This window comes from Manis javanica, chromosome 17 (genome assembly GCF_040802235.1).
Source record: "Manis javanica isolate MJ-LG chromosome 17, MJ_LKY, whole genome shotgun sequence".
Taxonomy (NCBI): Eukaryota; Metazoa; Chordata; class Mammalia; order Pholidota; family Manidae; genus Manis; species Manis javanica.
In genome coordinates this window covers 55,096,276-55,384,633 of record NC_133172.1, presented here as the reverse complement: position 1 = coordinate 55,384,633, position 288,358 = coordinate 55,096,276, and the positions used below count along the sequence as shown (strand labels likewise).

Here is a 288,358-nt window from a genome sequence, read left to right as displayed (position 1 = left end):
TGAATGAATGAATGAACAAATGATTGCATTTGTCCTCATTGCTGCCATCACCTGGTTGATTTACACCTCTTTGGACTCTACATTTATTCTGCAAACATACTTCCTGCCTCACAGGGTTTCTGTTAGAATCATATGAAATACTGCTCAGCATTCAGCATATTGTGGGAATTCAAATACTTGCTGAAATAAATGGCTGAATTTAACAAGCTTGGCAGCCTCTCACATTGGTGATGTACCTTATATTTTACATTTTTTTTTTCACCCACAAAACTTCTCATCCTGGACCTTCTCTTCCCTTTTCCCACTACAGTTTCATTGTTTGGTATTTTTCTCCCAAGACCTCCACATCCATGTAAGCTAGGCATGGCTTATAGTCGTGATAATTGTACCTTACATATGTATATTGCTTATATGTTTATGCATTACTTAGCAGCATTGTTCATATATTCCCACCAGTGGTAGTGGATTTTAAAAAACCTCTAGAATATTCGAAAACGGGGATATCGTACAACAATAAGAACAAATGATTAAAGCTAGTCACAACTATAGCTGAATCTAACAAGAATAATGTTGAATAAAAGAGAGGGATGCAGAGTGTACATTGCATGATAGCATTTGCAAAATGTGTGAAAAGAGGGACAGTTAATTTTGGGTGTTAGAATAGGATACTGGTCACCCTTGATCGGAGAAGATAATAGAAGGGAAGCAGGAGAGCATCTGGCTCACGCTCTGTTCCATCATCTGTGTGCTGGTTCCACAGCTCTACTCAGTGCCGGGAAATTCACCAACCTGTGTATTCCAGAAAGGCACACTCTACTGTGTGTGTATTTTACCTCAGTTTACCAATTGCTTCTCCAGGCATGATTTAATTTCATTTCAACCTCAGCTCTGTGAGATCAACAGGGCAAGTATTAATTCCATTTTAGAGAAGAAGAAAAGGCATGTGGAAGCAAATGCTTTCATGAAATTTGCTTCAGGCCCATATGTTAAAGCTCAGATTGAAACCCAGGTGCTCTTAGTCTAGAACTCTTTCCATTAGATTGTATTATCCTCAGCAGGTAACAAAATACTATTTAAATATGTGTGTCTCACAAGGACGCACAGGGAGTGGAAACCTGGGGTAATTGCTGGGGTCTTATCTTGAGTTACAGAGGCTTTCTGATACACCCCAAAGCCCGCCATGCTGGTGGCCGCCTGCTTGGCTGTCCCCCATTTTTAGCTGAAAGACAGTCAAGGGAGATTCCTAAAGGAGGGCTCTCCTCTTATTTTGCACCACATTCCACACCAGCTGCTGATGGCTACATGGGAAGATCCAAATGAGTCCCAAAGACTGAGGCAGTGCCATTGAGGTCATATGCAGAATATGACAGTTGAGCAGATGTTAAGCAGCTGGAACTCTCTAGCACACCCACTCAGGTCCCAGAGGACCTGACTTTGTGTCTGTGTTCTTCCATTCTGCACCCCTGGGCTAATCCTTGCAGTGGGAAGGCAGAGGCGTGGCTCACACCTCATCACAGAGGGCCTCATGGAGAGAAGAGATTTTGAAGGAGCTCATTAAAGACACAAGGGGCTTGGTGATTAACAGGAGGAAAGAGGTCCCGGATGTAAGTACACTTCAGGAGTGGTCCTGAAGTTCCTGGGAAACTGGCTCCAGGGCTCCATGGGACACATAAAGGGACAAAGAGGGAAACGAGAAGTGTGCTTCTGAAGATAGGAAATGAGCACATCTCATGAAATTTTATTTTAGGTGCATGGCTTGAATCTACCAGTTCCTAAGGCTCTTAACTTCTAGACAAGTGCCTTCGGTTTTAATCATCTGCTGTGTGACCTTAAGCAAGTCATATCACCTCTCTGAGCATGCCTATGGTACTTGATACTAGAGCTTGTGGTTATGTTCTGATGCAGTTCTACAGTGCATCCTAGTAACCAGCCTGTTTGTGGATAAGGAGCAAAAAACAAGTTTGAGGGGGTCATGAACATATGTTCCACTGAAGGAAAAATGAACGTTCCACACCTTCCTTTGAAAAAACAAGGGACACATACCTCAAAATATTTGGTAGATCACATCTAAGTAGAATCTTTATTAAAGATGAATGCATAGCATTCTTATAACTCCCTCTTTTTAGGAGTTGAGATGATTTTTATTTGCTTTTTTATTGTTTGATTTTCTTGCTGTTTTCTAAAGTTGCATCGTGTCATGGGATTCAACTTGGACCCATTTTTGTGTTGGCTTTGCTGAAGAGCAATATATTTTTTTTTTTTCTGAAAATTGAGGTTTCCTGAAATCTGGTTTTCTTTTCCGAATAAAAGCACAAAAATCCATAGTTTGATTTTCTTTTCTTATATATATTTTGCCTCTTCATGGATGTTAGTAAAAAGTTCCCTATGTAGTAAAAAAAAAAATGTGCTTGTGCCCCTCACCGAAGTTCACTAACCAGAGTTCATCTTCCTTTCACACAAATATTCCAACCTGCCAGATTTTCAACATAGTCCGAGCAGCCCGGCACACATTCGTGGACATTCATCTTATATTCTGGGTAGGACGCCTTAGCTGTCGTCCTGAAGTTTCACATATCTCGAAGCCTCTGGACGGCTTCAATCAGCATGATAGACACAAGGCACCAGCTGTTGAAAGTGGGTTCTACTCTGGTGAACTACTGCTTATTTTGGCTTTGTTTCTCTCTTGCAATCTCATATTTTATCGAGTACATAATTACCTCTCAGCTTCAGACACCAGAGTCACCAGCTGAGAAAAAGTTGGGAGGCCAGTCTTTGACGGTGGTACATTTGTGCTTCAAAAAAATCTCAACCCACACCCCCCCCCCCCATATGCTACCATCCAAAGGAACATTATTTCATGGTTTAAACTTTATGGCCTTAGATTTCGACATGACATGAAGGGTGTCGAAGGGAAGTACATTTGGATGGTAAGACAGGGATAATTTGTACTGGGAAATCATTTGCAATTGTGATAAATAATCCCTGGCACATAATAACAGAAAATCTCAACCCTTGAACTGAATTATATATGTTTGTGTCTCATAAACAAGAAAATACGTTTTTTTAAACTGCTGTGTCCGCAGAGTCCTTTCACTTCCAAGCCACCCTCGTCAATCATAAGGAAGCGCGTTTCCAGTCTCAGAATCACGTTAGTCTCCCCACACGTGACCTGATCATGCACTTGGAGGAGAATGGATGGGATGCAGTTGCTTTCATGTGGACTGTGTTTTTTTTCTCGTTTTCCTGGTGGATAGCCTGGAAATGAAGGGTGGGGGAGACTGATGGAAAAACCAGTCAGATAAAAAAAAAATGAGTGTTTCAAGAAAACTGAGCTTTTCCTGGTTAATTACTGAGGCAGTGATGGAGTGACGGGATGGGTGGGGGGTTTCTTCCTACGCTCAGGGAAGGTGTGAAGGGAATACTTTTCTGCTGCTGTTACTTGTGAACCTTACCATCGAATCTGGAAAAGTTGATGTGGAGACTTAACAGGACTTTTCTTTTGAAAGCCTGTGCTCATAAATGTTATAGATTTGGATTTTCCAAGAGAGAGAGGTTATCCAAGGGCTGGGGAACAGGGGAATGGCTATATACAAGAAAGAATGTGAGGCGTCCTCAAGAAGGTGATAGGGATGGCAGTGGGGAACGGTGGGATACGGCCGAGGAAGGAAAAGATAAGCATGCAAGATGGGCTTGTGTCTCTCTTCCAGGCTGCTTTCTGGAGGACGGTAACCCTTGGGTGGTACATGGTGCCTAAGTGGTATCTGTGGGAGCTGAACCCCAAGTTTGGGACCTTGAGGGAAGTGAGGGCTCCATGTGGTCAAACACGCAGTTAACGGAGAATCTTCTGAGAAGACTGTCTTTTCCTGGCAGGTACTGCCATGCCAGACCCCTTAGAGGTGACCAGGACCCCAGGGAGGCTGTGGGCAACCTCATCAGAGGGGCAGTAGCAGTGATAGGAGTCCCCACAATAGATCAAAATCAGGCCCGACTCCATCTTCTTAGGACTTCACCCACCTGACTACCCTCCCGCCATGACCGAGCCCACCCACTGATCAGAGGCAGAACGTCAGTCCGAGCAAAGGTCTTCTCCAACCATATAGTAGGAGAGGGGAACACAGGGCTGCCCAAGCAGCCTCAAAATAATGCCAACAGGTGGAAGGAGAGACACGAGGGTTAGATAACATTGCCCGACTCCTCACAGGTTATCAGGAGGACCCAGTAAAATCAAGCGTGAGTCTGTGTTCTTTATATACATATAATCAAGCTTTATAACATCTGTTATAGCTTATCTGTTGGGTAAGCTCATCCAGTAGTATTTATTAAGCATTTACAGCTATTGTCTAATCTGTTCTGAGTGACCCTAAAAAACTGACAAAAGAACTGTCTCAAGGACATTATGGTGAAATGCTCTCAGGTCAAATTCTACAATCTGACAAAAAGAGAAAGATTACCTGGGGCCTGGTACACAAAAGGACACCCTCAGGGTTCACAGCAGGAGCTCGCCTGTGGTCTAGAAGCAAAGCAACTGTAAAGGAAGCATGAGCGGAGGCAGGGGTTTGAGCCAAGCCCCCAAGAGTTGCTAAGGTTCCACTACAATCCAGCCTCTTAGAACTGGAAGGAAGTGTAGGGGCCTTTGGTGCGACTTCCAGTCAACCGCAGGGAATTCCTGGGTGTAATAACCCCACGGGTTCCCCACATGAGCTCTCGGGGGACCCTTGTTTTGCATTCCTTCGGCTCAGGCAACTTAAGCTGTGATTATCCGTTTCCGAGGAGGACAAAGCCTAAGGGTGTTCAGTGACCTGCAGGCCTGCCCGGGCCATCAGGTTCAGCTTGGCAAGTAGATTTGAGTGGTTCAGAGCCAACGGTTTGCAGTCAGACAGGCCTGGGTCTGACACCAGGCTTTGCCCCTTCACAGTGGGGCAGTTTCAGTAACCTCGGGGCCTCAGTTTCCCTGTGTGCAGAGTGGGAATCATCACTGCACGTCCTGCGGAGAGGTATCACGAGAATTAAAGCAGATTACTAGACAGTGCTGTAAAGCGCTTCAGCAAAGGCCTGGCACATTAGAACTTGACCAATGATGTGTTTTCAATATTGGCGGTGAGAGCGAGAAAAAGCACAGACTGAGGCCGAGAATGTATGTGGTAGCTTTGAGGCACGTGTGCCAGTGAGAGAAACAGAAGGTTCGGGAATCAGATGCTGGGTCTCGGTATCAAATCTTGTCTGTTGCCCCCGGTGACAAACTTGCATTTCTCCATATGTTTTGCTCAGGGTCTCTCAGCCTCAGCACTGTTGATATCTGGGGCTGGATTGACTTTTTGTGTGGGGTGGGCAGGGGGCTACAATTCTGAGCATTAGAGGATATTTAGCAGCTTCACTGGCCTCTACCCATTAGATGCCAGGAGCACCTCCCTCTGACTCGCGACGATCAAAACCATCTCCAGACATGTCGGATGTCCTCTGGGGAGCAAAATTTCGCTGGCTGAGGACCAGAGGTCTAGCCTGCCAGCTGCGCCCACTGCAGCGGGCCCCGAGGCTCCCTTGTGGCCGTCTTTGCTCAGACTCTTGTGGAAGCTCACAGCTGGAAAGTCCTCACTCGGCTTCACCAGGAATATGTAATAACTCAGCCCAAGACTGTCTTTTCCCCCAAATTCCTGTGATTATACCATGTTTCTTTTCAGTTTTCAGCTCTGGAAATTTGCCTTTTCTCACCCTCCAAAGCCAGAGCAACCATCAGAAAATGATGAACACTGCTGTCCTGTGCCGAAGCCGCTGGACAATGGCAAGGTGTATGATGCACCCCGATCACAGTGTGAACCTACTGTGTGACAACGTGACATATTTTTTACTATAAGGATTTCACGGGGAATATTTTTCTTCACTTTGTTTTCCTTTCCAGCTGTTAAAAAAACTAACATTCTTTGTCTTCATGTCCTGTCATTCTTCTCTTGGTGTCGTTGAAAATAATCACTGGGAAATTCAGTGAGGGGCTGGGGGTCCTTAAACGGGTTCCATCGTTTAGATGTGTCAGTGTGGACACTGAGTCGGTCTAGCCCGTGGAGAAGTGGGGTGTGTCCTGAACAGTCTAGGTTCCTGGATATTCGTCTTGGTGGGAAGAAGAAGGTTTAGATACACATTTGGGGAGGAGCTGGAGACCCTGGCATTAATTAAGCACCAAGTTAAGCATCTCCCTCTGTTGTCTTATTCAACCCTCACAAAGGCATGATGTGAAATGGGAGTTATGGTAATTACACTATAGAAAAAGTGAGTGAGGCTCACATAGAGAGAGGCACTGCTCCCGCGTCATGTAGTTTGTGGTCCCGGCTGGGATTCAAGCCCCGGCTCTCTGATGACACAGCCCGTATCCTTTGCAGCAATCCCCATGACTGTACCGGGATGGGGGCTGATGTGTTAGGATTTTATCCAGCCTGCTCACATCATTCCTCTCTTGATTGTTGATGCTGTGTAGAACCTTAAATCCACGAACAGACTCCTGTGTAAAGACCGGGCAGGGGGACCGGGCAGGGGGTCGGGCTGATCGCCGATGGCCTGTTGATGCTCCAGCAGGCAGGTCAGGCCTTTCCGTGTCTTGAGTGACTGCATACACTACAGCTGCAGGATTTACTGACACTGGGCAGCCAGGGGAAATGCAGACGCAAATAGAAAATCAAGGACTAGGATTGACGTGCAGGTCTGTATGACCCTGGACAAGTTATCTCTTGATTTTCTCATTTTTGAAATGAAATGATGAGCCCAGTTCACAGACTGGGAGAGGACCTAGGACAAAGGGAAGGCTCCTGTCCCCTCTGCTCCACCTTGTGATTGCTCTCAGGCATCAGTGGAGGATGCCCCCCGGGCCTCTCCATACCTGTGGCCTGGACCACATCACTCCCTCTCTGCACTAGGACCATCTGGGGTCCTGCCCATTCCTAGGGAGGCTTCCAAGAAGCAGGCCTCTTTGTCCATGACTCACTGGCCCTCTCGAACTTCGCCCTTCACACATACAGGGGACCCCCTCTCCCTCAAGGTCAGCCACCCAGCCACTACTTCCCTGAACTCTCTCCTCTCTGCTTCCTGCTTGGAACAGCCGCATCCACTCTGCTCAATGAGCTCCAACAGCCATGTGTTGTTTTGTCACTGGGACTTGGGGTGGGCAAGAGAGATGCTGCCCACTGCTTGTTCTTTATTTTCTTTATTCATGTTTGGATGAACTAACCTTCTGGATTTAGTTTTATGATGGGAGCTGCAGCTGGCAGAGAAGAAATTATGTCTCCTAATGCACACATTAGACCAAGAAATGCTTCCAACTTATTTTTACTTCATACAGAAAATGTTTCCATCAGGCATATCCTTTCACCAGGCACTGTTCTTATAAGCCCCTGACACATTTTAATTCATATAATCATCATAAAAAAGCCAAAGAGGTAGATTCTTTTATTATCTGCATTTTGTAGATGAGGAAATAAGCATGAGTGGTGAAATAACTCCTCGCCCAGGGCCACACAGCTAGGAGGCAGGGGAACCAACTCCCAGGTCCCTGGTCCTGGCTGCTGTGCATGTGTGATTCTTGTGAAGACAGTTCTGTGAGGAGTCTTACCACGGTATAAAACCCATTCATTTACCACCAGATGTAAAATGTGATTTAACTGCTTATTAAAAAGGATAAAGTTGCATGAAATGGAGACCCGACTGTGTGATTCCATTTCTAAAGTAGCGCACTTCTTGGTGTGTCGGAGCCAGGGCAGAACTTCCCCCAGGGGAGCACTTAGAACGCTGCAGACCACCGCTGAAGTTCCCTTTTGCTCTGTGTGTCTGCAGGAGGGAACTAAGTAAGCCCCTATCGATGGCCTCCCCGGGTTCCCTCTTTCCATGGCTTCGAATGGAAGCATGGGACTCCCAGTTTCATCCATGTGCCGCCCCCAAAGCACACATTAAGAAACATCCCCCACTCACCTCCTTTCTCCCCTGTCTTCCGTCTGCTTTACGTGCACAGGCCTGGCCCTGGCAAAGCACATCCCCGGCTTTTGTCTGTTGATTTCCTTGGTTGGCCATTTAACAAACTCTTAAAATAAAACCCCCAAATGAATTTCATAAGATAAACAGCTACAGGTTAAAACATTATTTTAATAATTAATTATGAGATAACAATAATTTAACTAGACCTTATATAAACAGTTATAGACTACAATGAAATTATAAAATGTTTATTTTTATCTTAAAAGTTGTAGGTGCTCATTGTAAGTGGCTGGGTAAAAAAAATCAAAGGGTCCAAAGAAGAGAATAAAAATTAGCCATATAATCCAACCAGTCAGAAATAGTCACTGGTAACATTTGGGACTTTTTTTCCCCCCAGAATATCTTTCTCTCTGTCTCTCTGTCTCTCTTTCTATCTCTCTATCTCTCTCCCTATATCTATCTATGTCATCTCTCTCATGTAGATGATATCTCCACCTGCCCATACATGTATATCTTGTATTTATACAATTTGATTGGTATCGTATTGAATCCTGCTTTTTCTTCATTCAAATTTGTCATCAACCAGTGTCCCATTGCATTAAATAGTCTCATAAAACACCCTCTTAGAAGGCTACCTCAACGGATGAGTCACAGTTTTAAAACTATTGCTCTGCTTGCTCAATGTCTAGCTTATTTCCAATGTTGACACCAAAATAATAAACATTTTTCTATATATGTCTCTGTCTGAGTTTTTTCCTCTCTTTTGTCTGTGTGAATATTTTTGTTACCAATTACAGAAATGTAAGTTTAATTTTCTTAGGACAGACTTGGGAAAATCACTGAGGAAAGCAAGGGACATTTTTTAAAAGGATTTTATGCATGTTGTAAGATTGTTTTCCAGATAATTGGGACAACTTGCCCTCTCGTGAGAAGGAAACAAGAGTATCTGTTCCAGTCCTCCTTTGCCAAAAATGTTTGACTTTTAAAAGTTTATTGTATTTGATAAGTAAAAAAGAGAAGCTCATCTTAGTTTGTATTTACTGAAAGGTCCTGGTGAGGCTGGGCATTTTTTTCATGTCACTTACATTTGTTTATGTATTTAGGTATTACTTAAAGTTTTCTTTCTCATTGACCACTTGTGTGTCTCATGTGAAATGTCCATATTTCTTATCAAATTTTCCACTGGGATTTTGAGGCTTTTCTTATGAATGTTCTAGAGTGTATTTTCTAGTTTATCTTTTAATTTTATTTATTAATTTGAAACATGTTTCCAGATAGGAAAATCTGTCAATGGTCTCACATAGTGAATTAAAAATGCTTATGTATAGGCACATCTTGGTGAAATTTAGAAACATCATTTCTCTGTCATCTCCTTAAAAATACTATAAGGGGAATTTGGGATTCTGGGTTGATACTCCCACATGTCATAGGGAAATAAATGTATCTCATACTGTCTCTTTGTCATTTCAAATTTGTTTTCTTGGAGATTTCCTTAACCTTTCCACATACTTTTCTGGGGCACTCTTTTTTTGTGCCTGTTCTATTGATATTACAAGTTTTCAAATCCTTCAAAACATTAAACATTTGCCCTTAAAATTATCTTCTGTTCCCTGCAGTAGCTCTATTTCCTCCAGATTCATTTCTTTCTCTATTTATCTTGTCTTCTCTAATTTTTATACTGGACACTCCCAACTACTTAATGATTTATACTTAATATTGAACTAGGGTTCTGCACAGCTGGTGGGTTAGTAGACAGGTGGGCTTTGCACTTGGGTGATCACAAGCCAGTGAGTGGCCCTGATACTGGGAGGTATTACATGTAACAAAGTGAACAAAGATAAGGTCTGTTCTGCAGTATGATGCTCTCTGCTTATAGCATTTAAATAAATGTCTCTTCTCACCACCCATTCCTCCATGTTCATCCCATATCTTATTCCAATTCTCAGTGATACCCAGTATTTCCAAGTCCCAAGACTCCACGTGGTTCTGTTGGCTAATAGAGTCCCGTTGCACAGAAGCCCACCCATGCTTCTGAGCTGTAGCTTCTCTCACTTTGCAAAGCAGTTGTCCCTGGAGCCTGGACTCCCAGGATTTTGGCCTCATTGATGTCCCCTTTCATGCAGGTTTGGGCTCACCTCACACTGACAGCAACTCACCTCAAACATGCGCAGTGTGACTCTCACATTATACCCCTGAGTTCCTTGTTCCTTGAAGATGTCAAAAGGTGCTCATCATGAAGCAGGTGTGAGAGGCCTCTGGGTCTCAGGAGTTGACGTCTCCATGGACGGTGCCAACCAATGGGGCAAAGAGAGTGAATGGGTCATTACTTCTCTCCGTCAATCTTTGGGTGGACAGCTCATTCTGGACCATCCTTGGAAGACCTGGGTGGGAGTAAGTTGCAACTTTCCTTAATGAATGCCTTGGTAAGCTCAGAAACACATTCTCCTATTGGCTTTTCCCCCTTCTTTCTCCCTCCCTGGTCCCTCCCTGCTGCTTCCTGGACTTCAGTCTACCTCAAGTCCTTGTCTCAGGCTTACTTTCAGGGGAACACAAGGTTCTTCAATGATTACCCTTCCATCCTCTTTTTCTGAGGACCCCTCCCATTCTCTTCAGTATTGCGGAATTATATTTAGAGACAATATTCACTATTATTTTGGTGTCAACTCAGTAAGGAGGGTTTGTCTCTGCATTTTTTAAATTGCTCTTGAGTTTAGAGTATGTGTTGCCATACACCTTTTGAGGGTAAGATTTATGTCAGTTTCTGCAGAGAAAACATATCATTCACTGTGTCTGATTCAGAATGTTTGTGGAATAAAGGAACATACAATGCCCTTCAGCCAAAGATCCCCACAAATTCACCTGCAGTTGAACAAAATAGGATTTATTAAGTTGCTATAATGAGGGAGAATGCACACCATCAGAAATTGTGAGTTTTCTCAGTAAGAGGGTGCTTGGAAGGTCTTATTATAGGCTTCTGTTTGGTGATTGTGGGGAGGGCTTTGGGAAGTGGGGCTCTGCCCTACATTAGGTGCTGTCAGGATGTAAAGGTGATTCTATAATTAGAAGACTTGGTAATTCCTGTCTAGGAGGCATGTGGAAAGCTCATGCTGGAGTTGGTAAAGAAGAAGCAGTCACTCGCAGTTGCTAGGAAAGGATGATATTTGGTCTTTGTAATGAATGAATGAATATTATTATTTTTATCATTCTTAGTTTGGACAGTGTACTTGATTCTGTGTTTGCTCAGCCCTGATTATCAGGTGGTCTTGTCTTCATGTTGCTCCATCCCGATCATCTGCCCATTGGCGTTCTGTGAAATTATTTGTGCTCAACAGGAGTATATATCCACCTGCCTTCCAGTGCTGAGAGATTCTTACTTACCACAGAGAGCCTAAGAGTGGCAGCCCCATTCCCAGCTGTCAGGAGCTGGCTGTCTCTTTCTCAACCTTAATGAAAATCCTTTGTAAGCTGTGATGTGACTTCCTTTCCATGCAGGTCTGCTGGGGCAGTAGTATTATTGATTAACAGGCTTTAGAGTCTATTACACGTGAGCTTTGAATTCCAGTTTTGCCACCTGCTGCATATGCTCTCTTAACTCTATTAGACTCTCTTAGGCTGTTCTATTCCATTCTATAAATGGTAATAATAATCCTCATAGAAATCTTGTACAAGGCAGTAATTCATGTAATGGGAGATATAAAGTGCCTGGAAGACTATCTGATTCCTAATAGGCACATATGCAAGGTAAGCTTCCTTCCCAGTTTTGGTACAGATATTCTCCTGAAAAAACATTATCCATCAAGGACCTACTGGCACCTGAATGGCTATGAATATCTCCTTTCCAAAAACCCAAGTAAATATGTTCTCTGGTCCCCCCTGCACCCCAATTTTTCCTCCTCTTCTTTCAGTCTTGCTCCTGTAGGTAGTTTGCACTCTGACACATAGTTGGAAAGCAGAGATCCTTTTTCCCCTAACTCAGATTTGTATTACATACAAACGTTTTGGAACTCCCGCCCCTCCGCCCCCATCTTTTCTTCTTTAGAAAGCTGGTAATAATTAATCCTGCTGTACTCACAATAATGGAAAAACTGGGAAACATTTTAGGGGGCTCAAAAACCAAACACAAGCTGAAGTGTTTTCTCAAAATAATGTGCTTGTGACAATGATGTGTTATATTTAACATTGAGCATCATCTTCTTGGGCGTAATTTTAGCCAATTGAAAAACAGAAGGGCTTAGAAAAGTGGGTGTGGTCTTAACAGTTGTGTGATGAAATTTACCAACAGAACTCACACACACACCAAATTTGCTCTGATGCTTTGGGGCTGCCCCAGATGCAGATCCTGAGCAAGGATTTGAGTGTAAGCAGTTTACAAGGGATAGGAAAGGAACACCCAGAGAGGGATGGATAGTTGAGAAAGGAAAGGAAGGCAGCTAATAAAGGATGCACCATCAAGTCAGTAATGCCCACGAGCACTGAATCTTATTCTGGCTGGGAACCTGTGTAGGACAAATGCCTCCACACAGCCTCTGCACACCAGACAGCTGAAGCATATTAGCTGCAGACCCCCTCTAGCCATTGGTTAAGGGATGTTCCTGAGGGAATTCATCTCCCAGTACTTACAGGTGGGCATTTTCAGGTAAACTGGGCTCCAGCAGCCAGAAAAGGCACTCAGACAGAAGCCCACAAGCTCTACAGTCGTAAGGTGAGGACAAGGGGTTGGTACAAATTGCTGCAAGGCTGGGCACAAATTTAAATTTGAGTAAGATGTGACTTAACAGAAACATTTCATTTTTAAAGGCAAATGGCTTCTTAAGGCACATTTTCAGGCAGCAGATTGGTGAGAAAGACCTAGGATGGGAAGTCAGACTGGCTGGTTTTCTTCGGGTGGCTGTGTCACTTGACATCTTCAGGCTCTGTTTCCCTTATACCTTTTGAGGTCACGTCCAATGTCAAGAGCCAAGTCCCATGCCCAGCATGGCATAAGGTACTTTGGTAGGCATTCACGGAACTGAAATTTATTTTTCACTTTTATTATTTTTCACAGCAAAGAAATTTATTTGGCCCCAGTTGCTTTCAGAAATTGGTTGAGAGAAGACTAAAGGAGGAAACGGAATTTGAAACAGTGTTTTCCCCTGCACTGGCTGCCATCATACAGTAGCTCGCTGCTTCCCGGGGCAATACAGAGCAGACATCTGGGCTGCAGGAGTGGATGTGACCTAGGCCATTGTTCTCAGCTGCCACTGCTTCCAGCAGCCATGGGTAGGATCCACTGTGTAGGGCTTCCTCTGTTCATTAGTAGTTTCTATTCAAATCAGAGGTATTTCTTTTTTCTTCCCCAAAATCTGTTCTGCCCTGGCCTCAGCGGTCATTTCAAACACATCAGACCTCAAGTGACCCTCAGCTGTGGTAGGTCATTGTACATGTTTACTGATGGACAGTCATCCCCCTTCTGCCCCTTTTCTTTCCATGTGACTCAGTTGAGAGACTGTCAAGCCTTAGACACAGACACCTTCTGTTACTATTCCTGCCACCAGAGTGACTGTGATTATGGGGACAGTGACCGTCACTATAATTGCTGTTATTATAACTCCTGCCGCTATTACACTGTTGCTGTTTTATTGCTCCTACTGTTCCCACCACCGCTCTTCATCATATGTAAGATCCAATCAAAATGCTAAGCCTGACCTCCACTGAACATGCCTGTTTTTCCTTTTTGGGCTCAAGGAATCACTTTGTCGCTTCTGTCTTAGTTATTGGCATTTTCTTCTCCCTCATTACCCCTGGGACCTAGATTGCATCTAATGAGAGATGCGTTTTGAAGCTTGAAGAAATTCAGTGACTAAAGTGCATAGTAAGTATTGGAAACTTTTTGGCTCAATGAAGAAATAACAGTGTCGATGAAACCTTAGTAGTGAAGGCTCAAGGCACTCTGCACTTCTCCTAAAGAGGAGGCTTTCCATCCTGTGTTTCCACCCGCTGGGTCTTTATCAGCCTGTTATTTCCTATTCATATTGTTATTGAGCAAAATGAAGAAGTGATTTAAACTTCCTTAGAATAACTGAACACATCATTCTGTTCAAAATGGATCTAATTTCCATTAGACCTGGATGGTGAATGGTCATAGGGTGTATTTGGTGATTTAAATTCAGTTTCCTGATTCTCATACAAAGAAAGTGACCCATCACTAGGTGAAGTTTGGCCACCACCAAGGTGCTGTTGATGGAGTTAAGGCTGAACCTGAACATCTCACAGTGAATTGACAATGACCTGATCTGGACAAGGTGGACCCAAATGTCTATTGTGCTCAGCCCTGAGAGCTCTCTTGTGTGCTTTTCCTTTGCTGTAGGAAGCTGGCCCAGACTTTTCATCATTAAGTTCTATTTCATGTATTTTTAGCCAAGCAGAAACTTAACCATAAAACTAAGATTATACATTATATTGTTGGCCCTCAAACTATTTTATTATAACCTGAGATGTAACCTGCCTCAGGGTGGTTAGGAAAAATCAGACATTAACGAGAGCATGTTTTTAATTTCCACTTATTTGGACAATTTATGGCTTCATTAAAAAATATATCACCTTCTCAGCTGAGATACAATTATGTCCTTCGATTTTCTGGTTAAAAAAAAAAGTTAAATCTTTTTATAGGGGAAGCTAAGATACATGAGCACCTTTAGAATACTGATTAATGAACAAAACATTTAACAAAATGTTTCTTCAAAGCATCAAAATTGCTAACTTATTCCCAAATTTGGGGATCTGGGGGAGTCTAGTTTTGAGACGTATATAAACTTAATATCTGTAGACAAGTGTGTAAGACATACAAAAATATCTGTTGAGGATTTGTTTTTTTCCATCAGAAATAGTGGCACAGATGAACAAAACTGAATTTTACATGAGGTCCAGGCAGTTTCCAGCATGATTTTAGGGCCAACAGACAAAATGGATGTTGTGCTGTTGCGATTTTTCCCAGTCTGTTTATGTACGTTTGATCACATGTTCAGATTATCTCCTCTGTTATATCTTCTTTGTTTTCTTAGCTTCTGCTTCCCACAAACAAAATAGTAAAGTGTCTCTAGTGTGTGCAGCTGCTATGTGATGCTTCTAATTTCATTCTCCACATTTTACTCACCCCACCTCCTCACCTGTGAATCATAAACCCTTACCCCTCTGCTGAGCTGTAAATCACAGATGGACCAGTTAAAGGAACACAAAATGTAACATAAGACACTTCTCTCCCCCGGCTACCAATTTGTCTTGCACTTTATTAGGAGGTAGCGTGATGGGAAATACTAAGATGTTGCCGAGGCTCAGGGAGTAGCCACAGGATGCTAGGTCTGCCTGCCAAGAAATGGACCAGAGAAATAAGTGCAATTTTATGACTTGGCTCTCCTGAGAATTTAAAGTGGGAGGTCTTTCTGAAAGTCCTGCATATTTCAGCAGGTAACAATTTGGCTTCCAGTTAGGAATAGAATGAGGAGATTCTTGGGTTCTTAGCAAAACTTCTAGCCAAGGCATGACTTTCTTAAATGGTGATTTTCCAAGTTCTGGTTGAATATGAGCAATGGTAAGAGCTCTACTCCCCAAACATCCTGAATGAGTGTAGTGGTGGCTAGTCCTTGCTAGTAATAATTATGCAATTATACCATAATAACATTTATTGAATGCTTTTTTTTATGTGTCAGACCCTCTCCTAAGCATCTTGCTTTTATTAAGTTATTTATGTACTCAGCAAGGTTCTAATGGTATTTCCAGTTTACAGACAAGGAAACTGAAGCTCCCAGATGTCAAGTTATTTATCCAAGATTACACAAGTTTAGATTTCTGAATCTAGCCTCCAAACCATTGCACATACTATGGGGATTCCTACTCACTCTTCCAAGCCAAGCCAGGCCTCCCCTCCTCTTCATTCTCCTATTTCAGTTTCATGTCTCTGCTCTGAGGCTAGGTGGGGTGAGCATGTCTACCTCCTTTCCTATGTGTATTCATTCTGAAAATGTTCATAGAGCACATCTGTGCTCCAGCCCCTCTACATGCAGTGTCTAAGGAGGCTATCCTCTGAAATAGATGTTAATGCTTTCATGTAGAGAAATGACGTCCCTACTTCCTGTGTTCCCAGTTCTGTTCAGAGGTGACCAACAGCCCAGTTAATCTAAGGGCAGGGCTATCCTTGGTATGTTAGAAAAGATCCATTCCCATGTCCCGTTGGTCAAGCATTTTGTTTATTGTCTAGACATCCTATGATAAAGCCTTGGCTAATCATCTCAGAGGTGATTAAATTTTTCATGCTGTTTGTCTATTATTCATTGGCACATAATATAGAAATACATGTATTTGCCAAAAAGGTATGTGGAAGACACAGGCAACACCCGATTGCTGTCTATGCAATGGTTTGTAAGATCCTGATGTGTCAAATAGTTGCATTTTGAAGAGTGCAAATTAGGTGTCTAGAGAGATTTTCTATTCGAGAAAGAAAAACGAAACATTGGAATCTGTTTATCTCCGTCACCGCTTTATCACTCCTTGAAGTTCATTTTGGACTTTGCTTCTGAATCACTCACATTCGGCCAGCTCCTCTCTCTTAACAATGAAGTATCTGCGCAAGTTTTCAGGTCAGCGTTCAGAAGTAGTAAGTCATTTTTCCTACTGCTTTTCTTGGATTCCCCCAGTAGGCCAAGCAAGAGGAATTTCCCCTGAATACATAATTTACAGTCCTCTCACAGAGGATGGATTTACAGTTTCGTGGTGCAACAGAGCTCTCAGCCCAGCTACCATTTGCTCAGCGGTTGCACTTTGGAAAAAGACATGTTCTTAGAATTAATTTAAGTTTATATGTTGCCTAGCTTTGAGTTTCAGGAATTACAAATTGTTTATATTACAATTATAATATTGGATTAACAAACTGTTAATATCTTAGATATTTTGATAACTCCTTCCTATATTAAAGAGAACTATTCAAGCATGGAGTGTCTGTTGAAGATTCCCTTTTCATAAGACATGGTAATAAAAATTCCTGAGAATGTACTTTGATCTTGAAGTTTAAAAATCTAGGGTAGACAGCATTTTAGAGGATTTTTCTCCTTTGATGTTTCCTGTCACTAATTGACTTATGTTTATTTTCCTGTATTCTTCATGAGATCAGGAGAACAGTCCATATGTTCACTGGTTTATCATGGAGCCTACACAGAGTGCAACTTTATCATTTGACATTCAAAAAATAAGAAATGCATTCCAGAAAAAAAAGTGAGCTGCAAAATGAATTTCTGTATGTTGACATACATTTTTTCTATTTATTCCCGGTATAAATTAGGGAGAAACTCCTAGCAAAATATTAGGAGACCCTTTTCCACCACCCACTACCCGATCCTTGTAGACAGAGTGTCTTGTAGGGTTGGAAATAGCTCACTCTACATTCTGCTAAATTATCTTGTGCCCATGGGAAAAATAGCTATGTTCCTTCCTTTCTCTTGTCATCCCTAAGGGTAGTCATTCCAAGCCAGAGCTTTTCAGCCTCAGCGCTGTTGACATTTTGGGCCAGTTAATTCTTTGTTGTGGGGGGGCAATCCTGTGTATTGTATGGTAATTAACAGCATCTCTGGCCTCTTCCCACTAGATGCCAGTAGCTCTGCCCTCTCCAGCTGTGACACCAGAAATGTCCCCAGACATTGCCAAATGTTCCCTTCCATAAAAGATCACCCCAGGTTGAGAACCACTGGTCTAAGCCTATTTTGAGTTAGTAGGGGCTGCATTAAGACCCCTCAGGACTGCTGGTAAGCTGGAGTTCCATGCTTAGGGCCCATGTGTCCCTTATGTCTCTTGGGCAATGGTTGGTTAGAGAAGGCAGGGTGAGTGCATGTCACCATCTTTTAATTGCAGAGTCTGTCTAGCTTTCCTGACTCTTCTGAGACTAAGTTTCCTTTTCTGTAACCCAGAGATAATCACTGCACTGATATGCCTGACTCATTATCTACATAAATATGAAGTAAAGGAATAATATGAAAGGCCTTTGCAAACTTTAGGTGTTGCCCCAGCGGGTCTCTTGGTCAGCTATACAGTGTTAGGTTTTAAAGCAAAATGACAGTGACAATACAGTCATGAAGTTGAACACTGTCTCCACCATTCTGGCAAAAGCCATGATGTAGAAATTATTCACATGCCCAAATTATGCTATAGTTTTGTGGTAGCTCAGAAATAAATGTGTACATATAAGTGCATGTAATTTGATAAATACATAAGTTGTGTGACTACTTAGCAAGTTGGAAAAAAATTGGTACGACCTGAATCTGACCATTTCTAGCAATACTCCAGAAAGCCCATACATGGTTCTTACATGTCCAGAAGAAGTGAAGAAACCAGGCTGGGAGGGTCTGTGCCAGAATGAGCTCCCAGAATTGGGAAGTGTGCCTACAGTGTGACACAGGAGTTCTGTCTAAATGCTTTATGCACCCCATTAGATCAAGAAAGGTGCCGGGATTACTGCCACAAGCCAGGAGAACAGAATAGGCTGCAGGAGCTAACGCAATGAGAATGATTCTTTATAGTATATTTAGAACCTCATCAATTCAAATGCTAATGAGCATCCATTTGTCCATTTTTTCAGAATATACTTAGTAAGCATCTGTTGCTCCTCAGGTACTATTCTTGGCACGGGGATTATAATGGTTACATGAATAAACTAAGGTCCTTTCACTTTCACGGGCTCACATTCGGGTGGGTAGACCAGCCCAAGTAGGCAAGCCAGTAGCTCCAGGGTGTGACCTGGGCGATGGAGGGCATCCTCCGTCTACACAATAGGTGGGAAGAAACTGAGATGCTGTGCAGGGAAGATTCTTGTGAAGAAGAACGTTTGTTTGGTCTGGGGCTGAAGGAGATGAGTGACCCAGCAAAGAAGGGAGGGGAAATACTCCAAACAGAGGGAAAGCTGAGTGCAAAGGCTGCAGAGAGGAAAGAGCTCGATCGGTGAGTCAGGGGCTGTCGTGGGCATGATGTCCGGCTGGGTCTTGGAGGCTAGAGCCGGAATTTAGATTTTATCTAAGAGCCAGTTGGGAATCAAGAGCTTATTTGATGCTGTGTGGTGAGTGGATGGGAGGCGGCAGCTTAGTCTCTGTTGTCTGGACACAGCTGTCTTGGCTTTGGAAAAAGGCAGTGGAGACGGGAAGGAGTACAGGGATTCAAGATACATCTTGGAAATTAAGAACCATAAGATTTAGGATGGACTGATTAAACTAGAGGGTGAGGGAAATGGAAGGATGGCCATGCAGGAAGGTAGATCAACAATATGAAAATGTTGTTGGGCTTCTGAGATCATGAGGGGTGTGTGTCCTATGAATCACTTGCAGAACACATGGCCTTGGTGATGTGATTTGGACTGGTTTTTATTAATGACCGGCTTGGAGCCTAGGGATCAAAGAGCATGGGTCCCTTTTTGGATCTACTGCTGTTGTTCTGCAAGGATGGCCTCAAACAGAAGGTCACTGGATCCTAGAATGTCACTGATTGTTGAGCCCAGTGATTTTCCCCACCCTGCTCCCCAGGGTCTTGGGTCCTGGAGCAGCTTCAGGTCAAGCATGGATTGATCTGTGCCACATGTTGGGACTTGTACTTGAAAAGGACTTCCCCTAAAAAGTTTGAAAACCACCTAGCTCAAGCCAAGGAGAAAATCGAGGAGCAAATATGGTTACTTGCCCCCAAGCAATCTCTAGTATTCTTGTTGTCTTCTTTTTCTCCTACAAAGATAATAAAGAGCATGTTCATGTATACCATCTCCTTTAATTTTTCTCTGTATTTGTGAAAAAGATGTTATTTGCATTTTCTAGGTGGGGAAACCGGGACCTAGAGAAGTCAAATGTCATGCAACTTGAGTTTAGTCTGCACAGCTGGGACCTGATACCCAGACTTCTAGCTACAAATGTAGTCTACACTCCAATTCTAAAATAAAGGGAAAATGGCCTGGATTTTGCTATTCCTCAGTTCGTTTAAAATTGGTGGAAAACTTACCAAAAAGGAGTGGTTAACCTTGTGGATCCAGAGTTTAAAAAAAGGCTGGGTTCACATCTTGTCTCTCTTTTTTTAATACTATGAGTATAGGAGTGCAAACAATTCACGTAAACTGTATAGGCATCAGTTTTCTCGTCCATTAAATGGAGACAATGTGTATTTTAGAGAGTTGTTGGAAGGACAACAGTAGACACTCACCTGACAAACAGGTGACTAATGTACTAATAGCTACTCCTCAGGCACCAGACCATGGCTGTGAGAACGTGATTCTGAGCTAGATGCTGTTATAAAGGCACATCTGAGTAAACTTTGTTTTAATCCCGGGGTTTCTTCGTATGAGTGAGAAAGCAGAGAACACTCTCTGCGCTAGTTGTTCATCACTATTAGTGCAGTTATATGAAAAAATAATTATGACCCCTCTTTCCTGCCACATCTAAATGGGGGTGGGGCTTTGGGGGTTCTGGCAGAGGAGGCTGGATGGCAGGGAGGGGGCAGCTGGCATCTCAAACAGCTCCCATGCACCAGGCACCACATGAAGTGCCTCATCCATGGCTGTTTGGGAAGCGAAGTGCGGCACTAGGTGACCAGCTGTCATTCCTCGGAACTGAGCTCTTGCTGCATAAAGATCATCACCGGATCCTCCCTGACTTTCCTTGGGACAGATCTCAATGGTTGTTGCATTTTCTTTGCAGAACTCTTTGATGCAGAGAATGTATTAAGTGCACAAAAAATTAGATGTGCCTGTGCTTCGTCTAATCTAACAGACCATGACTTCTTCGAAGAAAAGACTTAAATATTTTTCATGTGTATGTGTGTGTATGCGCACACCTAGTTGATATAACATATAGACTCTGGAGTCAGACGGCCTGGGTTCAAATCTTGACTTTACTTCTTAGCAGCTCTGCCTTGTATTAGTTATTTCATCTTCTCCACCCTTCATTTCCTCATCTGTGAAAGGAATTATAATGATAATTAATAATAATAATAATAATGTTTCATAGCATATTTGGTAAAGATTAAATGAACTAGCATATGCAAAGCATAGAGTACATAGCTCTTAATAAATGTTTGCTGTTGTTATTATTATCACTTCAACATGGCTTTGAGGTTCATGTTTCTTGAAATGCCCTTCTCCTCATATGAACTTTACCAAACTGCTGCTCATTCTTCCAAACCAACCTTGGACGTCACCTCCTGAGAGAGGTCGTATCTGTCCTCATCCTTCTCTCTTGGCTCCCAGAGCACCTATGCTCATTCTGTTTTTATGGCATCCCGTGTTGTAGTGTGATATTGAGGACACTGGGCCCTCAGAAAGGCAATTGCATAGAGTCCGGGGAGTCAACAAATAAAAGCATGGATGAGTAAATGAACGTTGAGGAGGATTTCAGTGGCATTTATTCAATTGATTTTATCAGATTGAAGGAAATGGCTTGAAACGAATTGGTGGGCAGATACTCCACCTAACTCTGAAAGAGTTTCTGAAGTTGGCACAGAAAAGGCATATACTTTTTCATGTTCATGTGCCTTTAAGAGCTAGTCCACTAAACCCAGAGCAACAAGGATGCTAATTAACTCTGATTAGAGAATTTATTCCCAGTACTTTGTAGAGGGATAGATAATTGTAATGTTTGTAGTGAACAAATTACTTATTATCTCTTTGAGGCATTCCCACTTGGCCAAGAGCTCTTTGATCATGGGGACATATACACACAGGCCATCATGTATTAGTTCCTTTAATCCTTATGGGACAGAAAGATTTATCAGTGGAAAACAGATCTGAACCCTCCTGACCTCACCTCGACACAGAAATCCTTAATGCGGGTATAAGGACAAGCTGGAAAGAGCAAATGCTTTTAACTAACGTCAACACACTCTGGCACTCTTTGTAATTAATCAGGGCAGAAAATTTGCAGACAAGAGAGTAACATAGGCCCCTGCAAGTCATATTCCTGTCTAATCAGCAATTGCACACACTTTTTCTTCACTCCACTTGGCGTTTCAAAAGGACCATCATTTGAAAATGACAACTGCTATTGTTGGGAATCACTGGACACTGGGCGGCCTTTGAAGGCCTATGTTTATTGTTGCAGGCAAGGAATGGTAATGCACTGTGGTTTCAATTAGTTACCTCAAATAATTCCCCACCCTGGAAACCACTAAATCCAGCCCTCTTACTGTGACAAAGCCTGTCTCTATTAAATCTATGTATTATTTTATAGCAAGAGAGTGTAAAAGTATGAGAAAACGATGGTCGAGAATATAAATACAAAACACAAATGTGAGAGTTGGAGCGCAAAGGAGGTGACTTCACATCCCCGGCTCGGGTGGTTACCGTCCCCACTGTAGGTAGAAGCAGCCAGGCACTTGCCAGAATAGGGTCTGGACACGTTCATATTTTTCTTTCAAGATTTGGTAGGCACATTAAAGATGACAACTTAAAATAGGAGGTGGTTAGCATTTTCCCATGAATTGGAACAGTTGAGAATGATGCTCATCGTTTTAACTGAGAGTTTGTTTTTAAAATAGCTTTCATTGCTCAGATCAGGGAAGATGATGAGGCGGTAGAAAGACTCAAAGCTGTAAGAGACCTGGATGTTGGCTTTGAGGACATTATTTTAACCTCCCTGAGCCTCAGGCTCTTATAAAATGAGGACAGAAATGCCTGTGGTGAAGGCTGATTGGAGGATTAAATGAGACTGTGCCTGTAAAGAGAATACAGTCGATACTTAATAAATGACAGTGGCCGTTATGTTTTTTAATAGATGTGAGGAGCTCACTTACAGTTTAGGTAAGAGGTAGTGTCTGTGAGAATACAAAGGGGTATGTGGGCCAAAAATATTACGGAAATGTGTATTGTGGAATCAAATGTCTTCCAAATCATTTCTGTACAAAGTGGTGATATTTAATATGCTTAACAACTGGTATGACATGGGCACCAGTCAGAGTGGATGAAGGCCACATCTCCTGAGGTGGGGAATGGGGGGGGATCATGTGGAGATGTTGTTTGGGGCCTCTGGAGGCTTTATAGGGTGGGAAAAGCCTTGGAGGAAATGGCTACTGAATACGCCACTTGGTTTCCATCACATACAAGAGTATTTCAATACATAAATAACCAATACAGGCATACCGATGCCTGCTGGCTACCAGCCTCGTCTGTCGAGAAACTAGTCATGAACAAACCGCTACCCAGGTGCTGGGAGCATCACATGGTATGTGCTGTGGGATCTCTGTAAGCATAGCTCCTGCAGGGTTGGCAAGGGTGGTGGGTGGTTGCTACTTGTGAAGGGCAGGTTATGGGGTCCGTGCATCTAGGACTAACTTCTCATAATGAGGTCAGCCTAGGACTCACATCTGCCTCTGTCATGTTTTTCACTATTGTCAAGCAAAGGCAGACCCCCACTGGGCTCTAATCCCCTCATCTGTGTGGGCTCGGACAAATCCAGAAGCCTGTATGGTTCTGCTTGGGGGCAGTGCCACCTTCAGCAGCCACAGTTTACCATGCACATTAGTGACCTCGGTTGCAGGACATTGAAGAGGCCACCAAATACCCAGCCTGCAATTGTACTTGCTAATCCAGTTTCCCGTTCCAGTCACTTTCTCTGCACACTCTAGCATCTCCTGTCAATCCTTCGGTTGGGGTCTATGCATGTGCACGTACACGTGTAAATACGTGCACTGCAGGGAGAGAATCCTCTTCTGCCTCAAGGATACTCGGCATTTCCCCCCTTTCTGTCTCTTTTCTTTAAGCACTTTGTCATTTAACTCAAATTAATAACCTCTGATGAATAAAAAGAAGGGAAGAAGATACTGGGCTGTTAATCAAAATATTTTCTTTGGCTAATTGGGTGAAAAAGGAGGATTGGGCTCTAATATGAAAAAAATTAATGGTTTTTTACATACAAAAAAAAGTGTTTGGGTTCAGTGATCACTCAGATATCTTTTAGACTTAAGTCTAAGTCAGAATATAATCCATAGTCTTAAAAAGGTAACTGAATAAGATAAAAGGAGAGATATAATATGTTCATGAATTGGAAAATTCACTATTTTGATATCTCTCCAATTTACCTCTCACCAAATTGATCTATAGATTCAATGCAATCAAAACCAAAATCCCAGTAAGCTTTTTTTTTTTTTAGAAATTGACAAGCCAACTTTATATTTTTATGGTATGGGAATATAAAGTACCCATAATAGCCAAAGTAATTTTGAAAAAGAAAAGCAAAGTTGGATGACTTACATGACATTATTTCAAGAACTACTAAAAAGCTAGTGATCAAGACAATGTGGTGTGAAGCATGATAATAGACATAGATAGATTAACAAAATATAATGCCAAACCCAGAAATAGATCCACACAGTGAAAGGTAATACGGAATCAGTGGAGAAGGTACCCTTTTTAAAAAATGATGAGGGTACACCATTTGTTGGCTATCCAAATAGGAAGAAAAACACCTGATGTTTATTTCACACCATATACAGAAATTAGAATCACAGATTTAAATGTAAAATCTAAAGCTAGAAGATAATACATAGAAGAAAATATTCGTGACCTATAAAGTTTTATTAAATGAGAGAGAAAACTCACAAATCACAAAATTTTCCAAAAGCCAAATTGAACTTTGTTAGAATTTTTGTTCTTTGAAAGGCCCAATTCATATAAAGAAAAACATGAAGCCACACTTGAAGAAAATCCAATACATGTATCTGACAAAGAACTAGTGAACAGAATATTTAGGAACTCTTACAGCTCAACAAGAAGATGAATAGCCTAATAAAAACTGGTGAACAATTTGAACGGACACATCACAAACGAACATATGCGAACGGTCAACAAGCATAAGTAAAGATGCTCAACATCACTAGTTATCAGGAAAATACAAATTAAAACCCAAAATGAGACACAACTTCGCTCCCACTTGAAGTCTGAGATTAAAAAAACTAACAGCAACAAGGGTTGGCAAGTATGTGAAGTGAGCAGAATTTTCTTACTTTGCTAATGGAAGTGTAAAATGGTACTACCACTTTTTAAGAACTCTTTGGAAGTTTCTAGAAAAGTAAAACATGCAATTGCCATGCCCAGCAATTCTACTCCTAGATATTTGCCCCAGAAATGCAAGGATAGGCTCACAGAAAAACTTGTACACAAATGTGTTCCTAGCAGTTTTATTAATAGTAGCCAAGCACTGGAAACAAATTCATCAACAGGTGAATGGATAAACGACATGTGGAATATCCACATAATGGAATGCTATTTCAGGATGAAAGAGGAATGAAATACTGAGACATGCTGCAACATGAGTGAAGCCCAAAAACAGTTTGCTAAGAGAAAGAGGTTTAATGCAAATGGCTACCTACTTACTTCATTTATGTGAAGTGTCCAGAAATGGCAACTTCGTAGAGAGCGAAATCAGATGAGTGATTGCCAGAATCTGGGGTTAAGAGATCTGATCAATAATTCCCCCTGAAAGGGGAAGAGGGAAGATTTTGGGTGATGCAAATGTTCTATACCAGGATCATAGTGACGCTTACCTGCATGAATAAACTCATCAAACTCTGCATTTTATTGTATGTAAGTTATAGCTCATGAAATGGATCTAAAATATTTGAATAAATAGTGAAGAATGAACAAAAGAATGTATTACTGTATGTTGTTAAATGAAGCAATGTATGTGTTATCTAGCAAATGCCTGGAAAATCGTGGGCTCTCAACATTTCTTTCCTTCTCCCTCCTTCCCTCCTTCCTGTCTCCCTGTATTCATTCCATATTATTTTATGCTCGACAGACCTAATCTTTGCTAAGGTGTGAATGTCCAATAGTAGGTCAATGTGTGGTTGCTCTCAGGGGTCTCTTAATGAGGGACTCTTGAAATAGTCAATCCATGGCTTTTCTGAAGGATTGGTCCCTGGAGATAGAATTTTTTCTATGTAGTAGAACTTTGAAAGAAAGCTGTTATTAATTAGTCCAATGTATCCTTGGCTAGAGAAATGTAACCATTTATTTAGTAGAAAAACAAACATAAATCTCCAGATAGGCACTCTGTATTAATCAGACAAGTGGAATTTCAACTTGATTTCTCCTGTTGAGCCTTTGTTGCCATAGGAGGCAGGGTGGCGTTTGTGGGAAGAGCATCACCTTTTATGTCAAGCAGACCTCAATTTGAGTAATAGCACCACTTGTTGGCCCTATGACAGGGAGCTCCTAACTTTAAATTCTTGCTACAATTTGATGTTTGGAAACCAGGCATTAAAGAGAGAAATGAGCTAGGCTAAAAGAGGGTCACACTGTAATTAACACACAAGTTTCGGTCCCCGGGTGAAATTGGTAACTCATTTTGGGGCTCTGGCCAGTCAGGGGACATATGGCTATTCAGACAAAATAGTACCTAGAATCTGCCTTTATTTTTAGTACCTATTTTATTCTTTAGTGGTCATGGTAATGCAGACTTAACCCAAAGTGAATCATAGATAGGTTAGCTGGACTGTCTGGTTGTTTTAGGCTCCAGCTACCCAAACTGATGGCTGGGACTAAAGATTTACAATATGTGTTAAACATTTTCAAACATTACATTCATAAAGCACTCCTTTGTTCTATCAAAGGAGTCTTTACATACATTATTCTGTTTCATTACAGAGGCCCCAGTGAGGAAGGGGTCTAAAGATACCATCCACCTGTAGTTTAAAGGCCAAAGAACAGGGGCCTTGGTATGTTAAGTGGTTCTTGAAGATGCAAAGCTGGTTAGTGGGGAAGGGCTTGCCCAGAATTCTCTGACACTGGCTGTCTTCCCCCAGGTGAGATTTTCAGCATCATCCCTTGTTCTAGTCTTTGTAGTCGGCACCTGTGGCCCTTCGGGGACTGTTGGGCATTTAGGGATCGATCTGGGTCATACGGTAAACATTAGGGCATCTTTGCTTTCAGATTCAGGAACGTGGTGTGGAGCCTGGTTTATTGAAAAGTACACGGGGTTTGGGACCAGAGAGCCCAGGTCGATCGAGTCCATCTGATGTTCTGCATTTGAATCAGTTTATGCAAGTTCCTTACCAACACTGGGTCCCCTGTTTCCTCTTCATTCAAATGAATTCCTATGAGAAATGAAATAACGTATGCACACCCCGGCCTGTGAGAGTCACCAGCAAGTGACGACCCACCTCCTCCTCTTCCCCTCCTCCACAGCTTTGACCAGGTTTCCTCTTATAAGAAAAGGAATCGTCTGAACAGGGGGACGAGGTAACAGAGAACCAAGAGGGGCACAGAGGCAGTGCTGCCCCCTCCTCTCTGTCTGTGCTTTGTGAGAGGTATTTGCAGCATATAAGGGTTAATTTTTTTTGCCACTGTTGTTAATTTTGAAGAATGTTTTTTTCACTTAATAGCTTTTAATTCTCCAAGCAGAGGCCGAGGGGGAAATGAGACGACTGGTTTTGTTTTGTTTTTTTCCTTCAATTGCCACATAGACTCTGTTCATTCTTGCTTTGTGTGCAGAAAGATCTTGCTCTTCTGTTCACATAAACATCAAATTTTAACTATTTATTTCTCTCCAGGGAAGGCTTATCGGAGTTTCTGGAGGGTCTGGGCTGGAAGTGTTCATTCTCTCATGTGCTGGGAGGAACTTTAGAGATTGTATGGTGCAATCCTTTCATTTTAAAGATGAAGACACTACAATTTGGGAAGGGGAAATGTCTAGATTTTCCCAGGGACAAACCAGTGTCAGCTTCCAGTTCCCCTGACACTTTCCCACAGGCTTACTCATTATGACACCTTAATGAGGAATGAAAATCCCAGAGGTGGCTCTTGGGCATCATTTGCTGAGCCTTCTTAGTAACCTTATCAAAGTGGGAACTTATCCATAAGAAACAAGATAATTTAGGGGAAGTTTAGAGGCAAGAGTTTTACTTGCTTCAAAGAGTAATTGCTATGCACAATGAATTTATTTAGGAAGTCTTCTTTCTAGGAGAAGGTCCATAGATGGACTCCAGGGTACTATGAATGCCTAAAGTTAAATGCAAAACTTCCTGTGTGTTTCCTGATGAGAGGGTCAGGTAGATTTTAGAGCCCCTGGAGTCTGCCAAACACAACCTCCCTTCAAAGGCTGCTCCATGAAGTAACAAAGGAATAATTTATTGACTGACAACAGTTTTGAATTGGAGAAGCTTGTAGACTTTTTAAATTAGATGGGCTTATATCCACTCTATTGTGTGTGGTCATCAGTGGCCACTGGAAAACATGAGTGGAAACTCCAATAACCCATGTCCTCTCCTGAGCGTGGTTGGGCAATGTAGATAGTTCTCGTAGAACCTCCTGACCTGCCCCTTCCCCTCTTGTTTTTCCTGCACCCTGGTCCCTAAGAGGCAGCAATGTATCAATTCCAAGCTCCCAGCTTCCCTGATACCATCCCAGGCTGTGTTACAAAAACATTACTTACTCTTCCCTCTGTTCTTCCTTCTTCAGAGAGTTTTTCAAAGGGAAATTTTATATTACAAGTGATTTGTTATTTATGGGGTGACTGAAAAAGCTTACCCTTGAATAACATGTGACTGCAGTGTGTGAGTGAGTGTATGTGTCTGTGTGTGTTATCTTAGGGAGCTCTCTGACTTCCAGATTTGTTACTCTTTCCTTCCCTGGAGCAATCCTTTTCCAGCTTGCCCAGATCTCTTCAAAATGAGAGCAAGTACAACACAATATATTTTGGGAATAATTAACCCGCAGATATTTTAGATACCTCATATTTTTAATCAGTGGTGATCAGAGCCGTGAAAAATAATGGTGGGCGAGACATCGCTCATGCTACCGTAGGGATTACACTTTCATTTCCTGTCCCCCCATTTGCCAAACAGCTACGATGTTCCAGGCACTGCAGAGCTGAGGAAAAACACTACAGTCTTGATTGAACCCAGTGACCATTTTATATGCACACACATCACAGAACCGCCGGATTGGATCGTGTAGGTTTCTCAAGCCTGAGATATAATTCATATTTCTTATTTGAAAGTTTTAAAATGGGAGGAACAGAGCAGCCCGCCTGCCCTCTGGTCATGGTGAAAAAGTCCTAATGTGCTGGAGGCGCTACTGAGGGAGCTTCCGGGGGGTGGAGGGGGGGGGCGAAGTCCTCCGAGAACCTGCCGAGCTCAACAGGCATCTGATCTCATAAATCTGTGCTGACAGTGATTTTAGAGGGTCACCCAGCATCCCAGACTGGCATGCCCGTTTTCCTTCCCCTCCGCCTGCCAGGAGCCCCTCCTCTGCTGTGTTGGCTGAGCTGGGTGTCTGTTTCCATGCAGGCTTCTGGGAAGAACCTGGTGGTGGGTGGCTTGTCACAAGTCTTATGAAAAGTGCAGCAGCCTTGTTCATTTTTCTTCATTAGGTCTTTTGGCCAAAGGACGTGGTAACACATGGATCAGCTTAACCATGAGGACATTGCCACTTGCCAAAGTGTGGCATGTCAACTTCACAGCTGCAGCCTTTGCAAGGAAGCAGAATCCTCCCAAGTCTGTTAAACCACTGAAAAGAGACTTTACGGGGTCAGTGTGAGAAGCAGGATGTAGGAGAGCATTAAAACATCCAAGAACCCCCCTAGCCCAAATGAAGGGCTCTGAACACCACCACCAGGCACATCCCTGGGCTGTCTGGCCCCTGCCTATCCCCCATCTCACCCTTCACTTCTCTCCTTGCCTCAAATTTCATCTATTCTGAGCTACTTCCATCCCGCTCTTTCCCGGTGCTGAGAGACAGCACCTGCATTGGCTTTACTTGGACTGTCTCCCTCTTCCACTGTGGCTGACTCCACATTGTTTTTTATTATTCTCTTTGTGTCTTTTCTGTGAACAGGCTTTCTAGAACCCTGCAGATGAGACAAATATGCCTCCTCTGTGCTCTCATAACCCTTTGGTCTTCTGTGTAAAATGTATTCATCCCACTTAAGGCGGTTGCTTGTTTTTCCGTATAAACTCTTCATGAAAGAGACCATGTTCTCAGTACAGAACTCAGGAAGTGCCTGATGGACATGTGCAGAAGGAAGATAAGATGCTAGAAAATATCTTGGGATGTAGATTCAGGGTCTGAATCCTGCTTTCCAGCCATGAGATCTTGGGGAAGTTACTTAATGTCTCTAAATCGGCCTCTTTGTTTTTAAAACCCTGATGGCCCACCATTTTCCTTACAGGACTGTCGTAAAGATTAAAAGGCAACTTTCAGAGGGGATGGATATGTTTACACCATGGATTTGTGGTGATGGTTTCAGGGTATGTGCTCATCTTCAAACTAATCAAGTTGTTTACACTATATATGTACAGCTTTGTGCATGTTGATCACACCCCAAAAGTGGTTTAAAAAAGGTTAACAAGAGATAATGGGCACAATATATTTGATAGACATTATTCATAAATATTAAAGCAATGTACATGGAATGGGCAGCAGCCATTCTAAGAGTGTACCTTGGCTTCCACAGGGAGAAAGGAAGCAAGACTCTCCAATCTGGGCATCACAGAAGCTAACCAAAAGTCTTACTTGTTCTAAGAACTTATTGAGCATCTACTGAGGGCCCACATACAGTGTGCCCCGCATGCATTATCTCATCGATTCTTTCACAACTGATTTCCTTGAAAAGTAGGAATTAATATCTTCTTTCTACATATAAGAAAACAGAGTCTGAACAAGAGTGTGTGACTTTCCCAAAGCCAAGCAAATTGTAGACTAAGAATTGGAACCAGTTTTTGTCCAGTGTACTGTTTCACCAGCCCTCTCCTAGGGGACCTGTGGCAATAGCTGCAGATGTTTTTCATTGTCACAAACTGGGGGAGGAGGGGCTGCTCTTCTGTCGGTCGAGGCCCGGGATGGTGCTGTAGGACAGTCCCCTTTGGAGAGAATTCTCTAGCCCCAGTGTCAGTAGTGCTAAGGTTGAGAAACCCTGGCCTCATGTTACCACATGGAGGTTTCCTTCTTTCGCCTCAGGGATAAAGTATTTCATTGATACAGGTTTGATGGTATAGAGTTCCATATGAGGACAGTGCCATTTCAGGAGATCCATAGTGCCAAATACCTCTGAACCCTACGAGAAGTGATGGAATCAAAAGGGCCAGGAAGACACGTACACTCTCAACAACCCAGTTAGAACTTTGGCCTGCTTCTGGGTCATAAACTCCACCCTCGGGAATCTTGGCTGTGGAACACCAGCAGGGGTCAGTTCCACCACCTGCTCCATTGAGCAGCTGGTTGTCCTGTGGACATTCAGCTGATCTCCCAGGACTCATTTCCTACATCTGCAAAACGAGGGTATTCATGCCTCGCTCGAAGCGTTGGTGGGTCATGTGACATAACGCAGTAGTGTGTTTGATGAAGGATGAGGCCCCCTGTGGATGTGCCATGTCGCCTGCAAACGAACCTCCACTTGGAATGTTTATTTGCTCCATTGTCTGCATCTAAGTGGCGGAAGCTGGGTGCCCACCCAATGCTGAGTCTGAAGCCTGTGCTTTCCTACCTGTCCATATCACCTTCCTAGCATTCACCTTGGCCTGATAGCATGGGTAACCCCCCAGCTGGTGATAACCAGCTTTCTTACCCCTACGCCCCCCGCCCCCAGCAGAATGCTGACAAGTGATGCTTCACTTGGGGAGGATTCCCTCGCATTCTTTCCCCCACGTCCCCCTCTTCTGGGGGAAGCCCTCTGAGGTCACACTGCAGCAGAGCGAGGCACCTCCTGGGAGAAGGAGCGCTGAGGACAGTTGGCGTCCCTGGTCATCTTCATGTTGCACCTGGCAGATCTCCTCGTTTGCTCTCTCTTCACATATTAGTCATTCAGTCCAGCAAAATGCCTCTTACCCAACACCTCCGACGTGCTAGAAACTTTGCTGAGAACTCTGTATGCCTTATCCTATTTCATCCTGTTCATTCACATGGAGTCCAACAAGTTCGTCAATAAATATTTGTTAAATGAAAGATTCATGCAGTGATCTTATGAAGTCAGAGCCACACAGCCATATTCTACCAAAGCCTCAGAGAGGCCAAGTAACATGCAGAGTGTTCAGATGGGGGCTGTGGGAAGGCCCAGCGCGAGCCAAAGCCCACAGTCTTCACCTGGACGAAATACCAATGCACAATGTGTACGAGGTTATGTGCACACACTGACCAGGGTGTACGGACAGTAGGAGTTATTCCCAGGGTCGGCTGTGCATACATCCACTGCTCTGGCTCATGACAGTATCTCCTTCATGTATTTTCTTATTCAACAGATATATATTGAATTTCTGTATTGCATTCTAGGTACTATGTTGGTCTTTAAAAGAGTAAGATAAAACCAGACTAAAAACTCCTGCCCACGTATAGTTTTCACACCAGTGAGGTGGGAGGTGATCATCCTTGAACAAAGAAAATATACAATATGCAATACATAATATACAAATTCTGAGTGTTACCAAGGATGCGAATGGGCTGCCCAGGTAGAAAATAAAGCAGGTGTGTGGGAAAACCTCACGTGGCAGATAGAGGCCCTGAAGGAGGAGGAAGACATGCAGAGGGCCTAGGAAGTATGTTCCACATTGAAGAAGCAAAGGCCCTGAGGCTAAAAAGGCCTGGGGTGTTTGAGGAAGCATAAGCAGCTGGCATGCCTGGCATGTAGTGGACAAAGAGAGGATGCAAATGCATGAAAATGACATTATTCTGACTTTTCTCGACTGTACTAGATGTAGGATAACTCTACTGCTCACAAGCTTGGGCACCTTATCCTTAATAACTTTTGTGGATTGACTTGTGTCCCCCCAGAATATCCATGCAAGCCCGAACCCCAGGTACCCGAACGTAACTTATTTGGAAATAGGGCTTTTGCAGATTAATTAAGATGTGAAATAAGATGAGGTTGTCCTGGAGTTGGGGGCTTCTAGTCCAGTTTGACTGAGGCCTTCGTACCAAGAGAAGAGACAGGCACAGACACAGACACACACAGAGACCAGAAAGCCGCACGAAGACACAGACGCACAGAGAGACGACAGCCTGTGAAGACAGGGGCAGGGGCTGGAGCTCTGTGGCTGTGCGTCAAGGGGTGGCAAGGACTGCCAGCCAGCGCCTGAAGCGAGAAGAGAGCATGGTCCTGCCCGTGCCCTGATTTTGGACTGCTGGCCTCCAGAACCGTGGGAGAGTAAAGTGCAGCCATCATTTGGCTGTAGTTCATCAAGGCAGCCCTGAGAAACACACACAGTGACTCATTATTTGCAGGGATTCTCACCACTGATCATGATCCATTAAAGCTGAGCACCCCTGCTTGTGAATCCACCCTCCCTGAGATGTTAGGGGGCTTCTCCCGGATCCCCCAGCTGGTGACAGGCACAAAAGGGATCCCAGCCCTGGGACCACAGTGCCTCTGCTTTCCACTCTTCCAAATGGCCTCCCTGGTGCTTCTCCAAAGGGGACATTGTCAGAAGGCACGCCACCTCGAAGAATGGTGGCCACACTGTCCTGGTAGCCACCTAAGCGGTGAGCAGGCCCGTATTTGCAGCCTGAGCGCAGCATGACCCGAGGACTACAGAAGGTCTTGGCCCAGCAGAAGGTGTTCTCACCACCTAAGCTGTCGGCACTGCATCTTCCTTCACCCTGCAAAGGGTCACTGCAGGTCCTCAGATGCCCTGTGATTGGAAAAAGAGGGGAAAATGGGGTTCTGCCAACTGCATCCTCTCTGTGGGGAAGTTTGGATTACCCTAACATGGACTTCAGATAATCAGGGACGAAAAGAAAGTTCCATTAGCCCCCAGGTGCTCCTCTGCTTGAACAAGTGTTCCTCATTAACTAAACAGGGTTTTTTGTTTTTTTTTTTCTGTCCTGAACTGCAGTTGCCTCTTCTTACCAGCCAGTAGTTCTTTGTCTAAAGAGCTGTTTTAAAGAATTGAAAAGGAGTGTATTTCTCCCAACACTGATGGATTCTTTGGTGCCAGGAGAAAGAGGCCTCCGGGATGCTAATGGCAGGCAAGGGTTCAGATGGACTCGGGCACCAGCTCCGTGATCTGCATGAGTTAGTTACCTTTCTGAGAGCAAGAATTCCTAAGTCATAGAGTTATCGTCAAGATTCAATGGAATAATGTACACGGGGCTCTCAGAAGTGTCTGTCGTTTGTGAGCACTTCATCAAGTGCCCTCCTTGCATTATAGATGTACGCTGGCCTTGGGAAGATGATGTTCATGCAGGAACTGGGGCCTGGTGAGGTTGGCTTGTCAGCATCTAGGATGCCTCCTGGGCTGCTCTGCCAGGTGGTGCACAGGTACCTGGACACTTTCTGGTGTGCCACATGAGGGCATCTGGTACGTTCTTTTGGTGCCAGAAGACAAGCAGGAGAACAGTCTTGGATTTCTCTATCCATTCCATTTCCCCGGGGAAACTCCAGTATTGTGGGGTCTGAGATCTTACCCTACCTGAAAGCTGGCCAGTTAGTCTGCCAAGGTGTCATGGATGTTGGCAGAAGACCCGAGACTCCTGGGTTAGCGACAGAGGACTTTATTACTCCTGGTAGAGCAACCAGTGCCAGCCTCCTGTCCGTGCCAGCTTCCCTTTCCCTAGCTCCCCCAGGGCAATGCAGAGAGGGCCAGGTGATGCATCCCATGGGGCAGGTGTGTCCCCGCAGAGGAACCATAAGCTTAGGGAACCGGAATCTCTTCTGCTGGACACTAAGCATGCCTGCCCTGCTCCAGAGGGAGATCTCTCTACCTCCCAATGTTTTTGCTTTGCATCCTTAAAAAGATGGTGCATCACAAAGGTAGGCAGCGCTCTGCTCCCAGGATGTGCAAGGATATGTGAGACTCTTGGAAGATTGTCTCCTGTGGCACCGCCTCTCCCACTTTTGTATCAAGTTACAAAGTACTAGCAGTGGAGCCCCGCTGTTCTCAGCGCCCTTCTGCTTTTATTCCAGGACAGGCCTACGAGGGGAAGAACACAGTCCTTGGAACGTGGAATAGCTGGGGTGGCTGGAATTCAAGTCTCAATCTGCTTCTGATTCGGTATAAAACCTTCCTGCCTTCCTCAGGGGACTTCATGTTCCTGCGTGTCCGTCTTGACATCTGTGCAATGGGGGTAAGAATGCCTACCTCACAGGGTGAAAATGTTTGGGACAAAAGAGGTGCTTAAAGAGTCCTGTCTGTTTTATAATTTGGATCGGCATGCGATTATATTCTCGGCAGGGGCCCGTGGAGGCAGGAGGAGGAGCTTTATTTGGAGTGCCCGTGTCTCTGCAGGAAGGGCACCAGGGTAGAGGTTGGCATATTTTGAGCCACGTTGCACAAACAGAGGCTTGCTTTCCCTCAGCTCTCCTCCAGGCTCACAGGTCGTCGTGGCGGGAGGCTCATGGGCAGGCCAACCTCTCCTCCACCTTAAGTAAGGGCATCTTTTGACTTTTGGGTGGAGCCTGTGTCCCTTGACCTGTGCATAGTCCTCTCGGCTCGCCATTTTGCCTCTATTAATTGAATGCAAAACGCTCTCCATCCCCCCACCCTGCCCCTCCTTGGCCTACTTTCTGCGCCATGTTCGCCTGCCCAGGGCCTGGCCCTCAGATTCCCTCCCTAGCGACCGCCGTTACTGTGCAGGCAACCGTAACTCACTGTCAGCACCTCCTCCTCCTCCCTTCCCAGCGGCGCTTTGTCTTTCTTCACTCCAAATGGGCCTCAGCCAGCCCGTGGAGGGGGGCACGGGGTGAGAGGGGGGGAGTCAGACATACTCCTCCATGCTCAGCTCTCGAAATAAGGTAGCCAGCCCTCCCATCTGCCCTGCTTCTGGTTTGCTCATTTCTATCGCTTTTGATTTCTTAGGCAGGGACACAAATTATACCCTTGACTCCTGGAAGGGTCCCGAGTCAGGGAGGGTCAGCAGGCTGTCGATGAGCAGGCCTCCAATTCCCCGTACATCCCACAAGGTGTGGACCCGCCCCAGGAGGACAGCAACCGTTTCCTCGCTGTCCACGTTACCATTCTGGGAGTGACCGCACAGCTCCTCAGACTGACATCTCCATTCTGATATGTAGCGGGTATGTCATGTCCGCATGACTTCTCAGCATGGGTAGTGATGGAGAAGGAACATGTCAGTTCATTCAAACCAAACTAATCAATTACCCACACATCAATCCATCAAGCTATCTCTCTCTCTCTCTCTCTGTATTGGGCATCCTATGTCAGATGGCCTAAATGCTACTGATTGGCACTGTGGCATGGAAGTCTGTATATTCTGTTCTTTCTTTTTCCTGATGAGGAGAATCTCTACAGTTCAAAGTTTATGGACATAAATTAGTTTCCAACTTCAAAACCCTGGCACACGTGGCATTCACTATTCTGCTACACACATACCACACCTGCCCTGTGGGTCTTGGACCAGTACTGACAAATATTCACTGACCATTCAGCGTTTGCATGCTAGGATATAAGAAGTCTCATTCAGAACCTCCCATAAACTAGAAGCCTAAGAAGAAGGTTTAATTTTGATCTGAAGAAAAAATACAAGGCAGTGCTGAGGCTGGGGTGTTTCTCCACTTTTTTTGTTCAGTGAGAGCAGGGGATGTGATGTCAGATCCCACATCACCAAGTGTTCCCCCAAGAAGAAACTATACCAAGAAATACTTGCAGGCTCTGGGCCACCAAGAGAGGCATGGCAACCAGTGGGAGGAGCCACTGCAGAAAGGGGGCACAGGAGAAGCAGAAGCTTGGCAGTGGTCCTGCAAGGGACACGCATTCATCAGAAGAGTGCTAGGCAGTAGGCGCTGGGTCACAGGGCAGAGACCTCGTCTACCGACTGGAGCCTCTGAGCCAAGTCCGATCATCACCCACGTACTAAACTGAAGTTTCCTCAAGTCCCCTTTCCATGGCTCTGAAGTGGCTCTAGTGCCTGGGGTGGATTCTAGTGGCTTCAGTGACACAAAAGAAGGGGTTGAGATGCCTAGAGGGTCTACCCTGAGGCCCTGCAAAATTGCAAAAGAATTATTTACATGCATTTATTCCTCTTTATCAAACAGATTTTTGCATTGATTCTTCTTTATTGAACAGATTTTTAGGCTACAAGTGTAGAAACAGAATGGTTTGTGGCTTACTGAAACATTTCATTTCTTGAAAACTTTCATATGAGATGTTGAGGGATATTTGTTTGAATGAGACATTTTATCTACTCCTGCACAATGTATACAATCCTATATGTATTATCGAATCCTATACAACAACCCTTGCTGAAGTAATAAAGGAATGAGTCCCATGACCAGACTGTAGGAGAATGTGACAGTTACAGACCCACGCTCATCTTCAGTCTAGCAGACCTTACTCATCTGGGTCGTTTTCTAAGGGTGGACAAGGTGACTCCTTCCTTCCTCTTAAATCATCCAGGGTCCTTGATTCAATGTCCCTCCCATCATCTGTCCTTCTTTCCACCCCCTTCTATTGAAATCTGTCCTCAAAAAAGACACACTTATTGGTCACATGTATCTTAGCGTGATTGTAAGTCACTAATTCTGTAGCCTCAAGAGGGCTTACTTCATTTCTCATCGGGAACAAGACGTTATCCCCACGGACTGGATGTGAGGAGGAAAACTGCGGGTGGCCTCCGAACAACAGTCAGCTGGCAGCTGAGGCCTCTTCTGACTCCCCTAAAATGTACATCTTTTCTGTCAGCATCCAGGCACTTCCTTGAGCCTTAATTTTTCTCATTTGCAAAATATGTTAGTTGTATCAACATCAGATGGTTTTAGAAAATAAAATAGCAAAAACCAAACATCTCTGTAGAAAGCACCGAGCATAGATCTTGGCACACGATAAACGCCCAATATGGTAGTTATCATTGTCACTACTTTTATTATCTCCATCAATATTAGGGGCTAGGTTAGAAGGACAGATATAATGACATAGTGAAACTTTCTAAGACATTAAATTTTATTTTAAAGCTTTAGAAAAGATATGTCTCCACTATGCTCAAACACATTGGAGATTGCATATAAAATATGATCGTAATATGAGTTTGTGCTTTAAAGATCACAGCAAACCTGGGCAATAAAGCAATTCTTTTTAGAGCAGGGATGGAGGGGTGAAAAAGCATCAACCTGGGTGTCCAAACAGCAAGGAAGCAATCCTAACCAGACAGAAAAATGCACACTTTGGGAAATCGCCTTCTGAATGTGAGGACACTGTTTTCCTCCCTGACTTTCATGCTGGAATTTTGAGTTCTTTTGAAGACAGATGTATCCAATTCAGACCGTGGTTCAAAGATCATAACATACTAAACACGCTGAGGAGTCAGGGTGGTCAGGTTTCTAATTTCTGAGTGGACATGTTGGAACTTCTCACCAACTACAGGACGTCCGGGTCCTGCAAACATTCCTGCTGCTACTTTCAAGCTGCCAGAGGTTGCACATTTACATGAGCTGAAAGGAAAGATCAAGGTGAGTGAGGAATAGCTGGGGTGTTAGTCAAGGGCCACCCTGCTCCCTGCAGTACTCTTCCCAAGTGTCTACTGACCACCAGCGGGTTCCTGCACTGCCCCATGCCCACTGAGGGGACAGCAAGAAAGACCCCCAGTCTACCACCAAGGTGCTCATGATTTAATAAGAGTCACATTCACAACGTGCCGTACAGACTAAAAGGTTACAGAAGCATAGCGCCCGTGGTTGCTTATATTCCTAGGGGTTAGGGAAGCCTTCTTAAAGGGCTTGTTACAGGCTGAATGTTTGTGTTCCCCCTCCCCCAAAACCCATATGTTGAAACCCTAATCCCCAATGAGATGCTGTTTGGAGTTGGGGCCTTTGGGAGGTGATTGACCTTGGCTGAGTCACGGGGCTGGGCCCCGGTGGTGGGGTCAGCACCCTTATAAGAAGAGGCACCAAGCTTCCTCCCCCTACCACGTGAGGACATGGAGAGAAGGTGGCCGCCTGCGTGCCAGGAAGAGGACCCTTACCAAGAATGGAATCTGCTGGCACCTTGACCTTGGACTCCCAGTCCCCAGAACTGTGAGAATAAATGTCTGTTTAGGCCACCCAGTCTGTGGCATTCTGTTATGGCAGCTCAAGCTGACTCGGGCAGGGTGAGCATGGACTTGACCCTCCTAAGGATCGAGTCCAACAGGCGAGAAGGAATATTCTTATCAAGGAAACAACACAGGGGAGGGAGTGTCTTCAAGCCCAGCTTGGGCACCTCACCGGACTTGCTTTTTCTCTTTGTGACTGGATCATATAGTGAGAAGAAAGAGGGATGAAACGGTACCAGTTGTGAAGGGTTTTTGTGCCAGGCTGAGGAGTGTGGCTTCAACTTATGGGCAAATTAGTGGGTTTCTCCCAACCGAGTCACACCCTCCGGTTGACTAATTCGGCATTTCTGCATCCTGCCCTGACATCCTTGGAGTCAGCTGCGATGGCGTGCGCTCAGTGCTAGTTATTGATTTGTTTCTCTCTCTCTTACTACATAGAGAATTGCTTCAGGCTGTGGATTCTGGGTTTTTATCTTGGGGCAAAGGGCTGCAATGCCTAATGCATACATAGTAGGAGTTAAATAAGTAAGTACTCAGTAGGTCTTCAGATTAGGCCTCTGAGAAGAGGTGACATTTCAGCAGGGGCCTAGGTTGGGCCGAGGGAAGAGCTTTCTAGATAGTGAGAGGAGCAAGCCCACAGGCCGTGAGGCTGCGCAGACTTGGTGTGCTTGCAGGAGATAAGAAAGGCTCACAAAATGGGAGTGGAATATGAGGAAGCCAGAGAATAGTCTAGAAATCTAGGACTTGAATGCTTTGTTTGGAAATGCGTTGACCTCTGGCTCTTCCTCTGCTTCGGTTAAGTCCCTAACAACAAACAGTCATTGTGGTAGGTGACCCCCTACATGTCTCCCAGTGATCCCCACCTCCTGGCCCTCACATCCTTGTGAGATACTCTCCCACTGAATATGGGCAGGATGTGGAACATGCTGGCAACCAACACAATATGGCAAAAGTGGTAGCATGCCACTTCCAAGATGAGGTTATAAAATATTGTGATTTCTGTCTTGCATTCTTTCTTTGACTTGCTTTCTCACTCTGATGAAGCAAGCTGCCCTGTTGTGAGCTGTCCTAATGGTAAGGCCACATGGCAAGGTCATGAGGATGACCTCTCACCAACAATGAGATAGGAACCAAGACCATCAGTCCAACAATCCTCCAGAAATAAGTTCTTCCAACAACCACAGAGCTTGGAAGCCAGTCCTTCTCCGGGTGAACTTTCAGATGAGACCCCAGCCCAGGCCAGCACCTTGTTTTCAGCCTGTGAGAGACCCTGAAGCAGAGGGTTCAGATAAGCTGTGCTTGGATTTCTGACCCATAGAAACTGTAAGATAACAAATGCATGTTAAGTCACTGAGTTTATGGTCATTTGTTGTGTAGCACTACAGCGATGTCCCAAGGCCCCCCAAGACAGAAGGGAGAGCGTGGGATGGGGGAGAAGCTCCAGTGTGGCCCAGCCACAGAACCACAGAGCACTAGGCCTGGCAAGTTTCCGGGTGTGGCCCTATGGTGATATCAGCACAGACTTGCTGCAGACAACTCTGGCTCTGCAGGACTGGGGAAAGAAGCTTCTAGAATGAGTCAGTGAGTCCACATCTTAGCTCCAGCTCCCGCAGTCCTGAACAGGAACATCCTGTGGAGTCTTCTGGGCTCACACGGAAGTGGAAGCACCGACTTACATTTCAGCCAAGATTGCAAAGAGCAACTGCTATCAGCACAGCCTAGCGAGTCAAAGCAAGAACGTGGCGGTACAGGAAGAAAGAGAAGTTTAAGAAAAATATCATAGAGCTCATTCAGAAAACCTGTTTTCCAGCAAATGTTTCTGTGGGTCTGAAAGGGCCTGCAGATAAATGTGGCAGAGCAGTGGGCTTTCTGCTTTCTGTTCTCCCTGAAGTTCGGGTAGAGGATCCCTCAGGGCTCAGCTTGCCGTATCGTAGGCCTTGAACTTTAAAGAAAACAAAACACCTAGTGAGTGCCTAATGCTTTTTGGTTCGCTCTTAGTGCACTTCTGAACTTGCCAAAGAGGCCAAAAACTTTCTCCAAATCATGGTTAGTTGATATTTTAACATTTTAATCAGGGTTTATTTAGTGAGGAAGTTTGAGTTCTGCCCCAAATGAAGTATGAATCTGCGGCTGTGCTTTAGGATGCTGCAGACGCCGGGGAGCTGTCTTCCACTCTGTCCATACTTACTGCTTTTATCTCTTTTAATACATTAGGGTTCCAGGTGTGATTACATTTAAAAAACACAAATCGAGGTCAGTGAGAAAATAAAAAATATTAAAGTGTCCCCAAAACCACTGATTTTGAGCGTCTACGAAAGATATTGCCCATCTAAACCATGAGAGATTATATGCATTTTTATATTTAAAATATACTTCTTAGTATAATTTATTGCCAACCAAGGCATCTTGCTCCCTGCTTTTAAAGGATCTGGTGATGAGGCAGATGACATATGACACTGTGACAGGAGGTAGGGCTCACAGTGAGCCAGCTCTGTTTTGCCAGGGCCTGCCTCGGTTGACTGGAATAATTAAGAGGACCTTTTCTCACTCTTAAAAGGAGCTTAGTTTGAAAGATACAGTCCATCCTAGCTAAAGCTGATAGGCCAAAAGTCATATGGGAGTAAAAAGAAGTGCCTTTCAACTTGCTGCACTGATGGACAGTGACTGCATTGGGGTATGGGTGGGGACTTGATAATATGGGTAAATGTAGTAACCACATTGTTTTTTCATGTGAAACCTTCATAAGAGTGTATATCAATCATACCTTAATCAAAAATTTTAAAAATAAAAGTGCCTTTTGGTGAACTCAATCACATTTTCTGCTTCCACATAAGAAAGCAAATATTGATCATCAACATTTATATAATCAATTTATATATTGACAGGTTACATTCTAGGAGTTTACTAAGCCATACATTTTTGGCAAGTTTCTAATTTTCTTGACCAATATGTAAAATTAGGTCAAGGGAAAATGATCGTTGGTTGACTCACTTCTTCCAGCTCTGACAGTTTTTCCCCAGTTGCCATGGATAACACCCATCCATTGGAAGCATAAATATCTGCTTTCCTATATGGAGATGATGACTATTGTGAATTTCTGGGGAGGGAACCTACCACCCACACTGTACTTTCTTTTACTTTCTACTCCTCCAAGGAATAATTGTGAATCAGAGAATAGCTCTGTGGAAATCAGACTGAAAGCGCCTATAAATCACACATGTCATCATTCCCCCAAACTGTGGTTGATTTATGATACACCCTAATGCCTCATTGCTATGGCCACACCATTCTCGTGATATGAAATCACATACACACACCATCAGGGACTACTTAAAAACTATACAAAGGGAGAAATAAAAACAAAACAGAAACAAAGTTGGAGAGCATTGAGACACGTATAGGATGCAGACACATCAGTGGGAAGTCTGGAAGATGCTGGAAATAAATGTTCACACTATGGGGAGTGGGATGGGGGGGCAATCATTTGGTCCACACTGGATTATCTAAGCTCATGGAGAATGAGGGGGCATGCAGATGCTGAAATAATCAAATGTTTGTCTCTAGGTACAAAGATGCTCCCATGACTTCATCCTCAGGCACTCTTGAGTTGGTTATTTCTAAAGAAAGGAATGAATGGCCAAGCTTAGCTCCCAATGAAAGCTGGGAGAAGGTTTCCCAGTTATGTTGGTATAGAGTGTGTTGGGGGAAATTTAAGATTTGGGGCAGGGAAAGGGAAAAAGCTAGAGGCAGTGAGGCCGGCTGATGGTCCTCTTCCATCCTCACCTGAGCTGGACATTGGAGATCTGGGAAGAACCTAGGAGGACGGCCCCGTATCTGTGCCCACCCAGATTAAATCCCAGAGCTGGGGTTCAACTTCCAGTATCCACCGGTATTACCCCAACAACATACTTCCTCAGATGAGTCAATATTTAGGCTCGCTCTCAGTGGAAAATCCTTCATTAAAAAAGTCTCTAAGTCCCACATATTCCAGAAATCTGTCTGGGATAATTTTCTAAAATATTTATTTCAGCAAGGAGAAACAGTCAATGATGAGGTCATGAGGGAAGCTAATGTGAGACCTAACTGTCCTCCTTCTGACTGCCACGAATTTTCTCTCCCTCCAGGGCACGTCCAGAGTCAGCTAAAACCCACCGAAGCCGCGTGTGGAATGTGCAGAGACAGAGAGAGAGGCATCTGGCCAGGGCTCACCTTTGCCAGGGCAGCCCTGTCTCTCCCAGCAGCCTGTCTTTTCCAATTGCAAATGATTTCACTGGTGACGGTTATTGGGAGATGATTCCACACTTGGGAGTCTTCTCCCTTCGCATCTTCTATCACTGAACTTGTTTAATTTCGCTTAGTTCCTTGTCATCCCTAAGGGAATCTCTTGGTCACATGGAGTTGAGTTCAAGTCCCAGCTCTGTCTCTTGTAACCTGTGAGACCTCGATCAAGTTATCTAATCTTTCTGAGTCTCAATTCTCTCCTCTGTAAAGTGGAGATAAAAGTAGGTAGATTGCAAAGTGCTTATGAGGATTTAATGGATAGAAATAACTTGGCATATTGCCTGACATATAGTAGGTGCTTGGTATGACTGTGTGTGTGTGTTCTCAGAGAAACAGCACCTGCAGGATATGTATTATCTACCTATGTATCTATCTATTGGAAGACAGATTTATTTTAAGGAATTGATTTAGGCAAAAAAGTCCAAAATCTGCATAGTAGGCTGGCAGGCTGAAGACCCAGGAAGACTTGCACTTCCAGGTCAAGGCCGCCTGCTGGCAGAATTCCTTCTTCCTCGGGGGACATCAGCCTTTGTGCTATGAAGGCCATGAATTGATTGGATGAGGCCCACCCACGTCATGGAGAGCGATCTGCTTCCCTCAGAGCCCACCAGTTTAAATTATTAATCTCATCCAATAAACACCTTCATAGAAACATCCAGAATAATGTCTGACCAAATATCTGCACACCATGGCCCAGCCAAGTTGACACATAAAGTTAGCTATCGCAGTGGCTAAATTTTACATATTTAAAATTGGGAGCTGTATCACCCCTTAATAGCATCAAATTATTATAGGCAGTGTAGATTTACGAATACCTTTGAGTCATCACTGACTTTGTGTGGAAAAAAGTTCAGTAGCTTTGGCGGGTCATTCCAGACCCCACATTGTGGATCTCCCAGATTCATTCCACTTTGGTTGTCTCTGCCAAATCTTGAGTTGAGCAAAACTCTCCTTTCTCTGGCTGACCTAAAGCAAATGTTTTGTGGAAAAGGAAAAAAAACAAAACAAAAAGGAAGCCTGTCTAGGCAGGGATAGATGCTGAGGAGAAAGGAAATCCAGTCACTCTTTCTTCATGAGAGACATGTGACCACCCCCACCCTGGAACTGTAAACTCCTTATTTTGGCTTCATTGGCACTGTGCCACAGCTTGGATGGAGAGACATTAGGTTTGTCAGTTTCCTTGAGGTCTTTGGAGTGGGTGGTGAGCTATCTATTCTATTGCCACGCTAACCAGAGGGAACCTATTTTCCCTCACCACAATCTTTGGACCCGGTTGAAATAAGCCTTTTGCAGTGATGTAAGGTGGGCTCAGTCTAAAGGCACTTGGACCTTTGGATGGGGTCACTAGCCCTGCAAACGGATGGCGCGGGCACCTGCGGCTCACGAGCCCTGCTTGCTGTAGCTTGCCTCCTGGTTTCCTCCTTCTCTCTCAGGTTGTGGTGTCTCTTGGTGTTACTCAGGTATAGATGGTTGCAACCACACCTGTAAGGTGTCCCCACAGAAGAATGTGTTTGAGAAAATGCTATGTTTCCTGGTCCTCCCCTGCTTATGACTTTTCACTTCCTTCTTAATGCCAGCAACCATCTTAGAGGATCAAATTGATGTGCAGCAAGACAGGGCAAGTTAGGTAGGTAGGTCCTTGGATGTTTTCGGTTGTTTCAAGACAGTTATTCGATTGACCACATTTTCGTGGATGTCTCTGTGTAGGAGGTTTCCTAAAGATGCCCACATCCCAAATGTTTTTCTGAGATGGCCATTGTTTCTACTTTTTCTGCCTCTGTTTTTAGCTTACATGTGAGGTGAAGGCTTTTTCTCTCATCTCCACATAGTCTCCCACATAAAACTGTGCCATTTTCCTAAACTGCCTCTCTCGCTTCTGCCAGGCCACCTAACAAACTCTTACTCATCCCACAAAGGTTAGTGCAAACTTACCTCCATGCGGGATGCCTTCCCTGGAAAGTCAACTGCTTTCTCCTCTGTTCCCATAGAACCTATATTCCTCTATTAAAGTTCTAATCAAATCAGTGTAATCATTAGTTATATTTCTCTCCCTGCTACATTGTAAGTTTCCAAAACAGGAAATGGGGAATTTTCATCCTTAAATCTCCATCATCTAGTAGAGACAACAGCACAAAAGACCCTTAAGAGAATTTTGTTGGTTGAATGGCTGGATGGATAGAAGGACCATTCAGATGATCTCAGAGGTGTCTCATATTTCTAGTTCTAGAACTTTGTCAAAGTCCTAGACTTTACTGTGTGACATAAAGCAACTACTTGTTCTGTTTTTTCTCATATGTCAGCGTGAAGATGCCTTTTGGTGGATAACCAGATCCTTTCCTGTTCACATTATCTGTGCTTCCAGCATGCTGCTAGGTTTCTGTATGGCAGGCAGTTTCCAAGCAAAGATTTGTCACTTTTGTATGATCTCAGCAACCTACAACAAGCCCAGGTCATGTAGTCATCACAGCTAGGAATCATGCAAAAAGTGCTCTTTCAGGGTTATTTATCACCTGATTCCCTGGGATGAGAAAAGAAACATTACTCACGCAGAAATTCTTCTCTCCAGAACTCACATATCCCGTGCAGGCAGCTTGGCAATGTGGTCAGGACTGTACAGACCTTGGGGACACCATTACCCACCACAATCTGAGAGACGCAAGTGGGAAAGCCAGAATTCAGGGGTCAGAAGCCAAGGGGCAAGGCTGGGAAAGCAAGTCTTGCGCATCATAGACACCCAACACTGGAAAGGACCTAACATCAGTGGCTTCACCCTGGATCAAAGGCACTTTTTCTTGGTGGAAATTCCGCACCTCCTTGATTCCCCACTGTGATGTTCAGCTCACTACAGGCTGAGGCCATCCGCGCTATTGTCAGAACACTGAGAAGAAATGATGGTCAAATTCTATTCAAACTCTACCAAAGCTGAGCCCATGCTATTTGAGAACAAAAGCAGCTGTGATCTCTGATATTCACATGTTCCTGCAATTAGGAGTGTGGACTCTGCATTCGGTTGTCATAAGTACTAGTATTGAGTCAAGCAGGTGCCAGCTGCATGTTTGTGCCAAATATTGAGCCGCTCTCCCCCTCAGTTTTCTCTCCTGTGTAATGGGAGTGATTACAGCACCCAAGTTGTGGTACTGTGATGAGGTTTAAATAAGATGACAAACACGAAATGTTTAACACCATGATTAGCATAAACGAGGGACATTTACTGAACACTTACTGCATCCAATAGCACATTGAATGCCACTCTGAGGATCCTCATTTTCCTCTTCAGCAGAGAGCTGATTAAGACAGACACCAAAACATGTACTCCCAGCCACCAAATACATCAGAACGCGAAAAGGAGATTGGAATTGAAATAATTGGTTCCAAGACTCAATTCTGCTGCTTCGACTAGCTGGGTTGCCCTTTGTCAGTCACTGCGGGCATCAGCTTACCTGTCTGTGAATGAGAAGTTGGTTCTTGGTCAATAAGCATGAACAGCTCAATCCCTTGCCATTCCCAAGGAGGTTAAATTGCTTGGACAACATTAAATCTAAGCAGAGAGATAATGCAAAAGCTGTTTTAAAGTGTGTGCATGAATTTTCCCCATGGGAAAGTCCAGTAGACACAGTCCCATTTTCCACGCTTCCCGCAGGGCTCATGAACACCAATGTAAAATCCCTGCCCTAGACGGTCTCTCAGTTTTCTCTTCTAGCCTAGAAATGTTGACCCATTCATTATATTTATGAAAAACAACTGATGGAAGTGATTACTCAAAAATTATCATAGATATCCTTTCATCTGTTAAAAAAAAAAGTCAAGAAAATAGCATGGAGGGGAACAGTGGTATGATATTTCATAAGCTCTTTCAGCAGTATATTTAAAAATAACTGAAAGCCACATGCAGTGGCATAAAAACATGGTGGATCAGGATTAATATTCATTATCTTAAGCTTGTGGACTCACTGAACTATGGTGTATTCATATTATCCACCCCACAAAGAATAGGAAAATCATTAAGCCCACAAAAATTCCGTTTGTGTCTGTGCTCATTTTTCCTTCTCTCCACCCATTCATCAATGGCTCTATTTTTTTCCTTCTTATCAGGTTCTACTTCACACCACTGCCCACCTCAAACTGGATAAAAAAAAAAAAAAAAAAAAGGAGGCTTGCGAATACCTGAACAATAGGCTTCCGGGACTGGATGACTTCTTACCTCCGGTCCCCACAGGCTGCATCTTTGCCCCACATTTCCTTGGCTCCTACCCCCAAAGACAGCAGAAGGAAACAATAGCTGTCAGCCCCCGCCAAGCCAAGCTGTGTCTTTCTGAGAGGCACCTGGATAATCAATTACTGGGTGAGTGTATCTCAGTTCCCCTGGCTGCCTTCCACATGCCTTCAAAACATCAAAGTCTACAGGAGCGGGTCTGCAGGGCCCTCCTCCCGATGCTCTCACCATCCTGCCACTCATCCCGGCCTTGGAGGCAGCCCCTGCCCTCCCCATCCTCACCTGCTTCAACCATCCTTTCCACGAGGAGTCTGGGAAGCAAGACCATTGTTCCCATTAAAAGGGGACCAGTTTGCAAGGAGAGACAGTGTGGACAGCAACGTTTGGCAACTTTGTAGCTCAGAGTGAGGACCAGGAGCAATGAAATAGATACTTTGAACAATTTTTATTTTTGCTCTGATACATTAAGTAGCTCTATTAAAATAAAGCAGATCCATCCAAACTAGAAGGACCTTCTATGAGAAACCAGAACCCCAAATGCCCTCATGTTTCCATGTCCTCAAAACCCACCCAGTTAGAGAGGGTGTCTGTGTTTCTGGTTGTTTGCAGAGTTTACTGTAAGGAAAATCAAAATATCCAGTGGTTCAACAGAGGCATCTTGCCCAACTGTGAGAGCAAGCTGAAAAACAGCTTAAGGAACAGAAAAATTCTTGTCTGTGATGATGTCCAGTTTTCCTGAGTGTCGGTGTGGATATTGGTGTCACTTAGGGAAAATGATGGCACAGGCAAAATTGTCTCATAGAAGGGCAGTTGGTGGGCAGACCAGACAACAGGTTGTAATGGTTCTGTTTTTTAAGGTATTGTTTATGTAATGGGTTGCAGACCCAGGCCAAAGTAAGTCCTATTAAGACAATATTTTCTAAGAGGTGTGACCTACGGCTTCTGTATTTTCTGATTGGCTGAAGCTGAGGACTCAGGCAGATCTGTGATGAGCAAGCAGGTTAACAATTCTCAAAAATCAGCCAGCTAGTAAGGAGCAGCCAGAGTGGGCTGTTCTCATCTGTAAAATGGGAGCTACGATTGTTCCTTCAGAGATGGTGGTGGTGGAGGTACAATGAGAAAGTTACCAGCTGCCAGATAGTGAGATTTCATTTGTTTATTCTGGGCACCAAGATAGAGAGACAAAATCCACCAAGCAACAACATGTGTTTCAAAAAAATCTTTGGAGGGAATCTTTAACCTGAGAGTGTGTGGGGACGGCAAAAAGATTTTAACTATGTCCAGTACATGCTTACTGAGTACCCACTCCAGTGAAGAACTGGAGAATTGAGATTTCTTGCTATTCCATGCATTTAAAACAGAGAAAGTAGATGGCTGGTTGTTTTGGGTTGAAACGGTGGTGGGAAAGATGGGAAGTGACTGCTAATGACTGCAGGGTTTCTTTAAGGTGGCAAATGATTCTAAAATTAGATAGTGGTAATGGTTGTGCAATCCTGCAAATATATTGAAATACATTGACTTGTAAACTTTGGGTGAGTTGTGTAGTATGTGAATTATATCTCTATGAGACCATTAAAAGTCAAACAGTGTAGACAAAACAGTATAAAAGTAAAAGAAAAGCAACAAGAACAAAAGAAACAAATAAACAAACTAGGTCTTGGGCAGAAATATACCGAACTGACTCTGTTCCTATCGTCATGGAACTTAACGTCTTGTGGGGCAGCCACACCTTCGCTAATTGGCCAAATAAAGAAGGCGTTGGGTGAAGACTATGTGGGCATAGGTAGTGTGGCAGACACTGGTAACCACCCCACAATATGCATGTTCTGTTTTCCCTTCAAACAGCGATGCTCCCTGAGTTGAGAGACTGTGCTTTCGGGCATCCCGGGGGCCAGGCTCAGCCCTGGGACTCAGGTCTGGCCAACGGGGGTGTGAACAAAGGTAATGTGTGTACTTTTCAAGTCATACCCCTTAGAGAGAGCTCTGCTTCCTTTTCTGTTCTCCCCACGGACTGGGAAACCAGCTCCAACCTTGTGACCAGGGTCAGCACTTTGTGGATGGCAGAGCATCAAGACAGAAGGCGCGGCCTATCTACTGTTCTACATTCCTCACCTGCCCTCTCTTACATTGTTTCCGATGAGAAATCTGTTTTCATCCTATCTTAGCTTTTTGGTACATAATGTATTTCTTTCTCTGACTACTTTTAAGATTTTCTGATTGTCACCAGTTTTTTAATTATGACTTTATAATTAAAAACAGATTCTAATTACGATTTTGAGCAGGTTTTGATTCTGATATGTTTTTGTATAGTTCTTTTGCACCAGGGAGACATTGAATCTCTTGGATACATAGCTATGCAGCTTTCATTAAATTTGGAGAAAAAAAAGACAACTAGCCATTATTTCTCCAAGTATTTTTTATACCCACCCCCACCTGTACCCTCCATCACACAGTAAAATTATATATATATTAGGTTTCTTGAAACTGTCCTTCAGTTTACTGATACTCTTTTCTTTTATAAATTCTTTATTTTCCTCTCTGAGTTTTATTTTGAGTAATTTCTATAGCTGTGGCTCCAAGCACATTCATCTTTTCTTCAGCACTGTCTAATCTGGAATCAATCTCACCCAGCATATTTTTCATCTTACCCACTCTAGATTTCATCTCTAGAAGTTCAGTGTGGGTCTTTAAAAAAAAAATCTTTTGTCTTTTTTAAACCAGTCATCTTACCTTTTAAACTTCTGTAATATTGTTATAATTGCTTTCCTGTCCTGGTCTGCTAATTTTAACACCTGGGTTGGTTCTGGGTCAGTTTCAATTTATTGATTATTTTCCATTTGGATCATATTTTATGATTTCATTATATGCTGTTAGTGTTTGGATGCCAGCCATTGTGAATTTCACCTTGGACGATGGATATTTTTGTATTCCTGTATATGGTTTTCTGGGATGCAGTGAAGTTTCTTGGTAACATCTTGATCCTTCTGCATCTTTACATTTATGAGTTCCTGGGCAGGCCCGGAGCAGTGCTCAGTCAAGAGCCAATTGTTCCCTACCACTTACAGCAAGCCCTTCCTGAGTGCCCTCCCCAGTGCCCCATGAAGCACGAGTTCCGGCTGGGGCAGAAGGCATTGTTCATGGCCCTGTGTGAGAACCAGACGACATCCCCTTTGATCCTCTCAGAATGGCTCTTCCCCTTCTCTTGAGTAGTTCCCCACTGGCACCTGCTCACCCTACTCTGCTGAACATTCAAGGAGGACCACCACTGAGCTTTGGGGTTCTCTAGGTGCAACTCTCTCCCCTCCTAAACTCTGCCCAGTGTGCTCTCGGCACAGCTGTCTGCATGCTGTGGCTGCCTTGGTCTCCCTGGACACTCTCAGAGTCTGCCCGCTTTCCCCTGGGCTCCCCCCTTCTCATGCCACAGCTTGCAGACGTCTTCAAGGAAGCAAGCTGGGGCAGTCTTTCCAATCTTGCCCATCTCTCAGGGATCACTGTCTTTTGTTGCTTGATGTACAAGGTCTTGAAAATAAGTTTTACATGGATTTTGTCTCTTTTTGTTTGCTGGATTGTTTCAGGTAGGAGGATAGGCCTTGTTCATCTGTCTTGTCTGGAAGCAGAAGATAGGCTTCCCAGTATCCTATTTAATCTTATCTAACAGGGCTTTGCAATAGTTAACCTTTCCCCTATTTACTGGAGGGCGAGGTTCCAACAGGTAACATAACTTATCTAAGTTCACATAGCTTGGAAGTGATAGAGCCCAGGTTTCATCCCAAGTTTGTCTCTTAGGAATAGTTGTTTATACTATTTTCTGCGCTCTGTATTCCCTTCACTTAAAATGCTCTGGGGTGGGAGGGGAAGGTGGGAGGAGAGGAATTAGGCTTGAAAATAGGACCACAAAATATTCTTTGGACACTGTAGGCCAGTCCCCTGCTCCTTTTGGGTGTGAAAATTAAATCAGGGTGGAAATTTGAACATATGGTCCAGACATAGGGACCACACCAGTAGCAGTCATTTCTCCCTTCTTCACAGCAGAGGATCTTCCAGCTCAGTGGGTTGAAACAATGGAATAAGAACAAACAAACAAACAAACTCGTGCCTGGAGAGGATATGTAAAGTCTTGAGTTATTAAGAACAATACAACTGAGAAAATAAAGAAAATATTGACAATTAATATACGTAATTCCTTTCCTGGGATTTTGGCATGTGCTTCCAGTGAGCACCAGTAATACCCCGGTATACATTCTTCAACACAGAGAATTTCCTACTGTGAGTGAACGTGCGCAGTAATCTTTTTTCTTGCGACACATCACTTTCTTCTGTGGATATGCTCCTCCGCATTCACTGCGAGTCGGCAGACACGTGGTTAGGCAAATAACACAGACCCAGCCAACCATTAACCTCTCCAACCATGGCATCTGACTCGGCTTTTAGTTTTAGTTCCATGTCCTAAGCTTGATATTACAAGTCCTTGCCCAGGACTCTGTTCAGGGCTGAGAGAAAAGAGGTTTTGCCTTTTGCAGTTCAGAATTGAAGGCAAGAATCAGAGTTATCTGGGAGCCATCTACTACCCCACGGAAGGGAAACTTGTGTGCAGTGGGAGAGGTTAAGACAAAACATAAGAGAAACACAACTGAGAATCAGAATACAGTGAGGATGGAGGTGATACATCAGAAAGGAGGAGGCCGTCAGAGTTCGGTCATTCATAATCTCTAGATCTCATAGTGCGGGAAGCCAGTAGTTGAACTTCCCAGGGGCATGATCCTATGAAGCCTATTTTATGCTTCGGGTGGTTTGAATTACTTATAACCAAAAAGTGCCTAATAAACACAGAGTGGAAGTGAATTCATGGGTGGTAGGGGCTGGGAGGAGAACTGTATTCATCCTATTTCAAATATTCCTGGCAAGAAAGAGAATTTGGGACCCCATTTCTTTATCTTGGTTTGACCAAAAGGCTTCCAATGCACAAAAGCTACTAATCATGTTATTATCATTGTCACATGCATATAAAAATTACAAAGACTTAGTGCTGGGCACATTCTAAGGGTATTAAAGGATCCTTCCACAACCTTGAGGAAGGTTGTGTTATAGTCTCCCGCTGGAAGCTGAGCGAATGGAGGCGTGAAGAGGTTCAGTGCCTCGAGTCCAGACCCAGCCAGTACTGGAGCCGGAATTCTCAGAGGCAGCCTGACTTCCCAGCCAAGCTGCTGACAGCTCTGTGGTCTTGCCCCTGTTCTTGCCTAAGAACAGCCTTCTGCCCGAGCACCAGGTGACATCAGGAAGTGACCCTTGACCTTCTGTATCAGTCACTTTCATCCAGATTTCTCCCTGAAGAATGAAAGAGCAGGTGGGAGCCACATTTTAGAGCAGAGGAAGAGAGAGGAACAGGATCTCTCCCCATCTTGCAAAGGTGTCCCTTCTCATTTCTTTATCCAAATAATTCCCCTGGTGATGTTTGCTACATTTAAGAGAGTGCCAAGTAAGACTGCTCTGAGTAAATTCTGGTACACAAGGAAATATCCTTAATGCACAATTCCAAAAAAAAGATTCATTATCCCATCTCAGGTGTCATTCTAGTCAGAGTTTAGATGTTGTTCCTGCTGAATCAGGGACTCTGAAACAAACTGACATCCTTTTCCTTCACTGCCACCAAAGCAGCTGATTTCATAGATTTCATAGTTGCCTGATTACAGAACATGGGAAGAAAAGTCCAAAGGGGGAAAAAATGAGGGCGGTGCCGTCTCTGCAGTTTTCAGTATCTGGCTGTCTACACTGTCCACGATTCAATAGTATGCATGTCACTCTAAGTGGACAATTTTTCATTTGAAATTTTTGTTATTATTAAAAAGTTAAGTGAGCTTTCAGCTATCAGTGGGACCAAGCCTAATAAACAAAACGACACAGACACCTCTGGCAGTTACAATAGTGGCTTTGGCTGTTATCAGCAGTAGGGTTTGGGAGAATTTTGCTGGGACAGCAGAAGAGAACTTGGTAGGGGTTGCATGTTTAGACAGGGTGGGGCCAGGCAGGAGTCACAGAGGGCCCAGCCTGGATCTGGGCTGTGGAAGCAGTAAACACAGGGCAGACTCCCGTGCCGTAGCAAGGAAGAGACCATTACTAAGCTCTGCGCAGGAGTGGAGCCTCAGGCTCTCCCGTGGCTCTGGGGCTGGTGTCGCCTCATCCTCGAGGTCATCCTCACGCCGTCCTCACCCGCCAGATGGTCTCTGCCTCTGAGCTGGCAAGCTGAGGCTCCTCTTGTCCCAGTTGGCCAACACCTACAGGCTGGCGTTCGCAGGAGGGAAGTACACTTGGAACTGCCCAGAGTAGATTGTTGCCCCAAACCTGCTAGGGCGGCTCCACTCGGCAAATGGCGAACAGGGAGCCATGAGTCCTTGTGTTGCTGTGACACTTACCAGCCCTGTGAATGTGGGCGATTTCAGTCACCTCGCTGATCCCAGTAAACTCATCTGAAAGGTGAGCAGTTACCGCCTGGAGAAATCTTATGGATTATCTAATGATCTAAAACAAGCTGTAATTCTAAAAATGAAGGGCCTGTCCAAGGGACTGCTGTTCTATTGCGTGTAGAGTTTTCGGGAGATTCAAAAATCCCCATGTTTCTTCGCCCTCCTCGGGGTGGAAGTAAAGGGGCAAAAAGCAGATTACAGGAGCCATTAGGGTCCCTCAGGATGAATTCAGATGATCCTGTGTACTAATGTCTCCCTAATACCTGTCTTTAAGCCAACTCGCGTTTCTTTTTTCTTCTTCAAAAAAAAAAAATACTTAAAAAGAAATCCTTACATCATTTGCCATAATAAGAATTTTAAGACTTTGTATTATTTTCATTGCATTTTCTTCAGTTACCTTCTCGTTAGATACTGTTGCCTGCCAAAGGTCCTAGCCGCGGGCCTGTTCTCTTCTTAACTCCGGCTAATCTCTCTTTTTAACGGAGAGGTATTAAAGACCTAGTTCCAAGCCAGCACGCTTCCCCTTGATGGAATCAGCAAGTGAGAAAGCGAGGCCCTTTTCACTCAGGTTCAGGCCCTGGGACGTCCCTGTTGTTTTATTCCTGTACTTCTGAAAACCATCTCCAGGACTATTCGTGGTGCCGGTTTGTATCTTCTGCGCTCCCGAGTGGGGAACGCAGACCCTCCCGTGCCTAACAGAAGCCCAGTTAAACACTTTAATCCTCGGTGCACTGAAATCAGTTCTGGCCATTGGAAAGACAGCCTTGCAGAGGGCAGGACCTGGTTCTTTTCTCCCTGCTTGTTTGGTGCAAGCTTTCTACAGGCCTTCCAGAAACCTAAACTATTCTCAAACAATTCTGGTCCTCTCCAGTAACTGGCAAGCGGCAGAAGGGAAGTGTCGGCAGGCAAGTGTCGGCAACTAGCACGAAGCATCGTGCAAGCCACCCCCTCTAACTGTTTCGGAAAGTCAGGCTTCCTGAGAGCTGGTGAAGTTGATATGCTTGCGCAGCTACCAAGGGCAGGGCCTTCCTAACTACACAAAGGACCTGTGAGCAAGTCCTCATCAGTCAAAATACGATACAAGGCAGTGAAATTTAAAGGTGGAGAGGTCTGGCAGAAAAATCCCTGTTTTACATTTTAATGTCAGAGTATGTTGGTGGGCGCTGGAGAAGGCTGACCCTGTTGATGTGTCAGGAAACGCTGCTGATAGTTCAAGAACTTCATGTAAGTGGTGGCTCAGGGACCTGGGTCATCAGGACCACGCAGCTCCCAGACCCGGGGCTGCCCAGCGGATCAAAGAACGCAGGTTCCGTGATGAGGTGTGAGGGTCTTAGCTATGGGGTCTGTAGTCCTCAGGTTTTTCATTTACTTTATTAGGGAGGAAATGGTGATGAGTGGGGGGAGGCTGGCTTAATTGGCCGTGTGAATTCAGGAGCATTTCACCCATCTCATTCAACCCTTACCATGGTCAAATTACGTAGATCGGATGATTCTACTTTTACCATAAAGACTCGAGCTCAAAGAGGCTAAGCTGCCTGCAGTTGTGGAGTAAGTCAGGGGGAGGAAGCTCCGTCTTCAGAATCACACTTGCTCTGTTGTGCTTCCTGAAATCTTCAGCCGCTGTTTGCTTGCAGAATGAGTCTGCTTTCCCCATCCTTCCAAAGGCCTTCATCCTCTGCCGTGTGTGCTTTGGTTCTGTGCAGACTCCAACTGGGGCATTTCCAATACAGAAATGTTGTGCTTCAAACGCATTGATATCCTCCTAAAACACACACACATATGCACATGCACAATCCTAAGACTAGATAGGTTTGGGGGGGGAAATGTTTAAGAGGGTTCCTTAGTGGAACTTTGCGTAAAGTATTTGGGGAATTTTTCCACCCATAGTAACGCCAGGAAATCATATGCCATTTTGAAGAAGATGTGGAGCTTTAAAAAAAACTGTATGCTTTCAGTAGGTGAGTGCCGACTGAAAATGAAAAAAAAAAGCTTCTTCTAATTTGACAATTTTTAATGAGGGAGTTTGATGCCCTATATGAGGTTAAATTGCTATAATTTGTCATGCCTTAGAAAAGTTAAGCTGTTCTGGCGACATCTACTACTTCTACCCTTTTATAAGTTTCTTTGAGCACCATCTGTATTCATACACTATGTATGCTAGGGAACCAGTGGTGATGCGCCGTACGGAAAAGTACAAAGTGCAACGGAGCCTTTTACAGGCACTTACCCTTGTCTGTGGCTTTGGACAAGACTCCTCTAAAACATGACTTGTAAGCTTGCTTCCAAGGAAGAATATATGCAGGGTCAGAAGCTCCTAATGTACAAAAATCATCTTGATATACCTCCAAGCTCATATTAAAAATAAAATCCAAGTAAGAAAAAAACAACCCTTAAGTATAGCATCAGTTATCTCCGTGATTGATAGTAGAAATCTTATTTGGAAGAAGATAAAGAGTGAATTAGAAATCATTCATGTTTTTCCTTTCTGTGGTGAACTGTAACAAAATCTACCACCTTAACCATTTTTAAGTGCATAAGTCAGTGGCATTAATTACATTGACAGTGTTTTGCAACCATCACTACCATCTATTTATAAAACTTTTTCATCAACCCAAACAGAAACTGTACCCATTGAGCAATAACTCCCCATTCTCCCTCCCGCTATCCCCCGGTAACCTCTAATCTACTTTTGGTTCCTGTGAACTAGCCTAGTCTAGATATTTCATGTAAGTGGATCCTACAATATCTGTCCTTTTGTGTCTGGCTTATTTCACTTTGCATGATGTTTTCAAGGTTTATCTGCTTGTGTCATGTCTCAGAACCCCATTCCTTTTTATGGCCGCATAATATTCCATTGTGAGTTTATGCTTATCCATTAATAACCTTCTGTTTATCCATTCATCTGTTAATGGACACTTAGGTTGTTTTCACCTTTTGGCTATTGTGAATAATTCTGCAGTGAACTTTAGCATACAGGTATCTGTCTGAGTCTGTTTTCTGTTCTTTTCAGTATATGCCTAGTAGTGAAATTGCTTGATCCTGATTCTATGTTTAACTTTTTGAGGACCCTCTATGCTATTTTCCAGAGCAGCTGCAGCTTTTCGTGTTCCCATCACCAATGCCTGTAGGTTCTCATTTCTCTACACCCTTATCAACACTTGCTCTTTTCCCTTTTTTGATCACAGCCATCCTATATGGTCTGAGGTGGTATCTCCTTGTGGTTTCGGTTTGCATTTTCCTAATGACTATGTTGAGCATCTTTCTATGTGCTTATTGGCCATCTGCATAGCTTCTTTGGAGAAATGTCTATTCAAGTATCTTGCCCATTTTAAAAACTGGGTTGTTAGCCTTTCGTTGTGAATTTTTAGGGATTATTTAATATATATATTCTAGATCATTAAACCTTTATGAAATATATGATTTGTAAACATTTTTCGCCTTTGGTAGGTTGTCTTTTTCACTTTCTTGATCATGTCCTTTGATGCACAAAGTCTTTAATTTTGAGAAAGTCCAGTTTATCTATTTATTATTGTTGCATGCACTTCTGGCATCTGTATTAGTTTGCAAGGCCTGCCGCAATAAAATACTGCAGGTTTGCATTAAAGTCTTGTTCCTTGGCTCACAGGTAATTTCCCTCTTGTCGCCTCTCCACATGGTCTTTTCTAGCCCTAGTGTCTCTTTGTGTGAACAAAGTTTTTCTTCTTATAAGGACACCAGGCCTTTTAATCAGGGCTCACCTATATGACTTCATTTAGCCTTAATTGCCTCTTTAAAGACCCCATCTCAAAATATAGTCACATTTTGAGGTACTAAGGTTAAGGCATCAATACGAATTTGGGGGAGATACAGATCATCCCATAACAACATCATATCTAAGAATCCATTGCTAAATCCCATCCATATAATTTTGCTTTCAACAAATATTTATTGACTGCTTACCCTACGGCAGGCAACATGCCTGGCACTAGATAAATAAGACAAAAAATGCTCCTGCCTGCATGAAGCTTACTTTCTTGATAAAGGAGACAGAAAATAAATAAAGTAGGTAATATTTGACAGTAACAAATTCTATGATAAAAAACAAATTTAAAAAATTTTTAAATTAAATGCCAGACTTTAATAGGATAGAGAGTGGCTGTGGGAGAAAGAGTCTATTTAAACTGAATGATCTGGGAAGCCCTCTCTGATGAGTTGATATTCCCCCTGGTACCTGAATGATTACAAAGGACCAGTTATTTAAAGATCTAGGAGAAAATCCATTATCACCTCATAGGACATCACACAGCTGAATGGAGCCCACTTGCTCATAGTGGCAGAGCCAAGATCACACCCAGAACTCCCAACTTCCCTTGGAAACAAACTGTATTATGCATTTGAAGATGAATCTTCAGTAGTTCATTGCAAACCAGTGGGAGAAAAGGTAAAGAGTAAAGAACAGGGTGCAATTTTTATTTATTTATGATGTATCAATTTTGTGGAATCTTGGGCAGCCACAGGAGGGCAATGACATATGAATTTGACCAGTATTTTGACAAGCTGCCCTGGAATTCAGGTTCCCAGAATGACTTAAGATCAATAAACAACATTCCTGGCTGGGTGAGGTGGCAGGCACCCTGATCAGCTCTGGAATGGAAAACACAATGCATACATTCCGTTCTCCAGCCCTGGGGCTGGCCACGGTGGGATTTCTGGGTTGCAGAGGAGAAACAAGAAGATGCAAAATGCTTGTTCTTTGGTGGGCTTGCCTGCTGAAAATTGAAATGACAAATTGGCTTTCCATTCCTGGTGCTGGAGAGCAAAACACTGTGGTGGCTCAGCGTACAAGTCACATTCCACTCTTGCAGGATTGAAAGGAACCAAGCCCAGTTCTCAGAGCCCTTCTGGACCCCAGAACAGACATTTTTCCTTGGGAAAGTGCCACCCAAAAACAAACACACCCCAAACACACTGCATTATCCCACAGCACAACTCCCAAGGAGTAGCATTTCTCAGCACAATCTCAGCTTTTCAAAAACAAAGGGTAGAAGATCCTTCTCGAGGGAGAAGAGTTTATTTCTGATTCCCTAAGAATCAGCCTTATTTGGTATTCTGTTAACTTGAGCAGCAGAAGAAATGTCTCTTTGGGGTTTTGATAAGTTATAATCACTGCGAACTCCCCCACCCCTTCTGACCCCAAGCAGGGAGTTTGAAATCCCAAATCATCTCTCCAACCTTCACCCACAGCATTCTATACCCTCAGAGCATTTTCCATATTCTGTCTCCCATTTCCATGTTTTCTTTTCTTTTCCCTTTATTACCCCTCCTCAATTACATGTCTCTGAATGTAAGGGTCATGTCTTACTCATCTTTGTCTCAACAGTAGCACCTACAGTGCTTGGAACAAATGCGTTCTCAGTAATTATTTTATGGCAGACAAATGAGGTGAATTTGCAAAGCTGTTTCATCTTCTGCATGTTTTTACAAAGTTTAGAGCTCCCATCATTGGTCTATGCAACATTCCTGGCTGGGTGAGGTGGCAGGCACCCTGATCAGCTCTGGAATGGAAAACACAATACATACATTCCGTTCTGTAATAAAGTTAGAGTTAGAGACAACCGTGTGGTAAATGTACTGGATGGGTATTATACAAAATAATTCGTAAGGTTGCCACATCCCAAAATCTAATTGCACTGTTTCAAAAGGAGAGGATCAAAACTAAATAGATTGATTTCGTTCTTAATTTGCCACTGGGGACATTGATAAAACAAATGTCACAATTCGTTTACTGTCTTGATATCTACAAGCCACAAGTGTATGGTTTGATGGCACAAGTACAGAAGACCAGAATCTCTATTAGGACAGAACACTTGAAAAATTAGCAATATATATATAATGCAGGTAGTTTTAAACAACATATTTGTGCATGACTGGTAGCACTATAAATTACTTTAAACATAAATAGTAATATGCAGTAAGGGGAATGAAGATACTCATTCACTCCACCCAATTTTCTGTCTCATGTTGCTTCAAATAGAACATAAAATATAATGAACTCCGAGACTGTAAATGTTATGATTGACAGTGCTTGAAGTGTGGGACATTAATATCAAGGAAATAATCCAAAAAGATAAAAAGCAGTTCTTTACTATTACCAATCTTCCTCAGTTTTCAATGGGGCTACATCCTGATAAACCCATTGTAAGTTGAAAACATCAGATGTTGAAAATGCACTTTATACACCAAACCTACGAAACTTCATAGCTTAGCCTTACCTTAAACGTGCTCAGAATACTTACTTTAGCCTATAGTTGGGCAAAATCATCTAACACAAAGGCTATTTTATAATAAAGTATTGACTATCTCATGAGTACTGCACCGAAAGGGAAAAACAAGATGGTTCCCTGGGGACAGAATGGTTGTAAGTGTATCAGTTGTTGACCCTTAGATTGCGTGGCTGACTGGGAGCCTGGCTCACTGCTGCTGTCCAGCGTCAGGGGAGTATCGTCCTGTGTATCGCCATCCAGGAAAGATCTGATTCCAAATCCGAAGTATGTTTCTACTGAATTATACTGAGTCCACATCACCATAAAGTCGACAAATTGCAAGTCGAATCACCATAAGTCGGGGACTGTCAGTATAGGCAAGATATTTTTTCACATGTATACAAACACTAAGTTTAAAAATTAAGATCTACATCATGGTCCAGGCAGCTGATATCTCAAACTTTGCTTCGATGTTACCACTAGAATATGTAGCTGCACAAACTAGGGTATGTTTTGGTAATAGCTTAAAAATGCCAATGCCAAAGCATATCAGTGATTATAGTAGGGAAAATATACATACATCTAAAGAAAGAATGATTTCTTTAGGTTATTGGCCTAATGTGACTGTATTAAAATGGTATGAATGGAAAGTTTTCTTTAAAAGCTTTGTAAACCAATTTTCACGATTCACAAGATAACAAACCACAAATGACATTAGGAAGAAGAGCTAAGACTTGTTTGATAAAAGAACAAGGTGCTGTTTATGTGATGTGCATTCCTCAGCCTTGCTGGTCCGAAATGAAGTTTTATGTCCTCTGTCTTCTAACAGCAAAGGAAAGATCAAATAAACTTTTGCAAAGCGGAAACTTTCCTAGATAGGGAAGAAGATAATGATCACACATATAAAAGCAGACGTCTTCCTTCAGGGCTTGTGAAAACAATCCCGGGGGCTGAAGATTCATTAGTGTAATTTTCTATAACTTTTGAATTTTGTTAGAGAGGACGACGGACGTCTTTAGATTAGAAACACCCAAATGTTCTAAAATGGAAACTATCTTCTTAAGTCACTTCTGGAAACCAAAGGAGTAACTTAATTTGTTTAAAGAGAAATACTTTTCTCTAAAAAGCCTAGTGCCGATTATTATATTGAGGAGCCTTTACAAATGTGATTTGTGTTTTTGTGCCAAAGAACCCCACATATGATATTTGTGGTTTTACTGTGAGGCTGGTGGATCAGGGGACAAAGCATGCTAGTTTCAGAGAAGCATTTGATAAAGTTTCCCGGACAGTTGTGTGTGTAGGATTAGGACATGGCAGTGGGACGGCTGAACACAATCATGGAAAACTAAGGAGGTTGATTAATGACTTCTTGTCAACTTGGTGGGAGGTCTGCTGCAGAGTGACATGGGGATCACTCTCTGGCTCTGTCCTGCTTGTCATTTTTTATCAGTTACTTGGGTTAAAAGTATGCTTATCACATTTTCAGCTGCCACAAAATGGGGAGGGCTTGCTAATAGCCTAGACGACTGAACCAAGACACTGAGATCAACAAGCAGGAATGGTTGAAAATGGAATGCAATAGGGAGAAACGGAGGTCTTACTTTTGGAGCTAATAGTAAAATCAGGACGTTTATCATGGCGGACAGGAGACCTGGTTAGCAAGCAGGGAAAAGAGGTCTGATTTTTTTCATGCATTTCCAAGGCAAATAAAGATCTTTGGAATGATGAGGACATTTAAGTAAAAAAATCAGAGTGTTTATGTAATGAGGTCTGACATTTCTGCCTCCCTGTGCATCAGACTACATCTGGAGTATTGGGTCTAAACGGAAGCTTCACATTTCAAGGAGCTCATAGAAAAACTAGAGAGAAATCTGAGGAAGGTCAACTAAAAAGTGAAAGGAAAAAGGAAGCCAACAATTATTATATTCTTATTGTGTGCCTGGCACTATGCTATACTAGGAGCTTTATATTTTATTCCCCCAAAGCCCATTGACATGGGCCCTGCATGCAGCAATTTATAGATGGGGAGATTGAGCTTCAGAGTTTAAAGAAGTTGCACTAAATGACTAGCAAATGGCCAAATTGAGATCTGAAGTCCAGGAATGTAAATTACCTCAACCTAAACTGATTTCTCCTCCAGAGAAGCCATCCAAATTTATTAAGGATTATAAGCATAGTCTTCATATATTTTGAGCATTAGCATATGGGAGAGGAAACAGAATTTAATTATGTGGGTTTTCAGATACAAGAACTATGAAATTTACTGCAATTTCATAGAGCAACCAATTTCTGCTTAATTTAAGGAAGAAGTTTTAATGAGTAGAATTATCCAACAGCACAAAGATCTGCTCACATAAATCTTGAATTTCCTCTTACTGGAGCTTTTTAAGCAAAGAATAGGGGGTCATCTACCATAGCTTTGTGGAAAAGAGTCCTTAATCTCTTTCTCAGAAACAGGTTGAGCTCAAGGACCTGCACCATCCCTACCCATACTAAGAATTCCTTGAGTCTTTTAGCCAAGAAGGATCACTACCTTTTCAGTATCATTGTTCCAACCTGCAAATGGAGATGAGAAGCTTTCTTCAAACGGTTGTATAAACCATAAAAGAAAATGTTCATTAAAAAAATACTCAGCACCATCCTGAGATAGTTGTAAAAATCTCAACAAATGTTAATGATCGAGAGTAATAGCATTGTGACCGTAGTTATACTAAGCAGAATGACTTACATTTTCTTCCTTTTCTTTTCTGTTTTTTAGTTCTTCAAGCAAGGATATCAAGCTGCTCAATGAGACAGTTTGAGGCATGGATGGGCCAGAATATCTGAGGTGCTGTCATTCCAATTACTCCACTGTGCAGATCTCTTTAGAATCAAGTCAGCCCTCGGCGGAGTGCCAGCAGGTCTGGGGTGGGACATGGGCATTGAACGCCACTTGTTTTCACCTGGTTTAGAGGGTGAATCAATGGGCACCTTGTGTCTTCTTGCTGTTTTTATTCTTAAATGGCTTTTTAATCACTGACATTTATACATGAGGCATGTTCCCTTTAATGCATTCAAATATTTTGAAAACATGTAAGATGTAACATGGGAGTCCTCATCACACCACGTACGAACCCCTATCTCCAACCCACACCTCCACACCTCCACACATTCCCAAAAGGAGAGCTTGGTTGAGAACTTGATGTATTATCTTGCCAAGTTTTTTTGGTCCAACTACAGAGTTCCCGCTTCAGATTTCATTTATATTCTCAACAATCATGTGAACTGTTACCCCTTTGCATGTGATGGCTGTAAAGATCACAGAGGCAGCCTGGGGCATTCTGCAGGTAAGTAAGTAGCCCTTAAGGTTGGAAATCTGCTCTAAGTCTGTCTATTCTTATTCCAACAAAGGCCGCCTTGAGGTTATTTAAACTAGCCTTCTGGTTTATGGCATAAAGAATCATGAAAAGATTATGAAATCAAAATTGAATTAATTAGCATTTTATTTGAAGCTTTAACATTTAAGAGAAACCTAATAGAACTCTGTAAAGAAATATATAACCCAACCTTTAACATCCAAGAATATGTCATAATTATTTTCTTTAAAAGTAAGACAAAGCAATAACACTTAAAATTTTAAGAGGCAGTTTAGACATGTTGGTATCTTATGTTTGATATAAAATAGGATTTGATAGAGCCTCAATTTCTAGCTAGCATAGTCTTTTTCTACCACCAGCTCATGGGAGAAGTTCAAATGCTACATTTCAGGGGAAGAAAATGTTTGTTTTTCTCCATAATACTTCCTTTTTGGGCAGTTGTTTATTTAATAATCAGAATCAGACATATTTTTCTGCAGACTTGGCAAGTGACTACCATTTCTGGGTCTATTCTGATTTGATTAATTGGACCACTGAGAAGACACTGGGGCAGAACTGGCTAGATGTTTTCTTTTTTTGAAACCAAACATTTGGGCTTTGCTGCCTACTTTTTTGCCTGTATACATGAGACCACAGTGTCACATGTCCTCAAATCCACTGTTGAATGTAGAACACTTCACACTTTCTCTTGTGATACCTTCTCTTCCTGACAGATAACTTTTTGAATTTTAAATTCAGAGCTCACTGTGCATGAAATGTTCAGACAGGGTGATGTGTGTGACAGGTCCTTGGTGGAGCTAACGGGCCCTTCCATATGTCACAGGGTGACATGTGGTCAGTTCATGCAGACCAGAGTTTCCCAGGCAACCCAGTCATGCCCTATGGGGATTCCTTGGGATGTTGAAAAAAGATGCTGGAGATGAGAGGTCTGGAGCCACCCTGTCTGGAAGCCATTGTTGGTTTTCCTTTGTCTTCCCCCCCACATTCCCTGTCATCCAAACCGAGTTTCCAGTGCAGGGCATGCGGAACGTCGCTGGCACCCCAGAAAGTTCTCAGGGGCACACAGAACTTCTAAAACTGTTTATGGCCTAATGTTTTAAGCTTTTAATCTGTCCACATGAGATAAAATCATTTTGAAGTTTGTAAAGTGAATTGAGTTATGTGACAACACAGAGGGACACAGATTTTGCAAAAAAAAAAATGAAGTCATGAGGATGACACAGAAACAATTGGACTCAGTTTCCAAAATTTCTACTGTCCTAGATTTTCTATTTTTATCATTTTTCTTATTCCTTAGCAATAACAATGATAATGATGCCTAATGTTCTATTTTTGTTTCACATTTAACATTTTCATATCTACCTTTATTTATCTATATATGATCTTCCTTGACTTCATTTTTCAACAAAGAGGAAGAGTTCTTATGCTTCATCTTAAGAACCTGGTCTGGGGTCAGGAAGGCTCTCTGCGGCTTCCAGGGTACTAATGCGTACAAATGCTTAGCATGGCTCCCGGTGCAAAGCAGACACCTACTAAATCCTAGTTATTGTATATTCTTCTTGTTATCATCACTTTTTCTAAGATTTTATTAATTGCACATCTTATTTTACAACAGTTAAAATGTAAAGAGTGGTGTGTTTCAGAGGGATGGTGCATGAATCTCTAGAGAGAGGCTTATGGAGTCTTGATAAACACCCTGTCTGATTGCGTCACTCATTAGGATTATACCCTGTAATTTATGAGATTTCAGGCAATATACCTGGTTCTGAGACTGCCTTCAAGGTAAAGACAGCTCATGGTTGTTGGCCAGGGACATCTTCGGAGTTAATAATCCTCATCGTATTTTAGAATATGGCATTCATGGTATATTGTTCCTATATTCTCAGAGGGCTCAGTGAACAGAAAACAAAATTCCTTCAACTGATCCTAGGAATATACTGATTTCTGTCCAAAGGTGCAATAATGCCATGAGTCATTTTTAAAGTGTGCCTTCTGGCGACAATTCTGGCTTTCTTTATTGTTAAAAAATAGGTCCCAGGTCACCTAGAAACACATGCATCTGTCCAGCCACTTTGGAGTCTTTTACAAGTCCTGATAATTGCATTTTAATTTTATAGGAAAACTGCATTAGTGATAATAGTTCTGAATGAGATGGGACCTTCCAAAATAATACAGATTTTTAAAAGTGATGAGGTTGTGTACCGTAAGATCAGATGGAGTAATTGGTATAATCCATCCTGATGTATATAATACAGGGTAATACTTCCCTAGAGGACAGTGACGTAACAAAGAGTCTGGTTTGTCCTTTAAATATGTGTCAGATTTTTCCAATGTATTTAGTGAGAAATGAATGCCTCAGTTTACTGGATGGAACGCAAAACTCAAAACACACTCCCTTCCCCATTCTCCCATTCCAATGCTATAAACTGGATCTCAGAAAAATAATTCTGTGAAAAGGGAGATTAATAAGATTTTTCCACCAATGATTTATTCATGTAATAATCCCGTAAGTAATATTAAGAGTCTTTCTTGTGCCTTGCACAGGGCCATGATCTCTAAGGTCTTTTGAGCATTTGCTGTGCACAAAATGTTACATCATATAATTGTCGCAATATTTGTATGGGGTATGGACTACTTTCCCCCCACTTTATAGATGACAGAACTGAGGCTTGGAAGGAGTAAGGAACTCCTTCAGATGGCGGAGCCAGAGTTTTATCCCAATGCATTGTGCTCTACTCTTATTTTTTCCTCTTTTTCTCTCCTTCCCTTCTTTCCTCCTCATGGTATTGTACAAGCCTTTATTGAACTGCTGCCCTACATGAGTCATACTTACTTCTGTCCCTCTAGGATGGATCCTGAAACCTACTGTCTTCTCATTACACACTTACTTGGTATGCATCAGCCCTGAGACATTGATGTGTGAGCCACTTGACGTTTTGATGTCTACAGCCCAAACTCAAGCCTTTTCTCAGAGATCCTACTCCAGGCTTACACGTCTGGGTCTCAAGGACAGGTAAAACTCAGCATTTTAAAACCTCAATTCTTTGTGTTTCATGCCCAACCCCATCCCAAACCTGATACTTTTCAGAGACGTGAGTTCATTGAATGGTATCCCCATTCCTCTAGCTAGGTACCCCACAAAGAGCAGTCATTGGGGACATTTTTGTCTCCCTCGCTCCAAGACTTGTGATGTCTTCTTCCCAATACCTCCCAGTTCCTGCCATGTCTCTAAATCTCCTCCTCCACCTCCCTGGTGTCCCCTACCCCATCTCTGGCCTGGACACTCCACTGGACTTTCCACCCTTGTCCCTTCTCAGTCCATTCTCCACACATCAACCGGAGTGGGATTTCTCCAAATGCTGAGCTGCGCATGTCGTCTGCACGTCTTCAAACTTTTCAGTGGATGCCGGGGGTCTTGTAATGAAGAGCAACAATTACCAGGGTTCCAAGTCTCTTTAACGCATCCTGTCTCATAATCCTCTTCCCTCTGATCTCTGCACCCCGGCCACCGTGATCTGCCATCAGTTCCTTAAATGAGTCACCTTCACCCAGGAGCAAGGCCTTGACATAGGTGGTTTCCTTTGTCTGAAAAGCTATCTCCATTCCGAAGTCTGCCACCGTAACATCTCAGTGCCCTTTACTCCCCAACCCTAGTACCACTTCCTCCCTGAAGCTCTTCCTAATCGCCCATCCTGGATGAGTCTGTACATTTTATTAAAGGACCTTAAACAATGGGGGCCTGTACACATGTTTGTGTGTTTATTTCATTAATATCAGTTCTCTTTGGTAGAAGATAAGCTCATGGGAACAAGGCCCATGTCTCTTTATTTACCATTATACCCTCTACACTTATCCTACACCATGATAAGGCATTGCTAGGATTACATAACTAAACAAACTGTCCTGTGTTTAGTCATTGGTGGAAAAACAGTCTCTCTAGAGCAGGGATTCTCAAACTCAGTGAAGATCAGAGTCATCAGAGAGCTTGTTCAAAGTAGCGCAGTGTCCCACACAGGGCTTCTGATCCAGCAGGGATGGGTGCGTCAGAAACGTGCATTTGATGAATCTGCAGGTGATCTGTGATCTGGTCCTGCTCGCCTGGGGTCCACGTGTTGAGAACCACCACGCTAGCCCATGTACATGTTTGGAAGCCAGTTCTTACATTTTTGAAGAACCAGCCCTTCTTCATTTCCTGCTGTAGGTGCTGCCGTGGATGCTCAGGAAAATGGACAGGTTTGCTCTTTCCTTAGTTTTTTCCAGACCTGGGGGTAGCATCCATATTTCAACAGCTGTAGCTGGCATTGCTCAGGGATTTGCTTACAAGCAGGACTCTCCCTGATTCTCAGCAGAGACAAGTGCCTGCGACTGAAAATAAAATAGGGAGGGAGGATGGAGAGGCTTAGGTTTCAAACATCTTTCACTGAGGAATTAGTTTTAAAGAGATGCACAACAGTAAAGCATGAACCGAGTCCAGACACCGTCATGCACAGCAAGCTTACCCTCTGAAACTGGCTCCGTGCCAGCTTGGAGCCAGGTGCTTCTCTTGGCTCTGAGTCAAGTGCCCTGCAGCCACCTACGGAGCGCCCAGGTAGGATCCTGAGAGCCCCTCCATCTTCCCTGCTAGGTTACTGTTTCAGGTCCCACCAAAGGACTCCCAGCTGGCTGGCCAGGGTCCGGCAGCTTGGGCTTGTCCTCCCATCATCTGCGCTCCATGGGGAGGACGTGTGGGACCATTACGGGAGGAATGACAATCGGACCACCTCCTCTGCCTGGAGCTCACCTCACAGACATATTGTTTACACATGATTACGGTGTTTATAGCTTATGATCCTGGGCCTAGTGGCTACAGAAACAGGAGGGCCAGACAATCAAAGCTGAGATACGGGTTTTAATAGTGAACAAAACAAAATAATGGGACTCTGTGGAGGAAGGTGGGGTGGAGTGGGAGATCACCTGATTAACTCATTGGTTTTAAGCTGATACCACAAATTGATGCTCAAGTGCAGTTCAGAGGGCAGGCAAGTGACATGCTGTTTGATCAAAGGACATGTGTTTGAATATATGCATATCTAGTTGAGTTGAAGGCAGAGGATTTGTATATTTTGCTAAACATTTTAAAGTGCCTAGTGTGGCAGCCCTGAGATGCTCCCCTTAAACATTAAGTCACAGGGAGGGTAGCTGACCAAGGGCCCAGCTGCCATGCATTGAATTCTACTGTTGCATTTGTGCCAGAGCCACACTTCCACTGGGCTGCTCCTAGCCCGTAGTGGGTGTAGCAGTGATACGAAGACAGGCCCATTCCGAGGAAACGTGAGACTCCTCTGATGGCTGGCTCTGACTTGAGGCCTCTTCAGTAGCCCTCCAGAACATTCCTTATATTGCACAGAAGTCTAAGATGCTCCCACTCAACTATCCTTCCCTCTCTCCTTCACTTGGAGTCAGACCCACATCATAGTCAAATGGGATTCCCAGATTTCCTGGTTCCTTCCCATTTCTTTGCACCATCCTTACCCTTAAGATCTTCACATATTTACTCCTTTTCAGAGGATCCTGGCAAAATGAGAAGGCACAGAGTAGTCTTCACCTGGGTGAAGAAGTAGAAATATTTACGGAATGGGGTGGATTGAAATTCTAAGAAATGGAGATGTGTCTTCTATCAGTGGGTCCAGGCTGTTGTCATCAACAACATCTACCAGGATTCTTTCTTGGTGTTCTGCCGTCCATTAAGTTTCGTTCCCCCAATACACACCCACACACACCCTCACACACACTCACTCTCCCCGCACAGGGTCCTCAACAAAGTTCACCATTCCTGGAGAGTGATTTGGCATCGAGATCCCCTCTGATGATGGCCCCTCTTTAGACTTCTGGGCTTCTCTTTTACCTCCAGTGACCATCTAGCATTTCTAAAAGGTCACTCTCAAACAAAGGTCATTCTCAAGATCTAGCCTGAAAGCCTACATTATTTGTGGAGTCATTATTTACAAGCAACAAGGGAACACAAACAATCTCTATAACAGCCCTGTGACGTGTATATACTGTGATTCCAATTGCTCTTTATCTGGCAGGCAATTGTATGCAATTGTTATGAATCAGGAAACACAAGTCAGATGCTGTCTTGCCTGCGGAAAGTTACTCAACCCATCTGAGCTTCCATTGTGCCATTTGAGGTGGTGACTTTACAGAGCTCTTGTGAAGATTATAGAAGATAATATTATATATGTGAAGAATTAACAAAGAACCCTGTACCCCTTAGTGCTCACTGGGTGCTGTCTATTATCACAAAAATAATCACAGTAAGGAAATAGGCACAAGGCATGATGCATACACAGTGCTTAATTTGTATTTGCCAGATGAATAACATTTAAGATAAGGTTTCTCAACTGCTACTGACACGTTAGACCAGAGAGCTCTTTATTGTGGGGTTTTGTGCTGTGCAATGTGAGGCATTTAGCAGCAGCATTTGGCCTCTGCACCCTAAATGCTAGTAGCAGTCCCTGTCCCAGTTTTGACAGCCAAAAACGTGTCCAGACATTGTCAGATGTCTCTGGGGTATAGGGAATGTCCCCGGTCGAGAACTGCCATTTATGATGGAATTAACATTGCTGCTAGATCACAGAGGCTTAAAGTTCAATAGGAAAACCATCCCACTTTATTTTAGTTTTTGGGTTAATTTTCTACATCCTATGACAGAGCAAAATTTCGACTCTTCAGAGAACACAGAGAAAGGTCATCAACCCATTTTGGAAGGTGAGGGGATGGTTGGAAAGGCTTGAGTTTTGAGTTCAGGCTTGAGCCAATTATGGCCTCTTCGATTCACCTTCATAAATGGACCCGTTAGTTCAATCTGAACTCACGCTGAGGTCTGGCTTGGTTTCACTCCTAGCTCCATGGTTCAGAGAATGTATTCCAGCTTTTATATTTTAGAAATTGTTAGCCACAATTTTCTGTCTTAAGCCTAGAGTGGTGATGAATATTTCTGCCATCATAGCCGCAAGGAAATCATCAACCCCCTTTCTAGCTTCTTCTCACTTGTGGAGTCTGGTTAAGCAGAAAGGGGGCCTGAAACACCAGCCTGCTGTTAGTTGCTCTGTTCTACTGAAGAATGAACCACAGCATGAACGATCCTTTATTCCCGCAGACCACATTAGTGAGTTACCTGATATGCTAAGATAGGCTGGGGACTCGCAGGTGGAGACTAAATTGTTCTACACAAAAAAACAGGAGAAAAGGAGAAGAAGGGAAAGTAATTTGTGTTTATGGAGACCTCAAGCCGCACTGTGGGTGGCCAAATGCCTTGTAAGAAAGGGCTCTCTGATACCACTTCAAACCTCTGTGACGTAAACCCATTTGATCGTGGCGGTGCTTGCGCAACATTGTGGATACACTCGATGCCACTGAATTGTTTACTTTCAAATGGTTAAAATGGTAACTTGTGTGTTATGTAAACTTGGATGGTTCATTTTATGTGTCAGCTTGACTGGGCTAAGAGATGCCCAGGAACTGGTAAAACATAATTTCTGGGCTTGTCTGTGTGGGTGTTTCTGGAAGAGATTAGCATTTGAATGGTTAGACTGAGCAAGCTCGCCCTCAACTTGGCCTGTGGACACCATACAATCCATTGAGGGCCTGCATGCAACACAGGGTTCAGAATGTTGGAGGAAGAGTCAATTCATTCTCTCTTCCATGAGCTGGGACATTCACCTTCTCCTGCCCTTGGAAGTCAGTTCTCCTTGTTTTGGGGGCTCCAGCCTCAGACTAGGACTTGTCCCCTTGCCTCCCCTGGTTCTCAGGCCTTCAGGCTTGGACCCCGGCTTTCCTAGAACCCCAGTTTGCAGATGGCAGATCGTGGGACTTCTCAGCTTTTATAACTGGGTGAGCAATCCATTAATAACAACTCTATGTCTACATATATTCTATTGGTATTGTTCCTCTGCAAAACAGTAAGACAGTATTTTACCACAATCAAAAAGAAAAGGATTCGAGTCCCCTAAAACTTTGGTAGCAACTGCTACACACACAGATGCCTTTCTTGAGTGATTCTGAGATGAATAAAAGGTGGCTGTGTTCCCTGTCTGGGCTGATGCAGGACAGAGAGAGAGAAATGGAAGAGGTGAGAGTCAATTACATGGGGAGTTCAGTGGGGGCACTCAAATTCTAGCAAAGCCACTAGACTTCCAATTGTGCAGGGGATTTCGGCACTGCACCACTGTGGCCACATTTAAAGGGACAGGGTGAATCCGTCATCATCTGGCTTACATAAAGATGGAGTAAAAAAGGCTCAAAAAGACTATGGTCTATGTTACAGCTTAGAGTTTATCAATTGCTTTTTATATTACCTATCACAGGGCTGTTTTAAGCGTCAAATGAGTTAAATAGCTATACAAATTTAATGTGTACCAAATTTTAATACTGATGCTACCTCCCAAACATTATTCCCTCTTTTTGCATCTCTTAAATGGTTTACTTGGCTTTACATTATGTTACATGCATGTGATACTGTCTTTGGTTTTTATTCTCTAAGTTGTGGTCCTCAATTTCTTCCTCTCTCCAGCATGCCCTAAATTTTGCTTCTCTCAACTTTCTCCTATCATTTTGGCATATACATGTGTGGGTGAAATTGCAATGTTTCCAGAATCTCTCGCCTGGCCTTAGTCCATCTCCATATCATTAGGTGTTTCCAAGGGGTGCAGAGAAGCTGCTGTCCCCTTAGCCCAGCCAGGACGGGGAGACACGGGTGAATGGGAGGGGACAAATGGAGTCAGGATTCTTGCAAGCAATAAAAGGCCTTCTCCCCATCTAGTTTTTCCCTCCACTGATTTCGGTTTCAGTGGTTTGTGGTTTGTTTGCCCCGGGCTGGGAACACATTCCCCCCTCACCATGGTTACACCATGCCATCGTGCATCAGGCATGTGACTTGCCTGGGTGAGTCTCCTGACCCCCGGCGATAGCCCTATGAGCTCTGAAGGTCCTTTGCGGGTAACTCTGAAAGTGAGGGGTGAATTGTGAACAGTGCCCTTTCCCCGCTGAGGTCTGGTCTGGTCTCGCCTGCAGGGATGGCCGCACGGACGTGTCCCGGGGGCCTGCAGGAGACGGGGTTTCCCTTCCCACAGTGGGAACCGGAGAGAACTGCCGGCACGACTGGGTGCATTGTGCTGCCCGATAAAGGATGGTGAGACGGGCTGTACGTGTGTTTCTGGAAAAGAGCGGACCCGGTTTCAAATTCTGCCGCTGCCACTTACCCAGATTGCGTCAGCTGGTGATCACTTAGTTGTTTTGTGCATCCGACACGCTTACTTTCATTTCCCAGATTAGGAAGCAGTTTTGCAGACAGTACTTTGAGGCTTATTTTCTTTAAATGTTCACAGCACTGTCCCACTCCCAAGTCAGCCACCCATTAGTAGGAGTAACTCGCCATTGCTGTTCTCCCTACCATTCATCTCTCATGCGAACCAGAGGCCCTCCCTCCTACAGTGGAACTTCCTGAGGTATACGTGTATTTTCTGAGTCCTACATTGATAACTACACCTATGATAGCCTTCATGTGTAAACTGGATTCTAACTTGTAGCTCTCGGGAAAGGACACGGCTTTGTGAATCTAATGTTTTGTGTGGTACAATCAGGTTTATGAGACCACCCAGGAAATTTAAAGTAGAACAAAAGGTCTTTATATGACACATATTCACTGGGCACCAACCTTTTACACAGTATGAGACACACAACACATGGAGTCCACACTCTTGTGCTTTTGACTACACTGCTTTGCGTCTGCAGCTGGCTGAAGGGGAAGAAGGAAGGGCGAATCCCACAGACAGGGGTCTTCACCCTGGCTCTGCTGGCCAACTCTGTGACCTTGGCTGGTGACCTCACCTATCAATGAACCCAATTTCCTTTCTGTTAAAGGAGATTAGTAATGACCCCCTCAGACGGCTGGTGGAGGACTCGGCGCAGTGCCCTACAGAACATTCCGTGGCACGCTCTTTGGCCAGGAATATTAGTCTCTACCTCGCTTCCCCATGACGGGGGCAGTGGGACATCACAGGGACCAACACTGCTATTCACTGCATCTCAGCTCTCTCACAGCAAGGCAGATTCTAATTTTTTGCTCAGTGTATTATGTTACACTTCTTTGATGGATTATGTCCCAGCCATTCACAAACGATGTCATACCTGCAACATACTCCATATATGAATACCAGTTAAACAAAGCAGCACACATGACATAAAACATAGCCTTGACTACATAAAACAGTAGGAAGATACCATGTCATCTGTGGTCATCTTCGAAGGCTGGATGATGAATTATTCTTATTTTCTCTCATGGCATTTTTTTCTTTATTTTTCAAGGTTTTCAAGAAGCTTTTATTGATTTTCAGTATCATAAAAAATACTACTATTTTTTAAATTAACTAATATTTCAATCCCTCCATATTCGGCCTGCTTAACGTTCTATAGTGTATGAGACAATTTACCTGCTTTTCTGGCAGAGGTTGGGGGTTATTTTTGCTTTTGTTTTATTCTATTCTGCAGTCTCTGTGCTTTTAAGTGTTTCATAATTAGAGCAGTGTGTTCAAAGCGGTGTGGGAGAGAGATTTTTCATTTACTGTACAGTTAGCTCATTGAACAAAGCAATATTTAGGCAATTCTGAAGAAGTGTTTTGTTTTGTTTTTTTAAGGCATGAGGGTGCTTGGGGAGTGGGGGGCGTTTCAATTGTTAATGATTTTCCTCTGTGTCATTTAGCGGTTTTCCAGGGCCTTTTCATTAGGCAGTGCTGGGCCCTTCGAGGTGCCTACTTCCTAATCAGACCTGGCTGCCTTCCAGTCAGCCCCAGCGGAAACTCCCTGGGCATGGGGTTTAATTAGGGCCACCCACCATAGAAGCACTTCCCGCCTTTGTCCGGAGAGATGGAAGCCCTTAATGTAGTGCACGTAAAAACGTCCAGCATCGCAAGGCAGGCCCAAGTGGGCTCTGATGTCCCGAGGCTGTTATTATGTCCCAGTTTAATGTTAGCTTCTCAGAGAGACTCCAGCCAATGCAGCGGGTGCTAGAACTACTCTACAGAAAGAGAGCCATATAAGTATCAGATTGCAGTCTGGACACAGCCCCTGATGTTCGGAACCTCTCCAAATAGATCCCAGACTGCTTTAAAAATAAGAAGTGCCCCCTCCCATTCTTTTCTGCTCTTATCCCTCTGGCACCTTAGATTCCTTAAATTAATTTCTTGCAAGAGTCGTTGGGTTCCAATAATTGGTTTTAAATGATCTGCCTCTTGAAAGTGTGCCTTGCAGTCTTGTGGAAACGCCAATCTCCAGCGTGGTGGGGCCAAGCTGCCATGGAGCTTCTGGAAACAAATTGCCTGTGTAATGGGGTGCAGGCTCCATACAGCACTCTCAGCAGGTAGGGGCTGTGTGACTGTGTAGACAGGGTGTCTAGAAGGCCAATCATGGGGGAAGCTGGCGGATGCCAAGAAGTCAAGGCAGCTGTGACCTCTTTGCATGCCTAACGTTGGAAATGTTTAATTTGGATGTGAATATGGCATCTGCAAGCTTCCTATTGGCTGTGCGTCCCAAGATAACATAGCCAGCATCCCAGGAATAAAGGGAGCCTTGCCCTGCCCACCCCCGCTGTAGCAGGTAGAGGGGCTGGAGGGAGAGATAATGAGCTACCACTTACCAAGTGCTCAGTCTGGCACTTAACCTGTTGATCAGGATGTCATACCTGCAACATACTCCATATATGAATAACAGTTAAACGAAGCAGCACACATGACATAAAACACACGCTTTTGCGCCTCCCTGTGAGGCAGTACTATTATTTCTCCATCTTGTAGATGGGGAAAAGGAGGCTTATAGAGGGCAGGAGATAAGTCCACCCTGCTACTCTCAGGGTCCAGTCTGTTTGACTCTACAGCAGCACTTCTTAAATCTAGGATCATCTGTGGATCTTTATCGAATGCAGGACCTGATTTGGGTCTGGGACAGGGCCTGAGACTCTGACTGTTCCCTGACTCCCAGGCCCTGTGGACATGCCGGGTGTGGGGACCACAGTCCCAGAATGAGGACTCTAAACAGTGGTTTGGTCTCCACTAGCTGCATATCTGATTCACCTGGGGCCAGCGTGCTTTAAAATACTCCCACTGGGCATGGAGACCCATTAACCCAAGGACCTTGAGGGGTGGGACTGGGCCGACACACACCCAGGTTGAGAACTCAGCAGGGGTGAGGACTGTGTGGCTAAAACCTGGGGTAAGCCTCAAGGCACCTAGACTTACTTAAATCACACACAAAAATCCCTAAAGTTTAATTAGGAAGGCTAGGAGAAAAAGAAAGCCACTGGGTGTTGGAAGGTGAGGGCAAAACTAAAAATGAGCCATGCTGGGGGGTGAGGAGGGAGTGAAAGCAAGCGCAGACAGTTGGAGCTGGTGTCCAGGCCGGTGTGGGACCTGCTCATTTTGGGGTCTGCTCCTCCCAGGGGGCAGTGATAACGGCTCCAGAGTCCGCTGCTGAGCTGATGTGCGACGCCTGTCTCACCTGGACGGGTTTCCTTCCAGGCAGTGAGGTTCCTGCGTCCTTCCCAATGGGCATGTTCCAGCCCTGCTCTTGGTGCTGGAAGTGAAGACGACAGCAACATGGTTTCTGCCCCAAGCAGCGGAGGAGGCAGTGGTGGCACGTGGGGTCATGGCCTCGGGTCCCTCTTGTCTGAGAGAAGCAGGGGGTAGATTGTTAAGGGAATCAGGGAGGTGTGCTTTACCCCACCTAACCCTGCCTAAGCCTGCCAGGCTGCTCAGGGCTGTCTGTCCTGGATGAGAAGCCCCCTTTTCTAGCCTCAAAGGTTGACAAATGCTGAGCCTGAGTTAAGTGAGCCGTGATGGGGATAAGAAGGGAGATTCTGATCCATTTCTAAAGCAGGTTTGGTGACCGAATGACCCCTTTCCCCTTCATCTCCCACCCCAGGGGAGGCTCCCAAACTTCCCAGCTCAGGGTTCTGGACAGATGGTGGCAGACAGAGGAAAGCTGATGTTTGCACCGTTCTGTGTTTGTCGAATTTAAGGTGCCTGTGATGCGTCCAGTTAAAAATCCCGTCTAAGTGTTTGCAAATGTGTGTCTCAAGCTTGGGACAGAGATTCAGGCTAGACTAATGGATCTGGAGTCATCAGCAAGTCAGATGGGATCTGATGCATGCACAGTAATGGAGAGATTAGCCCGCAAGAAAAGATAAGAGACAAACACAGAAGTCTGGAAGTGCCAGTATTTAAGGGCTATAAAAAGGGCAAAGAAAACACAGCCAAGGGCTCTCTTTCTATAACATTTGTAATGGTTCTGAGTGAAAGGAGCAGGGTCTCCGTCTTTATATTTCTCTGTATTTTAAATAGGTTTATTGTCTTTCATGATTGTGAAACTATCCTTTGAAGGCTGGCCTCACCAAACTGGTGAGGACAGTTTCAGGGCAGCGGGGGCAGCAGTGAAGAGTAAGGGACCGAGGACATGATGTGTGCACCCTCACCTGCACCGCCTGGCCTTTTGGAAGAGCACCTGGGAAGGATGCCGAGGAAACGGGGAAATGACGAAATGGGTAGTTTAGGAAGTGTAACTCATCACACAGCTGTAGGTGGAGTACCTCTGCTCCTAGTCAATTCCCCAAGCCTATGAGTTGACTACAACCCAAGCTGGACACTGTGTATGGTTGTGTCCTGTCTGGCAGGGAACTGAAATGAAATCCATAGGTCCTGGACTTCTAAATCTTGTCCTCAGAAGGCATTATTAGTCCAGAGAGGGTGCTCTAGTCCTAATTTGCATAGACTGTAACTTTGGGCCACTTTTGTGTGCCTGTGCTGATGGGAGCACCACTTTTCTTGATTGAGGTATGATTTTCAGACAGTCTTATGTTAGTTACAGGTGTACAATAGTGATTTGGCATTTGTAGACACTGCAAATGGTCACCATGCTAAGTCTAGCTACCATCTGTCTCCTTACAAGGTTAATCTGGCATCACTGACTAGATGCCCTATGCTGTAACTTGCATCCCCAAGACTTCTTCATACCTGGGAGTTTGTACTTCTTTAACCCCTTCACCCAGTTCACCCCCTCACATCACTCCCTTCTGGCAACCACGAAGCTGTTCTTTGTTTCTATGAGTCCAGGTTTTGTTTTTTGTTGGTTTTTGTTTTTTAGATGCTACGTACAAGTGAAATCATGTGGTAATTGGCTTTCTCCGCCTGACTTATTTCACTTAGTGTAATACCCTCAAGGTCCATCCACGTTATCACAGATGGCAGGATTTATTTCCTTTTTATGGCTAATATTCCACTGTATATATACTGCACCTTCCTCATCCATTCCTCCATCAGTGGACATTTAGGCTGTTTCCATCTCTTGGCTTCTGCAATGAATGAACAGTTGCCTCTATCTTTTCAAATTAGTGTTTTCATTTTCTTCAGGAGCAATTCCAGGAGCGGAATTGCTGGGTCATATGGTAGCTCTATTTTAAACTTTTTTTAAAAAAAGAAATCTCCATACCGTTTTCTAGGGGCTGCACAAGGGCGCACCATTATCTAATGCACACCTGGGCACTGTGTTCTGGAGCTGTGCCCTGGAATCAAATGGGAAATATCTGGGTTCTGTCTGGAGTTGGGGTAACAGACCATTCAGATGGCATCCATCTCTGAGCGAGAGTTCACAGCCTCGGGAAGTGGAGTGGCTGCAGGAATAGGGTTCAAAGGAAGTTCAAACAAGAGGCAGCAGTTACCTCGATTGGGCACCAGTGGTTCTGGGTTCTACAACAGACATTTAACCGTGTTGCTTCATTCAACCCTCATGAAAATAAAAATACATGAAGAAGGGCTTCTTCTGCCTATGGGAGTGCTGATGCACATTGGGACTTTGTGGTCAAGGTCACACAGCGCAAAGGTCAAGGTCACACAGTGGAAGTATTAGGACTACTTTCACTGAAAATGAAATGACCGGAACCCAATACAGACCAAATCTAAAAGGGAAAAGAATCAGAAGAGATTTCCTGGCTTAGCTGATAGTGATTTAAAGGCTTAAAGGAGAAGGTACAAGAATCATGGCCTCAGACTAGAGCCTGTGTGTTTTCCTTTTGATTTCTTATTTGATGGGTGTCATTTTTGCGGCTCAGAAAGGTGGCAGCTGCCCAATCCAGGCTTTAATCATATATTGTGACAACCTGAGCTGAAATATGGGTTCATTTTCCCCAAACTGTGTAGATCAATGCCAGTGAATGATTCTAATTATTCTAATCATGGAGTCCAGATCCCACCTCTTGGGCCAATAATTTTTTCCAAAAGAAAGTTTGGGCAAATTATATTATATATTATATTGCCTGTAATATTATATTATACATTGTTATATGTTTGGACAGGTCTAAATAAATCATGGATTCAACCAGAGGAAGGGAGATGGAAATGTTTTGAAGATAAATTACCCTCTCCCACCCAAAATCTAATCAAGCAAACAACAAAACCTTCCACTCATCATCACTCCAGCAAGGAGTCAATCCCGGGCCTGTCCTTCGGTCTCTCCATTTCACTCTGCTGCTCTCCAGTGAGTCAAAGGCATCCCAGAAGCCTTGAGTCCTAATGACCAGGAAGCGGTGCTAGCATTCAAGTGGAGATGTAAGCACAGTGGGCCACAGTTACTGGTTTGTATTAGTTACATCAGAAACACCGAGGTGTTGGTTAAAAGACAGATGTCTGGGCCTCAACCCAGACCCACTTAACTGGAATATTCGTCAGGATGCCCAAGAATGTAGCTCTCACGACTTCCCAGGTGATTTTGATTGGCAGCAGCAGTTCCCCATCCTAGCTGTCCCAGGCTGGCTGGGTAGAGACGTGAGTTTGGGAATCACTGGGGCAGGGGAGAGTGAAGAGAGAATGCTTCACATAGACAGAAGGTGCTTCCCTTTCTTAGGCAGCCTGAAATTTTCCAGGGCTATTGCGAAGCCTATATTCCACTCTTCCATGGTGCAGATTGCTCAGAACTTGGCCTTGAGTTCATTTGTGGAAATAAGTAGTCTAGTTATAATACTGCCTGCTCAGCCTCAGGCAAACAAACTACTGTTAATAGTAGGGCTTGGGAAGGGACTAAAAATCGAACAGGGAAGCAGCCCGTGGAAGCAGAACCTGACCAAGAGAGGGAAGCCGAGATGAGTGGAGGAAACACACGCAGGTTGTAAAGTGAAGAAATCAAGGTCAGCGTCCTAAGAAATGCTGTGAGAGACTGGGATGCAGACAGGGAGAAGAGTTGATGCTTCCTAAGTTGTTTGATGACAGTCTGTTTACAAAGCTAGTTGTTAAACGCTGTAAGGTTCTTCTTCCTGTATTGTCACTAACAAAAAACAAAGGTTGCGTGTCATTTGTTTGAATTTTACTCTTTATTGTGTGTGCTCAACACCTCAGCCTTCTGTGGCTGTCTCTGGAGGAGAGAGAAGTCCCGCTCGGCTGCTGTCACCTCCCACCTCCTCCTCCCCTCCCCGCTGTCCCCGGGACCCTGTCACTGCCTGTCGCTGGTTTCTGAGACACTGGCAAGAGGGCAGCCCTTCCCTCTCAGGGCTTTAAAGAGGTAAATTTATTTCTATCTCTGTGTTTCCTGTTTGTCTACTCTGTTGAAATAAGTAAAGCCTCGTGTCTTGTTTCTCTTTCACCCCGTTCTGGGGTTGGACACACGGCTTTGGACGTTTTTCTGAGACTTTGGACGTATAAACACTTTCTACAGAAAACTGTCAGGAACCTGAAATAAAAACCAACAAACTATTCCATGTAGCTTTAAAACACCAGAGGCGGGGCAGTGTCCCTCTGCTCTCCGTGTGGAAAGGAGGGGAGAAAATGAGGGGCCAGGTATAGCACAGAAAGCCAGCCATGGTGGGAGGGAGGTTAACGTGTCCTATTTTCCACGGAAGAGATGCTTGTATCTTCCCAGAGCCCAGACCAAGGGGAAAGTGACTAAGAGGAATTGCCATTTTTTTCTTCTGCACCGGCCAGGAGGAAGTACGTGACTTACTGCATATTATTTTGAAAAAAAGGTTAAACTTATGTCAGTGTAAAAAGAAGAAAAACCAACCGCTGGAATTGTACCACTGATTTTAAAGCAGGAAAAGGGGGAAAGCATTTAAACAGTTTCGAGTCAAACCGTGTGATCCATCTCAAAACTTCCCACCATTTCCTTCCTTCCTTCTCTTTCTTTCTCTCTTCCTTGTTGCAAATGTTTGCTGAATACTCACCCTGGGTTCTGGGCTGTGTTTGAAGAAATAGGACAGACACATCAGGGACTGTTTTTTCCTTTTTCTTTTTCCCATGGGTTTAGGCAATGGACTGCATGTTTGCAATCCTTCCCAAAATTCATATGTTGGAACATAATCCCCAAGGTGATGGTATTAGGAAGCCTTTGGGAGGTGATTAGAGAATGAGAGTTTAGCCCTCATGAATGGGATTAGCGCCCTTATAAAAGAGATGTCAGAGAGCTCCTTTGTCCTTTCACCCGGTGAGGATACAGCAAAAAGAAGGTCCTCTGGGGCCCAGGAAGCAGAGCTCACCAGCCCCTGAATCTACCAAAGCAAGGACCTTGAACTTCCCAGACTCCAGAGCTGTCAGCAATAAAGTTCTGTTGTTTATATGCCACCCATGCTGTGGTATTTTGTTATTGCAGCCCAAAAGGATTGAGGCAAATTACTATGAAGTTTCAATATCCATGACAGTGTCTTAGATTTATAGTTTTAAAATCAACTAAGAGTTGTTTCCAAGTAATTTGGAAGCCCATGCTACTTTGCAATCCACAACTGAAAAGCTGGACCATGTGCTCCTGACTCTTTGTCACCATCTAGAGGCAATTTATACATATTGCAGGGACAGTTACTGGAATATTAAATGTATGAAACTATCCCACAAGTTATGGCTTTGCAGGGTTTGTGTATTAGCCCTACAGAAGAAACTAGACCCCGCCATCTGCAAATGAATGGAATTGGAAGTTTTGATCTCTAGTACGTGAGAAATGGTTTTGGGTCTGTACCCGCATGGAGAGCTGGGATCTACAGAGTGCACAGGTTTACTGGGATACAGGAGAAGAGCTGGAAAACCAGTGGGGAATGGGCCACTTACGTGAGGCTTCAGAGGAGGCCTCCAGTCCCCCAAAGGGCAGGCACTCAACAAACATTTGTCCAGGAGGCTGTGAGGCTCCAGGATGATGGAGAAAAATGGCACAGAATATTATTTATCCAGGTTCTCAGTGATGGGGGTGCTAGAGGCCTCTAGTGGGTGGAGTCCAGATGTGCTGCCCAACAGCTTGAAAGGCAGATGATGGCCCCCATCTCAGAGTTACCCAGTCCCAAATGTCAGAGGGGCTGAGGTTGAGAAATGCCACTGTCTGGCCTAGAGCATCGGTACGAGTCCCTGAGACTCTTGCCCTGACATGATGAATAACCTCAATTACTGGCTGCAAAAAAGGGAGACCAAACAGGTGTGGATGAGTCCATGCACGGGTATCTCGATGGAGAGATGCCAGTGAGGGACGTGGCTATTGTTCCTTCCAGTCTCCATCAGCACTAATGTGATGACTGACTCACAGTACTGCTCCTCCCCATGTTTTTGTAGCCAGCCTGGTGCTTGGCCATATTTCTTGGAGCACCATTTTTACTATGAGTCAGTCCTTCATGTCCAGTTCCCTTTAGCATCCGGTTCTTCACTGAGATCTCATAAAGTACTTCAGTCACCTGGGTTGTAATCATCCACAAACACTTGCTACAAATGCATATTTGGGCCCAACACCAAATCTACTAACTTGGAATTCCCATGGCTCACGGCCCAGGAATCTGCATTGAAGCCAGCATCCCAGGTAATTTTAATGCTCATTTAAGTTTGACATAGGATGGATGAAGTAACAGAAATGCAGGGCATCATTTGGTCTTCTAAAGTCCACTTATAAAGTGCTCAGAAAACAGACTTAATTCTTTTGATGTATTGTGTTTATTCCTATTTTCCAGATCCTAAAATGGAGGCCACAAGAGCTTAAACAGATTACGCAGGGAAACCCAAGTGGTTTGTTGAACAGGGGTTTCCTTACAGTGAGGCCTTTCCAAAAAGCTTTTCCGTTTGCAAACATTTTCCCTGGGCAAACACTGTGTTAGCTGCTCTGCTTATACGGAAGAGGCCGTGGGGGTGGGGGAGAGTCGGGGTGGGCGGGTGGGGGCGGGGGTTACCTCTTCACTGCTGGGTCAGTGACCCAGACCAGGCATACTGAGCTGCCCTTCTTCTAAGATGTGACATGGGCTTCGTCGGAACCACGCTGGTACCCTGAGGACCAGAGCAGGCTTGACATCCACCACCCCTGCCACCAGCCTGGTCCAAGACGACATCGTAGCTCACTGTGATTCTAGCAACGGATTCCTTCCTTGCGCGGCTCTGGCTGTGCCTCAGCCCCGCCAAGTCACATCCCCACGTGACCGCATCGTCTTTGGAGCCAGTGTTGCCTCCTGCGCAAGTTCATCTTAAAAGTAACGGATTCCTAGGAGCTGGGGCCCCGCCTGCAAGGTCCTATCGACCTGGCCGTCTGCTCTCTGCTCCCCCTCTAGCCTGTAACCCTGCCGTCAAGGCAAACACTTATCCTACGTGCAGACCCTCACTTAGGCTATGCTCTTTCCTTGTAAAACTGACGCACTCTCTTCACTCTTATTTGAAATGTCAGCTCTAAAGAAACATCATAGTTTACACACACACTCTTGTTCACCCACCCACCCTCACCTCCCAGATTAGATTGGGCTCTTATGCTGTCTACTTCAGAGCCTGTTCTTTTCCTTTAAGTATTGCGATTGCGATTATTTTGGTTCTGGTACTGTTTTAGTTATCCAGTTCTTTCCCACCGGCCTGTGAGAAGAGTACCTGTTGATCATCCCTGCAAACAGTAGGGCTCAGACCAAATGCACGGAGTGAATGAATGAACAGGCACGCCGCGAGTGGGATGCACGTTCCTGGTGAGGGCAGCACGGTTACGGCCCATGTCTGTAGGTCATGTTTGGGGCCAGCGTTCAGGCATGATCAGGCGGAGGAGACAGAAAGGGCCTGGAGAAGAGGCTTGTGCACTGCCGGCGACGGCTGGAAGTCACAAAGTTCGGGTCCCAGCCCTCCCTGCTGCCGGAGATTTGCGAGCTCTACGCGGACATTACTCTTTGGGGAGCTCGGCTACCTCGAGCCCGGCAGAGCCCAGTTTCTTGTCTTCATCAAGGGGTTAATGATTCCCACCATTCGAAGATAGGGCCCGAGGTCAAGGAGCTAAAGCCGCGAGAGCACCTGGCGCTGTGGAGGTGTTGGGAACGCTACATACCTCGGCTGTCTCGCCGGGCGACTCGCAGAGGAGAAGGCTGCGCAGGCAGCGAGGAGGGCGCGCCCCTTACCTGGGGCCCCCGCCCCTTCCCAGCTCGGCCCCCGCTGCGCTTAAATCACGTTTCCCAAGCCTGACCCGGGCGCCCCCCCCCGCCCCTCCCTCGGCCCCTCCCCCGGCGCGGGAGCCGGGACTCCCACGCCCTGCACCAGCCCGGGGGCTCGGCCGGGCCCGGAGCCGCGGGTCGCCAATCACCGAGCGGAGGAGAGGCGGGCGCTCGCGCGGCGCGCCGGGGAGCCAGCTGGCGCGGCGGCCCCGGAGCCGCAGACGCGCGCCCGGCCGCCGACGGCCGCGCACACTGGCGGGCGACGGCGAGCAGGCAGGGACAGAGCCCCCGGCCCCGTGCGCTCCGAGGCGCGCAGCCCCGGCCCGGGGAGCCCCCGCGCCCCGCGGGGAGCCGCAGGCGGCAGCTCGCAGGCCGGCGCCCCGCAGAAGGCAGGGCGCGCGGGCGGCCGGAGGCGGGGAGGCCGGCGCGCCCGGCCCGCGATGTGAGCGGCGGCGGCTCCCACCTGGCGCCGCACCTGGAGCGCCGCGCTCCGGGGCGGCGGGGAGAATGCGCGCCGCCCGCAGCCGCCGCGCCCGCCCCTGACCATGGAGTGCGCCCTCCTGCTCGCCTGCGCCCTCCCCGCCGCCCGCCCGGGCCCGCCGTGGGGTCCGGCGGGGCTTGGGCGCGTGGCCAAGGCAGGTGCCCGCCGCGGGCGCGCCGAGAGTGGGTGGCAGGGGCGCCAACCCCGCAGCGCCCCATCACTCGCGGTGTCACCTTTTCTCTTGCAGGCGCTCCAGCTGTGCTGCCTCTGCTGCGCGTCGGTCGCCGCAGCCTTAGCCAGTGACAGCAGCGGCGGCCGCGGATTAAACGTTGGTTCGTATTTACTCCCCACCCCCCGCAGGGTCTCCCCAGGCACTTTGTCCCCTCCTAACATCCTAGGACAGGAAAGGTAACAAAGCGCACCTAAAAAGCCCCCTAACCTGGCAGGTGTGCGCGCGTCCTGGAAAGGGTTCCAGCTTGTGGGGGGTGGGGGCGACGGCGGCGAGGACCCTGAACTTACCTAAACATTCGAAGCCTCAAGATGCAAGTCACACAAGTGAGAAAACAATACTTTACCTCGTTCGCAGATGGCTTGTTTAAATTTTTAACAAGAAAATCCTTCCTTACTATGGTGAGACATTCGGTAGGCAGTGAATAACTAAAAGGCACCTTCCTCATTTCCCTGGTCTCTGGGAAAACCCGCGGGAACTAATTCTTGGTGGGGAATGCAAGAATGTGAGCCCCTTCCCCCCCCTCCTCTCCACTCGTGTTCCTTTTCTGACTTTTGTCCCTCTTTTTCTTGCCTTTGTGTTTAGGATCCCCAGAGACCACTTTTAGAGGAGAGCAGGTAGCTTGGGGTCTCTGGGTTTTTTTTTTATTTTTTATTTTTTATCTTTTATGCGGTTTCCCAGCTGCAAACCTCCAGAACAGCCTTCACTTCTGTCGTTTATTAACTTCTTGTTGGTGCCCAGAAGGAAAATCCTTCTCGCCATTGCCGCCACCAGCTACAGGAAAGCAGCTGATCCCCGCTCCAGGGTGCTTCCTGACGCTAGACAGCAGGACCTTGATGTCCCACCAGGATTCTGTAATTTTTAGCCTCACCAGGTTATCTCCACGTGTCAGGGGACAAAGGATCCTTTGGGGTGGGGGTGGGGGGGACGCAAGGGCAGTGTCATGGAGAAGGGCTGTGTCAAGGTGTGGGTGAGTGAGGGGACAGGAAGAGAGCCAGGAATTTGCTCTGGAGAAATTCACCTTTTGTCCAGCCAGAGAGGCTGGCTACCATTTCTAAAACAACCCCTCATTGTTCCATCAGGGTCAAATGGCTGGAGGTCCCCTCTGGTCCAGCCACCATCTGTAAGGACCTCATCTTTAGTCAGACCCTGAGCTGATTGATCAGATTACTCTCTACAGGGGGCTCTGACTGCCCCTCTTGCACTCTTCCATCAAGGACTGCTCATTCTCCCCCTGGAAGCAAACCAGTAGCAGGTGTCTGGCCCAAGGTGGGTGGGTGGGGGGCTTTGAGGGCTGAGTCCACGGAAGACTGGCCGGATAAGGCTCCTGCGTGGCCTCCCAACTAAGAGCAGACAGTCTCAGATGGGTTTGGACAAGGAGGTAAGAACTTACTGTAGAGACCATCTGGAGTGTGTCCCAGGGCTAGTTTCCACAGTTAGGTTTTAGTATGGTGGAGAGAGGAGGTGGCTTTTTGCTAAGAAAAAGCCACACTTAATCAAGAGCCACATACCTGTAAAAGTAGGATACTAGAGATTTTTAAAAGAGAAAGAGTGTGTATCCCCAGCTTTTTAAGGTTAAAAGAGAAGAAGAACTTTTCTCCCAATTGTTTAACATGCATGTCAACTAGGTGGGATTTCTAATTAAAGGAGAGAAATGGGAGAGGCGCGTCACAGAGACCACTGGAGGCACAGAGCTGCTCAGGCAGTTAAATGTCACAGATGGTTCATACACAGAGGAAAACAGTTGAAAATTATTGTCATATTGGGATTTTTCTTGTCCTTTTTATTTCTTTGCAAATATAACCCCAATTATAACATCACTCCTTGATCCCTGCTAGCTGCAGCGCTTCTGTTCATGCCTGAGTTTTTTCGTTGTTGCTTTTGGGTTGTTGACTCTTTTGAGAAAAGGGGGATTCCTCTTTCTTTTGCTCCTCCAGCAGCCAAGGGACGCAAGTGACTCAAACATGCCTCTTAGTTCTTCGGAATCTTTCTAGACACTTTCCAAATTAGTTTCCCATTCTGTGCCTAGAAAGTGGAAACGCAGAGTGCGTTTGAATCCGCAGAGGGCATATTCCAAATAACTTCTTGGGATGATGCTTTTCAGTTTCAATGTTTTGTGATAGAAAACAGTGTGCTGGCTTCATTTTTCCAGCAGCAGATCCTTTTTTAGCTCCTCCTCTTTAGAACAAACTGCAATTAGTGCTGCTCTAGGGAGCAATGGTGAAGGTATTTTTAAACATGCCTTTCCAGGTGTCCCCCGATCTGACACTCCCCTGCTAACATGTCTGAGCAATTTTAAACAGCAGACTGTATAGGACAGCTCTGATGATTTTGAGGCATTGTTATGCATTGACTCCATCTTATGCTTACAATTAAATGGGGTTGCCCCTGTGAATGCTCCCAGCAACATGTTCAGTGATACAAGCGCTGAAGTTTTATTGTCATGCATAATTCATATCGGAAATATGAAACTGACATTACTTGTTCATTGTCTGAGGTATCATCTCAAGTTACTCAACACTGTGAGTTATCAGTTGATAATTTAAACTCTGTGAGTTTACTCAGCACTGTGAGTTATCATTTGATAATTTAAACTCTGCCAAAAAAAAAGAAATGCTCCCCATTCAGTTTAAACAGAAAGATGTTAATCTTCTTGAAAAATATGTTCATTTCTTTACTTTTGTGGCTTTCTGCTTCTTAATTTTTGTCTCCAAAAGTCAGTGTTTATGTATGGATGGCTCTATGACTAATACACAAAAAGTCTGTCTCTCTCTCCAAACCATGAGAGTTGTGGCTTTTTCCACAAACATTCTTGACTGTCCTCAAGACTGTGCTTGACTTCCCATTTTTGCAGGAATTACTGTGGCAGCGCTAATCGTTAAGCTCACAGGGTTCTCATCTTCCTGAGCTGCTCTGAATTGTATTCAGTTTAGGTGCATAGCAATAAGAGGAAAGATATTTTTGAGCCGTGCATCGCTGTGTGCCAGCCTGTTGGAAAGTGACCCTTCGGCCTTGTGGCTCTAGGTGCTGACAGCTAAACCTTTCCTATTACAGATTATGTCTTTGTCACGCCGGTAGAAGTGGACTCCAGTGGGTCATACATTTCACACGACATTTTGCACAACGGCAGGAAAAAGCGATCGGCGCAGAGTGCCAGGAGCTCCCTGCATTACCAGTTTTCAGCATTTGGACAGGAACTACATTTAGAACTTAAGCCCTCGGCAATTTTGAGCAGTCACTTTATTGTCCAGGTACTTGGAAAAGATGGTGCTTCAGAGACTCGGGAGCCCCCCGTGCAGCGATGTTTCTATCAGGGATTTATCAGAAATGACAGCTCCTCCTCTGTCGCCGTGTCTACGTGTGCTGGCTTGGTAAGTACCCCATGCTCTGAGCTGTCTCCTTCTTTCTTGTGTTTCATATAACTTGAATGAACAGATGTCTGCAATATTAAGTGTTCTTCCAGCCAGCTCTCAACACATTCATCCTGTCAGCTTTGATACTTCTAATATTCTCAATTGAATTAATCTAATCTGCTCCCAGAAAAAGAAAATATAATAGAACTTTAATTACCATTTAGAACATTCTTTTGATGTTGAAGGGTCTGGGCCTCTTCATTCTCCATGTTTGAGATGATCCCCAAGGAAATTACTTTGATGGATGCCATTCGCTTTGTAAAGTCTTGAGAGACCAGGCATTATATAAATCTAACAAGCTGCATGCCTCTACATTGCTTTGAAATGGGAAAACTGTATTTCAATGCAACATTGAATTCAGCAGCCCTGTTAAGCCCAACCTTGGTTGTAGAAGGGAGGCCTTTTGTCTTCTTTTAATCTGTTCTTGTTGTCCTGCTCACATAAGACATCCTTTTAGAGTGTGGTGTGGGGTGTTTGAGGGCTGGCAGGATTAAGTGTGGCATCCAGGGAGACAGATCATTTAAACGAATTTGGGACGTGTTATTTCCTCTCTGTGTTCTCAACTGTTGGGCTCCAGGCCAAGAATATTGGTGTAAATGATAATTGCCTCAGGAGTCAATCAGACGTATGAGGCAGTAAATGATGGTTTGGGTTTGTGATGCAATGGAGAAGGGTCTTGAACTGCAAGAAGACTTTGTGTTGAGACCCTCAGTGGTCATGGTCCAGCAGGGCTGAAAGAAGGAAAATGTGAAAAAGCCCCACTGGGGATGGAGTTAGTAATGCACATGGTATGCCATGACCCAGAGCAAGAGGGGGTGGCTTAGCTGCAGGAGAATGAGGACTCCCATGTTCTTTGTCATTATTTTACTGCTTTTTAATACCATTACTTCAACTTTAGCTAAAATCTTTCATTGCAGCTAGAGTTATGATATTTTTGCATACTCTTTATAATGAAGCAAAGATTTAAGAATTTCCAACTAAATTTGTACATTCAAATGATCAGTATGGCTCACTAATGACTTAAACAGAGCACGGTTTGACACGCATACATGCATGCACAGGCACGATTATATCTGGTTTGGTTTTGTTTGGTTGTGATGAGTCTCCTGCTCTTCATGGGCATTCTCCTGTATGTCTCCCTCTCCCTGGTCTATTCCAGTATCATAACATCTTCAGAAGGGGTTTAGGCATCCCACCATAATGGCTACAACTCTTCTGTTCCATCCAAACAAGCGGCTAAGAGCAGCCTGTCCTGGGCGACTCTCACACTGGCACTTACTAGTAGGACCTCGGGAGAGTTATTAACTTCCATGTCTTAGTGTCTTCATCTCTAACACGGGAAATAGAAGAGGGTTTCATCACAGCCCTGTGGGGATCAAGTGACTTCTTACACGGAAATTGCCACAGCAGCTCCAGGCAGGGAATAATTGCCCTCAAGTTGCCCTAGTTCCAGCCCATCTAGCCACGTCCTGCTTAGTTCCCTCAGGATTCCCCTCTCTGTGGGTGAAAGGAAATCTGATCACTTGTCTCATATTAATAGATGTCAGCTTATTTCTCCTAAGGAGATTCACTTTCTAACAAGTAGCCAATGGTCACTTAACACATAAGAACAAGGCAAGTTAAAAATGTCCGTCTTTGTGATGGACATGGAAGAAATAATTGACAGCCCCATCTGTACACATCAGTGTATAAGGCTCATGTAAATTGGAATCATTAAACTCATTGTCTGTCCTACCGTGCAAACCGGTTACATATACTTAATTAACTTCACTTCTCCAGGCATCAGTTTCCTCTCCTGAAACATGTAAAATGATTTCTAAGGCCACTGGTCATTTCTGGGTATCTGACTTTGATTATCCAGTTTGTTGACCCTGGCAGGGCCCACTTGGTATGCAGTAAGGAGAGAACCAGGCTTATTCCCCTGGCATTGCCCACCTCCCAGTAGCCCTGCCAAACAGCTGCAAAACACAAACATACCCACACTCAATAAAACAATAAGAAGAAAACATGAAAGAGGACAGAACTCCAACTGAGAAGCTGAAACACTGCTCTGTAGTAATTTCTGTAACCTCATGAAGTATAGTGAATATACAGAAAAGTACAAAATTTGTATACAGAAAAATGAAAAAAACTTAAGTATAGAGCCTATGAATTTTCACAAAGTTCACACCCATGTAACCACCAACCAGATCAAACAAGACATTTCCAGTGTCCCAGAAGACCTCCTGTAGGCCTTTCCTTGTCAATATTCCCCAGAGATAATCACCATCTTCACTTGTAACATAGCTTTTTTGTAACATAATTTTGCCTGTTTTATTATTTTACATAAGTAGAATCATGCGGTATTCCTCTGTGTGAATATTTAACAATGTTTCCATTTAGATGTCCGTAGATACTCAGAGTGTTCCCATTTGGGGGCTGTTATTATGAAGAGTACTGCCAAACATCCCTGTATGTACCTTTGGTGAATTTATGGACACGTTCTGTTGGAAACATACCTAAAAATGAAGTCACTGGCTATAGGGTATGTGTATGGTCAGCTTTAGGAGATTCTGCCAGGCAGCTTTGTAAAGTGGTTATACCAATTTACACTGCCATCAGTGGACTATGAGAGTTCCAGTTGCTCCATGTCCTCACCAACACTTGGCCGTTGTCTGTCTTTTCCATTTTAGCCACTCTGATTGATGGGTATGAAGTGATACCCCATTGGGGGTTTAGTTCGTATTGTCCTGATGGTTGTTGAAGTACAGTTTCTTATGCTTATTAGCCATTTGAATGCCCTCTTTTTGTGATCTATCTATATCATGTGGGCAAGAAATAATAGTACATTTGTTTTCAGCCTACATTGTGGTATTTTTTTTCCTGTCTCTGTGAATTACTGAGCAAAAACACTGTTTGCCAACTTGACCTCATTGTTATTATAGCTGTGAGTCTCTAACAATGCATTGATCTGCTTATGAAACACTGTTGAATAGTCATAGTAAGCACTGTGAGATCACTTGAGATACCCCATTGAGGGGGAACACTTTGCCAGGCACATGAGAAATGGTGATGGAGAGACATAATCATGTCAGGATAGAGAATTTCTTCATCCCACAAGCCACCCGGACCCCATAGACGTTGCCCAGCTTCTTTGGCTAAATAAGGGGTTTGTACCTTCTCTAAGGTTAATTAGCAACCACTGGAATGGATTCAGAATAGTGGATGACTCAAGGGTTCGGGAGAGAGACAAGCTTCTCATCAAAGTAAACATGCTAAAAAAGATGACCAAGTCTTCCTCCATTAAACCAGAAACTGACATGAGATGCATAAAACTGATAGATGAAGCCTCTTCCGGGTGAAGTCTCTAAATGGCTGTTTCTCCAGCAGTCGATCTGAGTGATTAACATCGGAATGCCTTTATAGGTTACAGCAACCTCCTGGTGCGCTGACAGTGTGTATTAAGAAAAGTAATGTCACCTTTAGATAGCAAAGTACCAATAGGAAAGCTAATCATTATCTTGCTTGCTAGGGAAACCCCAGGAAGAGGGTCAGAAAGGGTTATAATGAAATACATATACACATGTATGCATACATATATACTCTAGCTAGGATTTCTCTGGCAGGGAATTACCCTCAATCATTCAGAATTAAGCTATGCTTAAAATATTTTCTTCAAATGCACCCCCTTTTCCTCCAACTGACAGGTCTGTCTCTCTTTATTCAGGATTTGAGTAAGCAGTTACTTATTTGGAATAATTCATAAAACAGAAGCTGCCAACTTCCCTGAGTGAGTCCTGCCTTGCATTATGTCTGGGGATGATGAGTTCTTAAAAATTGAATGCCTTTACACGGGAGCAAGTTCCAGCTCCCCACTGACGCCTATATGTGGCTGCCTTCCGCTCTGTGAAGGAATCTGGGTTTTCAGCCTTTATCCCAGATCTCAGGGTTGCAGATAAACCTAATCTAATCACTGTCTGCCATGCATGTCTTTTCTACCATATCCAACCTCTCCTTGACAACCGCAGTGATGAGAAGTCTTTACATCCAGGAAGCCTGCGTCACTGCTGGGTGCCTCTTCATCTTGAGCTATAATCTACTTTCTAATGACTGTATCCTGTAATTCTTAATTTTGTTTCCTGAGTTGATAGAACAAGCCTGTATCTTTCTTCCTTCGCAGTAGATCTAAAAAGCCTTCCTGCTCAAAGATGTTCCACCTTAGAGCTCCTTTTTGTTAGGATGGTGACTTTCAGAACGTGATCAGATGCATTAGCTTCCCTTGAGGTGCTGAAAAATTTGAATTTCTTTACCCACCATGGAAGGTCAGGGAGGCTGGGTCCAGCAATGTGTATTTTTAATTCTCCGAATGATTCTAATGCATACTAACCCTAGAAAACCATTGGATTAAGACATTGCACTTAGAGGCAAATTGTTTTACTAATTGCTGTTGGTTTGACAGATTGATCGCATTTCTGAAACTTGGTGGAAAAGTCATGTTTTAAGAACTGACTGGAAAGACACATTGACCATTCTTTCCTTCAACAATTGATGAGATTCTGTTATGTCAGGCACCATTCAGAGCACAGTGGATAAAGCTGCAAGCAAAACAGCTGTTGGACACTGGTTCCTAGAATTTCATTCTAAGGGAGAAAATGGAGTGGTAAGTTTAGACCTAGAAATTGCTGTGTTATTTTGAACCAAGCCATGATTCAACAGAACCCTGGCACAAAGAGTTGATGGAGTATGGTTTTCAAAATAGGGGGAGCATAATCAAAGCAGTGCCAAGTGCCATCTTTTGGAGAATTATTGCACATTAGCATATTAACAATTTGGATTGTCCTACACTAAAGACCCTTGCTTAACTCTGTTTTAAACTAGAGTTCCCCTAACTTACTTGGTCACGGAAAACTTTTTTTTTTCTTCAAGGAGCTCGTAGTGACAAGAATGTCATTAAAGCAATGATTCCCAGAAGAGATACTATAATCATCTTTATTGATTGCTAAGTGGTAAAAGATGCTCCAGGAATAAAAGGGTTTCATGACCATGTATGTGATTTCATGGCCATATAGTCCCATAAGGAAACTTTAGGTTTAATTGCAATTAAGCAAATGTCTTTTCTGTAATCCATTTCACACCTTTGAAGGTGCTAATGTGCATTGTGAGGCTCCAAGAGGTGAAATTTTGATACAAACTTGACAGTCTCCTGACCCCGACCCTGCCACCACCTTTATAAGCCACACTTCCATCAGCAGCTTGTCCAGGATTCTGCGGTTCATCACAGAAGATCAATTCCTAGGTCTAAGATCACTGGCACTTTCCTGGTACCTAACAAATCTAATTACCATGGGTTTCTGTTGGGGAAATACAGCCTTTGCCTGAGAAACTCTAAACACCACGCTCCACTTACAATGTGAAAAGCAAGTGAAAAGGTGAACAGAAACTGTCACCATGCAGCGCTTCTGCCCGGATCTGTAGTGCTCGGACACTTAACCTCTGATGCATGGCCTCAGCGAGGGCCCGGCTGGTGAGAGGGATGGACGGCTGGGCTGTTCCTCGGGGCATCTCGTTTCCAGTCTCTGACTAGGATCCAGCCTCCCGCACAGGGTCAGGGGCTCAGAGTGGACATGATCACGGGGGCTGAGGGCCCGCAATCCAGACTGTGCCAAGAGCCCTCCGCCTGCATTCCCGACGTGCTGACCAGTTCTGTCCCTTGGTTTTCCTTCGCTCCTGTTTTTTTTTGTCTCAGTCATTACACTCTCAGGGTCATTTCTCCTCCACGGCTGGCTGCCCTATTGTCCTCCTTGTATCTTTCCGAGTGGTGGCCTTTCTGGACTATGACCGCAGGGACTCATTCTCTGGCGATCCTGGGTCCCTACAAGGGGCTTTGGAAACAGTGGGTTGTAACAGGCGGTGGGGACGCTTTGATCTCCCCTCTTCAGAAGTATTTTATGACTCACAGGCTCAGCCGTTGTCTGTTGCTGGTCACTGCCTGCCCAGTGGGCTTTAGAGGCTGATTTCCATTCATAAAAGGGCTGAAGTTAAGTGACCTTAGTCCAGACAACAGGGAGAGAAACCAGCGTCTGCTGTTCGGGGGGCCCAGTCAACGAGCAGGGGTTTGCTGAATTGCACACACTTCCTTGGAACCTGTCAATCACTTGAGAGGATCACATGAAATTAAGAATTAGACTGAGTTGCATTTACAAGTTTTTGAATGCAGGCTGAACCAAATCAGAGATGTTTTCTTAGGTTATTACTGGATTCATCAAGGGTAGAAAGATGCATTTGTTCCCCTTTCCAGTATACCCCCCTCAGACATGATTTGTGAAGACAATTATTTGCTCATAGCAGCACTCTTAGCAAAATGCCAGCCAATCTCTTTTAAAAGCTTAGCCAAGGTTCTTGCCAGAGCACAGGACCCCAAGGCTGATTGGATGGGTGAGCACCAGGGAGGGTGGAAGTCTGACCCTTCGCCCTCGTGCCCTGCTGAAGGCCGGCTGCTGAAGCACCGGCTTTCGGCGCTCCGAAATTATGAACCATGGGCTTTCTGCACGTGTCTGTAGCTTAGATGCTTCATCTGGAGAGTGGCGAGAGTTGCTCTGCCTCTCTCACAGAATTGTGACGATTTATAATGAGTGCCTCCGCTGGCACGCGGTGGGGGCTCTGTCCCTCCTCACTTGACTTTGGAGTAGCAGAGGGCTGGGGAAAGAAATGGCAATTGAAGCTCCAATCCCACGAGCTTTTTCAAGCCTCTTAGGGCAGGAAAAGAGTACTTGGATATTGGCAATCACCCAGTCGTGAGAATGTTTGCGGACTGGGGGTGGGGGAAGTAACCATGTCTTTACCAACTGTGTAGAAATAAAATGAGAGAAAGAGAAAGCACCAAAGAGGATCCACCAATGGATGAAGCATAGGACCAGTGCGTGTATGTGAAAGCCGTGTAGTGGGATGGCTTTGCGAGTCCCAGCCCCGGCCTGTACTCACTGTGCCACCCAGGTCAAAGTCCTCACCCTCTGGTGTTTAATTCCTTCATTGGTAAGATGAGGACAGTAATGGCAGTACCTCTTCCCAGGGGCTTCTGGGTGTGTATCGAAAGAATAATATGTGCACTGCTTTTGTTAAAGCAGTGTCTGGCTCACAGTTACAGTGGTAGTGGCTGTGACAGTAATAATTGTCACTATTGCAGACCTTCGGTAAAGGAGCTGTCGAAATTGGCTCATGCCAGTTGGCCTTACCGCCTATGGGCTGGAAAGTTTTAGCCTGGATAATACTAATAGTTTATATATACTGAGCTCTTCCTGAGTTATGAGAACAGGAGCCGTGGAGAGGAAGATTCAACTAAGACACAGACTGAGGCCTTGATGACATTTAACTGCAGTCAGATGGGTATTTAAGGTCTAAAGTGGCATTTTTTTTTGTTCCCCATGTGCTTCAAAAACCCCCAGGCACTTTACAACCAAAATACTACATGTGTTTAGGCCCCACCTCTAAGAACTCAGTAGGTCCTGAGTCAAGCCTGGTGTCCATTTGAATAAAAGAAAGTAAAGAAGCTTCACAACTGGTTCCAACCCCACATGCACTGGTGTCTGAGCCAGTGCCCTTTGCGGGGAAACGGAGGTGAGGGAGGCACCTTGGGAGATGTGTCCAGCTTTGTGGGAAGCATCACAAGGTGTGAGTGGGATTGCCGATGCTCCGGGGAGCATTAGCCAGTGTGAGTGCCAAGGGTGGCTAGTATGATTCGCAATGTTTGTAGATCATAGGACGTTCAATGGGCAAGTGGGGCAGCTCCCTTGCCCCCCACCCCCTGCCCCTGCCCTAGGATGGTTGTCCGCAAGGCTGGATCCGAGTGCCCAGTGACCTCACCACCCCTCCTCTCTCTGTCTCTCAGCTCTTTTGGCCCTTACGTGTCTGCTTGCTGCAGGCAGGACCTCCTGAGTTCCAGAGAGTTCCTTGGGTGCCTGGTATCTGATGTGACTTACTCAGCAATAACACCACCGTTCTGTGTGAGAGCAAGTGGGGGGGGCTCTGGACCTTATTTGCTGTCATCTGTCTGTAAGCCTCAGAGGCCCCCACTCAGTTCATCTGTGTATGCAAACAAAACCAAATGTTATCTTCATTTGTGTATCAATACACGAGTTAAGGCTTAGAAGGTCTGGCAGGATGCACTGCGACCTAAGAACTCCACAGTTACCAGTTTGAAGCTCTTTTTGCAACCAGCGTTTATTACCTCTGGGGGTGTGTTTGTGTGTATACATTAAAATGTACACAGATGCTGTTAACCAATACTTTTCCTGAAGCTTCTTTCTTTCTTTTTTCTTTTTTTGGTGGGGAAGGGGGAGTACTTAAAATATGTATATTGGAGTTCTTCCTTATCTCTATGTATATATTTATCTTTTCCTTTTAACTGCTGCATATTTAATCTTTCCCTTCTTGTTACTATGTTTGTTTCTAGTTTTTTGTTGTTGTTACTGCTAAAAAAATGTGCATATAGACAGGTTTTCTTAGTTGCATGCAATTCCATGTTTTATGGGAGAGACAGACCAAGAGACCTACTTTGTGGAAAGCTGAGGTGCCAAACATGTGGGACATTAGCTCTGGCCAAAAAATGTCCTTGCTGCTGTTGACATTAACCACCCTATATCACTGTTGCTAGCTCCTTGGTTGTGAAACAGGCAGAGTCACTGGGAAGTCATTTCATCTTTGTTTTCCCAGAACCGAAGACGGTTACTTAGACCAGTTCTCTCCAGCAGAGCATATGTGCTGGTGAAATTGTATGGTTCCCCCCCCCCCCACACCATGAACGATTTTAGAGAAATCGTTCATAAATGATTCTTAAGAAAATGGTACTGATTAATTCCTCAAGCCCAAATATAAACAAGCCTCGTGACAGCACCGCACATGAAGGCTTTCACGGCTGAAAATATTTGCCCGGGCTCCTACCCATCTCTGTCCACAAACCGAGGAGCCCTCTTCAGTTATAACAAGCTCTCTCTATGAAAACCCATTTCCATGTTTTTTTTCCATCCAATTACAGGGCACAGCGTACACTCAGATACCATATACAAGTCTGGGGAGGTGCTCCGTCCAGCCCACCTCTCCTGAAGGGATGGATGCCTTTGATGTATCTAAGGATTTCATTTTCTGCTGAATTCTTTTGATTGCATATTGCTGCTCCTGAGCTTTGGAATATTTTACTGCCCTTATTACCACTCCAAGTCAAGGGGTCCTGCTTTCTAAGAGGAAGTATATCGTGCCCATCACTCATTTACTAGAAGGTGGCTGTGTGCACACCCTTATTTGAGAGACAGCACTTGAAAGGGATTGAGGGAAGCTAGTAGAAGGAGATTCTGTCTCCAGTGATTTACTGATTCTCCTGTGGCAAAGTGCTTTTTAGTGACTGTGGGCTCCCCATCTGTGGTGTTACAATCACCCTTACATATTTTACTTTGGCACTTCCAGGAGGTGAATGAAGAGTGGCTCCAAAATTAATTTATCTGTGAATAAATAATGAACACAGTTTTTTCCCCACCTTGACTATTGAGTTTAGGTCTGTTTTATGTAGCACAGAGATGTGATGGAGAGACATCTTTGAATATGCTGATGTAGTTTCCCAAGTCTTGGTCCGTCTCAGGGTTATGCAGTCATTGTTTTCCAGTGAAATGCACTGAAGTAAAATTAATTCCACTCTTTTGAAAGGATCCCTTGTGTGTGTCAAGCAAATATGAATTTGTTTGATATTACATATTTAACACTGTCATTTATGATTAAATAGTGTCCAGATTAGTGATTCTTACTATAGAGACAGAGGGCTTTAAAGCACATAGATGCCCTCAGACCACCATAGACCAGTTAAAGCTGAATGTCTGAGGATGCAGCTCTCATATCTGTAGTTTTTAAAGGCTCCCCAGTAGGTTCTAATGCACAGTCAAGATGGAGAACCTCTGGTCTAGGTAAATGTCAGGGGCTTTAGGATGCTAGCACCTTATAAATGCCTTATGCAGTGGTTTAAAAAGGTAGATGGCATTTTAAAATGCATGGGATTTCAGAAGCCCATCTCTTTTACTTGCTAGTTATGTGATCTTGACAAAATTATTCTTTTCAAAGACATTTTATTTTGAAATAATTTTAGACTCACAGAATAATGTGTAAATAATACAGGGTTTCATGTACACTCTGCAGTGAAATTACATTTGGGGACATTATCAAATATCTGAGAATCTGGTTTCCTTGATTATAAGGCAGAGATGAGGGGGGAAAAAACCTTTAAAGGGCTGCTTTGGAACTTAAAAATGAGGTGATGGTGCTGTGTACACAGACTGTGGTTGGTAGAATTCCAAATTGCGCCCCCACCCCCCAAGTCCCCTAGCCCCCGGTGTATACACACTGACTCCCAATTATTTAATCAATCACTAATCTAGGTACTGCTAAGGAGGGTGATTTGCAGATGTAATCAAGGAGTCAAATCAGTTGACCTTAAGATAGGAAGATTTTCCAGGTACATTTAACTTAATACTGATATGATCATAGAGAATTAGGAAAAGCCAGAAAGGTTCAGAGCTAGAGGGACCTGGCATGAGAGAAAATCTCCATGCTGGCTTGAAAGACCTAAGGGGCCACCTGGCTAGGAGTGCAGGTGGCCTCTGGGGCCTGAGAGGGGCCTCTGGCTGATAGCCAGCAAGAAACTGGGGCCTCAGTCCCACATCTGGAAGGAGCTCTGAATTCTGCCAACAACCTGAATGAGCTTGGAAGTGGATTCTGTTCCAGAGTGTCCAGAAAGGAAGGTAGCCTGGCTGACGTCCTGATTGTGGCCTTAGGAAACCCCAAGCAGAGAACCCAGTCACACTGCACCCAGGCTTTTGACTTGGAAAACTGTGAGCTAATAAGTGGATGTTATTTTTAAGCTGCTAAATATGTGGTGATTTGTTGCACAGCAATAAAAAACTAAGAGAAAATTTCCACAGTGCTTACTCTATAGCTGGGCAAGTCACAAAGTCCCTTCTCTTTCTAGAATCACGGTCCTTTGAAATCCTCCATCAACTGCTCGTGCTACTTCATGGGGCAGGTGAGGCCCTGGGTTCAAAGAGAAGTAAGTTGCCTTAGATTCACAGCATGTCATCCCAGACTGCTGAAAATTACTGGATCTCTGAAGAAACAAATCTATTTATAATAAAATTTACCCTTGCATTCTTATGAGGAAGTGAGGCAACCCATGTGGATGTAAGATGAGAAATGTGGGTGCTATTTCTAGATTTGCAGCTGACCTTAGATAAAAGTTAAATGTCCTCTGGGTTCTCTTGACCTGTAAGAACAGGGGAGAAGGGCAGTTTGGGGAATGACATAGGGAATGTTCTCTGTGTTTTGGGAATGTGTGTTCAAGCCTGAGCCCCTTGCAAAGGTTTATTAGATTTTTCTATCTCTGCTGCATGTAGTGGCCATTTGTGTATTTATTTCTTTAAGTAACTGTGTAAAATTCTTCACCAGACTTGAAAAGGCAAGGGACTCTGTTTTAAGTGGGATCAAGATAAGGAACCTAAGTCTCACCAGCTGACCTGATCATTTTACCTATCTCTATCACCCCTTCCTTGAATAGATGCATCATCTAAGAGCAAGTAATACACTGGTATCTAAATAATGAGCAACGTCTTTAAAATACTCAACCTCTTTTAAATAGATCAAGTTAGCCAAGTCAAGGTCACTTTGGGGCTCGTATGCCTAGCTATCAGTAATTGTTAGATTTTTGTGTCTTTCTTTTCCCTCGGTTGCTTCCTTCTATCTACCCATCTATCCAACCCCAAGCATTTATTCCCAGCCTACTATGTGCCTTAGTAGAATGATAGACTATAGAAACACCGAAGTGATAATACTGTTCTTAAATTCTAAGATATTCCAGTGTGAAGGTGGGAATAGTGGTGACAGGAATTATAAACATGTAAGGACAATGCAACAAAGTCAATATTATAATTAAGGTATAATTTAAATCATCTGAGAGCACAAATAAGGAAGTTATGAGTGACTAGTTTTTTTTTTTTTTTTGATCAAATGGTTGTTAACAACAATAAAATTCAGTATAGGGGGGTCAACGCTCAATGTACAATCATTAATCCATCTCAAGCTTAATTCTCGTCAGTCTCCAATCTTCTGAAGCATAACGAACAAGTTCTTACATGGTGAACGAATTCTTACATAGTGAATAAATTCTTACATGGTGAACAGTACAAGGGCAGTCATCACAGAAACTTTCGGTTTTGATCATGCAATATGACCTATAAACAATCAGGTCAAATATGAATATTCGTTTGATTTTTGTACTTGATTTATATGTTGATCCCACATTTCTCCTATTATTATTATTATTTTTATTTTTAATAAAATGCTGAAGTGGTAGGTAGATGCAAGATAAAGGTAGAAAACATAGTTTAGTGCTGTAAGAAGGCAAATGTAGATGATCAGATGATCAGGTGTGTGCCTATGGACTAAGTATTAATCCAGGCTAGACAAGGGCAGCAAGACATCCACGGATGCAGAAGATTTCTCTCAAAGCAGGGGGGGTGAGGTTCTGAGCCTCACCTCTGTTGATCCCCAAATTCTCACCTGATGGCCCCCCTGCGACTGTGCCTGTCTTAGGTTGTTCCTCCCTTGAGGAATCTTACCCGTCTCTGGCTAACCAGTTATCTTCCGGGGCCATACAGGGAAATGTAAAGTTGGTAAGTGAGAGAGAAGCCATATTGTTTGCAAAGGTTAGCTTTTTACTTCTTTGCAGATTTATGCCCTGTGGCTTCTATGCCCAGCACTTGTCTCGAGGTATCTTTACCACCTGGAGGAATTATGATACTCGGTAAATTCGATATGAGGCACGAATTCTATTTAAGAGTTGTAATTAGGAAGGAAGAAGAAAAGCTATAGATGTAGCATATGAAGGAAACATGGGAGGATTGATTATTTCTTTGACATATCTTCTTGTAGAGTACCTTAAGTATGTATGGGTTTTAAACTACTAACTAATTCGCACACACATATTAACATAATAGGAATATGGTGACATAAACAAAGCAAATCTATAATTACCATCCATCTCCAGTGAAGCCAAGAAAACCATTTAGGCACCCTAGGCATTTGTGAAAATTTATCTATGATATGATGGATATTGTCCAACTGTACTTGAACCATCAGACAAATTAAAGCAGCCCATTTCTGGGATCTGTTCACATCCCATATGTTCTTTTAACCATAGATAGTCTATAGTCATGAGATTTTGGGGTGCTACAACTTGCACCCCTCCCAACTCCTGGTTGAGTTCCAACAGTACAGATCCGGTCAAATTCGTTGTCTCACTGTATGCACCTGCCAGCCTAGACATCTCCCTCCTCATTCTTATGGCAAGTCCAGGAGACGGTGGGCTGGATGCAGCCACAACCGCAGCATTGCCCGGATCCCTGTGGAGGCTTTTTGATGATCATCCCCCGGCACGAGTCCTCCAGAGAGTGCTGATGCCGGAAGCTCCTCCTCATATCATATCTTAGTTCATTTTCTGGGTATCCAAGCTAGGCCTTGATCTTCTGCATAGAAACAAACAGACCCTTTGCCCACACTTTGACATGCCCTCTATACCACTGTGCAGAACTCATTGGAGGTCAGCACACAGTAACTGCTTTTTTTTTTTTTTTTTTTTAATTAAGAGAAAGGAATATTATCAGAAAAGAGTACCTCCATAGCTGATCATCTGACACCCTTTAAGTGATCAACATTAAGGATATTTAAAGCATGCGTTGATCTTTGATTTACCAATAGTTTTATCCTGTTAAGGAGTAATCCCCCTTTTCTTTCTTTCTTTCTTTTTTTTTTTTTTTTTTTAATTTTTAATCTACACTTACATGAAGAATACTATGTTTACTATGCTCTCCCCTATATCAGGTCCCCCCTAACAACCACATTACGGTTACTGTCCCTCAGCTTAGCAAAATGTTGTAGAGTCACTACTTGTCCTCTCTGTGTTGTGCAGCCCACCCTCCCCTTTCTCCCTCCCCCCATGCATGCTAATCTTAATACCCCCCTTCTTCTTCCCCCCCCTTATCCCTCCCTGCCCACCCATCCTCCCCAGTTCCTTTCCCTTTGGTACCTGTTAGTCCATTTTTGGGTTCTGTAATTCTGCTGCTGTTTTGTTCCTTCAGTTTTTCCTTTGTTCCTATACTCCTCAGATGAGTGAAATCATTTGGTATTTCTCTTTCTCCACTTGGCTTATTTCACTGAGCATAATACTCTCCAGCTCCATCCATGTTGCTGCAAATGGTTGAATTTTTCCACTTCTTATGGCTGAGTAGTATTCCATTGTGTATATGTACCACATCTTCTTTATCCATTCATCTACCGATGGACATTTAGGTTGCTTCCAATTCTTGGCTATTGTAAATAGTGCTGCGATAAACATAGGAGTGCATCTGTCTTTCTCAAACTTGATTGCTGCGTTCTTAGGGTAAATTCCTAGGAGTGGAATTCCTGGGTCAAATGGTAGGTCTGTTTTGAGCATTTTGATGCACCTCCATACTGCTTTCCACAATGGTTGAACTAATTTACATTCCCACCAGCAGTGTAGGAGGGTTCCCCTTTCTCCACAGCCTCGCCAGCATTTGTTGTTGTTTGTCTTTTGGATGGCAGCTATCCTTACTGGTGTGAGGTGATACCTCATTGTAGTTTTAATTTGCATTTCTCTGATAATTAGCGATGTGGAGCATCTTTTCATGTGTCTCTTGGCCATCTGTATTTCTTTTTTGTCTGTTCAGTTCCTCTGCCCATTTTTTAATTGGGTTATTTGTTTTTTGTTTGTTGAGGCGTGTGAGCTCTTTATATATTCTGGATGTCAAGCCTTTATCGGATCTGTCATTTTCAAATATATTCTCCCATACTGTAGGGTTCCTTTTTGTTCTATTGATGGTGTCTTTCGCTGTACAGAAGCTTTTCAGCTTAATGTAGTCCCACTTGCTCATTTTTGCTGTTGTTTTCCTTGCCCGGGGAGATATGTTCAAGAAGAGATCACTCATGTTTATGTCTAAGAGGTTTTTGCCTATGTTTTTTTCCAAGAGTTTAATGGTTTCATGACTTACATTCAGGTCTTTGATCCATTTTGAGTTTACCTTTGTATATGGGGTTAGACAATGGTCCAGTTTCATTCTCCTACATGTAGATGTCCAGTTTTGCCAGCACCATCTGTTGAAGAGACTGTCATTTTGCTATTGTATGTCCATGGCTCCTTTATCAAATATTAATTGACCATATATGTTTGGGTTAATTTCTGGGGTCTCTAATCTGTTCCACTGGTCTGTGGCTCTGTTCTTGTGCCAGTACCAAATTGTCTTGATTACTATGGCTTTGTAGTAGAGCTTGAAGTTGGGGAGTGAGATCCCCCCTACTTTATTCTTCTTTTTCAGGATTGCTTTGGCTATTCGGGGTCTTTGTTGTTTCCATATGAATTTTTGAATTATTTGTTCCAATTCATTGAAGAATGTTGCTGGTAATTTGAGAGGGATTGCATCAAATCTGTATATTGCTTTGGGCAGGATGGCCATTTTGACGATATTAATTCTTCCTAGCCATGAGCATGGGATGAGTTTCCATTTAATAGTGTCCCCTTTAATTTCTCTTAAGAGTGACTTGTAGTTTTCAGAGTATAAGTCTTTCACTTCTTTGGTTAGGTTTATTCCTAGGTATTTTATTCTTTTTGATGCAATTGTGAATGGAATTGTTTTCCTGATTTCTCTTTCTATTGATTCATTGTTAGTGTATAGGAAAGCTACAGATTTCTGTGTGTTAATTTTGTATCCTGCAACTTTGCTGTATTCCGATATCAGTTCTAGTAGTTTTGGAGTGGAGTCTTTAGGGTTTTTTATGTACAGTATCATATCATCTGCAAATAGTGACAGTTTAACTTCTTCTTTACCAATCTGGATTCCTTGTATTTCTTTGTTTTGTCTGATTGCCGTGGCTAGGACCTCCAGTACTATGTTAAATAACAGTGGGGAGAGTGGGCATCCCTGTCTGGTTCTGATCTCAGAGGAAATACTTTCAGCTTCTCGCTGTTCAGTATAATGCTGGCTGTGGGTTTTTCATATATGGCCTTTATTATGTTGAGGTACTTGCCTTCTATTCCCATTTTGCTGAGAGTTTTTATCATGAATGGATGTTGAATTTTGTCAAATGCTTTTTCAGCATCTATGGAGATGATCATGTGGTTTTTGTCTTTCTTTTTGTTGATGTGGTGGATGATGTTGATGGATTTTCGAATATTGTACCATCCTTGCATCCCTGGGATGAACCCCACTTGGTCATGGTGTATGATCCTTTTGATATACTGTTGAATTCTGTTTGCTAATATTTTATTGAGTATTTTTGCATCTACATTCATCAGGGATATTGGTCTGTAATTTTCTTTTTTGGTGGGGTCTTTGCCTGGTTTTGGTATTAGGGTGATGTTGGCCTCATAGAATGAGTTTGGGAGTATTCCCTCTTCTTCTATTTTGTGGAACACTTTAAGGAGAATGGGTATTATGTCTTCTCTGTGTGTCTGATAAAATTCCGAGGTAAATCCGTCCGGCCCCGGGGTTTTGTTCTTGGGTAATTTTTTGATTACTGTTTCAATTTCTTTGCTTGTAATTGGTTTGTTTAACTTTTGTGTTTCTTCCTTGGTCAGTCTTGGGAGGTTGTATTTTTCTAGGAAGTTGTCCATTTCTTCTAGGTTTTCCAGCTTGTTGGCATATAGGTTTTCATAGTAGTCTTTAATAATTCTTTGTATTTCTGTGGAGTCTGTCGTGATTTTTCCATTCTAATTTTTGATTATGTTGATTTGTGTTGACTCTGTTTTTCTCTTAATAAGTTGGGCTAGAGGCTTATCTATTTTGTTCATTTTCTCAAAGAACCAGCTCTTGGTTTCGTTGATTTTTGCTATTGTTTTATTCCTCTCAATTTTGTTTATTTCTTCTCTGATCTTTATTATGTCCCTCCTTCTACTGACTTTAGGCCTCCTTTGTTCTTCTTTTTCCAGTTTTAATAATTGTGATGTTAGACTATTCATTTGGGATTGTTCTTCCTTCTTCAAGTGTGCCTGGATTGCTATATACTTTCCTCTTAAGACTGCTTTCGCTGCATCCCACAGAAGTTGGGGCTTAGTGTTGTTGTTGTCATTTGTTTCTATATATTCCTTGATCTCTATTTTGATTTGTTCATTGATCCATTGATTATTTAGTAGCATGTTGTTAAGCCTCCATGTGTTTGTGAGCCTTTTTGTTTTCTTTGTAGAAGTTATTTCTACTTTCATACCTTTGTGGTCTGAAAAATTGGTTGGTAGAATTTCAATATTTTGGAATTTACTGAGGCTCTTTTTGTGGGCTAGTATGTGGTCTATTCTGGAGAATGTTCCATGTGCACTTGAGAAGAATGTATATCCTGTTGCTTTTGGATGTAGAGTTCTATAGATGTCTATTAGGTCCATCTGTTCTAGTGTGTTGTTCAGTGCCTGTGTGTCTTTACTTATTTTCTGCCCGGTGGATCTATCCTTTGGGGTGAGTGGTGTGTTGAAGTCTCCTACAATGCTGTCTATTTCCCTCTTTAGTTCTGTTAGTATTTGCTTCACATATGCTGGTGCTCCTGTATTGGGTGCATATATATTTAGAATGGTTATATCCTCTTGTAGGACTGAGCCCTTTATCATTATGTAGTGGCCTTCTTTATCTCTTGTTACTTTCTTTGTTTTGAAGTCTATTTTGTCTGATATTAGTACTGCAACCCCTGCTTTCTTCTCACTGTTGTTTGCCTGAAATATGTTTTTCCATCCCTTGACTTTTAGTCTATGCTTATCTTTGGGTTTAAGGTGAGTTTCTTGTAAGCAGCATATAGATGGGTCTTGCTTTTTTATCCATTCTATTACTCTATGTCTTTTAATTGGTGCATTAAGTCCATTTACATTTAGGGTGACTATTGAGAGATATGTACTTATTGCCATTTCAGGCTTTAGATTCGTGGTTACCAAAGGTTCAAGGTTAGCTTCTTTAGTATCTTACTGCCTAACTTAGCTTGCTTATTGAGCTGTTATATACACTGTCTGGAGATTCTTTTCTTCTCTCCCTTCTTATTCCTCCTCCTCCATTCTTCATATGTTGTGTGTTTTGTTCTGTGCTCTTTTTAGGGGTGCTCCCATCTAGAGCAGTCCCTGTAGGATGCCCTGTAGAGGTGGTTTGTGGGAAGCAAATTCCCTCAGCTTTTGCTTGTCTGGGAATTGTTTAATCCCACCATCATATTTAAATGATAGTCGTGCTGGATACAGTATCCTTGGTTCAAGGCCCTTCTGTTTCATTGTATTAAGTATATCATGCCATTCTCTTCTGGCCTGTAGGGTTTCTGTTGAGAAGTCTGATGTTAGCCTGATTGGTTTTCCTTTATAGGTGACCTTTTTCTCTCTAGCTGCCTTTAAAACTCTTTCCTTGTCCTTGATCCTTGCCATTTTAATTACTATGTGTCTTGGTGTTGTCCTCCTTGGATCCTTTCTGTTGGGGGTTCTGTGTACTTCCATGGTCTGTTCGATTATTTCCTCCCCCAGTTTGGGGAAGTTTTCAGCAATTATTTCTTCAAAGACACTTTCTATCCCTTTTCCTCTTTCTTCCTCTTCTGGTATCCCTATAATACGAATGTTATTCCTTTTGTATTGGTCACATATTTCTCTTAGTGTTGTTTCATTCCTGGAGATCCTTTTATCTCTCTCTATGTCAGCTTCTATACGTTCCTGTTCTCTGGCTTCTATTCCTTCAATGGCCTCTTGCATCTTATCCATTCTGCTTATAAATCCTTCCAGGGATTGTTTCACTTCTGTGATCTCTTTCCTGACATCTGTGATCTCCTTCCGGACTTCATCCCACTGCTCTTGCATTTTTCTCTGCATCTCATCCCATTGCTCTTGCATTTTTCTCTGCATCTCTGTCAGCATGTTCATGATTTTTATTTTGAATTCTTTTTCAGGAGGACTAGTTAGGTCTGTCTCCTTCTCAGGTGTTGTCTCTGTGATCTTTGTCTGCCTGTAGTTTTGCCTTTTCATGGTGATAGAGATAGTTTGCAGAGCTGGTACAAGTGACCGCTGAAAGAGCTTCCCTTCTTGTTGGTTTGTAGCCTTTTCCTGGGAGAATAGCGACCTCTAGTTGCTTGTTCTGGGCAGCTGTGCGCAGACAGGGCTTCTGCTTCCTGCCCAGTTGCTTTGGGGTTTATCTCCACTGTTGCTGTGGGCTTGGTCTGGCTGGGGCTGTTCCTCCAAAATGGTGGAGCCCCGTTTGGAGGGGGAGCGGCCAGGAGGCTATTTATCTCCGTAAGGGGTCTCTGTGCCCCCTGCTGCCCAGGGGGTTAGAGTGCCCAGAGATCCCCAGATTCCCTGCTTCTGGTCTAAGTGACCTGTCCTGCCCCTTTAAGACTTCCAAAAAGCACTCTCCAAACCAAAACAACAACAGCAACAATGAGAGAGGGAACAGAAAGAAAGAAAAAAAAAAAAAAAAGGAAAAAACAAGCGATTTTTTTTTTCTTTTTTTCTGTCCTCAGGTGCCGGTCTCAGGCACCCGCTCACTGGTCCTGCTGCCCTGTCTCCTTAGCACCAGGGTCCCTGTCCTTTCAAGGCTTCCAAAAAGCACCCACCCACCGGTCCCGCAGGGAAGGAACGCTCAATATTCTTTGTCCTCAGGCACTGGTCCCAGGCACCCGCTCACCAGTCCCGCCACCCTGCCTCCCTAGCACCAGGGTCCCTGTCCCTTTTAGGCTTCCAAAAAGCACTCGCAGAAAAGAGAAAAAAAAAAAGAGAGGAAAAACGCGCGATTTCCTCTGTCCTCAAGTGCCGGTCTCAGGCACCTGCCCACCAGTCCCGCAGGGAAAAACGTGGGATATTCTTAGTCCTCAGGCACCGGTCCCAGGCACCCGCTCACCAGTCCCACCACCCTGCCTCCCTAGCACTTGGGTCCCTGTCCCTTTAAGGCTTCCAAAAAGCGCTCGCCAAAAAGAGAAAAAGAAAAGGGGAAAAATGCGCGATTTCCTCCGTCCTCAGGCACCGGTCTCAGGCACCCGCCCGCCGGTCCCGCAGGGAGAAACGCGGGATATTCTTTGTCCTCAGCCGCCGGTCCCAGGCACCTGCTCACCGGTCCCGCCACCCTGCCTCCCTAGCAACGGGGGCCCGTCCCTTTAAGGCTTCCAAAAAGCGCTCGCCAAAAAAAAAACCGCTCCGGTTTCTTTCCACCCGCCGGGAGCTGGGGGGAGGGGCGCTCGGGTCCCACCGGGCCAGGGCTTGTATCTTACCCCCTTCGCAAGGCGCTGGGTTCTTGCAGGTGTGGATGTGGTCTGGATGTTGTCCTGTGTCCTGTGGTCTCTATTTTAGGAAGATTTTTCTTTGTTATATTTTCATAGCTCTATGTGTTTTTGGGAGGAGATTTCCACTGCTCTACTCACGCCGCCATCCTGGCTCCGCCCCCGAGTGACTAGTTTTTAATGACAGGCAAGCAATTTAAATGATTGTATCAGCCCATGAAGACACATAAATACCAGGTGATCTCATACACACATCCATGTGAATTTCATCACTTACAGGTCAGTTCACAATATACCCATTTCTGACCACTTACCACCTCCACTGCCAGCACTGGGATCTAAGCCACTCTCATCGATCGCCTGGATTCCTGTAGCAGCTTCTTATCTGATGATTCTCTTTCATCTCTCGTTATAATCTGTTCTCACTGTAGCCAGAGTAGTTCACCTTCTCCGCTGGCCAGCGGCTTTCCATTATCCATAGTATATAATCCAAACTTCTTACTGTGGCCTACAAGGCCTTATGTGGTCTGGGTCCCTTGGCCTAATTTCCCCTCTCTTCTCCCATTGTACCCTCCAGCCCATGCCTTCTGGCCTCCTCTGCCTTTCAACGTTCCCAGATGCCCCCACCCCAGTGACTTTGCACTTCGAATTCCCTTCCCCATATATTCATATAGTTCCTCCCTTCACTTCCTGTGCACATGCCATCATTGCAGAAAATTCTTCCCGAACACCTGTCATTCCCAATCCCCTAACCCTACTTTATTTTTCTTCATTCTGTTTATCATTCATATAATAAACTTACTGTTTATTATCTTGCATATGCTTCCTTCCCCTCTTGATATCCACTTTGTGAGGGCTGGGACTTCATCTCTGCTGCATCTAGGGCTAGAATTGTCCCTAGCAAGTAGTAGGTGCTCAATAAACATTTGTTATGGGAATATAGGTAATGAACATCCTGGTGATTTAGAAATAGACACATCATATGTTGGATATTTCTTATGCCTGCATGCTTTGGGAAAACTCTCATCAATTGGGTATCTTTTATGTGCCAGTTAGACGTGGGGATTCAGAGATGACAGTGGCTCCCTGTAATTCTCTGCCCAGCATCCATTTCTCCAGTCTTTTGATGAAAACTTTGTCATCTTCCTTGGGGACCTACCTTCCCGACCTCTGTCTCAAGTCCTCTGAATTTAGGTGGAGGTGACATGTTTTCCACAGTGACCAGTCAGAACATCAAATATCCCTAACTACAGTGATTGGTTCAGGGATCAACATGTAATAGGATCAGAGCCAACAAAATCAAATTCTGGAACAGCACAGGGGATGGAATGTAAGTCCAGAGTTGCTGGCAGCCACCTTGTTACCTGAGAACAGGGTCATGATATCTTAATATCCAGCTATGCCTAAAATTAAAATACCTTGGGCTTTTCATTCTTATGAACCCCCATCTTTTTTTTTCTTTTGTTAATCTAGTTTAACTTTAGTTTCTGTCACTTTGAAATGAAAGTCCTAACTTGGATAGAGATGAGCAGTTATGGACATTCTCTGAACAGGCACACGTAATGCGACAAGCACAGAGTGGCTGACGGGTAAATACAATGGCAGTTTGCTTGCACACTTCATGAATCATTTATTGTGTGCAGCCCCCACTGCATGGAGTATTACTATATGTACCGTTGTCAATATCTGTTCATAGCAGCCCATCTTGGATGCATTATCTGTCTTGTTGATTCACTACTTTGTCTGCCAGCTGTCTTGTTATTACACACCTCTTCATCTCTGCCGACAATAACTGCAGATGGCTTTAAAGCGTCAAATACAAGACAGCACATCATAGGGCGGTCAGCAGCTGGGGGAAGAAGGCGACTCCCTGGTTCTTAGAGAATGACTTTACACTTGGTAACCACTTTTAATTGATTTCTTTGGTGATCCGATGATGACATGTGGGGCAGTGTTGGAAACCAAGAATGCCTTTTGATGCATTACAATGCTTAGTGTTCATAGGCAGTTCATTTGTGTCTTTGAAAATATTAACTTTAATAAATCTAATTTTAGTGTTCCATGGATTTTTATTTTTAAATGATGACAACAGAAGTATTTTTATACACCCCCCCCCCATGAAATCCTCTATCTCTTTTTTTTTGTGATGCACGGAATTCTATGTCCTCTTTATTCTGGCACAGTGTTGTCCAGTAGACTATAATACAAGCCAACATATGTCATTTTAAATTTTCTAGCAGTCGTATTAAAAAGAAAGTAAGAAGAAATGGGTGCTTGTGTTGGTACTGTGTTTTATTTAATCTGATATATTAAAATGTTATTTCAAAATATAATCAGTATAAAACTAGTGTAATAGTATAGTTTTATTTTACACACAAGTCTTCAAAATCCAGTGTGCATACAACTGTTTGCGTTACATGTGCACACAGTTCATATATAATGAACATATATATTCATTACATACATATTCAGTTCAGACCAGCTGCATTCAAGTGCCCACTGATGCTGCTGTATTGGACAGTGTATGTCCAGTACCTCTTACCTGGAAATTCCCTAATGTACAGTGAAAGCAGATAGACAGAAAAGATTCCCTTTTTATTGACTAGTTTGTTAAAACTGATTGTCTTCCAAAAAGTACTTCCACAGCTTCTTTGGTTTTCCTTTGAATACTCTGCTTTGGACAGGTTGGTACTTTGGTTTGAATGCACTTTGCCATTATCCAGGTTTCTAGGGAGCCAATTCCCCGTTACTAGTAATTGCATAGTTCTGATGGTAGACATCAGATTTCAAATAAGGATGCTGAGTTAAATGCTTTTCTTAAAGCTAAGTGAAGGAGATTATGTTTGGAAAATTTATACATGGCTTTTCTTCACATTATATTGGGTCAAAACTTGCCAGTTTAATTAATGTCTGCTTTTTTTTTTCTTTTGAGTGGAAACCTCTTTGTTAAGTCTCACTTTTCTCGTTTTCATAATAACTTCTCTAGTTATACTAATATAGCTAGAAAGCAAAGTAAAGCAAGATAGTTTTTAAAACAGGACATTAAAAGCTAACGTCCCACTATTATAAATTTCCTTCTCTAATGGAAGGATTCAGTGGGTGGAAATAATCTATCACAGTGACCATTCGAAAATGGATTGTGTCTGATTTAGGATCACATTTGATGTATCAGAAAACTGAGTTATTGTATTTCTGCTCCAATGGATATCTGAGCAAATTTTCCTTGCTGGTGGTAGTGTAACCTGAAGCTAGCAACATCCACAGAGAGGCAGGCGAAATCGGCCTGCTAGCAGGTTTCCCCACACCCCACCCCAGCCGGGGCTTCTTCCCTGGCCAGGGGAGTTAGAGCTGCTTGTGCGTCACTTCAGTGCCAGTTCTGTAGCCCCTTGCCAAGCCCTGCCTTCCATAGGCCAGAAAAGTAGAAGAGAGTTTTGGGAGGCCCATTTGAAAGGAGGAGCCAGGTGGCCTTTATTCTGCAGAAGCTAAGGAGACCTTCTCAGTCCAGGGAAATGGCAATGGGTGCTTTTCAGATGTACCTCCTTCCCCCTCCTGTCCTGGGTCCTGGATGGTCAGCTGAGCCTGAGCCCCAGGGGGGTGTGTAGGTCAGAATCCTCCAGAGAAACAGAAGTGTGTGTGTGTGTGTGTGTGTGTGTGCTTATTATATATATAGGTACATATGTAATATTAATATATATTATAGTTATTATTTACTAATATATTTATATATTATATATGTAATGCTACTATATTAATGTTTAAATTATTAATTAAATACAATTGGTGTAGGATTATAATATATTATTAATATGTAACACATTAATATAATATATATTATGAGGTGTGTGTATATATCAATAATTATAAGGAACTGACCCATGAATCCTAGAGGCTGAGAAGTCCCGAGATCTGCAGTCGGCAAGTGGGAGCCCCAGGAGGGCTGATGGTGCAGGTTCCGGTCTGAGCCTGAAGGCAGGAGAAAGAGCATTGCCAGGGTGGGCAGGCAGAGAGCCCGTCCCGTTACTCAGCCTCTTTGTTCTATCCAAGCCTCAGGGTCTGGATGAGGCCCACCCACACCAGGCAGGGCGACCTGCCTACCTCAGTCTACCGATTCAGATGCTAAACTCAACCAAAACCACCCTCACAGACACACCCAGGATAATATTTAACCAAATGCCTGGGCACCTGGTGGCCAGTCAAGTTGACACACTAAATTCACCGCCCATGGTCTTTCCCCACCCTTCGGCAAAGTTGATTTGTGTTTCTTCTCATAAGGTGTTCCGGGTATGCTTTTATACCTAGTGATGTGATTATGTCCACGTCTGCCTCCTGGGCTAGAAGACACGTGTCATAAGGGCATGAACTCTGCCTTTGATACATTTTTTTCTCATTGTATCTCAGGAATCTGTCACAGTGCCTGGCACTCGCTCACTCCCCCAAATACAAATATATACCAATATAGCTCCATGTTAGTTATATATGAATATAAGCAAATATTTTAAATACTAAAAATATATTCACATTAATTCACTTGCTTTTCAAATATGTATTGAGTGCCAGTCACATCCAGCCAAGAAGTGTCCAGGCAGTGGACTTGCCTGGTAATCTAGAAAGATGTCGTCGGTGTCAGATTGACTCTGTGATCCCAGCACTTCTGCTGGTGAGCTGAGAAACCGTGAGCAGCCTGAAATCCTTCACACTTCTCATTTTCCTCATCAGTAACCTACGCATAAGGTCACCTGCCTCTTATGGTTCTGGGGAGTCATACATTCTTCATGCAAAACACTTACCACAATGCCTCGGAGAGAGCAAGCATCTATCTCTTAACCATTTCCCATGGGATTTTTTGAGCATCCTCTGACTATCTGGATATGTTTGAGACACTGGAGGTAGAGCAAGGTCCCTATCTTCATGGCAGGGAGGAAAATGGACAATAAATGTACAAAGAAGTGAATACATAGAATTGCCCAAGGTCGAAGTGTGTAAAATGGGGAAAGAAGCCAGCGTGTGCTGCAGGTGGAAGTCTGGGGAGGAGCATTTGCGCTTCCCTAGTTGGGGGTCAGGAAAGATCTCACTGATGAATTGGTAACTGAGCAGAGACCCGTGGACATAAAGGCGCAGCTGCACTGGGGAAGAGCACCCCACAAGGAGAGGCAGTGGGTGTGGACTTGGGTGGGGGGATGCCTGGTGAGCTCCAGAAGCCCCAGATGCTCAATGAGCAGCTGCCATCACAGTAAACCCTTGCTCTCTTTAGCTCATCACCTAAAGCAGGCTTCCGGGCCCTCTGCAGGAAAACAGGGGTTTCGGCTGGAATGAATGAACCACTTTGAAAACTTGTGGATAAATGGGGAGTACCTGAAAGGCCAGAGTATTATATTGCTGGACACGCTGTGAGGTTTGAGGATATAAAAGAAGGTTTTGGGAAGATTTATTCTGTTGCCATATTGACCCGAAGGCAAAAAGTGTTCTCAGCTCCCTGAACTCAGTCCTGGGTTTGCTTCAAGCTAATTGCTGCAAAGAGACCTCTGATGTTATTGGTTAATTATGTTCTTGCTAGCGCTCAGTTTTATTGTCCACTTTCTCAACAACAGTTAAAACAAGTGGAAAGGCCGTTGGCTTCCTGCTGAAATGGTCTGGGGGCCAGGAGACTTGATTCTAGTCCTCAGACACTTACTGGCTACTCTGAGACCTTGTACAAATCATTTCCCTTCTCTGGACCTCTGTTTCCTCATCTGAATATCAAGTACCAGAGTACGTTGGTGAAGGGATTGAAGAAGCATCTAGAAACTGTCATCTTCAGTCTACCTGCGTAGGCACTGTTTAGAGCGCTTGATGAAAGCTTGGATTCTTAGGCCCCACTCCAGGCCAACTGAATCATAATCTTTGGGACTGAGACCCTTGCCATCTGCACTTTGGGTAATTCTCATGTGCATCAGATTTTGAGAATCAGTGAATTTAAAAAGGTAGGCTTGGCTCCCACATTTGCAAAGAAATTCTGTTCCTTCTGGAAAATGTCCTTTTCAAACCTTGAGTTGCAACATGTTTGTGTATCATGAAGAATCGATTTTGTCAGCTGTGACAAGCATTAGTAAGGAAGGGAATAGTAGATTAGACAATAGCAGATTGTTATCTAGGGCAGATTGAGCATTTCGTGAAATTTTGCAGTGTGAGTACCTATGTTCATTGAGCCATGTTACAAATGTGTGTATGCTAATTTTTTAGACGTGGCTTTTAGTCAAAATGGTTTAAGAGACACTATTATAGAGATCCCCTATTTAATAGTTATGCAATGTGGTCTGTGTAATTGTTCCTCAAAATAGAGGTATTGTGTGAACCACTTTGATCCAGTACAGCCAAACCCTGAGAATTATACCCCGGGAACATAGCAGGAGCTAAAGAGTCATTGAATAAATAAGTCTTCTCCAGCACTGAGAAGGCTTAAAGATTCTGTACAGTTCTATTTGTTTGTGCCATTTTTTTTCCTTTACCCCAAAAGCACCAGAAAGATTTCCATTAAGTATCTGAACAGAAAACAGAGCATTTTTCCCCTCCTGTTAGGAAATGCCTGCCTTTGATAGCCCAGCTTTTTAGCTGAGCTTATTCAAGACAAGGCTTGTTTGATGAAACAGACTTGTCAGAGTGCTTCACCATAAATGCCACAAACCTGTTGATTTAAGGGTTTCAGTGTATATTGTAGGTCATGAAGCCACAAACAGAGCACATGGTTTTTGATCTGAGGATTCAATTCTCCTTTGTAAATCTGTCAGCCTCGGCTGTTGAGTCAGCTACTGAGAGCAGAATGTCTGTGACACTATTTATCCTGTCATATCAGCTTAGGTGAAGTTTTTTGTTACTCTCTTTGGAATAAGCCAGTCCCCCCATTAAATGCTACTTTTGACTCTAATGTAGTTTCTTATCTGTACTTTCTTCGATGTCTGTTTCAGTAGAACAGGGCTTCAGGCAATGTAGCTTTAGTCTAGAGTTTTTGACTAAAATGCAGCCACTCAGTTTACAAGGTGCTTATGAAATCCTGCATACCACTTCTCTCCTTTAAAGAGTGCTTCAAGTTCTGCTGTAAAGAAATTCATTAAAATAGCATAAATATAGAAAGAGGCACAAATAATTTCTATGAAGTGACCGTACTCACACAACTGCCAACTAGATGAGAATATAGAATACCTGCTGTATGTCGGAAGCTTGCTCATTTCTCTCTCATTCCTCAAACATAATCATTATCTTGACTTCTATCTATCACTGAAGATTAGTTTTTGCCTATTTTTGAACTTTGTATAAAAGCAAGTCACAGACTCTTACTTGACTAGCTTCTTTGGACTAGTAACGTGTTTGCAACATCTGTTTGCATAGTGCTGTCCATAGCTTTAATTTATTCGTTTTCACCGTTCTGAAGCACCCTCTTGCATAAACAGCCACACTTTATTTATCTATTCTGTTGCTAATGGATATTTGGGTTGTTTCTGGCTTTTGGCCACTACAAATAATGCTGCTGTGAATATTCTTTTGCAGGTCTTATGGTTCAAAGATGAGCTCATTTTCTGTTGTATATCTAGAAATGGAATTTCCGGTCATAAAGCAGGTGCCAATTTAGCTTTAGGAGAAATCATCAGTTTTCAATGTGATTTTGCCCATTTACATTCCCACAAGCTGTATATGAATTTTCCTTTTTCCTCTTCTTTACCAACACTGTTTTTTTTTTTTCACTGTAACAAATCTGGAGTGTACTTAGTATATGGTATTGTGAATTTTGCGTTCTCTTGACAACTAAGGAGGCTGAACAGTTTTCCGCATGTTTAATGAGCGTTTGAATGTTCTCTTTTATCATCAAATGTCTGGGTTTTTTGTGGGTTTTTTTGCCATTTTTCTATTGGTTCATCTGGAGATGGGATCTGTTTTGGATAAATGCATTTTCTCCCACTCTCTGACTCATCTTTTCACCCCATTAATGGTTTCTTTTGATAAATAACATTCTTAATTTTAATGTCGCCCAATTTATCAATCTTTGGCATTCTGTGGTAAAGCTCTTTCCTATACCCAAGATCACAAAGATATTTTCCAATGTAAAATGTTAGAAGCTTTATTTACTTATTTACCTTCACATTGACTCTGTTATGTACTTGGAATTTATTTTTGTAACTGGTGTGAGGAGTGGATCAAGATACCTTTTCCCCCTAATTGGATATCCAGCAGATAAAGCGCCCTTTATTTCATCGAGGATTCTTTTAAGCGCGCTACATTGTGGTGTTCCATTTGTCATGAATCAGGTGATGGTATATGTTGGTCTATTCCTAATTTCTCTATTTATTCCATTTTTAAAAATTGTCTTCTAATACCATACTTAAGTAATGACTATAGCTTTGTAATATGTCTTAATATCAAGTAGGTTAAGGCTTTCATTGTACTGCAAGATTGGCTATATACACACACACACACACACACACACACACACATTGGGTTGTTTGCCTTTCATATGCATTTCAGGATCAGTTTGCCAATTCCCACCAAAGTGCTGCTGGGGTGTTTACCTGGATTGCATTGCATTTGCAGGTTAATCTTTACAACACTATTTTTCAGTGCATGAGTGGTGTATCCCATTTGTTTTAGTCTTAAAATTCTCCCAGTAATGTTTCGTGGTTTTCCTTATAGACATTTTGCTCACCCTTTATTAGACTAAGTTTCTTGACTGATTTTTCAATGCTCTTTAAAATGGAATAATTGTACTTACTTCATTTTCTAAGTGTTTGCTACTGGTATGTAGAAATGCAATTGACTTTTGTCCATAGACAAAATATTTCTAGAAATCCTTCACCTACCAATTTTAGAAGTTTACTTATAAATTCTTTTTGATTCTCTATGTACTATCCTATCTTCTGTGCATAATGACAGGATCTTTACCACCCAGTCTTTATGGTGTTTTCTTGGCTCTTATTTTTGTCTCTTGCAAAGTCATGGACCTTAAGCATGGTGAGTGGAAGTGATAATATCAAACATCTTTGTTTCAGTCCTGACCATAGGGGGCAATATTTTATGCTTTCACCATTAAGTATGATGTTAGCTATAGATTTCTTTGCAAATACACTTTATCAGACTGATAATGTTCCTTTTATTTGTAATAAATTTAATTAAAATTTTTTTCAGCATTTATTGAGATCATACGATTTTTCTACTTTTCCAATGTTATGCCAACTTTGCCTTCCTGGAATAAACCTTACTTGGCCATTCATGTTTAGTCATTGCTGGATCTGATTTGCAAGTATTTGTTTAGGGTTTTTCAATGTGTTTTTGTAAGAAAAATTGGTCTGTAATTTTATTTCCTTATATTTTATCAGGTTTGGGTATCGAAGGTTAGGCTGGCTTCATAAAATAAGTTGAAAACCATCTTTGTCCCACTACTTTCCATGGATTTAATTTGCTCTTTCACTTTTTATGTCAACTCTTAGATCATTGCTTTTCAAGTTTTTTTCTTTTTTAACATACATCGTTAAGACCGTTTGCATATAAACATTATTTCAGCTGCATATTGCAAGTTGTAATGCTAAATCTTTATTGCCACTTATTAAAAATATTTTTTAAGTTCGTCTGGATATCTTTTTTAACTCAAAGATAATATAGAAGTGAATCGATCAATTTGCAGATATTTGGGTGCATTCCGGTTATCTGTATTGTTTCCTAGTTTCACTTAATTTCACAGTGGTGAGAGAACAACCCTTTTCAGTCCTTTAAAATTTGTTGAGTATTATTTTATGGTCTAGGTTGTGGTAGTTGTTAGGGTCAAGATAAATGTTCCATATGCACTTGAAATGAATGTGAATCCAGTTATTGTGCATATAGTGTTTCATACATCAGTTGTGTCATGTACAGTCATTGTGCTGTTTACCTTATTTTTGTCTGGCTGCTTCATCTATCAGCTATTAAGAGGCATATGTTAAAGTGCCCCATTATAATTGTGAAGTTGTCTTTTTTTGTTTGTTTGTTTGTTATTTTCACAAAATTTGCTTATATATTTTTAAGTTCTGTTGTGGGCTTATACAGATTTAAAATTTTGATCTCTGCCTAATCAGTTAACCCCTTTTAAAGCATGAAATGACTCTATCTCTAGTAATGCTTCTTGCCCTAAAGACTACTTTGATTAGTTTTATCAAGTTAATAGCAACTGTTTTATCTTGGTCAATGTTTTCTTGGTATAACTTTGTTCCATCATCTTACTTTCAACTTTTTTGGTCCTTAGTTTTTAAGGTAAAGCACTTATAAATAATACATAGTGGAATTTTTAAAAATCCTATTCTGTCATTCTTTGCACTTTAAATGGAATATTTTTTTCATATACTCTTAACATATTTACTTGTATATTTGGTATTAACTGTACTACCCATCTGTTATCAAATTGTCCCACTTTCTCTGTTCTTTTCTTTCTCCTTTCTTGCCTTGTTTTGGATCAGTCTTTATCATGACTGTCCTTTCTTCCCTCTTTCATCTTGTTAGTTATGAATTATCATTTAGTTATTTTAGTGGTTATACTAGAGATTTCAATACGCATCTTTGATTTGCTAGGGTCTCACATAGTGAAAACCTTTCCCCCCCCCATTGCGATTGGTAAACACAGAACACTAGAAACCCATCTACACTCCTCTCACTTTATTAGGTTATTGTCATATATTTTAGTCTTATCTTTGCTTTAAATCCAACAAAATATTATCACTATTGCCTAAAGAATTAGTGTTTATTTAGATTTACTGACATTTACCTATTTTTCTCTTTGTTACTTTTTATTCTTTTTTTATTATCATTCTTCCATCTGGGAGTGAATGTGTGTGTGTGTGTGTGTGTGTGTGTGTGTGTGTGTGTGTGTGGTATTCCATCTATATTCTGCTTGAGGAAATCCCATTAATATTTAGTATATGTCTGATGGTGACATAATTCCGTTTTCATTTTTCTGGAAGTATCTAATTTTTCTTCACCTTCACTGTATTTAGAATTCTAGGTTGGCTTTATTTTCCTCCAGCTCTTTAAAGATGCTAATCCATTATCTTCTGTCTTCCATTGTCTCTGTCAAATAGTCCCATGTCATTCTTACTGTTGCTCTTTTTACATATCTTCAAACTTTTTTTCTTCTGGAAATTTTTTAAGACTTTTTAAAATACCTTTGGTTCGCAGCAGTAATACCATGTTATACCTACATGTGCTTTTGTTTTTATTTAAACTTCTTGGGGCTTGTGATGCTTCTTGGATAAGTGACTTGAAATTATTTTAAGTTTTAGAAGATTCTTGGTCATTATCTTTTCAGATATTTCATCTGTCTTATGTTGTCTCACCTCCTTGTCTGAGACCCAATTGCGTGTGTTACACATATGTGTTACCTAATAACATGTAATGATACATTTTCTACTTACCTGTTTTCCACAATATTACTACTCCCTTCCGTTATGTCATAATTTTTGTGAATCTAAGTTCTTAACTTCAATTTTTATAACTTTCATTCTGAAATTTCATCTTTTAAAATAAATTTTGGTTTTCTAGTGGAATTTTCTTAGTTGCTACTTATTTTCCTGAACATATCAGCCACAGTTGCTTTAAAGTCTGTGGCTAATAGCACCAATATTTGCATTTCCTGTTTATCTCTTTCTAGTTTCTAGGGTTTCCCCTGGTTGGTCCTATTTCTTGTTATGTCCCATCATTTTAATTACACAGTGAACATTATGTATGGAAAACTGTATAGGTTCTAGATGAGCCTTTAGCTTTTGGAGGCTGTTAGGTCAGCGTAGACTCTACCGAGTGGGTCACCTGAATCCGCTCAGCTGTTCTGAGGCTGCCCTTTAGGCTTTGTAAAGTCAGGCCTGCTTGCAGTTTCCACTCACCCCTAGGATATACTCCTTCAGGTGTCTCAGGGAGTCACCAGTTTTGTTCTTCTTTGGTGGTTTTTGAGCTCAGTTTTCTTTTCCTCTCCCCACAAAACTGCCAAACCTTGGTTTAGCTCCTTTACACTTTATACTAGAAAGTTCTCACTTTCTGCTCGGCTTCTCTGAGTCAGCACCATTTTTGAAGGAGCAGACTCCTCAAAGAGATATGCATTTCAGACTATTGGGTTTACTTCTCTGTGTTTCACTAGCCCTAAACCCAAGTTTCTAACTTCCTAGTTTCTTGAACCAACAGAAAACTATGCGGAGGTTTCTGTCTTTAAATTAGTCTTTTCAGCCTCTTCACTGAATGCCTTGAAGGAAAAATAATGTCTAACACTCTGATGACTTAATGCTCCGAAGCACTTTGTGTTTCCCTTCCCTCTGGGAGTTTGACCCTTTCGGTCCAGGATGCCTTGAGAGTCATTGAATATCCTTAAAAAGATTTCTTTGGGTAAAGGGTGGAAATCATATAAAGCTTATCTAGTTGTTCTCAATAGAAAGGCTGGTCTACTGCACGATAGTCTCAATTTATGTCTTTCCTGTTTTACTATTACATTATGAAGGATACTGAAAAGAGAAAAGTAAAAATTGGGGAGGATAGGAACGGGCAACATAAACTTCTAGTGCGCACGTATTTTGTGGCTGGCCCTGTGAGGAGCTGGGAGATAAAGAAGCCACACAGGTATTGATGAAGAGGGCTAATCATTTTGCATGTAATGCCATTTTATTTTTTATGAAGGGTTTACTTAAAATGGTAATGAAACAACTTCATTCACTTATTAGAATTCTTTCTACAGATAGGTAGTTTTTAAATATTTTTCTTGGTCCTGGGCCTATGATTTTAAGCATTGTACTCTGCTACCTTTCAGTTGATAACAGTGTTTCCTTATTTTTTAATATGTTCTAAGTGCTTTTTTTTGTTATATATTTGAGTCTTATAATAGCCACATTGCAGAGGTTCATTATAGAAGAAGAAAGTAAGTATTAGAGAGGTGTAATGGACTGAATGTGTTTCCCATTTCCCCAAATTCATATGCTGAAGCCCTAACCCTTAATGTGATTGTATTTGGGGGTAGGGCCTGTCGGGAAGTAATGAAGGTTGAATGAAATCACAAGAGTGGGGCTCTAATCTGATGGAGATGGTGTCCCTCTAAGAAGAGAAGGAGACACGAGAGCTCTCTCCTTCATGTGAGGACCTAGCAGAAAAACAGTGGTGTGCAAGCCAGGAAGAGGGTTTTCACCAGGAACTAAATTGGCTGACAACCTGATCTCAGACTTCCAACCTCCAGAACTGTGAGAAAATAAGTGTCTGTTCTTTAAGCCATCCAGTCTGTGGGATTTTGTTATGGCGGCCCAAGCAAACTAATACAAGAGGTTAATCATTTAAGGTCTCTCGTCTATTGTGGCAGAGGAATAACCTTTGTAGGTGTAATACTGGTTTCTTGATTATGAAAAGTAGCACTTAAAATCACACTGGAAGAGTCATTTTCTAAGCAGTGTTCCTCAACTTTAAATGGAGCTGAAACTTGACTACAGCCTGTCTGCTCATTTAGGGCATTAAAATAAATCTGTTCTATTGATGAATGAAATCAGGGCTCCACTGGACTCTTGATTGGACATTTCACAGTGTTCTCCAACATGGTTTGGAGAGGTGCTCAAGATATTGAAAAGAATTTCATTGTTTCAGTTTGATTTTCATTCAGGACTGAAGAATTTGGGATGCCTTTGGCCAATTGCTGCTTGTCTGGACATGAATATAAATCCACTTAGCTGTCAACACACCTCTGATGAGTCCAGATTCACTCTCCTTGTCCTAACACAAGGGTGGCCAAATTTGCATCAAGATTAAGTTTTAAATTAAGTCTCTCTTTTGCATTCCCCTAGTGTAAATTTCAGCGTCACTTTTAGTCACAACTAACCTGCCCAAAATCATTTGGAATTTTTTCCTCATCAATGGCTAAGGTAATTAATTAACAGGTGTGCTAAAGACATTTTTCTGGAGGTTCTGCCTGTTCTTTCATCACACATTGTTCAAACATCCTTTTATACCCAGAAATTTCCTTTGATGCCTCCTCACCGAGTGAAGGACTCATGCTTTGTGTTCTCTGGTCTTACCTTTGTCATCGTGCTGTACTGCAATTACCTGTTTACTCGGCCATCTCCCTGCCTCGATAGATAATTCCTTGAGGAAAGAGATCAGGTTATAATCTTCACAGTCTCAGAACATGGCATAGAATCAGTCACGTTAAATGCAAAGGATCAGAGTGGACTCTGTAAGAAATACTTTAGAAAATACATGAGCAGAATGACCTGGACTGGGCTTTGAGAATTTATAGCCTTTCATTATACAAACAGAAAAAGCAAGCAAACAAGCAAAAACTCCAGCATTAAAAACAACAAGGAAACATTTAACAAAATGACAGTAAGTCCTATATATCAATAATTACTTTAAATGTAAATGGCTTAAGTCAAAAGACATAGGGTGACTGAAAGGATAAGACAAGACCCATCTATTTGCTGCCTACCAGAGACTCACTACAGACCTAAAGACACACACAGACTAAAACTGTAGGGATGGGAGAAGATGTACCATGCAAATAATGATGAAAAAAGCTAGAGTTGCAATACTTTTATCAGACAAAATAGACTTTAAAACAAAGAAAGGAACAAGAGACAAAGAAGGACATTACATAACAATAAAGGAATCAGTGCATCAAGAAGATGTAACAATTGTAAATGTCTATGTACCCAACAAAGGAGTACCCAAATATATAAACCAAATACTAGCAGACCTAAAGGGAGAAATTGACAGCAACACAATAGTAGGGACTTTAACACCCCACTTACATCAATGAAGAGATCATACAGACAAAAAAAGGAAACAGAGGTATTGAATGGCACATTAGACCAGATGAACTTAACAGATATATACAGAGCATTCTACCCAAAAGCAACAGAATACACATTTTTCTCAAGTGCACATGGAACATTCTCCAAAATAGATCACATAATAGGACATGAACAAGTCTCAACAAATATTTAAGAAGATCAAAATTGTATCAAACACTTTCTCAGACCACAGTGGTATGAAGCTAGAAATCAATTACAAGAAAAAACTGGGGGAAAAATATGTGGGGGATAAACTGCATGCTTCTAAATAATCAATGGATCAAGGAACAGATCAAAGAGGAAATCAAACAACACATGGAGACAAATGAAAACAGAAACACAATGGTTCAAAAAATGTGGGACGCAGCATAAGCCAAAAGCAGTTCTAAGAGAAAAACTTATAGGAATACAGGCCTACCTCAAGAAACAAGAACAATCTCAAATAAACAGTCTAACCCTACAACTAAAGGAACTAGAAAGAGAAGAACAGAGCCAAAAATTTGTAGAAAAAGGAATATAATAAAGATCAGAGTGGAAGTAAGTAAAATAGAGACCAAGAAAATAGAAAAAAATCAGTGAAACTAAGAGCTGGTTCTTCCACAAGATAAACAAAATAGACAAACTCTTAGCCAGACTTATCAAGAAAAAAAGAGAGAGGACACAGAATCAGAAACAAAAGAAGTCACAACCGACACCACAGAAATTCAAATAATTAGAATTCTATGAAAAATTATATGCCAATAAATTGGACAACCTAGAAGAACTGGAAAAATTTCTAGAAATGTACGATCTTCCAGGACTGACCCAATAAGAAACAGAAAATCTGAACAGAATGATTTCTAGTAATGAAATTGAACTGATAATCAAAATACTCTCAACAAACAAAGTCCAGGACCAGATGGCTTCATGGGTGAATTCTACCACATTTAAAGATGAGCTAATGTCTCTCCTTCTTAAAGTGTTCCAAAAAATAGAAGAGGAGGGAATATTTCCAAACTCATTCTATGAGGCCAGAATCACTCTAACAGAAAAAACAGACAGACACTACACAAAAAGAAAAATACAGACCATTATCTCTGATGAACATAGACGCAAAAACCCTCAACAAAATATTCGCAAACCAAATTCAAAAATACATCAAGAGGATCATTCATCAGGACCGAGTGGAATATATTCCAGGATGCAAGGATGGCACAATATCCACAAATCAATGTGATATACCACATTAACAAAAGGAAGGATAAAAACCATATGCTCATCTCTATAGATGCTAACAAGGCATTTGACAAAACTCAACACCCATTCATTTACTGGGGAGGTGATCTCAGGAAACAGAGGTGAGAAGGCAGGGAGAATGTGGTAAGGAAGGAAAAATTACAATATTAAAGTACCTTTTAGAGGATTCTTCTGGGGACATAGAGAGCTCGGTTCCACCAAGGTCTCTTGAGAAGCCTACGAATGCCTCTTAGAATCTCCCCGAAGGAAGACTCTCATTGAGCCCCATCCTCCATTAATTGAAGGTTGCCCCAGGGGCCTTAATCCCCCACCCTCAATGCTGGTCTGGAGGCTGAGTGGGCCCTGAAAGAGAGGAAAGTGGCCGGGCAGATATGCAGAGATACACAATGCTGGCTTGAGGTGGGGTGTGGTCATCCGCATATAAGTCTGAGCTCATCTTGATCTGTGCATTGCATTTGGGGCTGAACTCAGAGGGGGCTTAGCAGGTACGTTGCCAGGCACCACAGAGAGGGTGGGTTTTCAGCCCTGCAGGGTCAGAGATTCCATTTTAAATTTTATTAGCTTATTTGAGAGATCTGGCTGTGGGCATTGACTCTAACCAGTGCCACCATATACTTCTTAGTACCAGAAAGTCTTCTTGCTTATTCTAAAGAGAGAGATGCTGGCCAGGTGATTACGCTCCTGGGATAGATCCGTATAGGGTTCCAGATTGTGGATAGCAAATTTATCTGTAGTCAATTTATATACGTATATAAATTAATATATACCGCATAGGAATTACTGGCATGTGTTATGTGTCTGGTGCTCACTGTAACCCAGGCCCTGCACACATTTTGTGCCTGGCAGTCTTATCTTAGTTCCAGCCCAGGACACCTCTGAAGTGATAATCTTATCTGCCCCATTTTCAGAGAGCTTAAGCAACTTTCTAGCAGCCTCACCCCAGCACATAGTAGTTTCTTACTTAGAAGGAAAAAACAGATATCACTGGGTTTTATCTTCTTTTAGGGGAAAAAAATATAGAAAATACAGAGCTTCTCTAGCTTCCCTGAAGCTTTGATTTCAAGAGGGAAATGCTTGACTCCCTTGATTTAAAGGAGAAAGGAATGTCTGGTTTGGGCTCTGCTGGATTTAGGTGCCGAGCGGGGTTGTTAGGACTTAGTCTCTCCCCGTCTCCTGGGCCGGCTTACCTGTGACCTGGCTTCTTCCTCCCTAAGTGGCGGTGGACATGGACACAGGCAGTGCTAGTCTGACTGCCCTCCAGTCTAACACCCTTGGACTGAAGAGAGCCTCTTTCCCATGAGATCCAGCTCAGGGCCCAGGCCTGACTCTCATCAGCCAGAATGGAGAAGGGCTTGTGTATAAACCAAATAAAGCGGAAGCCCCGCAACCTGGTGGTGGATCCTGCTGACCTCTGAACCCCGTGGAGTGAAAGTGAGGTGGCAGGTGTTTTCCCATGAAGAGGTGGGCTTCTGGTCCAGGAGGCGAGATGACAGACAGGTCAGAATGCTGATGGCCACTGTACACATTCATGTCATCTCTATTTTTATGTACCGCTGGCCCTTGAACAGTGAGGGGTTTAGGGGTACTGACCCTCCTGTGCATTTGGAAATTCCAGTGAAACTCTTGGCTCTCCAAAAACTTAACTACTCATACTACTGTTGACCTTAACCTATGACATAAACAGCCGATTAACAGGTATCTTGTATGTGATGTGTATTATATCCAGTATTCTTACAATAACGTAAGTTAGAGAAAAGAAAATGTTTTTGCAAATTGTCACAATTCTCCAAAAAATTTTCCAGCATGTTTATTGGAAAAAATCCACTTGTCAGTGGACCTGCCCAGTTCAAACCCCTGTGGTTCAAGGGTCAGCTGCACACAAATAAGCCAAATCTCATAAACTGGCCTCTCCCCTCGGCAGCCAAGCTATGACTGTTTTCTTCTCATCAAACCCAAACTTTAGATACATATTTTCAATTCCCGCTCTCTTCAGTTCTTGAATTTTCTCTTCTTAACCCATTTCTGTCTGTTTTCTGCCTAGAACAGTAGTTCTCAACCATGGACAGTTTTTACCTCTGGGGTGTTTGGTGACATCCCGAGGCAGTTTTGGTGGTCCCATCTGTGGGGGAGAGGTCACATCCAGTGGGCTGAGACCAAGGATGGTAATAAACATCCCACAGTGCACAGGACGGCCCCCACGACAAAGACTGCCCTGGCCCCAAATATCTGTAGTATAAAGTCTGTGAAATCGAGATCTGGAGCAATGACTTAACACTATTGTGACTAAAGTGACCATGTGCCCCTCGTTGCTGAAGCAGGTGCCTCTAAGCCCTTAAACTGTCCGGCCTTTTAGATGTGTATGCCCATTTTGATCACAACTTTCTGGAAACCCTCCACTTTCTTGGAATATGTGATTGCTACACCCCCACCCCACCCCGGGTTTCCTGCTGTCCTTGTGATGACCTCTTCCTGGTTTCTTACCTTTATTGTTGTTTATATCAGGAATCCCCAGTTCAAATCCTGAACCCAGGCAGGCTATCCAAACAACTAAAGCAATCTCCAAGCATGATGCTGTAGGAGGGCACAGAGGAGCAAACAGGGACAGGGTCCTCATCTACAAGGGGAAGCTGCTTGTCACCTGCAGTTTCTCAAGAAAGAGGCCCAGTGTCACCAGCTTCTCTCAGTTTCCCTGAAGAGCCTGAATAGTAGGTGAAATCTTCCCCTGTTTAATGTGGACAACCTATTTGACGTTTTCGTAAGAGGCTCTGTGCAGACAAAACAAAGCACATCTTTATGTCATCAGCGTGTAACGACCTCTGCCTCAAAGATCAGAATTTCCTGGGGATTTTTTTTTTTTAATAAACTCTGTTTTCTTATCCTTCTCTGTACAGTGGCAAACTTACCCAATCCCTTGGAATCTATTAACATCAATATGCTAACGACTCCAAATTCTACAAGGTCTATGTATCTAGTTGAGATGAATCCGGTAAGCTTGGCAAACCAAAGTGTGCTCTGGAATGGAGTTAATCACACTTTAAAATGGAGGTAATGGTGCCTTTTTCTGAATGTAATATCTGCCAGAGATGGCAATGATGAACTGGGTATGGAGAGAAGTTCATGTGATGTATTAATATTATAGCCACAGCATTTGGGATGCCTGATACCCCCTTATATTTGTACTTAGGAAAATTGGAAAAATGAGGGTACCGCCCTTCATGTATTTCCCTTACATAGGAATAAATAAATGTGCGAAGTTCCTCCTTTCTACATGGTTGATTTTTTTTTCTTCTTTCCCATGTCTGAAACAGATTCTAAAACAATTTTTTCTTCTTAACTGGTAGAAATAATAGTATTAGATGTGGAATAATATGAGTATCTTAAAAAGCATTGGGGACTGGCACATGTTTTGTGGACAAAACTGGATATCCTTTAATGTACAGCTCTCTGAAAACAATGTTTTTGGAATTCACCTGGTCTGTGACTTACAAAATAAACCAATCCCCATTTCTTCTACGCTTTCCTGGAACCCGGATTTCTCCCCTGTGCTGGAATTTAGAACATACCCTTCGCAGGTTTTCTCTTGACCAGTTGTCTTACCTTCAACATGTTTTTCCATTAAGATTTTTACCTTTGAATATTTCCTGCGGTTTTGGTCTAAAATGATTTTTCAACCCTGTGGTTCTGATAACAACTTCCTTCAAAAATTATACTAATCATGTGAAACTGGTACATAACCCATATGGCGTCTGGAAACAGTTATTTTTAAGTGATTCTATGCTGAAATATAGTCATATTTTTGTAAAAAAAAAAAAAAGGCTGTGATCTGTTTTTAATTTAGAGCAGTTTGAGACCATATTGGTTTTTTTTTCTTTTTTTTCCTGCTGATATTTCAAATTTCCCTGTATGGCAAACACACTAAGTTCATTAACCTCTTGGCTTCCCTCGCTGTCAAGTGGCAATAGCTTTATTTACCCGATTGGAATGTCTAGAGATTAAAAATTCTTTGATTCTGTGTGAGATGTGGATGGACCGTGATGGAGGGCTATAGCATGTGGTGGTCACTGCTTGAGCCTGGTAGTCCAATGGCTAGTGAAAATCCCAAGTCTCCCATACCAGCTGCATGGCTCGAGCAAGTCACTTAACTTATTCTAAGGCTCAGTTTCCTCATCTACAAAATATTCATGGTGTTTTTCCTAGCCTAGATTGGTGTTAGGAGAACTAAATGAGAATGAGCCCCTTTCCCACTGCCTGGTTCAGAGCGGTAAATGCCTCAACTATGTAAGAAAGTACTGCTGCTAACATGGGTACTTGTAGTAACAATAATTGTAGAACAGTGGTAATAATAACGACAGTAATCATATCTATCACATTTCTCTAGAATGTGTCTAAAAATGCCAAAAGGCTCTTCCAGTCCAGGTTTCTCCAGAGCCCTGGGTACATTGTCCATCCTACCCTTTTTGGTTATTGTTTAAACTCCTACTCAAAGTCAGTCTGTTTGGCAAGTGCTAGACATGGAAAGATGGGCCTTTGAAAAGGTGTGTTTCTGCTTCTGTGGACTTTATAGCTTACAACCTTGTAGGGGTGGATGTGTCCACTGAAGGATCACAGGGATGTGCAATCACAACTTGGGTAAGTGCTTCGACGAACAGGTGTCCAGTGCAATGAAGGCGTGCTTAGTGGGGGATGGGGTGATTACGCGGAGGCAACCCTGAAGAAAAGGGCGGTCAGCAAGCTGAGAGGTGGTGAGGAGGCCTTAGCAGCATACTAGAGGAGGGAATGGCTTGTGCGCCTGTTCTGTGGGAGGCGGAATCGCGGCTGGCTTGAGGAACCACGGTGAGCCACCCCAGATGGGAGCTGGAGGAGCTGGGTCCTGGGTGGGGCCGCAGAGGCAGGCAGGGGCCAGACCCCACGGGCCTTCGGAGAGCTTTGACTTCCCCAGTGAACACTCTCGCTGCCCACCTCAGGTCACACGTACATGATTGTGTTGGACAGAAGACATCAGCATGGTTTCCAGTTTCCCTGAAGGAGTTTCAGCAGCCTTCCTTAGGTCTCCCCTGGTCCTGTGGCCCACTGGGGGCTTCCTCAGACCTGCTCGGACAGAAATAAGATTGTCATGAAGCTCTGTTTATGAGGCAAGATTATTTGTACTCTGGCCACAGGCAGATTCCCGCATTCCCAGGTGTGTCTGGTACATAGCATGTGGCCAACAATTTGATTCAATGATTCTAATAATTTTTGTCTGATTTCCTGTGCAATCCCATATGTGGGAGGGACTCTTCTGTCACTGAAGTTTCTATGAACATAGTAGCCCATGAAACATATTTTCTTAGTTAATAGTGGTCTGAGTTCCATTTCTCAAAGTCAGGGCGCCTCTGTCAGATTCACCAAGCCACCTTCTCCCATTGCAAGGTGCTTTGGGTATTCAGAAAGGGAGGCGTCAGTTGATCTGAAATGCACTCTGGGGTCCCCTTGCCTGCCCCCCACCAAGAAGAAAACAATACCTTTTCTTTTTGTTCAACTTGAAACCAAGTACAGTTGTGGCAGTTTTTGTTACTGTTTGCACTTACTATGATTCCCATTCTTTGTAATCTCAGCAGATTGTGCGTTGTTCCTAAAGCTTTTTGCAGGTCTTGAAAAGGAGCCTGATAGAACCTTATTGCTGACCCTCCCCAGCTCCCCCTGGCTGTTGATACTTTATCAGGAACATCCAAGTAGTTACTTATTTGACGTTATTGGTTCCATCTTGTTTGCAGCAAGCCTCTCTCAGTCTTCTCGAAGACTGAAAAATCACGAGGGGTTGGTTTCTAATCCTGCCACATTTCTCTTCCAAATGCACGTATGCAGTGGCATTTAACTAATGTAGGTAGATGGAGATTCCTGTATTTCAAAGTGGCTTGACATCTTTTAGATTTAAAAGGAAAACAAAACATAAATGTTGGGGATCATGAACAATTTATTGGATAAAGTTGATGGCAGGTTGGTGGCATGGTGTGTGTAGTAGAACTTTCTGGGCTATCTGGTATGGTAGCCGCTGGCCACACGTGGTTAATGAGCAGGGAAACGTGGCTAGTGTGACTGAGGAACTGTACTTTTAATTTTATGTCATTTTAACTAATTAAATTTATAAATAGCCACCTGTGGCTAGCAGCTTTTGTACTGGGCAGTATAGATCTGATGGGTTCAAGGAATGGTCCATAGGAAGTCAGCAGAGCTGGATGATTCTTTACAAGTGATAAAAAATGATGCCAAAGGCTTTTTTCATCTTTGATTTATTCAGTTGCCTACAAAAAGGGATCTGAGTTCCTTCCTTAATTACCATTCCCAGTAATTAAACCCTTCTAAGTCTACATTGTTTTTCTTTTTTAAAATATGTTTACTCCATCTTTACCATCGTTGCATGATCTCTGTTGACATTTTCTCCCTTAGAAACCCAGGCGAAGCCTCTGACGGATTTCTTAGTCTAATTCTTGTCTTGCTGTCAATCCATCCTCCAAATTGCTGCACTATTAACTCCCCCCAGGATTAAAATCCCTGGTGACACTCCATTTTTAATAGGATAAAGCTCCAAGTCTCCAGCTTTAATGAACATAATGACTTTTCTGCTTCATCACAAATTATAAAATTCTGGCTATGTGGATGTCATCTGAATGTAAGTTTTACTAATAATGTTATTTTTCTTTGGAATTACATATGGGTTCACATTTATCTTTTTATATTTAGGGCTCTTTAAGTCTGTGCCACTTTCCACTCCCCACAGTATATGCATGCCAGTGCACAGAACCATTCTAAGCTTGACAAAGCAAATAGCTAGCAGGCACCTGAGCCACTGTCTCCCTTTCACCTTTGCCCCCTCACCCGGGTATCTCCCCTCCCCCACCTTGTTCACCTGGCTAACAGCAGCCTCATTAAAGACTAAGTTAGGCGTCTCCTCTTTTAAGAGGCTTTGTCAAGAATTGCTTAGTGCCCCTTCAGTGATTTCCCGAGCTTCTTGGGGAAGGGGGCTTAGGGGCTGAGCAGAAAGAGTCTTGTGATGTCTGTGTAGCTGTTAGTACCACTGGGCAGGGCGCCTTGAGGCAGGGGCCGGAGCCGTTTCCTTCTTTATCCCCAGGGCCTGGGTCAGTGCCTAACCCATTACAAATACAACATATTTGTTGACTGAATGAGTCTGGCACTCATGCTGTCACATGGGGAGTTTTCCAGACCCTTCCTCTCCAGAAAAATAACAAAACCAATGTCTTCATTTAGGCTGTAATCTATACATATTGAACTAGAAGTATGTAGAACTACATAATGCAAAATTAGGGATACTCCTAATTTACTATTGAATCACATCCCTGGTTCTCCAACCACTGACCTCTCTACTTAGTGAATGGCCACCAGCCTCATTAGTGGTGCTGTCTTGTCACAAAAGTGTCATTGAACATCATTCATTCAGTCAACAAATACTCAGAATCTGTTATGCATCAGACATTACACCTGGTGCAGGGAAGCTGGGGATGAAAAAACAGGACAAGAAGGTGCAAAGTCCCTCTTCTCTGCTAGCCACCATGCTAGTGGGAAAAAAATAAACAAGTCAATCAAGAAACACAAACCTTTCAGGCAGTGAATCAGTCAGTGAAATAGGCCAGCCAGGCACTCACTATGTGTCAGACACAATTAATGTCTTTAGTGCTCAGAGAAAACCTGTATCTTCCACTTATCCTCAGGAAATTGAGGCACAAAATAACTCAGCCTAGGTCACAAGTCTTACAAGTAGCAGAGCTAGAATTTGAATCCAGACCTTTGGTTCCAAACTACAGCATGACCAACCACACTGTCGCCCACAGTCATGACTAAGGAGGTGTATTTTTGATTTGGTGGTCCCGGAAAAGTTTTCTGAGAAGGCGAATCTAGACTTACAGAGCTTTGGTTTATAATTTTTTACCAAGAAAACCAGAAACAGGTTTGGCAAGTTTAAAGACCAGGAGAAAGTCCTTCCTGCTTAGGAAGAATTAAAGGGCAGGAATGGGGATGGGAGGTAAAGCCAGAGAGATTGCAAAGCAGGCACCATCTTTCTCATTCCTGCTTGTGCACATGGGTCCCTGTGCTGAAATGAGGGCAGCAGTCACCAGATCAACTCCTGGATGGAAAAGGGACCATTTTACCCATAGGCTTGGTTGTTGATGGATAAAAATAAGATATTGTCTGTAATCTCAGATCACGCGTCATCTTAGCTATGGCTGGAGAATCAAATGAAACACTTTTTGGCAGAAGTTAACTCAACATCCTGTGGCTGATTTTCTTAATGCGATCATGGTAAGCCACTGATGGGCCGACTGTAATCTCTGATTAAAGGAGAGTCATAACAGCAGAAGCAATTTGCTTCAAAATGCCTTACATTCAAATGAAAGAATGGGCCATGGAGGAAATCTCAGTGTGAGGGGCACGAGTAGCTGAGTTATGATGAGAGGCGCCTTCGCATATACACTCTTGAATAGCGCATTTTGAGATTGCTTCCAAGAACCTGGTTGTCCATTTTTCTCAGTCATCTGCAAGCATAGACATCTTGGCTTATTGAAATATGACATATCCTAGGACAAGGGTGGCCTGAGCCATCTGACACTTTGAACAACTTGGTAAACTGACCCATGACAGATTAATTAGCTGTTGACATCGTATGGAAGTGACCCAATGTTTGGCAGGAGAGCCACTTCTCCTCTTTCCGCCACACTGCGCTTGTGTAACAGGAGGAGGCCTCGCATGACAGTCGGATGAGCCAGGGAAATCTGTGAGAGCACGAGGAAAAACCTGGAAATCCCTGCGCGCAGCAGTGAATCCCTCAGCTGTGTGTTGACGAGTTAACAGCGTGTGCATTTGCCTAACATTTTTGTCCTTCTGAAGCTGACTTCAGATAGAGGGTATTCATTTAATTGAATGCAAATGGTCACTGGCTATTTTTGCCCCCAGGTTCCCCTCCTCCACCCCCAGCATCCGTTTGGAGAGTAATTTGGATGCTACAGAAGGCAAGTTTGGTTCACAGGAAAGAAATGTTTACCCATTTGCAGGCTTTTGTAGTTTGTTTCTGCAAGAGGGCACCAAGTATTTACAAACTCCCAGGCTTCCTAAGGTAAATAAACTACGCTTCTCTCCCAGCCTTCTAAGAAAGCTGTTCATCTACCTGCCTCATGGAAACAGTGACCACTGAGCTCTTAATGAATGTTGCAGAGGGGTGTGCTTTTCAGGCATTACCTGATATAATCCCAAGCAATGCTGTAAAAAATAGAGTTCTATGTTATTCTCATTTTACAGATGAGGAAACTAAGCCTAAGGTTGGTAATGCAGATGATCAAAGTTGCAAAGATTTTTAAAGTGTGGGGTCAGAACTGCAATCTAAGTCCAGACTCAAAATCCCAGTTCTGTTTTCCCTTTGCTTAATTTAGATTCTCCATTCATAACAAGATGCTTTTTTTCTCAAAAATTATATTTGTGTGTAACAAATATGTGGACTTAGCATTGTGCTGGGTGATCTGGCAGATGGAAAGAAAGGAGAAAGAATTGCTTCGGATCATGAAGACACGACTCTTATGTATGCGATGTATCAACTGTAGGGTTGAATTAGGGCAGAGGTCACAAAGCCCGATGTCCTCAGACACCAGACTAGTAATGTAATGAAGGACATGGGACAACAGGGAGCAGCGGGAACAGATGAGCTGGACAGCATATGCCATATCCTCAGGCGGCAGCCACTCCTTAGCTCTTGCCCAATAGTGGTACATACAAAAACGGAATCTCTGACTTTTAACGAATTGGGTTAAATGACAACATTGGGTTCAAATTCCTACATGGGAAAGAAAATGTTGACAGAGAGTTGAACAACAAAACCGATGGAGAGAGAGTTACACCAGTAAGAAGGAAAAGAAGAAGTTTCCAGTGCTTGTCCCCCATTAAAAACGTTAATTTGAACAACCGTCCGTGCATGAAAATCCCTTTACAAAAGCTAACCTGGAGGAATTAAAGACTTAAACATAAGATTGGAAACTGTAAAGCTATGTTTAAAAAATGAAAGTTCAACTGAGTAAATTTTAAAGATTTTAGATTAACGGATCGGGCAGCATCCCCTTTAGCAGATAGCAGGACAGGAAGTTATACTAGCAGAAAGCAGATTGGTTGTGGCAAAGTCAATTTCCTTTTGGAAAAGGCAAGGGTCTGTCAGGCAAGTTACCTCTGTATTGCTGACCAGGCAATTCCTGATTGACAAGTTTAAGATTCCATTTCTGGAAGAGGCCAGAACTGTACTTAAGTATCCAGTGTTGGTTTGAATGTGACTTAGCATAACTGACTCCATTTCAGGCCTGTTGTCTCTTTTTTAAACAACTACTAGAAGAGGATATAGGGGAACGGGGGACTGCTTCTTGACATTGGTCTGGACAGCTACCCAATGGGTCGGCGCCACGTGGCATACCTCATCGCATCTTTAACAGCTGGTCGCTGGCATGGCTTCTAGTTGCAGCTGTCTTTTCAACAAATGAGTGCTGTCAGTTCCAAGGGAGGCAGGGCAAGGTGGTGTGGAGAGCTTGACATTCTGGAGCCGCTACAGAAACAAGTAGGAACATAGGTCTTCCGATGCTGTGCATCTGCAAGCAGCAGCCTTGGGCATGGCGGAACACCCTTTATTCCAGAAATGATCACTCCACTCACTATCTTGCAAATACCACAGACCCTGCTTATGCAGCTCCGGCTGAGTTCCAGGACTCCTGTCAATGGTTCCATGTAGGAAAATCACTACTTTCAGTTAACATGCATTAAGTATCAACATAAAGTCCTTGCTTTTCCAACTCAGAAACCAAATAAATTTGAATAGTGAGAATTTAAACAGCAGGAGATAACATTACTGTACTGATTATTGATTTTCAGAAAGCCAGGACTTGAGTTTTGATAGCAAGAGATGCTAATCTTATATGAAAATATTTATCTAAATTGATTCAATTGAGAGTTTAGATTTCATTACTTGAATACCTATATCTCTAATGCTTTGACTCCATAAAAAAGAAATCTGAAGCAGAGATAGCATAATGAGTTGATAAACTGAGTGATAAACTGGATAAAATGTGCTCATTATGTAATTTTCTATTCTTGTCTAAATGTTTGGCATATTTCACACAAATGCCAGGCAGAATATAAAGTATAAAGTAGTTTATCCTCCACTGTTACAGGAGGCAGAGTCCCACCCATTTTTCTGTAACACAAATGGATTCTTACGGCTTTTCCGGTCATAACCCTCAGCCATTTCTCACCTGGCAAGAGTTTGAATATTATCCTCTGAGGTGTCCTGAATTTGTATATTTCCTTATTCAGTCCACACAATCTGAGTCCAATGCCGTCTGAGGTCCCAGGACACAAAGCCAAGCACAGTACCTGTATTTTGCAGGGATCAACATTACAAGGAAAGAGTTTAATAACCCCCTTTGAAAAGCGCTCTGGTGAAGCAGTAAAGAAGCCTCGGGGTGGGGCAGGTGAATCAGAGTGATGAAGCAGGAAAGGGATATATCTGATTAATTGCTTATATTTGTCTTACGTTGTGGAAGCATCTTTAAGGGCAGGCAGCAATGCCTTGCTTGTTTTTATGTCTCCCTTAATACCAAGCATATTGCCTTACTTCTGGTTCAGTTAATTCCACAAATACTTACAGAGCAACCTACCATGTGCCAGACACTCATATAAAAATGAGAAAGGTAGACCCAAGCCCCAGGCTTTACGGAGCTAATAGGGGGGATGGACAATAAACACACGTGTAGTGAACAGCTACACATGGGCCATCAGGAATGAAAAGAGCTTTATTTACAGAAAAATAAAGCTGACTGCATTGGAGAATGACAAGGTGTATTTTGTCTTTTAGGGTGGTTTGAAGAGATGGCCTTTGAGTAAAAGTCTAAAGGAAGTGAGGTCTGAGGACTAGACTCAGTGTAGACTTAGTGTCTAGACTCAGGAACCAGTAATCATAAAGGTCCTGGGGTGGAAGTTTGGCCCTCCTGTTGATGGAATAGCAATGGAGCCAGCATACCTAGAATTCAGTAACAAAGGGTAGGAGGTGGGCAGACCAGGGTACCAGGGGCTGGATTGAGATTGGACTGGATTGCAAAGCAATTTGAAATCCATATTTCTTGGTCTGGCACTCATCTTGTATAATAGAGCATGAATGTGGCCTGTCCAAAGAGATGCTTTAGAAAAATAACTTTGGAGCAAGAGAAAGTAGGGATTGCTAACAGGGAGATGAGATAGGAGGCCACCACTTTATTCTAGACCCAGGGTGATACATCACTCAATTGAAACAAGAGCCCTGGGCAGCACAGAGCTGGGGGCTCAAGAGATCAACTGTATGTTGAAGTTTGTCAACATCGTTAACCACATGATAATGTGTTCAGCAGGATAATGTTTGGGGCAAATGGGGATTTGAGGTTGGAAGCACAAATTTGGATTCTGATATTGACATTAAAAACACAGCTTAGATGGGTATGAGTTACAACTATCTCCTCCCAGATATTTAGAAATCCCTCCTTCCAGAGGATGCTAACATGACACGTAAAAGAGGAGACACAGCCCCAAATCCTGGAAAGATCTAGGGGTGAAAGGCAGCCCTTGGGGTCCCGTGTGAAGTTCGTGGACAGTCTGGTTTCTATTAAACCCAGACATGCTAGCTCTCTTGACTTGGTCTCTCACCATTAACCAACAGCCATTATGGCAGTCATGTGTTCTCCAAATGACATCCTTCTTTAAGCTTCCTTCGAAATGACCTGATTCTCAAGAAAAGACTTGAGCAAAGAGGATTATGTGGCAGAAGGCTGTCAGATGGCTCCTGCCTTGGTCTTCCCTAGATGAGAAAGTCTTCATGAGCAGACTGCCTCCTTGTTGATTTTCAGGGGCTATGTAGCCATCTGCGGGACAGGGAAGGTGTTGCCCGTCTTCTTGCTTATTCCAAGTAGCTCTCTCACAAAGGTATAGAGTCCCTCTGCCATACAGGACATGCTATGGCTGCTGCAAAGCAGAGTAGCTTCGCCCTGCCCTGAAGGTACTTGCAATACACTAGGAGGAAGGAAAAAACGGAGCATTTCAGGGAGAACTCTGAACTAGACCAGTCACATCCAGTAGGGCCACGTTCCAGAGAGCAGTTGAGCCTATCACCTCCAGATCCATGGAGCAGCTTTCTCACTGACACCATTCAACACCCTTCCTTTGGTGTGAAGATTGAGAAGGGAAACCGAAAGGAGGACTCTGTGATTTTTGTACCGTTTGACCCCAGCCTTCATTTCTCAATGATCTGAACAGAGGGTGTCATGCTGTGTCCTTTGGACCCATCTGAAGTGGCAGTAAAAAGCAGTTGGCAGGAAGTCAGGCTCTATGTTAAGCCAGCTCAGAAGTGGCTGGCTCTTAAGAGTCAGTGTTTTGGGCTACTACCCTACTCCCCACAAAAGTCATATCCTCTCTGGAACCTTTCTTTCCTTTTCCTTTTCTTTTTCCTTCCTTCCTTCCTTCTTTTTTTTTATTGACATATAATTGACAAATAAAATTATGAGATACTTAAAGTATACAACATGATGATTTGATATATGTATATGCTGTGAAAGGATTCCCCCCATCCAGTTAATGCATCTATCACCTCAGTATTGACCTTTGTGTATGTGAGAACCTTTACGTTCTGTTCTCTTAGCAAATGTCAGTTACCTAATACAGTGTTTCTGGAACTTCTACTGAATCCTAATAGGATGTGTGGGTAAGAGTATGAGAAGGCTGTGTGGTCAGACAGCCCTGGGATACAGAGGTTAATAAAAGTGCCCATCCTGTAAACTATGTGAGAACCAGATGAGATTTCACAGTTAGAATGCTTTATGGTGTCTGGTACATAGAAAACAGTGAACTGTTCCCTCAGGTGGGCAGAGAGGGAAGGTGGGGAGAAACAGACCCCAATATCTACTGATCATGATTAAGCCACTTATTTAATGATTCAACCATGATTGATTTGCAAATGTTGAAACATAGATTGTGATTGCTTATCAAAACTGTGTGCATTTAACTTTGTTGAAATTAAGGCTAAAATTTATACAATAGGAGGCTATGGTAAACATGTCAACAATGCTGATATTAATAGATTGTTGCAATAATAAAAAGAGTTTTTTAGGGGAATATGCCCTTCTGAGAATGGGCACAGGCATAAATTGAGTAGAATTGGCTTATACCACTCAACCCAGTGTTGACTTGTGAGCCACTGTAGTCTGGTCTCCAGAGATTTGGGCTGTTGAAATCATTAAGTGTTTATGTCAATAGACATATTTTTAATTAGTCAAATAAGTAAGTTTCATCAGTATGTTCTTAATTGCCCTTAAGAGCCGCTAGATTGGCAAAGCTATACTTATACAGACAGTTATTGTTTAAGTGCTTTGAAGAAAGGGACTGAGTCGATTCATCTTTATGTCAGTAGCATAAACCATTGCATATGGTCAAAGCCATGCTAGTTAATGTTATTTTGGAGCCAAATTTGGTTAGTGTAAATGGAAGAAAAGGATGATTCTTTTTGAGTCCACTGGAGTGTTTGAGGAAGTGGCCAAACAGTAGGCCAGGAAGGAGAAAAAAGCTATTCTTAGACATTTCCAAGAACTTCTGCAGCAAGGCTTTTGGACCTTTTTCTGATTCAGCGTTATTGGAATAACTCAGGAGCCACAGAGACCCTGCCTACCTGGCTGAGGTCTTTGGTCACAGGGAGAAGGTATCCTTGCCCAGTGATGCGGCCCCGTATGCCACAGGCAGAGGGCTTGGTGAGCATCTCCCGGGCAGCCTCGGAGGGGTCTGCTCCCGTGCTCACTGGGACAGGTGTGCCCTTACCCGTCTCATCTAAACAAATGGCCAGCAATCTAGAGCTCTAGTCTGTGCCTTTGGTGCATTCTGCCATCATCTCCAGAAAGTCTATCTTTGCTTTTTTTTTACTCCTGTAACTAACCATCCATTTATTCTTTAAAGTTGGTCAAAAGCATCCTTTTCCCTCTACTACTGCCTCTTTTGGGTGACAATCAGGTGAGTAAGAAGCTGAATCTTAATTTAAACAATGAACCTTGTGGCTCAGAAGTTAATGGGTTGGAAAAAGGTCCTTTATGAAGAGGGGTCTTGTGATTTCCTTTCCACTTGCCATCCTTTTTCCCACACCCACCAGAACAAACCAACACATGAATCAGAACTGAAGCCTAGAATCCCAGCAACTCTCCAAGGTAGGGGGGAAAAACATGATTTCTCCCATGTCTTTAAATATCTTCAGGCACATTTGCAAGAATTTCATTCATATGTCTCTTTTCAGGTCATGAAGACTCCTTAGCGTTTCATTGTCTTGCAATAAACAAAGAACATTTAGGCTGCTTCCCAGAATTTTAAGTCCAATTGGAGGAGAAAATTATTATGTAAACACACCGTTAGAAAAAGACCTGATTTCTCTGCTTTGTTCTCTCAAACAATCAAGTATGATAATGATAACAATAATAAACATGTTGAGTCTTTTTTCAGTGCCAAGCACTGTTTTTAGCACTTTAAAAGTAACAGTTCATGTAATCCTCTAAAAATCCTCAAAGGGCAATACTATTATTATTCCCATTTTACAAATCAGGGACTACAGTGTCTGAGAGGTTTATAAACTTCCCCAGGAGATAAGGGAAAGTTTGAAGGGGCCACTTAACTATTACAGAATTGAAAATACTATGTGCCTCTCAATAGCTTCCTGCCTGCCTCTCACACCAGGCTATGAGCAAGTTTCAGATATTAATTGTATCCGATTAAATGTGGAGTGACCCGACTTTACAATATTTAAAAGTAACAGTTCATGTAATCCTCTAAAAATCCTCAAAGGGCAATACTATTATTATTCCCATTTTACAAATCATGGACTACAGTCTCTGAGAAAGAGGGTTGCTGTGTATTGGGATCTGGAAGATGTAAATGCCTTTCTACATCGTATCTGTCTTGTGAGTCCCATTGATGGTAATATCAGTGAATGGATGAGAAATGCCAGATTTTTGTTTATATATATAGTTTTGTGTTTTTTTCCACCCAAAGCATGAGAGATTTTTTTTCCCCCTTTGACAGTAATAGGGAATCCTGGACATACATTCTCTTTTTAAAGTGTGTGCCTGTGTGTAAATGCTCATCCAAGTTGACTGTCAAACCATCTGTGCATGTGTAGATGCAGATGGCAAAAAAATTCTATTTCCATTTCTTAGCATCATGTACTTCATAGAGAAATGAGGACCTTGTCAGTGTCTGGTTGCCCTCAGCATGGTAATATCAGAGTTTGTCTTCTCAGCCTGACCACTGGTCTAGATGGTTCTGCTTGTTCTCACCTGGGACCTGGTAAATAATCTTTATATATTCTCACGTCCCTAATTTCCTTTTCAAAAATCACCATGGCTCTATATTTTTATGTCAATATTTACTGAGCACTTCACAGCTTAGCAGAGCCCCCTGATAAATATTCATTTATTTAATCAATGAGAAACCCCACGTTAGGGTACTTTTATTCCCATTTCACAGATGGGGAATCAAAAAGAGAAGAAAAAGAAAACCAGAAACTCAGAGAGCTTAATGCTGAAGCTCAGCTAGCAAGCAGCAGAGCTCAGAACTTGCCTCTAAAGGGTGTCATTTTCATGTTGAGCATTTCCCTGCCTTCATTGTCCGTGTTGCCATTCCATTTTATCTGCATCATTTTTGTCACTTCTTCACAATATTCTAGAACATGCTCATGCCAGTGGGTTCCCTCAAAGACATCCTCAGCCTTTTTCTTCTCTATTAGTTCTTCTTTTCTCCCGTGCTTGCTCACGGAAATCTATTATCTTACAGTATATACTTCAGAAGTATGAAATGATAACGCATGATCTTAATGGAATATTGACTCTTGGTCGGTGTCCATTTAATTTTTCAATTTAGCAGATAAATGATGTGACTGAGTTTCCAGATCTTTAAAAGGCAAAATTAGTTTCTCCACTCTCCTCTCCCTTTCTGTTATTTTCTCTTATAGAACCGTTTTCTTTAAACTCTATGGAAAGGGATGTTTGACGCCCATGGGCAATCTTGTTTAAATCCTGCCGGCCGTGCTTCACTGGCCCTTCTTCAGTCGAACACGCATGTGTTCAGGGACTTCACCCATTCTGCAAATAAACAGATGGCTCCTTTTGGAAGGGCTGGGTTTATATTTTTAAACTATCAATGCAATTTTTTGGGTTAGACGCCAATGGTTTTCCATCATACTAAATCCCCAAAACCAATCTTTTTCTTCCATAATATCCAGTGCTGTAAAATTCTTGTTTTGTTTTAAAGAATTATTCTAGAGTTTTGTCTTCGTTACTCTGAACTGAAAAAGTAGAGGGCTGTGTGGGCCCAGTGGGTTTGGCCCAATATAGGATGATGAGAAGTCAAAAACTAGTCTATGGAGTCTGAGAAATCTCGGAAATAAAAGGGTTTGTGGAGCTGTTACAGATGCAGCCTGAAAAGCACTGGGTCCTACGACTGGACGTTTCTGCTTCCCCAGCAGCAAGGCCAGTCAACAGAAACAACTTATCTGCCAGACTCAGGGAACAGGGGGCTTTTATAAGGGGTCTCAAGGAAAGAAAGTTGTGCAAATTTACAATGGCTGCAGGTAAATAAGGCGGGTGAACATGAAAGGACAGAGCTTGGGTGGTTGGCGATAGGTGGTCAGTCCCCAGAGAGGGCCCAGGGATTGGTTGCTGGTGATGGCCAGGGACTTTTTAGAGGGATAAAGTGGTTCTGGGGACTTAATAGAAAATGGCTGAAGTGGCTTCATCCAGGAAGGTGGGCTCTGGTTGGCTATGGCCTGCTGCTGTTGACCTATGACCTTCCTGGTCTCTGTCTCCCATTCTCCAACCCTTACGTCACTTAATTTTTGGGCATCTCAGAATTTTTCCTTATCGAAGATGACTTTTTTTTATTGCTTTTTCAATTCAGAAGTTTTCACTGTGCATTCGAGCTGCCTGAGGTTCTCAGGAAACAGAGAAAATAGAAAACTTCCAAACCGGTTCATCCAGTTAAGGCACTTAAGTGACTGAAACCTTTGATATTAGTTTAACCAAGTGAGGAAGTCAGCAAGGGCTGGAGGGCTTTCATGGATAATTCATTATTTTTTTTTTCTTAAACTGTTCACTCTGTCTGTTGGCGACTGTAAATGGTGTCTTTTGTCTTTGTGGAGGAGGTGGGGGCACTGGGTGACAGGATTTAGACAAGAGGTCCCTGCTCAGGAGATGGGGCCCTGACTTATACCTGTGCTGCCAGCTGAGAGTTCCCACAGGTGGTTGTGAAGTGTAAACACCAAATGGCATGGTGGGCGTGCAGGGGAAGGGTTCCTGGCTTCATACCTGACACAGGAAGAGTCTGTGGTTTTCAAGAATTTGAACCTGCCACTTCCCAGCTCTGGTTGCCCCAGCTGCCAAGGGAGGGGGATGCTGGAACTCTGAGACTCTTTAATTTACTCACTCAACATGTGTTTGTGGACTAATAAGCTGATAATGGCTTGGCTGGTAACATGCAGCATACCCAGGGACACCCGTGCGGCTGCTGCTGTCACAGAGTGAACACTAACTGTGCATCTGACATGGTGGAGAGAAAGTTGCATTTCATTAAATGTGGCCTGAGATCATTTGGAAGTAGGGGAAGGTACTTTTAAACAGTCATGAGTCCAGTTTCTCTGAGGAGATGGTGCTTAAGCAGAGACATAAGCAGTGAGCCCCGTAAAGCCCAGCAAGTCTGCGAGAGCAGGAGACTGCAGGTGAAGAAAAACATGTGGGCCAATTCAGCTAAGAGTGTGTGAGGGAGGAAAAATAACTGTCCCTCTGCCCTTCTAGGTTCTTGGCTGAGACCCCCTGTAATAAAAGATCACTAGGAGAAACACAGAAGTTAAATAGCATGTATACCTCCTGTGTACAAGGAGAGACCCAGGAAAACTGAGGAACTCTCCCCCAAATGGGCCAAGCCACCAGCTGAAATACCATCTCCAGCTGAAGGCAGATGACATGGGGAGGGAGCAGTTAGGCAGCTCCCAGGCGCACGCACAGCAAACAAGAGTAAGGCTGTTAGGCAGATTGCCATCTGTGGCTTCTCCAGTGAGAAGGGCTTCTGGGGTACAGCCACACTCCCTTCCCGGCACAGAGAGGGAGACACCCTCACAAACCTCACAAACGGAGATTTCCCTTATAAGTGTAAATGTCTTGGGGTTGGGGGTAATACCAGAGGGCATGAAATACGTTGACCTATGTTGGTACAGGACTCTGGGTGATGTGGGGAGACCATGTTGGAGAGGACGGGGGCCCTGGGGAGACTAGAGTGCCTCCAAATGAGAGGGGAAATCTCTACCCGTATGGCACTGGGATGGGGGACAGGGGCGCGTGGTGCCAAGATACAGCCGGAGGAATGGTGGACAGGATTTCTGGGACTGGGAGGTCTACTGATTTAAGTTGTACTCTTGCCAGCCAATTCTCTTCTCCCATAATCTCCCTGACCTGTTTTATTTGCTTACTGTGTTTCTCTTTTCTTCATGCCCATGCCTAGGCTGGGCTCTGAATGAGGTACTCAGTGTGTTTGCTGAGCAAAGGAAAGCATATGTCCTCGTGTCCAGGACCTAGGGAGCATGTCAGTGCTACGGCCAATGCACCCGTCTTCCAGAAGGCAGCAGATGTCTGCAGGGGGAGGAAAACCAGGGCCAAGCACGTGTTCTGGGGCTTCTTTTAGCAATGAGAAGCTGACCTCTAACATTGGGCAAAAATAAGGCCTGGGACAGCCCCTCTGATGCCATCATCCACCCAGGGAGGGTCAGGTGCCATCTCCTTTGTCCTGTACTTGAGTGGCTATGTGTCTGGCCCCTGGCAGACCACATGCTCTGTTTGTATATGTCCTGCACTGTTATGGGCCCAGCACCTCCCCAGCTGTCTGGTACCTCGCTGGTGCCCAGTGAGCAGGTGTTGAATCAACCACTCGTCATGACCCATCATCTAAATTGCTGCCGGTGAGAATGTGTGTGGGGCTGCTGCCGTGGCTAATTTATCTCCCCTTGTCAGGTGGTCAGGGCAGAGATGTTGCCTCCATTCTGCACAGTGAAGATGGTGAGGCCTGGAGCCCTGGTTCGGACTCATCTGCCCTGGAAATAATCACCTGGGCAGTTAAAAACCAGTTCTGGTGTGTCTGTCACCTGGACAGAGATTGGACTGTCAATGGTACGGGATTCTGCCTGGAAACAAGTGACTCTGTGTCTATATTTAAGATCCCCACGTGTTTCTAATGTTCTCCGAAGTTGAAGGCCAGTCTCAGAGCTTCTCAGACTTTAATAGGGATGCAGGTCTCCTGGGATCTAAAAATAATCAGATTCTGGTTCAGAAGGTCTGGGGTGACACCTAAGAGTCTGCTTTCTAACAAGGTCCCCAGTGAGGCTGGATCTACGGGTGGAGAGACCACACTTTCCATGGCAGGATCTGGAAACCAATGAAATTCAGGACCAGATGCCCAGAAGAGAGGGTACAGGGTGTGCTGAATGTGGCACCAAAATATCAGGTACAGAGATGCACACATGGTACCATGAACTCAGAAGATGAAATGGTATTGGGTGAGCTTGCTGGCCCCTCCCCTCCTTCTGATCCGGCAGATCTCTCTTCCTGACGGTGCGGCTCTTTGTGCTCCCTGGGCCCCTCCTTGGAGATAACCACTCTCTCCTTTCTGTGCCATCCCTACTCATGCCTTTATTTGGCACTTGTGAAATCAAGATAGAGTGCCTTTGTTTTTACTACCTACCCTGTAAGCTCCTTGAAGGTGATGCTGCTTTTAAGTGCATTCTATCCAGTGTTTACCACAGTGTGTGCCTGGTCGTAGATGCTGAGACTCCCAGGGTGTCGCATGGCCCAGGCCTTCCATCACAAACACAAAAAGCAGCAGCCCAGAGGAGTGGTCAAGAGCATTGCCTCTCACGGTAGAAGCTCTGTGCCGAAGGGGAGCAGACTCTGTGTAACAGTCGTACCCTTGTTCACTCTACTTTTCTAGGTCGCCTTCAGAAAAGGCCTCTCCCCCAGCATCTTTTGTCTTTAGCTGGAGATGGTATTTCAGGTGGTGGCTTGGGCCATTTGGGGGAGTTCCTCAGTTTTCCTGGGTGTCTCCCAGGTATCCAGGAGCCGTGCATGTCATTAAACTTGCGGTTCCCTGTTAATCTGTCTTTTATTACCAAGAACCTAGAAGGGTAAAGGGGAAGTTATTTTCTCTCCCCTGCAATGCCAATACTAGCTTTCCTACTTACTATCTTAGCCTCAGTTTTCTCATCTGTAAAATGGGGATAATAATAGTTGCAACTGCTGATCGTGCCGATAAAAATGAGATGATGCTTATCGAGCATTTAGCATGGGGCCTGCACACAGGACATGGCCATTAAACAATTGCTGAAAACCAACCCATAAAAAAGGGGTGCATGGAATCATTAATGTTTTCTTCATGTCTGGCTTGTTAGTCAGGTCTCATAAGGACTCAGAAAAATGAATTCCTCATCTCGCCGTTACCTCAGCGCCTGGCCCAGGAGCACAACTACAGCTCACCTGCCGGCCACCATCCTCACGTACTCTACAAAAGGACAGCTGAGGAGATGGTCCAGCATTGCCACGGCTACCCGGGCTCCAGCGGGCATTGTCCCAGCCACCACCCGAGTCACGTTCCCCACACACCTTGGAGTCAAGAAAGAGAGCATTTCCGTGGAAGGTTGCAAAAGCAGCATTTTTGTGGACGACGCAAGAAATGTATGTAAGGAAACTTTTTCATGTTCTGTTCTCCTGTGGGCTCGTGATGGGGTTTCATGAGTGCAGTTGGGCGTGCCGACTTTGCAAGTTGAAATGGGGCCACACTGCGCATCCCCTAGTAGTCGAGGAGGGAACCCCCATAATCATCCCCAACAGGCAGAAGCTAGCTGCTCAGTCCTCAGTTCGTCTGGGTTAAACCAGGAAAGGTTTTGATAGGCTTTTATCTTTCTTCTCTTTTAGCATCTCTTACTTTTTAGTACCAGGTCCCAACATTATCTTGGTTTCTGTGCCCCATCTTCCAATGATGGAAGAAATCAGAGGAAGATCCTTAGGTGTGCTTGGATGTTCCTTTTGAACACTTGAAGGAGAAATTTCCCAGAAAATAAGAAAATTGGCACCCATGTTGAAGTGGCACTGAAATGTAGGGATCCTCAGCCACAGTTTGAGACCCAGACTCAAACTTCTGCATTTTCTAGACCAGCAGTATCCAGTAGAAATAAAATATTTACCCAAATATAATTTTAAATGTTCTAGTAGTTGTGTTTAAAAAAATGTTTCAATGGGTACATTAATTTTTGTAGAACATTTCATTTAACCCAATCTATACAGAGTAACATCTCAACATGAAAACAATACAGCAAATTATTGATGAGGTATTTTACATTCCTTCTTTATATTAAGTTTTGGAAAGCTAGAGTTATACACTTGGAGCACAATTTCAACGCAGACAATAAATTCTCATCAGAAATACTTGATCTTTATTTATTGAGATTTCATGAAATTTAAAGTTGAAAGGTAGATTTACATATCCAAGCTGTTCCAAACATACTTAAGTTTTTCAATAACTGAATCACATATTGCTTTTTTAGTTTTAATTAAAATTAAATAAAATTAAAAATTCAGTTCCTTCAGTGGCAACAGTCACATTTCAAAGGCTCGGTAGCCATGAGTGACACGGAAGTACTAAGGCGGACAGAGAAGCCAGGTGACAGTTGCACCCAGGGAGAAGCGGAACTTGTATCCATGAGCTGTTGGTCAGGGGCAAGGCTGGAAGACAGCATTTCTGCCATTTTAATTGGTTTTGGGGTTTGGAGTGTTACTGAAATATCCTCTTTAAAGAACACCTATTTGGCATGGATTCATAGTAACAGTGGTATGAATAATAGTAATGGTATTCATAATGGCAACAATACATATTTGATATGAGATATCAAAGCTAATCTTCAGAGCAACTTATGATTGGTATATTGGGTATAATGTTCTGTTCATTGAAGAGAAAAGTGAAACTTAGGGCCACTCATCCAAGTGGCCAACTTGAGGTTTTATGTCTACCTCTAAGTGATTTGATCTTTTAATTTCACTCTGTGGAGAGCTAACTTCACTATTATGACTGCAGTGCTTGTTAAAGTATTAAAATAATTCTATATTCGTAGTATATAGTTACTGCCCTGAGCTTTCCAAATACCCTTTTCCTTCCCAGCAACCCTTGGTCTTGTCACTCTCCATTAACTAAAGGGATTGTCCCTGGCCCAAAAGGCACTCAAAGACTATGGCTAGTATCCATTCTGTTAAGGTGGTGCCTGCGCCTTACCTGCTACAAAATATTTAATATAATTTTCAATACCACCCTGACTATGCTATTTCCCCAATAACTGAGTCAATATCATCAGGTCAGAGAATCCACTCATTTTGTGCCACTGACGTTTGTATTGCTGAAACAAACATCTAAGACGTGGGGAGTGTTCTATAGAATGCATATTTCTAAATTTTATTTAGAATTCAGATTCAAAGGATCCAGATTATCATGAATCCAGATTCAAAGGATAATGTCTATTTCTAAAGTTTGTAGCAATAGAAAACAATGAGCTTTTGTTTTTAGGGATTTCCCATAAAAATGGGTTTTTCTTGAACTGTTCTATCAACTAGACTTGCAGTTTCTCTTTTACTCTTTTGAGTATTTTGAGTTACTGAGTCCCTTCCTTCCTTCCGTCCATCCATCCTTCCTGCTGTCCTTCCAAACATCTATCAAATGACTCTTCCTGGCCCGCAGCCTGGGTGCAAAGCCCCAGACCAGGCACTGAGGGCATCACTTAGCAACAGATTGGTGAAGTGTCGGTTTCACACTTTCTCCCTCCCTTTGCTCAGATTGCTGTCGGCCTCTCCCAGATGCTCTCTACTCACAGGGCTCCCAAATGCTCTTCTGCTCATTGTAGATGCCCCTAAGCCTCCCACAGAGGACACCTATCTCAGGTTCGATGAATACGGGAGTGCGGGGCGGCCCAGAAGGTCAGCTGGGAAGTCACAAAAGGGCCTAAACGTGGAAACCCTTGTGGTAGCGGACAAGAAGATGGTGGAAAAGCACGGCAAGGCCAACGTCACCACGTACATTCTGACAGTCATGAACATGGTAAGGGGGTTGTCAGGACTCCGGCCCTCCAAACAGTCAGGAATCAGAAACCTGCATGGATCGAAGAGCAGGTGCAACCATGTGATTTTATGGAAAGAAATCAAGTTTTGAGGAAATCAGCTTTATGTGCACATATATTTGGTAAACTTATAAATATGTATGACTAATACCCCCACACACACAGTGTTGGAAGTTTTCAGGTTTTATTTTATTTTTGTGTGATTTCAATTGTTCTACCAGGTTTCCAGCCTGTTTAAAGATGGGACCATTGGAAGTGATATAAACATTGTGTTGGTGAGCCTCATTCTTCTAGAACAAGAACCTGTAAGTGGCAAGCCTCATTTATTTCTTAATTCATTCTGTCATTCAGGGTACACTTTTTGAACACGTACTGTGTGCCGACCCATGTACTACTCATTTGAAATTCAAATTTGAAAATATGCCGACCCTATCCTCCAGGAAAGTTCAATCAAATAGGGTTGTGTATTCAAGTAATTAAAACACCACAAAATAATCATTTGTATATAAAAATAAGGAATATTTATGCATATATATAGCGATATAAAATATTACATATGCAGGTATGCATATACAAATGTAAAATATAAACATTACACTATATATAAAAATATGAATATTTTGTTGGCTTCATAAGAAAGGTGCATTTAGGAATAGATTTACAGGCTAGCTGGGTTTTGAAAGCTGTGTGCTGGGTAATTGCAGGTAGATGCAAAAAGGTATTTCTAAAAATAACACAAATAAGTCATCAGAAAATCCTTGTAGTAAAACATACTGTCCCCCAGCACCATCTTAGAGGCTACAGAGAATTAACAAGCAATCTCTAACTGCCCTTGAATTGATTACAATGAGGTGCAAAGTCAGGCATATATATAAAAACAGAACATAAAGGAGGTGTTAAATTTTGTGCCATTCTCTGCTTTGTTGTGTTTTGATGTTGAACCTCTTTTTTTGAGGTGAGGGTTACCAATCAAATAGACTATTTTTTTAAGTCCTTGGTGGCTTTTCCTCCTTGTCTGTAACCCCAAGAGTGAATGTATAAAGCAGGGTGTCAGAGACAGAACAAAAATTGATCTAATTGCCCAGGTGTGTAGAGCTACAGGGGTTAGCGACTTGTCACGCTGTCTTTGGAATAGAAGGGTAGGAAGGGTGTGTGTTGTTTGGGAGATGCTTTTTTTGTCTTTAAACTACCGCTTATACTTTGCCCAAGGACATTGAAGCCAGTGGCTTCCTAATTTACTGATAATTAAAGATCTTGCCTAAAACCCCTCAACTTGACCCAAGAGAATAGTTTTAAGCAACCATTTTGATAAGGATCTTTAGGGTGGTTCCTATCTTAACCCTTTAGAATTTTCTAACTCTTTCTCCATCCATTCGGTGAGCTTTCGTTTTATTGATTGACTGGTCGATTGTAACCTGTGATGTGCCAAGCCCTTTGCTGGAAATTCTGACATAGGGGTATATGTCGTCACTGCCCTCCTCATGGTCTATTGAAGAAGGCACTGAACTTTATCACCACTAATTAATAATTACAGTCTGAAAGTTCTGTTTTGTAAAGGTGGTACCAGCACGAGATGAACAAAAATGTTTCTGACTGATATCAGGTTATTGATTGTAGGAACAGATTTGGTCATAACCTACACTACTGAAACACGTGTAGTCACTTGAAATATTGTGAGCATTTACCTGAAATAGTTTTTAGTTTCTTTTTAACCAGTTTTCTCCAACCTTGGCTCAAGTGTTTTCCTCTACTGACCTTTCTCCCTAGAAACATGATGTTTCTGTGTTTGCCTGTACAAATGGAATGATTCAACATTCTCATCTCTATAACAAATTCACACTCTGATTTGTGTGGGTTTCCCATAGGGAGGATTATTGATCAACCACCATGCAGACCAGTCTCTGAACAGTTTTTGTCAGTGGCAATCTGCCCTCATTGGCAAGAATGGCAAGAGGCATGACCATGCCATCTTACTCACGGGATTCGATATTTGTTCCTGGAAGAATGAACCGTGTGACACTCTAGGTATGGTATGAACAGATGCTTCAAGCACACCCATGTCAGCTGAAAGCACAGTATGGAAACCCTCTGGGGGTGTGGGTGTGGCCCTTACGATCCTTAGCAAGGAGAGCTAGTATTTCAGTTGTGGAGTACCCTCATGGTACCTTCTAGTGGATATCACGTTATTTAACAGAAGTCAGTGTGGAGTGGGGAGCCCACTTATTTTATTCTTTCTCTGTTTTTCTTTATTAATTCTATTGATAATCACTGAGATATGAGATTAATTGTCTAGCTGGAAAGGTGCGGTTTATTTGATAAGCATCCTGACTATAGAACTGGATAGCTGAAGATAATTTGGTCTCTGTGGTCCGTAACTGTGCCACTAGGGAAGCAATGCCTCCTTTAGAAAGTCACCTGACCTTGGAAAAACTCGGCTCTCCTGCATTTGTGTAAGACAGTGAGTAAGGGCTGTATCTTTTACATCTCCACTGTATTTTCTAGAATATTCCATTGCATATAGGAATTTGGGAGTTTTTTTTGATGCATTGATGATCATCTGGATCAGTGTTGGTGATGACGGTGCCATCCATGATATATGTCTTTATATTAGGTTTCACATATGATTTACGTCATGGCAGCAAAGTGGGTATAATCTGTTCCCGACTGTGTATTTAATACTGGCTGAATACATAGCCTTGCTCTACTGGGCATGTGGACCCAAAACTGGGAAAAAAGATATTTCACCTTGTAATGTAGCTCAAGATAGAATTAAGGGCTAGAATGATTTTATACCTGCTCTTGGAGGGAAGTAGTTTTGGGGACAGGAGACTTTATCACATTATGGTGAAGAGGGGAAAAATGAATTTCATCTGTTAACATTGTTTTGGCCTGTCCATGTTATCTGCTTTGGAAAAAGATCAGGATGTGTGTTTTCTTACAAAATATGCCTTGAGATCTGAGCCTAATAATATTAGGTGTGCATTTTGTATTGGTTTATCTATCATTTCAGCAGTTGTTCTGATTCAGATAATGAACGTAGATAAAGCATGTTAATGTCCTGTGACTTACTATTCTATATGTAAAATGGGAGTCACATTACTTTAATTGACCTCATCATGTTGTTAAGAGCAGTTAATGACAATATCTTTGTAAAGCAAAAAAATATTAAATGCTACATTTATCTCTCCGGCCAGGACAGAAAACCATATACCTTTACTGTTCTTCTGCAGAAAAAATTAAATACATTAATCCATTAAAATAAAACTGTGCAGAACACCAGAGGACATAAATGATCAGGTATCTGTGTGTGTGCCCTGGGAACTGACATTTGAAACTGATCCCTCAATAGGGTTTGCCCCCATCAGTGGGATGTGCAGTAAATACCGCAGCTGTACCATCAATGAGGACACAGGACTTGGCCTGGCCTTCACCATCGCTCATGAGTCAGGGCACAAGTAAGTGACCCTTGACTCACCACTTTCTATGAAAACTGGTTGTGCAATTTGTTGACCTTCCTTTAATGGTTACTATTGACCCAGGTAGAATAAATAGAATAAATCCTGTGTAAAGCTTAGAAACAGTGCCCGATTGTAGGACGGGTTCAACAAAGGCCAGTCCCTGATGGTGCTCATTTTTAAATGACAGCATTTAATAGCCACCCAGTATTATATTGTGTGCATCCAAGGACTGCAAGTTATCTAATGGATCCTGTGGTCTTTTAGGCATTTGTTCATTGTCTTCCATGTTTTGCTGCAGGGCAGACACTTATAGTTCATTTTACTAAGGAAATAATCATGGAGACATGGACATGCCCAGAATGTAAGAGCATGTTAATTGTTTAAAAACTTTAGATAAATATATTACATACATTCTTCTAGTTGGTGTCATTGCATGTCTTTAATATTCTTTAAATTGGTATTAGGAAATCTATCATGAGAAAAGATCTAGAAATGAGGAATGAGAAACATAGGAGTAATAAGATAAATTCATTTTTTTTGAGACATATAATCTGGTATAGATACAATTCTACATTATTTGAACAATAACATCTGCAATGGTGGAAGCACAGCGCTTTACAAAAATGACTATTTCAAAGGCCAAGCTCTTTGAGTTTAGGAATGAGTTTAGGAATGTTTGTGTGTGTTTCTTGTATTCAACATTTATACTGAATGCTCATTATCAGAGCATCCAACTAATTTCTGACTTAAAAATAAAAGCAAATATCCATTCTGAAACTGTAAGTTATATTTTGATATTTTGGTGTCTCTGAAGAACTAAATTTATTATCTTCAGAAACTACACATCAGTGTCACATTTATTCTACCAGACAGATTTAGAAATCATTTATGTATAATGCACATGATTTATAGGGAGTAAACCACCTAAAATTATTTTTACTCTGTAACTACTAGAACCTTCTTATGGTGAAATGGGACAAATTAAAGTTTTCTCATAGAATTCATTCAAAAGAAGTCATTTGTATGCCTTCTACATGTAGGGTCAACCATTACTTTTTAAAGATGGTTATGATTATAGAGGGGTTTAATTATAGTCAGAGCTTGTGACTTCAGCTAAGAAATGGATCATCATTAAAAAAGTTGATTTGTCACACTGGCATTATACCTGAACAAGTCCATAAACAACTTATAATCAGCTTCTCTCAGTACCTATTTCCTACTCTGAAATTCCTTACCATAGTTAGACAAACGGTAGCAAGAAAAAAATTTTGCTATTTGAAATAAAAGAATTTCACTATCCCATCAGTTTAGGTAAGCTTAGAAATCTTGATCAAAATTTCCTCACCCTCAAAATATGTAGCAAGTGTAACAGTCTTTGATTTTGTGGCCACGAGACAGTATAGCAGAGCCCTTTAGCCTTCTTCAGAATTTTCTAAATGAATTTTTACAATATTATATAATGATTCATTTTTCTCTTTCTCTGTTCCTATAATTTTGATGACTCTCTTTTACTTGGGTTTGTTGATTCCTAATGCATCTTTTCTTCTGGTTGTAATTTGGAAAATGGGTTCACAGGAAGGCTTTCTGTTTTCTTCATTCTGTTTCAGCTTTGGCATGATTCATGATGGAGAAGGCAATCCCTGCCGGAAGGCTGAAGGCAATATCATGTCTCCCACTCTGACGGGAAACAATGGGGTGTTCTCGTGGTCTTCATGCAGCCGGCAGTACCTCAAGAAATTCCTTAGGTAACACAGGGCAAGCCGGAAGCGCTCCCGTTTGGAGGGTGACAGTGGACGGCCAATAGATGGGAAAACAAATACTGAGTGGCTTGATGATCGTGATGGTGATATATATTGTTTTTATTGTTGTTGAAAAAGCACTCTGAAGGTCTAATACTGTGCTAACTGCTAACATCTTTTGCCGAATTAAATCTTCACAGCAACCCTGTTATTATCCTCATTCTAGAGTTGAGGAAGTTGAGCCTTAGGGAGGTTAATGTGTTGCTTAACGTCCTGCAGCTGGTAAGGTGTAGACGTAAGATTTACACGTAGGTTTGTGATGGCTCCAAGATCTGTGCTTATAACTGCCTCTCCTCCTTGGCCTCCAGAGCTCGTTAGACAAATCATCTTTTTATTGTGACTATTTTAATCTGATCGATGAATTTGGTCATAAGAATATTCAAAATGCTAAAATGGTGGGCATGTTTTATAATCAATGGAGTGTTACTTTGATTAGCTATTTTGTTTGAAATGGTCAAGAGCTAGCTCAATGTCCAGAAGACGTCCAAAGAGAATAGTAGCTTTCACTATGTTGACTCACAAGAACACATCTAATCCCATGCCCCTTTGACCAAATGTCAGGGAAACTAACCAAGTTTCTTCCATAATTGACATTATTGATACTCTTTTTAACCCGTACTACTGCATATTTCTTGCAAACATTTAGAGAATAAGCAATACACACAGGCACATCTGATGACATACAAAGATGTCTAACCAAATGATGTCCTGAAAGGACAGTAAAAAATTGACAAATCTTTTGCTAATACATTTTGTCATGCAGATTTTCTCATTAGTTTTAAATTTGTGACTTAGGGCTTAAAATTATCTTTTCCATCTCATGTGAGACCACAATCAATAAATATTATAAATCAAGGTCAACTTAATATAGGTTGAGTTTCCATCATTAATATGATACAGTTAAAAGTTTTTGGATGACGGTAATAACAGCAGCTAACTTTGGGTGCTTGCTCTGCTTGTTAAGCACATTGCATTTTCTTATTTGATGTGTTACAACTCTCACGGAAGTCATTGTCAGCCATGAGATGCACAAGTGTTGGCTCTGGCTGTGTAGTTGACTAGGACCCCCGTCTGACTCCAAAATCACACTTAACCACCATGCTTTTGGCCTCTTATTGATATCACAGTTTAATCACTTAAGTAAATGGAGATACAGTGCTTTCCAAGAGCAACCATGCCATCAAGACTGATATTTTTTTCTGAACATACCCCAGTTAAACATATCTCAGGGAAATTGTTCTGCCTTATGAATCATTTCTCCTGATTTCTTTCAAACATCTCATTCATTGTTTTGCTTGTAAAGATTATTTGAGGTAAAGTGCATCTTTGACCACTGCCCCATTATCTGTAAAAACTACAGGATGACTTTCAACTCCATGAAGGTAGGTATTGTGTCTGTCTAGTTTATTTTGTCCCTTTGGTGCTTAGCCTAGTGATCCACACAGAGCAGGCACTAAATAAAAATTTATTGGATATTGCTAAATGAGACTAGGAAGGATTTTCAGGTATGTTGACCTCTGCCACCTCCTTCACTTAGATATCTGTAACCTCCAGTACCACGTACAGCCCTTCGTGGCTGTGTAAATTCCATCTTCTTAGGCAACACAAGACTCCTCTTTGGATGGCATACATTTTAACTTTAAACATACACCTATTTCTTTAGCCATGGTATATTTTTCTTCGCATGAATGCATTCAGAAGTGTATTGTCTTGAGTGGAAAGATGGCAGATAACACATCCTTATGAATGACCATGTTTGTCACTACAGCACACCTCAGGCTGGGTGTCTGGTGGATGAGCCCAAGCAAACAGGACAGTATAAATATCCAGACAAACTGCCGGGACAGATTTATGATGCTGACACACAGTGCAAGTGGCAATTTGGAGCAAAAGCCAAGTTATGCAGCCTTGGGTTTGTGAAGGTACGTCTGCTTGGGATTTCAAACTTACATTAAGATTCTGCAATATGTCTGTGTACCTAACAGAAGTATAAACATTTGGTTTGCTAAGGCCAAGGGTTAGAGTCTGGGTTATCTCTAACATGTCAGTTGTTTGGCTTGATAATTAAGTGACACTTTTACTGTCAGTGAATTATCCAGGCTTATCCCCCATAGGCCATGCCTGGTTTAAATACCATCTGACTGCATCCTTAGGAGAAAATTCTCCCTCTGTAGATGAAGATTTTATCTCAGGTAATAAATCTGAGTACAATAGCTTTTACCTGCTTCTCATCACTCTTTCTGTTGCTATTGTGTTCATATTCCCTTTTAATGTGGTGCATTTAAAATCATCACTGCCTCAGTACGTACATATGCTTTCTATAGTCTATGAAAAGAGTTGTTGATAGCCAACATTTTCTGGGGGGATATCTTAGTAAGGTTTTTGTGTCAAGTCTTACATTCAATATTGTGAGAAAGACTGATGGGAAAAAGCAAACACCCAGCATGTAGAAATGGAAAAAACATTGTTACAGTTGCTCAAGAACTTCATGGGTGACAACCTCAACATCACTAAAAAAGTAGAATCATTCTTAAGTTGGTTTTTTCCTAGTATCCAAAGAGCAACATGGAAATCCTAGGTATCTTGATACAGGGAAGTTTCAGGAAGTTTTATTGTTCTTTTTCCCTCCTCACTTCCTCCTGTTCTTCTTTCAACTCTTCCTCCTTCTCATTACCACTACCAGCACCATTATTTCTGTCACCTCCACCATTGCCACCAGCACCTCCTCCCCCATCACCTCCACCGTCACCAACAGTACCTGTTCTACCATCACCTCCATCATGACCAACAGCACCTCCTCCCCCATCACCATTTTTTACCAGGAACTCAGAGAATATATTTAATTTGCCCAAAGCCACAAAACTTTTAAATGGTGGAACCTACACAGAATGTCTCACCCACATTGATATTAGGCTTCCTTCTTTCTATTAGTGAGTACTGGTGTTTCCTAAGCTTCAGTCATTAACGGTTACCTTTATTAGTTGTGCTTTATCTCTGTAGTATTACTCACTTATTGTTTTTCTGTAAATCAACTCACTTAAAGAAATAGAAGTTCAGTGCTAAGAAACAATAACCGTCAAATCACAGGTTTGATATGAGATTATATATTTATCTAATGCAATTTAAATGTAAAACGGTTAGGAAAGTTTATTCGTATACTATCCACCTATTTTTTGGGTGTCTTCCATGGTACATGGACCTTACTTTGGCAAATGTTGGTGGACCATATGTATAAATTAACAAATTTACACCGTTTCTAATTGCCTATTAAATCGATGCATTTGGCAGACGTAAGTAGCCATTCACATTGTTGAAAAAATTTGCTAACTTGACCTCCTGTTTACTTCATTCTTAAGAATTTACAAGCTTACCCATTCATTAATCAAAGGTTTATTAGCACTTATTATGCAAGTGCACGATGGTAATGGGTTTGATTTTCTTTAGAAATATAGAGGAAGTTTCTAAAGTCACTATCATCCCCCCAGGATCATACATTCAATGAACATTTGTGGGGTGACCTGTTCTGTGTCAGTAGGCAGGGCTTACACAACCATTCATAAATTATAGGTCTTTTTCTAGAAGTACACCATGTTTTTGAAAGACAGCATCTCAGTGTGATGGTCTTCCCTGGGAAGTGGAGCAAAGGCGGATGGAAATTCCAGACGAGAAGATTGAGTACAGTGAGAAAAGGCACATAGATAGGAATGCCTGGGGAGGAGGCAGGGTTTGCTTATGAGAAAGATGGTTTAAGAGGATGTTGAGGTAGGTGGAGAAGGCAGCGTTCGCTGGTGGATCCTGAACGGGGAGTATTTTTCCCTGCAGCGGAGGGGGAAAAAGAACCTACTTAAAGTTTGAACCATGGCCATACCTCTGAGGACCATAAATAGTGGCCTGCTGGGCCCTGAGCAGAAGGGGTTCCCAAGACCACCAAAATCCCCTGTTGATCCTGCGGGTCTGAACAGTTCAGCCCGCATCAGCAACACAGGAAAAGAATGTGCGCTTTCATTGTCCTATCATTACTCTCCCCTTCTAACCATTTCCCCACTCCTATTTTTTTTCCTCTATGCTTCCCCAAAAGGCAGTTTTGCTAATAGTTAAAAGCACACACACATACACACAGAGTAAAAAAAGAGGAATTCTCAAAGTGTGCTCTTGAGCCAGTAGATCAGTAGATACAGTCTGTCGGCATCACCTGGAACTTGCTAGAAATGCAAATGCTCAGATCTCATCCCAGGCTTAAAGAATAAGGATCCCTGGAGGCAGGACCTGGCGATCTATGTTTGCTTCTGAGCCCTAGGTGATTCTGGCGCATACCCGAGCTTGAGAGCTACTGATTTAGACGGTCTTCAATTTTAAACACACACCCTCCAGCCTTTGGAGTTGATAGACCCCGGGCTTAAAACCTTATTCCCCCACTCCCTAGAACCCTGGGCAAATGACCCAGGCTCTCAGCTTTGTGTCTGGTCTGTAAGGTGAGGGTAATGATAGATTTCCCCAGGGACTGTGAGGAGTAATCTCTTGGGCAGGTGCGCCGGACCTGCTGATTGCTCTCTCCCTGTATCCTCCGCATCCCCTTCACGCTGCTCTTCTCTCCATGGCTTCCTTGCAGGCACCTGCATCTGACTGTTTTTCATCACTTGTCCTGTCTTCCCTCCTCTCCCTACCTCAAGGTTTCTGTCTGCAGTATGTCAAACTCGACCTCTGTTCCCGTTTGAAGTGTTCGAGAGAATGAGTTGTTAATGTGGCTCATGGTTCCACGGTATTTGGACAGACCTGAGGAAGGATCACCTCCACAGCTGTTGGGCAGAGCACACATTTGATTATTATGCACTTAGTAAGTGCTACTGACTCAGGGAGGGAGTCCATGCTGTTTGCCAGAAGCCTCAAGCACTGGGAGAGGCTCCGACCAAAGCTTCCAGTGCTGGTTGTTGAAGTGAGACATGAGCAACCGCTGTTCCATGCTTCAGTAGCCCGCAGTCACTGTCACAAAGCAGAAATCCAGTCAGTGTTCATGGGTAGGTGCACCAAGGGGGTTTGAGACAGACTAGGGTTTATGGGGGAAGTATTTGAATTCTAGTAAATGTTTTCCGGCCCATCATTTCCTTTTTAGGGACATTGCCTTTGAAGGACAAGGCATGCCAACTGTAGTAGGATAGCCATGTGTCTCTGCTTTCAAGAATTTGATGTCATCACGAGGGAAGGGAGTCCAAAAATACAAACTTCCAGTTGTAAAAATGAATAAGCCATGGCATGTAATTTAAAGTATGCTGACTATAGTTAATCACACTGTATTGCACATCTGAAGGTTGCTGAGAGAGTAGATCTTCAAAGTCTTTATCTCAAGAAAAAATATTTGTAACTATGTCTGATGGTGGATGTTAACTAGCCTTATTGTGGCGCTTATTTCCCAATATATACAAATATCAAATCATTGTGTTCTACACCTGAGACTAATGTAATGTTCTAAGTCAATTATACCTCATTAAAAAATTATTGCATAAAAGAACTTGACATTGGGATCAAAGAAGGAAGAATAAAGAGAACTTCCTGGTATCTAAATCACACCTATTTTGTAATCTACTAAATTTGTAAATCTACTGCATAACTTTCAACTTCGATTCACTGTCCCCACGGACATACGTCCCAACTATATTGATGTCCTTGGGTATTTTGCAAGCATTTCCTGCTTTCATATCTACCAGCCTTTGCATATATGCTTCCTGTCCTAGAATGCTGCATGGCCACCCAATGTGACAAATAGCTACTCGTGCTTCTATGTTGTTAAAGATTCAGCTCAAGTGCCACCTCCTTTTCTCCCCAAGGAGATTTAAGCATTCCTTTCTCTGGATACCATCTTCACCTTATCATCACCAGTATAAACTGTAACTGCCTGTGTACATCTCTTGGCTCAGTAGCTGGGGTTCCTGCAGTGCCTGGCATGCACCTGACATGGTAGCAGGTGCTCAGTAATTACTTTCTGGGTTTACAATGATAACCAAAGCTAGCATTTTTTTAGCATGCTCATTTTCATAAAGTAGGGGATTTTGCCTCTGTCCCCTTCTCATCCTTCCTCACAGAAGCAGGAGTGGCTCATCTGGGAGGAAGAGAGGCGTCAAAGATGACTCCAGGATTTGGGGCTTGAGCACCTAGCAGTATGCAGGCTTCATGAAGTGAGCTGGAGGCAGCTAAACATGCAACATGTTTTGGGGGACAGCTGGGGCATTTTGTTGTGGTTGTATTAAGTTTGAGATGCTTTATAGAATTTGGTTTGCAAAGACCAGTAGCACTTAGCATGTCAGGCTTTGCCTGAAGGGGCACCCGTCCTTTAGAATACAGCCAGAGAGCATGGCCCACCAGACGGAACAGCACACACGCTGGGCCTCCTTCCTTAAAAATCCCATCTAGGCAGCGTGAGACCTCGGCGTCTCTGTGGTTATTTCTTCTTCCCTTAAATTATGACTTACGTCTAGGAAATTATAGATAAAGACAAGTTAGTGGAATATGCTGAAAGAAAAGAGGAAAGAACAGGCGAAAAAGGGCAAAGCCCCGTTGCTGTCTCCTCTGAAAGGGAACTCTCGGAGGGCTCCCCTGGTCGCCGAACCATAGAGTCAGCTATGATTATGTCTGACTTCTGTTCTCACCACAGGAGAAATAACATGTTTGCAGAGCCCGTCCTCGTTCGCCCTGGAATCGCTGTGTCCTCATGCTTTGCTTTATTTTCCTCGGCTTCTCCGGCTGCCTTGCTCCTTAGCCCGGGGCTTGCCATGAGCTGTGGAATCTGGGCCTCTCTGCCTTGGTCTGCCCTCTGGCCATTGTGGTGGCTGCCACCTCGGCTCTGGGTGCGGGTGATGGCTTTCCCCTGGCCACACGAAGGAAAACAGTTTAATTCTGAAAGGCTTTTGGAACTGCGGCTTTGTTTCAGCGGTTCCTCCCTTTCCTTCCTTTTGAAGCTGACTGTCTTTTTTCCACACTAACTTGTTCCCCTTGGACCAGGGTGACACAATATGGGGGCTCACAGAGTTGGTGACCCTGTGCCACTTTCTTGGAAGGCTGCCTTATGCTTCCAGTGCCCGTGGCAGGTCCATGTCCACAGGGCACATTTCCATATGGTGTCTTGGAGCTGTTTTGAGATTCACAACTGGTGTGTGTGTGGCACACGTCTGTGGCCGGTGACGGTGATGGTGTCTTCAGGCAATGTCCTAATATTCTTGCATTCTTTTTTGGTCTTAAGGATTTTGTGGTCTCCAAGACCAGATGCACTGCCCACCTCTCTGGTTTCCCTGTGTTTTCTTTTCTCAGCCCCGTGGAAAAGTTTTTTGGGAAATATTTCTAAGCATGTTCTTGCCATATTTCCCAGCCATGAAATCTATATTAACTGGAAAGCTTGGGGAATTGGGTGCCTGGGAATTGAATTTTCAGAGTGACCACAGAAAAGTATTTTGTTTCTTCCTTGATGGTTCATATTTTCCCCCAAATGTGTGTGTCCACATACATGTTCAGTAAATAGAAGGTGGCAAGCAAAATGGAATCACTTTGACATTTCTTGGTTTTGACATTCCCTTAATGACGTGATCCTGAGTAGGCCCTGCAGCTGTTCGAGCTGGAAGGAGTCTGGTTCCATCCCTGTCCTTTAGAGAGAGGTGGCAGAGGCCTGGGGAAGTTGACAACTGCCCGACATCCGTGCACAGCCCATCCTGGTCCAGGGCAGTGGTGAAGGGCCTGGCCTGTGGAATCAGACCAGTGTGAGTCCTGCATCTGCCCTTACCAGCCGTGTGACTTGACAGCTTTGAAAGGGTCAGTAGCTTGCTCTGCACCCTCGTCTACATGCGTTCACATGGGACATTAGTTGAGTGCCTGGTGTTAGGAAGAGGATTCGTTCCCTATGGCTACAGTAATAAATGTCCACAGACTCAGTGACTTAAAACCACACAGTGCTACTTTCTTTCTATTGTAGAGGTTGCCACCTGAAGTGAGTCTCATGGAGCTGACAGCAGGTGTCAGCAGGGCTGTGCCCCTTCTGGGACCTCTAGCAGAGAAGCCATTTTCTCGCCTTCTCCCTCTCCTGGAAGCACCTGCATCCCAGAGCTCATTCCCTCCTCCGTCTTCACAGCCCTCGACATCCCCCACCCACTGGTCCTCACACCGTCATCTCTCTGAGTCTCTTCTGTTTTCCTCTTCCCTCTTTAAGGACTCTGTGATTACCTTGAGCCCATCTGGAAAATTTAAGGTCATTTCCCCATCTCAAGCTCAGCTCATGCTCATCTCAAGCTCAGCCTTAATTCTATCTGCATCTTTAATTCTCCTTTGCCTATTACCTCCCATAGTCACCCATTCCGGGGGTTAGGACGTGGTTATTTTGGGGGGCCATTTATTCTGCAGTATAGCCTAGCAGGAAAGCTAAATTATTTCATAGGTCTACTGTGAGAATTCAACTGTCATAATGCCTAAAAATTACTATAAAGACAAGGAAGATAACGATGAGCATTTGTACCATTCGGCCTTGAAAACAGCCCTGGAAAGGCAAATGCTTATTTTACCACTGTTTCACAGGTGAGGAGACGGCACTTAAGAAACTCATGTGCCATGTCCCTAGAATGTGTGACCTGGAATTCCGGGACAAGTGTCGCATCAGATTTGCTCCACCCCAGTCTCGGCCTGCTCTGTCTCACTGGTGGTCTGGGTTATCAGAGACCAGGCCTCTTCATTTTAAGCCAAATGGCCTCTAAACTATGATTGCCTCGCGGTTGTTAACAAGCACACGTGAATATCTGAGCAGCGTGGAACCATTGCTGGAACATAACCCTGGTTGCCCTTCTTCTGCCAGCTCCACTTGCCCCTACTTCCCAGATAAGGCCTCAATTCGGCCACCTTAAAATATAATACTGTGCACAAAAGCTTTGGGCATTTTCGTTTTTATTGTCTCACCCCCCACCTCACCAGCTTCTTCTCTCCTTTCAGGACATCTGCAAATCACTCTGGTGCCACCGAGTGGGCCACAGGTGTGAGACCAAGTTTATGCCAGCGGCGGAAGGGACCTTGTGTGGCTTGAGTATGGTAAACTGCATACGTGGTAGTTTGTGAGTTCTAGAAACTTGATCAAGCATAGAACACCAACTGCTTGTGCTCTGACCTCAGAATGGAGTGCCTTGGCTGCCTGCATTTTTCTGACTTCTCCTTAAATGAACCAGCATTATTTAGCAGCAATTAGAAAAATGCTCATATAACACAGTTGGCTCAATTGGTTAAGAAGGTTTTTCTTTCCTTTTTGCCTTTGTTTTCTATTTTTTGATGCAGGCTTGGGTCAAAAAAATTCTATTTCCACGAATGGGTAGGTTTTATTGCATAATGTTTGCCTTTTAAACTTGATTCCGTGTAGAACAACCTCAGGGAACAGACGTCCCCGTTAGTAGCAAAGACAGGACTGTCCCTCGAGGGCCTCTACTACTCCCAGGACCTGTCACGGATCTTCTGATATGACCAGTCACTTAGAGTGACTCCTAGGCTAAGCCTCATTTCCATCAAGGTTGTATGTGAAAGTACTTTTTGCTAGCAGGTATCTTCAATCCTAAGAACCCTTTCCAATATGCAAGACTATAACTTGGGAGATGTCTGTGTTATGAATCCAGAACTCTCATATATTAGTTTCTGTTTTTCTTCCCCTCTCCCAGTAGAGTCTGGAGGGAAAGTTGCCCTTGAGGTACCAGCAGATGATCCAGATTTGAGTTGTCCCTTTGAAAGACTGTGACCCAGGAACTGTGACTGGCGAGAGAATATGAGATGTCAGGTGTTCCAATCTCTGTTTTTGGCTGTCTCGAGGCAGCACAAGCCTGTCTAGAGGAACTGGCCGTTTAAAGCAAATTCAGTACAAGAGTAATTTATAAACTAATTAGATATCAGGGACATGAGGCTCTGGGGGTACAGAGATAAATAAAACTAAAATTTTATCTCTTCCAGAACTCACGTCCGGTGGGGAAACCTGCACAGAGGGCAATAACTCTTTCTTTTTAAACACATCTTGTTTAAGCACACAGTTACTATTAAGACCCAAATGAATAAGAAATGAAATCTTGGCTTGGGATTAGGTGTGCAGTTCAAATAAACTATAGGGTGTGGGTGTGCAAAAGTGGATGTTGGGATTTGAATGGAAGCTCTTCAGTTGGACAAGAGAGAGACTTTCAGTGGGACATGAATGATAGAGGCGGAGGCATGGACACATGAGAATAAATGGGCGTTCAGAGAATGCTTCCCACATTTAAGTCATTTGCTCAACATCTCTTAAAAGGTTTGCAATTTTTAACTCTCTATTATTTTAAATAAAGTCATTTTAGAAATCGAGGCATTATGCGCAGGTTTTTAATCAAACATACCTCTGTGGAAAAGTCCCAGGAAGGATTTTCATTGCATGTGTTCACAGGAGTGTTTTAGCTGCCAAGATACGAAACAGTAAATTAATTAAATAATTGAGAATGTAAGTACTATTCAAACCATTTTATTTGAAGCACCACAATGTAGAACTTGAAACCTGAGGATTAATGGGTATTTGTTTTTTCATTAAGACAGCAACAGTATTAAATATGAGAGGGATGTGTAAGAAAAGATTGATTTAATAAATGAGGAGTGAGTGCTAGGGTCTGTTTGTTACATAAATACACCACGGATGAAAATGGGAGTGAAAATTCTCCTGGGTTAGACTTCAGTTAACGTAACAGGAGACAAATCAAGCCAGGAGTTAGAAAACGGATGCCCTAATATCATTCCCCCAACCTCATTCTTAAAACACCAGACTACAGTTACATATACTGGGGAAAGCCCTCCACGGAAGGTCACCCTCAGTAGAAAGCATTTCTGATAAGTTCCATCCATCAACACTCCAGAGCAGTTATTACCGCATTCACGTACATATGCATCTCTGAATCTTCCTTCACTCAGAGGTATAATTGGCTGGTTGCTAGACTGTGAGCTCTGCGAGGCCAGGGCTGTGTATTCCTCATGCTGTATCTTCAGTGTGTGGCCGAGTAATAGCTATGCCATGTTTTGTTCATTGCTTCATAACTGGAACCTACCTGAGTCCTTCCCTTTATTTCTCCAGTCCTTAGTTCTTCCGTGGTAACTGCTGCCCATGTTCAGTGAACATGTGAGGATATAAAAGCCACATTTTTTAATGTAGACTATGTGTGCAAGGGCAGAAAAATCTGGGTTTGCTACCTGTCATAGGAGGTATTTGCCCAACTCATGGCCATTCAGTGTGAAACGAGCAGCAGTGCTAGAAATATATATGTAAACAGATTGATAAAATTATATGTATATATATTTTATATTTGCCTTTTATATACACATGTGGTTCATGCATGTATGTGTTTATTCCTGATTTCTATACTGATTGAAAAAGCCAGAGGAGATGATCTGCCAGCACCCTAACCCAGTACAGGGCGAGCGCTGAAATAAAAGAGAGTCAAATTAATTTAAGTGCTGGAACAGATCTAAAAACGATGTTTCTAACAAAGGGCATTTCATTGGCTTCGAGTTAAAATACATTGTTGGGCAATTGGCCTCTGAGATGAGAAGTGTATGTTTCCTGTTTAGGAGCTCTGGCTACAGAGTTTAAATCCAGTCTTGGTTACATAGCTACTGGGGGAGCTGTGTGACTCCGAGCAAGTTAGTATTTCTTTGCTAAATTCCTGTCGTCCAGAGAACTTTTAACTCCGAAGGCCTAGCTGCTTTGGACGATTGCATTAGATATTGCATCTCCCACCCCTGGCCTCCCTGCCTGCACCATTTGGGGCACATTGGAAGCAACTGAACAGTCGGTAGCTGCTTCCGTTGCTATTGGCTCTTGTTATTTTGTCTCAGCCACGGAACCCACCCAGGAGAGTGGAGGATTCCTGGTAGGGAAGATTCAGACTCATGCCTCTGGTGAACAAAATCCTCCAAAAACCAATTGCTTTTCCCCCAAAAGCTCTCAGCTATGTGATATGATTTCATGCAAACTCTGAAACGGCCATTAATCCAAGGGAAAGAGACATTTAAATAGAAGTAATGAGCACATGGCAAGAATTTGAAGAAAGGAAGCCGTGTGTTGACCCAGACACAGTGCACTGACTAGCAACACAATAAACAGCCATGGAGCCAAACGCACCGCAGGGGGGAAGTGAAGATTTGAAAGCCCAACAACCTCCCTGTAATTCTGTGACTGCACCCCCACCCCTCCCCAGAACCTGGCACCATTGAAACCCCAGCCCTTTGGATCTCTTTGCTGAGGCTTTTAGGAGAGTGTGCTGTTAGGCTAAGTCATGCAGAACTTGCTCATAATCAAAGCATCACGGGAAAAAAAATCCACTGTCAGAGGCTGATGGGACCCTCCCGCCAAGGACAGAGATGACCAGCAAAGCCGGGGACATAGTCCAAGGGTCCACTAAAATGGAAAGGGTAACGCAGAAACAGCTCTCGGCCCGGCTGGATCGCATCACTGGCAAATGAAAGCCCTCGGGCTCACTCAGGGGGCTCAAAGTTATTGGAGGGGAGGGTCAGAAGTAGGGACCCTTCCTACAAAGGTCAAAGGGTGTTATCTGAAAGCACAGTTTGTGGACACTGGAAGCCATTCGGTTTCCTAAGAACTGTTCGATAAGGGTGGTTTGGAATAAACAAAAATGTATGCATGATTGCATCTGTGTTTATGACGAGATAGTCATGCACAGTGATAAATTCTGTGTTACTGTCTTAAGAGCCTCAGGTTCTCCCTGAGCGAACGATCCCAGTTGTTCTGTGAGCAGCGCTGTGCGTCAGCGGCGGGGGCCCTGCCGTCCCGTTGAAGCGCTGACTCCCTTGGCTATTGGGTGGAATCTTATCTGAACATTTCACCTCGACAGCTTACAAAGCATATAATACTCAGCCTGCGGGTGGCAGGTGCTCTTCTGTCTGGATGTCAGCCTTTCCAAATGCATGCGGAAAACTCGGTGTCACCGGGTGTTCATAAAGCGCAGCCGGCTGGGAAAGGCATCAAGGTGCGGGGTCTTCTCCCGTGGGCCAGCAGACCCGCTGTCCCTGTTAATGTGCAGGTGTTTGTACCTCCTTGCCCTTCCCCAGGTGGACTCTGACAGGAAACGTGTCACACGCTCTCTTCACAGTGGTGTCGGCAAGGCCAGTGTGTAAAGTTTGGGGAGCGCGGGCCCCGGCCTGTCCATGGCCAGTGGTCCGCCTGGTCCAAGTGGTCCGAGTGTTCCCGAACTTGTGGCGGAGGAGTCAAGTACCAGGAGAGACACTGCAACGACCCCAAGTAAGGCTCCGAAAGGAAGTCAGCCTTCATAAGGCATTGACCTTCAGCCAGCAGTATGCTTTTTGTAATTTGCTTATACTCTTTTTAAGTGCGATGTTCCTCCCTCGGGTTAATAGCCATCAACTGGATGTTAGTGTTTGTCTGTTAAAGGCCCTATGCACTGTGGGGAGGCAAGTGGGCAGCAAGCTAAAATCAGCCAAGGAGTTAGTCTGTGTGTGAAGATGACGATCGAGGGCTCAAATAATAGCCTGAGCTATTTCCTGCGTCTAAGTTAGAGCTGGGCGGTCATGCCGCTAAATACCTGCGAGAATGTAGAACACGAAAGCTTGGCAGGTAGACGTGTGTGTCTCAAACGCATGAACTAGGGGAAAGCGGGTTGGTTTCTGCCTTGCGGGCATGTACATCAACACGTGTTGACAGATTGGCCTGACTTTTCAAGAGAAATCAGAGATCCAAAAAAATGTGTGTGAAACTTCACAATTTAAAAAATATTGACAATGAATTCTGTTTTCTTTAAATCCATCAAAATTCTGTGAGCATAATAGAAACATGTATGGATTGAAACTGGCGCGTGCTCACCTCTGGGCACCCTCTGGTCGCCTCAGGCTGGGATGCTGAGCCGCATTTTGTGCTCAGTGAAAATGCAGGTGGTTCCATGTTCCTGTTACCCGCTCTAATTCCCACATGAAATACATGGGAGATGTATATTTCCTGATGGGCATGTGATGCAAAAAGAACCCAGGTTTGGAAGATAGAAAGATCTGGCTCGAAATCCTGGGTCTGCCACTTCGTGACTGGGTTGCTTTGGCAAGTCACTTGACCTCTGATCTTGGGTTTATGTATAAAATAGAGATAAACATGCCCACCTCCGAAATTGTGCGGGGATTAGAAATTGTGTCTGTAGAATTCCTGACATACTGGGACCATCCAGCAGGCATTCAGCTAAAGGGCTGGTTGCCTTTCCTCATCTTCGTCGTCTGCTCTCCGGGAGAACAGGGTACCAGAGGGTCAGCCCTCCGAAGCCATGGGGGAGGGCTGACCAATGAAATGGGACTTTGGAGAATGTGCCAGAATGAGAAAGATGTGACAGGTCACTTGGAAAATAGAGGATTTGATTTCACAACACTGTTTGAGTGGTGGCTTAGCATGGAGGTAAGAACACAGACTCTTGACCCCAAGAACCTGGGTTGGCCTCCCTGCCAACTCTTGTCTAGTTGTGTGGCCACAAGACAACCTGCCCTCCCTGCACTAGATGCGACTTTTATAAAAGCGGGATAATGAGAGTGCCCGCATAGACTGAGCTAATAGTTGTGAAGTGCTTTTTAAAAGTACCTGGCATGTTGTAAGCAGTGTGTAAATGTTTGGTAGATTGAGAATTAAAATAGGGAATGCAACTGGGAAAAAAGGAAATTTTAAAAGAGACGAATGGTGCTTACTTTGTCTGAGTCAGCAGACCAAGGATGGATCAAATGGCCGGCTTGTTCCAAGGTACAAGGGAAGGTCGGGAGATACTTGGACTGGGGTTTTTAGGTGCTCTTTGGAATGTGCCAGCCTAATCTAGGATTTCATGGCTGGCAATTCTGTTATGGGGGTTCGTCCTGGGCATGGCAGCCTGCTCAGCGGGCAGCTTTACTCTCTACCCACTAGATGCCAGCAGGCTGGCTCTTCTTCCCCTATAAGCCTCCAAGTTATGGAAATGGGGTAAAGCCATCCCTGGCTGAAACTCACAGGTCTTTTCAGGTCCAGGAAGTAGTTATAATGGTAGAGAGGCTTGTGATGCATTTACAACTTAAACCAGATTTCTAAAACCACCCTCTTCATACTTTGAATGTAGCCCATGTCTTGGATGGAATTGTTAAAACCATTATATTACTTTTCATCTTTGCAACATATTTCATGGATCTGGTTTTCATACAGCACAACATTTTACAATCTCAATATATTCCCAAGAAAGAAATAGATTACCTAATATAATAGCTCTGCTGGTAAAGTGCATGAATGATGCCCCTGAGATTTAAATTAAAACCTCTCTCCTATCTGTGGGATTGAGAAATTTCATTGTAATAGGGCACTCTTCATGGAAATATCATATTGTAGCATGAGAGATGCCTAATATAAAAGAATCAATCAGTAATGCAGTTCCACTTGGTGCCATTTTTATCATTTTGAACAAGGTTAAGGCTGATTAGGATACTGTTTAATTGTGCACGAAGTCACAAATAAAACAAGGTAATGATCAGTTTTCCCACGACAAGTGAATTAGTGTTCCCTGTTCTTATTTCACTTGGTTACAGTAGTTTTTCTTTTTTCTTTCCCTATTTCAAGTTACTAACTTCTTTCTTGTTTCACTTTAAACATTTGGTCTGTTCACATCATTCAGCCTAATCATTTTCACTTTCTCATGTGAAAAGCAGTACAAGCTTTTTATTTCGCATAATGATGGTTTTCCCAGGACATACTTTGTTTCATACAAAATGAATTATTCCTGGCTGATTCATGGATTTATCAAATTTTTCAGCTGAGAAATAGTTTAAAGGTTATCTGGTTCTGGAATGACCAGTACCAGGAACATTAGGCCCGTCTTTTTCTCATGTCCACAGAAGACATTTTTTAATTGATCAAAGCCCTGTTTTTTCCTGAGCCCTACTGTGCCTTAGGAACCATCTCAAAATGCTTCTCCAGGCATTTGCAGCCGGTTGTCTGATCCAGTTATTTTACAAATGGTGACCAGTGCAGGGAAGGCCTCATTCAGAGCAGCCACCCTTGGCCAGATCACCAAGCTGTTAATGGTCCAGTCAGACCAAGAGCCCACAGTCTTAATCCTTGACACTTTTTTCTGGCTCTCTTTTCGATCATTACACTGTAAGAGAGTTGAGTAAAATTCCTATAAACCCCGCTCAAGAAAATCAATAGCCAAAATTAATATAGAGGAAATTAAACATGCTAAGACATTCTGGAAATTTCCTAAAATGCCAGTCTATTTGAGAAAGAACAATATACCCCTAGAGTCATAGCTCCAGAATAATAATTAAATCTCTGCCCATTTTCTAACCAGTAATTTTCAGTCTCAACTGATTATCTGAGTCACCAAGTGTGCTTAAGAAAACTCCAATTTCTGGATCTTCCCCATCATACATTCTTCCTGAGAAAGTCTGTGGAAGGGCTCACAAGTGAGTGAGTCTATTTTTTTTAAAACAGAGCTCCCCAAGTGATTCTAATGATCGGCCAGACAGCCAAAGTTACAACTAGTTGTAGTCAAGTCTTAATAAATAATAGGGGTATACTTCACAGTCATCTAATGTAAGGACAGAATCATGGGCCTAGATATATGTTTTCTGACTTCATATTTTTGTTTTTAATCTTATTACACCAAGGGATGTCACAGCAGAATTTTCCGTTAATTGATCCTAACCCTCTTCTTTTAAGCTGCGGAAAAATGTATTGAAGAATATGATGGAAAAGTTCAAATTTTGTCAGTCAGTAAAAATAGAAAGCATTTGAAAATAGTTATAATTTATTTGGCTGACTCTGCACTAAGCTCTTTATAAACATCTCAGTTAGTCATCACAATGGCCCCTGCAATAAGAGGTTAAGTAAAATTGCCTAAAGATAAGCTGGGGAGTGACAGAGACTGTTAGGTCTAGATCCTCACGATAAAGGCCAACTCCCTAACCATTGTGCTACTTGCGTCCTTTGGGTGCTAGCCCATTCTGCCTCAGCTGCAGTCAGGCAGAACAGAGTCAGAGAACAGGGGCAGGCCGCAGGGGTGAGGGTTTATGCTGCTGTCTCTTTCTAGCCATGCGACCTCCATTCAGCAAGTTTTATGAGCTTTACAACTACTTTGCACTCCACCTGCATAATGAGGGGATGGCTCTCTGAGTTTTGAGGTCTTTTCCAGGCTACAGCTTCTGAGCTGGAAAAGTAATACATTGATCTTCTTTGAGTTCATTCAAATTTGTATGGTCTAAATGAAGGTTATTTGTAAAATCCCAGACAGAAAGTTTTAAACCAAGAAAAGTTTCAAATATGCCTTGTAAAGATGACCAAGAATGGTAAGACAATCATATGGCCCCTTAAGGTTTTTCTAAATGCTTGTTAGATAATTATTTTGAAAGTCTTCAGGGATTTGACCCAGCACAATGGCTGCTGAGTGTTTAAGTAGTTGCTCCAGAATGTTTTGAAAGAGCGAAACAGCCTCATTCTGGCGGTGTGACACTTCCCGTTTCTGTTGGATTCATTTTAGCAAAAAGCTGCAGGAGGATTTGGTGAAATATGCTAAAGCAATCCAGGGGTGTTTTATCACATTCTTGTGCTTCCTAAAGAGACAAGGAATTTTAATCACATAAATTTATTAACCTGGAGCCATCTTTGCACATTACCCATTTGCATTGAGCTTTAGTATGAGAAGACCCATAGTTGGGGTTTTAACCTTTAGAGAAAACTACCAAAAAGTGAGAATGAGAAGAAACAATCACTTTGTGCCTGGAGTAAGCTGGATAAGACGTTGTTGGTAATTTTCAGTTTGGTTTATGCTCCTTTTTTCTTTATTTTGCTTTCTGGCTTTTCTGCCTTCCAAGATCTTAAAGAGCTTGCCGTTAAATCATAATTATTTATGTCCTAATGGGATTCCCTAATCCAGAAATCCATTCCTCACTGTGTTTGGCAGAAGAGGGGTGGGCTACCTGCAAAGTTAAAAAGGGTTATGCAGATGAGAACAAGGGAGATTTTCCTTGGAGTTTAAAACCAGTTAGAATAAGACACACATGAGTCAGACCATAATCAAAATATCAGCTCATTAACTGACAGAGCTAAATTGGAGAACATGGCAGATCAGACTTCTTGCTCACAATTACAGGGCACGTGTGTTCGTGGGTGTAGCACACAAGCACACACCTACATCAGTAAGAACATTTAAGTGTGTTTACAAATTTCCCCAACACGTGAAGCGATATGATGAGGATCAAGAATATGCTTCCATCAGTCTTTAAGGAAATTGCCAGAATGTAAAAATTGGATCAGAAATAGCAAATGAGTTTGATCTAACATGGCAATTCCAACTGACGAGCAGTGCTAGTGACCCACTGAGGGTTATGTTAAGAAAAGAACAAAAAAAAAAAAGAAAAAAAATCCCTAGTTAATTAGTTATGCCTGCCACAGATATAAGAAGGGACCTGGCAGGTTGTGTGCATCATATTTCCATTCTTGTAATAGACTGTGTGCACCGCATACACTGGGACAGTGTTCATCCTGTATTATTGCCTGTGACTAACAGCGAGCCCTTCAATTGCTATCATTAAAGTTCTTTGATTTTATTTTTAGACCTCAGTATGGCGGCAAGTTCTGTCCGGGTTCTAGCCGTATATATCAGCTGTGCAATATTAACCCTTGTAATGAAAACAGCTTGGATTTTCGAGCCCAGCAGTGTGCAGAATACAACAGCAAACCTTTCCGTGGATGGTTCTACCAGTGGAAACCCTATACGAAAGTGGAAGGTAATTTGGTCTCTGTGAATCTCAAACAAATATGTCCCCATGTGGACAGTAATGTGAACGAACAACACAGGAGAAACTGCTGCCTACAGAAAAGAGTTTCAGTGTTTACCCAGACCTGTCTTGCCCCAGTTTTTCATTCGGTTCCATAGCTTTTGCTTATTTTTCCCCACAATGCCTCTTGTCTCCCATTTCTGGAGGCCAAGTTCATGTGTTTGGAATGTACTTATGTTTCTAAAACTACCTTTGACATTTCAGCAATTAAGTCTCCCAGGGATGTTAATTGAAATTGGTATGAATTGTCCAGACCAAAAACTCGTGAAACCATTTAAGTCCCGTAGAGACACCATATTCAGTAACTGGATGATTACAGGCATGGGCAGGCCTATTAGCAAAGGGCGCTCCCATGAGTAAAAAAATGTCTCTATGCTAGGTTCTTAGTACTTATTATAACTTAAAGGTATGGCTTGTATTTTTGAAATTTAAAGTAGATTTTTTTATGCCAACTAAGTCTCACAGTACTTGTTCTGGTTATGCACATGTTCTATTCCCTTTGCAGGATGAGCTGCCACCTAGTTGTTTTCTGTCTCTTCTTTTCCAAAACTCACGCATCTTCCCTTGAAAAAGGGAGAAAAGTATGAATCCCACCCGCACATGGGCAGCCTGGGGAGGAGACTAAAGTTAATGGCAATTCATGAGAAGTAAGGCTGAGGGCTGTTTCTGTGCAGAAGCTCAGAATGAACACCCGTTATCAGTGGCCATAAGGGAGCCAGTGTGACGAAGGACAATGTAGAACAAGTGGCCCCTCCGAATCCGAGGGGAGGTAGTGCCGCTTTGCTCGGTACCAGACCGGTCGTGGCGGGAGCACGGACTTGGTTCGAAGTCATGACTGTTAGTCGCACAGGCGAAGGCAGACTTGAAAATTCAGACCTCGGGAGGAAGTGCAACGTACGCTGTATGACATTTCATTGTTGATATATCCAGTGCTTCTCACTGCATTGAGATAATACGTATAATTTTTTTTATAAATGAATTTTAAAGATTTTTTTAAAAAGCAATACTTAATAGTGTGCCTCTTTCTTGCTGTATGGAACAAACGGGTACCTGCAATGCCAGCTTGTCTCAGGGTACTTTCTTTCTCTCTTAGACTTTGATGAGAAAGCAGGGAATGCATTCATTTTTTAAAAGCTGAATTCCCCAATAGAATAATCTGGAAACTTAACCAAAGGAGAGAGAAAAGAGACTAGTTACCCACAGAAATTCAGAGAGCATGAATACAAAGGGATTTAGATTTATTTGAAATTACTTCAGAGAACAGAATTAATTCCAGGGCTAAGAACTTCCTCTCCAGTATTGTCTCCTCTGGAGAGACTTTCCTTGCCAGCCTACCCAAAATATCCTTCCTTCATGTCATTCCCAGAACCTCTGGCCTGCTGTGTTCTTTACGGCTCTTATCAGTGCATGAATTTATATTGTTGAGTCATTGATTCATTATCTTTCTCCCCACAAGAATTTAGGTTCCACTGGGACGAAGCCTTTGCCCATCTGGCGTCTGTTTGTACCTCCAGCATCTAAGAACTTGGCACATACGGATACATTTTGGAATGAATATATCCGTATCAACTGTCCATACTAGAAGTGTGTTCTTATCCTGAGTAGATCACTAGAGGCATGGTACTGGGAACTGGGTTCACTGTCTAGGAAGGACACCACACAACGGGTTCCACTGGGCTCTTGGATAGAATGGATGCAGGTGCTTTCAGTCCCGACGTTTGAAGATTTCTGTCCTTGGTCTTATACTCCCGTCATCCCATGGTCCTCACACTTGGCTCTGTCTCCAAGGCTCAGGCGTCCCTCCTGTCACTTCCCCTTCTGTTCTTCACCTTGTCTTCTTGGATGTTCCTTGGCCTTTCCCACATCACATCTCTCATTCAAATATATTGCTGATGGAATGTATTCTCTTACCACTTTTTAAATAGAGTTTGTGTTGCACACATAAGCAGAAAGCTCAGCAAACACATTTGGTAACTTGTAAAATTTTTTTTTTTTGGTTTCAAGAGTTTTTTTTACTGACTTGATTGTGGTTTTTACTAAGTAGGGAGCAGCATGCCATTTCATTCATTCTCTTGGTGTGTGTAGGTGTTTACTGGGCATTTATGCCTGGGGGACACGCTGCTAGACGCAGAGGAAACCGCACTGACTAACACAGAGACCCAGTCCTAGGATCTCACGTCCTAGTGGTGGGAGACAGAAAAATTAAGGCCTTCTCGTCCCCCTCCTTCTTGTGATATTTACTTAGGATCAGAAAAGACTAACCATGATCTGAAGGTCTTGTGACATTCACAGAGTTTGGGAGGAACAAGGGGACACATTATTTATAAGTGGAGGCAGTCTGTCTTAAGTAGGGTGGGGTTTCTCCTTCTTCTGTGTTTCTAATAGACTAGTTCATAAACTTGCCCAGGGACCTGTGTTGGGAACTGAACTTTCTAGAACTTGTTAATTCCTGGGAATGATGGAGAACAGAGATAAGTGTTTGTGTGTATCTGCACACACACAAACACATGTCTTCCAGCTCCCTAATCTCATGTGCCAAAGTGAGGAGATATTAAATAAAACTGCTGTTTTAAAAACATTTCCTAAGTGAGAGAGAGAGACTTTTAACCCATCCACATGTCTGTGTATTTGGACCATAATAATCTAACTTCTTTCACATTTGAGTTTTGACCTTGTCCTTTATTGAGAGGTTTTTATGAAACACAACTGTTTGCAAACTGTTTATGTATTTGTTGTAACACTGTTGTCAGGGTTATCGCACAGCACCGCCTACGTGAGGTCTCATGTGAGAAACATCATCTGGGGTTCCTGGCCAAGAAGAACTCTTTCTATTTGGGAAATTGGCATAACTCCTTTCTGATAACAAGAGCTATAAATATAAGAATTTTTTCTTTTTTGTCTAATGTACCAGAAACTTCTCAGGGACGTAATGGCCAATACAAGTTACATTTTTTTTTAACCTTCAGACTTAGTTTCCTCTTCCTTTTCATGATATGATTATTCTCTACTTGTTTTGTAAACATTTCACCATAGACTTTCCCCCCCAACCCCCCAAAGTGTCTAAAACTTTTCCTCTTAACAGGCTTGATAACTATCTAAAGTAATCGGTGTCCTAAGTCACAGCAAACTATGGCCTGCAGGCCAAATCTGACCTGTTTGTTTTTTAAATAAAGTTTTATTGGAAAACAATAATGCTCCTTCATTTATATATTGTCACTGGCAGAAGGTAGGGTCTGTAAAGCCCAAGATATTTATTATCCAAGGACACTAGCTACACCAATCATGTGTATCACAGTTACTACTAAGGATTAGAAAAATAAAATTCTAATTTGTGAATATTAAAACAGCTTTATATGGATTGTAAATAGGATTCATATTTTTGAAAGCCACATATATATATTTTTTCATGCATGTGCACACACACACACACACACACACACAAAACTGTGTAACATTTCCCATTTTGATCATGGTAGCTTTCTAAATAAATCTAATTCGTCCTTTTGGTAGTCATGTCATATTTCCTGTGATTCCCTCTTAACCATGTCCTCTCTTGTCCTCTTTGCTTCTAGAGGAAGATCGATGTAAACTGTACTGCAAGGCTGAGAACTTTGAGTTTTTTTTCGCAATGTCTGGCAAGGTGAAAGACGGAACTCTTTGCTCCCCAAACAAGAATGATGTTTGTATTGATGGGATTTGTGAAGTAAGAAAACATTTCTGTTCTGGGATGTATGATCATGCTTGCATTTCCTCCTATCAAACGTATGCAGTGGGAAGTCTTGCAAAAGATTCTGTGTCTGGAGAAAAGCGGATGGCATAGGGCAAAAGGGCAATATTCTCAAACTGGGTGTGAGCAGCATCTCTAGATTCCCCATGTACTTTGTGAGTGGCCCTGTCTGCTTTTTTTAGCTTCTCTTTCACTCCTTTCCCATGTCGTGATGGCGATACATCCTACGATGCATAGTAGTTGTAAAATTAAGGGAGGAGGTAAATTACAGTAGTAAACTTTTACTGTGTGTTTGCCAAGTACATTCTGTACATGATTAGAACCTCACAAATGTGTTTTGAAATAGTGCTATTTCTGATTAGTTTTCCTTTCTCTTTGGATATCCACTTTCTTTTTTATTTTAATTAGATTGTGAGCTCTTTGATCTTTTAAGGGTGTTGTGTGTGTGTGTGTGTGTGTGTGTGTGTGTGTCCCAGCTGTTTTTATGTTTCAGTGGTAGAGCTGCCCTGAATAAGCTCCCCTGCCGCTGGTAGCCACAGTGACTTTATATTCCAGTGACTTTATAATTGCCCTAGGCGTGCACCTAGTAATAGCAGAGGAAGGATTTGGACCCCAAGTCAGTCAAACTGGAGACTCTGCTTTTAACCATATAGCCATATGACCTTCCTAATGTTCTATAATTACAGAAAACCATGGACCAGTTGGTTATTCTTAGCCACTGGCTCTCCTCATCTTTGATTTTCTCACTTATTTCTTTTTTTATTTTTTTTGTCACAGCCAGTGGGATGTGATCATGAACTTGGCTCTAAGGCAGTTTCAGATGCATGTGGTGTTTGCAAAGGTGACAACTCGACTTGCAAGTTTTATAAAGGCCTGTATCTCAACCAGCATAAAGCAAATGGTAAGAGGCGCTGCGTTCGCACTGCTGTCGCTCATGCAACACAGTTTGCTACTAAAAAGCTTAAGTCATGCTTACTGTGGCTGAGCCTTTTACCTGCTCTCCTGACAGAGAGCAGACGATGGCTTCGGTGCTCATGCACGGGTCAGCGGTAGACGTTTTTTTAGTGTGAAGCATTTCATCAGTACACGCGTCTCAGAGATGTGTTAAGCACATGCCTTTCTATTTTGCAGTTTTAATATACTGACCCGGCTGTCATATGTCCCACATACCATGAAACTTATGATTCATGAGGTGAATTGTGATCCACATTCACATTAACTGAATACTTGAAGCTATTAGCTAAATATCTTGAGTAAAATTAAACTTTGATCCCTATTCTCTGAGTGTCACTGTGGAAGTACATGGCTCTAAATCTCTTCTGGGTAGCTTAGAAATAAGAAGTATTCTTGAGTTTTTATGGCCTTTGACGTTCTGGAAAGAAGAGTGTATCTCCTGCCCACACACATCTTTCTGGTGTTCCTGCACTTGGAAAATGAAATAATTGATCATTTTCACTTCATAGAGTAGGAATGGATGTTAGTGATTCAAAAATCTCATGCTATTAAAATAGACTCTATACACACATCTGAGTATTTCTGGTTACCTTTCCCTGATGCACAGTGTGGTAGACAGAAATGTTCTGTTCTTTCCTCCTAGAATATTACCCGGTGGTCATTGTCCCGGCGGGGGCCCGAAGCATTGAAGTCCGAGAACTGCAGATCTCCTCCAGTTACCTTGCCATCCGGAGCCTCAGTCACAAGTACTACCTCACGGGGGGCTGGAGCATCGACTGGCCCGGGGAGTTCACCTTCGCCGGGACAGTGTTTGAATACCAGCGGGCGTTTAACCGCCCAGAGCGTCTGTCTGCACCAGGGCCCACAAATGAGACATTGGTCTTTGAGGTAAGCCTGCTCCGTTTGTTCAGTTCTCAATGCCTCTTGCTAAAATTATACTGACGACCCCAATTTGTGCCAGCTTAAAGAACTTCAGTCCTTATAGTTCAAATTTGTTTCCTAATCCACTAAATTTCAACGGGCAAAGGGGAAAGAAAAGGCAGCAATTCCACTTTTGGAAAGAGGGTAGGAATTCAATGGCCTCCAAGAGTATGTGTTGATTCTCACATTGAGATGCCAGACTTTCACTGTGGCAATCGACTGTCATGAATGCAAAGGAATGTAGTAGGAAGGCATCCTACATTATCCCATTCTGTCTCTGCCTGCCATTTCGGGAGTCCATTGTAGCTGTTCATCACATAGGTCAACCGGCCTAGTGACAAAGTAGAAAGAACATTTGCTTAAGTGTCAAGGAAGTTTTAATCACAGCAAACCACCTTAACTTTTGTAGGCTGTCATTTTCTTAGCGGTAAGAAAAGAAAATAATAATAATGGGTAATAACAACAATACTAAAATATAGCCACCATATTTGCAGATGACTCTGCAAGATACTCATCATGTATATGTTTTCTTTGGACCTCACTGTAATGTCTCTGCGTTGGCTTTTTAAATTGTGTGAAATGGGGCTGAGGATTGCTTTCAGAGGCAAGCAATTTTGCCCTGCGTTGTATAGAAGTCACACTGGCTCCCACTTTCTGGGGACTTACATAACCAGGTACTAATTTTGAGCTTCCATTTCTCACCTACACAATTGAGATAGAAAACTTGACTCATGGACTTGCCCAAAAAATAAGCAATGAGATAGGAAGAAAGGTGAAAAGATTTGCCTCATTGACACAGCTGGGAAAAAAGCAGGACTGACCCGGAGTCTGTATGTTTTCCTTGTAGGCGAATCATTTCTACACTCAGTCTAGCCAACCTGCTCTTCTCTTCTCAAGTAAAGGAAACATAAGTTCAACTTAATGATCTTTGTCATTTAAGGTATTAGCCTTAAACATTTACTAAGAAAGATGAGTAGAAACCAGTTTTTAAAAAATGACCACATGAAACTTCGGATTCCAAGTCTGATGTACACATAGCATAGTTAGTACAGACTCTCAACTAGCTGTGTAACTTGGGCACGTTCTTGGGTTAAGTTTCTTAATTTCTGTGTCACTTAATGTCTACATTTGTAAAATCGGCAAACAGTACTAACCAGCTGGGTGATTATAAGGATAATTTAAGATAAGTCCAATGTTTACAGAGTACTTGGCAAGTAAGTTTGATAACCCTTCTATCGTCTTGCCTTCTGAGCATTTCATGTATATATTTTTAAAAAATCTAAACCTCAGACCAGGCTTTGCAAACCGGTGACTACAGGCCAAATTCAGCTCCCAGATCTGCATAATATTAAAACCAATTGGACCGGTGCTTTAATATTGGGTGATTTCTTAGAAAAATAGAGATTTTTACCACCCTAAGAACAAAGAACTTCTGGCCCCAGTAGATACTTGAGTTTGCAACCTTGGCCTTAGATCTCGACCATGCATTAACTCCTGTCAGCCCGTGAGCGTGAGACACGAGGTCCTAACGCCTCTGTCTGTGTGACGGAAGGGCCCTGAGAGACCTCACAACACTTCCTCTAGAGAGAAGCTGTCATTAGGAAATATTCTTCCAACCTTCTCAACACTTCCACTGCAGAACGTGACAGAAGGGACTTGAAATCAACTTGGACCAAAGTTAGGGTGGTTTGGAGCTCCACAAGGAATTAAACCTAAGATATAGGAATTGGATTCTGATTAAAGATTTCTGGACATTTTTTCAAACTGTTTTTTAGATGTATTTTTGTTCTGTTTCTTTTCTATCAAGCATCTGAGCAGAAAACACCTTTTCCTTTTTTTTTTCAGAAAAGTTATATCTTCTTTAGAGAGGTATATTTAGCTTGTGAGGTATCAGCTTTCAAACAACATGGCTTCGTTAGTTTTGCCAAGTGACCTTTGATCCATCTCTAAGCAGATGTACACAAACTAAACTCTGAAAAACAAGCTAGATTCAGAAGTGGGGCTCCATGCCTCCCCCAGCTTCCGCCATGGGCAGTGAGAACAAAGCACCAATCACTCTTAATGAGAAGCAACCATCACGACAAGCAACCAGCTCTTGCCGTTTCGTTCTCCAACATTGTTCATACACACAAAGCTGTTCCAGCAGGTTGTCACACTTCTGCTTGTAATTTAAGATTTGGTGTTAAGCATATATTAACTTCGGGAAAACCACAGCAAAGAATAAGACAAGAAATAATGGCAAATGCAAAGCAGAGTAAGAGAGCTGCTCCTTACACCCATCTTTAGAGCCTGAAATGTCCCCTGGCATTGTCACCGAACGTCACACCAGCTTCAAATGGAGGATTTCTGTTTATGCTTTCACTTAAGCTTCTCTCATTCATCTACATTTTTTTTTTTTGCCCTGACTAAAATTAAATCTGGGTTGTTCACCAGGTTCAAATATTTTTCCAGGAGTTATTTTTGAGAAATGGAAAGACAGATAGCTCCCTTAAAAAAAAAAATCCTAATGTAAAAAATATTGGATAGATCTAAATAAAATTATGAAAACGTACTATCTTCCCGAGGGTCAGTGAGAAATGTAGAATTTGTTTTTTAAAATAATTTGTTTCTACTATGTACACAGAATAAGAGCTACAATATCTCGATTAATACAGAATTGCAGTTTCACCACAATGGCGTAAGGTCACATTACTTAGCTTTGTTTTACAAAGTCTTACTTTATGTCCTCATTGTTCTTACAGATTCAGTGAAAGCTTAAATTAATGTCTTAGGAATGTGACCTGTCTGAAAACAATCTAGAGGAAACTTGTATGATTAATTGGACATGTCTTGCTTGTATTTTTAAAGGAGCTATGCTTTCATTCAAAACGTGCAACTCTGTTAGGAGCTGAAAGAAAAAACAAACCAGGAACCTATATTATGTCTATTTTCTCTCTTAAAAGAATCAGGTTAATGACTTTAATATTTAAATTACAGTTTATTTCTCTCAAGAGAACAGCGTCAGATTTCTGGTCAGTTTTTAATGCAATGCTCATACCTCTCCCAAGTCGATAGAATGTAATGGTTTCAAAAAAGTTAAAATCACAATAAGCAATAAATTGCATTTTTCAAAACTAGATTATATATCAGAATCCAAGTAACCCATGCCTATATTCTTTAAAGGAAGTTAAATGAAGTTCATATGCCTTTCCATACAACTATGGACTTAACCAAAATGACTACTTTTGGAGCCAAAAATATGTTCATTTCAATATAAAAACGTTGAATGTGTTTTTAACAATCCTGTGGGGTGCCAAAATCAAAGTGTGGGAACCCTACCAAAATGAAAAATGCTGTCCCATCCACAGAAAGTATGAATCTGTGAAAGAAAGTACTTTTTCTCTTGGCCACTTAAAATTACTGCATGTTCACTAAGGTCTCACTAGAGCATGAATCCAGCAGAAGGGGATTTGCCAAAACACAGGAGGATGGCACTGGGGGGATAATGCCTCTCTTTTACTGTTGTTCATATGTATTAACCAGACCCTCCGCTATCTTAGCCGGTTCCTATCTTCAACCACCTTGGTATGTATTGATTTCAGTAACTACCTTCAGAGTAATTTACCTCTTTCTCTCCCTGTCTATTAAAAAAAAACCCCAAATTAAACATTTGTTGGGTGTTCATTCAATGCCCGGCCCTGTTCTAGGCATTGGAGATAAGACAAATGGTTAAGACATAAATCATGTTGCCAAAGGATTCTAGCTCAAATCTTTGAAGAATGTAAAGAGTGAGTTTTGGTATGTGGGTCCCATTCTTTTTTGGAAACAACATGAGTTAGAACAGGGGGCATCTTGGAATGAGTCACTTAGAACTATCTGGGTCACAATTTTCTCATTTCAGGAATGATTGCCCCAGGATAAACTAATTTCTTCCACTATATCCCATAGCACTGTCCTGAAGCACTTTTATAGCACCTGAAACCCTGTATTAGCAGAAAAATGCTTTGTAACATCCCAAACTGGTATCATGTCTGAAACATCACAGATGCTCAAATAATTATTTGTGGAATGAATGACATCCAATGATAAAATTCATTCGTTCATTTAAAAAGCAGAACCTTCTTTCCAAATTGAAAAATCATATATGCGGGTGATATAAAGCAAATGGAAGCCTCTCCCTACCCCATGGGCCCTACTGTCCCAAACCAGTCAGAATCTGAAGGTCTCTAAAGAGGCCTCAACGTCTGCAGTACACATTTTAAAAACCACTGGATTTCATCATCTCTTTGGACGAGTCTTAGAACTGTACAGTTTAAAGTTAAGTACAGTGAATAGCATTTAAAGTATTGAAATCTGATCTCCTAAATTGCATTTAAGGAATCAATATGCTTCCTAAAATGCTTGCCTTTCCCACAGTGAATTATTTGCTCACAAGAAGTTGCTGACTAGTTAGTTCACAGCAGACTTACCTTAATCTGGAAGAATAGCAACTTGCCCTCCCAGGTGGTTAGTTTACTAGGTTTTTTTCACTTATTTCTGGGTGTTTTCTCAGGCGGGGCAGGGTCACACAATCCTGGGAATAATTGACCACTGTCAGTTAACCCCAAGAAATAAGTGCATGGCCTGACACCAAATAAAAGTGCCTTCTGCATCTGGTTATTTTTATATGTCAAAACTTTATAGATGTCTTCATAAGGGAAGCTCAGTTTAAACTAAATGGAAAACAGACCCTCACTTGTATCACCGAGTTACATGCCCGTCCAATTTTAAAACACACTCTCCATTACATTCATTCTCCTGGAACCTTGACTCAACATGTTTCAATATTTGCAACAGGTGGATATCAATTTAAACAGTGCTGGCCCCGTTGATTTCCTCAGTGGCTATGGGAAATTCCTAAGGGTAATCAAGGGTTTATATGATTGTCTTAGGCCTTCCATTTTTTAGGCATTATTTAAATCCATCAATCAAGTTTTTGTTTTGAAGTACATACATATATATATACATGTAAACTGAAGAAAAGGAGCTAATTTTCATCACCCTGTATTATATTTCTGCATTGCCCAGGGAAAACCTAATCCTACACACCCCCACCCCCACCCAGCACACACACACAAAAATTAATATTGACTTGGCAATCATACACTTTCTGAGATCACTATGGATATGGTTATTATAAACTAGATAATTACTATATATTTCTTTTATTCAACTTATTCCCCATAACACAAGTCTGGCTTTAAGTCTAAAGAGTTCTTCATTGAACCCTTGCACTCACTAAATCATCTGAAAGATTCAAAAGTCAGCTTGAATGTCAATAGTCTTTATGATACGCTGTATAGGCTCCACATTATGTTTATTTTATAGAGTTTGGGAACAAAAGAAAAACTAAATTTGTGTTATTTCTGTACCCCATATAGCCCGATTCAGTGTGTGCACGTTGTGTGAGGAAATAAATGTTGAAGTGATAGAAATGTGAAAACTGAAGATGCATATTGAAATTTACACGTGCCTTTGGCCCAAAATAATCTTTTCATCTGAAGTAGAACATATATATGCAGGGCTTTTAGAACGTGTCTGAGAACAATGTTTTTCCACTTTGAGATTGAGATACAGCTAATGAAGGTCCCTGCTTCTGTTCTTTGTTTTAAGCACGGCACAGAAGGCCTGTTCCATATACGGTATTAGGAGGCTTTGGCAATGAGAATTAAAAACAAAAAAAATCATTCTTTTTTTCCCCCGTGATTATCTGAGGTGTCCACTTGGAGATGATACAGTCTTTAGAAGTGACTGAAGATGAGCTTTTTTGGCTACCTGACACTCCCCTGCTCGTTTCCCCATTTCCTTCTCTCCTGTCCACCCCCCTCCCTTTTCTTTGCTTTCATTCTCCCCGACCTTCCTCTGTTCTCTCTGCCTCTCATTCCGTCTTGCTCCATCTGTCTGTTTCTCTTTCTCTGTTTCCGTCTGTCTCACACACACACAAACCAGTGAGTCATATTCTCTATCAAACTGTCATGCAGTCGGGCTGGGTAGGTGAGGAAATGCATCGTGAGTGTTTCATTATATCGTAATTTCATCTCCATCTGATGCAGTGATTCAGGATGACATGGTAGCACAGGCTGCTATCCGAGGCCTGAAATACGATCACTGGAGTTTTTACAGCATTCCTTGTTTTCAAGTCTTAAGAGTACAAGCTGTCCTTCGTGTTCAGGATTATATTTTTCTCTTGTTAGTTGGCACAAGGGAGAGTTTAACTCTTTGAAAGCCCATTCCCTCGGCAGAGTGTACGGAGGGAGAATCGTGAAACTGAAAAGTACAGCAGCCTTTGTAATGACAGCAACTGAGAAACAGGTTAACCACAGGCCAGTTTCAAGGCAAAAAAAAAGACGTCTAAAGAAAATTACTATAATAAACAGCTTCCTCCACTCTTTGGCAAAAGGGGATGACGGGGTAGCGGGGGACCAGGTGGACGGGCACATCGATCAGTGAGATGACAGTGTGTGAGCACCGCTGATGGAGTATTACCTTCTCATCTTAACTCCTTCCTTGTGGCCCTGCTGTCTGAATTCCCCCCAAGGGAAAGGGGCTGGAGTGAGTAAAGATGTGCCTCAAGATAAAATCAGCGTAAGGGAAAGGAGATTAGCCAAGTAGCATGGACTGCGTGAAGACACAACATACAAAAGAGGCAAAGAAGTAATGGAGAATTAATTCAGAACAGATGATGTAAACCTCAGACTCCAGAGGACAAATCGGAGGTGCTCTTGCAGTACCACGTCATTTGTCTAGAGATTGCCATTTGCTGTTTGAAGTGGGGCCTCCAGTTAATTCATGGCAAATACTTGTGTGACGGGCTGGAGAACACTATTTATTTCCCTTCCTTAAGCCCTGAAGAATCTTGATGAGCTGAATTAGAACCTAGTCAAGGTTCACTGTGTCAGCCCACACCTTTGAAGCTGCCTAATAGATGCATTTCCGAGTCCGCAGTCGGAGTCTTTGTGTCTCTGTCCCTTGTTAAACCCTAAGCTCACTCACACCTAATAGTGGTGATGGTACCCGCTCATGTTGTTCAAGCTTTAAGGCAAATAAGAAGAAAGCGAAGACAACTGGCTGGATTTGAACATCACAGGGGCTTCTAAAAATCACAGGAACTTAACAAAAACATGAGACCCCACCACAATTCCATCCCTTCCCTCTGCATTAGTTGAAGTATATAGTGTGATTCACGATTTACCAGGAAGGGCCAGTCTATAAAGCATATTGCATTTCAGTTGTTAAAACAATGGTCAAGTAAAACATCTACATAAATGTAGGGGAAAGTGGATTGAAGAGATTAAAAATCATGTGTGCTGACACCAGATAGTAGCATGTTCAAGAAACAGAGTTTTCGAGTTTGAACCCAGCAGCACAATGTAAATGTTACTGCATGCTATGGAATCGCATATATTGACAAGATATTGATAGAATATTTTCAACAGTCACACAATTTTTAGAATTTTACATCAGAATTGTAGACACTGTGTTTCAGAGTTTGAGAGAGAGTATTGCAAGGGTTAAGGTGTCCAGTTTTGGAGTGAGACGGTATCAGAGACTGAGTCCCAGGTTGCTGCTTATTAGCCGTGAAATCTTGTGTGTTGCCTGATTCATCTACAGTATTGGGATATTACCAACTCCTTCCATTAATACGTTATTATGCCTTCCTCATAATATTGTTATCAACTTTCAGTGAGATAATGCACGTACAGCGCTTTGCTTGGCATAGAATCAGCACAATAAATATTGCTATTATTATTTTTAAAGCAACCAGATACATTATGGAGGACAAGAAACGAGCTTCATAGCATGCATTAAATAAAAAGCCAGTTTTTTAAAGCCTATCTATAACTCATTTCCATGGGAGCATTGGGACTGCTGCTTTGAAAAAAAAAAAAGTCCTCAATAATGAAACAAATGCAAAGATTGTTGGAGGCATTTGTAGTTTTAACCTTAAAAATTAAAAGTGGGAGCACAGGAAGAAAGCTGTTTACCCAAGATGACTCGGTGTGTCCTCCGTTTTTATTTTGGGTGCCTGAAGCAGAAACCGCATCCCCTCCTTCAGAGGGCAGGTGGTCGAGTCCAGCCCTGACTGTGGTTTTCCAATTTAAGAAGCTGTAAATTTTATAACCGGCCGCTGCGGTCAAAGCTGCTGAGCGCCGTGTCTGAAGTCAGGTGGTTCGCGTGTTAAAGGTAGACATTAAACAGTTCTACCGAGGACCTGGAAGCAGTTAAGGAGGGTGCTTGCCAGCTGTAAATTAGAGACCCGGTGCCAGTTGGCTGGAAAATTCTCTGGACTAGGTCCAGTTAAGTAGACGGAACTGCTGGCGGGCTTTCCGAATCTGTGCATTTCGCAGCTCGGCCGTGCGGTCTGACCTGCAGCCTGGGCTCAGCAGCAGGGTTGCTGTCATGACATCCCCGATCGGCGTGCTGATGGGGTGTTGGGGGGCGTGTGTATTCTCCACCTAGTGCTGAGAAGTTACTGACTGCTTTTGGCAAAGTCAGGGAAATGCTTTAAAAACTAGATGAGAGTGGTGGGAATTATCCTTTGCAAATTCCATATGGTCCTAGATGTGTTACCCCGCATTCACAGAGGCAGGCAGACCCCGAGCTCCGCGGTATCATGCGTAACCTCCCGCGTCCCAGATGCAGGCCAGGCAGACTGGGGCCCGAAGTGGCCGTGGTCGTGGTCACGCTGACGTGCTCAGGTACAAGCCCACCTAACTGGGGGCTGTATTCTCCACCTGGGAAGAGCAGCTAAGTCATTGTTAGACCACAAGGTCATTTAGAATTTGGAAAGTTTTAAATTGTGTCTTAAAATGGATACAGGGGAGAAAACCTGGCCTCTGGGATTGGGTAGAGCCGTCGGCATGAATATGGACCTTGCAAAGTCAACCAGGTCCTTGGGCTCAGAGAGGTTCTGTGTTTGGTGATGCTCTGACGTCAACAGCTTGAAATTCTCAGTAATTTTTTTAAACAAGGGCCTTGCATTTTCATTTTACACTGGGCCCCACAGTAATGTAGCCATTCTTTAGGGTAAGACTGTTTCTTTTTTTAACCAAGTCCAGTCTTTTTGAAAACAGGTGAAAAGGGAGGGGCCCACAGAGATTCTCTTAGCCAGACGACAATCTTTTTCCAAAGGACTGACTGTCTGCAGGCATCAGACAGTAAGAGATAATTGCTGTGTATTCTGTTCTTGATCACTGTTCTCCTCAATGCAAGATAAAGGGCACAGAGTACATTACCATTGAGAAGCTAATCATATGTTATAATTGGCAAATACTCATCTTTTATTTATTTGGTTTGGTGTCTATTTGTTTAAATAACTATTCCCTTTCAGAGGCCTTTATGAACTGATGTTAGAGTAAATTCTTAAGTCAGCTTTCTGCTGGTTTATACAAATATTGTCTTTCAGCCTACATGATTACACATATAACTCTGCATGTCAATTTATAGCTACGTAGACATTGTCTTGAGTCATTTGACTTTTTTAAAGTTGAGAGTCTTATTGATACATGCATTTGTTGAATGCATTAATATTTTCAACAAAATATAAACAATTTGTCCTACATGCCACTGGCTACAGAAGTATAATAATAATTATACATCAATAACCAGCTACTATGTATTTTATGAGTTAGTAATTTAAAGTTGCATAATCCTGTGAACATTTCAGCAAATTGTGTAAGTCATTTCTCTTCTTACTTTGAGTGGATAAGTAAACTACTTTTTACCTTGATGATATGAAATGGATTAGTTGCTTCTTTTCTCGCTTTTAGCTTGAAAATTTTACTTTTCAGAGGAGCCTTGCAAACTTTTATTTAAACTCTGAGGGAAGGGAGGTGGGAAACTCAATAGAGAAGTTTGACCCTTGTGGCTTCTTTGCCTAAGTGGCACCAAATAGTTTATTAATTAAATGACGGCTACAAAGCATCTTTCAGTAGTCATGTGATCCCACATCACCCCACCACCAATTTCAAGCGGCATGTGCTTTCCTGTGCAGGTTCTATGGCGCTTTGTTTTTGATCTCTCAAATAACTCACTAAATTATTTTCATGATAGTAAAAGTGGTGTGGACTTGTGTCATCTCTACTAGAGAATATGGCTTGTCCTAATCCCAAGGATGTCAGGACCACGGAAATCAGAAGCAGTGATGGTAGTTGAGACCAGGGAAGAGCAGTAGCAATAAACACGACACAGGGAGAAATGGACAGATTGAAGATATACTGAAAGCAAAGATAACACCATTTCCTGATTGGTTAGGTGTTGGGTGTGTGTAAAAGAGGAGATATCCGTGTGCCTCTAACTTTTTATTTTGCCCTGACCAAGCACAAGGATTGGGTTGCCATTTTCTGAGATTGGGAAGAGCAGCCTTTCAAAGGACAGGGAGGAAAATCACGAGTTCCATGTTGGATATTGATAGACCTTTAAACATGTAAGCAGAGATGCCCCGTAAGCGGTTGAATCTGTGAATATGCAAGTCAGAGAATGGATGTCATCTACAGCAGTGATGTCTAATACAACAGCCCCTATCCACACATGGTTATTCAAGTTTAGATTTAATTTAAGTTAGATTTAAAGTCTTATTCTTCAATCATACTAGCATACGAGTGCTCAGCGGTCACATGTGGCTGTGGCTACCATAGGGAGCAACACAAGATTGTGGTACATTATCATTGTCATCGCAGAAAGTTCTACTGGACAATGCTGGTGTAGTCTTGAATTTGGGAGTGTTTAACATGTAGATTAAGATCACAGGACTGGATGAAATCACCTGCTGGAGGAAGTATAGGTAGATAAGAGGTCAAGAGATTGGAGGTCACTTTGGCATTGATGGTTAGGAGGTAGAGTATTTGGCAAAGAAGATGTGGAATGAAGGCTGGTGGGGCACAGAAGAACTAAGAGAATGGGTTTCTCATTCAAGAAGGAAGTGAGCAACTGTGTCCAGGGCTGTGATGGGTTGAGTAGGACGAAGCCTATCAACTATTGGACATGCAGGGTTTTAGTGACGTGGGGAGGGATGCCTGATGGGTGAATAAAGAAAGATTGGATACATAGTAAAAGCAGAATAGAGGGATTTTTGTTCTAAAGGGAAACAGTGAAATAGGATGTGAGCTGGAAGGATATGTGTAGATAAGATTTTTAAATTTAAGATGCAAGGTACAATAGCATGCTTGGATACTGATGGGAAGGATCTGCTGGACAGGCAAATTCCAGTAAGAGTGGAGAGAGAAGGACAACTGTGGAAGTGATGCCCTTAAGTAGAAGGGGGAAGATGGACAGAACCCACAGCAGGGTGAAGAACCTGGACCAGACAGGAGCCAGGATAGCATTCGGGTACCGAGAGAATTGAAGTGTCTGAATACAGATGCAAAAACAGGTTCACCAGGGGGAAACACCGTAACTCTCTCTTGCTGTCAGTAGCATTGATAATGTTTAATGGGTAGCTTTACTAGAGCCTTGGAGAAATGAGACATCTTGGTTGCTTTTGTTTATTTAATAATAGCCCTTTGATTGATCTTCACAGTCTAATTTTTTCCCCCCTAAATGCATCCGGCTATTCACAGCAACATTTTTAAATGCTTTATAGTGAAAGCACATGCCACCTATGGCCTAGGTTCTAGAATCTGTCTAAAAGGTGAAAGTATAATATATTTTTAAATGCTTGTTGAAAATGTGTTAAACCACTCTTAAGGATTCAGAACATAAATCCTTGAAATTTGGAAGACAAGAGCTAATGTTATTTTTTCTTTTCTTTGCGTTTCCTTTGGGGATTCCATTCCCTTATGGCAGTAGAAGTCAGGATCTAGTTTGAATGGGGTACAGTATGGGGCGGAGTGGTCCTCGGAAGTGGAGAATTAGTAAGTGGATTTCTTTCTTTATGGCTCTTGACATTTAAATATACCTCCCCTTACATGTGTGTACGATGCAACTCCAGTGTATTGTAATATAATGGTGGCTCATGAGCCTTAGCTCACGATAACACTTAATGCATTTCAGCTACATTTTACTGCCACGTGTGTACATGTAGTGTGCTGTGTGAATTCCTCCCCCACAAGATCTCTACCTTCCTGTGGCACAAATAGCAGAAGTGTTCCATTTGAGATACTACTTTAATTGAAGGAGAGATTGAGTTGAAATATCAGTGAGCATCAAGATTATCTTCTGAATTTAAAACTTCTCAAAATTCTAGTTTGACTATGAACTCGGAAGTGTCTGTGTTTACTTAATATCACATGAAGACATTAACAGAAACACCAAAAATATCTCAAATAAGGGAAGCGTAGTACTCATTCAAAAGATATGAAATGTTATAAATAATTGACATGATTCCAAGCAGAGGTGTACAACTTACCAGCAAAAATAAGAAAAGCAAAGACTAGAAAGAGCCTCAGAAGAAAGATGCCTGGGACCTCGATTTTGAGGTTTTCATTGGTTAGTAATGAGAACTTGGCATTTGTCCATTTTAAGGGTACCCCCTGTTTCATTCTTTTGCTGAGGCATAAGGGAAACAAAGAACTATCCATTAACATTTTGGTTGTTTCTGATTTATTTTGTTGTACAAGAAATGATACCCACACCATGGGACCTTCAGAGTAAGCCATAATATTCCTGGAGATATTTAAGCTGATAGCATAATGGAAACCATTTTGTAACAGCCTAAGGAGTCTGGTATAATGAAGGCCCTTAAACAGCTGCCACCCACCCAAACTTAATTGAGGTGGGACCCCAACAAAAAGATTTTTTTTAACCAGAAATCTGCTTTGCTTCTTGGGCATGAATGCCCTGTTCTGGTGGCAAAGAATTTTCCACAAGACTCACAGGGCAAGAGAGAACCAGCTATTTATATTCATGCTTTGAGCTTGAAAGAAAATAAAAACTAGTTAAGAGCATCAGAAAGAGAGGCGAATCATGTTTGCCCACACCACAAGCAAGGTGATGCACTGCAGCGGGTAAGAACATCTTGTTGGAGGTCCTACGTTCTATTTTAAGCTCGTTGACTCATCCCCTGTGCGATCTTGCACAAGTTCTTTCTTGTCAGTTTCTTCCAATGAAAAAATAGGCAGCTTACGCTGTAGAGTTATTAGAGGAATGTTTTGAGATAACGCATAGAACAAGCCCTGCAGAGTGTCTGGCACCTGGGAAATGCCCATAAATGATTGCTCTTATTTCAGGCGTCAGACCTTACAGGATCAGATTTATCCTAAGTCGTTGCCTTTTTGAGGTTAAATCCATTCCAGTCTATATATTACCAACCCCTACTTCTGATCCTATCTTGTTTTGTCTTACCTGCTCTTCCTCGCACACAGTCAAAAGACACATTCTCTTTGGAAATGCTATTGGAAACCTGCTAGGATACGAAAGTTGGCAACTCTCAGTTGGGCATGCCCAGTGCTTCTGTTATGCCCAGCTTCCCCTGGCACTCAAGAGAGTGATTGTAAGTTGTAGCCCAAGATAAATTATAAAAATGTGTATGTGTCAATTCAGGCTCAGCCATCATCCATGGGACACCACTGTGTGTGAGTGCCACACTAGGTTTTTAAGTGTAATGTGAAGGTAGTGACCTCCCAATATAACCTTCTTTCCTTCAATATAATATTTTAAGAAATCACTGTTTTGCCTTATGAATGGGTATACCTACAGTTGAGAGTTGTGGGCTTATAGAAAATGTCAGGTCTCCTTTCTGTATTTAGCATCTATCTAAATCACAGTTTTGATTATATGGAGGTAGGTACATTTAAAGTATCATGGGAAACCTGTAAATCCACATAAAACACACTTGGGAACAATAATGTGAACCAACCTTAAGGTCAGAATTTCATACCAGTATCTTTAAAATGTTCAATGAGATTTCTGGAATTCCAGGGTCTGACTTGTACCTTGATGTCTGATTTGTATCTTACACTGTCCAGATTCTGATGCAAGGCAAAAATCCAGGGATTGCTTGGAAGTATGTACTTCCCAAGGTCATGAATGGAACTCAGCCAGCCTCAAAGAGACACGTCCACGTCTGGAGCACCGTGCAGTCAGATTGCTCCGTCTCCTGTGGTGGGGGTAGGTGATTTCCTAATTCTGTCTTTCAAGTCTCTTCTTAAAACCAGTCCTTTCACTCCAGGCCTTTTTAAGTTGTATGGTTTAAATAAACAACAAAAAAGCTGTCTTTCATGGGAACTGTCGCTGTGAAAAGCAAATACTATTTGTTGACCCTTGAACAGTACAGATTTGAACTGCATGGGTGCACTTATACATGGATTTTTTTTCAATAAATATATCGGAAGATGGGTGTGGGACGGATTTGTGACAATTTGAAAATGCATTTTTTCTCCAGCTCACTTTATTGGTAACATACAGAATGAAATACATATAACATACAGAATATGTGTCAATTCATGGTTTATGTCATCACTAAGTTCCAGTCCACAGTAGGCTGTTCGTAATTACCTTTGGGGAAGTCCAAAGTTATACCTAGATTTTCAGCTGTGTGTGGGGTTGGTGCCCCTAAGCCCTGCATTGTTCAAAGGTCAACTGTATTACAGCATTATTTGAGGATTTTCCTATGTAGAAAGGAACCAATTCCCACAAAACTCAAGTCATTCACAACAGGACTTCAGAGTTATATGTCTAAAATTTATGGGAGAAAATACATAAATATAGATCTATTTATTTATAAATATAAGGAAATGTAGATATATATATATATATCATTATTTTTTATTTTCAACTTATAGTTTAGTTTCTCCCTATCCTGGCTTGTCTGGATATAAGCCTCCCATGGGTACTTACAGAAGGTAGGGTCAAGACCTGTGTGAACACAAGTGTGAACACGAACTGAGATGGCCAACGGCAGCATGGGTATTGTGCCATCCCATCCCCTGAGGGGTGAGGTCGGCAAAGTCTCTCTCAGTAGAGAAATGTATGAAATGTGAGAAATCATCCTTGTAAGGAAAGGGAAAACAGCAGGGATCCTCTCAGCAAGTAGAAGGCAGGCACTTTATTTAGATCCCAAAATATCACGTGCTTGTTTGGAAGTCTGTCTGTGTGATTCTTGCCTCTTTGCAAAGAAGAATAAAAGCCTGTGAGTAGCTCCATGAAAGCCCAGCATGAAGGTTGGTCACTCATTTCTTATTATCAGGGCAGACAGTGGGTTCCCCTGCTGTGCCCATCCCACTAAGCACAATGGGGCATCTTGGAGCCAGAGACAAAGCAGAATATGGAAAACGAAAAAATTCTTCTGTCTGTTATGTCTTATATCTGAAGAGGTATCTTTACACTCTGCCCTTTTTCTCTTACTCTCGGGTTGTGAGCAGTTTTTCACGTATCAAATGTTCTTTGAGACCGTCTGTTGTAACTGCCTGGTATTCCAAGGGGAACACAGTTCCTCGGGGACCAAGTCAGCCAAAGGCTGGATGCTGGAGAAGCGCACTGTGGGGTTCCCCCTTGTCTTGATCTGGCGGTCCCGTCGCATGACGTACAGACGGTGGTGTATTTGAGGCATAGGAGGAGAAGAGTCCGAACAACTAAGCACTCGGGAAGCGAACTATTAACTTTAGGGAATGCCCGTGCGGTTTTGACAAGCGCCTCCTGAAAGCAAACCTACTTGGTCCTCATCAGTAGAGAACAGGAGAGACAGACTTCTCATTGTTTCTCAGATTCCATGGTGAGGAGAAGTACCATGTAAATATAACCAAACAGAAGAAGAATCGGACAGCTGACAGATAAAATTATCCACAAAAAAACATGTATGCCTCTGATGCAAAGGCCTGAAATGCTCAGTGAAAGCAAGGCAGTGGGGTGCCACTAAAACAACCAAAAACCCAGAGTCCTAGCTGATGGGTATGAGTACATATTCAGTGAGTTCAGCTAGTTGTCTATATGTGCTGAACTCTTACGGGAAGTAGAAGGTGCTTCATGGAAAAGCAGAATCTTCAAGTCACCATGCATAATAGACCAATGGTTTTTCTTAGAAGTCATTTTCCATTAGATGTCTGCAATGCGAGTTAAAGTTGGTGGGATGTTTCCCTTTTTTCAAAACGTTGTATTTATCACTTTATGTCTAGAATGCACAGCAGTCTTGGAGACCAAGAAGCTACACATTAAAATTATTAAAATATAAAAACTATTATATTGGGAAATGAGACTCCAGTTAGTTGCAGGTTTTATCAAAAAAAAAAAAAGGTGTTCTCACACACAGAGTATTTGGATTCCATGTCTTTAATAAAATATCAGAACCCTGGTAAATCAGAAGCTAACCTTGGGAACAAAACTGAACTGATTATCTGTGATATTCACTTTGTGACTTTGGATATCTTATTAGGTTACGTAAGTGTCAAGGCCATTTGCTTACGAGATCAAAATACCCAAGTCAATTCCTCGTTCTGCAGTGCAAGAACCAAGCCAGCCACGGAACCCCAAATATGCAGTGCTTTCTCCTGCCCTGCCTAGTAAGTCACCTGGAAACGTCTTCCTATTTGTGCTTGTATGCTTTTATTGTGGATATGAGATAATTAAAGCCTCCTGTCCATGCTTATGATCAAAAGTGAACCAAAGATACACAGAATGCCCAAAAGAGTAATAAAAGGAAGAAGATAGTTAAGGTTAAAATATGTAACTTGAAAAACCCAAATTAGCTGTAGACATTCATTTGACTCTGGTTGTGGAGACCTAACCTGGACCTAGGAAGGTGTCCTTTTTTATTCCTAACCTTTGCATAGAGACTCCCTCTCTCTGAACTAAATCAAACAGATATTTCAATAACTCAGAATCCTATATTAGTTACATTTACAAGTGGTTGTATGCTTGACTTGTATATATATAGTCATACTGAGAATTTAAAAATCGTAATACTGTGCAGACCATAAAACCCCAATAGCAAATTATACAGTAGCAGGACACAAAATAAAAAGAGGTAGAGGCCAAGTGGTAATCTGCTCCTGATTATGGCCCACCATGAGGAGCTCAGTGGGTTGGTTTGGGATGGATTTTAGCCACATTATTGTTTGAACACTAATTTTAAGTAATCTTCCCAGCCGCGTGGAGTCTCCTCTGATGTGATTTATCTTGTGCCAAATGCATTTATATAGAATTGACAGAGTTTCTTCTAAAGCCCTGTTGTGTTCACTAATGTTTCAGATCATCTTAATAAGTAGTGTTTGCTCTGTGGTGATGCAATTAGATTGCATGGTATTTTTAAGCACATACATTTTTTATCCTTGCTAGTAATGCATTTATCATAACGGTTTGGGGCTTCAGGGTCCACCAATCCCATACCCCCAAATTGAACCAGGTTTTCTCTTAGAATCTGGAACCAGCTGTGTTCTGAACACAAAGAGGAAAAGAAAATTTGGTGGGCTTCCGTGGACTTGTTTCTTTTGCAAGAAATATCTAGTTCTAAGAAATATCCAGTGGCCCTAAGATGTGATTACCAGACAGCGTTATTGACCACAGGGGTGTGATCTCACCTTAAGAAGGGGTGTGTGTGTGTGTTTATGTACATGTAGGAACTGTAAGTTTAAATGGTGAGCTGATATTTTCTGATGTTAAGCCTCCTTTCTATCATTGATTTTTTGCCAAGCAAAGAAGGGACCCCATTCATAGGTACATCCATGAAAAGGGAGAGGGTTGTGCTCGTGCCCAGCTCCTAGACCTGCCCTGATGGCTGCACGGGAGAGGATATTCTGTGCAGTACAAGTTTACTGGCTATATAAGGGCAGAACGGTACAGCCCCTTGCAATAACTCTGCAGAACTGGAGTGGTGAAGCAGGCAGGGGCCTTTGTGCCCTTCTTTCCTTGGCCATCCTATCACTTATATCTCTGTATTTTCTGTGGGATTAATGGGACCTTTCAGGGACTGTTCTTCCCCAGGGATATGCTAAATATAAGGCTTAGACTCTTAGAGTTGTAACGACAAAGGTGTTCATCAGATCTAACTCTATTATTTTCCCGTGTAACAACCACGTCACATGCACTTACGGTATGCCAGCCCTGTATGCGACGTGGAGATGAATAACTTGTAGTTCCTGCTACCAGTGAACCCACGATCAGGCGGAAGAGGTGCATGTGTAAGGAAATAATTGAGATGCAGTGAGATGTGTGTTATAAAATTATTCCGTATAAAAAAAGTAATAGGGGAGAAAATGGACAATGTAGAACTCTGGGCTCTGAGGTCGGGGTTGACAGGGGCTGAGGATGGATGGAGAGGGAGCCTGGGACCCAAGTGTGGATAGCCATGCATGCCATGCAGAGAGTCTGTTTGCGTTGTGCTCTTCCAGTACTTTTACAGACTCATCACATTTGTCACATAAAGGAGAGAAACTTGAACTTGGTAGACAAACATGCCATCCTCATAGGCAAATTTTGAAACTAATTATTTCATCATCATATGTTTTCTTTACACTTTATACAATACAAATAATGGTACAAGTAAGGAGTTATGCTGTTTTATATCCTCTTTTGTTAAATAAGATCATACGGCTTATGCAATGTTTCAGAATACATATAATCCTAGAACTCATGTGTGAAATTCTCCAGCCTAAAGGAAAGATTTTTAATTTCACACACCCAGCCTGTGGGGGAAGATGGGGGAAAAAAATTATAGGCATAGGAAAGGTGATGGCAGTGCATGGCATCGCAAAATCCTATCTGGCCTCGGTGACGTTTTATTTCTTAAAATGAAACGTAGAATATCCGCACACCAAGATCAGGTGTAGACATTGCTGCTGTGACTGACATATATACGGATCACATCTGGTCTATTGGACTGTCAATTAATCAGAAGCAGTTGTTGAAAGGATTAGTAATTTCAGTTGGTCACCCACCAAATATGTGCCATGTCTCAGCTATGAGAAAAGAGGATTGGCTTCTTTAAATAAAGGACATGAGGGCATTCTTCTAACCCATCAGTGAACTTTAAAACTAGGGAAGAGTTGAGGGTACTGCCTACTTTGAAACATCCTCTGAGGGACCTTGTCTGACCGCTTCTTTGCACACCCCTCTCCCGCTCACGGATCACTTCCCGTTAGTCTCATTAGCGTGCACTGTATTAACTTCTCTTGTGGCAATTATTAGAAAGTAGTCTTTATGTGCTCACGTATCTACCTCGTCACCATATTATATGCTTCTCAGTGGCGAGACCATGGCTTCATTCATTTTTCCAACCCAAATGCCCTGGCACAAAGTTAAGATCCCAATAAATTTGGCTGAATGAATGAATGGCTCAGATTTCCAACTGGTACATGTTACTTCCCCTGCAGGGGGCAGGAATTTTTTTCCCCACAACTGTGTGATGATTAAATGTAAACAGGACCACATTAGCATAGACTATAAAAGAATAGTTAGTATGGATTTCCCTTATTGGTTCTAAACTTGATTCAAGTTTCATCAGGTGGTTTATCACTCATAGTAATTGCTTTGGAAGGGATGTCCCAAGTCTCGGCTTCACTGGAAGTAATTCTGTTTTTCTCTGCAAGTTGGAAGCCAGGGGAATGGAGTGCGTGCAGCAGGTCATGTGCGGGGGGCCAGCAGAGCCGGAAGATCCAGTGTGTGCAGAAGAAGCCCTTCCAAAAGGAGGAGGCGGTGCTGCATTCTCTCTGCCCCGTGAGCACACCCACTCAGGTTCAAGTCTGCAACACCCACACCTGCCCTCCAGGCTGGAGCCTTGGGCCCTGGTCCCAGGTAACCAGGAAGGACTTGGAGGCAGTTCTCCATGGAAAAAAGAAGGTGGCAAAATTGGTGGTGGTGTCTTATTCCCCAAGAGGTGTTCAGCTGTGTATGCTTTCATGGAAACCACACTGAGTTCATGTGACGGGACATCTTAATTCATATTTTTAGTGATTTTTAGGCAACCTAAAGTCTGGGAACCCCTGCACAATAGCTTAGAATCCTTAGGAGTCTGGAAATTAGAGTATGGGGGCCATTTAGGTCAGACTAGTGAGCACGGCAAGGAAGGACTGAGTGTCAGGGGACTGGCAGATGGAATCGGCCACTAAGTGGAAAATAGAATGAGGCATGGAACAGACATTTAAGTCTTGCTTCCCTGAAAAGAGGTGGGGTTAGAGGACACAGAGAGGAGTTGGGTATAAACTTTGCTATTGTTACAAGCCCCAATGAAAGGTAGCAAATTACCAAGTTGGAGAAGGCATAGAGCCACCTGTCATCACAACTCCAAGGTTCTCAGTTGGAAGTGAGTTCACCCCCCCAGGGGACAGTCTGATCGGCACAACCTGGGTGGGTGGAGCTACTGGTGTCTCTTTGGTAGATAAACACCCTACGATAGACAAGGCAGTTCCCAAGACACAGAGTTATCTGGTCCTCAGTGTGCTAAGGATGAGAACCGTGCTCTGAGATAGCCCAGCCTCTGCTAAACCAGGGATGCAAGCCGGTGCGAGGGAATCATCACACAGATGCAGGGGCTTCCCAGTCTGAGCTCTGCAGCCCGGCAGCAGCCCCGATCGCATTTCCCCCATGTTTTCCTTTAGGGTACCAAGTATCCTGGAGAGTATTGATTTTTGCTTAATGAAGGCAACACACATCCCCCAAAGAGTTCAGGATAAGGCTTTAAAAAAAAATGTATAGGACATTATGGGTTTTTTTTTAAATGTCACAACTATATCTGATGGGAATGAAGACCTAGGGGTGGGAAAGAACATCTTGAGCGTACTCAGGTATGCTTTAAAAGGAAGGTGATGGTCATTTATAGCAGAGGGTAAATCTAAGTAATACACAGTGTTGAGTCTGGTCTCTTTTTTTTGCAATCAAAGGTTATCATTTATAAGAGGAGATTTCAAAGGACTGTTTTAGCCAAATATGTATGGTGGGTGTGGAAGAAGGAAATGGGGGAACTGGGAAGTTTCAAATAGGACCTCACGAAAAAGACCTTTAGTTCACAGTATTTACCCCAAATTTGACATGAAATCTGCCCATCCTCACTCCTTAGCAGCTGTTTGATTGATCTTCGTTAAGATGCCCAAGCTCTCTGATTCTCAGACACCCATTCTATAAAATAGGATCTAGCAATGATCACGTGGGGTTCGAGAAGGGTGTGTGATACAGGCTCTGGAATATACTGGAAGCATCACCCCTTGGAGGGTGTTCTGTACATATTCTCTCCTGCTGTAGTTTTCAGATGATGATAATAACAGCAGCAGCATCCTATCTTTGTCTCCCTTGAGAATGTAAAAAATGAGAATTCATGTTGGTCCTCTGAGCAGGCTTGGAACTGCGCCTGGGTGTTTGCATATTGACAAAGAGTCAAGACAAGGGGGGCTACTCATGTGCCTTTCTGAGAGGAAACAGGCCAGCTGTGAAGGCAAGGGAGGGATATGTGCCTTGAGAGCAGTCCCAGACCTGAGCCGGTATCTTCTAAGAGACCCTGATAAGTTTGTACTCATCTGAAAGCAGAGAGATGATTCCCTGCCTTATCTATTTCATGGAGTTCTCGTGATGGTCAAGGAAGTAAGAGTCTGAGAGTGATTCACCCACCATGCAGACTTTACCCCCAGTAGTTAGTCAGCGCAATGCCCAGCCCAGAAACAGCAGGTGTTAGGGGCAAGACTTGGATATCCCCAGCCCCTTCTTATTGCTGTCACAGTCTGTTGCTGTTTTTCTCCTTGGCATAAGAACTAATAACCCTCATTAGACAAGTGCCCAGACCCATTCTGCATTGTGCCAGAGACACAGAGACACCAAGGAACGGGTCGTGTACCATTTTCCAAATAGCAATCATGTGCACGAAGAGAGAAAACTTCATCTCTCAACCTGGGGCAACACGGAAGCCACTGGGCATTTAGGATGTAGATTGCAGATCTGCATTTAGGGTTTCTGGATGGAGGAAAGATTTCTCCTGTTGGCTACAAGGGATCGTACTGGGCATTTGGTTCTAATGCTTAAAAATAGTTTGGCAAGCACTTTATGAATGTTCTCAACACCCACCTGGAAGAAAATCATTGGAAACTAGCATGCAAATGGCCTTTTTTTTTTTTCCATCTCAAGTGTTCCAAGACCTGTGGGCGAGGGGTGAGGAAACGGGAAGTCCTGTGCAAAAGTCGTGCCGCGGCTGAGGCTCTCCCTGAGAAGCTGTGCTCCAGCACCCCGAGGCCAGAGTCACAGGAGGGCTGCGTCCTAGGACGATGCCCCAAAAACAACCGACTGCAGTGGGCCGTGTCTTCGTGGAGTGAGGTATGAGTCTGAGGTACCGCTGGGGCTTTGAAACGCCCAGCCCACCCACCAGTATCCATGCCCAGAGCTCCTTTCTGTGCCACAGGCACAGACCAGTTACCTACTACTTATCCTTTCTTTCTCCTGATTTCCTCATCAGACACAGATAGAGCACCAGTCACGCTGAAAAGCTGTGCCTGGGCAGCAAAGATATAAAATCTTCTTTAGCATCCATGCGTAAACATGGACAAGGCACACAGGGAGCTGTGACGGAGGTCTGTAATCCGAGGGGGCGCTGAGGGCCGCCCAGCCCTGGCGTCAGGAGGAATCCTCGGCAGAAGGGACTTTCCAGGGAGTGTAAGCCAGAAGGATGAGCAGGAATCGGGCAAGGCTGAGGTTAGGGATGGGGTCCAGACAGAGGGTCTCCCCACACAAGGGAGAGAGGAGAGGATGGAAGGAGGACATAGTGGAAACTGGACACCTCATCCGGGACCTCAGGGGATGGACTGAAAGTCTACAACTGCTGGGGAGTTAAAATTCTAAAGATGTGGGACAATCAGGTTTTCATGTTAGAGAGAGAGGAAGGCGATGCGAAGCAGGCAGTCTCAGAGGCAGGAGACGTGCTCACATGGACGCGGCAGCAACAGGATGGAAGATGAGAGCCTTTCAGGGGCACAGAGAGGCCAGTAGCTTTGTGAGCTCCTGAAGACAGGCCACCTGGTACCTTCAGGCGTGTGGGGGGCAGACGAGGAGGAACACCTGAAACTGCCTCCTAGATCTCTGGCTGGAGTTCAGAGACACAGGAAACGAGACAAGGAGCCGAGCCTGAAATATACAAGCTAACAGAAGAGACGAGGTCTCTGCCCTTCAGGAGGTCCCAGTGCAGTAGAAGACAGATGCCAAGAAAGAGGAAAGGTCGGGAGGGGGGACGGTGAGGTCCAGGAGAGGAAGGGTGCTGTCCCAACAGCCTCTGGGTCTGTTCCACCGATGCCCTTTTCTTCTGTCTGAAGGATAAGCAGACAGCAATGTGTCTGCCTCTCTCGTCCTCACCCATTTATTTTTAAGAACCGCCATTCAACAATAGCCAAATGCTTGGGATCACACCAGACTTAACCCCATTTAGAAGAAGTAAGCACCCACTGAGACCCCGGTGTCATCCTCTGACCTTGTCTTTCCCTCTGACTTTGTCCCAGTCCCATCCGCACGGGGTGTCGCGGTCCTGCCCAACGGCACCTCATTTGTTTGGGGGAGTCTGGTTCTCAAGCCTTTGGCCTCCTCACCTGCAGCAGGAGGAACGTGGGTGTCCTTACCTCTTGGGTCCTCGTGTGCGTGTAGTTGACGCGCCATAATCCCATCCCTGTAATTGCTTCTTGGAGCATCCTGAGGTCAGAACACACCTGCTCGGCAGACCTGACCGCGGGGCTCCGCACACTCGCCCCTCCTTTCTCGGCCCCTAGTGTTCAGCGACCTGTGGTTTGGGCACGAGGAAGAGGGACGTGAAATGCAGTGAGAAGGCCTCCCAGGGAAAGCTGGTAACCTTCCTGGAGCGGAGATGCCGCAATATTAAGAAACCAAACCTGGACATGGAAGAAACCTGCAACCGAGGGCCTTGTCCTGCCCGTCCAGTGCACCATACAAATACGGCGACTGGATGGTACCCGTCGCCTTGGCAACAGGTGAGAGCAGGCAGATTCAGGAGGTTTCTAGTTAAGTGAGATTCAAAAAAAAGGAGGCAGTCGCCAAGGGCTGCTGTTAAGAGACTTATGCAAGTGTAATAACAACAGGCTCGCGTTCTGGGGGCGCAGTGGTTCGCGTCCTTCAGCGCACTCACTCCACCACCCGCCACCCGTGCGGCCCTGGACCGGTCACCTAGCGTGTGAGCTTCAGTTCGCACACTGAGAAAACTGAACTAGTATCTTGCAGGCTTGTTGGGTTTTTTTTTTTTTAATGAGGAAGTTAGATAAAGTACTTAGTACCAAGCCGGTCACATAGTGCTTGTGTTCACTATTGCTGCTGCTGTTAAAATCGCCACTGTGGTCTCTGGATTTCAGACATGCTGCTCGGTCTCAGGTCCTTTGGTCCTTTGTCGCAGTTCTGCATAATGACAGCTGACCTTTGCCAGACCGTTCCTATGCCAGGCCGGGTACTTCCCGCGCATTCCTTCTCTCACTTCATCCTTGAAAATGCCCTTTGAGTGGGTATTATCCCTATTTTGTGGATGAGGCGGGTAAACCTCAGAGAACTCAGCGATTCAGCCAATGGCACCCCCTTTAAAGCTCATCAGAAGGTAGAGGCACCCTTTTTCCCAGAAGACTGGGGTGAGACTTGGGTCGCGCTGGTTTGGTGCTGACTGGCGGGGACTGCATGTGATGCTGAATCAAGGAAAACAATGTGTCCTCAGGAATCCAAAACCGTGTTTTGGTCCTTGTAGCCTTCTAAGCAATGGAGGTCACAGAGCTCTTCACGGAACTCACAGGCTTTAGGAGCTGCCCACCCCATCATTAAACACAGGGGCTGGGTGGGAGTGTATAGTGAGCACAAATGTCTGTATGTGCATGTGTGCATTTATACACGTGTATGCATAATTATATGTACACATTGCATATGCATATACAGTGTGCATTCATACATATGTAAGTATACGTATATATTACATACGCATATACAATGTGTGTATGTTGGGAAGGATTTGGGACTAAAATATGTAGGAAAGGAAAGGAAATTAGCATGATTGTGTATCTCTGATTGGCCAGACTATATATATAGTCCTAGGTACTCTATATATTGCTATATATATATACATACATATATATATATATATTGCGATGGATTTCTTATTTAAATTTTTGTTATTTTACTCAGTTAACAGATTTTGAAATAGATTTTCATATCAGCATCAGCAAACATTTTCCAGCAGGCCAAAGCTGCTGCCCCACCCCTGCCTGGATTTTTTTGTAGTTTCATTAGAACACGGCCATGCTCATTTGTCTCTGTGTTGCCTGTGGCTGCTTTAGTGCTACAAAGACAGAGTTGAGTCGTTGCCACAGAGACCATATGGCTCACAAAACTTAAAATGTTTACTATCTTGACCTTTACAGAAAACATTTGCCAACTCCTGATTTAGATGATTTGATAACAGTCATGCAGCTATATTTGAATTTGGGGCTGATTCCAAAACTCATACTCTTTCTACTCAGACACAGTTTTAACTCCCAAATACCAGTCCCTGTAATGATGCTCATCTAAGATGAAGACTTCACCCAAGTTCAATAAAATAAAACTAATAATAGCATAGGGGAGTTTTAAAGCAAAACAGAAGATAATCTAGTTAAAGAACTGTATTTTTTCCTGATAATAGTTTCTTCTTCTTTTGTTATGAAATCTTTATGTTAAATCTGCATATGTGTGTCTGGAAAAAATAAGTTGATAGTCCTTGTTAGTCTTTTTTTTTTTTAATTGAACAATGAAGTCATCTGCTTCTAGGAAGCACCATACCCACCAGGCCAATTCAGAACTTGGCTGGGAGCTGAGGGCATAATTCCAAAGCTGTCTCAGAGTATTTTTTTGCCGTCCTAGTTTTGAACTATCTGCTCCACTCTTGCATCTGCAGAGATTATCTGAAATTCTTTAAATACTGTGATGAATTGCCTAGATGTGTCTGTATTTGTTTCTGCATTCTTACTGCAGCTTCTGTATTTCTGGAAGCTCTCCCTTTTATGAGTCAGTTAGCTGGGAGATGCAGACTCCTGGGCAAGATAGACAGCATTTGCCTGAGCCCCTTTTAATCAGATCAACTGGCTTCCACATGTTAGAAGGGACTCTGGGCTGCATGCATGTGTGCCCGGCTCTGGACAGTCCCTGTTCTATCACCAGGCGTCTTGCAAATGTCATGAAGCACAGAGATTCCTTCTATTTGATATCACTGACCTCAGAAGCGATACCACGCAGCCGAGTGTTTCTGACCCCTTCCCCTGTTCCCTCCACCGCAGTGCACCGTGACCTGTGGAGGAGGGGTCCAGACCCGAACAGTCCACTGTCTTCAGCAAGGCCGGCCTTCCTCCAGTTGTCTGCTCCGTCAGAAACCTCCGGTGCTACGAGCCTGTAATACCAACTTCTGTCCAGCTCCTGAGAAGAGAGGTAAAGGGCTCCACACTTCGGTCAATGTTGCTAGACTTCAGAGAAGTTTTCCAAAGCCCACCGTGTGTGGTTGCGCAGCTTAGGCGCTGCACAATCCTAGGGAATTCCCGTTACAGCAAAATCAGCGTGAACAGCGCCCCCTAGAGGCATACAAGGCACAAATCCAGGGTGGGTAGGGCTGCAACTGATCTTGCTTGGGCAGGTAGGTATGCAGGGAACATTCAGTTCTGTGATAAGGCTTTTTAGCCATTAATGCTTCCTTTGAAAGGGGGAAATGGTAATCTTGCAAGTCCATTTTCTTAAGACAAAGTTTTAGTTGGATAAACAAATGAGAAAGTAACCCCTATGCACAAGAGATTATGCTACTCAGTGGGAACCCAAGAGTGAACAAGAATTGCCCTCAGGGAGGTCATGTTTTAATAGAGGAAACAGATAAATTACAAGTCAATTCCAGTGAGTATGTATTCTCCTAAGACTACACCTTAAATGCTTTTTTAAAGACAGTTCAAATGAAGTACTGCGCATGCTGATGGAAAAATGGGCAAGTCACTTACCTGAGTGAACTATGTACTGTTCTTTACTAGCCTGGATTATTTTTAAGTAATCTGACAAACACCAGGAAATATTCCCTCAGCTTAATCAGATGTTCCTTGAGCTAAAGAATCATTTCATACTATGTACCTGCTGAGTTTTAGTTTTATCCAATCACAGCTACTACAGGAGGGCCGCAGCTCTTACCCGACTCCCCAATTTGTGGTGAATGTGACTCAGGTACTCACTTTTCCCGCCTCTCCATGTCACTTCCCATCTCTGAATTGTTACTGTTTATCTACTTCTTACAGCCCAGCTGCAGGCTCTGGACATCAATTTGCCCCCATCTGTTTCCTTTCTTATCTGAGGCTCACATAAGAAATCTTGCAATAGAGCAGCTGCTCAGTACCCAGCTCACCTCTGAGACAATCCTGTGAGTGTACAACATGGCAGCATTTCTCAACAGGGAGCTTATGGGGGAAGACACTTTCTGAGAGGGTGGGCACATACTCCCAGACCGTCTCCTCCTTTCTTCACCACCAGTGGTTTCTCATTTCCAGCCTTTAGTCAGATGGCCACAGGTGATCCCACACATCTAAAGGCCGTAAGTAAAGTACACGCCCCCTCGGCCCTATCAGAAAGGCCAGAGGACACAGGCCAATGAGGAAGATTGCTCAATAGTATCTCCAGGGCAGGAGTGCAGGGTGCGGTGAGTCAAGAGGCACGTTAGGTCCAAGACAGCGGGCAGGTCACTGGTGGTGTTATTTTGTCCGCCCAGAAGACAGTACCACACCTGTGCTCAAAACAAACATGAGTGTCTGAATAAGTGAAAGAGTGTGTGTAAACCAGTGTGAGGTCCTCTCCTTCTTTCACAGCCAGGTCACTGAGTATCTGCTATCCATGACCTAAAGGAAGGTGAGCTATGTATGCATCTAGCAGGAGAGTGTTCCTGGCAGAGGGAACAGCAAATGCAAAGGCTCTGAGGCAGGAAGATGTGAATCAGATCAAGGAAGAGCAAAATGTAGGAAGCAGAGAGGGGTTAGGTGATGAGCTACCAGCAGTCCTGAGGGCTCTGGCACTCACTGTTAGGACCGCAGAGTTGAGTCTGGAGTGAGATGGAAGCTGGCAGTGAGCTTTGAGCAGGGGAACAGCAGGATGTGACTTGGGGAGGATCACCAGCAAGTACACGAGAAGACGGGGCCTCGAGCAGGAGGAGGATCCACTAGAGCAGTGGTGGTGGTGGGAGCAGCCGGATGCTGAGTATAGCTTGAACACTGAGCCAAGAATATTCCTCAGATGTTTGCATGTAGAATGGGAGGCGAAGAAAGAGGACTCCAAGATCATCCTCTATAGCATAAATAAAATGAGTGACTGAGAACAGAAGCTTGAATAACCAGCTATTAGTAATCCTTATTATAACTCTAATCAAACGTACTAGTGATTGATAGCGTAGGGATACACCTCAGTCCTGCTTCCTGACTTACATTTACCTTACGGCACAAACTGCAGATGCCTGCTGCAATTCCATCCCCATCTCAAGAGGGTAAGTGCAGATAAAAAGTGCAGTTAGGACCGCGGCTTTATTGATCTGCTTTAGCCTCCAGTATTTCTGCTGCATCAATAGGATAATCTCTACAGTTTACATAGAAACTGATTCAGATGTACATTCCCATTAGGGTACATGCTAACTGATTAGGGCATAAGATACTGTACATTTTAAAAATACCTGAACTTGAAGATGTGTATGTAGATAAATAGGCCAACAGTTTAGCTGGATCTTCATCTCATGTCCAACTTAATGTATCCTGAACCATTTTCCACCACCTATCCCTGTAGAGGTCTTCATTTCAGTGACCGTGACTCCATTCTTCTAGACGCGCAGGTCAAAAATCCTGTAGTCATTCTTGGTTCTTCACTCTCTTACCCGCTACCAACCTGTCAGCAAATTCTCTCCACTGTACTTTCAAAATCTATCCAGGAATTATTGAAAAGAATGACTTCATTTCATCTTTAGATCCAAGTTGAGACTTCGTGTGTTTGGAATTGGTTGTTTCAGCCATGGCAGTGACAGGTAAATTATTTTTTCAAGTGTTCCCTGAGTAGCTATTCTATGTTGGGAACAAAGCAATGGGAAAAAAAAAAATAGACAACATCTCTGCTCTCAAGGATTTTGCATTCCCACAAGGAGCCAGACAGTATGTCAACGCCATACCATGTGTGCTGATAAACCCAACACAGGGGAAAAAGCAAGGTAGAGAATGAGCAGTACTTCCTAGGAGGCCCAGGAGCTTGCTGGCTTATGGGGCAGTCTGGGGGGGCCTTACTGATGCACGACCTTGGAGATTTACAGGAAAAGAAGAGCAAGTGACCCAGATGCCTTCAGGAAAAGCAGAGTCTGCCTGGGATGTTAGGGTACCAGCCAGGCAGCCAATGTCAGGGGGAGGAGGAAAATGAGGGCAGAGCAATGGGGAGCAACCAGGGCCTAGGGCCTTGCCGGCCTTTGTAAGGACCAGGCCTTTCACTCTGGGTGGATGCGTGCCGGTGGGAGAGTTTGGGGCGGAAGCATGAGCTGGCTTATGTTTTACAAGGATCACTGAGGTTACTATGAGACAGGGGGTGGGGGGATAATAAGTAATAAGAGGGGATTTTAGGCAGAGGAACTAAGGCTTGAGGAAGGAACTGAAGGCAGTTCTGAATCACAGATAGGGTACAAGCTGGGGGCAGCAGGGAAAGAAACAGGGAAGCCGAGGGCCTGGCAGGCCGTGTCCAAGGGGCACAGAGCAGAGCCGCTGAAGGGTGAACCGGGGAAGGACAGGCCTCGGCACCGTGTGGTTTCACGGGAGTTGAAGGTAAAGGTGGCTAAGGCTCATATAGAGGAAGGGGAAGATAATCCCAGCTCTGAGTGAGAATAATACTCACGTAGAAGGTAGACCATAAATACTTCGAGCCAAAAATTCATGAGAATCTAGCAAACCAACCGGGACCTAACTCCTAAAACATGCATTTGTGTTTATACAAGAGAAAAACTTACATTTTCTTACCCTCCTGGGTAAGAATCTCTGACACATGTTCTGCTTCCTATCAATAGTTACATCTGTTATCTTACTTACGCAGCGAAACAAGTGAGAAAGGACTGGTGCTGACTTAGATTCACTGAGCTGCAGATTGGCTAGGTCTGTTTAGACATACCCACCTCAGAGGCAGGTGTCCCGACTCCCAGTATACAGGAGGCTTCTTGCTCCTCAAACTCGGGCCAGTGGCCCTGCAGCGATAGTGGATCCCTTGGAAGCTTTTTAAAACTACGGAATCTCAGCCCTCATGCCAGACCTTCTCGGGGAGGACCAGTGGCTGAACAAGAGCCTCAGGGGATTCCTAATGCACCGTTCCAGGGTGCTCCTCTTGGATGCCAAGTGGTGGCCCCTAGGTTATTTGGGGAGGATCAGACATTAGTCTCTGGCTGGATGTGACTTTTTGCACCCACTTTCCTCCACATGCTGAACTTCTGCTAATGGTCGTATAGTCCCTTTTGCTGTCTTAACCCTGCTTCCCCAGCGTCCTCCACCAAAGTCCTAATGGACAGTGAGAAGAACCAGTTAGAGGCACAAGGCAGGCAACTCCAGGGTCTTTGATCCCTAGGCCCTCGCCTTAAGGAAAAGGCTGAGTCTTTTCCTCACCTGCTAACTGTGTTCTCTCATTTTAGAGGATCCATCCTGTATAGATTTCTTCACCTGGTGTCACCTGGTTCCTCACCACGGAGTCTGCAACCACAAATTCTACGGTAAGCAGTGCTGCAGGTCATGCACAAGGAAGAACTGATCCTAAGGCCTCGCCCAACACCTCGGGCCCAGGGTCTCACCGCTCAGCCTCTGGAGAGACCAGCGGCCTTTCAGACCAAACGCTGACCTCTGCAAGCCCCTGGGAGGAGGCGCCTCGGAAGCATATGGTCCTCGGAAGCACTTGAACATGGGAAGTGATGACACGTCTGACTTCTAAAACACAAAAACCCGAAAGACAACTTGGCTTTGCACTGTTTCACAAAAGAAGTGATGAGTCCCCCTGAGCTATGTCAAATCTCGATTTTGACCAAGTGAGAATCTTCTCAACTCTGCGACAGAGTCCCCTGTGAACTTCAAAAGGTCCTATGGCAGACATCTGTTTTGAAAAGGTCCTTTAAGACTTCAGGTCAAAGACTGAGACTTGGGACAGTCAGATGCGGCTGGAACCCCTTGCCCAACTGTTATTTGGTGCTCACAGTTTGACTGCAACTATGGACATCCCCAACCAGGAGTCATATGGTGCTTATGATTGTGCTTGCTGCTGGACTGGCAAGCTTCATGTTATGTTTATTTAGGGTGTGCGTGTTGTTTTTATTTTTTTGTTTATAGTCTGCTTATAGAGAGTCTCCAAGACTAAAATTCACAACTTGAAAAGTATTCCAAGGAATATTCCAAAAATAGGGCAATGCAGACGGTTTAAAGTCTCCGTTTAACTGACATTCATACTCTGAAACACACAAACTCATAAAGGCCAATATCTGACACCCTGCACATTACAGAGCCACCTCATACTTTCTGGTGCTAACTGAACAAGCACACAGGAGCCTTGCGGCTGCTCTGGGGGAATCGGAATTGGTGTGACATGTTCGTTTCCAGTAAAAATCTAGGAGCTAAATAGCAAAAGAACAATGTTTTTTGAAGGCGAGGAGACCATCATCTATAATGCTCCCTACTTATTATCTGAGCTGCTTGGAAAATTAAAGGCCACTTGTGGTTTTTTCCTACCAACTGACATGTTTGACTTTGTGCTAGGATTTAGTTAACAAGAGAAAAGTCACAGCAGCAATAGAAAAATCCATCTGTCTTCTTTCTATGTTAATATTAATAAATCATCATATGCCAAGACCCTTCAGTGAACAAGTATTTTATAGTCTTCAGAAGCCAGCTGTGGGTAGGCATTAATGAGCTTGAAATTGTTCAAATTGGAAAAACACCACACTGTTTTGCCAAAACCAAAGGCACTTCCGTGACTGTGTCCCTCCATAATTTTTTTGAGATGTGGTTAACAGGGCATCTTTATATAATTCTATTCAATTCTTCAATTTATTTGATGAATGGAACCTAATTTTATTGCTTTAAAAAGTCTCAATTCGAACAGGGATTTGCCAGCTCAGCACAACCACCCAGACAGTGGTTTGTTAAATTTAGGGCATCTTTGTTCCCATTCTAATTGAAATCACGAATTCTCAAATCTCAGAGAAGTAATAGTCCCTCAATTAGCGTGGCATGGCCTAGAGTGGTGGTCATTTTGGCATCAGAAAAGACTCATTGCACATCACCACTTCCTTGCCCTCTGAAAACCTGCAAGCTATTTGTTACTTTAATTATCATTTATTTTATGGAAAAATTAATTTATTAATAGCCTATTATGTGTTCTCACTTGCTTCTCCAAGTAAGTGAAATTAATTGAGGAGAAATGTTGAATAAAACCATGGGTTACAGAGAAAAGTCAAAATATATGTGTAATATTTAATTATTTTATAAGTTTTATAATAAAGTGTTCTGTTTATCTTGGAAACTTGTTAAGTTCTTAAATAAATTAGTGAGAAGTCAGTTATTTCCCAGGTGATTTAACTATACAAAGGTTAAGACTCTTAATTTCTCTATGAAAAGTTGGGAGAAGGTAAAATATTCATCAATTAATTTTTCTTATTTCATTTTCTTACTATGTATGAGAAAATCAGAAACCATCAAATGCTGGTATGAAATAGATGACATATTTACCATCTTATGGAAATAGTTATTTTTTTCATTCATTTATGGAAATCATCTAAGATAAACTACCCATGATTGTAGTTGTTTTTCTTTTTCTCTTTTCCATTTAAAGGCTTTCTGGTAAAAAGGAAGGAGGGGAAGGAGGAAAAATCTAATGAATTAAAAAGCAATTGTTCTCAGGTTTTCCAAATTTTCAATCATCAGACCAGTGGAAAACAAACTATCTGGGCAAAGTAAATCCAATGGACCTGAATATTCAGTATTTCTCCCTGAATATGTGATTATATGTATACATTTTTATGTATAAGTTATGCATGCATATCTTTAAAATATGTTATTATAGGATTTTATACAAATTATTTATTGCTCTTTGGCAAATAACAAAAAATTATGGATAAGAATGAAAAACTGAATAGATGGCAGATAAAACAGATGGCAGAAAAAAAAGATATCTTTGTAACTTTTGGTAATAAATTATTACTAAAAGCAACCATACATTAGTGTTTAATGGGTGCCAGGTGCTGGGCTAAGCCCTTTACGTATGTTACTTCATTTCATCCTCACAACAACCTACTTAGGAAGATACTATTGCTTTCTGGTTGCAAAGAAGACGACGACTCTGGGACTCAGAGAGGTCACATATTTGGCCCAAGGTAGTCACAAAAGTAAGCCCAATATATAAACATTTAAATTGTTATTTGTTTACAGAATTCATATCTGAGAAAAATTCCTCAATGAGAGTAAGAGAACTATTCAGTGCCTCAGAAATATTCAGCTTATCATCACTGAGCTTAAGATAAAGATGGAACTTTCTGTATGATTTTTATCTTTAATCCCAATTCATATTTGGACAAAGAAGAGACAAATAATATCTATTCCTTGTACCTTTGCTGATCGAGTTAGACATGGTGAACCATGATATAAGGGACTTTGGGTCAACAAGTTTTTGTGTGTAGAGAAGCCATAAGGAATATCCAGAATGTATTTTTCCGAATGTGTCTAGTTATTTGTGAGTTCGAACAAAGTGATGGCAGATTGCCTTATCCATGCACACAGCCACAGTGATGTCTGGCCATCCTGAAGCAGTACTCACAAGGTACTTATTGTTTTCCTCAACTCTGCTTAGTGAGGGCCACAGTTGAATTCATAATTGGGCCCTTTGATAACAAAGCAATTAATATGACTGTTAGTTGGTTTAATGGACAAATGAAGTTCAAGGATAGTTCCCAGCAGCCTAATTGGGATGAGAAAGAGGCATCAATGTCTAGGAAAAGGAAATCCTGCAGGCCATTTCTCTGCAACCCTGTTTCTTTCTACCCTCCTTCTCCCGGTATTGCCGTGGCCGCCCATCCAGGCCGCTTCTGCACCATCCAGGCTAGGACATCGCTGGACATTCCTTAGTGCTGCACTGCAGTGCCCATGCCACATGCTGGAAGACACCATTCTAGAGGGACACTTGGTGCTCCTTAACCCTCCATCCACGTGGCTAACAGACTTTCCAAACCTAGGGTGCAGGGAAGAGCGGTCCTCTCCCTGTGATAGTAAGTTAACAGTCAGAGTTGTGAGGAGATGGTCCTTGAAGGTGAACCAGGCCAGAGGCTGTTCGTGCTGGAGACAAGGCCCAGGCATGTTTCCACCTTCAGCTCCCTCCTCCCTCCTTCCATGTGGCTGAAGGGCAGGAGGAACCAGGCGACCCGCTCTTGGCAGGTGGCCAGGCCAGCTCTGCTGTTCCTTTGCACGTGCCTCTCTTTCTGCAGACCCTCATTCCATTTACCGTGGGGCTGAGTATCCCCTCTTCCCCGGAAAGAGGGTTTCTCTCTCCTCTGCCCCATCCCCTTGGAGACCCAGATTGGATCTAGAACAAGTCTCAGGACAATAGTTTCTAAATAATTAACTACATCACAATCACCTAAGGATATCTGATACATTCCCAGGCTCCTTGCCAGAAGTTTACTTCATCAAACCTGAGGGTAGGGCCTGGGAATGTATATTTTAAAAGGTATTCAAGTTTCTCTAAGGAAAAGCCAGTTCAGGAACCACTGGTCTAGGGCAGATGATGAAATTGCCTTGGGTCTGTCTTCCTTGTCCAGGCAAAGGAGACCCCTGGACACCACACCCTCTGGAGCAGCTCTGCTGTGCTCTGGGCCAAACTTGGCTAATTATAAATGGGTCTTTGTCTCTTCTCATCCTCTGCATGTGTGTTGCACCCAGGACACCCTTGGGGCAGTAAGGAATGGGCCAAGAAAGGAACTCACAGGCAGGAACCAGTTGCCTGGTCCCCAGTTGGGAATAAGAATTCCCAAGCCCGTCAGTACCCTACAGCAGGGTTTGTGGGCAACGAGCAGCAGTATTGAGGGCAAATGGCCATTTCCCTCAGTCAAGCACCCACATGCAAGAGCTAACGTACTGTTTTTAAAAAAAGGAAGGACAGACAATAGAGAAGCTAATGGAATCCCCACCGGGAAGTGTCTTTTGGCACATTACTCCAGGGCCTTGTATCCGGAGAAACCCACAGCACATGAAAACCGTTACACTCCTGAGTTCCAGAGTCAAGCAGAATGAAGGCTTCTGTCCTATTTCCAGCTGGGTCAGTAGGTGCCAAGAAGTGAATTAATCATTTTCATGAACCAGGCCAACCGCCACTTGCTTACAAATTGCCAGAAATGTATTAGCTGACTCGAATGAATGAAAATGGTAACTTCAGCTTTTGTACAGCAGAAGACAAAAGAAATATCAGCTTGATAACACTGGACAGAGGGCTGTGATGATGCGTTTTAGCCATGCTCAAGTATAAACAAGCTAATTCCATGGTTTGTGCTGTGCTAGCCTCTGATTTTTCTAGTTCATGGCTAATTTCATTAATTCACAGGTTTTTTAAGAACAAGATTGGTTCCAGATATTTTAAATGAGCATGTCTGTCTATGTATATGTCTGCATAGTGCTAAACCAATAAAGGGATTGTTATCATATCCAGCAAATTTCTTCCTTTGTCGTGATGCCCACATGGTCCAGGGCTTTTCTTACTTGCAGACAGGTCTGAGGACAAACATTTGCATTTTCTTAGAGGTTAGTATTTGTTTTCATGCTAAAAGTCTCTGTGACATAGAGAGTCACACTTACCCTTTTGTAGTTTGGTCTGCCTACACTAACATTTTTTTTTCTGCGTTTTTTGCTCTGTAAAATACACTCATTCTTTCAACAAACTCAGTAAGAGCATCAACTGCAATGTGAGACCCAAGCACAGAAACAGATCTTGTTCCTGACCCAAAGGGACTGATACATGAAAATATGGGAGGTCTATCCATACAACAATTAGGCAATGGTCCAAAGTCATATAGTCCTAAGATTTTCTTTTTAGTCTCTATTATTGTGGATAGCACATATGCAAATCAGGGTCATGCAGACCGCAGGCATGGGATTTTTTTTATCCCCTTCTAAAACGACAAACTCACAAACCATAGCAGAAGCAGAGAGTAACCCACTGGCAAGTTAATGTATAGAAATCTAATGTATAGAAATTAATGTATAGAACTAGATGAGAATTTAGTTACCATTTCATTTTCTCTGCCTCACAAATGTAGACACTGAGACTGATACATTTGAGAGTCTTTCCTAAAATCACCCAGTGAGTCAATGGTAAGTCCAGGTGTCAATCAGTGACAATGGTTTCCATACAAGTATACTTCCCACTGTGTTATAAAATACTGGGTTTTTTGACAGGTAGACACTTACTGAGTTTAAGTATGATTTGAATGAGTAGTGAGTTTCAAATAGAAACCTAATAAGAGACATTGTTGAGTTTACATGATATCTATACTAACTGAAGTTCCCTGACCCCAAAGAAAATACTATGGCACCATTAGAAGCATAAAAATGTTGTCATACTTCTTCTACGTAGGACAAAAGTGACTTCATGTAAGTACCAGTTTTTTAAAATAGCTGATCTTTCCGAAGTCTGACATTCAGGGAATGGAGCTACTATTTTGCCCTGAACTATGCATTAGGAAGGATGCTGAGGTTGTAAAACCTCTGTAAATACAGTTTACCCTTGAACAACACAGGTTTGAACTGCACGGATCTGCTTATAGGAAGGTTTCTTTTTCAATAAGTATATTAGAAAAAGTTTTGGAGACTTATGATAATTTGAAAAAACATTTTCTATAGCTTACTTTATTGTAAGACTACAATATAACATACAGGATATGTGTTAGCCAACTGATTCTGTTATTGGTAGGGCTTCCAATCAACAGTATGCTATTAGTAGCTAAGTTTTGGGGGAGTCAAAAGTTATACATGGATTTTTGACTGCATAGGAGGTTGGCACCCCTAAACCCTGTGTTGTTCAAGGGTCAACTGTATATTGAAAACCACTGAATCGGACACTTTACATAGGTGAATTTTAGGGTGTGTAAATTATATCTCAATAAGGCTTTGTAAATAAAAAGAATATGTGAGTTGAGGTCAAGATGGCAGAGTACGAAGATCTTGGGCTCACCTCCTCCCATGGACACACCAAAACTACAGCTACATACAGAACCACTATCTCTGACAAGGGACTGAAGACTAGCAAAACAGATGTTACACAACTAATGATATAAAGGAAAAGCCACACTGAGACAGGTAGATAGGGCAGAGACACAGGCTAGCTAGGGCCCATGCCCCAGCGCAGCAAAGGAGGGATACCACACCACAGGGGTCCTCTCTGAGGAACAAGAGGTCTCAGCCCCACAGCAAGCTCCCCAGCCTGGGGGACCTGCACCAGGAAGATAAGCCCCCACAGTGTTTGGCTTTAAAAACCAGCACAACTAAAAAACTTCTGTACAATAAAGTAAATCACTAGCAAAATGAAAGGCAGCCTACTGTATGGGAGAATATATTCACAAATGACATATCTGATAAGGGGCCAATATCCAAAATAGATAAAGAACTCCTAGAACTCAATACCAAATAAATAACCCCATTTTAAAAATGGGCAGGGGACCTAAACAGACGTTTTTCCAAAGAAGACAAACAGGGCTATCATCAGGGAAATGCAGATCAGAACCACCATGAGATACCACCTTGCACCAGTCAGAATGGCCACTATCCAAAAGACAGTAACAAATGTTGGCAAGGATGCAGAGAAATGGGAACCCTCCTACACTGTTGGTGGGAATGTAAATTGGTGCAATAGTGGGTGGAAAGCAGTATGAAGATTCCTCAAAAAACTAAAAATAGAAATACCAGATTGGCACGGTGTGTGGAGGGGGTCACAGGGAAGACAGTGTAGCACAGTGAAGACAAGAGGTGACTCTGTGGCATCTTACTACACTGATGGACAGTGACTGCAATGGGTTATGTGGGGGGGACTTGATAATATGGGTGAATGTAGTAACCACAGTGATGATCATGTGAAGCCTTCATAAGAGTGTATATCAATGGTAACTTAAAAAAAAAAGAAATACCATTCAATCTAGTAATTCCACTTCTAGGAAATAACCCAAAAAAAAACAAGATACCTGGCTCAAAAAGACAGATGCACTCCTATGTTTATCACTGCACTACTCACAATAACCAAGATATGGAAGCAACTTAAGTGTCCATCAGTAGATGAATGGCTAAAGAAGATGTGGTACATACACACAATGGAATATTATTCAGCCATAAAAAAGAAAGAAATCTTGCCATTTGCAGCAACATGGAAAGACCTAGAGGGTATCATGCTGAGTGAAATAAGCCAAGCAGAGAAAGATAAATACCATATGATTTCACTTACATGTGCAGTCTAAAAACAAAACAAAACGAAGTGAACAAAACAGCAATAGACTCATAGACACTGAGAAGTGACTGGTGGTTACCATGGGGAAAGTGTTGGGATGGATGGGTGAAATAGATGAAGGAAATAAAGAGGCACAAAATCTCAATATAAATTAGTCATGGAGATTAAAGTACAGAATAGAGAATATAGTCGATGATTCTGTAACATCTTTCTATGTTGACAGATATTAACTGCACTAGAGTGAGCATTTAATAATGTACATAACTGTCAAATCACTGTGTTGTATACTTGAAGCCAATATAATATTGTATATCAACTATACTAAAGTGAAAAAAATAATCTGATGAAACTGAAATGTTTTGCTATTTTCATAAAACTTGCCTAGGACCTACTTAGAAAGTGAATAATAATGTAGTAAGATGCTAGAGTTACCAAAAATTAGCTGTAGGAGAGGGAAGAACAGGGAGAGGTAAGGATGAGATATGATGATAACACACATTAATGGTGTCTACTCAGGGCAAGACGTAGACTTCGTGTTTTCTATATATTAATCCAAATTCTGGTAGTTTTCTGAATCTGAAAATATGTGAAATAATTACAAACTCTCCTGGTTTTGCATATGAACCAAGGCTCACAGACATTTCACACAATGGCATTAGATTCATGGCAACTCCATTATGTTGATTAAAGCAAGGAATTTGCATCCATACAAAGCTCAAGTTCATATTCTGAGTTCCCCCAAAGAACCAGTTCCATCTGGTCAGCAGCAATGTCATTTCTTTGAGCCTTAATTTCTTCACCTAGAAGCAGATATTTAGTCATTTATTCAGCAAAAGTTAGCACCATAGTGCTGGATATGACAAGGTTGAGGCGACATAGAGTTGGCCATCATTGGGCTCGTGATTCATGGATGTGGACCGCCATCAACCACATCATCTCATAGACAAAAGTACAACCATGATAAGGACTAAGCTGAACACTAGAGTGTTCTATCTGTGTGCACTTGGATCCTCAGTCATTTCCTTACACACAAGTCTGTGCTGTGATTTACTCCCAAACTCGGCACCTATTTTTTCCAAGCTTGTGCTCTCGCTGCCAGCACCCACTGTGCATGCAAGCACAGAAAACCCCAAATGCCTGGAAATTCACCCTGCCCCTCAACCCTGTGCAGACACTGAGCCAATATGCCATTGCCTCACTCGTGATTGACCTAGTTGGGAGTAACTCACAGTAACTAGAATTGTTTGACTGTTCAATATGATATTATGCACTGAATGGGAGTGCCTGGCACATAGTAGACCTCAACAAAGAGTAACTATAAAAATGCAATCAAGAAAAGACAACAGAATAGTGAAGAGGGCAGCAGATGCTCTTGCAACAGCTAAGGAGGTTTAAAGGGTAGGGAAGAATTTTATGATCATGAAGCTTTTCAGGAACTAACTCGAGAGGCAGGTTCATTTGTGGCTGAGATTTCTTGCAGCCCTGGATCGGGACCCTCAGCTGCCAAACTCCTGGGACAGGTGCACGACTAAGGTCCTCAAAGGACTGAGAGTTGGCAGCCTGGGGATGGCCAGCCGCCAAACTCCTCTCCCAGAGTGGGAGGGAGTAGTTTCCTGTGTAACTATTCATTAAATCTTGACTGGGTGGGCACTTCTAACGTCTTTTCCACCGGCAGTCTTGCTAGCAGAGTTCATAATTGAACTGCTGCCAGCCTCAGCCAGGGGGCAGGAAGCCACCTTTGAATGGGGCCAAAGCACTTGTTCCGCATCCAAATTTACTCACCCAGGTAGGGGTCTGAGTTGGAGGTCAGCCTGCGATTCTCAATGGATCAATTGTTTCTAGCCATCTCCCCTCTGCAAAATCCGGAAGACGCGAAATAGGATTTGGGGGAAGATTAATGTGCTGCTTTACCATACTGTCTATCTGGAAGGCACACTGGGTATTGTTCACTAGCACAAAGAGCCTTTCAGAGTTACCCTGTAAAGGATTGCTTTTTGGAAGATTATGTGTGGGAGTTAGGTGTCTCAGTCTCCCCTGTACAAAGCGGCAGGGAGATTAGCAGTGGTCTAGATAACCTTATCAGCCCAGATAATACCAATGGTGGAGGACTGCCTTCAAATGCAATAGGCAAATAATCATTAGCTAGTTCACTTCCTTTCCAAAGCCTTTACTGCTACACAGAGAAAAGTGGGATGGTATTTATTCAGCCTGGACCATGTGACAGGTGTTGTCCTGGGCACTGTATCTGTACTCTCTCCTTTACTTTCCACATCGAATCCCTCATTATCATTTCCTCCCTTTTAAGGATGAGGAAATGAAGTTCAATAAAGGTAAATAATTCACTTAAGATTACATAATAAAATAGGACATTACAGGGTTTAGAATACAGGTGCATTTCAGGTAATAAAATCTTTCCACTCAGGAAAGACAGAAGCCAATATTTTTTAAAAATAAGTCAATGAGATTTGCTTTAAAATTGCCCTGTGACATCCACTTATAGGATAATAGTCTAAGCCACCTCAAGACCACCTCTCAAACAGACAAACTTTGGACAAAACATGAAAAATACACCTGCCTAAAGATCTGGTAAATAAACATAAACAGTCAGAGTGCTAAGGGGAGTCAAATGTAGAGAAGTAAACAGCAAAGGGTAAAATTCTTTTCCTTTCCTTTCCATGAGAAAGCCCAGATACTCAACTCAGCAAACAAAGGTTTTAAATCTGCTATTTTAAATATTTAAAAATTGAAAGAAAATCATGTTGAAAGAACTAAAGCATAACATGATGGTAAAGTATGAGAACGATGTCCCAAATAGAGACTATGGATAAAGAGATTGAAATTATGAAAAGAAGCAAAGATTATGGCATTTAGAAAGCCCAATAACTGAAATAGAAAAATGTAGTAGAGAGGCCAAGTAGATACGAGAAGGCCAAAGGAACAATCAGCAAATTTGAACATGGGTCAGATGAGATTATTGTAGCTTTGCCATGAATTTAAAATCAGACTGTGTGACGATTCTAGTTTTGTTCTTTTTTTCTTGATTAGTTTGGCTCTTAGGGCATTATTTTTGTTCCATATGAATTTTAGGATTTTTTTTTCTATTTCCGTGAAAAATGCCATCGGAGTTTTGACAGTAATTGCACTGAATCTATAGATCATTTTGGGTAGTTTGGACTTTTTTTTTTTTTAACAACATCTACATCTTTGAATGCATGAACATGGACTATCTTTCCATCTGTGTCTTCTTCATTTCTTTCATCAATGTCTTATAGTTTTCAGTGTAAAGATCTTTCACCTGCTTGGTTAAATGTATTCGTAAGTATTTTATTGTTTTTGATGCTATTGTAAAGAGGATTATTTTTAATTTCTTTTTTGTTAGTTGTTAGTACAGAAATACTACTGGTTTTTGTATGCCGATTTCGTGTCCTTTTACGAAATACATTGATTAGTTCAAAAAACTTTTCGGCTTTCCATATAGAAGTTCACGTCACCTGCAAAGAGAAAAGAGACAAATTTTAACTCCTTTCTCATCTGGATGCCTTTTATTTCTTTCCCTTGCCTAACTGATCCAGCCAGGACTTCCAGAACAACATTGAACAGAATTGTGAGAGTCGGCATATTGTCTTGTTGCAGATCTTAAAGGAAGCCTTTCATCACTGAAAATGATGTTATCTGTGGGCTTGTTATATATAGCCTTTATTATGTTGAAGTTTATTTCTTCTGTTTCTACTTTGTTGAGGTTTTTTTAATCATAAAAGGACACTGATTATGTCAAATGCTTTCCTGTACCTATTGAGATGATCATATGATTTTTAGCATTCATTCTGTTAATGTGTGTTTCATGTTTATTGATTTGCATATGTCAAACCATCCTTGCATCCCAGGGATAAATCACACTTTGTCATGGTGAATGACCCTCTTAATGTGCTATTGAATTTGATTTGCCACCATTGTGTTGAGGATTTTGGCATCTATATTCATCAAGGATATGGCCTATAATTTTTTATAATGTCCTTTGTTATGAGGGTAATACTGGCCTTATAAAATGGGTTTGGAAGTCTTCCCTCTCTTCAAGTTTTGGAAGAGTTTGAGAAGGCTTAGGATTAACTCTTCCTTAAAGGTTTGGAAGAATTCATCCATGAAGCCATCTGTCCTAAGATTTTTTTCTTTTGACGAAAGTTTTTGATTACTGCATCATTCTCCTTGCCTGTTACTCTTCTGTTTAGGCTTCTTATCCTACATGATTCAATCTTGGTAGAATGTATTCATAACAGCCTCAAGTTGGAAATAACCCAAATGTACGTCAGCTGAAGAATAGATAACCAAAGTGTGATATATTCATAAAATGGAATATTATCCAGTCATAAAAAGGAATGGAGTACTGATACATGCTACAACATGGATGGTCTTTGAAAACATTATGCTAAGTGAAGGAAACCAGTCACAGAAAAATCTCATGATTCCATTCATGTGAAATGTCCAGAATAGGGAAATCTGTAGATCCTAAAAGTAGATCTGTGGTTGCCTAGGGCTGGGGGGAAGCTAGGAGACAGGGAGGTGATAACTAAAGCATGTGTGGGGTTTCTTTTTGGATTTTGAAATGTTCTACAGTTGGCTGTGGTGAGGATTATACATTATCTGTGAATATATAAAAACCATGGAGTTGTATGCTTTGTATGGGTAAACTGTATAGTATGCAAACTATATCCAAATAAAACTGTTTTTAAAAAAACAAACAACTTAAGCAGAGGAGTATAAATTAGAGGTACAACAATCTTTTCTGACCAGGAATCTCAGGATCTCAAAAAAAACATTTTCTGCAGATAGACATCAACTAGGGATAGACATTGGACCACCTGAGGATCTTCTAATATACAAATTCCTGAGCCATTGTAGATTTCCTAAATGAAAATTTTTGGAAGTGAAGTCAGAGTTCTTCTATCTTTTGAGCCTCCAGAGGTGATTCTGGTATGTGGCTAGGATACAGAACCACAGCCAGAGAATGAATGGACTCAACATAGTCACATGGCTGGTCTGCGGCAATGTGTGTACAATAACCCAGTTTTACCTCACTTGCAGTTCAAACATGCTTTCTACAAGCTCTGCGGCTTCTCAAAAACAATGAATTCAGCCCAGTTCTCAACAAGTAATGAGATCCAATAGTCTCGTGACTGAGGTCTTGGAAACCTGAGGTTCATTACTTAAAGAAAGGATCTTAAGGTTTACTGTCTTTATTCCCTACACTGATTTAGTAGACATCACTAAGTGCATTAATCACTAAGTGCGTGACTATGGTGCACTGGAAAGACCAAATTGGAAACCAGAAAGCCTGGGTTTTACACTTGGTTCCGCATTAATCCTTGGATGAACTTGATTTATTCTCATACTTTCCTTGAGTCCAGGATATCATTAGATCTTGTGACTCTAGACCCTAAATGTACATTATAATAAACTAGAGAGAATGTAAAAAAACAACAACAAACTATTATGCCCATGCTTTACTTCCATGGATTCTGATTCTGCTGATTTGGGATAGAGTTTCAAGGTCCCCAGGTTATTCTTATAGTCAACAGGGCTTCAGCTATCGATTCAATTCCAGCAACACTGTAGATGAGTCACTGAAGGGCTCTTCTAGGCCCTTGAATCTTCCACAATTTGACAATGGTTTCCATTCTCAGTGCAAATCTAAGAATGACTTCAGCCTATTGTGTAAAGGGCCTAAAAGCGTAATTGCTAAAACAATTTATGTATCTGCCCTGGGTGGGGGTCAAGAAGCAAAGACTGAAAACATCTGTGCTGAATATTGGCTGCTGGGCGACATGGGACACAATGAGATGGGGGAACGTGGTCCTCAGGAAGCTCATTGCTGGAAAACTTGAATCAAGACCTTGTTAGATGTGTGATGCTAGCAGCGAGTACCCTGCCTACACCTTACTGTTGGCATTGATGCAATGAGGCACTTCTCTAGCTTCACAAATACCTATTTTCTTTCTCCTCACCCAGCAATATTAGAAACTCACACTGATATTAGCAGAAAACTTAACAATGCAAACTACTCTTATGCTTTTGGACGGTGAAGGTCACAGGGGAATGAGACAGGGCCATTGATGAGCCCCGATCTACCCAGAGAAAAAAATACAACTTAAATTCCAGACTGAATTTGGAAAAGTCAGTGTTTTCTCTGTCTCCTTTCCAATTCCCTGACTCCCCTACTCCTGAACGGAAGTCAGCTGCTTTACTACGGATCTTCATTATTTACTTAGCGAGGCTTTGTCATTACATTTATTTTTCCTTCTCCAGAGAATAACCACTCCACTCCGGAAGCTAGGATTCTGCATCAAGAACAGAATATTGGAGCTCAGAGGAAAGGTGAATGGGGCCTTAGCCAAGTTTCATTCTTTTTTTAAAAATCTCTTCTCAACCCAGCCTGGCACCAAATGCCTGAGTCTTGTCTTAATGTGTTAGACTTACCGTTTGTCTTTTCCCTTTTGACTCATTCAGTTAATTCACTCTACTTTGCTCTTCTTTAACAAAGACTTATGAGGAAGAAATTACTTATTTTGGATTATGAAAGGGATTAAAAAACTAAAATTCAAGTTATTCAAGTGATTTAATTATCTTCTTTTTAATCAGAATTCATTAGTCCCTGTTTTCTGGTTTCTGCATGAAAAATATGTGCTAAATACAGGCCCCCATATTCCCAATTCCAAAAGGAAAAATTGGGGGAATAGAATTTAAAAGACTTTTCCCTGAAGAAGGTTCTCCCTACAGAAAGTTGTTTCCTATTAAAATTATACTTAGGGTTTAAATGAAAAATAACACTAGCTTCTTTTTACTTCATCTTCGGTGTTATTTTGTGCTTTGCTTGATTAGTATTAATTCTGGCCTGTAAAAGTAGATTGGGATGATAAGTTGAGAGAAATGATATTAATTCACTGACATATTCCATAAGAACCTGTTACTTGCCAAAATTTGACTCAGTGTTAGAAACATTAGATAAGATATAACCCTTTCTTTTATGTCTCTTGGTGGAAAGATAAAATTGCACTTTACAATAAAATGCATCTTTTTATAAGAGAGAACATAGCAGTATGTTCAGAATGCTATGGAAAAACAGAAGAGAAAATCATGAGTTCTGTTTAATGGATGCATGGAAGACTCCACAGAGGTGGTGTCATCTGGGATGTTCTAGAAGGATGCATAGGCCGAGGAGAGGCAAGGACAGCCATAGCAAAAGGAACAGCAGGTGCAGAGTCGAGTGGTACAGGGGTCCCCGAGGAGGCCCCCAGGGCTCTCTACCCCCTGCTGTTCATGTGCTTGTAGTGCTTCTCCTGAAGGTCCCTCATATTGAAAACAGCCACCCTGTGCAACCTACGGAATATTGCCAGAGTAATCATGTGTGATGTCCAAGGCAAGGCCATAAAAAAAATATGTGGCTTCTGCCTTGGGCTCTATTGGATTTCACTCTGGGGGTAGCCAGTCACCAAGTTGTGATGATGCTCAAGCAGCCCCTGGAGAAGACCCCCCGCCTGAAACTGAAGCCTTCTGACAACAGCTAGAACCATGTGAGGGCTCTCAGGGGAGCAGATTTCCCAGCCAAGGGCTCAGGTAGCTGAGACCTGCCTGGCATCTTTCCCGCAGTCTCATGGGAGACCCGACACCAGAACCACACAGCTAGGCACTTCTGAATTCCTGTGAAATAAACATGTTTATTGTTCAAACCACCATGTTTGGGGATACTTTGTTACACTGTGGTAGATAGCTAATGTAGGTGGCCTCCAAGTTTACATCATGCTGTGAGATAAGGGGAATGGGGAGGGAGAGAGTCCAAAAGGAAAGGGGAATAGTCAATCGGAAAGGTTTAGTAGTTAGGGTGGACCACAGAGAATATAAATGTGGATTGTTGTTGACATTAGCAATGAAATGATGCAATTGGATTTGTGAATTAGAAAATAAATGCCTAGACACCAGAGGATGAGAGGACGGAAAGTGTTAGCAGATGTATTAGGCATAATCACAGGGAATTTTTCCTACTGGATTGTTTATGTCTACCTTTATTAGAGAATGTCTTTCAGAGTTGCAGAAAGACTTATGGATTCCTAACTCCTTCCCTCTTTGACTCTCTCCACATCTTCCTTGACTGATGTCCCCAGGATAGGGAGATCATTGCCAATTGAGCCAGCCACCAACATGTTGCTTTGAAGAGCTAAATGACTCCCTGTACTTCTAACAGACCACTCTCCTGGGTTTTAGGATAGTAGTCTCTCCCACTAAGGAACTGGTGATCTTAGGACTAGAACTCAAGATCAGTGCAGACTTGACTGGGGTTCAATATTCTAGTGCCTGCCACCAACCTGCCCATCCTCCTGAGATGAGCTCCCATAGATCAGTAATAAAATAATGATTCTGAGCTTCAAACTCAGAGCTACTAACTCTAGCTTGGGGTCTAAGAAATAGAGTGATCGAAACTTCACCCTTACCACCAATTCTAGACCAGGCTTTACCAAAGTAAGCAAGACGATCATTTGAGGGAAAGCTGAATCCATCTCAATCTGCCTACTAAACATCTTAGTTTGTAGCTATTTTAAAACACGGGATTGAAAGAAGAGGGTTTATGTTTATTTGTAGTTTCCTGAATATTCCAGAAATACTGCAGTAGATCCCATGGCATCCTCCTCTGATGGCCCTCAAGAGGCCATGGATGGAGGTGGTCTGATGGCTGCAGTCCCAGGATATCTATGAAGATGAGGTCATGGTCAATCAAGACTTGGCTCAGACCAACCCCTGGTAGAAGCAGCTTGTACTGCAAGTCCATGGTTACAATACTTGGCGACCATCAGAGGCCTGTTAGGTGATTTGGATACCCATATAGCTGTTTAATCAGTAGGTTCAGTCATCTGGGGTTTTAGTAACTTTTTAATCATTTAGTATATTATATGATCTCTGCAGGTCCTGCCAAGACACAGTTTCAGGAGAGAAGAAATAGTAATGGAAGCAAGATTGTGACCAAGAAGGTCACCTTGTGCCTTATTTTACACAGCAGCTTAAACTCGAGTATCATATTTATGTTGGTATTGTGTTGATCTAGGTCATCCATTTGATCTTTGAGACATTATTTCATGATATTTAATAGAAGGCATCTTAAGTTCCAGAAATGTAGTGTAGTCAAAAATGGACTTTAAAGTCAGACTCACCCACTTCCAAATCATGGGCTTTGTTGGGCCATCTAGATTCAATATGGCGAGGAGTACCATGCGCTGAGAACCTACAGCTGCAGCACCCCCATTATTCCCCTTAGCCTCTGAGGGCAGGGGGGACCTGGAAGGTGACCATTTCTGCTCAGTGTGGGCCATCCTAACGGGCCATCTTCGCTCTGGAGCTCCCGGTTGAATTGGCCCATTGTTAAAGTCCCCTCCCCCCAACACACACACGCACAGAACCACCTGAACGATGAATTCCATCTAAGTGTCTGCTTCCCAAAGGACCCAACTGAGCTTAAGTTACTTAAACTCTCTGAGATTCAAGTTCTTCCTCTTTCAAATTACATTGCATCATCAGAATTTGAAGAGGTTAAACGAGGTAGAATCCACCAAGTATCCTGGCTCATAGTAAACACACCATCACCAAGATTCATTTTTTTCCCTCGCTCAGCTCACTAGCAGGGCCCTTCCTACCCCTGGTGTATAAAAATAAGATCTATTCTTCACTTTCTTTCATCAACTACACTATGCCTAGAATAGCATACATGACCACAGAGGGGCTGAGATGCTAGGATTGTAGGAGAGTATGACACACCTGCCACGAGTCTGTGAGCAACTTAAGGGTGGGAACTTTGAGTGTTCCAAGTGCTATGGCAAATGTAAATACAGGGCATTGGGGAGCACAGAGCAGGGAAATCTAGCCTGGAAGGTCAAGAAAAATGACCTGGGGAAGAAACACTTGATTTGAGTCTAGAAGAATGAGCACATACTCACCAACCAAAAGAGAAGGCTGTTGCCAGGAGAGGGGGCAGCCCTTGCCAAGGCTCCAAGACACCAGAGAATAAGGTAGAGTGAGACAAATTCAAGATGTTGCATGGCTATCATAGAGCTAACCAGGGAAGGGGGTAGAGCGCCCAGCAGAGCAGCTCCATGAGGAGTTGATGGCAGGGATTACCAAACCCCTGTACCGAAAAGGAAGCTACGAGGGGCCCAGAGGGGTTAAAGGCCCGGCCCAAGGACACAGGGTGGTAAAGTCCCTGAGCCACCCAGACACAGCCCAGGTCTTTCATGACCCTCTGCCTGCAAGTGTAGGGAGACCTCCCCTCCCTGGAAGTCACTAAGGTGACCCAGACAAGCCCCAGGAAGGTCCTAATTGGTTGACTGCCTAGGGAGCAGGCAGTAAACAACCAAAACATCAACACCTAAGGCTTCTCCTGCGCAGAGGATCTCTGTGCTCAGTAGTTCAGGGAATTTGAGCTCCTCTGAGGCACGATTTTGGGGAAACAGAAGCCAATGTACACATTCACAGCATTCAGTTCCCCTGAATCAATTATGCTCAAGTGATGTTAAGGGCCTGCCGGAAAGAAAGAACCTTCTTTAACCTCAGAGTTGAAGCTGATTCTCACTACCATCATCGAGCCATGGTGTCTGGCCCTCCTTGCAAGCCCAGGTCTGGTTCTCAATGCATTTGTGGATTTAAGTAAAATCTTTCACATAACTTAAATTAGGGTTTGGGTTGATGATATTTTGAAGGAAGGGTGGGGGTGGGGGGAAACACCCAAATCCCTACAATCTAGGCTACTGAGCTCATGGACACAGGCTGTCCCAATAGCTGGAGAGAGCATTTCCCCCAAGAATGAGGTGACCTCTGTGTAGGGACTGGCACACGGGATATGAAATGCGGTCCTTTCAAAGGAGCCAGACGGGCTTGAGCCGTCCATACTGCTGGTTGGTGCCCAGAGGCTGAGGCAAACCGCACAGGACCAGGTGGCCACCACAGAGGCTGCCAGCAGATGGCGCTGCTGCATTCAAAGCAGCCTTCGAATGTCATTTATCTAAGGGAAACCATATCTCGTGCTGAGAATACAGAGATCACCATAGTGAGCCAGATAGTTCCCTCACCTTCTAGATGAAGAAATGCACGATTTGACTGGACAGGTGACTCGCTCCATCTCAAGGTCCAGTTCACAGCACAGGCAGACTTAGAATCCAAACTTTTTGGTTTCCAGCCCATCCCTCTGATTTCACTCAGCGACTCAGAAAGCAATGACAGGCTTCTGGTTCTAAGTTTTTCTTTCCTTTCAGGTGAGAAAAACAGGATAGAATTCCTGAAGAAAAAGGTACCCAGGGAACAGTGGAGGAAAGAAAAAACAGTTTTGGCAGCAGTAAGAATGTTGTGAAATGCATTTTTAGATTATGCATATTATCGTCTTCTTTGTGCCTGCGCTGATGGGTGTGTAGTTTACCCATGTGGTTCTGTGCAAATAGAGACCTGTCAGCTGCCTAGGCCACGTGGTTTAGGACTGACAGATGTGGCCCCCATCAGGAAGAGAGCATCCCCTCTCACTCCTGATGCTAAAACCACAGAAAGAAGCATTGAATGTAGGTGATGTTGGTAGAGAAAAACATAGCTGAAGTTGAAAAGGCTCTTGGGAGATCCCCTTGTTCAGCATGTTCTGAAGAATGATCCATGGGCTGTGATGGAGGGAATAAGTCCTTGAGGTCAGATGGCTTTGGGAAACTGTAGTTTAATCCAAATCAAACAGGTTTCTTTACGACAGGACTCCTTTGCTGCAGGGTCCTTACTGTGGTCATGCACACAGAGGATTTCTAGGAGAGGAATAGAAGACACAAACTTTCCCAGACTTCTTTGTGAACAAAACCCCTTTCATTCTAAGGACAATCTCATGAGACTAATATTTCTTGGAAAGTGACCTTCAAATGTTGACCTTTTTTAATATCCTAATTTTACAGATGAGATTAAAAAAATAAGGTTTGAGAGAAAAAGTGACTTTCCTTAGGTCACCTAGTCACCAGGGGTACAACCAGGGCTCAAACCTAGACCTTCAGACAATAACCAAACAACCAAATCCCTTTTTTTTTGCTGCTGTGTCCCTAAGGTGTTTCCTATAGAGTTATCAGTAAGTAGAAAGGTAGTGATTAAAAAATAGTAAGTGTTTCACCTGCATGATCTTAAATGATCTTGATTCTAATCCTACAGGATAGTCTTATTTCACAGATAAGGAAACGGAAATGTAATATTCCATCCATTTGACCTTGGGCAAGTGGTAGTACATGGAGAATGAGTGAATGAATGATTCAGGATAAGACACATTTTATTACAGATCTAACTGACTACCTCCAGATTCTTCCCCCAAGAGAGGAAGCTGTAGGGAAAATGGGAGGAATAATAATGAAATACAGTTTCCCTGTGACTTCAGCAGAGGTCCCCTCTCTCACACTCAGACTGAAGGTCACTCCCCAGATCCAACAGCCGTGTGACTCATGACAAGTTGGTGCCAAGACAAGAGAGGCAATGCAGGTCTTGGGACTTAACATCACTCTGAGTGTTGATGGAAGCCTGTGAGGTCCCCTCCTGGCCACAGGGAAGGCATTCGCCCAGGCCTCCTAGGCTTCTATTGTCTCTTGAATGTTGCTCAAGACTTTCTACCATCAGACATCACATCTCTTGGGATTTCAGATTGTTTCCCACCCTTGCTCTTAATTCTGTGCTCCTATCTCACAACAGAAAAACCTTAACACTTAAGAAGTTAGAGCATCTGAGATTGCATCCTGGCTCTGGACTTTACATGCTATGTGACCCTGGGCAAATCATCTGAGGGATAACAAAATCACTACCATCCTCCTCCTCACCATCATCTTTATCTAAGTACTTATTATTAGTTTTACCTACCATTATCTGTTGCTATCATATGACCATCACAGCAAACCATTGGGGCAGCTATTACTATCTGCATTTTCTACATAAGGAAATGTGGCATAAAGAAGCTAAACTAGTTTTTTCAACTTCTGACCTTTGGCAGACAGCAGAGCCAGAGTTTAAACACAAGTCTTGTGACTCCAGGGTCCCTACTTAGTGACCACCTGATAAGCACTTTTGAGGTACGTGTATTGTGAGTGTGTGTGAATGGATTATCCTGATATCACAAGCCTGTGAGGCAATTATTAGCATCCCCCTTATAAAGAGGAGACTGAGTCTCAAAGAGATTGAAAAACCTAAATATCACTTGGCAAATGTGTGTAGCCGAACTGTAGTTCTGCAAAACCCAAACCCTTTTGATTCTCTGATTCTGATGTTTCTGAACTAAACATTTTTCCTCTTTTGCAAATTAAGGCAATAACAATGCCTCCTCGGTGAGTGCAGCGAAGATCATGGCATATGAAAGATCTCAAGCTAATGCCCCATGATGGTTGCCTGTTCTCGTCTTTGTCTATGCAGACCGACAATGAGGCATCCCTCTGGCAGAGTGCCACTTGCAGACTCGGGGTTCATGTGTTGGCTGGATGTTAGATTCACTCACCTAATTTTTTAGGGCCTTGCAAAATGCATGAGGTCATTTGTCTTTGTTAGTGAAAAAGATTTAGTGATGAATTCACCCTACAGCATAATTAGCCCCAGGCCTGTCTGTCCCTGAGGGAATCCTTCCTATCTTAGCAAAACACAGGCAACCTGAGGCTCGGGGGCATGTCGTTTCACAGAGTCTAGCTAATCTAACACAAAATGCGTTGAATCAACAGGTTTTTTATTCCTGCCACCTCTCAGAGGCTCCGCTCTCCCCAAAGCAAAACAAAGGAGTAGGTTTTGCCAGCATTAAGGTTGATCAAACAACATAAATTCCAACTGATTACTATGAAGAATTGCTGGATTCTTGGTTTGTGAGTCTACAGATGTTTCTTTGGGTTTAAAGAAACAAAAAGGTTCACTTAGGAAGTGGAAGACACTGGCTAGACCTTCCGTTGCTTCAAGAACATGCCTCTACTTGACTTTCAAAAGACTTGGTGAACGTCAAGGCTAGGTGGTTGCCAGCCCACCTCAGAATGACAGAACGATTTGTTCAAAAGAGGGAATTTGCACTTTTATTTTAAATCATGCTTTGTTCTTGCCCACAGAGCAACCAAAAATGTGAGATATTTGTTATCTGTCCCAGTGGTTTAGATCCTTTGCTATCTTATGACCTTCAGTGACCCAAGTCACCTCTGTCCTGGCTTTGCCAAAAAGCTGATGGCCTTTCAGTTCTAACCTCTCACTGGGTGTTCAGCAGGGAAGTGTCTTCTCCTTATCTGGACTGGAGGTAAATAGAAAAAAAATAAAATTCTGTGAGAATCCAACTGGTGGTAGATGTTGGCTTGGACAGCTTCTGCCTCATGCTAAAGTCCACTCGTGTGGCTCCTGGTCCTTGGAGCCCCTGGCTGCAGCGTCCACAGCGAAGCCAGATGGAGTGTTTGTAGCCAGCTAAGAAATCTGCGCGTCTCCTTGACTCCCAGTGAAGTAACACCACCGAATCAAGGAAAGCAGAATTCACAGAGATGATCACACCAGGGGGGTCACAGCAAGAACCAATAACTGAAATTCTGACCGAAACCACAGGAATGAAACAATTCCTAGGCTACTCTATGGGGGGTTGGGGGTTGGGGGGTGCTGTCTCTGAAATGACACTTAAGGTACATGAAAATAAAACTCATTGTCTAAATCCTTTGATATTAATGTTCTCTTACTGAATCCTGCGCTGGTCATACAAGACCCTTCATGATCTCTGATTCTTCTCTTGAAAGAATCGATGCTGATGGGTCAATTCATAGGCAAGCCGGTGAGCTGTGGGACACCGCTAGACGCGCCGCTGTTCATCTCCTGCTGTGCCTTTTCCCACCGTTGCTTCTCTAGTGCTGTGGACTTCTCCAGCTTGGCCATGCTGTGCCCTCTTCTGCTCTCCTTCTGCTCTCCTTCATCAATTCTTATGCGTCCTTCCCGACTGAGCTCAAGCTCCGCCTCTCAAGAGCCACCTGCAATGGATTCACCATTGCGGTGGACTGAAAAACATGACCACCATATTTCACAATTCCTCCCATCAAAAGTAAGACTCTGTCTCCTTATTCTGTAGCTTCAAACTTGCTTCAACCAGAATGTCATGTAAGCGACACTATGTGAGTTCTGCAAGTCAGTTCCCAAGATGTTTTAAAATGTCCTCCTTTGCCCTCTTGAATTGCTGGCCTGAGACACCATTGAAGCAGCTCTGTCTCTCCTCCTGAAGGATGTAGAGCTGTGTGGAAAAGAATGAAGTGCTCTAGAAAATGTAGCACCAACTGCCAGAAATGTGAGGGCGTCTGGACCGTCACCCCAGTTGAGCTCACAGGGGAGGGCAGCCCCATGACTGATCCCAGACTAGCCAGAAGAACCACCTAGCGGGGCCCGACCCAAACTGCAGAAACATGAGCGAATGGCCATGATTTTAAGACATACCATTATGAGGTAGTTTATTAGGCAGCAATACATAATGGATTCAAAGTCACTTTTCTTGTTTTGGAAAGGTCACATATGTATAAGAAGTCACAGGGACCTTTGTGTTTGGGAAAGCAGATGATTTCCATGAGGACATCCTCTCCTCTCCCAACTTCTTTAACCAACTAACTCCTTTTCACTATTCAGGTCTCAAATTAGGCAACCTTTCTCTGGGAATTCTTCAACTCTCCCAAGACAGGGTCAGGTGCTTCTCTGATGGGCTCCTGAGCATCCTGTTCTCCTCCTGTTCTAGGACCTTTCATACCCCGCGGCTGCAGTGCTTGCTTCTCCATCACACCGAAGGCTCAGCAAGGCAGCGGCAGAGCCCGCTGCAGCCATCACTGTGCTCCCACCTCTGGTTGAGCACATGCTATGTACATGCAAAGGATTTCCTGCTTATGCAGCCTATCATTCTATCAGGTGTGTATCACTACCCTCATCAGGCCACCTATTCCACGGTGGGGACAGTGATATGTGTGACAGCATTTTTCCTTAACACTTTCTGCCTCTGTGTCTACCTTCTGTTTATAGTTGTCTACCTATATCCGCTGAGCCCCCCCAAAACATCCCCTACATTTTTGCACATATGATTTACAGGTGCTATGCTGTCCTCCTTAAATCATCTCTCCTTCAGCCTACAGTATAAGAAGCAGTTAAGGGCCCTGGGGATGTCTGGCCTAGAGTAGCACCTGATCATCGAGTCTCTCTTGGCAGTTCTCTTGCCAAAATGTTGCAACAAGAGCTTAGCACCACCAGGAGTGGTCCGACCATGGTAGAGTAGAGGAAGATTATTACAACCCATTGTTCAGAACCTTTTCCTTTTATTAATATCACTTTATGTTCAGATTGATTCACTGAGTGGATGCACCATGCAGATCATAATTGCCTTGCAACCCACAATAGCCTGTGTGAAAAAGACATGTGGGGCGGGGTTCATTCACAGCTTGCCTCAACCTGAGAACATGCAGTCAGTTTTATTTATTAACATTTTAGAAAACAAGCACAGCAATTTTTACTTGGCGTTACTTTAAAATTCAGATGGTAATTGGGCTTTTTAGGTGCTATTAAGATTACAGAAAATTGTGTATTACGCAGTGCTCCTGTGAATTCGCACTAAGCCAGAATTTCACGTTACATTTCACTTAACTAGAACTTGCCTTCAGTAGAAAAGTTTCTATCTAGCACTTGGCAAAAGCTTTTGTTTAATTCAACTGTATTCTATTTGGAAAAGAACAATTACAAATGACACTAAAATCCTTTTAGAGAACTGAATATTCCTTGCTGTTCCATGTTGTCACGGAATCAGTAGAAAGAGGCTGTAGAAAACACAGAGTGTTTGGAATCTGATAAATCTGGGATTGAATCTCTTTTCTACTGCCAGGTAGTTTATGACATTGGAGAAATGACTAAGAAGTGACATTAAGAATCAGCTGCCCAAGGTGTAGAGAAGGGATAAAGTTACTTCTCTCACAGAATTAAACTATATATATTACATCTAAAATCTCATTTGATATATATGCCCATGACTACTGTGCCGGGCACACAGACACACACAGTTAATCCTAGTCCTTTAGTGGTGTTGTTTCCTACTGGATATGACCTTGGTCCATCTGGAAAGAAAGAGATGACAGCTCCCTCTGAACCCTGGGATTTGGTAGCTCATTGGCCCTCGGAAATCTTGGGTGTGTCTGTGTATGATAGTCACACCCATGCAGACAGCCGCAGGACCCTCTTTGTGAACAGGTGCAGGTGTGGCAGTGGGGACAGGGCAGTAGCAGACATGGGGAGGACTATTCCCACAGGGAGATCCTCTGATCAGCCCACTCTAGGAGCAGCGCTGCGAGCTCAGAGCCCTCTAGTGTCCTTAAATATATTCCGTGGGGTTGCGAGGCGACTGGCCCACTGGTGCATCTCTAGGCAGATGCCGCCATCTCCTGGTTAGAGTCACATTTAGTAAATCTCAGAATGTTCAGTGTTCCCGGCGTCTGGACACTACAAGGCTTTCTCACCGGAATCCCGAGTTGGATTTTGGAACCCATCAAAACATAAAGGAGAAGCCAGTTGGCTGTCAGCAGAGCTCGTGATTTCCCCAACACACAAGCCGGGCCCTTCGTCCCTGCACCACTGTCCAAACCGGTCTGTGCTCAGTGTTTTTTCTGGTCTTTGAAGGCACTCAATGAGAGGCATGATTCTGAGGCATCAGTTATGTGGACTGTGGTCACTGTCATTGCTGTTGAGTGTGGGAAGTAAGCCACTTGGCCACAAAGTAAGTTTTAGAAGTCCCTTATACACTGAACAAATGCCCCAAAGTACCAGTAAATAGCCCATAACATAGCAGGTATTTTTCACATATTAACTCCTTCCTAGCCCACCCCCAACATACCACATACCCACCAGGCCTCTTGCCTCACTTCCCAACCACTGCACACATCTGGGACCTCACACTTGTCAGCTACTGACGAACCTGTTTGATTACCTCTGGCGACGGAGCTCTCACTACTCAGTGTGGCTGCTGATTCAACTACCGGACAACAGAATTTGTTAGCGAGTCCTCGTTTGCCTCACTGGTTCCTTTTTCACCTGATATATGTTCAGAGGTGTAGAAGATTGCAGCATCCAGCTCTCTGGTCTTTACCAGAGTTTTATAAAATGCCCCGAGCAGGGCTAAACGAGCAGAACCAAGATCTCCTTGTTCTGAACATGTCAGTTGTATCAATGTGTTTAAAATGTATAAATGTGGTTTTAAAGGCTTAATAAACATTCTTGCACAACATCACCCAGATTTCTTCCACAGGAACCCCTGCTAAATTTTCTATATACTCACCTTGGTCTCCGAGCATCATATAAATCATTCACATTTATGCCTTGGAAAGTTGGTTCTGGCCTCTGTTTTCAGAGTTCCCACATTCCCGTCATCCTCTCCCTCTGATTGTGACAGTTCAGGCTGTGGTTTCTGTCTCCTGTCCTTCAGGTATGGGAAATACTGGCTTTGATGCACGCCCTCATTAGCCACGGCTGTAGATCCCAGTCGTTTTAGTTTATATATTTCTTCAAATAAACTCATTCATTTTTTAAATTTATTTAAAAGAACCTTTTTATTGCTATTATGTATAAAAATCTAGCACCAGTTGCCTTTAGAAGGAAAACACAAAAATAAATAGAGGGAAAGCTAAACAAATAGATTAAGTTGTAGAAAAATAGAGTTGTTGCCAAAGGCTTTATTGAAGAGGGCCATTAGAAGTTTTAGGGGTAGAGTTTAGGCATTTTGAATGAAAATAAGAGGTTTCTTTAAAAATGCATTGAACCATTTTGAAAATTTTTGAAAGGAGAGTAGTATCTTCACCATGTGATTCAAGTAATGAAACAAGCCACCTGGACCACAGGAACCACAGGTGACAGGGGTCCAACACTTGGTAAAATGCTGACCTAAGCCACTGATTATATTTTGACAGATAGATATATTATCCAAAGTTGGACCTCAGAGTAAACATTTAGATATTTTTATCATTCCCATTAATTGACAGACTGCATGTTAGAGCAATCCCCTTAATAAGGGAGGGAAATGGACATATCTTATTCTATCCTCATAATAACTTTATCAAAACTATTACCTCAGTTTCTACTTACAGGTGAAGTAACCAGAGATTAGGGAGGAAAATCATTTGTACTGGGTCACAAAGCTTTAGTTGTAAGGATCCCAGGCTTGAAGTTGAAATTTTCTGCCTTCATAGGCTACATTTATTTTTGCTTTTATCCTGCCGTGAGAATAGACATGAGAAAGTGGAAGGATTCAGAAGTTCTTCGTTATGACCATTCAGTGGTTCTTAAACTAGATGGGCGAGTAGCTTGTGAACCGATTGAGAGTCCCTAACCTCACGCCCTTTCTTTATAGGAGGACAAAGAGGCCAAGACAGATGAAGTGACGTGCAAGGCTATGAGAGCAAATACAAATTAGAAATAAGAAGCTAGTTACACTATTCCTTGGAAATAAGGAAAGAGACCTCATCTGCCTGCCTTTTCTTAGAGCATGTATTTAGAAAACTTGTCAGGTCTAACTCTCTTAGAAATGTATAGAAATCTTTCTAAAAGCTAACTAAGCTTCTTACTACCTTTATGACCCAGGAGTGTCTTTCTCAAGAATCTGGGGACCATCTCTTTGAAATGTCATCATCAAGGAAGACAGTGTCCCCATCTCCCAGTCGCTGTAGGAGGGTAGCGACCTGATGGAAGCAGGTGCTTTGCTCCCGAACTACCTCCCGCCTTTTGATTTGCCATTGGATAAAGCTAATGAGCTAACACGGACGACAGTCACCCCAACTACCAAATGAATGTAGGATGACCTCTGTGTGACAAATGGTGCTGCCAAGTCCCTTACTTAAGGACTAGTTGCTGTTTATCAATGGACTGTATCCGTTTGGCTTATATACAAGGGTGAGACTTCTTCCTGTTCTTTAGCAGATTGCCTGGGATGTGCATCACATTCAAGTTTAATGCTTATTCAATAACAGAACTGCCTTCTCTCTCCTCTATTTCTTGTGGGGAGGTTTTCTGGGTTGCCAGGAGACTGGTTTTAGTTCTATTTCCCTACAACATCACACAGTGAACCAGGACTGAGTCAGAAGAGAAACTGCCTGATTTCTGGCCTTGGTACTCTTTCCACTGGACCCACTGCCTCTTGGGAGCAAAGGGGAGCAGGATATGCCACTCTAAAATATACCTTTTTGGCATACTGATTATATTGAACTAGTAATTTTTAAGAAAAGGCAGACCCAGGAGAAGCTCTCAAAACCTAGTGGAAGTCACCTTTTGTAAAAGATATTTACATTTATAAGGGAAATCTCCATTTGGAAGGGTCTGTTCTAAGAAGACAAGGATGACCTGAAATCTCTAGAAACTCTTCTCAATGGAGACACTGGACTTAATTGGCACGACTCTTTTACTGTGCTTTCCCTGGTCCCCTCCCAGGACTGGCCTCCCTGTGTCACCCCACAACATCTTTTGTCTTTAGCTATAGGTGGTATTTAAGGTGGTGGCGTGGACCATACCAGGGAGTCACTCAGTTTTCCATGTATACAGGAAGTAGAGATGTTATTAAAATTCTGTTTTTCTCATTTAATCTATCTTTCTGTTAACAGCTGGGGGAGCTCAGCCAAGAACCTAGAAGAATGGAAGGAAAAATACTCTTCCTCTCCAACAGGAGCATATTGTTTTATGCTTGCTATTGTTTACTGGGTAAGTCTTTTCTCCCTCCAGTGAGTTTATAAGCTCCTTGAGAGCAGAACCTATAACTAACATATTTTCTGCTGTTTTTTCAATGACAAAACACCAGGGACATGGCAGATACTCAATAAATGCAAATTGAATCACTGAGCTTGGAAGAATTAAGTCAAATGGACTAAGATCTTTACTTGTTACAGGATTGTTAAAAACAAGAGAACGGGTCCAAAATGGAGTTGCTTAAGCTAAGCCCCATGTCATCCTACTGAGACTTAATTATAGTTTCAGCTCTCCCAGAAATGAAATCTTAAACCAGTCAATCAGGAATTGCCTGATCAGCATTAATTAGGTAATATTCCTAATAGGCCCCTATCATTCCCTTAAGGAAAATGACCTTGCAATAGCCAATCAGCTCTTTTGTCTAGTATAACTTCCTTGTTTCCACTCCCTTCTGTCAATAAGTCCTTTATTTTGTAGAGCTCTTGGGAGCCCCTTTCCGTCTGCTAGATTAGATGCTGCCCAAATTGCAAATTATTAAATAAAACCAATAAGATCTTTAAAACTTTTTCAGTTGAATTTTGTTTTATAACCATTTGGTGGCAGTGGTGGGATCCCAAGGAAACTTCTGACAGCTTCAGGGCTAAGGAATGTAGGACATGGTGCCCCCTTGTTCTTGGTGCCCATGAGGTCTGTCTTTCTAGCTGGTTCTGAGGGCTGTGGGTAAGTTCCCCTTGGATCCAAGCTCTGTTCTCTTTTCATTGAGCTCTTGATCTAATTGGAGTTCCAGTCCTAGAGTGACAGGAAGCTCTAAGAGAGCGCCAGTCCTCAGTCCTTGGTTATCCAAGAGCCCAGCCCAAGACTTAGTGGGTCAGCTTGAGCTGGCAAATGGTTCCACCCAGAGCCTAGCCCTTGATTCAGTCCACAGTCCCCACCTGTTGGGGTCTTCTGGTTTAGTCTGTAGTCCACTTTGGGAAGTGCTGATGGTGTACACCTAAGGCCTTCTCTTGGCCACTCTACAACGGTTATTGCTTTGGTCCATGATTCTGTTTCCTCGGTTACTGATGGTTTCTGTTAATGTGCACATGAGGCAAAGCAATAATAGATTGTTAATGGGAATCTCAGAAGCCAAAGCCACAAAATTGGTAGGCACAGGTCAAGCATTTAGAAGCTGTTAGAGCACTTGCCATCTAATTGTAAGAAACCCATGCCAGGAAAAGCTGCTCACAGCTTAGATTGACCCTAGGTCAGCTGCCAACCTCAAGAAAACTTCCATGCAAAGAGATATACAATAAAACACAACCCAGGCCCCACTCCAGAGGCACATCCCTCTATCGGCTCCCTCTAAGGCTTTGCTAAAGAAACGCAGTCCTCGAGTAGCAAAGAATTCAACAACCACCTGGTACAACTGCTTATTTTGCATCTAAGAACGGTGGTCCCAGAAGCTGTAGATATTCTTCCAAAAACAGAAGAATCTTACTAAAACAACCTAGAATTACAATGGCTATTATGGGGAACATTTCAACCAGACAAGATAGTTTATTGAAGAAGTACACTTGAAAGCAAGGGCTCCCAAATCAAACAAACAATACAGGGTACCTATTTTAACTGGCATGCGGGAGGCTCCAAAAAGTGTCAAGGTTCCAAAATAGCCTCGTTGAAAGATTCAATGCAAAAGGCTAATGAAAAATTAAAAATACAAGAGGTACCTAAACGAAAGACTAAGACTGATATGACTCCTACTGTCTCCTCTGTCCTTTACAGGAGTTCTCAGAATCTACAGATCGTCTATCTCAAACGCCTTTCCACTCTGAAGGGACCACAAGACCAAGAACAGAAGCCCACCGAGTTAGAGGCCTCACAGATGACCCCATGTCTACCATTGAAGAATGGCCCCCAATGGGCTGGTCTTGAGTTGATGGGACTCAAAGAGGTTCTCCAGGAAACTGTTACAGGTTATTCCCTCAAACAGCCAAGTGGAAGCTAGTATTAGAGGAAAACCTTGTCAAATCCTGGTAGACACCAAAGCTACACTAAACCCCACTTAATCTAGAGCCTGCAGATGGGATCCTGGGAGAACTGGCAGAAGGCAGCAAAAGGTAAGAATTCTCACCAGAGTCAGTGCTTCTGGATCTCTATCTGTAGTGCCAGTCAAGAGAGGAGGGCAAAATCTCACTGCCCTTTCCGTCCCAAATACAGACCCACTGGTTACTGATCTTTCCTGTCCAGAGACAGCTGATCACCTTCTTGTGTGTCGTGTTTTGTGTCCTGAGAACTTGGCTTGGCAACTGTCAGGTAGGGGGTCACCCCAAAACACATAAAAATATGGTTGTACCCCATTTGCAGCTAGATACAGCTAGACAGAGATGAGGACTGCCCTCCATTTATGGCTGGGGTCCTACCATTTGCCAGCTCTCAAAAACTGTCAAAGTCTCTCTTTTGGCCATCCTTGGGAGTGACTCTGGATTTTGGGAGGGTAGGATCTTTGGTACCCTCTTTGGGGACACCACTTGGGTCCGTAGGGTTGTTCAATAGTGCCAGGAATATTTACTGTTTGTCCTGGCTGAAACCTTATAAGATACTTTAAAGGATTTTTTTAAGTAGCTCTGTGGTCAGAAACTGGAAGATTATATTCCAAGTCTGATAGAAAAATTTTATAGGCCTTTTCCCCCACAATGGAATAAAACCATTCTGAAGCCATTGTAGGATTTACTAAAGTGTTCCAAAGAAACACAGCTCTAAATCTAGAACATGCAAATCTTTTTTTTTCCATCTTACTTGAAGATCTTCTCCCTGATATAAAGGAACAAAATGAAGATGATGTAATTGGAAGCCTGGGTCAGCTATCATATCATTCAGGTGACAACCTAATTCTTTGAGAATTAAACTTGTTTAGAAATACTGAAAACCCTTGCTTAGAGCAGGGATGACAAATGCTGAGATGATGCAGGAGAAAATGCTGTCTCTGAGGCATCCTGGGAGGCAGTGCAAGCTGCCACAGGCCAGCGCAGCACAGAGCTGGCTTTGGCGAAAGTCATTTAAACTTAAATTTAAAAGATTCAGGGGAGCCTACTCCTCTTTTCGTTTCTCATTGTTACCTTTTCTATGTGATACCTGGAATCTCTGTAGCCACCATACAACACATGAAGGGAAGCTGTGCTGCAAAGAGGAGAGTGGACACATCAAGGTCTCTGATGAGGCTGCAGCAACCAAGACTGAAGCCAAGTACCCCCAGGAACAATTGTTATGTCAGAAAACAACCTTCCCACTGCACTGGGTATTATGGCAAGGGCATTGCCTTATGTGCAGCCCAAATCATCCTAAATAGAAACCTATGATAACCTTAGTGAATGGAACTTTAAGAGAAGTGAGACATGGGCTGGGTGTACCAACTGCCAATAACTGGTCCAGGCAACTTAGAAATTATCAAATGTGTGTCTGTGCTGTGTACGGTGGGGTGGGGGCGTGGGGGAGCACATGAGCACTCTGCCATGATGTTTTGAGTGAGAATATAGGTATGATCAATATAGGTGAACTCCAGCTAATAAAACAGAATTCCTCTTTCTCTATCTGGCTTAATTTTATAAAATATTTATAAGTAAGTAGATAAGTATGAAATGTGTTAAATTCTACTTAACTTTAAAGGATGTAACTTTTCTGTGTCCTTAGTGATTCAACATGAAATTTTACACAATAGAAATGGAAGAGATCACAAACCAGTCTTGCCTTATTAAAACATGAGTAAAAAAGTTCGTCCCTTTATGCAGAACAGCACAATGTGTCTCAGGTCTTGTTCTTTGCAAGAATCATCTTTAATCTCTGCTGCTGTAACTGCAGCCCCTGTCCACAGGGCACAGAGTGGAAGGGGGGGCAGACCAAGCCTGTCTGTGGGACAGGCAAGTAAAAGTGGTTCTCTGGCTTCTGGGAAATCCAAGAGGTGTCCTATAATTTCACAATCCTTTCCTCATTCTAAATCCTAAAACTTTATTATATACACACACATCTATGTATATGCATATGTATCCACATATATAATTTAGGGAAATGGCAGAGTTTTAGATACTGTATTGCAAAGGATCATGACCTTTAAAGTACAGAGATTTCATGTAAGTAGTTTATATATATATATATTGGATGAAGGCAGCAATAAAATGGGAGAATGGAGTCTTTTTAGTTGAAAATCAGAAAACAGCACAGCTCTCATTTCAACTATCCATTCCCTGAAAGTACAAATAGAAAACTGTACAAGTATTTTGGAGGAAAAAGGTCAGATGATAGAAGTCCAAGAAGCAAAGGATACACGGTGGTTCTGTTCTGTAAAACTAATTGTCATACAAGCACTACAGCTCATGACTTCGGAGTACCTGCCATGAAGGGGAAGATATTTTGTTACAAAGACCTTTCTTTTAAAAAGATTTTTAGTACAGTATAACCATCTTTTGATTTTCCACTATACAGTATATCCTTTAAGTGGTGCTCCAGCCTAAACCAAACAAAAGGAATTTCAGGGAATTAGGAATATAATTAGGTGAACTCCAGCTATATTTCACTTAGGGAAAAGAAAACCAGCAGTTTCTAAGACTGGCTTCAGAAAGAATCTCCTCAAACAGTAATAACTCGTGCTTGTATGTTCAGATACGCCTGATCTTTGACAGAAGTGCCACTGCACCAACGGCATTATTAATAATTTCGGTATTGACATGATATTTAAATCTTGAATCATGATGATCAATCAGGTTGAGCTTACAAGACAGCTCCCCAAAGAGTGTGAAATTAGGAAACAAGGAAGGAGAAGTTATTTATCTTTGCTGAGCATTTTAAATTTACAAATCATTTTCCTCAAGAGTTTCACTCATCAAAAACCTAAGTGAAAGAAGACGGTGCAGCCCAACAGGGCAGATGTCTTGGTGGCCGACCTGGGTCGAATACCACTTCAGAACCCGAATACTGGCCCTGGTCCCTGCCCACACGGACACCACGGCATGGACACCACAATGGGTCATGTCGCCTAAAAGGGATTGTTCTCTCGTAATATTTCCTGAAGACAAAATACAACATCAAATTACACTAAACCTGACAAACAAGCAATTTACTGTTTGCTCTTTCAAGCCTCATTTCCATTTGCCTGTGAGGGGAACGGGAGCATCTGAAGAACCCAGAGGAAAACGGGATTCTTAGCACGTCCGTGTGACGAGCCTCAGTGACCCCGCGCGGACCCCCGGGAACCGCCGTCCTGCCCACCCCGTGGTTTGGCCCCGCGCTGGGGCTCCTGGCGGCCCCGCCGCCCCCCGGGACTCTGACCGCACTGAGCACGTGCGCGCTCTGCACAGACAAGACCTGCCTTCAAACACTGACTCAGAGCGGCCAGGGAGAGTTAGTGCCTTGAAAATTTCAATTAATTTCATGGTGCTGGGGGGGTCCCCAAAGAATTATATTCACCTCAGAGGGGTGTGGCTTTCAGGAGGTTATTTATGCTGGGTTCTGGTGGGAAGGGGCCAACTATGAGGCGTATTTATTGCATCTTTAAGGATACTGTAGTACTAAACATACATGTAGTATTTTGAGATGTTTTGTGAAATTTGTAATCCAGGATTTAGGATATTGAGTAGATCATGCTGTCACTCAATGATTGATATTTTCAATGAACAAATAGCTGCCAGACACCAAGGAAATACACTCTCCACACATACACACACAAAAACGCAGTGTATAACCCAAATTTTTTGAAAATGTTGTCATTGTTATGCATTAGGAAGCAGTAATTTCATTATTTACATTTTACTGTAGAACCCTACATTATATTTTTAGAAACATTATATCTAGGCAAAGCATGCGTGTGTCATAGGAAACCAAAGGCAGTGGGCTTCTCATTGACACATGCAGCTCAATTTAAAGGGAATTCAGAAATAATTTTCATCTGCTTAGTCTCTGCAGGGTATTTTTAAGTATTTTAAAATTCATGGGAATAATGAACACTCAGAAGAATTACATCTTTGGCAATGACAAAATACATTGAGAGGTTTTAGTGTCTTTGCAAACTGCCACTTGAGCTTGTTATGTATGAACTCTTTGCTCTTTAAAATTGAGAACAAAGCAATTAACTACAATTTCACACCTTCAGGAGGACTAAGAACACAATCTGCCACTTATTGTAAATTCCGAAGTGTATTCTTTCACTTACATCTATGGTTCCATTGTGAGGAAATTTTCTTCTTACTCAAAGAAAAGTTAAGAAAGTGAATCTTTTCTTTTGTTCTCTGAAAATGGGCAACACATGCCAATCTTGTTCTAGAGAAAATAAGCTTAATAGGCCTGCTATAAAAATAACTGTGAGGCTGATATTTCAGAACCTGACGCACACGGACAGACCACATCTAGTGGGACAATGGGACCAATGGGTGGGTGACAGGACCCAGGAAGCATGCGCCTTGGCAGTGGAGCACAGCGGTAGTGCACGTGCATGGCACGGTGCATGGGCACGTGCTCAGGGCCCCACAGAAACCCCCGAATCCCTGCACACTAAACAGCACACCAGCCTCACACACACGTCAATCGGAGAGATTGGGAGTAAAAGCAATTAACTCCCACTTACACAGGTGGGATGATGGATTTGAGCCCAGGTGGCCTGACCAGAACCTGGGCACGCCCTCTGTCTATGCTACACTCCACCCAGATGTGAGTAGTTCGGGGACCGGCGAAGGCTGAACAAGGTCAGTGGCATTCATGCCAATGGGTTACAGCTCAGCACATATTCCACCAAAAGCAACATAATGCTCCCTTTTTTTGTCAACAATGAAAAATCGAAACAACTCACTTGATTTTCACACGGTAGAACTTCTCAATGCCGAATTAGTTACACTTCCAGGCTTGTATTTTTACTTCTACTGTTCTATGTAGATTCTAACTTATAAATGCCAATGCAATGAATTGAAATGTAATCACATAAAGATTGACTTCTTTTCACATTGTGCCATGTTCACAGGGAAAACTCAGGAATTCCTTCCCAATAATCCCCTCTGTGAAGAAAGTGAAGGTTCCTTACCGCCAGGATTCTCACCTGGCCCTGGTCAGCTTGCTCACTACACACGTGGGCAATACGTTGTTACTGATTGTATATAAAGAGTTCTGCCCAGTGCTCTGGGCTGCTGCAAGGCTGCAAGGGCTGCAGGAGAGCAGAGACTGGAGTGGTGGCAGCACCGAGGACAGGGACTGAGAGGGCAGAGAGGCCCAGAGGCAGAGAACAGCTTGCTGCGTACAGACTCGCTCTGAGTGGATGGGATTCTAATGACTGACCTGCCACCGTGGGAATAAAGTTGGGTATAAACCCTTTCACCCCAGAAACATTCCATTGTCATTTTTTGGTCTCACTGAATCCATAGTGAATTGTCTGGGGCTGAAACTCATTGGCAAGACACCCTCTTTGACCACATGCTTACAATATACAAATGAAGGCTTAAATTTAAGAAAAAGGTAAAGGCTAATGTTTTAAGAAATGTAATCCCAGGAAAAGCAAGTGAAGGGAAAAGGAGAGAGGCAGGAATGTTGGAAGCAAAGACAAGGTGCTTTACTCAGGTGGCTGCAGTGCCACAGGAGAAACAGCTGATCACTCAGCCACACGGGACACCTGTGCCGTGCGTACAGCAGCCCCCTACCGCAGGCCATGCAGCAGCAGAGAGCATGCCCTCCCGGCCCTCGGTCAGCTCCTGGGTCCACTGGGCAGGGTCCGCCCCACTAGGAGTGCGCTCCTCACTCCCAGCCGTGTCACCCAGCATTCCAGACCTGCTCAGGGACGCCGCGTGGTGCTCCCTGTGCCCTGGCACCTCCCCCTCCCCCGGAAGCGGGGGGAGGAGCCAGAGCCTCAGGGGGCCCGTCGGGGCGGGCTGCCTGCGGGAGCTTCCGGGTCCCCCATCCTGGGAGGGCACAGACAGGCGCCCTCTAGCTGCCCGCGCTCACCCTGCGGGAGGGTGGGATCCCCGTGCTGCCCTCAGGTGGTGTGCAAGACGCCGCGGTTGGGAGGCGGCAGCGAAAGCTGGGGCTCTTTCCATGAACCAGCAGCCAAAGTGACCCATCCAGGTTTAACCCGGGAAGACACACCAGTGAACTGCCAACCCAACAGAGCACCCTGAAAAAACCCAATCCTGCCAGAAGTGGACACGGACGGCTGGAGCGCCCAGGATTTCTGGTATTGGGGTGTACAGCGCCGTCCACAACTCAGTGAGCAGAATAAAAAATCACAGTATTTACTAGTGGTGACCCCCAGCCATTTGTCTTCAGCTGAGATGAGTACAGAGAAGCGACAGTGAACATCAACTTAATCTACCCCCTGAGGTTGATGATTAAAATTAGGCTGACCAGGACTAAGCCAAAATACACAGAAAAGGTTAAGATATTTCTAATGCCTGAAAGCAGTTATTTTGAGGAGAAAAAAAATCAAAATTACCTTTGATGTGTCAACATATTCCTGCACATGTAACAAGGAAAGAGCCTTCACTGAGGGAAAAGCCATGCTACGTGAGATGCCACCAGTTCTCAACTGTTTCAATGCATAAGAAAGTACTAATATCATAACTTTAATATGTACTTTTGTATAAGAAACTAGAAAATTGCAATTGGAAAATGATTACAAACATGCCTGTGTGTCAGTGTCAGAGTTAGGAATGAATCGGATTCTGGGTGCACGTGGTTTTCTAAGGCTATAGTCAAGAGGTCCTGGAGCATATTAATATGATGACATTAAAGTGAACACATGTGGGTGTGCAAATATTTGGACAAGATTACTATTCCCTCTGTGTTTCTGCAAACCCTGTGGCACACAGCACAGCGATGCGCTCCTGGCTGTGTTCATCAGGTTTCAGATGTGAGGGGCGCTGCCCGGCCTCCGGCCTCCTCCCTGCCCGCCCAGGGAGCCCCTCTCTCAGGCCTCCACGGGCTGCCTGCTCCAAGCCGCAACACTTCCTTAACAAAACCTGCCCAGAGATCAGCCCACCAGTCAGTCAAGAGCAGTCTTGTGCCTCTGTTAAATCCCCAGCCTGGAGGCCTGGAGGGATTATTGATCCACTGATTGATTTGATAAGCAACAGGATGTAATGGAAGGCACAATGGCCTTGGAGTTAAAAGATGTGGTTTAAAAGGCTTAGCATGAGACTTTCAGTGTGTGATGCTGGGAAGGTAATTGTACCTCTCTCCACACCAGCTTCCTCACTCAAATGGGGAATTCTAATATCCAATTAGAACGGAGAGCAAATTACTGTGGCCAAAGCCCAGAGTAAGAGTAGCTTAACCAAGGCACAAGCCGATTCCCTTCTGCCTATCAGGAGGATCCTAAGAGGCCTGAATCCAGCTGTGTGGCCTCCACAGGCCTGGCAGCTCCCGCTGCTCCCTTCTTACTGCTCACCCATCACTGATGTCACACTCAGGGTGCAGCAGGGTGAGAGGTGGCCCCTGATCATATCCCTGGGCTCACATTCCCACCGATAGGAAGGAAAACTGAGGAGTGAAACCCACGTCTCTCTAAGGGCACAGTGGTGGTGTGCTAGAGGCGGCCCATGCCAGCTCGTGAGAGCCAGGTGTTGGCTTTTCAGGGACTCTATGAGCTGGGTGTCAAACAGAGTCTTCATTAAAATTAAATGACAGAAACTCACAACAAATTACATTAAAAAGAAGGGCAGCAGAGACTCAAAACTCAACCCTTCCTGATTCTGTATCTCACTATTGTCTATGTTCTTATGTTATTTGCCCCTGTTGTTAATGCACGGAAACACCATGCAAGGAGAGGCTACTGCACATCTTGTCCGACAGCGGAGAAGCTCCATGTTGATAGCTGGAAATCAATCACGGCGGGTGTGTTCACACTACAGGAATTGGCAGACACTGCAATTCAGCATTTAGTGTATGTTTTGTTGATTGTCTAGACCAGCAGCTGGCAAACCAGCCCATAACCTGTTCTGGTTCAGTCCTTCTACTGAAAGTGTTCTACATTTTAAAGTGCAGAAGAAAGGAAGAGAGGGGGGAAATAAGTTTCAGCGACTGACTGTATGTGGTTACAAAGCTTAAATATTCACTAGCAGGTCCTTGACAAGCAATATTTCCCAAACCTGATGGGAGAAAATGTCAATAATGCAAATGAAACTGAAAAGCTCCCTTGCTGGCTGTCAGCCGGATGTCACCCTCAACTCGGACGCAGCCTCATTCCTTGTCACGTGGCCCCTCTGGCTTCAAAGTCAGCAGGGGAGAATCCCTCGTGTTGAATCCCTCCCACACTTTGAATCTTCCCAGGAAGCTCCCGGTCCCTTTTAGGGTTCACCTGGATAGGTCAGGCGTGCTGGGGTGAACGGCCCTGGCAGTGAGCCGAGCCATGGAGTATGACCTAAGCATGAAGGGACAGCCGGCATAGTCGCAGGTCCCGCCCCCAGGCAGGAGGACGGAGCGCGCATGACCTTGTCCATGAGGGTCATCCTGGGATTCTTCCCACTGCAGGAGGAACCTCACAGTTTACGGCGCATCTACCTCTCACTTACATGATTGTTTTGAGACTCTAATGAGATTACGGACACACATTCACTAGAACACCTGATGCTTCTTTCAACAGTTACTGATTTGAGCTCCTTTTCAAATGAAAGCAGTATTTTAAGTATTGATGGCTAACAAGAGCCACAGGTGCAGAAGTGAAGCAACAACCGACGAGCTGTGTTTCTCACAAGCTCCACAGAAACACTTGGAACCCACGTGCACAAAGATGATACACACAGAAAACTATCGCCATTTCAAGGCCCGGATGTCACCTCCACCCTATCTAGCAAGGTCAACACCCTTAGTCTTTGTTAAAAACAAGACAAACAGACCAGAGGGATTTGTTTAAGGTAGGCTACACACCACCAAACGGAGGCTTGATGACAGCTGCCGCTCTCCCACAAACGGAACCGTGGACCCCTCAGCCGGGAATCACCCCATCAGCTCTGGTGAGGCCCTCTGCCCGGCAGACCCCCGCCACCCCCTACGGGAAAGGCACTTTGCAGAAACCGACCGGCTCGTTTGCCTGGTGGGGCGCCCAGTTCCCGCTCCTGCCGCCGGCGCAGGTCCCGCGTTTCGGGCCCCTCCTCAGAGCTCCCTTCTCTCTGCTGCACGGGGTGCTGCCCAATTCGAATCGATTTTTGCTCAAGTAAACTCTTAAAATGTTTGATAGGCCTCAGTTTATCTTTAAACAGTCCTGGTGCTGATCTGAGGGGACTCCAGGGCGACCCCGACAGCCCCAGGAGCAGTGAGCCCCCGGCGGACGTACCTGCTGAGCCCCAGAGCCCGCGGCGTCCTCGCTGCCTCTGCGGGTGGCCGGCAGGTCCCTCCTGCACCCTGGACCCCAGCCCACCAGCTTTTGCTTATGAGCTTCCAGCCTGTTTGAGCCTCGAGTCAGCTGGAGTTAGGTGGGTCTGACTCAAAAAACGGACTGTCCGACTTAAGCTGGACCAGGGCCAGTATGAGGCCTCGAGTGAATAAAGTTTGTTTCCAGACTGAACAAGCAGGTTAAACTCATCGAAGATAATCTTGAATTACAGTGGCCGCACTGGGGAACTTTTAACCTAGACAAGCTTATCCATGTACGAGGTGCCCTGGAGAAAAAGGGGTCTCAGCCAGGTGCTCACCATAAAGGGTGGAGGGAAAATTATTTTTCCGCCTCTATGGTTTTGGGTGAGCGGGATGAGACCCCCCAGGGTCACCCACTCACTCCAGAGTCGCAGAAGACGGTGTCAAACGTTCATAAAAAAACAGAAGTAAAATCAATGGATCACTTAAGGATTAATTAGCAAAGGTTTATTGTGCAAGTACCAATGAAGATAGTTAGTTGCAAGTCAGCTCAGCTGGGTCATCTTCCTGAGAGACCCTGCCTTCCCCTAAAGGAAACTGACCTTATAACCAACCAGCCTTTTTCTCTAATATAACTGTCTTGCTCCCACTCTTCCCTATAAAATATAAAAGTCTTTCATTTTGCACAGCTCCTGGGAGCTCTTTTCTATCTGCGAGACAGGATGCGGCCCAGTGCACAAACCGTGGAATAAAGCCAATTATGACCCTTAAAATGTATTCAGTTGAATTTTGTTTTTAAACAAGACAAAGAGAAACCACCAAACAAACCTGCGTGTGGACAGAGCAAGAGAAACACTACAGCAGGTGGAACAGGAAGAATTCTGGACTCGAGGAAGGAAGACCTGGGCTTAAGTTCCTGTTCCATCCTGGTTGTGGTTATGTCACCGTCAGTTTCTTCTACTGATAAAAATACATGCTATTGATCAAGTAGAAGTACTGGGGTGATGACCACATGAGAATATGGAAAATTCTTCACAATAATAATGGTGGCTCCCACCAACGTAGCGCTCATGATGTGCCAAGCCTTGTTTTAAGCACTTTCTATATGTTATCAATTTAACACTCAAAAAAACCCTGTACATTACAGATGAGGCAACTGAGGCACAGAGAAGTTAAGTGACCTGCCTGAAGCGCGCAGGCTGAACTCGACCAGTGTGGATTCTGGGGGAAGTGGTCCGGCCCACCTGGAGTCTCAGGCAGGTGCTCGGCCACGCCCCCTCCTACCACCCGACCCGCTGCTGGTCCGGCTGCGCTCTGTGCACCTGTCCTGCGGCCCCTCTGGGGATGTTCAGTCACTTTGCAGCTCACTTCTCTCAGGCACGCCCTTCAGCCTTTGGGCGACGCCGAGCTCCCCCAGGTCCACTCACATCTGAACCTGAAAGGTAAAGAAGCAGATTTCTGAGAATGAGGTATGGGAACTGAATACAAGCCCAGGGGACAGAGCAGGGGGGCGGGGAGAGGACAAAGAGCCACTGGAGGGAGAAAGTGCAGACATCACCCCTTTCAAGGAAAAGAGAAGCGGCCTGGCCCCAGAGGGCAGTTGAGCCAGGAGAACAAAGCCCACATCAAAAGCCAGGACGCAGTGTGGGAGGCCACCAGGGTGAGAACAGTCGTTTCCTTCTGGAGGCTCCTGGAGGCTGGGCAGGCTTCATTCTCCTTTATAGTCCTGAAATCCCTGGCCGAGGAGAGAGTGGAAACATCCCCCAAGAAGCAGTGCTGATTGGGTGGGGATGGAAAGACCAGGCATAGCCTGAGTGCACGCCTCATTCCCAAGGGCCTACCCACCCAAGGAAGACGCTCACTAAGAAGGCAGCGTTGGGCTGAGACCTAAGGACATCATGAACCAGCAAATTCAGCTCTGGGGAAAGACTGAGATTGAATGAGGAGGTTTGTGTTTCTTGGAGATTGAGGGTAGATTCTCAAGCCCAGCTTTCACATACTCAGGTAAATTACGACATCTGACATCTCAGGGACTTCTCGCTGGGAGCTCTGGGAGAGAGGAAGGAGCTATGGAAACTGAGCCCTGATTTACCACTTATTTTTATTATTTTTTTTCATTTTTAAGAATTTCAAATCTATGAAAAAGATCCATATAGTGAGCGAACCCCTGAACTGTTAGCTCTCCACCTCCACTTATCCTTGCCCCTCTCTGGATATACACATGCACACACTTCTCCTCTATCAGCTGACCCCAAAATAGTGGCAGACATCATGAAACTTAAAATCCCCCCCACAATAAGAATACTCTCTGACCAACCTAATTGCCAGTACCACTGCTAGAAAATCAGCAGTAGTTCCAGTGTCATCCAAACTTGACTGCACTCTTATTAAATTCCCAAACCCTCCACCCACCCCAAATGACAGCAGTTTTCCCCCAGCCTTGATCCAGGATCCAATCAAGGTTTATCAGTCCCCTTTTGTCTTTTTGGTCTCTTCCACTGGAGAAAAGCCTCCAATTTGGGAGGTAGGATAGCGGCCCCCAAAGATGTCCACGTCTTAATCCACAGAACTTGTGAACATGTGGCTAAAGGGACTTTGTGGACATGATTTGGCAAAGGATCTAGAGTTGGGGCATTTCCCTAAGTTATCTAATGTCTTGCAAGGGTCCTTAAATAGGGAGGCAAGAGCGTCAGAGACGGAGGAGACGTGACGACGGAAGCAGCGTGATGAGAGTCAGGGATTTAAGGCAACCCTGAGAAGCTAGGAAAGGAAGGAATAGATCCTCCCCAAGAGCACCCAGAAGGAACACAGCTCCGACCACACCTTGATTTTAGTCCTCTAGAACTGGAAGGTAACGTGTTATATGTTTAGCCACCAAGTTTGTGGTAATTTGTTCCCACAGCAACAGGGAACCTGATATATCCAGGCCAGTTGTCCTGTGGAACTTGTCATTGTGGCTGTTTCCTATTGACTACATTTAGGTTAAACATTTTCATCAAGACCCCCGCATGAATGATGTGGTGTACCTCCCACTCATTGCACCAAGAGGAAGATAAGCTCAAAGTCTCCCATGACTGGTAACGCTAAACTTGGCCCCTGGTTCAGATGGTAGCCCTCCCATCTTGAAACTGTAAATCACAGCCCCCTCCAGGGTTAACAAAACGTGGGATAAAACTTTAAGAGCATGGGATTCTCCTGCTCCTCCACAGCCACTCAGCGGGTTTGGTGGCACGACAGTCGTGTAAAAGGCATTCTGGAAGCCTGGGTATTTTGTAGTAGACACATTTTGAGCCTCCGGCTAAGGGCATTAGAAGAAACTTTATACTAATCTAGGTGCTCAGGGGATAAAACCAATGTTTTTGCCTGAGCAAGCAAGGAAATCTGGTTACACAGAAATTGTGTCCTTCAAATCCACTAAAATGTGTTCTGAAATGCAACACTATACAATTGGTTCATCTACAAGTTGAGATATGTACACAGAGACGGGCTCAGGGTGCAGATTATTGTGTATGGGCTCCGAGTACATGTCCACCATGCCCATGTCTATGGGAGTCAGCGCCCGTTTGAGAAGCTACTGTTCTGTTCGTCAATGCTGAGCTCATGGCGACAAGGGACTGAGCCAGATCAAGATGCCGGTGGACCAGGAACTCTGTGGCCTGCAATAACAGCTACAAAGGGGCCAGAAGCACGGCAGATGGCCCACTCCCCTTCAGTACCCTCTCATAAAACAGCACTGGCCAGCAGGAACATAATGTGAGCCACATATGGAATCATGAATTTTCTACTAGCCACATTAAAAGAACTAAAGAAACACAAGGCAAAATTAACTTTTTAAATTTAGGTCAATATATTCATTAAATATTAGAACTATTCACAAAATAGCATTTAAACATGTAATCAGTATGAAAGTTATTAATAATCTATTTAATTATTTTCTTGCTCCCAGTCTTTGAAATCTGGTGTGTGTTCTGTCCTTGGGGCATGTCTCATTTGGGACAAGCTGCACGGCAAGTGCTCAGCAGGCCACAGGTGGCTGGTAGCTGTCAGACTGGGCAGTGCCATCTGATCTACAACTCCATCTCTGAAAAGTGCAGTTCTCACATGCTGTTCAACATCCTAAATTATCAGTCTCCTGTCTTTTTTTCCTCCCCTTCCAAACTCACAATCCCAACATATTAAGGTTGAAAAGGCCAAAAGAAAAATTGCCTGACCAGAGTGCTGTTTGATCCCTTCCTAGGAATATATTTGACAATTGCACTGAACTAAAAAGCAGGTGAGAAAGGGAAATGCATGAGAATGAAGCAGCAGCCATCCAACCTATATAAGCTTTTGGAATATGCCCCACATTTGCACTGGCTACATGGGGTCCCTGGCTTCCTCAGCAAAGTAGAAGCTCCAGGAATATGGAATAAACCAATACTGATTTTAGGCAGAAAAAGGGAAAGAGCTGAGAATAAGAACTATCAGCCAGGGAAACAATTAACAATTAATCTGTAGCCTTCAAATCCAAGGAATTTCAGTGGTATTTCACACTTCTACAAAAATATACAACCAGTAACTGGAAGGATCGTCTATTTCGTTTTTGTTCTTCAGGCCTTTTACTTGAACCAAGGGAGATAAGTAGGTTTGGCAGTTTCTGCTCTCAGAAGTCAGTCTGGGGGAGTCCTGTGCACCAGTCATCTCCTTGTACTGTACTGCATCCACATGAGGGGCAACTGAGCTTATCCAGGGGTTCAGGAGGAGCAAGGAGTTGGCTAGGTTTCTAATAATTTCTGTGCAGCTAGTATCACCATTTTGCAAATTTGGTAATTGCATTTTAGAGACATGAAGCAATGTGCTGAAGTTATTCAGCCAGTGAACAGGATTTGAACCCTAGGAGGAATGTGGCAAGTCAGCAGAATATCCAGGCTGTCCCCGTGTGTGTGACAGAGAGGATGGTGGAGACACTGAAGTTCCCTAAAGATCCCTGGAGGTTGGCCTAAGGCAGGTAGGTGGTGTCCAGTGGGGCAGTGAATCAGGAGCCAGGCCTGTGGTCAGCTGGGCCTGCTGTGAGCCGTGGTACAGAGATTAAAGCTTCTGGGCCTTATCTGTGGACCTGGGCTAATAGCAAGACCCAACATTTATTGTGGGCTTCCTGTACACATTCACTGCCTCAAATTTCTTTATCTCTAGATTGGGAATAATAAGAGTAGTAAAGAGAATAATAAACAATAGGTCCCATTTATTGAGCATTTAATTGCACAAAAATATTTAAGAAATGCACACACCTTGGTGTTCCTCATCTGTAGCCTGGGAATAATAATTAGTAATAATAAAATATAAAACCATTTCTTAAACACTTAATAGATTACAAGCCCCTGTTCTAAGTGATTCACATACCTGTTTCCCTCACTGATGAATTGGGAACATTAATGAATCCTCACAAGTGGCAGCTAACATGTTCTGAGGTTCGCTGCGTGCCAGGTCCTGCCTCAGAACACTACACAGACTAAACAGACGAGGCCAACTTGACTGGGCGCCCAGCAATTCTCCAATGTTATCTCCCCTCCCTCTGTTCCACCACACTGGGCCCCTCTAGATGCTCTTCAAACACAACTACGCTCAGGCCCACCTCAGCCTTTGCATGAGCCATTCCCTCAGCTGGGTACCCTTTCCCAGATGCCCACATGGCTCACTCCCTCACCTGCCCCCTCACCTCCCTGCTCAGAGATGGTTCCTTCTGGGCCCTTCCCTGACCAGGCCATTTAAAATCCAGGGCCTATCCTAGTGCCTGACACACATAAGTCAACCAGCAAATGTTTTATGAATACATGCTTAGAGAATGGCAGCAGTCTGTGTAAGGTTTGGAACTGGGTCCCTCGGCCAGCCTCCTTAGAGCAGACAGACTTAGGAAAGGGCACCCCACATGAGGACACCCGGGCATGACAAAGTGCTTGAAGAAGGGTACAAAAGCTGCTCCGTGACTAGAACCGAACCTGGGGGAATGGGGAGGGGTCAGGGTAGGCAGGCAGGTCCATGTCCGAGGTGGCGGGAACCCATGAGGAATGCAGGGCCGCTGAACAGCAGGAGGCCGACACGAACCTGGCATGGATTTTTAACACGTTCACTCTAGCCGCTGTTGATAAAACAGGAGATTCAGGAATCCAGGATGAGGCCGTGGAGACGGGGTAGCCTTGACACCCACCCATTTGTGCACTGGGCTTCTCAAGAGCACCTGAGCCTCTGGGTGAGCAACCAGCAGGGGCCGGTGGGCGGAGCCCGGTCGAGGCCCCGCCCAGAGAGCCTGAATCCTCCCCCCTCCCCAGGGAGCAAGGGCCCCGCGCCCACCCCACCGACTCCTGGGGCTCAGACTCGGCCGGGCGGCGGAGGCCGGACACAAACACGAGGCAGCCTCCTCTCACCAAGAGCCCCTTCCCTGGGTCACTCCCCTTTCTAGAAATAATAATTGCCAACAGTTTGGTGAAGACACTCAGATCTTTTAGCAAATGTATTTTTTTTTACTTTCTTACCCAAACAACATTCTAAAAACATGCAAACACTACAGAAGTATGTGAAGTTAAAAATGAAACTTCCTTTTCTCTCTTTGGCCCTAAATCTTACTTCCTTTCTTTGATATAACCAATAATAATAGGCTGGTAAGTCTCCTGTTGAGACTTTTTAATTTTTAAATACTCTCAATATTTGGTAATGAAACAAAAAAAATCAGAGCACTTTAATACAAAGGAAGGTATTTGTGATTATTTTTTCTAATATTTCATTATAAAAATTTCTAAACATACATGAGTGTAGAGAGGATACATGATGAACTCTGACTTACTCACTGCCAAAATCTGACAGTAATATTCATCCATATCTGCTTCTGTGCTGAAGTATTTCTAAGCAGCCCCAGGCTTCAGGACATTTCATTCCCAGTTACTTTCCTAATAGTCTCAACTACCTGAGGACATTTTCTTAAATGATTCTAATGCTATATTCACACAGACAAGATTAACAATCATCACATAATATCAAAAAACCAGAACATACCTTTTCCCTTGATTGTCCCCACATGTCTTTTATAGCCAGCTTTTGCAACTGTTTTGCAAAAGCTCTTTATGTGGTTTTTCCTCTCTACTGCATTTCTAGACCTACTCATGGGGTAAGATCTCGGGAGATCAGTAACTCTTTTAAATAATCCAACTAACATCTTGATAAAAATTCTTAAAAATCCATGTTACAAAACAGCCTGTAGAGTATGCGCCTTTTTAATTATTTTGCAATCATCTGAAATGATGCTCCTACTTGCCCTTGTATCAGATTTGCCATTTGCGAGCATTTCTGTGCCATAAATTGCAGGCTTCATGGCCCATTATTTTTCAATACTCCAGTGGGTATTTCCTATACACAGGGGACTCTACCAGGTAACCACAGTATAAACATTAAAACCAGGATATCACTACTGATCAATATGAATACATGATCCTCAAGTGCCATTCAGAATTTTTCCTTTCCCTTATATATTTTTAAATATACAGTACTACTTGCATTTTCCTAAAATAAAAAAAAAACAGTATCAAAAGTGCTCTACCTTTGCACACCCCCAAAATCTAAGTCCCTTATTGAGACTCATTAGTTAGGCCTTCAGCCTTCAGACATTTTTCTGTGCAACACACACAGGCCTGCACTTACACTGCCCCCTTCTTTTTTTTTTAAAGTTTTACCTTGCTTTTCACTCATAAAAATATAATCTCTTTGGAAGCTCATTCTGTATCAATAAATCATGGACTTGTCCTTTTAAAAATTAATTTTTAATTATTTCAAATAAAATTGGAATTTTTTCTGCCACTTAAAAAAGAAATGTCCTCCACACAAGCATTCCACATTATGCATGCAAATATCTATACACCCACAATTAGCCATTTCCCTGATTACTCCTTGTCTTTTGCTTCCATCAACGATACTCCGGTGACCATTCCAGGACCAGACATCTGTGTTTACTCCTATGACTACCAAGCATGGTGACTGAAGTTATGGAATAGCATTTCAGATGCTAAAAATATTCTGCCAAAGGGCTCCTAGCAAAGCCTTTACTGGTCAGTTCTCCCAGTGAGGCAAGACACGGCCCGTTTCTCCTGAGTAATCAATACTAGACTATACTCCTCTTATTTTAAAGCCAATTTTGATGGACTAGAGATAATGGTAACTTGATAGGCTTTTCAATTTTCTCCACTGCTGGCAAAGTTGATTATAACTTTAATTTTGACTAACTTGCAAGCTTGATACTAACACTGCTTTTCAGCACAGTAGCAGCTAGTTAAGTGCTTAATAAATGAGATCTATTTATATCTGTCTTATTTCTGTGTCCTTTGTTGAAAGCTGGTATTGCACGTGTGGCCTTAATCTACGAGCATTCTCCATCTTAAAGTTGGTCCATTTTTCATACGATAACTTACTGAGCACCTACTCTATGCCAAGCAGGCATTGTTTTAAGTGCTGGGGAAACAGCAATAAATAGTCTATTCTCATGGAGCTCTCATCCTAGGGTAGAAAACAAATAAGCAAATGATCATAATTATTGGTGATGTTTGCCTAGATAGGTCTGGAAAGAGGCAATTGAACGTATTTATTAATATAGCGGTTTGAAGAGTGTGCGATAGATGGAAGGAGGATGGAAAGTCGACAACTGTTGAAACAGTGATGGATCCATGGGCCTTCCTCATGTTATTTTCTGTACATTCTGAGAATGTGTACGGCATAGTGGGGGATCATTGTCTTGGGAGATCTTTTAGTTTGACTGTAATTTCCAAACGTCTCTAGGACATTTTTCTCCCTATCACTAGGATGTGGGGTGTCATCATCCACAAAATGCCCCGGGGAAAAGCAGCTGTCTGCGGGGGAGGCCATTCTCCAGGAAGACTGCCGGGTCCGTGGGCGATGCGGTACGGGGTGGGGGCGCAGCGATGACAGCGGCAGTCCCTGCGGATTTGTGGATGTGGCGGCAGCCGAGCGATTTCTGTGGGAATATCCACCTCCTTTTTTGTTTGAAGTGATGTATACTGATGCATTTTGCCTATTTTCTCTAAAATACCTACTATATCCAATAAAGTTGGCAAATCAATCTACATGATGAGCATATGCATCTTTCTCCACTTTGTCTTAATAAAAGGCTTAAACTTTTACCTTTTCTTACTACTGCTATCAACATTTCGTTACTGTAAAGGGACGAAGGCTCCCCCCTCACCTGCCCTTACTACCTTCAGCCTCCTCCGCAATTTCTGGCGGTTCCGGTTTCCCCGCCATTTTCCAACGTGCCTCTTTGTGCACATGCACCTTAAACAATTGGTTTAAAATGCGAGGGCAGAAGGCTGTGCAGAGAGCATGCCTGCAGCGTGCGTCCCCACAGCGGTTGACCAGCGTGAGGAGCAGAGGGGTTTCCTCCCAGCAAGTGGAGCGCCCCGGGCCCTGACAGCTAGGGCACAGAGCGCATGCGCACACCACGAGGCCATGACCCAGGATGGCACGACCCAAGGCCAGAGCCAGGGTCCCGGTGGGACGGCGCTTGCGTGTTGTCCCTCTCCAGGTTGCTTGTGCTGTCACTGTGGGACAAGTGTGCAGGTGCTGTGTGTGATACGCACGCATTCGAGTCTTTCTGTTCACAGATCCTCATTTAACAGCCTGTGAGAGCTTAGTCATCTATTTCATAGATGAGAAGAATGATACTTAAAAGCCAAGGGCACCCCTACTTAAAAACTCGTCCTCAGCCACCATGTGCGGTCGAGTGCTTTGCTCGGGGTCACACGGACAGGTGAGGCCCTGGAGGCCACCACCTCACTGACAGCGGCCAGCACTGATGGGGCTTTTCTGACAGGGAAGAGATCAAGTACACGAACGATGGGGGAGCGTCCTAGTGGGGGTTGGTTTTAGGCCTCTTATGTACAGATCTTTCTTTAAAATATCCTCAGGCTGGGTCCAGGCCACAGGCTGTCTTCCATTCCCAGTTCTGGACCTGGGCCACACAAAGAGACCTTGGCCAGCCCTGGACATGCAGGGCTAAGACCCCACTGAGGGGGCAGACTCCTGATGCAGGACAGAGGGTGTGGTGCCCAGGATGGCAGGAGACAGCACCAGGCAAAGGCTGCAGCATCAGAGGAAGGGGAAGACGGAGGCCCGAGTACTTCCCCAGATGTGAAGGTGGCTGCGGGGGCTGAGGAAACAGGGTGTACAGTCACCCTGCCACCATTTCTGGGCAGGCCCATTGGTGGGCAGGCCCTCTGATCTTGCCCACTGCCCAAGGAGACAGGGACCAGCCACAGACACCACCTCCAACCCCCATCCTCCTGCCCTTTTCCAGGGTGGGGAGCACAGGTGCTCATTCCCAGGTCTGCCATCTTGAACTCCCCACTCAAGGGCCGGTGAACAAGCCATTATGGGAAGCCTGGTCTGTAGAGGCAGCTGGAGCTGCGGGGGGTGTGGAGTACTTAGGTGGGTAACGGATGAAGAGCCGATCCTCCTCTTTCTTCACCCAGCGCAGGAGTTTGGTCACTACCAAGATGGCCCCTGCCTTGGTCACCAGGGGGCTGAGGCAGGTATAGAGCTCAAATTTGGAGGTCACCTGTGGGTTTGAGGAGATAGCGTCAGCTGGGCCAGAGCTGGCCATGCCCAATCCTGTCCACCCCTCCCAAGCCCCATGCCTGTCTCCTGTTTGGAAGCCACACCTGGCAGCCCACCTGGCGCTGCTCTGTCACTGGGCTAACAGGTAAGCTGACATTGTGTCGTGCATGGCCAGGGCTTCTCAGCTGGCCCAAAGGATCAGCTGGATCTAGTGGCATCAAGTGGGTAATGCTGGCTGTGTGCGTGTGTACTTGCTCAGTTTGCTAGTCTACGGACTGGGTACAACAGCAACAGTGCTTAACATTTAATGAGCAACTGCTGTATACAGGTCCTGTTCTAAGTTCCACACACCTGTTTTCATCCTCTGTGACTTGGGCATAGGAGGATTAATTCAATTTAATCCTCATACCAACCTGACAGGCCTAATTTGATCAGTTCACTAAACCTTTCACGGCTCTCCCCCTTGCTCCTTCTGTTCCAGCTACACAATTTGCTGTTCTTCAAACATAACCTGGCTCCGCCCCATCTCAGCATTTTGCTCAATCCTTTCCTCTGCCAGGTGTACTCTTCCTCCAGGTACCCACATGGCTCACTGCCTCTCCTCCCACTTACATGCTATCTCCTCAGAGAGGCATCCCCTGGCCACCTGATTTAAAACCCTGGGCCTATCATATCTTGATTTGGAAATACCATTCTCCAATGGCTCCTTGAACAAAAGGTTGACTTCAGAGCTGGCAGAGAGAAAGTTCAAAATGAGCTTGGAACATCTTGTGCCAGGAAGTAAGATGTGCTTAAGCAGTGATGGGGCATGTCAGAAAACCTCAGGGGCCAGCCTGGCTAAATCACAGCTCCCCCTGGCTACATCAGACACAATTTGAGCACCAAAATTAATGACAGAAAAGGCATTTAGCCTACAGAGCTGAAGAAAAATCCTAGAGACCATACTGATACAAAATTTAAAACTCAACAAGCAAGTAGGAGGAGGAAAAGTTCTCCACACAATAGAATCACAACCAATAAATGTAGAACGAAGTCAGGAAAATCACCATCTGCTAATCACCAGAGATAATGGTTGCAGGCAAGAATCGTTAATGGATATTAGAAATAGCAGCTGAAACTATGATGAAAAACAGAACACTGACATAACCACCACAACATATTTACTCATTACAAAGAGGGAAAATACTAACTTTATAGTGGAGAAATCTGGCAGACACCGCCTTATATAAGGGATCAAAGTTAATGCCATCAGCACTGGGACCAACTGACACTGCTGGCCTCCTGATGTGATACAGAGAAGGGCACTTCTGTGATATTCTTGCTAAAAATGCATGGCCTCAGTTTAGTCATTATAAAATATCAAGAAAAACCCAAGTTGAGGAAAATTCTACAAACTAACTGGCTGGTACTCTTTAGTAAACAAACTGCCAAGGTCATGAAAACATTAAAGATTGAGGAACTGTTCAGAATAAGTGAGACTAAGGAGATACAATAAATATATTCAACAAGTGATCCTGGACTGGATTCTGGAGCAGTAAAAGGACAGTAGTGGGACAACTGGTGAAATCTGAAGCCTGTGGATTAGATATTACTGATGCTGCTTTCCTTATTTTTGTAAGTTCCTCTGATTGTGTTAACATCTGGAGAAACTAGGTGAAGGAACTATTTATAATAATTCTTTCTACTATTTTGCAATTTCTACGTCTAAAATTGCTTGAAAGCTAGAAAATGAAATAAAATCATCAGCCTAAAACAGTATCTGGTACACAGCAGATGTGCAATAAATGATTTAATAGATGTGCACTGAATGGCGGAGCCTGGGGGAAGGTGCCTTTCCCAGTGGGGTCCCCTTAACCAAATCCCTGAAGAGCTCACCTTTATTAGACCCATAGGAAGTGAGGACAGGAGCCCTGAAGAGACCCTAGGGCACGGTACCCCGAGTAGAAGGCTCAGCTTGGCACCATGCCTGTAGTGTCCAAGGAGTGCTGGGGACTCAGAGAGTCAAAACTGAACTGGTGCCTGCAGACCTGGGTGGGACTAATGAGAAGGAGCAGCACCGGAATGGTTCTTAATGGGGCCTCTTGAAAGTCAAAGACACTCTTCTCGCTGCTGATGGGGGAAAGGTGCAAAGAGAAGGCTGGAGCTAATGGAGGGTTGAAGACGCTGTGACTGATCTTTGTGGATCTCAAAGCCACCTGTGTAATGGCAGGGGCAGTGCTGGATTGCCCAGGCACAGGCATGGTGTGCTTCCTGGAGGCGGTGGAGGGAAGGAAGCTCAAACCGGGGAACTTAACCTCTCAGACCCGTGGGACTCACCCAGGCTAGCAGAGTCTCCTTCTCAGCCACATGGTAAATGAGGCGCAGGGGCCGGGAGGCGCTGTGCAGGCGAGAGTGCAGGCGGTGATACAGGTCGGACAGGCGCTGCCGCTCCCCCTCTCTGCTGTAGGGGTCCTCCAGCTCCGGGCTGCAGTGGGGGAGAGGCGGGACCAGGTCAGTCTAGAGCTTTCTTGGCCGGCCCATGTCTCCAGTCTGGGGAGTTCAGTTAAGGGAGGGAGCTGAGCCTCCCCCCATTAGACTGGAGACTTCTCGGTTTGTGGCCCAGCTTTCCCATCACACTAGGGGGTTCCTTGAGTACTAGGGCCCTCTTCTCCCCTAGAATAAGGGATTTATTCCTTGAGGCTAGTGTTTGATCCTCCCTCATCAGAGACCCATTCCATCTTTCTAAAGCGTGGCTGGTTCTCTCTGCAGAGTCCTATCTATAAAATGCTGAAATTTCCTCCCAGTTAAATAAGGCTTCCTGCCCATCCATAGGGTCAGGGCCCACCTGGTAAACTGAGGCAGCTGGCGGTGATGGTCAGGGATGTCCAGTGGCTTATAGAGAAAGTGCCGGAGGCCAGGTGCCCCCACAGCCTGCACACTGTAGGCGGGGGCATTGGTGGATGGGGCATGAGAGAAACTGGCCGCCTCCTCAAGGACACGCATGGCACCAAGGTTGTGCATGCCCTCTTCTACCAGGCGCCGGCAGGTGGCCATGTCATGGAAGGCCTCGGGATTGGTGCCAAGAAGCAGCAGGCAGACAGGTATTGCATCCAGGCGGGCCACATAGGCGTAGAAGAAACCGTCGGGGTTGAAGCGGGGCAGGCACACAGGTGCCCAGGCCTCCCCTGCTGCAAAGGCCGGTGCACCCACCCAGTCAAGCAGCAACTGCAGGTCGGCTGGGTCCAGCCGGCACTCAGCCAGCACGGTCCGCTCCTGGGCTACTGTCACCAGTCGACCGCCAACCGCCAGCACTGACAGGGCCAGGCCAGGTGCCGTGCAACGTCGCAGCAGCGAACCCAGTGCATCCCGCAGTGGGCGAGCAAGGGGCACGCAGCGCACAGCGCCCAGGAGCAGCGCACCTGGGTCTCGCTCTACACTATCCAGAAGCCGGTCTAGGGTGCGCTCCGAGCCAGCCAGCAGGCGGCGCAGGTCGTAGTTCTGTTTGCGTGCAAAGATGCGGGCCACGCTTGCGCGAGTCAACGTGCTTACGATCTGTGCGTGCACAGCCAGCAGCTCCCCGCGTAGCTGGGCTGCGGACTGCGGAGTCCTTGACACGGCCACCAGCAGCAGTGGGCCCTGCTGCAGGAACACCAGCTTGTGGTCCTCTGAGAGGGCAGGGATGGGGCAGAAGGTAGAGATGGGTCAGGGGTGACCAGAGGGGGTCGGGTAGGGTTTTTCTGCCCTTTCCCCAAACACACACACTCCTGGGGAAGTTTGCACAGTCACTCTATGGACACTTGGACTAACGTAAGGACAAGCTCAGGGAGTTTGGACATTTGTAGAGACATGATGGGATGGTCAAGGAATCCGGTTAGACACACAGCACAGGTCTGGGAAAGAGGGAGCAAGGACTGACAGAGCCGGAAAGACACCCACACGGCCCCCAAAGCCACACTCTCACACAAACAATTATCCAGCCAGTCACTCAGATACCAGGGAGTCAATCACTCAGAACCTAGGAAGCCAGACATGGACCAAGTCCCAAACCCCCACCCAACAGATAAGAGGCCCAGCAGGCCATCCACACTCATTGACTCCCCCTGGCTGGCTGGATGATTCCCCGGGCAGACAGACAGACACACCTATGGCTAGCCAGCCACACTCCCAGTCACCATTCCCAAGCCTCATGCCCCTTGGCTCACCAGCGTAGATGGCGCGGATGGCATCTCCCGCACTCTGCACGAAGGACACGAGGGCTGTCATCACACCCATGGTAGCCGACAGTGCCTCCACACTACCGTACCTCGAGTAGATAGGCTTGCCTGCCTCACTCAGCACAAACACATGCTTCCGCTTGCTGCGCCAGTCCTCGTCACTGGGGTCCTCGCCCTGGCCCCCAGAGCCACTCTCAGGGCCACCCATGGGACTAGTTTCAGAGGCCGCAGGACCCCAGAGCCCACAGGTGCATGATGGAACCTCTGATGGGGTCTCTGACTGGGGCACTGGTGACAGCAGGTCGGGTGGCTGGTCCTTCGTCTCCGGTCCTGAAAGGGAACTCCAATGGGTCATCTGCTGGTGGACTGCCACTAATCGCTACCAGCCCCCAGTGATCTGTAACACTGACACAGACCTCCAGGTGTCTCCTCCTCTGCCCCTCCATGACATCCACACAATCTAATCTCTCACTCATCTTACTGAACCCTCCACGTCCCTAGACACCAACTATTCCCCTCTCAATACCTGCCATTCCCAAGACATCAAAGCACCCCATTGCCTCTGAATGGTCATTATATTTTCATCTCCAATGACCCATCATTAATACTTCTGACCTCTAATTAATTCTCTTGATATCTACTTATCCCTCAATAGCTATCATTACATCTACTAGTATCTGGGTCATGGAATGCCACCCTCTACCCTAACCCCTTATTTATTCTCACTGGTCCCTAATAACCCCACTGACGGTCCTAGTCACCCTTCTTTGTTCTTGGTGATGACTAATTCTCCCAATGACTGCCATGAATATTCACAAACCCAGAGCTTCAGGACTCCCCTAACTGACTATTTATACCCACTGCTGTTCACTAACATTCTAATGACCTCACATGAATATCACTAATACCTGGGCCTTTAATGGCCTTCAATGACTGCCCTGACCCATAATTAGCTCTTCTCCCCATCCACTCCATTCCCACCATTCACCTCCACTAATATCCAAGACTCCCAGTGACCTCCACTGATTCCTCTAGCCCTCTTTTATTCCATTCTCCCTTCTCCCCAGTGACCACTGTTAATCTCGACTAACACCCAGGACTTCTGTGACCTCTACTTGCTCCCTTGACTCCCCTTAATTCTCACTGATAACCAGTCCCCTCCTACAATAACTACCGCAATATATACTAACACACAGGATTTTAATGAGCTCCACTGCCCCTCCCCACAATCATCATTAACTACCACCAATGACATCTATGACCTCACTGCCCCTTGCCGACTCCCTGACACCTTTCCCATGTACTCCCGTTGATGTTCACTGATCCCCCAAAGACATCCATTTTTATCCATTGATAACTATGCCTCAACAATTTTCCCATAAAAGCCCAATCACCTCACATTCCCTCATTCTCATTGACATTCACTAACCCTCTGTGCCCCCAATTACCAATTATCTCCTCCCAATGCCTGCAAATACTTGCCAATAATTCGCAAGTTCTCAGACACTCCCCCCCACAACATACATACACGGTTTATTCTCAGTGATGCCCACTGATCATTCCGAATGACTCCATTAATATCCATCCCCATTAATTACAAAGTAGTCAGTAAGCACTGATTTCCCAATGACTCCAATTGATTTCCCACTGAATACCTTTACATATCCACCTGGATCTTCAATGACCCTCCTACTGGTCCTCTGACTCTCCAAATCTCATTTGTGTCCACTGCCTCCCCAACAATCATCACTATTTAAACATTCACTAATATCTGGTTCCTTAAAGACTCCCTCCAACAACTCACCATTGACTCCTCAATGATGTAAGTACTCCGAATGCCCAATGGCCCCCACTGATGCCCTTTATCACAATGACTTTACACCCTCGTCCCCAAAGACACCGCCTTCTAAGTAGTCCTCCTTTGTTCCCATTAACTTTCTTTTGGTCATTCATTGACCTAAATATCCAAAATCCCCAACACCCCTCTTTGACCCCAACTGATCCCTTCCTGATTCCTCAAAAACCTAAACTCACATCAAGCCCCAGTGAACATCCATTAACACCCACTGATTCCTCAATGATGTAAACTACACCATGAATCCACAAGGACCTCCGACTGACAGTTACGGTTTAAGCTACTTCCTTGGTTCCCAAAGACTCCTCATTGGTTCCCCCTACAATTACACCCCCTAGGGATTCCTTCCAAGACCCGAGTGAGCGGAAGGCACACCTGTTCCCTCCAGGCCCGTGTCTCCAGGATCCAGCGGGTTCTCGTGCATCCCTCCACCGTCTCCAGCCTCCTCACTGGGGAGCCGCACGTCTTCCAAGTCCTCCGCGTCCCCGGGGGCTGGGGCAGCAGTGTCTCCTCCGACCTCCATCTGCTCATCCCTGTGGGGAAGAGGAAGTGAGGGTGACGGTAGCAAAAGAAACTTCTTCAGGGGACCCTAGTATTTGTTTTCCCTCGGGTTTCAACAGGATGACACATTCAAAAACATGTCCAAATACTTGCACCCTCCAACACTTTCCGAAGAGGGAGTCTCAGGAAATAAAGAAACATAAACACCTGTTTCAACCCTGTGACTCATTGGGTAGGTACCATTACTTCCCGTCGCCGCGGTGCCATCACACTTCCGGGTGCGGTGCTGTTCTGAAGACACTTCCGGTGGCGAAGCCGTCTTTATTCTCTCTCCGCGGCATCCGAACCCACTGTTCCCCCGCCCGCTCGCGTTCCCTCACCGTTGAGATGGCGCACGCCACTCCCGGGTTTCTGTCGGATCTGGTTGGGAATCCAGCCGTCCCCCTCTGCAGTCCTTCTCTCAGCACCTGCTCGCACAGCTAACGCACGGGCGGGGACCCTTCTCTTACAGAAGGCTGTCAGCGTGAGGGGGCGCGGCCCACGTTCAGCCAATCCGGAGTATGGAGGGCGGTACAGCCTCCCTCAGGGCCCAATCAGAAGATGCCGACTCCCGCGGGTCCGCCCCAACCCTCGCGTCTTATCTCTACCAATACTGTGCGTTAGACTGCTATTGCACCCGCTCATGCCTTGACTGACATCTCCCCGGACCCAATCGAGTCTCGAGCCCATTCCTCTCTTCGCCCGAGGTCGTTCGTAGCCTAAATCTTGTAAGATACCTGTGACGCGCTCGCTCAGAATTGAGGCAGCTTGCCTCCCTACCCAGCAGGAAAGGCTGGAGAGTGAGGGTGGAGTGGAGTTTGGGCAGAGAGGAGTGCTTGACGGACAGTTCTTGTTTCCAATTGGAGGGCCGTGCGCAGCCCAGCCAGCCTCTGAGACGAGGCTGCTAGAGCGAGAGGCGGGCCTTTCAGAAGTAGAAAGTATTCGTGGGTCTCTGTGTCAACCAAGCAAAGGACTCACGGCTGCTGGAAAAAGGAAAGCGCAAGCCGCGGACATGCTTATGGCTCAGGGGAGTGAGTTTGCGAAGGCAATGTGTTGGCTGACCAGGGCTTGACCAGACAGGCAAAAGGCCGAGCGGACCTCACTTCGGAAGACAGGTTCTGTGGGCGGAGCTATGCAGCTTAAGAGCCCTAGCAACGGGGGCGTGCATGTGGGCGTGCCCCTGAGAGGCTTCTGAGTCCTCGTTGGTTGAGGAAAATGCCCCTCTGGCCTCTGCAGGCCACCATTGGCTGGGCGAGGGGAGACGCAACTGCCGCTTGAACCGGTCCGCTGGAGGTTATCCACGGTAGTTTTGCATGAAGGGAGCAGCGTTTGGGCGTCATCCCAGGTAGCATCAGGTGGTCCCAGCCTACAATTTTAGTGTGCTGGTGAGCGCGGGTTTGGGCCCGCCGGCTGTGGGTTCTCCTTTGCAACGAAAGTTTCTGCCTGCGACTCCCTGTCTGTCTCTGAGTCTCTCCGTCTCAGGGTGTCCCATTTTCGGTGTGTATGTCTCTGTATCTCCGTGCGCCCTCATGCCTCCCTTCAGCTCTATCCCTGCGCCTTTCACTAGGTCTTTGCATCTCTCAGTCTTTCTTCAGTTTTCTCTCCTCCAGTGTGTCGCGTTCGCTCTCCTCGTCTTTGTAGCCCTCACATTTCTCTCTCGGGGTCTCCGGCTTCCCACTCTCTCTCCCTGGTAGCCGATGGCGCCGCCCGGAGGCCCGCGGGCCAGCGGAGTGGACTCCCTCGCTCCATCCCGCGCAGGATTCCCATTTACTCTGGGAATCTTGGGAGAAATAGACCAGGATCACTCCCTCCCCAGGACGCTGCGGAGTAAACTCCGGCCTCCACAACAGGAGTTCCCTGAGTTGTGACTCCCTTTCCCTCGGCATGCGGTACAAAATCCCACGGTCCTTGTCACATCAGCAAGAATATCCTTTTTCATAAATTAACATCACCAGGTAGATAAACCAACTCTTCCCACATCCGTGTTCCCTCCAAAATACAAGACATTAAAAAACGGCTCTAGCCGGAGGAGCGGAGTGAGTTTCTGGAGTCCATTGAATCCTGGTGAAACAGCAAGACCCTGAACTCACACAAATACTCGTCAGTGAGGATCAAAGCAACTGAAGGGTATCTTTATTCATGTATATGACTGCTAAGAGTGATTGTGTCTACACCCCAAATTGGGCATCCTCAGTGAGACCTTTCATATTTGCGGTGCGTTGGCCGGCATCCTGACACTTGCTCTCTGCCTCCTCTGCATGGACACCTCCATACTGGGCCCCATCTACAAGCCCAGGAAAGAGTTCCTTTCTAGGCACATTTTCTTTCATGAGGTCATTAGAACATGATGGTCCCAGGACTTAACAATCATGTCTAGTTCTATTCTTGTGCGAGGATACCTTGAGACTCTGGAACTGACAACCCCTAAACCACACTAGGAATTTGTGCCTAACTGGATACACTGTGATGACCCCATGCTATGTGTTCTTTTCCTTCTGGACTTCCTGAATGTCAGGAATTGAACTTGAATACATAGAGTGGTATTTGGGTAGGAAGAGGAATGCAGCTATAAGCATAATTGTGTAGCTGTGTAGCTGAGACTGTCTCAGTTGTACGTGCAGTGCAGGAATATTTACTACTTTCATTTCCCTACTACCTGCCCCTTCTTGCTGTTATGTGTTCCTTCTATCTTTTCTGTGCCCCCTCACCTTGTTCCAAGCGTTCATCTCTAATTTGTTTCGCTGCTCCCCATTTCTACTTTTTGTTCCCTGCCCCATCATGCTGTTCTCTGCAATGTCTCCCCAATCCTTGCTCCCCTCTGTTCTTTGCCCTGTCTTCCTCTACCTTGCCACTCTTCTTGTCTCTGATCCTCTGCTCTTATTAAATTCTCCAGATTAGGTTGGGAACAGGAATTGGAAGAAGAGGAATGCTGATCTTAGTTGCATGGACACTTCTTTATCATATTCTTCAAATAGACTTCCACAATGAAAGGACTGCATACTTTCCTGGCTACATAGTTTTGAATGGAACATTCCTGCCCTGAGTTCATCATGTGCAAAAATCGAGCAAGATCAGCCCCTGACTACGCTATGGGACTGACCAATGAAACTACACATTTGAGCCTTCTGCACTCCACTCTGTTTCACTCAACAGGGGGCAGTCCCATTCGCAAGTCTACCATCCTTCCCAAGCCAAACTACTTCAAATTTCTAAAATCCTCAAATCTACTAATTTACCAAATCCTTAAACACACCCTAAGTAATCAACCTTCATAAAACACTCACTATCTCCAATTCCAAAATCTCAAAGACTATCCCTCCCCCAAATCTGATTATCTCTCCCAAACCCCATCCTCACCACACCCAACAATGTTTCCAAAACTCTCAAACTCTTCAAACCCAAGAAATTGTCCAACAATCATCCCAAATACCCCAATATCCATGAACCTACTTACATCCCTAAAGTCACCAACCTTCCAAAAATCCATGAACCTACTTACATCCCTAAAGTCACCAACCTTCCAAAACACCAACCTCCAAAACCAAACACACCAAAGCCTCAGCCTCCCCAAACTCACCAATGTCCCATGCCCATCAGTGTCCCCAAGCCCAACAGTGTCCCATGCTCATCAACTGCCCAAGTCCACCCCTATGCCATTCAACCTCCCTAAACCTGCAAATTTCCTGATTCACCACACTGCCAGGATACACCCACTTGCTTAAACACACTAAACTCTCCAAAGCGCTAGCCTCCCCAGTGGCATCAATATTTCCAGATTTTCCAAGTTCCTCAAACTCCAAATTCTCCATGAGGCTCAAATCCTCATGTCCACTTAATTCTCCAAAGCCACCAATACCATTACCTTCAAGTTTATAAAGACCTGAACCAATCCATTAAATTCTTTAACCCCCAAATGGCTGATTTCTTCAAAATTATCCAAATATACCATTGTCCCCTAATCCCATATCCTCCACAAAGCCAAAATCCCCAAGCCCATCATCACTTTCAAACCCACAATCACTCTAAACCTCCTGCCTTCCTCAAATCAACATATAAAAACTTCCCCAAAACATGAACTCTCCAATTTCTTAAAGTTGCTGCTCTCTCCCAGCGAGAAAACCTCCCTAACATACAATTTGCCCATATATACTAGTCCCCAGAATCTACTGGACTATGAATGTCATCAGCCTCTACAGAATCAATCCAGTCAAGTCACTAAACAAACAAAAAAGCCCCACAACTACAACCCCCTTCAAGGTGGGAGTAGAATCCAAAGTTAGTACAGTTCACTATAAAATGCAAAATTTTCAATAATGCATGCAAAGAAATAGCAACACATACCTTATGCACCAGAAAAAAAAATCTATCTTTAGCAATGGTCTCTGACAGGGTTGAGATGTTGGACTTGGCAGAAAAAAACTTCAAAGGAGGTATTATAACTATGCTTTAAAAACTAATAGAAATTGTGCTTAAATAATTAAAGAAAATACAATCACATGACTCAGAAACTAGGTAATATGAATAAATAAATTGAAATTATACATATGAACCTGTATGGATATCAGGAATTTAAAAAGTACAATAACTGATATGAATAATTCACTAGAGAGGTTTAGCAGTAGATTTGAGTTAGCAGAAGGAAAAATATGCAAAACCGAAGATGGAGATTGCCCAGCAGATGAACAGAAAGATAAAAGAATGTAGAAAAATGAACAAATCCTAAGACTTCCTTGGGGAACCATTAAATATGCAATGTTAGTTCCATTGACTAACATTGGAGAGGGAAAGAGAAAGAAAAGTTTAATGGCTAAAGGCTCCTCGTATTTGAGGAAAAGTATTAATACATGAATTCAGGAAGCTCAACAAATTCAAAATAGCTTAAACACAAAGATAGACACACCTAGATATTGCAGACGAGATACATCTAGTCTAGACCACTGTTCTAAAATGTCCCCTTTGGTGGTCGGCTGAGACACTCCACAAAGTTTCTGTGGGCCTCTAGAGCTCCTCGGAGAGTAAATAGTTGACTGCATTCTATTTCACCTTTTGGGCATATCCACGAAGGGAATACAGGCTGCCGATGGGTTCATAAACCAAATGGAATCATTCTTCTTAGTTTCCTTTACTCCTGTCACTACCTCCATCTGTCCTTGAATTCCATTGCTTTGTTTATTCTGTTTAGAGCCTGTTTTTTATTTTGTTTCTACACTTTAACGTTTAAAATTTGGAATCATTTTAGATTTACAGAGAAGTTGGAAATTAAGCATAGAAAGCTCCTGTATACCTTCCATCCAGTTTCCTCAAAGTTACCAACACTATGAATTAATATTGGTACATCGTTACGAGCTAAAATCTAAATTTCGTTTGTGTTTTATCAGTCTTGATATCCATACCCTTTTTCACTCCCCTGATCAAACCCAGGATAACAGATTACATTGGGTCTTCATGTGCCATTGATTTTCCACAATATAGGGCAGTTTTCCATGTTTCTTGGTCTTTCATGATCTTGAGAGCTTTGAAGAGTACTAGTCAGGCATTTTGTAGACTGTTTCTCATTGTCGGCTTGTATGATGTTTTCTCTTGGTTAGATTGCCTATGGGTTTTGAGAAGAAACCACAGATGAATCATATCAAGTGGCCCATTATATCAGTATGAATGACCACAGGTGATACCTTGATCACTTGGTTAAGAAGGTGTTTGCCAGGTTTTTTCCCCTATAAAGTCACTATTTTTACCTTTCTGTACTTCTTCCTTTAGAAGTGAGTGAGTCACTAAGTCTAGCCTACAATCAAAGAAGACAGAATTGCAGTCCTGAAGGGGTGTCTACATATGTTGTTTGGAATTCTTTTGTAGGAAAAAACTTGTCTCTTCTCTTCATTTATTCCTTTATTCAATTTTTATTTACATCTATATGGTTATGGATATTTATGCTATTATTTTGGGGTACACTTGTATACTCTCAAGATATATTTTGGGCAAATTATTTCAGCTGTAGCTTTTGTGAGCTCTTTTGGATCGACTCTGTGTCCTTTTGGTATATCTGTAATTTTTATTTACTGACTCTTTTATTTAAACATTGTACATCCTTCTAGGCTGTGGTTACCAGGAGTGAGAAATATTGGGAGAGGTTGATTAAAGGGCACAGACTTTAAGTTATGAGATGATTAAGTTCTAGGGATCAAATGTATAGCATAGTGGCTATTGTTAATAACACTGTATTATGTATTTGAATTTTGCTAAGAGAGTAGATATTAAGTGTTCTCACCCACCTCCCCCCCAAAAAGGTACCTAGCTTGACTATGGAAATAATTTCACAATGTTACATCAGACCATCATATTATATGCCTTAAATATATGTAATTTTCTTTGATTATACCTCAATAAAGCTGGGAAAAAACCTGTACATCCTTGATTTATGGCACTAGATGATGCCCCAGGTCACTTTGTATTTTCCCTGCTTCATCCCTGAAATCAGCCAGTTCTCCAAGGTGCTATACCCTTCATGAAGTCCTATAGAATTCTTTCCTAACCCAGAACCTTTCAAGGGCTTCCCACTAAGTCAGAAACCTGGAAAAAGTCGTAATATATCCCAGCCAGGGACATGTTGAGCCTGCTAGTAAAATGGAACAATACCTCAATATAATGGCAGCACTTAGATGTCATGTACTGGCAAGAGGCAGGGGATGGACACTGGACCAGAGTCTGAGATTGCTGGTAAGTGATACGAAAGATTGAATTTGGATGGGGGTGCCCAACAATACAGGATTTAACACCAAGGCAGGAACTGCATTAGGCGGCATAACTACATTTCTAGGGTGGTTCCTAGGAATGTGCAACGACTATAGTACTTGATGGAGACCTGTCAGAATTGCTATGGCAGATCGTAGAAGTAGGAAACAGACCCACAGAAGTGGGTGTGCTAGAGTGGATAAACCATGTAAGACCAGGTAATTTTTTGCTCCGGGTATCTGAGGGTTGTTACTAGGCCTTACAGTGTTTGGGGGCAATGCCTGTCACTTCTCTGATCCACTCTGCTGTGCTGTTAGATGAAACAGAGATGAACAACATGCCAACAACCTCAGACAGGTTTTGCAAACACACACAATAATTTGCAAATCTGGTCCGCTCTGTTTCTTCCTGATCCGGGGGGCAGGGTGCCTCTCTGGGAACAGAAGCTGCTTCTGTTTTGAAACCACTGATTATAGCTGGGGGGCAGGAGGAAGAAGGGCAAAGAAAATCACCACAGAGCTTTTCCACGATTTTGAAGTCACAGTTTTTTTCTTGATTCAGCATTTGCTCCGTTGCTGTTAAGTTGTTGACTATTTTGCAGAGTTCTGATAAAACTGGTTCTGGCATTTTCTGCTTGTTTTTTTTTTTGATGGGTCTGTGGGGAGTTGAGAGCTTGGAGCTGCCTACTCTGCCATTTTGACGACATTACTCCTCAAGATATTGGTTTTTAAATACCATTCTCTGATTTTTAAAAAAACATGGGCTTTGAAAATGGGTAGAGAAGCCAATCTGAAGTTTCTCCCAATAGGCAAAGCTGGAACAATTTGAGCAAATAAATTAAAAATGTTAGTAATGGGTTAGAAGCCAAGAAATAAAGTAAACAGTCATGAGCCCATCGTAATAGAGATGAATCACTGAATCAATAAACAGATGGGAGCAAGCAGGCAGATCTTCCTTACAGAGCAATTTGAATTAATCCCAATTACTTCCCCTCTCCTGGAGCGTGGGCTGGACTGAGTGACTCACTTTAAAATAAGATGTGGAAAAGGAAAAAAAAAGTGGCTTTACAGTGGAGAGACCTGGTAAAAGCCACTTTAATCAGGTGATCAAGATAACATCACCAGAGAGATCATGTATATGATGTGCCCCTGATATGGTATGATGAGAAGGGCACTTTATCTTTGTGGTAGTTTTTTCCACAAAAGCCATAATCCTGGTCCAATCATGGGAATACAGGAGACAAACAAAAAGGACAGGCTGAAGTTGTCCTTGAACTCAGAGCTGTTAGTAGGCAGGACTGAAGGAGGGTCCTTGGATTTGGGGCTGGTAGGATTGGTCGGGTTGTGTCCAGAGGGGTTTCCAGATGGGCTGGAGGATGGCTGGGATTCAGGCTTTAAGTGGGCAGGTACACATCAGGATTCATCGCTGGAGGGGGCCGCTGGGCTACACATCAGCTTGGGTCCATTCACACTGACCGGATGCTGCGGGCACGCACATGGAGAACAAGGCCTGGTTTCCTTCCCCTGTTTTGTAGTCACAGTCTCTTTGTTTCCACGCACAGTCTGTGAGATCAGGTTGAGGGCAGTTGCGCCAGCAGAGGAGGCAGGGCTCATCTAGGGGTGGAGGGACATGCAGGGCCTCTTGCCACTCCCTTCCCGCCTCCTGTCCACACACCCCATCCTCAAAAGACAAGGGCAACAGGGGCCTGAATACAGGTGGAGGCCAAAGGGAACAGTGAGGGGAGCAGGGAACAGAAAGGAAAAGGGGGAAGAGGCCAGGGAGTAGGAAGAAGGTGAGGGAGCAGGGGTCATCCAGGCAGGGGGACAAGAAGGAGGAAGGCCTGGCTGCAAGAAAATGGGACAAGGACAGTGCCTGGGCTGCAGAGGGAAATCACTCAGGAGGCCACTCACTTGACATTTGCATCCTGCTCCGTATGTTGTCTCAAAACCTAGTCTCTGCTGTCTGGTGAGCCGGTACCAGAAATATACCAGATGGCATCTGGTGAAGTGCATTGTCTTCCCCCTCAGATAGCCTGTGGTGATCATAGAGCATGGCCTGGAGGACGTCCCTAGCAAGGACATGCTATGGCCCCTGGCAGGCAGCCCCACAGGGCCTGGATGCCCTGAGGCTGGGACAGAGGCAGCCATGAATGCTGCCCCAGCATCTCCCTAGGAAGAATCTATCCGGTCGTGGAGAGGGGGGGCCCTTGGTCCTTGGTGGTGCCAGAGTTGAAGTACAGGGGTCATTCCAGAGGGGAGGCAGTGAGGGTGAGGGGCTGTAAGTGGACAGGGGTGCTCACCTGCAATAATTGTGATTGTCATTGTTGACTGGTCTTCAGCTCATAACCACACTCCTCTCAGTTGATGGGGGACTAGATTGCATGGATTTGGGGGTGTTCCTGGGAGCCTTGAGTATCAGTGATGGAGATGAAAAAGGGGGATAGAGTCCCAGGTTTTTACTGTAAGTTGCTGGATACCAGGGACCATCAAATTCCCTGAGAAGGAGCAGTTTGGAGAGACTTTTTTTTAAAAGAGAAGGGTGGAAATAGAGAAGGAGTCGGTGTTAGATTTATCTCAGTGACATTGACTTTGCAACCTCATTTATTCCTGGTGTTGTTTCCAGTGCCAGAACGTCAGCTACTAAAATGAGGAGGAGGAAGAAATAGATCAAGGCATACATGGAGTTCAGGGATTTAAGCCTCCCCCATCGCAGATCTCCCCCATCTCTGAATTTCTCCCCCTTGGTGAGGACTTGTATGGCAGCCCTCTGCTCTCACCAGCTGTACCAAGTACTGCAAACTGGTTAAGAGAGTAGATTTCAGGTGCTCTCATCACAAAGCAATATGTAACTGTGTGAGGAGATGATATGTTAATGAACTTGACCCTAGTCATCATTTCACTGTCTGTATGTATATCAAATCACGGTGTTCATCTTTTTACCATATATCATTTTGATTAAAAAACAAATCAAAGCGATGCTGTTCAAAACACACACTAGCGCCCCCTGAGGCTAAGCTTAGAGCCTGACTCCAGCGGTACTTTGGTCCAGGATTGCTCCCAGCTTTGTTTCCCCCTTATATTGCTCCTTCAATTCTCTTGCTGGTTTCAACAGGAGTTTATCTTAAATAAATAATGACAACTTGTATCTTTATCTTAGAATCTAATTTTAGAGTCCCTCAGATACAATACATCTTTCCATTCATTCAAGCTTATTTTTGTGTCTTTTGAGAATGTTTATAGTCCATGTAAATTTGGGGACATCTTATTTGTTGGTGTTTCTAATCTTTTTGAAAATTACATGCATATTTTTTTTGCTAAACCACTCTGAAGGTAAATTGCAGACATCAAGATATTTCACCACCTGAATACATGCATCTCCTGAAAACTAAGGTATCTTCATACACAGACTAGAAATTGCACACTGATTCAATAAGTTTCCCAAATATATATTCAATATTCAAACACTTTTTTATCATTTCAGTAAAGACTCTAGAGGTAGATTTAAAAAAAATCTAGGATCTACTTATCAATCACATTGCATTTGGTTTTCATACCTCTTTAGACTTCTTTGTTATGAAACAGTTTCTCAATTCTTATTTCATTATCGTCACATTTTTGAACAGTTCCATTAGGTTATTGTGTAGAAATTTCCTGCATTTTGGTTTGCCTGACATTTCCTGTGATTAAATTCAGGTTATGCCTATTTTGCATAATCAGAAACACTCATTAGGTAATGTGTGTCCTTGTGCTGCTCCTTTTTTGTTACATTTGCACCTATTTATTTATGTATTTGCTGTTGGTGGTGGGGTAATTTCCTCCATTATATCTTCTGTGGGCATATATAGTATGTGTAGCAAGTTATGGACTTTCATATGTTGAGTCTATAACTTGCAATTTTAATATATGCTGTGGGTGTTTGCAGTGGCTTTTCAATTATTCTTTTGAGCTTTCCACAATTATGATCATACTATTTGTTTCAGTTTCTGTTATGATCATACTATTTGTTTCAGTTTTTGGTGTGGGGCACAGCCAAGCCCTCCTTCAAGGCTGAGGCATTTGTGAGTGATGGGTGCTGATATCTTAACGTCTAAGACTATTATCGGGGGCTTGCCTCTCCTTGATAGGAACTGCCATCAGTCACACGTATGCCTGCTTCCTGTAGGCAGCCTGCATTGAATGACTGGTCTAGGCAGGGATATAAAAGTCCACAGATGATCTATTACTGAAACGATATATATGTCCTATTCCTTAAGCCTGCAGACCCATACTCATAAACTCATAACCCTAAACCCAGAACCCCTCACCCCACAGATCCTGATTCCTAAAGACCTTCCATCACCCACGTACTGTCCCTACAGCCTGCAACCCTTCCTGACTCCAGAACCCCATTTATACTCAGGGCTGATAGACCTGCAGACTCATAGACACCCATCTCTGCGGGAGGCCCACCTCACTAACATAAGGCCCCTCATCCTTTAGCCTTCAGGCTGCACACCATAGGCACCCCGTCTAACCTCATTTACCCTACAGACTTTGTATCACTAAGTGGATTCCACACCTCAGATGCTTCAGTCTTCAATTATTCTAGACACTACCTCTAGAGACCCCGTTGCTGACTCCAGAGAAACCCCATTCTGGTTCCACAGCATTTCAGTCACGCAGCCCTAAGTCCTATGCACTGACCCCGCAGACATCCACTACAGAGCCCACGGTGCTCATCAACGACCCCACGCATACTCAGCATCTCCAGACGCCATCACTGTTAACCACCGAAGACCTGTCAGTCATTCCACAAATGCAATTCCACACCTCGTGGTTCTGGGAGGTTGTGGGCGAGGCCCCGGGTAAGCCAAGACAGAAAGTGAAGAAAGAGCGTTGTCCTTCTCAAAAATGACCAGTAGATGGCAGAAAACTCCATGTTTTTGATATGTAGACACCTGTCCAAAGGTTAGGGAGCTCTGAAGAGTCTAGAGTTTTTCTAAGGAGACCGGCTCATCTGCCTGGTGAATACTGAGAATTAGGGACCATTCACATCAGAAAATTCTCCATCAAGATGTTTCTCCTCAGTCCACATCAGCCCACCACTGACAACACAACCCGTCCACTGCCACGTCACCCATTCAGATCTGCGTTTGTCTTAAGAATTGTGGCTAATCTCCCCCTTCTCTTCATTAAATGCATTAGGAAGAGATAATCTACTTTGAAAACTATGTGTGAAAGTCTTGACTATAGTATTTCACGTTCCCTACGGAAGTTTCTGTTGTCATAGAGATTATTTGGCAATCCAAAGTGATGATGAATCTGTAATGGCCAGAGTGGTCATATTTTTGGACAAGAAAAGAGTTCATCTACCTCTGTGGACAAGTCCGTGGAGGCGGCCCTGTGTTTTTAGTAATAGTAATAAGAGTTGCTATTTACTCAGCACTTACTATGTGCTGGGCACAGTACTAAGCACTTTATATTGGCAAATTTAATCTTCACAATTATCCTACAAAGCGTTGGCTACTTAACATTTTTGTTTAACTAAGAAGTACACTGACGACGTACTGAATTCAAGGAATTTTCTCAGGGTCCTACAGTTAGAATAAAAGCTCAGGATGATTTCTTTTTATCTATTTGTGCTACAGGCAACTAACAATACAGTGTTAGCATTGCTGGGCTTTATGAACTCAGATGACAAGTGACTGTTCTCTTGACTCCATGCCACGTGTTCAAATCTTCTCCTGACTAGATTTGGGAAACAGTGTTAGCTGTGTCACCTTGAGTAAGCGTGGCCACACATTAGTTCTTACGCGGGCACTGTGATAATATCTAGGTTAATGTGAGCAGAATATTTTGAATCAGCACTGTCCCACTGGCTCCAGGTTACATGACCTTCTTTACTGCAGTGGAGTGTTTAAATCACACATCCCAGCTGCTGCCAGGGACCAACTCAAGTCTATCTTCTCCCCTCCCCACAGGCAAAAGATGACTCAGTTCCTCCAAACTGGTGTGCTTCTCTGGTGGTAGATGATGCTCGAGAACTTCTTCATGCAATGGCTCAGGATCTGCACCCTGCGGCAGAGGGGGTTGTGACAGACTCGTGGTGCTTTGATAAAACAGCTTCCCGACTCACTGGCCCATTTCCTAAAACTCGTTATGGTAGTTAGGATTCTGGGTTGGAAGTAAGAGCAGCTAACTCTAGAGAGCTCATTAACAAGGGAATTAAGAAATCAGTTAGTGTCCCTCTTTGGAACACAGGATGAAAAGCAGCTGGACTTCAGGAGGAATGCAGCCAGAAACTGGAAAGATCCTGAGATCTCTTTCTCTGCCTTCTGCCTGTATTTCTTTCCATGTATCTTTGTTTTGTATATATATATATATATTTTTCTGTATCTCTCTCCACACCTTTCAAAGGTATATAATATCTTTAAAAATAGATCATAAATATTTTTGTTATTTATTTCTCAGCCCCCAGCTTTTCCTGTTTCTGAATAAAAATCCTGGCCACCAGAGCTCTCAAATTCCCATGTTTTGTGCAAAGGAAAATCTGGCATGTCGGCTCCACTTCCAAGTTCCTCAGCAAACATCTGATGAGTTCAGTTCTGAGACTTGCTCCTTTTTGATCATCTGTCAGTGGAATTGGTTCATGTGCTACAAAGGTGGCTTCTGGGAGCTGTCCTACTGTGTATGGGAGCAGGTTCCAAACTGGGGGTACAGACCCACAAGGCTGTAACAATCACACAGAAGCTTCTCTTCATGGTTCTGCTTGCAGACCTTGCTCAGAACAGGGGAAGGGTAGCAGAGGGTGTATGAAGCCCCCCACTTGGGGCACTCTTAGGGCTCCTGCAGGTGATCGCCATACAATCAGTCTCTCTGGTCACAGAACGCTCGAGCTTAGGAGAGCTGTGGGGGCTGTGGCTTCCATGCTGTGTCTTCTGAAAGTTTTGCTCCTCTTTCTCTTGCAGGAACTGCTTCCTTATCCAATGACCTTTTGGGCCCATGAGTCATGCAGTCCCACCCTTCCCTGGACGCAGTCCATTCAGAGTACCCCAGCCCAGATCATGCTGTTGGCCAGCGAAAGGCACATGACCCAGCGAGAGTTTTCCTTGGAACTTGTTATGCCTGAGAAGAGAAAAGGCTGCTTTTTCCCAATGAGATTGCTAAGCTGGCAGATGGGAGCCTGTCCGAGGGATGATGCCAGAGGAGTCAAGCAGAGCCATGAGCCAGAGAGACAGATCAAGCGCCCTAAAGGTACTGAGTCTTTGGGTCAAGCAGGCCTGAAGCCAAGGGCCAGTTTTGTATATATACACCAGTTATGAGCACTTATAAACTCCTCCTCTTATGCTTAAGTGACTTTGAGCTAGTTTTCTGTTACTTATAACCTAATGTTCTTGCCCATATGCCTCGACCCACAACAGGTTCTGAGGGTCCACACAAGCCCTATTTATTCATTTCCTTAATGGTTATTATTTTATTTGTAAAGTTCTTCAAAGAAGAACACGTAACGAATCAGCAACTGGGCCCCAGAATGTTGCCATTCACTACCCTTCAGAGTAGGTTGGAATCCATCACCCTTCAATATCTCCTGCTGGGATTTGTAGTATTTGGTGTTGCATTTTGAATGAATTCAGAGATTTAGGGATGTCGTCTTGTTATCATCTGTTTTCTCTTGCGTGAAAAGTTTAGGAACAAGATCATGAAAAAATTTTATAAGGGAAAATTACTTAACTTGAGGCGAAAATGCACTAAAATTTTTTCGACCTTACTATTAGGCATTCCTAAAGCCTAAATACAGATCCATTTGTAGAAACAAGAGATAGTTGTGTCCATGCAGAAATGTGGTGTCAAGAGCATGAGTTAACCGCAACCAGAGCACTTAAATTAGTGCAAATCCCCATTTGTTTGCCACGCTCACCCCCTCACCTCCCTGACAAGCAGTCGTGGTACCAACCGAATGTTGTAGAGACGTCTAAATTATATAGTCATACAAAGTGAGCATAACAGAGGTTTACAAAGGAATTCTAATGTAAATATACTGCATCGTGTTACATATTTAAGTACATTTCACTTTGAAAAGAGAACAAATATATTTCTAAAATACACTCAGAGATAGAGTGTGTTTCTCATTTCTTCAAATAGGTGGGCACATGATATCAATATAAATGATCACTGCTGATATTAGCCTTGATCACTTAGTTAAGATGATTTATTCAATGTGTCTCTATTATAAAAATCACTAGTTACTACTTTCCATATTCTGTTTTGGAAATGGTAAATCCTTCCCATACTCAAGGGGAAGGAAATAAATTCCCACCTCCTAGAAGGCAGGTATCTGCACAGGTTATTTGGAATTTTTCCATAAGGAAGATTTATCACTTCTCAGTTACTTATTTATTCAATATTTTGTTAATATTGGTATGAATTGACAGATATTTTCTTCTTTGAATTATAAGTCAATATTATATTTATTTTTCCAGGAAGTATTTTGCCAGGAAAATTGTTCCAGCCTTGGCTTTTGAGAGTTCCTTCATATTAATTCATGTATTTTTTTTAACATACATTGGATCATCTCATGTTTTACTTGCCCCAGCTCTGTATTCAGCCCTTTCTCCAAAGGGCCCCAGGTTCTTTTAATGGATAATGCTGTTTAGAAACCAAAATCTGGGCACCAGGTGTATCAATGCTTCTAGGTCAGTGGAGCTGCACATTTTGTCTTTTTGAAACTTGGCTGGAGGCACATAAGGCGAATCTTGAATGCCTAACACACAGGGTCCCGTGCACAGCCTTCTAACCTTTTCGATCATTATTGTTTTGTTCTAGAGCTTGGCCATTTCAACAGGAGAGTGTAGCTCTATGGAATAACAGGGTAACCTCACCAATTTCTCCTCAGTCACATCTCCCCATGGAAACAAAAGATCCTCCTTCCCTGTCTGAGAGAATGTGCAGGGTGTCTGGGATCTGACAGGGCCAGATGAGGCACTGACACTCCAGCCCCCACTTACACATAAAGCTGAGCACCGTTTTTCTTCTTTCCTCCACAGATGAGCAAGTCTCCTGAAGAGAAATTTGATTCTACCTATACATGAGGAGAAATATCACGATCACATTCATGAGTGGATATTGTCCAGCAAAATAGACCCTCCTCTGGAGCCCACATACCCTAGCCCTTGGCCTTCTCTGACCACCTGCATGGAATGGCCAGAAGGCCAGAACACAGCCATTGCCTCTCCTCTGTAACTTAGGACATTGTGCGCCCAGCACTGCCTGTTCATGGCTGATTTGGCTCCCAGCTTAGGGCATCCTGAGGCCTTAGGGCTCAGGGGACCGCGCAGGGGACGCCATGTGCTGACCTTCCAAGTTTGACTTCTATCTTCATGAGCAGTTTTGAACAACAATAAATTAAATGTAAATAGACGTAGCATGAAATTTGGAAAAGAACACAACCGGGAAAGGAAGGAAGGCATCTTAATATCTACAGGACAGAAGCTCGTTCTACCACCGGTGACCCACCAGCTCCTCCTTCAGCCTGGACTCTGTCATCGGCTCTTTCCCACCATACCTCGCACCCTCTCCCCCTTTGTTTTATCTTCTCCTTCTCTCTATCTTCTTTGCCTTTCTCCTGCTCCTTGCTTTCTCTCTGTTTTTCCCTTCCATTCTATCCAACAAGCCTCCTGGTCTTTCTTTTCCGCGTCATGGCCGCCCGCTCCTACTCGCTAGTTTGCTCCCCCTGCTGTCTTTCTGTTCTCAACCTCTGCCTCTCACTCCTTCTCTCTGTTTTAAGGACTTTCTTCCAGTTATTTATCTCCTGCTCTTTTTTTTTCTGTTCCCACATGGGACAAGGCATGGAGTCAAGTTGTGCTAAACTTTGACCTGCTTTCTGCACCCTCCAGAGAGACTTCCATAGAGCATCTTTATGACTTACTTTGCATTCTTTATCAAGAAGATTGCTAATCTCTGTTTCATTTAGCCCCTTTTCTGGTGTTTGATCTTGTTCTTTTGTTTGGAACATATTCCTCTGCCTTCTCGTTTTTGTCTGGGTTCTTCCTTTCTTTCTGTTTCTTCCTTTGCATTAGATAGATCAGCCTCCTGGTCTTGAAAGTAATGGATTTATGAAGTAGATGTCTTGTGGTGCCGAAAAGCTCAAGTCTATTTGCTCACCAGTGCCTGGTTCTCTTTTGCTACTGGGCCACAGTTGCTGCTGGTGGGTTGTGAACAGGGCCCATCTTTATGTTTGTCTGCTGGCAGTGGCTGATCCCCACCATTCACCTCTGCATTCCCTTTGATGTGAGGCACTTCTGCTGGGATTTGTTGTGAGCAGGGCTGCCCTCTGCCTCCTGGTCAGCAATGGCGGACTGCTGCTGTGCTGAGTGGGCTGGGCAGGGCATGTGTGCGGGGGAACATGGCTGCAGGGCTGAGCTGCCAGAGAGGGAGGTGGAGAGTTTGGAGCTCGCTACCACAAGCATCTGACCAGTTGGCCTGAGGGAGGGGTGAGAAAGTGTCATCTGCTTGTCCCTTCTCCAGAGAAAGCTCCCTCCATATCCCACTCCTCTGGCACACTTCGTGGTGCTGGTAAATCTTGCAAACCACCATCTCGGTGGTGGCTTTCAGTGGGACCTACAGAGCATTCCCGTCCTCCACAAGTGACAGGAGTGCTGACCCTCCAAAGTGCTCCAACTCTCCCTGGTGTCCAGCCCCGTTAATCACCAAAGTCCAATGCAATGTGTATTCATGGTCCCAGAGAAGATCTCCAGGGCCAGGGGGGCCAGACTGCTGGGCATTAATCCCCTTCCCACTCTGTTCGTCCCAGTCCTGCTTGTGGGCTGGGGTATTAGAGAGCTTGGGTCTCGATCAATCACAGCTCTGCCCCTGTACCTTTCTCACTGCGGTCCTCTCTTCTTCACCAGATGTAGACGGTCTATTCTGCAGTTTTCAGGTTGTTTTCAAGGTTAGCTGTATTTGCTGTATGTGCATAGAAGGAGATTCTCATCTTGCTGCCCTGCTCGGCCATCTTTTCACCACCCTCTCAGTAAAAGTTATTTTTAAAATACTTTTTTTTTCCAGTATAGGAATTTCTTGCTTATGCCTAGCTTGCAAAAATCTTCTGTTTTCCCCTAAAAGTTGTAGGCATAAACTTTTACTTTCAGCTTTGTGATCCATTTTGAGTTAATTTTACATGTGGTCTGAGGACAGAATCAAAGTTCATTATTGTCCATATCACATCAATTGTTCTCACAGAATTTCTTGAAAAGACATATTTTATCCATTGCATTGACCCTGACCTGTTTGTTGAAAATCAACTCATCCTACGTGTGTGCGTTTGTTCCAGATATTTTCTTCTAATATTTATATTACTATTCTCATGCTAATCTCCAATTTGTTATTGTAGCTTTATGATATACTTGAAATTTAATGTGTAATTCTTTCAAATATCTCTCTTTTCAAAGCTATCTTGGCTATTTCTATTTCATGTAAAGCCCACTGCATACAATTGCTTGTCAATATCTATAAAAATGTCTGCTGGGCTTTTGGCTGGGATTGATTTGAATCTACGGAAACTGACATCAATATTGAGTCTTCTGATCCATGATCATTTTATTTTTTCCATTTATTACACTATTTTAAGTTTCGGCAATGTTTGGTGTTTAGAGTATTATGAATCTGGCACATATTTTGTTAAATTTTTTCTTGATCATTTCTTATTTTTATAGTACTGTAATAGGTATTAACTTTCAATGTCAATTTGTAATTGTTTCTGTCATATAGAAATGCAAGTGAATTTATACATTGTTCTTAACTCTGCAACCTAACTAAACTCACTTATCAATTATAGCAGCTTTTCTTTATGCTTTTCAAGAAATTTTACATGCAAAATTATGTCTGTGAATAAAGACAGTTTTTCTTATTCCTTTCCAATCACTATGACTTTTATTCCTTTGAATTGCCTTCTATACTAAGACATTTGTTAAAATGAAGAATAGAAAAGATAAGATCAGAAATATTTATCCTATTGTTGATCTTAAGGGGAAATGATTCAGTCTTTCACAATTAAGTATGATGCTAATTGTAGGGTGTTATTATACATTTTTAATAGGTTAATAATGTTCTCTTCTATTGCAACAATCAAGAAAGATTGTTGAATCTTGCCAGATGTTTTTTCTGCATCAATATATATAATTAAATAGTTTTTCTTTAACCATTTATTTGGTTGATTTAGTAAACTACAGTATTTGGTTTTCCTAAAGACAAACCAACTTTATTTTTGGTGCCTAACTCCCAGTCAGTCACATATGGCTGGATTTCGTTTGCTAATATTTTCTTGTGTAATTTATGTGCATGTTCATGAGGAATATTGATTTTAGAGTCTATTTTTTGTGTGAGTTTTCTTTTATTTTAGTGTCAGAATAATTTTTCACTGATAAAATAAAGAAAAATTTATTTCCCTCCTTTTTTCTTAAAATTTTGTAAATGAATGTATTATTCTGCATTAAGTGTTCATTACAATTAACCAGTGAAGCAAAGTTTATTTGAATTGTGAGAAAAATTTATATACAAAGTCAATTTCTTTAACTGATATGGTGCTATTGAAATTTTCTATTTCTTTGTGTGTAAATTTCAAAATTTTCATTTTTTAAGGAACTTGCCAAATTCACCTAAGCTTTCAAGTTTTTAAGCATAAAGTTCTTTATATTGTATTATTTTCTTATTCTACCTTTAAGTATGTAAGATCTGTAGCGATGTCCTTTTATCATTCCAGATAATGGTAATCTGCACATTTTCTCATTTTGCCTTGTTTAATATACCAACCAACAGGGGTGCCAATTTAATTGCCCTTTTCAAAAAACAACCTCTTGGCTTGACATTCTCTATTTTTCTACCACTTTCTACTCCTATTTATATCTTTTCTTTTGGAATGGAAGAAGAGCCTCTACTTCTGATCTCCCCACTCACCTAGAAATAGTGTCCCTCACTTGGTCGGCGTGTGTATAAGACCCGGCAGAGGGGGACGGGGCCACGGCCTTTCTTAGCAGGGGAGAAAGCAGTAGCATCCACAGGCAGTTACTGAGCACTCACTGTGTGCCCTCCAGTGATTAACGGAAGGCTGGCTTTTTGCTGCTACCGCTCTGTGACATCTTTCAGCTCTCATGCCGGTGTGAGATGGCTCGGTGTTTTAAGCATTACTCCTGGCTTGCCTAATAATGCTTGGTCCTTGATCTCCTCGTAACCACAGCCGACCACTGCTTGTCTCATCTACCATGTATCTTGGAGCAAGGATAGACAGGGACGTTGTGTCACATTGACCAGGCCATATACACCAAGTCGTCACTGTGGTATCTAATGTTTCATCCACTAATTTCAGTATCAAGAACTCATTTTAGTTTTACCATGAAATTGTTTTATGATAAGGAACCATTTTGGATTCAGTTCTTTCCTAAAAAATTAGAATGGAGTAATAAACAGCTTTTAGATCTTAGAGAGGAAAAATTCCTTTTATAGCTATTGAATATAGAGCAAAATTAAACCTCTGTTAACATTCAATAAAGCTGGTTTGAACAGCTAGGCTCAGCTTTGAGTTGGGAAACTCAGAATTTGGCCATTTTGTTTTGTTTCACCTGAAGAAGAGTAATTAACGTAAATAAAGGCAAAAGTTAACACATTAAAAGTTGGAGGGTTTTATGACATTTAAACTGAGTAACGAAGAAAGTTTGGTAGAATGACTACAGCAAAAGTATGAAGGAGAGGTGAGGAAGGAAACACTGAATTAATTTCGAATTTCTATTTTTACATTTGCATCACTGATCATAAGAATTATGCCCGTACATCATTCCCTGATTCGAGTGACACTTACTGAACACCTGATACAAGCCAGGCCCTGAGGAAACAGGGGACAAAGACAGCCTTTGCTTAAGGATTCAAGGTAATAGGAGGGTGAGTTGGTGGCGGTAGGTGGCTTGGAAGTGTATCGCAATAGTGTGACAAGTGCCTAAAGACACATAAGAGACACCTTATATGGTGTTGGGGATAGGATACAGCCTGAAAGCTCGAAATTTAGAGAAATATGCAAAAAGGAGTAACAGAACAACAGTTTTAATAGTCTGTCTCTATGTTTTGGTGGAATCAGCTCTAGACTGGGAGATAACAATGACCTGGCTGGTGATAAGGAACCGCCCCCCCATTGCTATTTTACGTATCTGTAAGATAGAAAAAGCAAGGTGAAAAAAAAAGTAAGATCTTGTTTCTTTATAAAAGTCTATTTAAAAAAAAAATAAAAGACAATGAGAAGGAAACCAAAGACATAGGAGGTGAAGAGATTTTGTGGGTCAAAAGAAATATTAGGCACAGCATGACTATGACAACCGAGAACAAGCTGTAATGAGCATTAGGAACAATTAACATCCAAAAGTTAAAAATAAAGCAAAAGATGGCCGCATGTCCTTTTAAAGTCATATTGGGTGTCGTTACAAGGTCTCGTCTAAGGATTACTTAATTATCTAAGAGAATGCATCTGTGTTTGACTTTGCTCTTTATTACGTGATGGGAGCCCTGATACTATGACTTTATATATCATGTTTTAGATTTCTGCCTGATCAGAAATCTAAAGTCCAAAGCTTTCAGTTTACGATCCTGAAGAGCATTAAGTAGTTTTGTATCTATTAACAGATTCATTTCAGCACTCTTTTGCATGACAATTTAAATCTGTTCCCTGAATTCTACCATGTGTAGATACCATGCGTAGCATCTGATTCCTCCATTTATTAATATACTGAATTAAGTCATTGGCATATCCTTATTGTATGTTTAGATGAGAGTCAAGTTTTTAACCTTTTGAAATCGTATTTTCCTAGTGACGCCCAAAAGGAAATATTGATGTCTTGAGACACTATTTGATAGTAGACAATTCACTGCCCCCTGTTCATCTGAAAGCCTAATCTGCTATTGGTTTACAGACTGGATCACAGTACGAATACCTAAACTCCTAAAATACCACTACCAGTAGCATGCTACCCCCGCAACAATTCATTGAACCAATCCATCCTCTATGTCATGGATAGGAGATGTTTGAGGTATATGTAAAATCTCATTTAATCCTCAGCACTCCTTTGGAATGGATATAACTGTCCTGTTTTACAGATAAGGTAAACAGAAGCACAGAAAGGTTAAATTATTTAATCAAGTCAAATTGGAATATGCATCTCAGACTTGATGGCACCCAATTCCCTGCCTCATCCACTGTCCCACACCATCTTGGCTCTACTGTCGTGCTCATATTAGAATACAAAAACTTTAGCAATTTTCAGGATTACCTGGCTGGAATGCAAGACCACAGTCCTCTCATTATTCCTTTGTATAAATCTAATCTGGTCACCCCAAAACTCAGAAGGTGTGAATTGCATACTGGTGATGGGTGGCTGCCTTTGTTTTCGCAGGTCCCTGGATCCCAGACCTGTTTCCCACTGGAAGTAATGAAGCCAGTGAGCCTCATCACTCTTCAGAGACTGAGAAAACAAGGAGGAGCATAAAATCATGTCCAAGTCACCTGCTGCCAGTTAAGACTTGAATGGATTTTCTAATGTTTCAAAGTACTTCCTTGCAGGCGGCTAAGAAATGCATAAAACCAACCATGAGAGTCATATTGCCTGTAAGTGTAAACAGTTATGATAGAGGAGTGACTGCCTGCACCCAGAGAGCCTTTTACGAGACTGATAAGAGTTTGCATATCTCAGAGAGGGGAACCGGACCCCTGTGATCATTCTCATGCAAATCCCCAGGAGCTGACAGAAAGCTGCTTTACGTGTGCCACACTTCCTTTTTAAAACGCATATGGAACAACTGGTTTAGAACTAATGCCATCCTTTTGAAGATATTTTGTCTTAAAC

At 43.4% G+C, this 288,358-nt stretch overlaps 2 protein-coding genes across 7 annotated transcripts; one reads left to right on the top strand and one right to left on the bottom strand.

Moving 5' to 3' along the window:
- Positions 1 to 84,057: 84,057 nt before the first annotated feature.
- ADAMTS18 (ADAM metallopeptidase with thrombospondin type 1 motif 18) lies at positions 84,058 to 213,773 on the top strand. 2 transcript variants are annotated; one of them, XM_036993741.2, is made up of 23 exons: positions 84,058 to 84,524; positions 84,618 to 84,702; positions 87,654 to 87,970; positions 145,844 to 146,126; positions 148,340 to 148,533; positions 148,774 to 148,857; positions 150,418 to 150,577; positions 151,902 to 152,007; positions 153,618 to 153,755; positions 155,578 to 155,731; positions 162,768 to 162,863; positions 166,934 to 167,082; positions 172,402 to 172,574; positions 176,198 to 176,328; positions 177,130 to 177,253; positions 177,950 to 178,194; positions 192,150 to 192,291; positions 194,552 to 194,678; positions 197,703 to 197,907; positions 200,224 to 200,409; positions 201,846 to 202,064; positions 204,378 to 204,525; positions 208,757 to 213,773. In XM_036993741.2, exons 1-23 carry the CDS (start codon positions 84,435 to 84,437, stop codon positions 208,870 to 208,872), a joined length of 3,672 nt encoding a protein of 1,223 aa, XP_036849636.2. In that variant the 5' UTR covers positions 84,058 to 84,434; the 3' UTR covers positions 208,873 to 213,773. The 2 variants fall into 2 exon arrangements, with proteins under 2 accessions (XP_036849636.2, XP_073081887.1); XM_073225786.1 differs by lacking the exons at positions 84,058 to 84,524; positions 84,618 to 84,702 and having other exon boundaries at positions 87,857 to 87,970; positions 145,844 to 146,130.
- A 35,303-nt stretch (positions 213,774 to 249,076) lies between these two features.
- Positions 249,077 to 266,271, bottom strand: MON1B (MON1 homolog B, secretory trafficking associated). 5 transcript variants are annotated; one of them, XM_036993817.2, is made up of 7 exons: positions 266,115 to 266,271; positions 265,609 to 265,766; positions 263,367 to 263,708; positions 262,010 to 262,829; positions 261,502 to 261,649; positions 259,053 to 259,186; positions 249,077 to 250,030 (listed from the first exon to the last, which is right to left on the bottom strand). In XM_036993817.2, exons 2-7 carry the CDS (start codon positions 265,754 to 265,756, stop codon positions 249,982 to 249,984), a joined length of 1,641 nt encoding a protein of 546 aa, XP_036849712.2. In that variant the 5' UTR covers positions 265,757 to 265,766; positions 266,115 to 266,271; the 3' UTR covers positions 249,077 to 249,981. The 5 variants fall into 5 exon arrangements, with proteins under 5 accessions (XP_036849712.2, XP_036849713.2, XP_017529266.3 ...); XM_017673777.3 differs by lacking the exon at positions 249,077 to 250,030 and adding an exon at positions 253,797 to 254,710; XM_036993818.2 differs by lacking the exon at positions 259,053 to 259,186.
- Positions 266,272 to 288,358: the final 22,087 nt, after the last annotated feature.

Bases quoted from the DNA above. Each gene is read 5' to 3' on its own strand.
- ADAMTS18 (XM_036993741.2), top strand. From the start codon at position 84,435: ATGGAGTGCGCCCTCCTGCTCGCCTGCGCCCTCCCCGCCGCCCGCCCG. The intron at 153,756-155,577 runs GTAACACAGGGC...TTGTCACTACAG, and splicing joins TACCTCAAGAAATTCCTTAG to CACACCTCAGGCTGGGTGTC. The intron at 177,254-177,949 runs GTAAGAGGCGCT...CTTTCCTCCTAG, and splicing joins CAACCAGCATAAAGCAAATG to AATATTACCCGGTGGTCATT.
- MON1B (XM_017673773.3), bottom strand. From the start codon at position 265,756: ATGGAGGTCGGAGGAGACACTGCTGCCCCAGCCCCCGGGGACGCGGAG. The intron at 263,709-265,608 runs GTGTGCCTTCCG...GTTCCCTTTCAG, and splicing joins CACGGGCCTGGAGGGAACAG to GACCGGAGACGAAGGACCAG. The intron at 259,187-261,501 runs GTGAGTCCCACG...TCAAACCCACAG, and splicing joins AGGAGACTCTGCTAGCCTGG to GTGACCTCCAAATTTGAGCT.